At 37.5% G+C, this 283,046-nt stretch overlaps 1 long non-coding RNA gene and 1 other non-coding gene across 3 annotated transcripts; both read right to left on the minus strand.

Annotated features, from left to right (window-relative positions):
• Positions 1 to 42,027: 42,027 nt before the first annotated feature.
• LOC129647673 (uncharacterized) lies at positions 42,028 to 241,073 on the minus strand. 2 transcript variants are annotated; one of them, XR_008712423.1, is made up of 5 exons: positions 239,798 to 241,073; positions 236,379 to 236,499; positions 178,489 to 178,576; positions 78,819 to 78,881; positions 42,028 to 42,387 (listed from the first exon to the last, which is right to left on the minus strand). It is a non-coding gene; the product is annotated as an uncharacterized LOC129647673 (long non-coding RNA). The 2 variants fall into 2 exon arrangements; XR_008712424.1 differs by lacking the exon at positions 42,028 to 42,387 and adding an exon at positions 72,979 to 73,164.
• TRNAY-GUA (transfer RNA tyrosine (anticodon GUA)) lies at positions 228,528 to 228,601 on the minus strand. The gene has a single exon. It is a non-coding gene; the product is annotated as a tRNA-Tyr (tRNA).
• Positions 241,074 to 283,046: the final 41,973 nt, after the last annotated feature.

The raw sequence follows: 283,046 nt of genomic DNA on the forward strand, positions 1-283,046 counted from the left end.
CTTCTCCAATTCTCTGACTGAGAATTTTACAATATCTTCTTAGCACTTTGTTAGTCTTCATGGAGGTTATTTCAATCATTCTCAATAATCCTCAGGCCTCTGACCCTCCCACCTTTCCCATTAATCATCAGAAACTCTTGCCTCTTACTTCGTAGAAGAAAAAAAAAGACCTTAAGAAGACTCTCAGTCTCCTTTTTCACAAAACCCACTCGCACAGTTGTACATGTGCCATCCATTGTTCTTTTAAGAGCAGTGGGCCTAAACCTCCAGTTGTGCTCTGGCCCCCTTTCCCCTCCACCTTTTTAAGGACCCTGCTTCCTCAGTAATTTTTTCCCTTGCCTGTATCCCCACTTCCGTTCTGATTCTTTCCCACTTTTTTCCAGATATGGATCTGTCTGCATTCTCCCTTTTAACATCAATTTTCTTGACTTTTAAAAAATTGATGTGTTGTTATTATATTTACTTTTATTATGACTCGTTTCATATGGTATCGCCACCTGGATTTAGCTTTGACCACTGCACTAAAATAGACTAAAGTATTTTTGTCACTAAATGCAATGAACAGTTTGTTTTACATCTTATTTACATTCCTGGCACTCTCTAAAGTTTTTACTGAATGGCGTATCTTTTCTCTTATCACTTTGTCTACTCCACTGAAGTGTTCTTTGTTGAATCTAGGCCCATTTAAAGAGGAAAAAATGTGTGTGTGTTTATATTTATAATATGTACACTATTGAGATTTTTACATTGCTAGTAAAAAGAAAAGACAGCTATTAAGGTAAAAGATTCTTCCTAGTATATATCCCTTCAAGTAAAAAATGGTGAAACTATATAGCTAGTTCTAAGACTATAAAGTTGTTATTATTTAAAAAAAAAGATAAAGCATGATTGCTGAGATAATGACTCATATAATTTTCTATGCCAAACTTGGTTTCAAGAGGTAGTTGAGAAAAACTTCACATTAATGCAGCATAACATAATAGCATTTACGATATGTTATTAGCATATGTTATTTAGCATAACATGCTATGCTATGCTAAGTCACTTCAGTCATGTCTGACTCTGTGCGACCCCATAGATGGCAGCCACCAGGCTCCCCCGTCCCTAGGATTCTCCAGGCAAGAACACTGGAGTGGGTTGCCATTTCCTTCTCCAATGCATGAAAGTGAAAAGTGAAAGCGAAGTCGCTCAGTCGTGTCCGACTCTTAGCGACCCTATGGACTGCAGCCTACCAGGCTCCTCCATCCATGGGATTTTCCAGGCAGGAGTACTGGAGTGGGGTGTCATTGCCTTCTCCGATAAATAGTATAACATAGCATAACACAACATATCAAAATATAACAATATCAGCTTTTAATTTTCTCTGTTATGAGAAGTCTATCTAACATATGAAATAAGGATTGTCGAAATAAACCAATGCAATATCTAGTATAAAAATCTGACTTTGTATCAATGTTTAGAATAAAAATATCTGAAATATATTAAAAAAACTTCAAAAATAATAGAACATTCTCTTAAAGTGATAAAATTGATCATTTTTAAATTTTAATCATAAGAAAGTTATAAAAAGAACTTTCAGATAAAACAGAGTTAGACACTACAATGCAACATATATATGAAGTTTCTCTATAGGGGAATTACATGTTTTGAATTTAACTGACTTTTATTTAAAGGTTCACAGTCGGATTTTCCTTAAAGAAATTCTTAAATTAAATTACATTTTCTCAGAATTAAACAATAGGGTGAATCCATGACTTGAAGTTAGTTATGCTAGATGGAGAATCAGACTGTAGTTTGAGAGTGTGATTGACATGACCCTTTTTTGCTATACATTTGCATAAAGTCATCTATGAATAAACTAGCTTGATTTATGGCATATAGCATTAATTTATATAGTAATACTGAATAAAAATTAGGATTTGAAATTATTTTCTATCTAGCTTCCTTGGGAGATTTAATTATCATAAACATTTTGTAATCTATGACTGGGAGTAGAGATTGTGGGTCTCTACCTCGGTCAAAATTTTCCAAATTGTTTCCACTTGAAAATATAAAGTGAATGGTAGTTATGGATGGCTTTGATCTCTAGAGTTAATTTTAAAAGTCATTATGAAACTAAAAAATATAGATGATATTATGTGTGAAATGAAAAGAAAATGTTTCTTCATTTCAAATCTAGCTACTAAAATGCATATTTTTTTAACAAAATGATCCAAACTAAACAAGATAAGATGATGTGTTTCTAATTTCTTCTTATTCTTTTAATACCTCTGTGATATTGGAGTACTAATTATTATTTCTTAAATCTTCAGCTGTTGATCATAATACTGAATATAATTTTAAGTTGTGATTCTATTCTAAAATTGTATATTTAATCTTCTGAATTTTTAAACTGGATCATAGTGTAATCATTATTCAGGCAATGAAGTTTAGCGGTCAAATGAGAGGTTTCGTAACTAGAGATGCTTGGATTTAATTTCCAGCTGTATTACTCAGACCTAGCTTTGCAACTCTATGCTCCTTACTCTTGTCATATGTAGAAAAAAAAAATAGGACAAATAGTTCCTACTTTATATATATGATTGAAGGATAAAGGAGATAATTAAATAAAATGCTCAGTTCACTTGCTGACATAGAGTTGATATTAAAAGGGAACTCAGGTTAACTTTCTAATCCATACAGTTGCTGAGGTTAGTGCTGCTATCCTAAAGTTATAATCAACTTCTGCTTAGTAATTACAAAAATATTTCAATCTAACATTAGGAATAAATATTTGCTGTGTCATGACTTTTACTCTCGTGCTCAAGACATTTATTACCATTGATTACATCTGAATCTAAAAAAAAATTGAATTCAGCAATTACCACATGACTACTTTAGACTAAGAACTGTGCTCGTCTAGGGAAATACAGTGATGGAATGAATATACATTGTCCCTCTCATCAAGGAAGGAGGTCATATTACTGCAATAATATACAACAAAAACATACTCTTAAAATTCACTTTTTTATAAAATGAAAAATTGACACATTTAACTAAAATGAGTAAAGTGATATATTAAGAAAATCCACTTATATCATTTATATTTAAAGTTTGTTTTTACAACCATGACAAATATTAATGGCAACTTTAATACTTCAGTTCTCATGGAACAGAGCAGATTTGATTATAGTGTTTTCTAAATTACACTTGCAGCAAATCAAGGTCTAAAATGATTTTATTACATCCCTCCGGTATTGCTTACACTCAGGGCAAACCTTGAATGTGAAGGGAACAATGTCTGAATGTTTGGGGAATCCATCATCCCACATGCTCATTGAGAGGTGACATTAATCATTATGCCCTGACTTTCATTTTCAGAAAAACCTTAACTATCAGAAAGTTATTTCTTGGTCTAAATATGATTCAGAATTTCAGACTCAAAGACTTGACATTTTTATTTACATATTCCCAAATGTTCTTGTAAAAAACTGTATCAGTAATGCCGACAGCATAGGCCCAGCCCCAGCACACTCACTCACTGGGAAGCATCTGCCTCCATTCGACGAGGTGCAGTTTACCGCCCCCAGCCACATCTAGAACTGCCCCCATGCCGCTTCTATGGCAAAGTCAAGTCCACTGACCCAACCACCAGCTCCAGTGAGGAAGTTCTTCCACTGCCCCTCCTTCACTTCCTGCCTCAGGAAATTACCAGACGGTGAAGACATCCAGTCACTACTGGAGTAGCCCCTCCACTCGCCAGCAAGAATGGTCTGATTCTCTGGTTCCAATAAGTTAAGCACAACATACAACAAGATATAAGCTCACCAGTGCTCATTTTGCTACGTTTATAATAGGAAATACAGAAACAAACCACAAATCTATCAATAAGTGATTAAATAAATGTTGAGACCTCTAGACATTAATATGGAAAATGAAGACATAAACTTTATGTAAAGTTATGTGTAACGAAGAGGATGGGAAGATTACATGAGTCACTTCATGTCAAATATTTAGGACTGGGCGCACAGCCACTGTGGTTAAATGAAAAAAAGAGACTAAGAAACAGTATTGTAGTTCAATAGCATTTTATGATTAAAATATATGCATACTTATGTACTTATATACATAGAAAATATATGAAAGTGTATAAACTATGCAAAGGAGAAAAACTAAATCATAGCATATTTAATTTGAAAATAAAACAGAAGAATGTGCTTGATGATTTTGCCAAAAGCTACGAAAGGCAAGACAAATATGCAGGGCTGCTTTGATGGCCTTTACCTTGAAGAGATCTGAGAGGAAAGTCAGTTGACTTTATTGGAATATTTATTGTTCATAAAAATGTTATCTTCCAAGAGTTCAAAGTTAGGAGTTGCCAGATAAACGAGAATCACCAGATTTCACAATGGCTAATTAAGGATTACAGCTTTGTCGTCTCCTATTCAAGTGAGCATCTATTTGCTTACATTGAGCCTATAAACAAGTTAGATCAGCAGCCATTGTAAACAATAGGAGAGGTTTAAACCTACAGCAGGCCAGGATGGAAATCAAACTGGTCTTCCTTTTCCTTCCTTTCTCCTCCAACACCTGGGGACAAGTACAGGGAGACAGGAAGAGAGAGCAGGCTAAATAACCAGAGCGCAGACTCCAACTCTCGTTATGAACCACTTACCAGTCCAGCTTTTTCTGAGTAGCACAAGAGTAATTCAAATGAGATCGCACTTTACAATGAACAGGACTAATATTCAACCTAAATGAGGCTGTTCTTCTACAGAATATCACTGTGTAGTTTTGAGAGCGTGTGTGTGAGTACTCAGTCGTGTCCGACTCTTTGTGACCCCATGGAGTGTAACCTGTCAGGCTCCTCTGTCCATGGGATTTCCAGGCAAGAATACTGGAGTGGGTTGCCATTTCCTCCTCCAGGGTATCTTCCCGAACCAGGGATTGAACCCACATCTCATGTGTCTCCTAAACTGGCAGGCAGATTCTTTACCAGCTGTGCCACCTGGAAAGCTCCAAAGTTTTTAGATTGGACAGGATTATTAAAAGAACCAGATATCTGTAAACAGAGAACTTTTGGTAGCAATTGCTATAAAAAACAAAATGCTCATGTTTCTCATAAAATGAGTTGAAATTCCTAACTAAAGTGGTCAGAGAAATAGTAAAATTTTAGAAGTCTCTATTGTCCTGCACTCTCTCTAGTGGTGTGATATATACTTGATTCACTGCTGCACTTGTGTGAAGGGAGAGAAAAAGAAAATCTTCTCAGAGCTACACACTCAAAAGATTCAATAGGAAAGGAGTTCTTTATGTTTCCAAGTGGCCCAACGTCTTCTTTGGTCAGAGAGCATTTCTGGGGCATTCTGCGTGCCCTCTTTTCAGGAACTTTAAGTAAGTTGGTTTATAACTGGGTGTAATATGTGTAGGAAACCAGCAGGAAGCCTAATTTCTGGTTTGGTCACACTTAGCACAATGAAATTTGTAAGATGCTATTTTAAAAAATAATGTCTTAGATCCAAATTATACCTACATGTTTTACCTTGCCTTTCTATAATTAGAACAAGGTCATTTTAGAAAATCACTAGCAATTCTATGCATATATATATATATATATATACACTCACTTTTGATTTAAGTCCTTTCTCTGAAATAATCTGTTACTTTGTCTTTTCTGTGCCTAGAAAGATTTCTTCAACTGTGCCTGAATTGACCTTCTCTGAACCAAATATGTATCAACTTCAAAGCAACTTGATTTGCTGACACAATTACTATGTCACAGCACTGAGCATGTACTTGGAATTGGAAACAGGATGAAGTGTAGTCTGCTTCCAGTAATTTAACTGTGTAGTAGAGTCTAAAGTGAGGCAAATAACCTACGTAGTTTAAATCTTTCTCACTGGAAATGAGGTTATTTATCATAACTGTATAAACTAACAAGAAATAGACAAGAATATCATAGAAACCGTAATGATCAATGTTTAATTTTACAGCTTTTAATTATTTGGAGTCACCAACATCAAGTGAGACGAAAACATATGTTCCTTTTATGAGGGTAGTTCAATCACAACTGACACGATGACTGAGTTGAAGGAATGAGTCACCTGTACTGCAAAAGAACCAATTTCCATTTGCTAATGTGTTGTCAGGAAAGCCGACCGGCCAGCCTGACTGCTGTCATACCGAGAGCCAGCTGCCAAGCTAAATTAGCAGAACCATTTTTCTTTCCTTGTATGAACTGTTTATAACTCATTAAGAGAGAGAACAGCTTTTATTGTGTTTTAACAGAAAAAGAAGCTGTGGAGCCAGCAATTTTGAATGTGTAGGATTTTTCTTCCCCTTAGTAGTTTTCTTTTTAATACTGAGACATAAAAATGACACTTATTATAAAAATGCATGTATCATAAAAATAAATATAAATATACGAATAATGCCTATATAAATAATACATACACATGTAAGTTTCCCTTTGACTGTCATTTCCAGGTTGACTCAAAACTCTTTCTGGAAATAATTGATGTTATCAGCTTATAGTATTATTTTCCTGTTTAATTTTTTGGCCAATCTTTCATTTTAACATCTCTATAGCCCTTTATTTTATTAATACCATACAGTAATTTATTTAATCAGTCCCTTATCATCATTTAAGTTTTTCCTGGTTTCCCCAAATCACTCCTCCACAGACAGAAAAAAGAAAAGTCACATACCAATATAAAAGTAAGTACTAGTTTGAATTCCAGTTTTGCCATACCCTAGATACGTGACTTTTGCATTGCAGTCCCCTATAATGAAAAAGACATCTTTTTTGGGTGTTAGTTCTAAAAGGTCTTGTAGGTCTTCATAGAACCGTTCAACTTCAGTTTCATCAGCGTTACTGGTTGGGGCATAGACTTGGATTACGGTGATATTGAATGGTTTGCCTTGGAAACGAACAGAGATCATTCTGTCGTTTTTGAGATTGCATCCAAGTATTGCATTTTGGACTCTTTTGTTGATCATGATGGCTACTCCATTTCTTCTAAGGGATTCCTGCCTGCAGTAGTAGATATAATGGTCATCTGAGTTAAATTCACCCCTTCCAGTCCATTTTAGTTCGCTGATTCCTAGAATGTTGACGCTCACTCTTGCCATCTCTTGTTTGACCACTTCCAATTTGCCTTGATTCATGGACCTAACATTCCAGGTTCCTATGCAATATTGCTCTTTACAGCATCGGACCTTGCTTCTATCACCAATCACATCCACAACTGGGTATTGTTTTTGCTTTGGCTCCATCCCTTCATTCTTTCTGGAGTTATTTCTCCACTGATCTCCAGTAGCATATTGGGCACCTACCAACCTGGGGAGTTCCTCTTTCAGTATCCTATCATTTTGCCTTTTCATACTGTTCATGGGGTTCTCAAGGCAAGAATACTGAAGTGGTTTGCCATTCCCTTCTCCAGTGGACCACATTCTGTCAGACCTCTCCACCATGCCCACCCAACTTGGGTGGCCCCGCATGGCATGGCTTAGTTTCAGTGAGTTAGACAAGGCTGTGGTCCTAGTGTGATTAGATTGACTAGTTTTCTGTGAGTATGGTTTCAGTGTGTCTGCCCTCTGATGCCCTCTCGCAACACCTACCATCTTACTTGGTTTTCTCTTACCTTGGACGTGGGTATCTCTTTAGAGCTGCTCCAGCAAAGCGCAGCCGCTGCTCCTTGCCTTGGACGAGGGGTATCTCCTCACAGTCGCCCGTCCTGACCTTGAACGTGGAGTAGCTCCTCTCGCCCTCCTGCGCCTGTGCAGCCACGGCTCCTTGGACGTGGGGTTGCTTTTCTCGGACACCGCCCCTGACCTCCGGAGTGTGGTAGCTCCTCCTGGCCGCCGCCCCTGGCCTTGGACGTGGGGTAGCTCCTCTTGGGTTCTGTGAGGTCCCTTTCTGCTTTATTGACTATGCCAAAGCCTTTGACTGTGTGGATCACAATAAACTGTGGGAAATTCTGAAGGAGATGGGAATACCAGACCACCTGACCTGACTCTTGAGAAACCTATATGCAGGTCAGGAAGCAACAGTTAGAACTGGACATGGAAAAACAGACTGGTTCCAAATAGGAAAAGGAGTACGTCAAGACTGTATATTGTCACCCTGTTTATTTAACTTATATGTAGAGTACATCATGAGAAAGGCTGGGCTGGAAGAAGCACAAGCTGGAATCAAAATTGCCGGGAGAAATATCAATCACCTCGGATACGCAGATGACACCACCCTTATGGCAGAAAGTGAAGAGGAACTCAAAAGCCTCTTGATGAAAGTGAAAAAGGAGAGTGAAAAAGTTGGCTTAAAGCTCAACATTCAGAAAACGAAGATCATGGCATCTGGTCCCATCACTTCATGGGAAATAGATGGGGAAACAGTGGAAACAGTGGCAGACTTTATTTTTCTGGGCTCCAAAATCACTGCAGATGGTGACTGCAGCCATGAAATTAAAAGACGCTTACTCCTTGGAAGGAAAGTTATGACCAACCCAGATAGCATATTCAAAAGCAGAGACATTACTTTGCCAACAAAGGTCCGTCTAGTCAAGGCTATGGTTTTTCCTGTGGTCATGCATGGATGTGAGAGTTGGACTGTGAAGAAAGCTGAGCGCCGAAGAATTGATGCTTGGACTGTAGTGTTGGAGAAGACTCTTGAAAGTCCCTTGGACTGCAAGGAGATCCAATCAGTCCATTTTAAAGGAAATCAGTCCTGGGTGTTCTTTGGAAGGACTGATGCTAAAGCTGAAACTCCAATGCTTTGGCCACCTCATGAGAAGAGTTGACTCATTGAAAAAGACTCTGATGCTGGGAGGGATTGGGGGCAGGAGAGGAAGGGGATGACAAAGGATGAGTTGGCTGGATGGCATCACCGACTCGATGGACATGAGTCTCAGTGAACTCCGGGAGTTGGTGATGGACAGGGAGACCTGGCGTGATGCGATTCATGGGGTCACAAAGAGTCAGACACGACTGAGTAACTGAACTGAACTGAACTGAGATATGTGACTTCAGGTGAGATATTTAGTCTTTTGAAACCTCAATCTTTTCATTTGCAATTATTGGTAAAATAATACTAATTAGTATTGTGGTGGGAACTAAGTAAAATGATGTAAGTATGACACCACAGTTTGATACTGTGTTGTGAACTCTATCATATATAAAATCTTGCCCTATATTTATGCTTTTAATTTTATAAAAATAAATTGACTTCCTAACACACATACATTTTTTGGAAAACAAAACATAATATTATAGACTTTACAAGATAATGATGAACACAAATCATGATATTTTTTGACCAGGTATTTTGCAAATGGATGTCTTCATCTGAATATTAATATATCTGAGCTAGGAGTGTTAGATGACTCATATTCATATTATTTCTGATAGATTGATCTCATTATATTAATTTTCTTTCCAAATGTATGAAGAAACAAGTTTGAAAAGTTTCCAAAATTAAGTTTAATATTGAGACAAGGCATAAAAATACATTCTGCATAGTGTCAGCTCTCTGCTGACACACATGGAGACAAACCAGATAACACATATATAATCACCAGAATATTATTTATAGGGTATATTTTGCTCATTTTCAAAATACAGATGCTTTTGTGACCACATCTGCTATAAAATGCATATATGTATATATTTTACTTGAGATAATGATAAATAAATAAAATACTTGGGAATCTTTCAGATTCATAGTAATATATTTATGTTGAAATATATGAATTTGTATTGTGGTGGGAACTAAGTGAAATGATGTAAGCATGATACCACAGTGACATAGAAGATGCTTACTCCTTGGAAGAAAAGCTATGACAATTCTAGACAGTATATCAAAAAGCAGAGACATTACTTTGCCAACAAAGGTTCATCTAGTCAAATCTATGGTTTTCCCAATAGTCATGTATGGATGTGAGAGTTGGACTGTAAAGAAGGCTGAGTGCCAAAGAATTGATGCTTTTGAACTGTGGTGTTGGAGAAGACTTTGAGAGTCCCTTGGCTTGCAAGGGGGCTTCCCCGGTGGCTCAGACAGTAAAGCGTCTGCCTGCAATGCCAGAGATCTGGGTTCGATCCCTGGGTTGGGAAGATCCCCTGGAAAAGGAAATGGCAGACCACTCCAGTACTCTTGCCTTGAAAATTCCGTGGATGGAAGAGCCTGGTAGGCTACAGTCCATGGGATCCCAAAGAATCTGACAGGGCTGAGCAACTTCAGTGAATTGCACGAGATCAAACCAGTCAATCCTGGGAAATCAACCCTGAATATTCAATGGAAGGACTGATGCTGAAGCTGAAGCTCCAATACTTTGGCCACCTGATGTGAAAAGCCAACCTCATTTGAAAAGACCCTGATGCTGGGAAAGACTGAAGGCAGGAGGAGAAGGGCACAACAGAGGATGAGATGATTGGATGGCATCACCAGCTCAACAGACATGAGTTTGAGCAAGCTCTGGGAGATGGTGAAGGACAGGGAAACCTGGCATGCTGCAGTCTGCGGAATCTCAAAGAGTCAGACACAACTGAGCAACTGAACAACAATTGAAATATATTACAGCTATAGGTGTGAATTATTCAAATACTTTTCTCAAAGATAGTTTCTGTTTTTCTCTAGAATGGTTATAAAATGTTCTCCAGTAAAGATACGTGGAGAGTAAATAAAAGTATCATTTTCATGTCTGGATTAGGTTAATCTGAATGCAGTAATTATTTATGTGATATGTTCTTTAAAATTTACATTTTAGGAGTAGTTCTTTTACAAGCTACAATTAAACCTCAGAAGTAAGCCTTTGCTTGAAATCCTGAGGTAAAATATATTATATACATAGAAGGCGGGTGATTCTAATGCAGAGTTCTTTTTCCTTTCCTGTAGTGCAGTAGGGCTGCCCAGGTAGCACTACTGATAAAGAACCCGACTGCCAATGTAGGAGACATAAGAGATGTGGGTTCAATCCCTGGGTTGGGAAGATCTTCTGGAGGAGGGCACGGCAACCCACTCCAGTATCCCTGCCTGGAGAATCCCCATGGACAGAGGAATCTGGTGGGCTACAGTCCATAGGGTGGCAAAGAGTCAGACATGACTGAAGCAACTTAGTATGCACACATGCACTCATATGCAATAACCAAAACACCTCTGCAAGAAGAAATTGGACTCTGATTTTAGGAGGTAAAAATGATTTCCATTCTTTCCTAGAAAAGGGAGGAACGGATCACACAGTGTGTTTCTCACCTCTCTACTTGGTGGCACTAACCTTTGCCTACCTTTCTAATGCATTAGTATTTTTGTCTCTGTTTCTCTTCTGTGGAGTACATTTCCCCCTTCTTCTTGGAATCTCATTCAGAGGTCTTCAGTTCCCATCCCCATATCATTTTCCCCAGAGGTTTTCTGTATCCTTTCCTCCCAGTGAGCTGAGCCTTTTGTGACCATAAAGTGGTTTGTACACGTGCATTTTTTGAAGCAGAAACAGAAGAGAAAGGAAGCAGGTGCATCCTTAGAAAAGGTTTCTCATTTATTATTCCAAAAGTTCATACACAGCTCCTGTATCTAAGAAGCTTAGATTTCCTTATTATTATAACTAAGATAGTTTATTTTCCAAACTTGAACACATTTAAAGTGAAAAAGGCACTAGACACATGTTAACACCGGGGAGATGGGCATAAATCAGGACTGTCTAAGCAAACTAGGACATATATTCATCCTCATTTTAATCTAACATTCACATTTAAATTATTAAATTAAAACACAGAAAGTAAAACCTTCAAACTCATAGTTAATATTACAATCAATGATAAAGTGATAGCATCAGTTCACTTTACTAGAAAATAGAGGATCATAATTATTCAATTTTCCTATAAAGAAGACCATTTTTGTTGTTGTTTAGTTGCTAAGTCATGTCTGAGTCTTTGCAACCCCAGGGACTGTAATACATCAAGCTCCACAGCCCATGGGATTTTCCAGGCAGGAATACTGGAGTGGGTTGCCATGTCCCCCTCCAGGGGATCTTCCTGACCCAGGGATTGAATGTGATGTCTCCTTTCAATACATCTCTTTATCAACAAATGAATGCAAAAGATACGGTAGTAAACCTAGTATATTTGGGATATAGTAAAGAATGCCAAAGCACTGAGAGAAAAGTTATGGTATAGTCCTTGACTTTGAATTAAAGAAAATTAAATGTCATTTCTTATGGTGCATTTTGTCAAAAATCCATGAAACTACTATAGTAATCTATGTCTTAGCTCTTACAATTAAATTAAAAAATCCATGTTTTGACATGTTACCACATTTTACTTGATATATTTCTGTTGAGACCAGACTATTTTACTCAACTAAGGAAAAAATATCAAAATAGTTATGTCCTTTGTGGTCTATACTGTGACAGAACAGGAGAGTTTAACTTTTTTTGGAAACACTAGTGTATACTTCTGTCTTTCCTATAGAAACTGAGCTGTTTGTGATGAATGTACTCTTCATGTGAAGAGGTGCATACTAAGTTCCAGAACAGTGTTGTTCATTTTTTTGTCAGATATCACAACTGTGCTTAAGGTTACCATTAAGTTAAATTATGAAAGCCCACCACTATCCATTGTAATCCATTTGGATGCTGCCTGGGTCAACAGAAATAAAATGGGGATATGATAGGTACCCCTATCTTGCTGGAGAAGGCAATGGCACCCTACTCCAGTACTCTTGCCTGGAAAATCCCATGGACGGAGGAGCCCTGTAGGCTGCAGTCCCTGGGGTCGCTAAGGGTCAGACACGGCTGAGTGACTTCACTTTCACTTTTCACTTTCATGCATTGGAGAAGGAAATGGCAACCCACTCCAGTGTTCTTGCCTGGAGAATCCCAGGGATGGGGGAGCCTGGTGGGCTGCCATCTATGGGGTCGCACACAGTTGGACACGACTGAAGAGACTTAGCAGCAGCAGCACCTACTCTTGCATTCATTAAAACTTTGAGGGTGGCACTAATTCCTTCCATTCCATTTGGGGTTCAGTATTGCTTCATGTTAATGATATTGCTCTCCAGGGGAGGTGGCACAGTTTTTAGGGATTCTGCTTAGTCTTGTACTCCAGAAATCAGAGAAATAATGTGAAGGAAGCTTCTGCCAGGTTCTATGATGTATGGATTCTGAGAACAGGCAAATGATACCAAGGTAAATTTGAAAATATATATTTAATATGAGATGATCTTGGGCTGGCCAGGACACCATTTATCATCTGGCTTCTTCTCTCACTCCCACTCAAGCAGAAATGCAAAGGAGCATATTGGATTCCTTGTTACTAGAGTCATCTTAGATTCTGGATCCAACAGCCCTCCAAAGTATAGACAGTCTCCCTTTTCTCAGTAAATGGGAAATGATCTGAGATCCCTTTGGAGAAAGAGTAAGGGGATGTTTATTTTATATTATAATAGTGGTATTGCTGTATCCTTCCTCAAGGGGATTCAGCATTTCCTTCAATCAATGGATTTTGGATCCGTGCATTGTCATACATCTGGAACTTGGATAAAAAAACTGTAACTTTCCATTTTGCTGGCTGACATCAGCCTTCCGCTTGGCAGCACGCTTTTTTTTGTTGTTGTTGTTATGCAAGTTGCATAACCCCTATCATCTGTGCTCAGAACAGTATGATCTCAATCATCCCACAAATCTCTGAGGGTCAAGGCACCCTGATTGCTACTGTGATCTTGCTGCCCATTATAGAATTTACGTCTACCTTGCCGTTGATGGTTAAGTACTGCTACCTGGCCTCTGGTATCCCAGAATTCTGTGCAAAGGATGCTCAGTTCTTTCTACTCATACCAGCCTGCTCAGGAATCCACTACTGAGTTTCATAAAGATGCCTCTACATCGCCTCTACTCCCTCCACTCCCACCATTCCTTACTGACTTAAAAGAGAACATTCTATAAATGCTCCTGAAGAAAACAAGGAGATGGTGAGGTGATGTGTCTTCTGGTTTTACACAATAAGTCCATCTTAATTTTTTCACACCTCTGAGCCCGCAGACTTCTTCAATGTTCTATCAAGGCACTTTACTTCATTTATAACAGAGTTTCATTGTGTACAAACTTCAAAAGGGTTATCCCAGCATGGTTCCAGGTGTCCTGGAATTGGTTCCAGGTATTCCTGCCAAGTTATTAAACCCCGTGTCAAGACTGAATGTTCTCAAATTATTAAATTTTTCCCTTTCCAGTCTTATGTTCTTCCTCTTCTGGTCAAATGTATATCCTCAAGTTCTTGTGTGTATGCTTTAGCAGGGTTCTACTGTCCCTCTGGGGTGTTTGCTATTCCCATCTAGACTTGGACCCACATCTTCATGAGAAGGTTGTGCCGATGCTTATTTGTTTGAAAGTGAAAGTGTTAGTCGCTCAGTCGTGTCTGACTCTTTGCAAGCCCATGGACTGTAGCCCACCAGGCTCCTCTGTCCATCAAATTCTCCAGGCAAGATTACTGAAGTGGATTGTCATTACTTTCTCCAGAGGATCTTCCTGACTCAGGGATCAAGCCTGGGTCTTCTGCATTGCAGGTAGATTCTTTTCAGTCTAAGCCAGACGGGAAGCCCCTCATCTTGTGTTTCATGGTATACAGACAATAAATGGTGTGGAAAGAAATATTTTGGAAGACAAGCAGCAATTTGTGAGGAATCTGCTACAGGCAAGAGGTTTGCAGTATTTCTAAACAAGGGTGACTGTTTTCCTCTGGAAGAGTAGGTGCTTGTGCCAACCCATGAAGTCAAGGGCTCAGTACAATATGCAGTTTTGAGTTTCTCAGGATTGTCCACCCAAAGTCTCTACCATAGATTTCAGGTCTTACTCTTTTCCTATGAAGATATTGACTGAAAAACTGGAAAGCTGTTGAAGAAATAATACCATATCCTCTGTATCTCTCTCTTCCTTATATCTAGGCCTGATTTCCAGCATAATCTGCCTGTGACATAGAAAGTGAAAGTGAAGTTGCTCAGTCGTCTCCAACTCTTTGCGACCCCATGGACTGTAGCCCACCAGGTTCCTCCATCCATGGGATTTTCTAGGCAAGAATACTGGAGTGGGCTTCCAGACATAGGGATCTCACTAAGCATCACCATCACTGTAGAAATTTTATTTTCACAGTGTTCCTTGAGTTGATGGTGATTAACAACTCTCAGACATTTTCTTTCTTCAAACCTCTGAAGCAGTTGAATTTTTTCAGTTACAATCACCCCCATTCTGTTTCAGTGCCGATGGTGCTGTATATCCTATCACTTCATACGGCAGGGGCACTTCCTCTCACCATAAGCAAGAATCTGAGTAATTGTGATGCTTGTTACATTTCTCTCTCTCTTTTCACCCTCTTTGGTTTCTATTTGAGTTAACAAAATTCTCAGTCAGATTAATTGGACTTTTCACACAAAACTCAGAATTGGGTAGAATATTTACATATTAATCCCTATTCTTCCCACAACATAGTCATCTGAATTAGAGATGAAAATACCTGGTTTGCAGGCTTCCATTTCACACTCTTCCATCTAAGACTGCTGCTGCTGCTAAGTTGCTTCAGTCATGTCCAACTCTGTGTGACCCCATAGATGGCGGCTCACCAGGCTCCCCCGTCCCTGGGATTCTCCAGGCAAGAACACTGGAGTGGGTTGCCATTTCCTTCTCCAATGCATGAAAGGGAAATGTGAAAGTGAAGTCACTCATTAGTGTCCGACTGTTCGTGACCCCATTGTCTGCAGCCTGCCAGGCTCCTCCATCCATGGGATTTTCCAGGCAAGAGTACTGGAGTGGGGTGCCATTGCCTTCTCCATCCATCTAAGACAGATTCTGATAATAGATCAAGGTATTTTCTTCCCATTGTCTCCAGTTATGGACTCAGCTTCCTTCTTAACATAATGCTTTGGGGAGTCTTAGTTGGAATATGGATATGTAATACAATTGCTATTTCTGGAAGCATTTTACTTAGAAAACTTTTATCTTTCCTTTTCTTCCTTCTCTTTTCCATAATTTCTTTTTTTTTTCATAATTTCTAAGGATGGAAATAACAGATATTTCTCTCAGGAGTTCTACCGATTATTCTAATATTTAAGGGCAATAGCTTCTGAAAAAAAAAATATTTTCTACATTTTATTAGCCATAATAAATTTATTTAGTAATGTATTCTATAGCTCCCTATTCAAACATTTCTAAACTAGAAATATTGATATAGCAATTCTTAAATTGACAGAACTGACTACAGTAATGCAATTTTTTTTTTATTATTTGTGAAATCATATAAAAGTCTGGGTTACATGTAAATAAGGTTGGTTATTTAGGCTTGATTAAAATTTCAATAAAGTCTAAAAATACTTTTGAAAGATCTCTCTGAAATGCTAAATGGCAATTCACATTTTCTTTTATGAGGAAATAAATATTTTTAGAAGTAAAGATTTGCCTTCAAGTTGCAAATGTAGTTTATATAAGTCCTTGTTTAGTTTCACTGCAGATTTCATGAGAGATTTTTTTGAAGCCTATAAAACACTCAATAATGTTTTTAATATGGACAGATATACAAGTTTGATAACAGAAGGGTATATCTGAAAAAATAATAGAAATTTTTGGGACCCAAGTCAGTAAACTAATGGGGGTTCTACAATCTCCAAGTCAGAAATTCAGGAATCATTGCACAGAATGATGGCCCCTTTCCTGAACTTTTGCACAGCTTCCAGAAACATAAACTTTGGACATATTTGGAATGTCCTCTAACTCTTCTCGGTTGCATAAGTTCAAGCTGAGTAAGAGCCATGTCATGAGTAGCACTTTTACTTAAAGTAATATTTCCTCTTTTTTCTCTTAATTAAAATTATTACCAAAATGGCATAATAATGTGGAATAATGTTACTCTGGAAATTTTTCTTGTATAAGTCATAAGATTTACTTCATATCTCTTGTGTGCCCACAATATTTCAGATATTATTTGTAGGGTTATTCAGGAAGAACAGATATCTAAAGCCTCATTTTTAATGATTAATCAGAATAAAGCTTCACATTTCATAGGACTCCAATAGACAACTTAGCTCTTATGAATGAAAAAAGCAAGCAATCAAAATCCATGTTTTAAAATATGTGACTTAAACTGCCATACCAATCATTTGACTTGAGGAATAAGTTTCAAATACAAATAGGCGTTCAATTTAAGTTGATTTTATTCATTTGTTCATCTGATTCTGTTCAGCTGTTCATGGACAGTTGATTCTGTCCATGTACACTTTGTTCATTATCACTTAAAACAGTGGCAATATAAGAAAAATGTACACTGCTAAATAAATATTTTGACACATAGTCCCCAAAATACCATATTTTAATGAAAAGAAGATGATAAGATAAAATCAAAACAAAATCAGATAAAATCAAAACAAAATCAATTTTAATGAATAAATTATATTTAAATCCTGCTGATATTGTTTTGATTTGGAGACAAAGGCTCATAAATTATTGGGATGATTTTCTGTACACTTAAAGATTATTCTGAGTTGCTGTAATGGATAGATTGTGATATTTCTGAATTGGTTTCCTTTCTTTTTAGTAAGAAAATTAAATTTTTTACTTTGCTCACAAAACATTAAAGCTGATTTGGAACGTTATCATTGGGTTGATGGGTTAGTTCTGAGAAAGTAAATGTCAATGCAAGAAATTCTTCAGATCACTGCATTTCAGGGCTTGTTTTATTTGGACTGAGCTTGGTCTGAACTGTCATGTAATTACAATGCGTACGGTGGCCCTTTTTGTGTGATTGTTGTGAAAACTATTTGGTTTATGAGCCCCTTTCACCAAATGAGAAGTCATTTAGGAATTACATGGGGCAAGAGAAGCTTCTGAGAAGTCTAGGGGTGAGGTTTACTCCCCCTAATTCCTGAGATACTGAAAGGGCGCTCAGTTCAGTTCAGTTGCTCAGTCGTGTCTGACTCTTTGCGACCCCATGGACTGCAGCATGCCAGGCCTCCCTGTCCATCACCAACTCCTGGAGCTTACTCAAATCCATGTCCATTGAGTCGGTGATGCCATCCAACCATCTCATCCTCTGTTGTCCCCTTCTCCTCCTGCCTTCAATCTTTCCCAGCATCAGGGTCTTTTGAAATAAATCAGCTCTTCGCATCAGGTGGCCAGAGTATTGGAGTTTCAGCTTCAACATCAGTCCTTCCAATGAACACCCAGGACTGATTTCCTTTAGGATGGACTGGTTGGGGGACTCCAAGGGACTCTCAAGAGTCTTCTCTAACACCACAGTTCAAAAAGGGCACTAAGCCTACCTAAATAATGATGAAACTTCTTAAGAAGGAGCCAAGGACCCTTTCCAAGAACTGTTTCTTCAGATGGAAGGAAATGGACGAAATCCTCAAAGATGAAGCGATACCGCATATGAGACACATGATCCCGCTTTTAGATAGTCTCTGAGGTTATTTGAAAAACAGGCACTTGGGCTTCCCTGGTGGCTCAGATGGTACAGAATCCACCTGCAATGTGGGAGACCTAGGTTCCATCCCTGGGTTGGGAAGATCCTCTGGAAAAAGGAATGGCTATCAGCTCCAGTATTCTTTTTTTTTTTAAATTAATTTATTTATTTTAATTGCAGGATAGCATATTTTTTTTTTACAATATTGTGTTGGTTTTTGCCATACATGTGTCTCCCCATCCTGAAACCCTTCTCACCTCTCTCCCCACCCCATCCCTCTGGGTTGTCGCAGAGCACCAGTGAGTGCCCTGCTTCATGCGTTGAACTTGCACTGATCATCTATTTTACATATGGTAATATACATGTTTCAGTGCTGTCTCTCAAAATCATCCCATCCTCCCCTTTTCCCGCATAGTCCAAAAGTCTGTTCTTTACATCTATGTCTCTTTTGCTGCTTGGCATATAGGATCATAGTTACTGTCTTTCTAAATTCCACAGATATGTGTTAATATACTGTATTGGTGTTTCTCTTTCTGACTTACTTCACTCGGTATAATAGGCTCCAGTTTTGTCCACCTCTTTAGAACTGACTCAAATGTGTCTCTATTTTTTATTGCTGAGTAATATTCCATTGTGTGTATATATGTACCACAACTTCCTTATCCATTCATCTGCCGATGGACATCTAGGTTGCTTCCATGTCCTAGACTCCAATATTCTTGCCTAGAGAATTCCATGGACAGAGGAGCCTGGTGGGATGAAGTCTATGAGGTTGCAAAGAGTCAGACATTATTGAGTGATGGTTTTTTTCTTTCTTCTAGCAAACAGAGCAGACCTCTGGTTTAATAAGTTACTAACAAAGGGACATGGAAAGGAATTCCCAAACCTTACCTTAAATCCTTAGAAGTATTTTTAAAGTGCTAAAAGGGATCAGAAGGGCCATAAGAAACTGTTTTAATGAACTAAGATTGTAAATAAGACTTCAGGTGATCTAGAAAGACTTAGAATCTTCCTTAGTAATCCATTTTGAGCTTCAAAAACTTCAGCAAATTTGTTACTAGAGATGATTTTGGGTGGCTTCAGCCTGCAACAGCTTGGAGCAGAACTTACGTTCCCAACCAGATATCAAGGCTGGGTTGTGGTGGTGAAAGCACCAGATCCTAGTCACTAGACCAGTGGTCAGTGACAAGGGCCCTGGCCTTTGTCTTTGCAGAAAAGAATCTCCCCAAAGACAGAAAGTACTGAAGCAAATAAAATAATTATTAAGAGGAAAAGGAGTACAATATGTATGAATAGACACACGGAAAGGATCAGAGGGAGAATCCCTGAGCTGCACCCATGCGGCAGTTTAAATCACTTATATGAGGCATTTCTTCCAGTTTTCTTTTGGCCAATCATCATTATTTGCTGGTTCACAGTCCATATTTGGTATTTCTAAGGATCCTTCCATGTGTGTGCACACATCTTTTAGCTAAGATGGATCCTATCGAAGAGGCATCTGGGTAGAGCGTCCCTTGACATTTCTCCCCTTTTGGCCTAAAAGGAGCCCTTTCTGGGTGTGTGTGGTCAGAGGGTTCTCCTAACTTCAGGAAAAGAAATATGTAGACTGGGCACAGCCTAGCCTCCTCCATTAATTGTCCTGCTATTCTTGTCTTGGAGTTTCGATCTACAGGGAATGGATTTCCAATCACTGTATCTTGAGCAGAGCCATCTGCCTCCTGCCTCAGAGACTAGTGCAAGTAACTCTGTGTAAACAAAATTGTCACTTTTATTCTCAAAATTCAGACTGACCTACTTTGTGGAACATATAACAGATTTGGGAATAGAAACTAGGAACTTTTCATGGAAAGATGGGCTCTATAAAGGGTGGAAATGCTATGGACCTAACAGAAGCAGATGATATTAAGAAGACATGACAAGAATACACAGAAGAACTGTACAAGAAAGATCTTCACTACCCAGATAATCACAATGGTGTGATTACTCACCTAGAGCCAGACTTCTTGGAATGTGAAGTCAAGTGGGCCTTAGGAAGCATCACTACAGACAAAGCTAGTGGAGGTGATGGAATTCCAGTTGAGCTATTTCAAATACTGGAAGATGATGCTGTGAAAGTGCTGCACTCAATCAGCCAGCAAATTTGGAAAACTCAGCAGTGGCCACAGGACTGGAAAAGGTCAGTTTTCATTCCAATTCCAAAGAAAGGCAATGCAAAGAATGCTCAAACTACCACACAATTGCACTCATCTCACATGCTAGCAAAGTAATGCTCAAAATTCTCCAAGCCAAGCTTCAAAAGTATGTGAACGGTGAACTACCAGATGTTCCAGCTGGATTTAGAAAAGGCAGAGGAACCAGAGATCAAATTGCCAACATCCGCTGGATCATGGAAAAAGCAAGAGAGTTCCAGAAAAACATCTATTTCTGCTTTATTGACTATGCTAAAGCCTTTGCATGTGGGTCACAGCAAACTGGAAAATTCTTAAAGAGATGGGAATACCAGACCATGTGACCCACCTTATGAGAAATCTGTATGCAGGTCAGGAAGCAACAGTTAGAACTGGACATGGAAAAACAGACTGGTTCCAAATGGGGAAAGGAGCACGTCAAAGCTGCGTATTGTGACCCCGCTTATTTAACTTATATGCAGAGTACATCATGAGAAATGCTGGGCTGGATGAAATAAGCTGTAATCAAGATTTCTGGGAGAAATAGCAATAACCTCACATATGCAGATGACACCACCCTCATGGCAGAAAGTGAAGAAGACTTAAAGAGCCTCTTGATGAAAGTTAAAGAGGAGAGTGAAAAAACTGGCTTAAAGAGCAACATTCAGAAAACTAAGATCATAGCATCCGGTCCCATCACTTCATAGGAAATAGGTGGAGAAACAGTGGAAACAGTGATAGACTTTAATTTTGGGGGCTCCAAAATCACTGTCGATGGTGACTGCAGCCATGAAATTAAAAGATGCTTGCTCCTTGAAAGGAAAGTTATGACCAACCTAGACAGCATATTAAAAAGCAGAGACATTACTTTGCCAACAAAGATCCATCTAGTCAAGACTGTGATTTTTCCAGAAGTCATGTATGGATATGAGAGTTGGACTATAAAGAAAGCTGAGTGCAGAAGAATTGATGCTTTTGAACTGTGATGTTGGAGGAGACCCTTGAGAGTCCCTTGGACTGCAAGGAGATCCAACCAGTCCATCCTAAGGAAATCAGTCCTGAATATTCATTGGAAGGACTGATGTTGAAGCTGAAATTCCAATACTTTGGCCACCTGATGTGAAGAACTGACTCATTGGAAAAGACAATGATGTTGGGAAAGATTGAAGACAGGAGGAGACGGGAACAACAGAGGATGAGATGTTTGGATGGCATCACCGACTCAATGGACATGAGTTTGAGTAAACTCCGGGAGTTGGTGATTGACAAGGAGGCCTGGCATGCTGCAGTTCATGGGATCGCAAAGAATCAGACACAATTGACTGGCTGAACTGGAGTCATGATAATTTCTGGAAGTTCAACATCAAGTTTTCTACTATCTCCTGTCTTCCTTTTAGAAATCATATTTCTTTCTGTTCCAGAGCTGAATAGGTGCTCTTTGCTGGTTCACTCAGTCTTGGAAGAGTCACTGGTTATTACTGGGGTAGCAGAGAACAGGCACTCAAGCTAAAACTCAGCAGTGTAAGCATATGTTTCTAAATTTCCTGTTACATATCCTCTGTAGATTCCCTCGGATACCTCCCATTCTTCTAATCAGTTCAAACTTCATATTTGTGGCGTGACCTGTTTCCACCTTCACCCTCCATATTTTCTAGTATATTCCCTTCTACTTAAGATAATGAGAACTGTCCCCATCTGCCACATTCAAGAGTTGAGCTTAAAATAAGAGAAGTTATGGGTAAGAATAACAATGAAGTAGACTGATGGGGAAGATGGATGATTCAATTCCCATGTATCACACTGTGTGTCTAAGGTCAATTAAAGCAACTATGAAAGAATTATCTCTGTAAGTCCACATGCAAATCAAATACTATGAGAAACTATGAATATCACTATCTGCTTAACTCTGTGCCTAATGATTAAAAATGCATTTGTTTCTTTTTGATTAGTATTATACAAGCATTAGGAAAAGAGGTAAGGTAAATAGCTTACCTTTTTTAGTGGAGTCTGATTTTCTTAATGTTAGTTAGCTCTTCCTGCTACCAATGTTACTAAGCAGGACTCTATGGAGCCTTTCAGGGACAGACCCCTCCCCCATATACTCTGCTTTAGCTACTCTCTGAGGTGCCTAGATAATAGTATTTGATACATATTTCCTGAGTTTTTCAGATGCTAAACTCACCAAGAAACAGAACAAATTAACTACTTGATCATCATGAGCATGTAGCCCCCAGACTTTCTGGAACCTAAGTATTGATCACCATCAACCAATCAGAACACTGTGTACCAGCTGAGCTGATGGGCTTCGCTGGTAGATCAGCTGGTAAAGAATCCACCTGCAATACAAGAGACCCTGGATCAATTCCTGGGTCAAGAAGATCTGCTGCAGAAGGGATAGGCTACCCACTCCAGTATTCTTGGGCTTCCCTGATGGCTCAGCTGGTAAACAATCTGCCTGCAGTGCAGGAGACCTGGGTTCAATCCCTGGGTTGGGAAGAATCCCTGGAGGAGGGAAAGGCTACCCACTCCAGTATTCTGGCCTGAAGAATTCCATGGAATGTATAGTCCATGGGGTCGCTAAGAGTCAGACACGACTGAGTGACATTCACTTTTAGCTGAGCTGATCACAACCCTGGGATCATTCTTTAAACTTGTCTTTAAAAATGCTTTGCTGAAACCCTTCAGGGAGTTTGGGATTTTGAGGTCATGGGCCACCTTTCATGGACCTACAATAAACCTTTCTCTGCTTGAAACTCTAACATTTCCATATGTTTGTCTCAGCTGTATGCTTGACACATAGACTTGAGTTTAGTAACCTCAATATGTGATAGAAATGTCATGCTGACAAGAAAATTATGGCTTGCATTAAGAATATACAAAATAATCTTATTAAATTTTAGGTTAAATATAAATAATTATGTAATAGCTATCAAGAGTACCCAAAGAAATAGAAAAAGGAGTACTATTTTTTCCATGTTTCTGTCTTTAAAATTATTTTTCTACTTTAATCTTTGAAGAGAGCCAAAAATGTAGTAGTCATTATTTAGTACAACACCTCACTTTAATGATGAGAAACCATGACTCCCCCCACCAGGTCTTGCACAATATCGTACAGTTTAGTTTAGTCCCTCAGCTGCATCCAACTCTTTGCGATCCCATGGACTGTAGCTCACAGGCCTCCCTGTCCATCACCAACTCGCGGAGTTTACTCAAACTCATGCCCAAGGAGTCAGTGATGCAATCCAACCATCTTATCCTCTGCCATCACCTTCTCCTCCAGCCTTCAACTTTTCCCAGCATCAGGGTCTTTTCCAATGAATCAGATCTTCACATCAGGTGTCCAGAGTATTGGAGTTTCAGCTTCAACATCAGTCCTTCCAATGAATATTCAGGACTGATTTCCTTTAGGATGGACTGGTTGGATCTCCTTGCAATCCAAGGGACTCTCAAGAGTCTCCTCCAACACCACAGTTCAAAAGCATCAATTCTTTGGCACTCAGCTTTCTTTATAGTCCAACTCTCATATTCATACATGACTTCTGGAAAAATCATAGTCTTGACTAGATGGATCTTTGTTGGCAAAGTAATGTCTGTGCTTTTTAATGTGCTGTCAAGATTAGTCATAACTTTTCTCGAAGGAATAAGCGTTTTTTAATTTCATGGCTGCAGTCACCATTGGCAGTGAATTTCAGATCAGATCAGATCAGTCGCTCAGTCGTGTCTGACTCTGCGACCCCATGAATTGCAGCACGCCAGGCCTCCCTGTCCATCACCAACTCCCAGAGTTCACTCAGACTCATGTCCATCGAGTCAGTGATGCCATCCAGCCATCTCATCCTCTGTCATCCCCTTCTCCTCCCGCCCCGTTCCCTCCCAGCATCAGAGTCTTTTCCAATGAGTCAACTCTTCGCATGAGGTGGCCAAAGTACTGGAGTCTCAGCTTTAGCATCATTCCTTCCAAAGAAATCCCAGGGCTGATCTCCTTCAGAATGGACTGGTTGGATCTCCTTGCAGTTCAAGGGACTCTCAAGAGTCTTCTCCAACACCACAGTTCAAAAGCATCAATTCTTCAGCGCTCAGCCTTCTTCACAGTCCAAATCTTACATCCATACATGACCACTGGAAAAACCATAGCCTTGACTAGACAAACCTTTGTTGGCAAAGTAATGTCTCTGCTTTTGAATATGCTATCTAGGTTGGTCATAACTTTCCTTCCAAGGAGTAAGCGTCTTTTAATTTCATGGCTGCAGTCACCATCTGTAGTGATTTTGGAGCCCCCAAAAATAAAGTCTGATACTGTTTCCACTGTTTCCCCATCTATTTCCCATGAAGTGATGGGACCAGATGCCATGATCTTTGTTTTCTGAATGTTGAGCTTTAAGCCAAATTTTTCACTCTCCACTTTCACTTTCATCAAGAGGCTTTTGAGTTCCTCTTCACTTTCTGCCATAAGGGTGGTGTCATCTGCATATCTGAGGTTATTGATATTTCTCCCGGCAATCTTAATTCCAGCTTATGTTTCATCGAGCCCAGCGTTTCTAAGGATGTACTCTGCATACAAGTTTAATAAGCAGGGTGACAATATACAGCCTTGACGTACTCCTTTTCCTATTTGGAACCAGTCTGCTGTTCTATATCCAGTTCTAACTGTTGCTTCCTTACCTTCATATAGGTTCCTCAAGAGGCAGGTCAGGTGGTCTGGTATTCCCATCTCTTTCAGAATTTTCCACAGTTTATTGTGATCCACACAATCAAAGGCTTTGGGATAGTCAATAAAGCAGAAATAGATGTTTTTCTGGAACTCTTGCTTTTACAGTGATCAAGCAGATGTTGGCAATTTGATCTCTGTGTCCTCTGCCTTTTTAAATTCAGCTTGAACACATTGAAGTTCACAGTTCACGTACTTTTGAAACCTGGCTTGGAGAATTTTGAGCATTACTTTACTAGCGTGTGAGATGACTGAAATTGTGCAGTAGTCTGAGCATCTTGGCATTGCCTTTCTTTGGGATTGGAATGAAAACTGACCTTTTCCATTCCTGTGGCTACTGCTGAATTTTCCAAATTGGCCTGATCCTGTTAAGAGCAATATTGCATAGGAACCTGTAATGTTAGGTCCATGAATCAAGGCAAATTGGTAGTGGTCAAACAGGAGATGGAAAGAGTGAACGTCGACATTCTAGGAATCAGTGAAATGAAATGTACTGCAATGGGTGAATTTAACTCAGATGACCATTATATCTAGTACTGTGGGCAGGAATTCCTTAGAAGAAATGGAGTAGCCATCATAGTCAACAAAAGAGTATAAAATGCAGTACTTGGATCCAATCTCAAAAATGACAGAATAATCTCTGTTCATTTCCAAGGCAAACCATTCAATATCAAGGTAATCCAACTCTATGCCCTGACCAGTAATGCTGAAGAAGCTGAAGTTAAATGGTTCTATGAAGACATACAAGACCTGTTAGAACTAACACCCCAAAAAGATGTCCTTTTCATTATAGGGGACTGGAATGCAAAAGTAGGAAGTCAAGAAACACCTTGGGTAACAGGCAAATTTACCTTGGAATACAGAAGAAGCAGGGTCAAGGCTAATAGAGTTTTGCCAAGAGAACACACTAGTCATAGCAAACACCCTCTTCCAACAATCCAAGAAAAGACTCTACACATAGACATCACCAGATGGTCAACATTGAAATCAGATTGATTATATTCTTTGCAGCTAAATATGGAGAAGTTCTATACAGTCAGCCAAAACGAGATGGGGAGCTGACTGTGGCTCAGAATATGAACTCCATATTGCCATATTCAGACTTAAATTGAAGAAAGTAGTGCAAACCACTGGACAATTCAGGTATGACCTAAATCAAATCCCTAGTGATTATACAGTGGGAGTGAGAAATAGATTTAAGGGACTAGATCTGATAGACAGCATGCCTGATGAACTATGGACAGAGCTTCCTGACATTGTACAGGAGACATGGATCAAGACCATCCCCAAGAAAAAGAAATGCAAAAAAGCAAAATGGCTGTCTGAGGAAGCCTTACAAATAGCTGTGAAAAGAAGAGAATCAAAAAGCAAAGGAGAAAAGGAAAGATATACCCATTTGAATGCAGAGTTCCAAAGAATAGCAAGGAGAGATAAGAAAGCCTTATTACTTACCTTCCTCAGTGATCAGTGTAAAGGAATAGAGGAAAACAATAGAATGGGAAAGACTAGAGATCTCTTCAAGAAAATTGGAGATACCAAGGGAACATTTCATGCACAGATGGGCACAATAAAGGACAGCAATTGTATGGACCTAACAGAAGCAGAAGATATTAAGAGGTGGCAAGAATACACAGACGAACTGTACAAAAAAGATCTTCATGACCCAGATAATCACAATGGTGTGATCACTTATCTAGAGCCAGCCATCCTAGAATGTGAAGTCAAGTGGGCCTTAGGAAGCATCACTACAAGCAAAGCTAGTGAAGGTGATGGAATTCCAGTTGAGCTATTTCAAATCCTAAAAGATGGTGATGTGAAAGTGCTGCACTGAATATGCCAGCAAACAGCATTTTATAGACATTCTAAAAAGACCTCAAATGTCTATGCAATTGCCTGATTTATGTGCATTAAAAAAAGATTACTTTTTTGTTTTGTTTTGTTGTTGTTTTTGTTCAAACTCATTTATTATATCTTTACTACTAAGAATTTTATTTATAAAAAAATCTTTATATAATATTCTGAAGGGCCTTTATGTTTAGGTTTTTGAGTTTGGTCCACTTCTTAGTGATAACGGTAATTGACTAATAAAATTGTAAGTGCTCTTAAAACATTTTAAAGCATTTCAAGATTATCATCCCAAATATGACAATTTACCTATGACAAGCCAGCTCCATCATGAGATAATCTGATAATAGCTATAACAGTAGCTTTGACCAAAATTTTGCTCCTGGATAAGAGTGACTGCTTCTAACTTCCTTATTTATTTTACAAAAAGTCAATTTAATTGTCATAATGACCTCAAAGAAATTTGAAGTCACAGATTTCCCTCAGAATGTAAAAAATAAAACATGTACCCACCTTCTCAATGATCAAATCAGACTCAATATTATTTCCCATTGATTTGGAATTAATATAATTTATATTTAATGAAGAGATATTTTAGTGTATCTTAGTGTTAATTATTCCTGATAAGAATTCTGATTACCTAAGTAACTAAAAACATTATAAATATAGTCTTGACTATTCTATGGAACTCACATCTTGTAAAAAAGAGTCTGATTGTAATTAATTTTCATTGATTTGGAAAGACTAAGTATTCAATTCTAATCTCTTCTCAAATAGATACTTAATGACAAGCTTGGTGCTATGGAGTGAACAAGCTCATTACTCTTTCCATTATACCATATATCTGTGTCATATATCATAGTTGGAGGCCTCCATGGAGGCCAGGCTGCCTGGAAAAATATTATGAGGATATTCCATGACATAGTTGGCATTCACTGAATTTCTCTATTATTCATAACAAAGTAACTAACATAACAAGAGTTACTGTTTTTGTATATGAAAACCTGACTGGCTAGTCATCTGAATTACTTTTTCAATTCAATTCAATTCCAATTTTTTTAACATTTTATTTTATTGAGATATAGTTTATTAACAAAGTTGTGTTAGTTACAGGTATACATGAAAGTGTTTCAGTCATACATATATACATGTATCTATTCTTTTTTAAAGTCAAATATAACTTACTTGACAATTAACTTGACAAGTAAGAATGTGGAAGTTTAGACAGTTTGCGAATCTTGGCTCGATAAAGGACAGAAATGGTATGGACCTAACAGAAGCAGAAGATATTAAGAAGAGATGGCAAGAATACACAAAAGAACTGTACAAAAAAGATCTTCACGACCCAGATAATCATGATGGTGTGATCACTGACCTAGAGCCAGACATCCTGGAATGTGAAGTCAAGTAGGCCTTAGAAAGCATCGCTATGAATAAAGCTAGTGGAGGTGATGGAATTCCAGTTGAGCTATTTCAAATCCTGAAAGATGATGCTGTGAAAGTGCTGCACTCAATCAGCCAGCAAATTTGGAAAACTCAGCAGTGGCCACAGGACTGGAAAAGGTCAGTTTGCATTCCAATCCCAAAGAAAGGCAATGCCAAAGAATGCTCAAACCACCGCACAATTGCACTCATCTCACACGCTAGTAAAGTAATGCTCAAAATTCTCCAAGCCAGGCTTCAGCAATACGTGAACCATGAACTTCCTGATGTTCAAGCTGGTTTTAGAAAAGGCAGAGGAACCAGAGATCAAATTGCCAACATCCACTGGATCACGGAAAAAGCAAGAGCATTCCAGAAAAGCATCTATTTCTGCTTTATTGACTATGCCAAAGCCTTTGACTGTGTGGATCACAATAAACTGTGGAAAATTCTGAAAGAGATTGGAATACCAGACCACCTGATCTGCCTCTTGAGAAATTTGTATGCAGGTCAGGAAGCAACAGTTAGAACTGGACATGGAAAAGCAGACTGGTTCCAAATAGGAAAAGGAGTACGTCAAGACTGTATATTGTCACCCTGTTTATTTAACTTGTATGCAGAGTACATCCTTAGAAACGCTGGACTGGAAGAAACACAAGCTGGAATCAAGATTGCCAGGAGAAATATCAATAACCTCAGATATGCAGATGACACCACCCTTATGGCAGAAAGTGAAGAGGAACTAAAAAGCCTCTTGATGAAAGTGAAAGTGGAGAGTGAGAAAGTTGGCTTAAAGCTCAACATTCAGAAAACGAAGATCATGGCATCCGGTCCCATCACTTCATGGGGACTAGATGGGGAAACAGTGGAAACAGTGTCAGACTTTATTTTGGGGGGCTCCAAAATCACTACAGATGGTGACTGCAGCCATGAAATTAAAAGACGCTTACTCCTTGGAAGGAAAGTTATGACCAACCTAGATAGCATATTCAAAAGCAGAGACATTACTTTGTCAACAATGGTCCATCTATTCAAGGCTATGGTTTTTCCAGTGGTCATGTATGGATGTGAGAGTAGGACTGTGAAGAAGGCTGAGTGCCAAAGAATTGATGCTTTTGAACTGTGGTGTTGGAGAAGACTCTTGAGAGTCCCTTGGACTGCAAGGAGATCCAACCAGTCCATTCTGAAGGAGATCAGCCCTGGGATTTCTTTGGAAGGAATGATGCTAAAGCTGAGACTCCAGTACTTTGGCCACCTCATGCGAAGAGTTGACTCACTGGAAAAGACTCTGATGCTGGGAGGGATGGGGGGCAGGAGGAGAAGGGGACGACAGAGGATGAGATGGCTGGATGGCATCACTGACTCGATGGATGTGAGTCTGAGTGAACTCCGGGAGTTGATGATGGACAGGGAGGCCTGGCATGCTGCTATTCATGGGGTCGCAAAGAGTTGGACAGGACTGAGTGACTGATCTGATCTGATCTGAAAATGTATGGATGAAGAGGAATTATTTTAAGTGTCATAAGTAACATTAGGGGGTACATAAGTGAATAGGGCATGATCCCTAGAATCATAATAGTAGAAGTCAAATAGGGAAGCTGGATAGCTACATAATTTGTTAGAGGTAGTTTCCAATAGCATACATGAAAACGGTAAGTGTTCAGAAAGAGGGAAGGCAGGTAAAGGGAAAAATATATATATACAAAATGGGAACTCTAAGTATATTTGATGGATATGGAGGATTTTATCAGATATAGACATAGTATCAGGATCTTAGAGTTTAAAGAAATCTTCGTTGTCTAAATCACATTCCTAGTCAACCCCAGGACCCTACTCACTCATGGCTTTTGGAATCTTTTAAAGAAAGTTTGTTAAAACTCTATGTATAGTAGATTTATCTCAAGTCACTATCTCAAAGTATTTGATTTTACCATGACTGTTCTCTTTGCACTACCTCCAACACATAGTCCGTTCTCTTTGCAATGTTTACTCACTTCTTTAAAAAAAAAAAAATTGAGATGAACTATATTGTTAAATTTTCAATTTCAATGATTCTAATTCATCCTTATGCACATTTTCTAGATTAATTATTTAAGTGTGGAAGAGAGCTTAAGTTTAACTTGTTCACCATTAAGATATATAGATATATTTTGATATATTCACTTTGATCTCTAGTGACTCAGTAATGCATCACTAAGATCAGAAAGGAGCAAGTCTTGGTACAGCTTGAATTTCCTTTCTTGAATTGTATACTTTACCAATCTTCTTTTAAAGATTTGTTTTAATATTGAAGAGATTTAATGATTCATGTAAATAGTGGAAATATTTACATTAATATTTGAGTCAGATACTTAGTACATAACCCTCACTAATACTTGTACTTTATTTCACAATTAACTTCTTAAATTTATAAGCCAATATACAAAACTTAGAAATCTGACCTTTTTTCAGAAGATTAAATATTGGTTACTAACCTAATTAAATCCATCATAATAATTTAAATAACAAGTATATATTTATATGACTGACATATTTAAACACTTCCTACATATAAAATAACAAAAATAGATACCTAGAGTAAATATATATTCCCTGTTCCAGTGGACCACTTTTTGTCAGAACTCTCCACCATGACCTGTCCATCTTGGGTGGCCCTACATGGCATAACTCATAGCTTCATTGAGATAGACAAGGCTGTGATCCATGTGATCAGATTGATTAATTTTCTGTGATTGTGGTTTTCAGCCTTCCTGCCCTCTGATGGAGAAGGATAGGAGGCTTATGGGAGCTTCCTGATGGAATAGACTGACTGAGGGGGAAATTGGGTCTTGTTTTGGTGGGCAGGGCCATGCACTATAAATCTTTAATCCAGTTTTCTGTTGATGGGTGCAGCTGTGTTCCCTCCCTATTATTTACCTGGGGCCAAACTATGGTGGAGGTAATGAAGATAATGGCAACTTCCTCCTGGGTTCTGGTGCACACAAGGTTCTGTTTGTGCCCTTCAAGAGTCTGTTTCCCCAGTCCTATGTAAGGTCTCACAGCTGTATGACGGGGTTAATGGCAATCTCCTCCAGGAGGGCTTATGCCATACCCAGGTCTGCTGGACCCAGAGCTCCTGCCCCTGTGTCAGTTCACTTCTGACCCTAACCCTACAGGAGTCACTCAAACACAGTTCTGTCTCAGCCTCAGTGGGGCCTCTGGGTCCTGGTGCACACAAGGTTTGTTTGAGCCCTCTGAGTGTCTTTGGTGGTTATCGGGTTTGATTCTAAACACGATTTCGTCCCATTACCATCTTGCTGCGGCTTCTGCTCTTGGATATGGGGTGTCTCCTCACATTTGCTCCAGCACCGTGTAGCCTTGGAAAGGTCAGTTTTCATTCCAATCCCAAAGAAAGGCAATGCCAAAGAATGCTCAAACTACTGCACAATTGCAGTCATTTCACATGCTTGTAAAGTAATGCTAAAAATTCTCCAAGCCAAAAAAAAAAAAAAATTCTCCAAGCCAGGCTTTAACAAAACATGAACCATGAACTTCCAGATGTTCAAGCTGAATTTAGAAAAGGCAGAAGAACCAGAAATCAAATTGCCAACATCCATGTGATCATCAAAAAAGCAAGAAATTTCCAGAAAAACATCTACTTCTGCTTTATTGACTATGCCAAAGCCTTTAACTGTGTGGATCACAGTAAACTGTGGAAAATTCTGAAAGAGATGGGAATACCAGACCACCTGACCTGCCTCTTGTGAAATCTGTATGTAGGTCAGGAAGCAACAGTTAGAACTGGATAAGGAACAACAGATTGGTTCCAAATCAGGAAAGGAGTACAACAAGGCTGTATATTGTCACCCTGCTTATTTAACTTATATGCAGAGTACATCATAAGAAATTCTGGACTGGATGAAGCATAAGCTGGAATCAAGATTGCTGGGAGAAATATCAATAACCTCACATATGCAAATGATACCACCCTTATGGCAGAAAGCAAAGAGCTAAAGAGCTCTTGATGAAAGTGAAAGAGCAGAGTGAAAAAGTTGGCTTAAAGTGCAACATTCAGATAACTAAGATCATGGCATCTGGTCCCATCACTTCATGGCAAATAGATGGAGAAACAGTGACAGACTTTAATTTTGGGGGCTCCAAAATCACTGCTGATAGTGACTGCAGCCATGAAATTAAAAGGTGCTTGCTCCTTGGAAGAAAAGTTATGATTAACCTAGACAGCATGTTAATCTAGACAGCAGAGGCATTACTTTGCCAACAAAGGTCTGTCTACTCAAGGATATAGTTTTTTCAGTAGTCATGTATGAATATGAGGGTTGGACAATAATGAAAGCTGAATGATGAAGAATTGATGCTTTTGAACTGTGGTGTTGTAGAAGACTCTTGAGAGTCCCTTGGGCTGCAAGGAGATCCACCCAGTCCATTCTAAAGGAAATCAGTCCTGAATACTTATTGGAAGGACTGATGTTGAAGCTGAAACTCCAATATTTTGGCCACCTGATGCAAAGAGCTGACTTGTTGGAAAAGAACCTGATGCTGGGAAAGATTGAAGATAGGAGGAGAAGGGGACGCCAGAGGATGAGATGGTTGGATGGCATCACTGACTCAATGGACATGAGTTTGAGTAAACTCCAGGAGTTGGTGATGGACAGGAAGGCTTGGAGTGCTGCAGTCCATGAGGTCGCAAAGAGTTGGACATGATTGAGTGATGTAGCTGAACTGAACTGAACTGAACAAAACTATGGTGGAAATTTTAATGTTATCAGTAATATTCATTCATTTTACTTAGTTACTAGAGATTTGTTTTATACATTCTAAACAGTAGAGTAATTTTTATTTTGACCAACCAGACTGAAAGTAAAGTAGAACACTGTCACTATTAATATAAGTTTAAAGTTTGGAATTCTGACCAATCATTATTTTTGTGAATGAATCAAACTTGAGCTGTAAATCATCAAGTTAATCCTATTTTTGCTGACAAAGAAAATTTTAATATAGTTGCACAGGGAGTGAAGAGAATTTCAAAAGTTAGGGGGCAAATACTAAAGAGGGGGTTTCCAACAAAAGAGGAATATGATCTGATTTCTGTTTTAAGAGATTGATCCTAGTTGCTGGGTGCTGAAACAAAAAAAAAAAAAAGAGAGAGAGAATTATTTCACTTATAAAAGAGTAAGTGTAGCAATGAGATAAAATGAATGATAGTTTGAAACCACACAAGACCCACAAAGATTGCATCATAGGAAGGCAGGAGGAGAAGGGGACGACAGAGGATGAGATGGCTGGATGGCATCACCAACTCGATGGACATGAGTTTGAGTGAACTCCAGGAGTTGGTGATGGACAGGGAGCCCTGGTGTGCTGCAATTCATGGGGTCGCAAAGAGTTGGATACAACTGAGAGACTGAACTGAACTGAACTGAGCCTTATACTAATCCATGTAGTGCTACAGTGAATACCACAGCCCTTGGATACTTTTGACCAGTATCTGTGGGTTAGAATCTGAGACTTGAGAGTTCTAAATTAAAAAGTACATATATGTACAATTTGGTTAGTTTCTTATTTCATGTGAACTCATTTTATATTTCCCCTTCAATCTGATGTGGCCTGTAAGGTATGGATCTCTGACTTGGCATTTGTGAACCACAGATCTAAAACTGGGACCTTTTATATATAGAGACAGAGAGCAGATATTTTGGGCTTGCTGGACAAATATAGCTTCTGTTGCAACTATTCAGCTTTGCTATGGAAGTGTAAAATTAGCCACAGATACCACGTAAATGAATGAGTATAGCTATGTTTCAATAAAACTTACTTATAAAAACAAGAAGCAAGCTGAATTTGGCCAACTGGCTAGTTTGTTGACTGCTTCTCTAAAGTACATATTTTGTGTCTCTATTTCTCTTTCTTAAAAAAAGTGGATAATTATTATGTCTCACTGTTCAGATCTTATAAATTTTACATATCCTTGCTATATAAATTGATAGATGAAAATTAGAAAAGTGTACTCTAAATTATTATGATTGCCGTGTGAAAATACTTGAATAGAAACATCAAGGAGCTACAGAAAACAGGCCTTTATCAACTTACAATTGTTATTGATAGTCAAGGAAAATCAATTGCTTATCAGAATGTTTTGTTACATTTTAAAATGTGTCTTTTTGCTTTACAAACATTTTTAAAGATTAAAATTTCAGATTGCAGTAAAAACATTGTTATTTTCAAAAGTATATTTCAAAAGAACAGATTGGCTCTTCTAATAAAATTAGTTTCTGGTCAAGAAAGTAATATGTGTTTATAGTAAAATTTTAGGGCACATTTGTAATTGATAAACAAATATTTTCAATGGATTTTTTTTAAAGGATGATTGGCTCATTGATTTTTCACCTCAATGATGGAAAATCTGACTTATAAAGATATAAATCCATTTCCCTAGGACATAGAAAAAAAGGACAAAATCTTGATACTTAAACTCACAGACATTTAAATTGGAGAATTCTAACCTTTCATTTTATTTTACTTTATTTTTTTTTCTAAAATTGTTGCTTATATTTTAGGGAACTACAAACCCAAATCTTCAAAGGGTACAAATTATATTACCTTTAGAAAAAAACAAAAACAAGTAAATCTAAATATAGCCATTTAAGGAGCACCAAAATCATTTAAAGAAAAATTCAGAAGTTATTTCAAGAACTATTCCAAGTTGTTCTTCCATATATCACCCTTAGGTGATGGCAAAATTCAAATATTTCATGAATATAGTCCTTTTCTATCTCTTAATTTTCTTTTTCTATTTTAGAAACTTCTAATAGATGAAACATGAGAAGATCTTTCTAATATCTGTGTATGTGTGCTCAGTAGCTCAGTTGTATCCAACTCCTTGTGACCATATGGACTGTAGTGCTCCAGCTTCTCTGTTCATGGACTTTTCCAAGCAAGAATACTGAAGTGGGTTGCCATTAACTACCCAAGGGGATCATCTGTACCAGGAGAGCAAACCAACATCTCTTGCATCTCCTGCATTGGCAGGCAGATTCTTCACCACTGCTCTACCTGGGAAGCCTATTTCTATTTCTATCGTTGCCTTTGTACATTTCCTTCACTAAAATTCCATTCATACATGGTAAGCTAGGTCAACAATTTACTATGACTCTTTTGATCTCTTTTTATATATTTGCATAGACATACATGCTCATATATCTACATTTTACATAAATCATACCATATTGTGTCATGGTCTGTGATAAACTCATTTATGTTAATAGGCGCTTAAGGTTTTTGCATTTCAGATAGTGAAAAGAGATTTGGTAAGAAAAAAAATGTCTACCTATCTAGCTGCAGAAAAAAATATTAATCCTATAACACAAATTTCTGAACTTTAATTTTAGTTTTAATGTTTTTATTTTTATGTTGTGGTTAGTTTTCTTAGAATTTCTAGGAAGACATTAATAACTTGAAAAAAATGTCAGTTTATTTAGTATTGGTATTCTCTTGCCATTGTCTATTCTCTCATTCATTTTTTAATAGTCTCATTGTATTGCCTAGAACTTGTATTATAACTTTTTTGTTGTTTTTCAGTCACCAAGTCATGCCCATCTCTTCGAGACCCCATGGGCTGCAGCAGGCCAGGCTATGTCCTGCACCATCTCCCAGAGTTGGCCCAAGTTCATGTCCATGACACTGGTGATGCCATCCAACCATCTCATCCTCTATCACCCTCTTCTCCTTTTGCCTTCAATCTTTCCCAGCATCAGGGTCTTTTCAAATGAGTTGGCTCTGTGCATCAGGAGGCCAAAGTATTGGAGCCTCAGCTTCAGCATCAGTCCTTCCAATGAGTATTCAGGGCTGATTTTCTTTAAGATTGACTGGTTTGATTTCCTTGCTGTCCAGGGGACTCTCAAGCGTCTTCTCCAGCACTCTGCCTTCTTTACGGTCCAGCTTTCACAGCCATGTGTGACTACTGGAAAGACCATAGCTTTGACTATATGGACCTTTGTTGGCAAAGTGATGCCTTTGCTTTTTGACGTACTGTCTAAGTTTGTCATAGCTTTCCTGACAAGAAACAATCATCTTCTAATTTCATGCTGCAGTCACCATCCACAGCGATTTCAGAACCAAGAAAAGGAAATCTGTCACTACTTCCACTTTTTCCCCTTCTATTTGCCATGAAGTGATGAGACTGGCTGCCCTGTCTTAGTTTTTTTGTTTGTTTGTTTGTTTTAATCCTGAGATTTAAGCCAGCTTTTTCACTCTCCTCCTTCACCCTCATCAAGAGGTTCTTTAGTTCCTCTTTGCTTTCTGCCATTAGTGTGATACCATCTTTATATCTGAGGTTGTTGATATTTCTCCTGGCAATCTAGATTCCAGCTTGTAAGTCATCTAGCCCAGGATATCACATGATGGGCTCTGCATATCAGTTAAATAAACAGGGTGACAATAAACAGCCTTGTCATACTCCTTCCTCCATCCTGAACCAGTCAGTTGTTCCATACATGGTTCTCACTCTTGCTTCTTGACTGGCATGCAGGAAACAGGTTAAGATGGTCTGGTATTCCCATCTCTATAAGAGTTTTCCGCAGTTTGTTATGATCCACAGTCAAAGGCTTTAACATAGTCAATGAAGTAGAGGTAGAAGTTTTTCTGGAATTCTTTTGCTTTCTCTATGATCCAGCGAATTTGATCTTCACATGCAAAATTTTAAATACAGGCTATATTAAGGACACCAGACATGCTGGATTAAGGGTCCATGCTACTCCAGTATGAATTCATCTAGACTAATGGCATCTGCAGAGACCCCATTGTCATACCAAAGGTCACAATTCACAAGTACTGAGGCTTAAAAATTTAACATATTTGGGGGGACACTGAACATATTTGTTCAATCCATAACACCTCTTATTAATGTTCTTTTCACTTAATTTTTTTACTAGTTTTTTCATTTAATGTGCAAATGATTTTGCAGCCAAATAACCATTATGTCTGTAAAAAATAATGCTTTACCTCTGTATTTTTTCCTTTGTAATCTTTTTCATCAAATTGACTAGCATTGTAAAAACTTTGTTTTTATGGTGATGGTACATATTCAATCTACTTTTCTATTTTTGATATGACTTTTAAGTTATCTTTCTTAATTAGTAAAATACCATAAAATTAGATATATATTTGCAAAATCAAAGAAAAATAGTAATCTGTTAAATGAATAGGATGCTCAGTACTGTTCATGCCGCTTGTTTAATTATGGATCACTTAGTCACATAATTTCATTATAATAGAGGTACTTGTAACTTAGGAAGAGGTGAAATAACTTGCCCCAAATGAGCTCAGTGACAAAATGTTGAAGCTTGAATTTAAACTTTGACCCCAACTATTGTGCTCTTCTAAAGGAGCACTTCAGGTCCTTCAGTAGTTTGTTTATATTGCATGTATCTAAATTTAGTATAATGGCAAAGTAAAGTATATATTTCTATAAAAAATAATTATAACTTGAGAAGGTCCTGAAACTTGGCCTGGCTTCTCCAGTCTTTGCAGATGTAATACCCATGTGTAGTTATCTTTTTGAAATTTTGGCATAGCTCTATTTACCTAGTGGTCCCTACAACTTTTTCCTAACTCTCCTCAAACATCTATTATTGTTAAAGATGTTGACCTGAAAAAGTTATGGATCACTTTTCCAGCAAAGATGGATTTATTCACAGAGAAGGCAACGGCACCCCACTCCAGTACTCTTGCCTGGAAAATCCCATGGACGGAGGAGCCTGGTAGGCTGCAGTCCATGGGGTTGCTAAGAGTCGGAGACGACTGAGCGACTTCACTTTCACTTTTTCACTTTCATGCTTTGGAGAAGGAAATAGCAACCCACTCCAGTGTTCTTGCCTGGAGAATCCCAGGGGCAGGAGAGCGTGGTGGGCTGCCGTCTATGGGGTCACACAGAATCGGACACGACTGAAGTGACTTAGCAGCAGCAGCACAAACTTGCAATTCAGAGTCTACAACCATAGTAAGCCACATGTATGTCCCCACCCAGCAAAGGAAGAGCACTTCTGTAAAGGAGAAAGGGAAGTTGGGAAGGCTACAGTAAACCAAGAGTCTGTGGTTTGTCATTAGCTGAGTTCTCGTCAGGAAAGAGGAGTCTATTCCTCCTGTTTGGCCCTGTTATTTTTATAGTACATGAGAGCTCCCCCTTCCGATCTCCCAACTCTAATTAACTGAGATTTCTGTTTACTAATTTTTTACAAAGGAAAAAAGAAAAGCTGAAGAATGATTCTGTTCTGTTTCCAAGAACTACCTTATTTCCCACTTAATCTAAGCAGACATTCCCCTTTTATGACTGTGGCTTGTTCCACATTTGAGTAGCTGATGAATTTTGAAAGGACTTTAAGAGTGAAATTTCTCCAAACTTATGGTTACAGGGGATACATGGGTGGGGAGCAGGGTAAATTAGGAGGCTAGGATTAACATATACACAATATTATGTATAAAAAGATAAACAGCAAGGACCTACTGTATACCATAGGGAACTATTCTTAATATTTTTATAATAATCTATGAGGAAAATAATTTGAAAATCAATATATTGGGCTTTCCTGGTGGCTCAGATGGTAAAGAATCTGCCTGCAATTCAGCAGATCCAAGCTAAATCCTTGGGTTGGGAAGATACCCTGGGGAAGGGAATGGCAGCCTGCTCCGGTATTCTTGCTTGGAAAAGTCCATGGTCAGAGGAACCTGGCAGGCTGTTGTCCGCGGAGGTCACAAAAAGTTGGACACGACTGAGAGACTAACACACATAGATATATAACTGAATAGCACTGGTGTACACCTAAAACTTACACCACATTGTAAATCAACTATAGCTCAATTTTTTTTTTTTTTAAAGTGGAGCTTCTGTGAGAATTACTGTCTGATCTCACATCACTTTTAGAATCCTGACTTCTTCATTTTAAAAGGAAGACAAATAATATTACGCTACAGGGTAATTTTGATGATCAAACAAGGTAAAATATATGAAACTTAATGAAAAGCACTATAAATATGTCAGTACACTTGTCAGTAAATAAACTACAATTTTAAAAGTCACTTTATTTAAGTCAATATTAAAAGGTAATAATTCTGTCATTTGTTTAACATGCTGGAAGATTTTCATGTCTTTCTTTAGTTAAAAAAACCAGTAATGTCATTTTATTTCAACTTAGATCATTATAATGACTAACTTGCATAGACTAGTGATTAAAAAAGGGGGGGGATTTGTACCTAATTAATTTACTACTCAAAATTAATTTTGTTCTTGCTAATTTTTTCCTTGCTCTTATGGTACCATTACATTTATATTATTGCATTTTCCACACGAGAGAGATGGTGAAATTCCTCTTGGGCCTAGTATGACAGTGATACAAACATGGTATTCATCAAACTGAATTTCTCAAGAGACACTAAAAATTGATGATTACATGGCAAAGTTTGTGAAACCCTAGAGTATACATATTGGAAGAGGAGATTCATTTGGAACTTTACAGAAGAGGTCTGAAATCACATCACTTGGGAAACTGATACTCATCATTAATTAATGGGGTGAAATCTTCAAGGCTGTTAAGTAACAGATTCAGGGAGAAAAAGGGTGAGAGAGTAACCTAAAAGGAGTCCAGAAGTAAGAATACCTGAGAAAAAAACGTATTAGAGCGTATTAGGTTTAAGAACAACAAGAAGTATTATGCCAGGTTATCATGCTTCCTTTTAACCACCAAAAAGACATTAGAACATGTTAGCATTAATGATTCAAAAATACTGCTTATAGGTTGATCGGCATATGTATTTTTATAATGTATATTATCTTTCTCTCTCTCTCTTTCTCTCTTGTCTCTCTTCCCCTCCCCTCTTTCTCTGTCTCTCTGCTGCTGCTGCTACTGCTAAGTCGCTTCAGTCGTGTCCGACTCTGTGCAACCCCATAAATGGCAGCCCACCAGGCTCCGCCGTCGCGGGGATTCTCCAGGCAAGAACACTGGAGTGGGTTGCCATTTCCTTCTCCAGTGCATGAAAGCGAAAAGTGGAAGTGAAGTCGCTCAGTCCTGTCCGACTCTTAGCGACCCCATGGACTGCAGCCCACCAGGCTCCTCCGTCCGTGGGATTTGCCAGGCAAGAGTACTGGAGTGGGGTGCCATTGCTATTTATTTCTATATAGGTCCAGAATCACTATTCTTATTTGTAATACTCATTACAAGCAAATACTCTCTCCATGAAATTAGTTTATTTTACTGAGAATAAAATCTCTGAGAGACTAAAATATTAGTATCAAGAAAATGGAGTATGACCAAGGCAAAATATAAATATAAAAGAGTAATTTCTCTTCCACCAATGAGAAGGGAAAGCTATTCATTTTTATGTAAATAATTTCTTGGCTTCTTTATTAGTCAGGGTTCTCCAGAGAAACAGATCCAGGAGGATGGAAAGATATATGTGCAGACCTACCTATCTATCTGGGCTTCCCTGGTAGCTCAGTTAGTAAAGAATCTGTGGCAATGCAGGAGACACTGGTTCGACTCCTGGGTGGGGAAGATTCCCCTGGAGAAGTGATAGGCTACTCACTCCAGTATTCTTGGGCTTCCCCGGTGGCTCAGATGGTAAATAATCTGCCCGCAATGCAGAAGACCTGGGTTGGATTCCTGGGTTGAGATGATCCCCTGGAGGAGTGCATGGCAACCCACTCCAGTATTCTTGCCTAGTGAATCCCCATGAACAGAGGAGCTTGGCAGGCTACAGTCTATCGGGTCACAAAGAGTCAGACATGACTGGGTGATTAAGTGTGCATCTATCTATATATCTATTTCATGTATATCTCCATCCTATATAGACAGGATATCTCCTATGTATATATACTGCAAATCTTGGGACTTATTCTCCATAATCGCATGAAAGGGATTTATTCAAAAGAATTAGCTTATACAATTATGAAGGTTGACAAGTCTCAAGATCTACAGTAGGCAAACTGGAGATCAGGAGAACCAGTGGTAGAGTTCTAGTCCAAAATTCAGCAGGTTTGAGACTCAAAAAGAGCTGAAGTTTCAGTTCAAGTCCAAAGGCCGGAAAAAACTGTTGTCCCAACTCAAGGCAGTCTGGCAATAGAAATTTCCTCTTATTTGCAAGAGGTGAGTGGTTTTTTTTTTTTTTCCTATCCAGGTCCTTACTGATTGAATGAAATCTGCTCACATTAGAGAGGGCAACCTACTTTACTCAAATGGCATTTTGATGTTTGCCCATTATTCAACATGTAGCATATCTTTTAAAGACTCGTTACAAGTATAAATACATTTCTTCCTCAAATATCTGTTATAAAACAGGACATAAAGGAAATAAAAGATATTTTGTAAATCTTCTGAGAAGTTGTGCTTATATGTATTTGCTGTCTGTAATCAATATGCAATGGTTCTAAAACCATTCAATAGCAAAACCTCAGCAAACCCTCCCTAGTTGAAAAATAAATACATTTATGCTGGTAGCTCAGATTAATGATATTTGAAAATGGAAGGTTGGCTCAGCTAGATAGCAGAGGCTACTGAGTAATGTCTGGGCAGCAGATGTAGGTATTATTTTCCCACATTAAAGCCAGAAAGGTCTGTGAATGCCCTTGCCCCCCAAACCAAAGCAAAAAGAAACATCTTATAGTACGTATTTCCCAGTGTGCATTGGCTTTAACAAGGAGTAAACAAAACAATATGTATAATAATCCTGTCTTGCCTGGAGAATCCCAGGGATGGAGGAGCCTGGTGGGCTGCCGTCTATGAGGTCGCACAGAGTCGGACACGACTGAAGCGACTTAGCAGCAGCAGCAGCAGGGCAGAGGTACAGTGCTCCCTACATACAAGGGAAAAAACAGAGATACCATTTGTTAAATCTTTGTACTTGAGTGAGAAAGTCTATATTAAACTTTGTTAAGGAAAAATAGTTATATTGAGTCATAAAAGTTAATAACTATACCAAGAGAATACAGCTTATTTTTTAATCAGCATCTTGGTTCTCAACATTTTTCAGTGCAGTGGCAGCCTTTCTTAGAGAGCTGTACACATCTGGGACTATTTCTGTTTAGTAGAGTTAGTCCTCAACTCTAATTAAGGCAATATAAAACATTCATAAAATTTGTATCCCCTCTTAGTTACTAAGAGGGATTACAAATGTATTTGTAAGCAGGGTACAAACGTATGTATGAGAGTTAAATACATTAGTGCCATTTTTTCCCTTGATCCTTTAACTATTCTTAAAAATTCCTTTTGGTATGGTTCCTTTTCAAAAAGAAAGCATTCATTAAATGTCGTATTATGCAGTGGGATTTTATATTTAAAGCATGTATAATTTTATTTATGGTAATGATTTACTGTAGTGTTTCAAAAACTGGAATTTATGGACTACAGGAAATTCACAGATGTTTTCTCCAGGGGTCTAGATGTCTTGAATGAAATACAGGTTGCATTGTATGTGCCAAAAATTTGAAAAGTTAACCATACATCCATTTGAAAAATTATTAAATATATTCATTGTATCAATTTAAATTAAATATTAAATTGATCATTTCACAATATGTGTAAATCAGACCATCATGCTGTATGCCTTACACTTATATAGTGATGTATACCAATTATTTTTCAATTAAACTGGAAAAAAATCTTAAATTGAAATAGCAGGATATATGGGACACTTTCAATAGTGAAAGATAAAAGACCATTATTTTTTTTAAAAATAAGATTACTGAATCAATTATTTTTCTTTTGTAGCCCTATCTCCTTGATGTCATTTCATAGCATCTTTACAAAGTTTTCATGGCATTTTGAAGTAGCCAGAAGCTGAGGGTTCAATCTTATGGATTTTTTTTTTTCAGACTAGAGTGTTTTAATTTCTTTATAAATTCAAAATTTGAATGCCTTTCATGATAGAATGAAAAAAGTGATCACAAAATTTTAAGTTTATTCCATCAAGAGTTTTACCATCTACTTGCTTTAGACAATAGGACATTAGCAAACATGAGGCTGCTCACGGAACCCATGTGAAGAAGCTGATATTAGACTAACATCTAGTGAAGACACAAAACCTGTGTTTGTCAGAGCAAACAGACGTACACATGTGTGAGTTCATCTGGGAACAATCAGCTTCCAACTATGAGCCAGGGGACAAAGATACATGTGAGCCCAGGACATACCAGCAGATGAACTGCCCAGCTGAGTCTGAGTCAAATTGACAACCCTCAGAACCATCATTTATTAAAATAATTGTTGTTTGGTTCTCTAAGTTCTGGGGCATTTTGTTATATAATAATAGATATAGCATGCCCTCCTTAAGGGCTTCTCCCTGATGACTCAGCCAGTAAAGAATCCACCTGCAATGCAGGAGACACAAGAGACTTCAGTTCAATCCCTAGGTCAAGAAGATCCCCTTAGGAGGAAAGGGCAACTCACTCCAGTATTCTCACCTGTAAAATCTCATGGACAGAGGAGCCTGGTAAGCTAGAGTATAAAGAGTCACAAAGAGTCAGACACGATTGAGCAACTAAGCATGCATGCCTTCTCTAAAGGCGACACCAGTTCTTGCCGTCCTACTTTGTATTACACCAGACAGACTCATTCATTTACATTATCAAATTACCTAATGAAAGCATTTCGTTTCTGGGTCCATGCTCTTACAGAAAATCTACTCTTTAAAAAAAGAAGCATTCGGTATGCTACTGGCACAAAAACAGATACATAGATTAACGGAATACAAGAGAAAGTGCAGAAATAAACCCACACAAACTTATGATCAATTAAACTACAACAAAGGAGGCAAAAATAGACAATGGAGAAAAGAAAGTCTTTTAAATAAGTGGTGCTAGGAAAACTGGATAGCTACACATAAAAGAATAAAATTAGAAAATTATCTAATACTGCATACAAAAATAAACTCAAAATGGGTTAAAGACCTAAATCTATAGCTGGATACTACAGAACTTCTAGAAGAAAACATAGAAGACTGACATAAATCACTGCAATATTTTGTTGGATCTATCTTCTAGAGTAATGGAAACAAAGACAAGAAACCATAAACAAAATGAAAAGACAATCTATGAGCTGGGAGAAAATATTTGAAAATGATATGACCAACAGGGCATTTCCCAAATATACAAACAGCTTGCACAGCTCAGTAGCACAAAAAAATGTCAAAAAATTAGCAGAGGACCTAAATAGCCATTTCTCCAAAGAAGACATGCAGATGTCCAGTAGGCACAAGAAAAGATGCTCAACATCACAGATTATTACAGAAATACAAATCAAAACTACAATGAGGTATCACCTCACTCTGGTGCTGGAGTGTGCTCAGTTGGTCGTGTCTGACTCTTGGCAAACCCAAGTGTAGCCTTCCAGACTCTGTCCATGGAATTTTCCAGGCAAGAATACTGGAATGGGTTGCCATTTCCTTCTCCAAAATGCTGGAGAGGGTGTGGAGGAAAGGGAACCCTCCTACACTGTGAGTGGGAATGTAAATTGGTACAGACTCTATGGAGAACAGTACAGAGGTTCTTTAAATTGCCATACATTCAAGTAATCCCAATCCTGGCCATTTAACCAGAGAAAACTCAAATTCAAAAAGATACATGCACCCCAATATTCATAGAAGCACTATTTAAAATAGCCAAGACATGGAAGCAACATAAGTGTCCATCAACAGATGATAGATAAAGAAGATGTACATAAATATATATATAATGGAATATTACTAGGCCATAAAAATGACAAATGCCATTTGAAGCAATGTGGATGGACCTAGAGATTATCACGCTAACTGAAGTAAGTCAGACAGAGAAAGACAAATATACAATATTATTTACATGTGGAATCTAGAAAATGATACTAATGAACTTGTTTACAAAACAGAAATAGACTCACAGACATAGAAATCAACCTGCTGCTGCTGCTGCTGCTAAGTTGCTTCAGTCGTGTCCGACTCTGTGCGACCCCATAGATGGCAGCCCACCAGGCTCCCCCGTCCCTGGGATTCTCCAGGCAAGAACACTGGAGTGGGTTGCCATTTCCTTCTCCAATGCATGAAAGTGAAAAGTGAAAGTGAAGTCAAGAAAGCAACCTAGTGGTTACCAAAGGGGAAAGAGGGGGAAAAGATAAATTAGGAATTAGGTATTAACATATACACACTACTATATATAGAATAGATAAACAGCAAGGACTTACTGTATAGCACAGAGAACTATATTCAATATCTTGTGATAACCTATAATGGAAAAAATCTAAAAGGCATATACAATGTTTTATGCATATATCTGAATCACTTTGCTGTATATCTGAAATATTACCAATCAACTATACCTTAATTTTAAAAAGCACTGAATATCTATTATGTGTTCATAAACATAATGAGGCCCTGGGAGTATGAATATGAATAAGACTTAATAACCTTCTTCAAGTAACCTCTATCTAGTGGGAAAGGTAATTATGTATGCAATTAGCATAGAGTAGGCATCAGATACATAATGTATAAAGTTAGTCCTTTCAGATTATAAATTTCAGATCCACACCTGAAATTTCAGCAGACTATTCAGGCTTTTTCTCTGGTTCTGTTTTTCATATCCCATGAATTCTACAGTGCACATGCATATATTCATAAAGTCTTCTTGGAGTCTTTGGCTTTTGCTGGGTAATAGGGAAGTCAGAATAATCCTCTCACGCTGGATGTCATCCCCACTGGTTTTAGTAGCAGTGATAGCACTTCGTAGCCATGACTACCTTCAGTAAAGCCTGAAGTTAGTAGCAGTAACCTCAGGTGAGTCAATACTATGCCCAGTGTAGCAATCATTCTCCAATGTAAAGTTTACTCAGGTGCCCAGTGGTGGTGAGAGGCAGCATTCTTCACTGATACTACAGCTGACAAGTCTCAAATCCTTGGAAGTTCTAAGGACGTAAAGGTAAAATTAAAGCACTGGATTCTCCTGATGGCAGTCCAGAGCTGGTAGCCTTGGTGGCATTGGCTGTTGCTGGTGTGAGGGCATGTCAGAAAAAGTAATACAAATTACTTTTGCTGTTGTATGTTGCCGCCTAACTAATTCATATATCAGCTAATGAAGATTTGGTATTTGTCATTATTTTATATATTTAAGTTTCTGAGAGAGTACAAGAAATTGCAAATATGCTTCTCAAGTTCTTAAGTTGGCTGTTTCTGAAGGAAATTGTTAAAACAATGCTATTTCATTTATTTGGGTCAATTAAGATTTCCTTATGGTCATCTAGCATACTTTAAAAAGTACCTCTGTAATCAATGGGGAATTCAAACATCTTAACCTTAATGAAATTAAAGAGAAGCCATGATGGAATGTGTCTGCTGCCTCAGGAGATTCTCACTTTATCTATTGTGCCTTGATAAACATTCCAAAATTTACTCAGTAAAGCTAGTAAGGCTATGGAATTCCACCAAAGCTATTTAAAATCATAAAAGATGATGCTATCAAAGTGCTGCACTCAATGTGTCAGCAAATTTGGAAAACGAAACAGTGGCCACAGGACTGGAAAAGGTTAATCCTCATTCCAATTCCCAAGAAGAGCAGTACTAAAGAATGTTCTAACCACCATACAATTGCACTCACCTCCCATGTTAGTAAAGTTATGATCAAAATCCTGCATGCTAGGTTTCAGCATTATATAAACCCAGAACTTCCAAATGTCCAAGCTGGACTAAGAAAAGGCAGTGAAACCAGAAATCAAATTCTCTGGATTACAGAGAAAGCAAGGGAATTCCAGAAAAACATCTACCTCTGTTTCATTGGTTACATTAAAGTCTTTGACTATGTGGATCATAATAAACTGTGTAAAACTCTTAACGAGATGGGAATACCATACCATCTTACCTGTCTCCTGAGAAACCTGTCAGTCAAGAAGCAGCAGTTAGAATCTTGTATGGAACAACTGACTGTTTCAGGAAGGGGAAAGGAGTAAGACAAGGCTGTTTATTGTCAATCTGTTTATTTAACTTGTATGCAGAGCACATCATGAGAAATGCTGGGCTGAATGAGTTCAAAGTTGGAATCAAGATTACTGGGAGAAATATCAACAACCTTAGATATGTGGATGATATCACTCTAAAGGCAGAAAGCAAAGAGGAACTAGAGAACCTCTTGATGAGGTGAAGGATAAGAGTGAAAAATCCGGCTTAAAACTAAATATTAAAAAAAAAAAACTAAGATCATGGCATCTGGTCTCATCACTTCATGGCAAACAGAAGGGGAAAAAGTGGAAGTACTGACAGATTTCCTCTTCTTGGGCTCTAAAACCACTGTGGATTGTGATTGCAGCCATGAAATTAGAAGACGATTGTTTCATGGCAGGAAAGCTATGAGAAACCTAGACAGTGTGTTAAAAAGCAAAGACATCACTTTGCTGACAAAGTTCAATATAGTTAAGGTTATGGTCTTTCTAGTAGTCATGCACAGCTGTGAGAGCTGGAGCATAAAGAAGCCAGAGCGATGCCGAAGAACTAATGCTTTTGAACTGTGGTGCTGGAGAAGACTCTTGAGAGTCCCTTGGACTGCAAGATTAAACCAGTCAATCTTAAAAGAAGTCAACTCTGAATACTCATTGGAAGGGCTGATGCTGAAGCTGAAGCTCCAGTACTTTGGCCACTTGATGTGAAGAACTGACTCACTGGAAAAGACCCTGATGCTGGGAAAGATTGAGGGTAGAAAGAGAAGAGGGCGACAGAGGATGAGATAATTGGATGGCATTACCGATGCAATGGACATGAGCTTGGGAAAATTCCGGGAGATGGTGGGGGACAGGGAGGCCTGGCATGCTGCATACAGTACATGGGGTTACGAAGAGTCAGACATAACTTGGCCACTGAACAATAACAAATATTCCAGAACTGAATTTTGGTTTAAGCTAAAGAAAATAGCACTCATTTCAGATTTAATAAAGCATTTTTTTGAGAATACAATCTGGTGTATTTAGAATTATCTTAATTGTTTAGTGCACCTATGACCATATCAATGTTCATACTGCAAATATTTAGTAATAACTAATGAAATTTCAGATTATTGCTCATCTAATTTTTTTTGAATTAAAGTGATTTTATTTCTCAGTTTAAATCCTTTATGTTTACAAAGCTATAAATTATGAGTTTAATTCAGTTTTGAGGTGATATGTGTGTTTGTGTATACGTACATATATCATATGTTTGTAGTAAACAAATGGGATGCCTTTTTTATTAAAAGAACTCAACTTATTGTGTTGTTCATATACAACCCTCTATCTGTCACCTAAAATTTATAGTTTATATTGTTATTTATATTGTTTTTTATTTTACTGTTTAATTTTGTATCCAGATATCTAGATATGAAGTGACTTTAAATATAAAATATATTCATTAATCCCATGAATTGTATTTAAAAGTATCATGAATTATTAATGAATTGAGCTTTGTTAAATACAACTATATGATAAATGATAAACATGATAAAATTAGAAGACAATCAAATGCTTTTATGTTATACATAGAACTACAATAGACAGGAAGCAGGTGCCTAATCAATAATAATGAAAACATGATATCAAAAATTACTGAGTTGTTTTATTGAAGAACTTGCTTATGTCAGGACATAATTATTTGTACATAGATAATCATCAGAATATTTGTAGTGAAATCATAGAAAGTGTGGTCAGTCAAACTTGCCTACAAAATTCAAGTTGAAACATAAACTGTTTTTGAAATATTTTATGTGTGGAATTGATTTTTCCTGAACAATGTAGTTTTCCCTCTTCTACAATCTATGATAATCATTGGTAATTTTCCTAATTTTGCCTCACTTCAGACACTGATCAGCACAGCATAAACCAATTTTTATGTCTTCATTTGTGGCAAGGGAAGAAGCTGACTAGCAATTACAGTGAAAAATAAGAGCATTTGTAGAATGTCTTTAAATTGCTTTTGTAAAGTAGGGTGGTACAGTTAGTCCTCTGTACATGTGGGTTCCACATCTGCAAGTTCAACCCATCACCAATCAAAAATATTTGAGAAAAAACACTCCAGAAAGTTTCAGAAAGCAAAACTTGAATTCACCATGCACTAGCAACTACTTATATAACATTTATATTGTATTAGGCCATTAAAAGTACATTGAAAGACGTTCATAGACTATATGCAAACACTATGCCATTTTATATAGGGATTTGAGTATGTGAGGATTTTGTTATCTATGCAACCAATTCTCCTATAGATAACAAATCTCCTATGATTCTACTCCTATCTGTCAAGGATAGTTAAGTATCATTTAATTAGGTCCAAAAGAGTACAGCAATGATATTTTATTAACTATGATAATATGATCTTTTAAACACTTAAACATACAAGCAAAAATACTGAAAGATTATTATTACATTTAATTTTGATTCATTAACTTCTCTATAAATGTTATAATATAGTTCTTAAATTTTGTTCTGATATTTAATTAATACTTTCAAAGAATGAATTATTTGGACTTTGGGTTTGTAGTTTCATTAAGAGTACTTACATATACAAAGAATGTTCATTAAGGAAAATGTCTTAAAAAAATAGTTATTTCAGTACATTTCTGTAGCCTAAGAATAAACAAGAAAATCTTGCTGCCAGGTGGCTTTGCTGCTGTTTCCATGGCTTTGCAGTGCTCTTGAAAGTGTTCTTTTCTTCTGCCTTTGATGGAAAAAAGTGCTGAAGGTGTGACATTTCAGCATAACGCCTCATGCCCAACCCCAGCAGCAATTATTCAAGTTAAAGTTTAGTCACTTCACGTCCACAAGCTTCAAAATGAGCAGGTTCAAGTAGCATTACTGAGAAATGAAACTTTCCTCAAACTCAGTGGGGGAATGAGAATCATTGTGTATTTTCGTGTCACATATTTATGAATTATTGTAATGTGGATAATAGTAAAATTTTATCCTGTTAATAAGTCCTGATTTTTACATAAAACAAAGTCTTGATAAAACATTTACTGAATTTGTTTCTTAATAAAGAGAGGAAAAAATAGTGTGAGAATAGACATAGCTCACATGTCTACAGGGCAGATTGGGAGGTGGAAGAAACAGTGTATAAAAATTACCCAAGAAAGTTCTTGAAAACTACAGATGCCTATGCCTCACCTCCTTATGGTTATCTCATAGATAATCCCTAAGTATCCTACCAGTCTCATGGACAAACACCGATAAGACAATGATACTGACTGGAATCAAGATTTCAGTGATCTGTTGGTTGATCTTTCAGCTATCCCTACTTAGCTTGATCTTTTAGCCATCCCTAGCTTGATCTTTCAGTTAACTTTAGACTGGCTATGAGAGTTTGATATTAGCATAAAATGCTTGCCTGTTTAGCAAGTTACCATGTAGAGAATTTAACTTCTATAACACTGTAAATTTACACAGAATAACATGTATCTACTCTTTTGAGAGGGAACTATTACTGTACTGTATTGTACTATTGAATGTCTGAAAGCCATTACTCATTGAAGGCAAAGTCAGGGATTGCCCTCCAAGTTACATAAAGTTTCATGAAAATGGATTGCTATAAATTATAAAGTTGAATATTCATCTCATTTCAAATGTATATGAGCTCTTAAGACAGTATTGTTTAATTCTTCATTCTGTGATGCCACTTAATTTTCATTGTACATTTTCTCACATAAGGTGGACTCTTCTAAATATAACATTAAAAGATAATGAAAAAAGTCTAACCTTTCATTGCAACTTCACTGAAATTGAAGTGCTTTCCTCTGATCTATAAAGAAAAGGCTAGACCTTTCAAAGCATTTGTACCTCTTGTGGATCAAAGTTTATGCTTCCAAATAAAAAGGCATAAAGATAAAATGACAGTTATTTCAGTAGACCTCTGCCCCAGTGTTTCAGTAGTATCCTAGAATCACTATTCTTGTTATGGTAATTTCTAATGATTGAAACTTTCAAAAATGAAAGAGCCTATCTTTTAAAGTAGAGCCTAGAGATGAGAGGCAAAAGTGCTGTGTAAGGAGCTCCTGTACTAGGGGATGTGAATCACAATACTGGATGGAAACCATATCTACTTCCCCCACCATCCATTAAAACAGGAATTCTGGAATGTTTAATACAGAGAGCAAGTAGAATTGAAATTGTAGAAGGACCAGAAAAAAAAAAAATCAGTCTAAAACAAAAGAGAAAGGCCAGCAAAGGAAAGAGTGCTGCTAAGTCGCTTCAGTCGTGTGCGACTCTGTGCGACCCCATGGACTGCAGCCTACCAGGCTCCCCCATTCCTGGGATTCTCCAGGCAAGAACACTGGAGTGGGTTGCCATTTCCTTCTCCAAAGCATGAAAGTGGAAAGTGAAAGTGAAGTCGCTCAGTCGTGTCCAACTCTTAGCGACCCCATGGACTGCAGCCTACCAGGCTCCTCCATCCATGGGATTTTCCAGTTAAGAGTACTGGAGTGGGGTGCCATTGCCTTCTCCCAAAAGAAAGAGTAGTTCTCACCAAAAATTTCAGCTGTAAAAATGTCAACAAAGTGGCTTGAAGAGTGAGGTAGTCATCAGTGCTGCCTTCAGAATAATTATATAAGGGATCTATCCTAGCATCCATCTATACTAAATGAATGGCATCCAAAAATTTTTGCCCTTACTAATCCTCAAGCATGGCTTTCTAAAGAATGTGACTGATGTGCTCAGAGACCGTACTTAGCCTTAGTATTAGAAAATAATGCAAAGCAGATCAGGGACTGTGGCAATCTCATAAAAATAAAAAGAACAGAGGAAAACGTGAAGGAAAAAAAGAAAATATCAGGTTTCAGTACTGATTCCAAAATGAAGCTGTATAATAAAATGAAGCTTTATAATAGAGAAAGACTGCACTCAAGAGACATCCAAAGTGGGTTACAGGTAATGTTCCAGACAGGGAACATTAGTCCAGACCCCATAACTCTGTCATACTTTGTACAGCCACATACCTTAACCTTTCTCTGAAAAGACCAGAGCAAGGCTACTACAAGTAAGATTGGTTCTACTAATAGAAGCAGAATTTTTATTTGGCTTGAGAAAATTTACTGTCCATCTATGATCTCTACAAGATACATAGACAAATATCGAATATTTGTGCCAAATCCAGGCCATGCTGCTATGAACATAGGGGGTACATGCATCTTTTTGAATTATAGTTTTGTCTGGGTATATTCCCAGTAGTGGGATTGCTGGATCATATGGTATGAAGATAATGGCATCCAGTCCCATCACTTCATGGCAAATAGATGGGGAAACAGTGTAAACAGTGTCAGACTTTATCTTTTGGGGCTCCAAAATCACTGCCGATGGTGACTGCAGCCATGAAATTAAAAGATGCTTACTCCTTGGAAGGAAAGTTATGACCAACCTAGATAGCATATTCAAAAGCAGAGACATTACTTTGCCAACAAACGTCCGTCTAGTCAAGGCTATGGTTTTTCCAGTAGTCATGTATGGATGTGAGAGTTGGACTGTGAAGACAGCTGAGCGCTGAAGAATTGATGCTTTTGAACTGTGGTGTTGGAGAAGACTCTTGAGAGCCCTTGGACTGCAAGGACATCCAACCAGTCCATTCTGAAGGAGATCAGCCCTGGGATTTCTTTGGAAGGAGCAATGCTAAAGCTGAAACTCAAGTACTTTGGCCACCTCATGTGAAGAGTTGACTCATTTGAGAAGACTCTGATGCTGGGAGGGATTGGGGGCAGGAGGAGAAGGGGACGACAGAGGATGAGATGGCTGGATGGCATGACTGACTCAATGGACGTGAGTCTGAATGAACTCTGGAAGTTGGTGATGGACAGGGAGGCCTGGCATGCTGCGATTCATGGGGTTGCGAAGAGTCGGACATGACTGAGTGACTGAACTGAACTGACGGTAATTATATTTTTAGTTTTCTGAGGAAACTCCAGACTGTTTTGCACAGTGGTTGTACCAACTTACATCCCTACCAACAGTGTAAGAAGGTTCCCTTTTCTCTAGGATTTGTCATTTGTAGACTTTTTAATGATGGTCATTCTGACCAGTGTGGCATGGAAACAACTTCAATATCCATTGATCAATGAGTGTTTGGAGATGTGGTACACAGATACACCACCACTCAGCCATAAAAAAGAAAGTAATAATGCCAGTGCAGCAACATAGAGATTATCATACTAAGCAAAGTAAGTCAGAAAGAGAAAGACAAACATCATATGATATCACTTATATGTGGAATCTAAACTATGGCACAAATGAACCTATTTTCAAAACAAAAAACTCACAGACATAGAATCTGTCTATGACATGTGGTTGTCAAAGGGGGAGAGGAATGAAGTGGGAGATTGGGGTAAGCAGATGTAAGCTATATTTGCTGTAGTTGTTTACTTGCTAAATCATATCCAACTCTTTGCAACAAGGTCCTAATGTATAGCACAAGGGACTATGCTCAGTATACTATGATAAGACATAATGGAAAAGAATATAAAAAAGAATGTATATATGTGTATAACTATCACCTTGCTGTACAGCAGAAATTGGCACAACATTGTAACTCCACTATACTTTAATTAAAAGAATCCACACCATAGACTAATCAAAGTTAATTAACAAAATGAAATCATGAAAAAAGAGTTAATGGGGAAATGCAATATAATTTAATATAGTAATTACAGTGGTTATAGAATAAGAAGAGATAATGCATTTTGGTAAATGTGAAAGTTAAAAAAGTGAACACTCAAAGTTCTTGATATATGTATGAAAATATTATATATGTGTATCTGTGTTAAAACAGAATGGGCACTGTTGAAGGTAGTAAGCTAGAAGACCAAGAAAACTTCTCAATAATCAGAGAAAAATAAAGTGAGAGTATATAAAGGATAATATAAATGTAAGACAGGTAGGAATCCAGTAGAAGAAAAATAAAATATCAACAAAGTACAGAAAATTGTATCATGTAGAATATTATAAGCTATACCTTGAAAATTTTAAATTAGAAATTATATGTCTCCTTTTACAAAGGTATGAGCTACAATAAAGTAAAAATTAGGAAACAGCATATTTAAATATTTTATTTTCAGTGTCAGCACTCTACAGTAAATTGTTACCTCAGAGTAGCTACAGGAGGTTTACAGTGCTCATCTATTGAAGTATTTGGTGAAGATCAAAGACCAAATTGAACTGCATTTTGCTTTGACTTTTTCCCCTATGGATTTGCACGTCTTCCAAGTTTTCTGAAAATCCATGATCTAAGAAAATAAAAGCCTCTTCACACATATCTAAACCTTGTCTATTTCACTTTCAAATATACAATGTCAAACATTAGAATTAGTGTACCTCAGGTTTTTGAAACATAGTTTTAATATGTGCATGAAGTCAAAACACATGCCCTGTTTATAAAGTAATCAGTCACAAGGTTTTCCTGCTATTGATAACAGCATATTATTTTCTTTGTTTTAAAAATTTTAAAATTAGCACTAACATGTAGTAAAAGTATAAACACATGCATGACAGTGACAAATTCTTAATTCAGAGTAGTTAACTTCTGTGAAAGAAGGAAAAAAGGTAAGAGATGGAGAGAAGCCCAAGAGTACCACAACTAATATTTTATTGCCTAAAATAATATATTAGGTAAATATATTGTTTAAAATAACAAAGCTAAGTTACAAGTAGCTGAGTGTTAATTCTATTATTCTCTATATGTTTGTTTCTAAGATTTCATAAAAATAAAATAAGATATTCCTTGTTTAGGAACAAAATCCATAAAGAATCCTGATTGTACTTAGCAAAGAATGCAAAAGATATTTATACAGACATTTTATATGTATATTGAATGATATTATAGGTCTGAATAAGTCAAAGAAATTACATCTTTCTGGATTAAATGATTTTTAAGCATGTCAAGTCTTCTCAATATAAAGTCAATGCATTTCCCAAACAAAATCTAATTACAATATCATGGCAATTTACTATTTAATAAAGTTGTTAAGGACAAATCATTGGGGAAATTATGGTGAAGAAAAGGGCTCATTTAAAAAAAGAAATATAAATATGAATCCTTTCATGAAATCATGTACACAAATACATCCTAAATGAAGGTTTAAATTACCACATTTATGAATGGCAAGAAATCTCACAATAAAAAATTCTGGTGAAACTGTGGGGAAACACCCTCATAGGTTTCTGGGAGAAGAGTAAATTGTTATAAGCCATTCCAGAGTTTGATCTAGTAGGACTGCTTAAAGGAAGTGTTGATGTGCTTTATGACTGAGCAGAAACACTATTGGGTATATATACATTCTCATACAAGTCAATATGGAAATGTGGATGAATCAATGCCTAGTTTAACTGTGTCTGTTGATCTCCGTGAGATGAAATGTAATTAATATTCAACACTCAGAGGCAATCAGTGAACTACTGTTATATAGAGTAGCATTGATAGGTCTCAAAAATATAGTATTAAAAGGAAAAATGTGAGAAAATGCACAAAATAACGTTTTATGAAAATAACTTTCAAGGAATCATATACCTATGCTTAAGAATATAGCATTTCAGCTAAAGTATTGGCCACAAGTACAAATGTATTTGGGGCCTCCCTAATGGCTCAGCAGTAAAGAATCTGCCTGCAATGCAGAAGACACAGAAGATGCAGATTTGATTCTTGGGTAGGGACAATTCCCTGGAGGAAGAAATGGCAACCCACTCCAGTATTCTTGCCTGAAAAATTCAGCGGACAGAGGAGCCTGGCAGGCTACAGTCCAAAGTGTTGGCAAAGAGTCAGACACGACTGAGCAACTGAACACACACACACAAATACATGTACATTTAAGTATATGTATATATTATGTGCTTAGCTGCTCAGTCCTGTCCTACTCTTTGCCCCATGGACTGATACCCACCAGGGTCCTCTCTCCTTGGGGATTCTCCAGGTAAGAATACTGGAATGGGTTGCCATGCCCTCCTCCAGGGGATCTTCCCAACCCAGGTATCAAACCTAGGTCTCCCACATTGCAGGCAAATTCTTTACCATCTGAGTCACCAGGGAAGCCCATATATATACTATATATATATAGTATATATATATATATATATATACACACACATATATATGTATATATATACACATACATATATGTACACGCTTATTTATTCATAGAATTGTAAATAACTTACGGGCTTCCCAATTGGCGTTAGTGGTAAAGAACCCACCAGCCAATGCAGGAGACATAAGAGATGCTAGTTCGATCCCTGCGTCAAGAAGATCCCCTAGAGTAAGGCATGGCAATGCACTCCAGTATTCTTGCTTGGAGAATCGCATGGACAGTGGAGCCTGGTGGGCTCCAGTCCACGGGGTGACAAGGAGTCAGACACAACTGAAGCGAAGGCATGCATTCAGGCAAATAAGGCTCAGAACAACCTATAATTACATATTATTATACCCATGTTGCCATCTATGGGGTTGCACAGAGTCGGACACAACTGAAGCGACTTAGCAGCAGCAGCAGCAGCAGCATACCCATGTTGCAGAATAAGAAACTGCTATCGAATATCAGTAACATAAAAGGTTATGTGTTCATGAAAGGTCATTGACACGGCTTTTATGTGTTGAAGCCAGAATTCAAACCTTGGCTATCTGACTCCAGAGTGCACAAGCTTAAGCACTCTGTGTGCTTATTTGCAAATATCAAATATGTTAGTGTGTACCTAAGGGAGGATGGAAATAGACATAGGATGGACAATGCTGACAAAACAATAATATAAAAACAGAGTCTGATGAGAATGTTTGATGCTATTCAATTCTATGAACCTAAAGAAGGGAAGGGAAGGAGAAGGAGGAACAGAAGGAGAAAAGAAAAAAAAATATTAAGGATGGAAGACTCTAAGTAATCAGGATAAGTAGTGTCAGTGAAAAGACCAGCATCTGACTTTTCCGGTTTTTAATCATTTCATTTATAGGTGAAATATATGAAAGTGTTAATAAATTAAGTGCTTTAAGTTTTGGAGAGTGATTTGTTTTAAATTTACTGAATATCTATTATTGGTGTTCTACTATATAATAATGGAGAGAGATAAAGCGAAAGCTCTTTTGGTCTCCTATTTCAATGTGATATTGAACAAAATATTTAACTTACCTTTGTCTAAATGTTTCATACTTAAATTGTGTTATGCTTTAAGAGTTCTTTATTGTACTAGCAGCCACATTGGGATGATTAATTCCTAAAAAGATTTAGTAAAAGGATTTTTCACTAATTGTGGTACTGAATGCTTAATTTAGCTTAATTAAGCTAATTTAGCTTTTCTGTTGTTGTTCAGCACAGTGCTCATGTTTATGAGTGAAGCACATAAAATTTTGGAGATGGAGAACCAGTATGGATAGATAAATAAACCAGTGAAAACTGTCTGGAGACCAAAGGGAGCACAGATTTCCTTATTATGTCTAATTAATGTGTTTAAAGAATTATTATTTTTTACTCTTTTTAACTTGCATCCTCATAATTAATTATAAAACAGCCATCTACTACAATATCTGCTTAATGACATCAAGTTACAAAATTTATGGCCAGTGAATTTATGGTTTTGTCATATGAACAGCAAATGGAAGTTAAGTAATGGCAGAAAATAAAGAGCAGTCTCAATTTCTTACTTCTGAAAAGAGACTTTTAAACAGTGCATTCACAATAAATGAATATATACATATATATTTATATATAAAAATTAAAGTTCAATTAATTTTTAAGCCTAATAAAAATGCTTACCAGACAAAGAACTTAGGTAGTGATGCTGATTTTATTTTTGCTTTGCTAGATTTTCTGTGTCTTCTGTGGGTTTAAATGCAAATATGAAAACAGAATACTTTAAAACAGCCTGATCTTTCCTTCTGGTCTTGTGGCCCTATGCCATATTTTTATATTAAAATTACTAAGTTATGGACTTTTTTCTAAGATTAAAAAAAACTTATTCTAAAATATTGCCTACTTAGCAGTGGTCTAGCAGTATCAAAAGCCTAAGGGAAAATTTTCTATCTGCAAATCTAGGTAGAGATTAATGTTTGCCATTTCATAACTCATTATCCTGAAATGGTCCTCTCCAAAGCCATGAAATGTCTAGAGGTTCATATGAATAATTTTAAAATAAGGTGTTATTTCCAGAAATCGTTAGTTCTGCTGTACTGTTTTTCTTTGAAGGGCTTCTGAATTTCAAAATAAATGGCTTCCCTTAAAAACTAAAAGCCAGTTTGTACTGCTAGAAATTACCTTCTCATAATATTTAACCAAAGCATGTCTTTTTTTTTTTCCCCAAGAACAAAAGATGCAATTAATCTCATAGAATCAACCATAAAGATTTATGTAGTGGAGGAACCATTTTGCATGACCTAAATTTTTAGAAAATAGGTTATATTTAGAAGCACAGACAAAAAAAGCTGTATTTTTGTCTTTGCGAGGAATATGTCCCCCAAATATTTTACAGTTTACTCTTTAAACAGAATAAACTAAATCCATTACTTCAGAGAAGGACCAAATATTTTGGATTATTAACTTCAAAAGTGAATAATCACTGGTCACACTGTGCTTTATACATTTTCAAGGTTTCTTTTCATGGATGTCCTTTCTTTTTGCTCTTCATCTGGACAGTAGCTATCTAAACTAGAAGGAGTAGGCCTAGTGCTAATTTTGCACTTTCTAAATGCTTTTCTGCTCTTGAATTATAAACCAAATGTGACAGATTTTTATCCAAAATAGTGATATATAGTTCGGGATACTGGGAGGTGGTGCTGTTAATATACTGTAACTTAGCTTCTATATTCAAAACATTTTTTTTTTCCTAACATAAGTAGTTAAAGGTACAAATCTCCTTTTCTTCATTGCAGCTTTCATTTCCAACTACACTGTGCTAAAGGGAATACTTTCAGGCAACAAGCCATATACATGTGACTCATCATATTTTCTTCTTTCAGGGGTTGACTTCTCCTGATTTTCTGTCTACTTTTGGTCACTCTACATTGCCTTCAAGTAATTGAGTTAGTAAAGTGTAATTGTAACATGTAATTTATATTTTAAAAGCCCTACATGGTCTCTTCTGTATAGATAGCACTGGGGTAAAAGTGAAAGCAAAAAGACCAGTAAGAGTTAGTTGCAGTAATTCAGGAAAGCAGTGACTGAATGAAGTAATAGTAAAGGACTTCTTTAGAAGTATGAGACGTAGGATGTGTTTTGACTATAGAGCTGAAATCAATTTTCTGAATTCATCAATTGCATATAGGTTTTTAGAAATTTTGCTGAATCAAAAATGATCTCCATTTTTGCTTATTTTGCTCTTTTTTGTATTTTTTATTTTAGCCTTAATATTTTCATGCAGTGTGATGGCAGAAACTATGGTTAGGAAGACTGTAGGTTTGGTGAGAAAAACAGATTTTGGAGACTTGATGATACTTCAGTTTAGCTATAATAATATTTAGATATCTATTAAACATTCCGGTCTTGATTATAGGAGAATTTTTGTCACTGGCTATACAAATGTAGTTTTTATATTTTTAATGGATGTTATTTAGTGTATAGAACTCTTTGAATTCACCTGAGATTTAAGTGTAGGTGGTGAATAGAAGTGGTCCATTTTTATAGATTAGGAAGAGGACAATGACCCAGCTAATGAGAATGAAAAGAATCTGCAACTGAGGGAGAAGGAAAACCAGAAAAACTGTTGTCTTTCCCCCCACCCCCCAAGAAGGCACCGATTAAATGTACTAATGCTTAGAATTATATTGTATGTATAGTCAACAATATATGAATGAAACATATTTGCAGAAACTGTGTTCAAAACAAACATTATGAACAAGTTTCCTTACTATCAAGTGTATAAAGTGTACAGTAGTGGCCAAACTATTCTGATGATGCAATCTTTTCCCATGAGTATCATGTAGGAATACTATTCTGAGAAATAGTCTAATGGCTATAGAACTTCCATTTACAGCCACATTTTTCAAGCTGAGTTGTGTAAATTTGAGGTCTTCAAAACTAGCCTCTGGATCTTTATTTCAGTACCTCTCTGTATTAATAGTTGAACTTTTAAATATATCCCAATGTGAAATAATGATCTTTCAAAAATGTTTATTCTTTTTTAACTTTCTAAAACCTCTTTGGGGCTGTAAAACTTAAAAAGACTTGAAATTAGTAAAGGAAATTCACAGTTGTAAATTTACTTGGTGCTGGGGGCCAATTCAATTAGCTAAGAACTTACTTTCAAATTGTTACCAATTGGATCAATGGAGTATAACAGCTTTTCCCTTTCATTTCCATTTCATTTCTTGTTTCTAGGGACAAGACACTGAAAGAAACATGCTGCAAGACTAATTACATTTTCAAAAGATAGGGTGTTCTTTCTCTTCTTTTTAAACATTAGTAGACTGTGGGGATTTATCTTTAATTTACAAAGAAGGGGGTACTGATTTCATTAAACAGGGACACAATGTGAACTCTCTCTGTGCAAGCTGTAAGCAGAATTCTTTAGCTCATGATGATGCCAGCCTAGCTTCAATCCCTCTTTTGTTTCAAAGAAAACTACATTTAACACCATATTTATACAGCCAGCCCATGGTTGGAAACTCCTACTTACATCCATAATAACATGTCCCTAAATCTCCACAGTTCACTTGCCTATATTAACAGTACTATTTCCAAATGCCACCTTCTTCTCCTTTAAAAAAAAAAAAAAACAAAAATTTTTAAATGTGCTTGATTTTATTTTTGACTAGCATTTTGCTATTTTTATTAGAGTTACTGAGATAGCATTTGAACATCAGAGAAGAGTATCTTCACTTTCATTATAATTTCAACATCACTTGTGGCAACAATATTCCCCACAACATGTGGACGTGCTCTGGCACCACAACCTATCCCTGAAATATTCCTAGGAGAAATATCATCTCTCAGAATACTTATCATGGATAATTTCAAGAGTGCCTAAACTCAAAGTTTACAGCTGGTAGTGAATAATAAAAGCCATAGTGCAAGATTAACAAATCTTTAAAAATGTTAGCTTCAGTTAATTTTAAGAGTTTTACAGGTCATATTAGGCTGACTATTCTTAATCATTTCCTGGTAAGATATGTGTAAAAAATGGATCTAAATTTGACTATATTAGTTAGAAAAAAAAGAATGGAATCAGAATTTAATTTTCCTACTTCCATGATATTGATTTGATGGAGGTTTCAGATTTTGTGTTCTCTAGCTGACAGTCAGATACCATGTTAGGATTCTGGCTCCCAGACCAGTCTGGGGCAGCGACTCACCCTTTAGGAAATAACAATAAAATCTGCTCAGATACAGAAATTTATTGTATCAGACTTGTTGTAATACAAAATTGTTAAAAGGTGTTCAAGACTCTGAAGATCAATAAACCTCACCAAGGGCTTGATAGCTCTGTGATTTTTTTTAAAAGCCAACTTAGTTTAGGTAAATATAAACTACCTACCTCCTAAATAGCAATATGCATTCATTTCTAAAGATATACCATCAATTTAATCACAGCTTCTTGATATTAAAATAAGCCCTAAATTTAATACACCAAACAACAACAACAACAAAAAAGACCAACTGAATTTCAGAAATGTTAAAGGGGAAAAAAAAAAGGTGCAACTTAGAATTAAGAAAATACTATATAACACAGCAGGGCTAAATATTTTCAAAAGATTGATCACTGGCTTTACAGACCCTTTCATGCAATGTGCTCCTGTTATATGTATGTATTTTTAAATTTTCAGTTTAAAATAGTCCACTTAATACATAAAAATTCAGACATTGTTTATCCAAAAACATATTTATTCTACAAAGCAAAGCTGAAATTCATCAGCCATTTATGTCCTTAAGGGTTTTGAAAAACCCTTAAATGCATCTTTCCTATACATATGTCAACACCTTGCCTGTATATGAAATTCCATTCTATGGGTATTTAAATGTATCCTGAGTGTGTATTATTCTGTATTTGGAGCTACTCTCCACCTAACTGAGGATGTAGATTCCAAGGAAGCATGGTGTACACAGAAGTGTCATCTCACCCAACGGTGCTTTAGATGTTCTTTTTCCATGACTGACAAAAGATTAAAGATTGCTAGCTAGTCTAGCTAGTCTTTGCTTTAGGCTATAATTAAGTGTGACTTTGTAGCATTTCTTTGCTTTACTTCAACACATTCATTATTTATGTATTTTCTTTGCTTTATATTTTATTTGTCCAGTTTGTTAGGTCTGATTTTGAATAAACACATAAGTTTGCTATAAGATTTTTAAGTGGCAAAGTTAGTGTCCCTGTGTGACTCATTGATAGGATATGATGTAAAGTATTTACTTGTTTGAGATATTGAAATAAAACCTATAGGTAGTGTCACAATTCAATACTAAATAGAATATGGAATTGATAGAGTAATGCAGTTGTGATAATTTCAGTGAAAAGTTTCCTTTGGATAAGATTCTATGCATCAGATTTCTCTCTTGGTATATATATTCATTTCAGTTCAGTAGCTCAGTCATGTCCGACTCTTTGTGACCCCATGAACCACAGCATGCCAGGCCTCCCTGTCCATCACCAACTCCTGGAGTCCACCCAAACTCATGTCCATCAAGTTGGTGATGCCATCCAACCATCTCATCCTCTGTCGTCCCCTTCTCCTCCTGCCCTCAATCTTTCCCAGCATCAAGGTCTTTTCCAATGAGTCAGCTCTTCACATCAGGTGGCCAAAGTATTGGAGTTTCAGCTTCAACATCAGTCCTTCCAATGAACACCCAGGACTGATCTCCTTTAGGATGAACTGGTTGGATCTCCTTGCAGTCCAAGGGACTCTCAAGAGTCTTCGCCAACACCACAGTTCAAAAGCATTAATTCTTCTGTACTCAGCTTTCTTTATAGTCCAACTCTCACATCCATACATGACCACTGGAAAAACCATAGCCTTAACTAGACGGACCTTTGTTGGCAAAGTAATGTCTCTGCTTTTTAATATGCTGTCTAGGTTGGCCATAACTTTCCTTCCAAGGAGTAAGTGTCTTTTAATTTCAAGTATATTACAAATCTCCCCTTTGTTTATTTCTTTCATCAACTTCAATCTGATGGGAACACACTATTTTGGGCAAGCAAAAGGAAAACCAACCTTTATCTCGGACAGTGCAGAGGATTATTTTCTAGAGAAGCACTTGGAAAATGTGAAAGTTCCTTTCTTTTTCACTGAAATTATCATGGTTACTAATAAGAACTTCATTTCTCAAGTTTATGTGTTTCTTTGAAGACATGTGATTCAATCCTTTCTGGGACTTTTGTCAACACAGGAAATCTAAGTGCTTAAAGTCCATCTTCCTTGGGTGCATGATGTAGTCATTTTCCTTTTGAACTTAACAATCTCCTAGGACTAGGAGTATCAGGAAAAATATAGGATACCAAGTTCAGTTTGAATTTCAGACAAACTGCACATTTTTTTTAGTTTAATTACATTGAAAATATTACATAGTATATCTTATATTAAAATATTTATTGCTTATAAAAAATTCAAATTTAACGAAATATCCTGAGTTTTTATTTGTTAAATCTGATAACCCCACCCAAGACATAATCAACAGTGGCACAATCTCCCCTCCCCCACCATGCTCAGAAATAAAAAACACTGTCTTTTTTCTAGGCTTGGGAAATAATTCTACCCTTCTCTATGTCTGCCTATTCCTGCAAGGTAAACATTTCTTTCTGAAACACAGCACTTTCAGCAAAGGCTAAAGCTAGCAACCTCACACACCTACACATTCCATAATGTACATAACATGCATGACTGAAGTAGGCCCAGGGAGACTGTGGCCCAGTTAGCAGGGTCAGCTGATATTCAGCTCTGGCCAGGTACATTATATGAAAATTGGCCTAGTGTTGATAGATTTTCTGAAAACAGAATTCAGATTTTTAATGGGGAGTCTCCTTATACTGAAGTGTAAGAAGCACACTGAAATAATTTAAAAAATAGTCAGTGACTTACACTCAGTCCAAGGTTTTTAACCATCAGTGCAGATTTTTACTAAAGAGAGTAGTCAAAATTTTCTTCTACCTGCTTCAGGTTTCACTTCTGCAACAGAAACGTCACTTAAATTGAGAGAACCCAGAGCCTTTTAACGAAGCAAAACATCAAACACACACAGTCACACACACACAGCTTGAGTGCCTATGTGTAACAATATAATGAAGTATCATGTAAAAGATTTACTGACTTTGAGAAGATGACAGTGAATCATGTAGTATTAAGGCTTTATTTCAAAATTAGTTAGCGCTTGCTTTATAGACCTAAAGGAAACTAATAGCATTGTGATATCCATGTAATGTCCCAGAAAAGCCTCGCTATTTTGCAGGGTTTCAAGCTAATACAACAAAGATAAAAATATTTTACCTTACTCTTTAAACCATATACATGTGATTTTTTTTTATTCAATAAGATGCTATTTTCTGTTTCTAAACATTCTGTGTTGAATGTTTTATAAGAACATTAAGCTAAAAGTATGATAATCTTGAATGTGTTTTGAAGACATTTTTCATAGAAAAGTTTTGTTTGTTTATATAATATCACTGAGTAAATTTCTGCCTGAAATTATTAGAGGTCATAATTGTGCAGCAGATAGTAGTAAGCAAAGCTTTCTTTTAAATGCAAAAGGAATAAATCTAATTTCAAATGCACATTGTAATAATCATCCTTGGCACATGGAAGTAATGAATGAATATTTCTAAGCCATTTTTATTTTTCCCATTTTAAGGTATAGAGTATTTAAGTTAGGTGAATGTTTTGAAGAAATGAAGAATGGTTAAATATTTATGCATGTTTAGAAACCTGCTTTGAAAGTCATTACTTCAAATAGACCTCAACAACTTATCTAACAATACAGAGTAAACAAATAGCACAAACATTTCAAAGCCAATTGACTTTTCTTGAGCAGGAGGCAAAGATTTACTTGAAGAGAATCAATAGCCAGTAAACAGGCTTGGTAACCCATATAAGAATGAAGCAAAGAAAAAAATCAATTACAAGTTTAATCTCAAATATAATTTATTCCTGATAATATTTTCATAAAACTTTCATTCAGATCTTCTATGGCAGTCTTTGTGCCAGATGCTTGTAGTACAATATTTAGTAGCATTCCTGATGCCATCACAGGATCAGATTTTATTGTAGAAGAGAATGAACAGTGAACAGGTCACTGTAATCATCTGTTAATAAGTTACAGAAGAGTGCTGTTTTCTATAAGAGCACTTAGGAGGGTCATTAAACACACATGATGTCCCAAAACTTTGTGATGGGGTTACTTTTCACTGAAGAGAACATCTCCCAGGGTTGTTGATTATTGAAAATTCCTTGAGACATAGAGGAGGGAGAGATAGGATATGAGGGTATGTGTCCTTAGCACAACTTTGTGAGCGCATGCTCAGTTACTCAGTCATATCTGCCTCTTTGTGGCCTCATAAACTGTAGCCCACCAGGCTTCTCTGTCCATGGGATTTACCAGGCAAGAACACTGGAGTGGGTTGCCACTTCCTCCTCCAGGGGATCTTCTTGTCTCAGGGATTGAACACTTGTCTCCAGTATCTTCTGCATTGGCTGGTAGATTTGTTACCACTGAGCCACCTGGGAAGCCGTACTTTGTGAGAGGGGACAGTTAGCATTTACATTGCTATTATTGTTTAGTGCTATCTGACTCTTTGAGACCTCATGCACTGTAGCAGGCCAGGCTTCACTATCTCCCAGAGTTTGCTCAAATTCATGTCCATTTACATTTGGACATCAAAATTAACCTGAAATGCTCCAAGAAAAATAGGACATATGATCACCCTGTAGATATTCCATTCCAGATCAGCTCCAGAAATAAGATCTAAATCTTTTCCCGCATGCTAGATTTATTCTCTATTTTATAATAAAATAGTTAATTTGGAGTCTGACATTTAAATATAAGCCATTATTACTGATAGAATGTCACTTTCAGAAGTCTTTGATATTATTAAATTTTAGTCAGAATATTAAATACTTGTAATGTGACCTAGATGTTATTTCTGGTTGCATAGCAGAATAAGTTTTCCTCATTCTAAAAGACATTGACTATTTAGAAGTCAATTTTTTTCAGATGCTAGATCAAATCTCTACCTCTTTCACATGTCTGCAAAAGGAAAACCTATTATTCCAGTGGTCTCCATTTAATCTTAGAGTGATGGGAAATGCAAATGTAGCCTAAGACTACACTAGAAAAAGAAATATGCTAGCCTTGCATGACTAGAGGAAAGAAACAGATAACTATTTCTATAACTATTTATAACAGATAAATCAGATAACTATTATCTGAATTAGGAAATGATTGCTAGCTATTCCTACTTATCTCAGCTATTCAACACATCTGAACAGCATAAAAGGAATTGCTATTTTATTTTATGCATTCTTTTTTTCATTTTCGGGAACCTTGACAAATTTATCTGAAATGCTACTGTCCTACAAAAGTAATAGCCATTTTTTTTAACAAAATGTTTATTAGTAACAATAATGGCAAAAAAAAAAGAACTTTGGAAGAAAAACAACTATTCCATTATACTTGACACTTGCTTAGTGGTGTGATGTATGGCACATTTAATAATAACTAATGAGACATTAATGCTTAACTACAAAAAATGCATTTTATTGTAGGTGTTCAAGGACAATAGATTATTTTTATTTATAATTATAATAAATTAGTTTTGAATACAATATACACAACAATCCTATTCAAATGGAATTCATGGACACTTTTAATAGCATGTGATTTATGTCAACCTTCTGTTTACAGGTAAAGCGGTTGCTGATAGCTCCTAAATAGCTGGTAGGAAGAGTGAGTCAATTGCAAGTTGTGACAGGTCTAAGGTCATTACAATTTATTTTCTAATTCTTTGCTACTGTAACATCCTAACACTCTGTGTGAAACTAAAAAATATGTTTTGTTGAAGCCACTTATTTTGGTAGTGAAGATGATACTAACATTATAACATATAAACAAAATATGTCTTTATTATAAAAAGGTACAACTGTGATGGAGAGTTCCAGAACTTTGAAAAAATTTATAATAATTTTGCTGAAATTAAATATTTGATGGAATCTAAATTCTTTATTTTTCATAAAAGTTGTCCATAAAAGTAATTTAGCAACTAATCAAGACTAACATATATTGATAAAAGACTATCGGATTGCAAAGCCAGGGAGATAGATATCTCAGAAGTCCTAATAGTTTATCTGAATTAGCCCCTCTGTGTTGAGACTTAGCAAAATGAAATAAATCTAAGGAGAGAAAAATATTATTCATCGATATGTTTGAAAAAATTTATCAAACAACTAATTCGATAAGCACAGGTACAGGTTAATGTGTAGAAACTACAGATATGTCAATGTCTGCTCAGCATTTACAAGCTAGGAGATCCTTTGTGAAAGCTCTAAAAGAAGAATGAGAATATTTATTTTGTAATGGTTAATCTTATGTGCCAACTTTATTAGGCCACAGATGACCAGATATTTGATTAAGTATTAATCTGAGTGTGTCTGTGTTCTGAATGAGATGATATTCAAATTGATAGACTGAGTAAAGCAGATTGTTGTCCCAAGTGTGAGTGAGCCTCACCTAATCTCTTCACAGTCTGGGTTTGGGGGTGGTGTGGGGCGCAGATTTACTATTTTGAAGCTATGCTATCAGTCTCCTGTACTCAATTGGAACTTACACTAGTGAAAGAAGTTTCTTCCCATCCTGAAGCCTTTGTTCTGGGACTAGGACTGCCAATGGTTCCCCTGGGTTTCCAGCTTGCAGATAACAGACGTCTCAGCATTTTATAATCATATGAACCAACTTCCCATAATAAATCTCTCTTTCTCTTTCTGTCTCTGTTTCTCTCTATAAATAAATAAATAAATATATATATATATATGTGTGTGTGTGTGTGTGTGTTCAGTTCACTTCAGTCGCTCAGTCGTGTCCGACTCTTTGTGACCCCATGAATCGCAGCACGCCAGGCCTCCCTGTCCATCACCAACTCCCGGAGTTCACTCAGACTCATGTCCATCGAGTCCGTGATGCCATCCAGTCATCTCATCCTCTGTCATCCCCTTCTCCTCCTGCCCGCAATCCCTCCCAGCATCAGAGTCTTTTCCAATGAGTCAACTCTTTGCATGAGGTGGCCAAAGTACTGGAGTTTCAGCTTCAGCATCATTCCCTCCAAAGAAATCCCAGGGCTGATCTCCTTCAGAATGGACTGGTTGGATCTCCTTGCAGTTCAAGGGACTCTCAAGAGTCTCCAACACCACAGTTCAAAAGCATCAATTCTTCGGCGCTCGGCTTTCTTCACAGTCCAACTCTCACATCCATACATGACCACTGGAAAAACCATAGCCTTGACTAGACGGACCTTTGTTGGCAAAGTAATGTCTTTGCTTTTTAATATGTGGTCAAGGCTGGTCATAACTTTCCTTCCAAGGAGTAAGCATCTTTTAATTTCATGGCTGCAGTCACCATCTGCAGTGATTTTGGAGCCCCCAAAAATAAAGTCTGACACTGTTTCCACTGTTTCCCCATCTATTTCCCATGATAAATCTGCATTAAAATTAATGGTATGGGTTATGTTTTGTGACTAGATCCTGACTGATACAACTTACTTTTATCTCTTGCAGCCTTTTAAAATCAATTTTTCTGATCAACTTTCTGCTCTTGTTAAAAGCACATACCAGTTTAAATTCAGTAAAATACAAATTGTTTTACCAATTTCTTGTAAATGTTAGAATACTTTGGAAAGCGTTAACTCCATTTACCACCTCATCTTTTATATTATTCTTATTATGTGTTGATTTCTATATATTTCAAATCAGATATATACTTTCTTTTGTATAGTCATTAGTCTTTTCTATTTATTCACTTTTTGACACTTTTTTTTTCCTTTCAGAAATTTGGTGTTTCTTATGGAAATCATTTTCCTCTCTCCTAAAAATCTCCTGTTAGTATATATATATATATTTTTGAAGAATTTTGCTGTAGAGGAATTCTTCTGGTTTTGTTTTTATGAAATGATCTTCATTTACCTCCATGTGGAGTGATATTTTTACAGGGTACAGAGTTCTGGTGGGCTGCTATTTTCTTTCATTGCTTAAGACCAGATTTTCCATTATATTCCTAAGGCCCACAATGTCTTTAGGTTTAGCCCTATTTCTCCAGGCTAAGCCCTGGAATCAGACCAATTTTTTACCACCTCAGTAGTATTGTACTACTAGTTTAAAAATGGTTTATTCATTTTAACTGGATTTTCTGGTCCTTTCTTCAAACGTATCCATTCATGAGCAAAAAACCCAGAGTAAAATCAGTATAAATGTATAAAGCAAAGTGAATACAGCTTGATTTTTAAAATTTTATTTTACAGTCCAAATATCTAAGTTATATTGTGTGGCACTAAATTCATACAAAAGTGAATCAAGAACTCGTAATCATGGAAAACAGGAAACTGGCATATAGGTGAGTGATAAGGACCAGTAACGGGCTTCCCAGGTGGCACAGTGGTAAAGAATTTGCCTGCCAAGCAGGAGCCTTGGGTTTGATCCCTGAGTTGGGAAGATCCCCTGGAGAAGGAAATGGTGACCTACTCCAGTATTCTTGCCTGGGAAAGCCCATGGACAGAGGAGCCTGACAGCTTACAGTTCACAAGGTCACAAAAGAGTCAAAACAACTTAGCAACTAAACAACAACAATGACTAAAAATAAAGAGTTCCCTAGAAAACAGATACTTTGAATTATTTTCATTTCCAGATTTGTTAGGAAAATCTATCAAACCTTTCCCATAAGAGAGATGCATCCTTTAGGCAAATAACTGTTTTTTGGCAAAAGCTGATGTCAGGGTGTTTGTAGTAAAGAATGCAACCAATTCATGTCCAGCATTCCTTAATACAACTCTCGCCATCCTACCAGGAATCCTTCTCCCCTAAAGAATACCTAACCTCAGTAAATGGTAAACACAGACTTCTAGATGCTCATGTAAAAACTTTTTTTAAAAAAGGAACTTCTTGGAATCCTGACTCTTCTCTTTTTCTTACATTCTATATCAAATGCATAAACTGTGCCAAACTTGGAGACTTTTAGATAATGATAAAGAGGACTTCCCTGGTGGCTCAGATGGTAAAGAATCTGTCTGTTAGGCAGGAGACCTGCGTTCAATCCCTGTGTTGGGAAGATCCCCTGGAGGAGGGAATGGCTACTTTCTCCAGAATTCTTGTCTCCTTGGACAGAGGAGCCTGGCAGGCTACAGTTAATGGGGTCATAAAGAGTCAGACATGACTGAGTGACTAACAGTGAAAGTTACTCCTATCATGTCTTAATGATGTTGATATTATAGACTTTTGTAAAATACGATGTAGAGTAAGTAAATTGCCTCTGTAGCTGGAATCTGAATAGGACTCTTTCCTTTCATCTGATATTACTTGATAATGTTATAAAATAATTATTTTCTTTTCAGAGACATGAAGCAGTAAATTCACTTTGCTAAAGATTATAATGTCCACCTCTTAAGCAGCTTACATATAGGAACTTATGATTTTTTTTTAATGAAAAACACACATTTATATATGACAGTTCATACAAAAATGCTATGCTGTTCTGAAAATACTTTAATTGATTCTACTACTAAGTCAGAAAAACTCTTGGGATTTCCTAGAGCCATAAAAGTGTTTGGTCTTGAATAAACAATTTATTTATCCACTAAAATATGTGATTTAATTTCATTATTTCTACTTCATTAAAGCAAGTTTTTAGTCTAGGATGTCTTATAATCATTGTGTATTGTGCTTATCACTAAGGAAAGCAATTTCTCATTTGCACTTATATTTATTTCATAGGACTGTACACAGTTTAATTGATTTTGCCTGGTGTCTAATGTTTCTTAGTTTTGGCAAAGTAAGTTTTCCAGTGCACTGTATTTCGTTTCAAAGATATTTAATATTTCAAAACAAAATCAAGTAGATTTTGGGGATCTTATATATAATACAATATCACATTTCATAACATGCAAAAAGAACATTTGAAAGATGTATGATATTCCTAGTGAACTATATAACTACAAGAAAATAAACATGATACAGAAATGATTAAGCCTTGATTTATCTGGAGGGAAAAAGCGACATGTATTAATTTAACGAGAAATTCATACTTTCTTATAAAGTATGAAAGTGAAAGTGATAGTCGCTAGTCATGTCCGACTCTGTGACCCCATGGACTGTAGCCCACCAGGCTCCTCTGCCCATGGAATTCCCCAGGCAAGAATACTAGAGTGGGTAGCCATTCCTTTCTCCAGGAGATTTTCCCAACTCAGGGACTGAACCCAGGTCTCCTGTATTGCAGGAAGATTCCTTACCATGTGAGCCACCATATACAGGTCATTAACATAGCACTATACCTTATCCCTGGAGAAGGCAATGGCACCCTACTCCAGTACTCTTGCCTGGCAAATCCCATGGATGGAGGAGCCTGGTGGGCTGCAGTCCATGGGGTCTCTGGGAGTCGGACACGACTGAAAGACTTCACTTTCACTTTTCACTTTCATGCATTGGAGAAGGAAATGGCAACCCACTCCCGTGTTCTTGCCTGGAGAATCCCAGGGATGGGGGAGCCTGGTGGGCTGCCCTCTCTGAGGTCGCAAAGAGTCGGACATGACTGAAGCGACTTAGCAGCAGCAGCAGCAGCATACCTTATTCCCTATGGCAGTGAAATTATATTCTGTTGACTGTGACCAGGAATACTACAACAAATATGATAATTTTAAAGTTAAGGATTTAACATTTATAGATGACTTCTAAACTTGGATTATTTGCATTCTTCATACTGAAAGTTATTTAATAATACCTAAGAATAAACTGAGCTTCCCTGATAGCTCAATTGTTAAAAGAATCTGCCTGCAATGCAGGAGACTCTGGTTTGATTCCTGGGTCAGGAAGATCCCTTGGAGAAGGGATAGACTACCCACTCCAGTGTTCCTGGGCTTCCCTTTTGGCTCAGCTGGTAAAGAATCCGCCTGTAGTATAAGAGACCTAGGTTCAATCCCTGGGTTGGAAAGATCCCCTGGTGAAGGGAAAGGCTACCCACTCCAGTATTCTGGCCTGGAGAATTCCATGGAGTTGCAAAGAATCAGACATGACTGAGCAACACTGCATTCAGTAAGAATAAACTGAGGAATTCTTTCAAAATATTTGCAAAAGAATAAGATGAAATGTATGGGGGAAAGGTAACATAGATATTTCTATAGATTTCAAATTAATTTAATGGAAGCCACAGAGTTATAAAATTAACAAGCACAAAGGAAAAGAGACAAAATATATAAAATTAAAAAAAAATTTAAGCTAGTAAAAGACATGAACCTTTGAATTAAAAATCTACACAGAAAATCAGATAAGATTAATACTTATAAAGATTTCCATCTACATTAATTCAAGTAAAATTTGGTGGTGGTTTATTTGCTAAGTCATGTATGACTCTTGTGACCCCATGGACTGTAGCCTGCCAGGCTCCTCTGTCCATAGCATTCTCCAGGCAAGAATTCTTGAGTGGGTAGCCATTACCTTCTTCAGGGGATCTTCCTGACCCAGGAATTGCACCCAGCTCACCTGTAGAATGGGCAGATTCTTTATCGATTGAGCTACAATTTAGAACCATAAACTTTAGAACCATAAACTTATTCATCAGGAAAAGAAAATAGTATATATATATATATATATATATATATATATATATAAAGAGTACAGATTAGATTATAGGGGACTTTTCATTATTGAGGACTGGAATGAAAAAGTAAGATCAAGAAACACCTGGAGTAACAGGCAAATTTGGCCTTGGAGTACAGAATGAAGCAGCACAAAGGCTAACAGAGTTCTGCAAAGAGAACACGCTGGCCATAGCAACACCCTCTTCCAGCAAGACAAGAGAAGACTCTACACATGGACATCACCAGATGGTCAACAACGAAATCAGATTGATTATATCCTTTGCAGCCAAAGATGGAGAAGCTCTATACAGTCAGCAAAAACAAGACTGAAAGCTGACTGTAGCTCAGATCATGAGCTCCTTATTGCCAAATTCAGACTGAAATTGAAGAAAGTGGGGAAAACACTAAACCATTCAGATATGACCTAAATCAAATCCCTTATGATTATACAGTGGAAGTGAGAAATAGATTTAAGGGATTAGATCTGATAGACAGAGTGCCTGATGAACTCTGGACTGAGGTTCGTGACATTGTACAGGAGACAGGGATCAAGATCATCCCCATGGAAAAGAAATGCAAAAAAGCAAAATGGCTGTCTGAGGAGGTCTTACAAATAGTTGTGTGCCGGGGTCCAGCCCTGGCTGATCCAGGGTATTCGAAGCGGGGACGGTGTCGGCGAGGATCAGGATACAATAGCTTCAATTAGATATTAATTAAAGATATAAACAGTAATAGAATGAGGATAGCTCAGCAGGAAAATTCAGTGGAGAAAAGAGGCTGAGTAGCTTGGTTTACGCGGGAGACCAATAAAACTTCAAGACAAGAAGCTTGCACCACTTACATAGGCCGCAGGTGTCCTTCCGTTCTCCTGAAGGAGAGGAGACACTGAGGCCTCCCAGGTCGGATCTTAGAAGCCCAGGCATAATTAGTAAGCATGGCGGGCTCTGTGCTCCAGATGGAGACTCAGCCAGAGTTTGAGAGAGAGAGAGACATGGGGAGACCAGTATTTCGAGGAACTGATCCCAATTCTTTATTTTCCAGGGTCTGTTTTTATACACTGAGGTGTTATACAAAAGTCACGTGGGGATAGCAGTCCTGACTTTTATTAAAGTCAGGTGCTTCATACAAATGTATACAGAGGTCTTAGGTGTGTTACATCATCTTCTGGCCAGGGGACCTGCTGACAATTTATGACCCTCTCCTTGTGACAGCGGTCAGTCAACCAGAACACTTATTTCTCCAGGAGTGATTATTCTTAAAACAGACGCCACCCAAATAAAGTTACATTCCTATAGGGTGAGGGTGTAGTGGGTTTTAATTAAGGAAAGAATTTGCTTAGCCTAAGATCTAACATGATTTATATCAAAGGTTAATACTTATCTCTTCTATATATTCATTAATGTGTGTAAGGGCAGGGGATGTGGAGACTTAACAGCAAACATTGGCTCAACAAATGAAAAACCCTTCACCAATACAATTTGTAATCAGCCCACTATACTTATACTAATAGTTTTCTAACTTCTCTAAGGAACCTGTTTTTAGAAGGTTTAAAGCATCTCATGCCTCTCACAGTTGGGAGGCTGTGAGCAATCACAGGTGGCCGGACAAGCCTGTCAGGCAGGCTAGAGAAACTTCAGAGGAGTTTGTAAGTTTGGAACACTCCTGTCATGCCCAGGAATTATTATTCACTGGAGCTCTAGGTTAACTCCTTCTCCGAAAGAGGTGGTGGGGGACAGCCCCCCGTAAAGTCAGAGGTGTAGGTGAGAGCACAAAGTAGTAAAGTAGGCAGTCTCTGGTTATAGGGGTAGATGCTCGAGAATTTCCAGGGGGACTCCTGAGGCTCGATCCCACCTTTGCGTATGTCGAGCCTCCTTCCTCATGACCTTGGCCATGGGTGGAGGTCCTCCCGCTGGCTCCCTGCGGTTGTGAAAAGAAGGGAAGCAAAAAGCAAAGGAGAAAAGGAAAGATATAAGCATCTGAATGCAGAGTTCCAAAGAATAGCAAAGAGAGATAAGAAAGACTTCCTGAGTGATCAATGCAAAGAAATAGAGGAAAACAACAGAATGGGAAAGACTAGAGATTTCTTCAAGAAAATTAGTGATACCAGGGAACATTTCATGCAAAGATGGGCTCGATAAAGGACAGAAATGGTATGTACCTAAGAGAAGCAGAAGATATTAAGAAGAAGTGGCAAGAATACACAGAAAAACTGTACAAAAAAGATCTCCACGACCCAGATAATCATGAAGGTGTGATCACTCCCACTCACGTAGAGCCAGACATCCTGGAATGTGAAGTCAGGTGGGCCTTAGGAAGCATCACTACAAACAAAGCTAGGCCATGGAATTCCAGTTGAGCTATTTCAAATTCTAAAAGATGATTCTGTGAAAGTGCTGCACTCACTATATCAGCAAATTTGGAAGACTTAGCAGTGGCCACAGGACTGGAAAAGGTTAGTTTTCATTACAATTCCAAATAAAGGCAATACCAAAGAATGCTCAAACTACTGCACAATTGCACTCATCTCACACTAGTAAAGTAATGCTCAAAATTCTCCAAGCCAGGCTTTAGCAGTACGTGAACCGTGAACTTCCAGATGTTCAAGCTGATTTTAGGAAAGGCAGAGGAACCAGAGATCAAATTGCCAACATCTGCTGAATCATCAAAAAAGCAAGAGATTGCCAAAAAAAACATCTATTTCTGCTTTACTGACTATGCCAAAGCCTTTGACTGTGTGGATCACAATAAACTGTGGAAAATTCTGAAAGATGGGAGTACCAGACCACCTGACCTGCCTCTTGAGGAACCTGTATACAGGTCAGGAAGCAACAGTTAGAACTGGACATGGAACAGCAGACTGGTTCCAAATAGGAAAAGGAGTAGATCAAGGCTGTATATTGTCACCCTGCTTATTTAACTTATATGCATCATGAAAAACACCGGGCTGGAGGAAGCACAAGCTGGAATCAAGATTGTGGGGAGAAATATCAATAGCCTCAGATATGCAGATGAAACCACCCTTATGGCAGAAAGTGAAGAAGAACTAAAGAGCCTCTTGATGAAAATGAAAGAAGAGAGTAAAAAAGTTGGTTTAAAGTTCAATATTCAGAAAACTAAGATCATGGCATCCGGTCCCATCACTTCATGGCAAATAGATGGGGAAACAGTAGAAACTGTGGCTGAATTTATTTTGTTGGGCTCCAAAATCACTGCAGATTGTGATTGCAGCCATGAAATTAAAAGATGCTTGCTCCTTGGAAGGAAAGTTATGATTCTAGACAGCATACTAAAAAGCAGAGACATTACTTTGCCAACAAAGGTCTGTCTAGTCAAGGCTATGGTTTTCCCAGTAGTCATGTACGTATGTGAGAGTTGGACTATAAAAAAAGCTGAGTGCCGAAGAATTGATGCTTTTGAACTGTGGTGTTGGAGAAGACTCTTGAGAGTCCCTTGGACAGCAAGGAATCCAACCAGTCCATCCTAAAGGAGATCAGTCCTGGGTGTTCATTGGAGGGACTGATGTTGAAGCTGAAACTCCAATACTTTGGCCACCTGATGCCAAGAGCTGACTCATTTGAAAAGCCCCTGATGCTAGGAGGGATTGGGGCAGGAGGAGAAGGGGATGACAGAGGATGAGATGGTTGGATGGCATCACCGACTAGATGGACATGGATTTGGGTGGACTCCGGGAGTTGGTGACGGACAGGGAGACCTGGTGTGCTGCAGTTCATGGGGTCACAAAGAGTTGGACATGATTGAGCAACTGAACTGAACTGAACAGTTTAGATAGGCATCAGCCACAGACGCATACTAGAGTATTAAGTGGATATCTTCTAATTTCTAAGGGAAAAAAATTTTGAACCTAGAATTCCAAACTCTGTTAAAATTAGTGTGAAAATAAAACATAAATCTCTCTAGACATAAAAGAAACCAGGGGATTCTGGATTTGCTTCCAAAATATTCTTCCTGAAGGTATTACTCAAGTTTTAGTGAAACAAATGGAGAAACAAAATAGAGCAAAATATCAGTAATAAGTTATGCTCACCAATCCTTGAAATATGGAAACCAAGACAGGTGTGTCAGCTCAGTTCAGTCACTCAGTCACGTCCGACCCTTTGCAACTGCATGGACTGCAGCACCCCAGGCTTCCCTGTCCATCACCAACTCCCAGAACTTGCTCAAACTCATGTCCATTGAGTCGGTGATGTCACCCAACCATCTCATCAACTGTCGTCCCTTCCCCTACTGCCTTCATCTTTCTCAGCATCAGCATCTTTTCCAGTGAATCAGTTCTTCGCATCTGGTGGCCAAAGTATTGGAGTTTCAGCTTCAGCATCAGTCCTTCCAATGCATATTCAGGACTGATCTCCTTTAGGCTGGACTAGTTGGATCTCTTTGCAGTCCAAGGGACTCTCAAGAGTCTTTTCTAACACCACAGGTCAAAGGCAGGTGTGTAGAGGAAAGTAAATTCTAAGGATCACAAATGCTAGAAATATGGAAACCAAGGCAGGTGTGTAGAGGAAAATAAGTTGAAGGGATGTGATTCGATTGTAGCTGTGGATATGAAATACAGATTGGGAATATTGAGGATGATGGTGGCTCAGACGGTAAAGAATCTGCCTGCAATGGAGACCCAGTTTCCATTCCTGGGTTGGGAGATCCCCTGGAGAAGGGAATGGATACCCACTCTAGTATTCTTGCCTAGAGAATCCCTTGGACAGAGGAGCCTGGTGGGCTACAGTCCACGGGGTCCCACAGAGTCAGACATGACTGAGTGACTAGACTAAGGGAGAAATGTTGAAAGGCATTCTTGGGGTTCTATATTGCCCAGGTCAGGGTATAGTTAGGTGACATATGTTGTAAAAACCAGAAGCAGAAATTTTAGCCAAGAATTCACATTTGTATGTGGCCACCATTGTTAAGCCATCCTTGAATCTCAAGTATGGTAATGGGTAGAAAAATAGGAAACACGATGAGAGGAGAAAAAAGGTGAATCCCAGTGATAATTCTCTAGAAATTGAGATTAACACTAAATTCTAGTTTCTTTTCTAAATCTAAATGTTAATTCTTCAATTTACTTCTTTATATCATCTTTCTCTATCTACTGCAATATATTCTTCCTCCCTTAATACTTCTCCATGAGTATCCAACATGTGATCTTTCAGAAACACAAGTCCAAATATCATATTCCTCAGCATGACATATGTATTTTCTTTTTCTTTAACCCAGTCACGTTTCATTCAGAATTAAGTTCAAACTCCATCTAATGAACTAAATGACTTCTGATATCTTTTTTTGATCTCTCTTACCCACTTCACCTCCTGGTATAGCCCCTCATTCCTTTATTTTTCCAGTCAAATATACTGCCTTGCCTGTAATTCCCTAAGTGTCCTCTACTCTCCCATGCCCATTCCTTCAACCAACACTTTTCTTACAGGGGAACTGAGACAAACTTTGGAAGAGTGTTAAATGTTAGGGTTTGGGTCTTCAGGAGCCAAATTTCTTTAGACAAGGTGAGTAGTATGAGGAAAGCAAATTATTGAATAATTTACATACCTCAGCCAGAAGTGAGATTGAGGAAGAGGCCACAGACAAGAAGAGTATTGCAGCAGGAACCACCTGAAATACATAAGGCAGGCACAATTTGATGACTATAAAAATGAGTTGGTTTCTGTAAATCAGCATTTTGAGCCAATGGGTGTATAAGTGAGCCTCATTTATACATATAGGTGTATAGGAGGGAGTGTGGTTATTTCCTCAACTTTCCGAATTCTGCTCCCTGCAAATAGTCTTTCTCTGCATATACCTACCTATTGCTTTCTTAATGCTTAATTATTGCTAGAACTTCCTGGATATTCTGTCCAAGGATATTAAGTATTACTTTTGCTCCGGTCATGTTTAATTCATTCATATAGTACAGTATTTATTGTATGACATTATAGGTACAGATTTTCTTTCATAACTTTTCACATGGATTGAGAATGCTCTAATTGCAAAAACTCTATCTTCTTCATTTCTGTATCCCAAGCACTAATTCAATGCCTAGAATATCCTAGAAAATCAGCAACAGTTAATTAAATATTGAATTAATGGAATCGATAGAACTCTCACTTATCCAAAAATATTATCATTTGCAAAATTTATTAGAAACAATTTAAAATATTATCTTTATGAATTATCTTTCCCTTTTAATTTAAAACTTACTTAATATAGAATTATTACATTATTTTAACATTTTGTTTGCACCAGATTCAAAGATATGCAATTTTATTTGATTCATTATTGGGTAAAATTTTCCTCAGCAATAGAGGAAATTGGGCTGTATTCTCTCCAAATAAAGGCTGATTCTTGCATAAAGTTGCTGAGCCAAATTATGCCCATGAAGGTTTCTGACACTGGATGGGTATGTATGGTGGCAGAAAATAATTCATCCCCAAATATCTTCCTTATAACCCCTACATTGATTCTAGATGCTCTAATAATACCAAAAATAAAACTGCTAGCTCTCAAAATATAAAAATTATAAACTTTTTTTATAGACCAAAGTGAAAATTTCAGCAGGACCTTCTAAAATTATAGTTAATGGCAAATACTATTACTATACTTGAAATAATAGCTTATCCTTTATTTTATTTTTATTTCTTTAGCTACTATATTACTTATGGCAAAAAAAATGTAATTTTATAAAAGTTGTACAAACAAAACTAGTATACTATATGCATGGCTTAAATTTCATGATTGCAGAATATCCCCAAATATACCATATTGAAATTTCTTTGGAAATAGTAGATGACAGAATGACCAGTTAATTTTTACATCTTGCTTGGAAAAACTATTTTGAACAATGTCATCAGTAGTAACTTACAGTGTTACTCTAAGTAAATGAATTATAATTAGTTTGTATACTGACCTTCCTACAAACTTGCTAAATTTATATTTTTGGTAGTTGCAGATGCTGTGTTCGTGTGTGATTCAGAGGAAAGTTTACACAGATCCTTTTAGGGTTTCCTGCATAAAAGATCATGTCATCCTTGAATAAAAACAGCATTACTTCTTTTACAATCTAGATGCATTTTTTAATTTCTTTTTCTTGACTGATTGTGCTGACTAGAAATCCTGGCACAGTGTTGATTAAAATGGTGAGAGGGTACCTCCAAGCTTTGTTCCTTCCCAGTATCGAGGGGAAAACATTTGCTCATTTACCATCATCAAATATTATATTACCTTAGCTTTTTAATAGATGCCCTTTGTAAGGCTGAGAAAATTCTATTCTGCTTCTAGTTTTCTGTGAGTTTATCATAAATGGGCCCAGAATTCTGTTGAATATTTTCTACATTTATTGAAATGTATATGGGGTTTTGCTCTTTATTCTGTCAATACGGTGGTATTATATACATTGTTCCCTGGAGAAGGAAATGGCAACCCACTCCAGTATTCTTGCCTGGAGAATTCCATGGACGGAGGAGCCTGGTGGGCTGCGGTCATGGGGTCGCAAAGAGTCGGACACGATTGAGCGACTAACACACACACAACACACATATACATTGATATTTTGGATCTTAAATGGGCCTGTGTAACTGGGAGAAATATCACTTGATCATTGTGGTTTATAATCCTTTTTCTGTGTTGCTGAATTTTTGCTAATGCTTTGTTGAGAATTTTTGCATCTATATTAACCAACATAATCTATAGTTTTATTTTCTCATGTTAGTCTGACTTTTATTATCAAGGTAATGCTGACCTCATAGAATGAGTTTGGATGTATTCTTTCTCTCTTTTCTGGAAGAATTTGGAAAGAATTGGTATTATTTTCTTTATTATTATTATTATTTTTTTGTAGACTTCACTAGGTAAATATCTGGGCCTAGGTTTTACTTTGTAGACAGTTTTAAATTCAATTTCCTTAAGTGATGTTTCTTATAGATTTGCAAGATGATAAGAAGCTTTGTGTCAGAATACAAATCAATTCACTGCTTCCTTCTTTGAGAAAGTTTTGCTATATTTTAAGTCAGCTGAACTAAACTGTGCTTAATGAAGTAACTGGTTTACAATCTGGTGCATGCTCCTTGTCATCACTGAGAAAAACAAATACTCCATGGATAAGTGCCTGACCATGGATTACATTTTGAGCAGTAATAATATGTAGCATGAAGATTAATCAAGACACTGGCAATAAATTAATAACATGAACTGTACAAACCAGTAAAGGAAGGATTTATTATGTTATGCTGGGCTGTATCATCCATTTTCTTAGTACATTTAGGCTGCTACAATACAAATACCATAGCCTTGCAACAAATACCATAGACTTTGCAGGAGGCTTTCAAACAATAGAAAATTATTCCTCACAGTTTTAGAGGCTGCAAAGTCCAACATCAACATTCTGACAGATTGAGTATCTGGTGAGGCCCTACTTTTTGGTTCGTAAATGGTCATCTTATTGCTATAATTGCACATAGTAGAAGGGAAAAGACAGTATTATGGGGTCTTTTTATAGGGCATGGACCACCTTCATAAGGGCTCCAGCTTCATGACCTAATCATCTCCCCAAGGCTCCACATCCACATATCATTGCTTTGGGCATTAAAATTCAACATCTGAATTCTGTGGGGACACAAACAGTCTACAGTGATCATGGAACTGGAAGATAGGGATTAGCCAGGTCTAAGTTTGAGTGAACTCCGGGAGATGGTGATGGACAGGGAGGCCTGGCGTGCTGCGATTCATGGGGTCGCAAAGAGTCAGATATGACTGAGTGACTGAACTGAACTGAAGGTAGGGTATGGAGTAATGAACTGAAAAGTCCTATTAAGGATTCAGAAAATACTCTCACTCTCTTTGTTCTAATCAACTTTCTCAGCTCCTTTCACATGGTACCTCAAAGTAGTAACTTATGTATTTTGAGTTCAGTCCAGCATGGACAGATGTCTATTTGTCCCTATGTTGATCACTTCTTATAAATGGCTTTATCATATAGTACAAACAAGTTTAGGGGCTCCAATATTGAGGATGCAAAAAGCATGGCAACAGAGAAGGTGGTCTGGCAAACACTGCTAAAATATGTCCTATTTCTTCTCTGATATGATTGCTCTTAAAAATTACTTTTTGGGTGAGTTTGAAAAGCTTGTGGCAGATTACTTTGAAGGTAAATCTTTCAGGTAAAATTCACTTTTCCCAGACAGTCACATTTAGTTTTATTTGAACTTGTCATTTGAACCCGTTGTGGAGCCTTGCATCAAAAGTAACCTTATTTACTGTCACCTGATAGTATCAATAATTAGTTTTATATTTTGTGTTGATCATAAATTATCTGCAGAACTTACTAAAGAAGATTCTCAAAACATATGAATGATGGAGAAATGTATAAACTCCCAAGTATATCATTTAAAAACCAATGTTTATTCAGATATATGTATTCTTCATTAATATTTGTCATTCATTATATTCATGAAGTCCATGTTGCAAACAGTAGATGTGAATAAAGTGTTTAATTAACAGAAGATTGGTTAAAAAATATACATATGTAATTACATACACGTATGTATACTCAGCTGGTTAAGAATCCGCCTGCAATGCGGGAGACCTGGGTTTGATCCCTGGGTTGGGAAGATCCCCTGGAGAAGGGAAAGGCTACTCACTTAAGTATTCTGGCCTGGAGAATTCCACGGACTATACAGTCCATGGAGTCGCCAAGAGTCAGATATGACTAAGCGACTTTCACTTCACTTCACTTCATACAAGTATACAAATATGCACACATATATGTGTGAATATATAACATATATGTCACCTCATTAGCATAAAAATATACTTCCATCACTGAGGACATTTCAGAGGCTTTAGGAGGTGTCTACTAGAAACTGGAGACAATGACGAAATATATTTTTTATATACCACAGAAATCCATTGTAAATCTTATCCTTGTTCGTCTCTAGGGAAGTTGTATTTTTTCTTTGGCTTCTTGCAAGAATTTCTTTTTCTTTGGTTTTGTTTAGTTTGAATATGCTATTCTACATATGGACTTTTTGGTCTTTATACTGCTTGCTGTTCTCTGAACTTTCTATATCTGTGGCTTGTTGTCTCTCAATTTTAAAACCTTCTTGGCGTAACTTTATCAAATAATTCAACTTCTTTGTTATCTTTTGTTTTTCCTTCTAGTAGTATAATTACACATATAGTACACCTTCTGAGTCTCACAGTGTCTGGATACCTACTTTTTTAAAAATTATTTTTCTGTTTTAATTTCAGTTTGGGAAACTTCTATTGTCCTACTTTCAAGTTTACGTGACTGAGTAGAAAAAAAGTTAGTTCACTATAACAGCTCTGTTTATGTCCCTTTTACTATGAGGAAAAACCATAATACACTACTGATTTACTCCAGATATTCATGGATTCAAAGAATTAAATGCATACAAATTTTGCATATGTTGTCAGTGAGCAACATAGTTTTATTAGATTGAGTAAAAAAAAAAAAAAGCTATGGTATGGAAATAAAATAATACAATATCTATCTGATATTTTTATCTCAATAAGCTAAAATTGACATACATATAAAATAATGAACACACACAAATACACATGCATACACACATTTCTAAACTAGATTTATCCAGAGGGAAAGAAGAGCAGATTTCCAAATTGGGAACCCAGAGAGTTTAGATCCTTATGTAGTGAATTTATGGCCTAGAGTTCTTTTACTTCTGTTTAAGAATTTTTGGATTAATTCAAATTTAAAAAGGTTAGAATAAAAGAAGAGTTTGTTTACTTATGACAAAGCAGCAAAGTTTATTTTTTCTAAGGACAAAAAGGGCAACTAAGAGGAAAGCATTTTCAGATTCTAAACAATTAGCAGTTTAAGCAAAATCTGTCAAAACCAGATGTTGTTTTGACAATCCATCCTAAACAGATTTGTTTTGTATTCCTATATCTGGTTTCAAAATAGTGGTTAAATTGAAACAGAGTAGTCTTCTGTGAAGGGTAGACTCTGTTTTGGTTTGAAAAAAAGGGAGAGAGGTGAAATAGTTTTATTCTATTTTCAAAGAACTGAATTAAATTCGCATATTATTAATATCTAACAATTATTTTGGTTACTTCAAAAGACATAAAATACATTTTAAAAAGTCCATTTCTAAGAGATTTTTAGAGGGCAGTTCTTTATTATTATTGAAAAACATCTACTATTTTAGTTATATGTTTAAAATGTTTGAACCCTTACAACTTCTTCAAAATAAATTCTAGTTTGTACCAATTTTGTTACATAACAAAGCATAAGCAAATCATCTGAACAATGTAAAAATTCTGTTAGTAACAAAGCAGGCACCTAACCAGTTATTTTTATTGATGTACAAAATTACCTAGAAGAAAACAAACACCAGAATATTGGCCAGCTTTGTTGAGAATTAATTTTGAAATTGAAGAAAGCCAAAGTAGAGACGGCAGTATGGCTAAGAAATGATCTAGCAATCTACTGTTAGAAGATCAAGGCAGGGAAGTGTTGGAAGTGACAGTGTTCCTTGGAGTGGCAGAGCAGGCTAACTTAACAAGGGACTTTACACTTCAAGGGAAAGGCAGTGAGTGCAATTCTGCTGAGCAGGTTGATAATTAAACTTAACAGCAAGTCACAAATACAGTTCTCTCTTTCCCAGGCTATAGACAGAGAAATGATGACTAAGAGGCTTACAACCTGAATAGTGCTAAAACAAATCAAACCTTCTAGAACAATATTCAAAGAGAATTTTGAAGAAATTTATCTTTTTGTACATGCTCAATGCACAGCATTTAAAACCATTATTTGATTTATTGAAAAATAAAATGATAGTTTAGTAATAATGTTCAAAAAATTCTATCTGTGTCTATTAGAGAAGTATTTTTCCAAATGATATTTCTATATGATCAATTTTAGCCATTTAAGTTATCCTGTAAGTTATCCTGAATCATTTTAATGAACATTTCCTCATTACAAAACCAGGTTGGTGCTACTGCCTTCTGTGAAATTTACTTAGTTTTATCAGTCTTCCAAATACAGCTTTTACCTTTTGTTGGACTCTTATTTTGCAATACTTATTACACAAAATCACAGCTATTTGAAGAGTTCTGGAGTATGCATTCAAATAAAAAAGCACTTATCTAAATATCTTTCAAAGTATTTTATGAAGTAAACAGTGATATAACTGGTAATCATTCGAATTCTTGTGATATTTAAGAGTTTTCACGTATTTGCCAACTTAGCATGGTTGAATCTATGCTTGCTTGTCAAGATTTGGAATAGACCCCATAGATTTACAACAGAATGATGAATATCTTCAAATATCTAGACAGCAAACTGTGGCATTTGCTTATTTTCATGGTGTAAACCCACTCACTATGGACTAGTTTAAACTACCCATGAGTCCTCACTGAACAGAGTTGGGAAAGACGTACACACAGTTGAGCACTATTCATTATACATTATTTCCAGCTTACAGACATTACAGACAAAAATAAATTTGAGTATATATAATAGCTAAATGTACTAAAACCATTAGAAAGTGATGAGTTTTGAGTATTACTATAATTTTAGCACAATTTATTTAATTGTAAATTTGTGTAATTTATTTTTTTATAATGGCTATGTTTAAAAAGTGGAGAAGGCAATGGCACCCCACTCCAGTACTCTTGCCTGGAAAATTCCATGGGCAGAGGAGCCTGGTAGGCTGCAGTCCATGGGGTCGCTAAGAGTCAGACACGACTGAGCGACTTCACTTTCACTTTTCACTTTCATGCATTGGAGAAGGAAATGGCAACCCACTCCAGTGTTCTTGCCTGGAGAATCCCAGGGACGGGGAAGCCTGGTGGGCTGCTGTCTATGGGGTCGCACAGAGTTGGACACAACTGAAGCGACTTAGCAGCAGCAGCAGCATGTTTAAAAAGTTGTTCACAAAATGCCTAAAAATTTGACAATTAGCTCTCACAAGCTGGTAGGAGCTGGCTCCAGCATACCGTCAGCTATGTCCATTAATCTGGAAGCTTCCTTGTCCTTCCTTCCTTTCTGTATTGTATTCACATTGTGATTAGTTGGAATTTGCCTAAAATACCCTCTCCAATTATCAGCTGCCCAATAATGCCTTCTTCTATTTTGCTATTTCCAGAATTCATAATTGATTTTAAGAATTATTGAGCAAACCAGAATGCGCTAATAATGTATGAAGCTGGCACAGTCACACATGTCAACAAGTTAGAGCTGCTAGATGATTGACTGAGACAGCTGCTTCTCCTGAATAATTGGCTCATTGGATGTTGATATTTTGCCAATAGATGGTTTAAAAGGTATGTCTTGGAGCCACTGTTTGGGTAAATAGACAACTTATTATTTGCATATAAGTAAGTGGAATGACTTGAACAAAAATAAATAAACAAAAATAGTTTATAGTTGAGTCAATCATCAATAGAGAAATGAGATCTGTCCTCATGCCATAGCTTATTGACTACTCAGTTTGCTTTTTGGAATCCTCTGAGAGATAAAAACACTCACAGTAGTTTGGCTAATAACCCGCTGCTTCAGCTAAATAACAGTGTCAGAATCTATGAGTTATAATGTAACATTAAAGAGTATAATGACAGTTATTCTCCAGAGGATGTTTCGAAATCACAATGAAGTAACAAGCAATTTGTTGAAGATCCTTCCCCGCCAGTTGCCAAGGCATTAGCATTCCATCTGCCAGACAGTGGGATTAGCATATCCCCAGTGAAGTTGTTAATGGTAACTTTCAAAAGACTAAATCAGTGCTTTGTAAAATCTCCAGGAAGTCATGTTGAAGACTGTATTATTTCTTTAGGTATATATTATGTTAGCCTTTTTTATTATTGCTTATTTATTTACACTCACTTTTTTTAGTACCTACTAGATGATGAATGGCAGCCCCACTGGACACTTGAACTTTTTTTTTTCCACATAAGGGATTGAAAGCAATGCTATACTTACTCCTGTTAGAAATAGCCCAAGAGAACTGATACCATATTCAGTTCAGTTCAGTTCAGTCACTCAGTCGTGTCCGACTCTTTGCGACCCCGTGAATCGCAGCACACCAGGCCTCCCTGTCCATCACCAACTCCCGGAGTTCACTCAAACTCATGTCCATTGAGTCAGTGATGCCATCCAGCCATCTCATCCTCTGTCATCCACTTCTCCTCCTGCCCCCAATTCCTCCCAGCATCAGAGTCTTTTCCAATGAGTCAACTCTTTGCAAGAGGTGGCCAGAGTACTGGAGTTTCAGCTTTAGCATCAGTCCTTCCAATGAACACCCAGGACTGATATCCTTTAGGATGGACTGGTTGGATCTCCTTGCAGTCCAAGGGCTCTCAAGAGTCTTCTCCAACACCACAATTCAAAAGCATCAATTCTTCGGTGCTCAGCTTTCTTCACAGTCCAACTCTCACATTCAAGTTTTAGCAAAAGCTTTATCTAAACTGAAGCAATTTGAAGAATAGGGGCTGCATAGTGCAGGACTGATACTGGAGTCAGTTGCCATTTCCTTCTCCAGGGGATCTTCCCGACCCAGGGATGGAACCAGCATCTCTTGTGAGTCTTGCATTAGTAGGTGTATTCTTCACCACTGCTGCTGCTGCTGCTAAGTCACTGCAGTCATGTCCGACTCTGTGCGACCCCATAGACAGCAGCCCACCAGGCTTCCCTGTCCCTGGGGTTCTCCAGGCAAGAACACTGGAGTGGGTTGCCATTTCTTTCTACAGTGCATGAAAGTGAAAAGTGAAAATGAAGTCGCGCAGTCATGTCCAACTCTGCGACCCCATGGACTGCAGCCCACCAGGCTCCTCTGTCCATGGGATTTTCCAGGCAAGAGTACTGGAGTGGGGTCTTCACCACTGTGCCACCTGCAAACTATAAGGTGTCTTCTTATTAGAGAGCACTTCACTAATATTTCAAATATAAATTTCATGTTATTTAAAATTCTAAAGATATCTAATATTCTAATTTTATGTTCTTAAATAAATTTATCTTCTGTCTTTATCTGTATTTTTTGTCTTTATCTGTATTTTATGCTATTAATAGAACAGTCTTTCTGTACTTAGCACAATATACACGTTCACATACTATTTGAGAACATTATAAAGGATAAATAAAATTATTATTAGTCAGAAAAATGATTACTAATAATGGAAAGAAGATATAAAGCATTTTTTGTTTAGCTACTAAATTTTAATGCTCATGATACATAAGATTTATTTCATGGCTTGAGGAAAACAACTCCTAACTATTCTCTTCATTTCCATTCTTTACATTTTTCTCTTAGAAATCAATGAATTAGAAAGATGACTAAGATGTAATCTCTAAAATATTCTTTTATTCATAATATCCAGCATTTTGCATGTTCTCTTTCCTTTGAGTTATAGGATTTGTGTTTAATTAGAATTCATCTGTCTCAATCTGAAGTGATGGTTACAGATGAGTCAAATATTATTAGCAAAGACTGTAATACAGGTAAGTGAAGGAGTTCATTGAAGAATTTTGCTCACATCTGGTTGTAGTAGACTGAAGGTGTGTGCTCAGTCACTCAATCGTGTTGGCTCTGCAGACCCATGGACTGCAGGCCACCAGGCTCCTCCGCCCATAGAATTTTGCAAGCAAGAACACTGGAATGGGGTGGCATTTCCTACTCCAGGGGATCTTTCTGACCCAGGGATTGAATCTACGTCTCTTGTGTCTCCTGCTTTGGCAGGCAGATTCTTTACCACTAGCGCCACCTGGAATGCCTTGTAGAATGAATGGTTGCCCCTAAATATTGCCATATCTTTGCCACATAAGGAAGCAAAACCAACGAGATAGGCAGCCCTCACAGGCACGGGAACAGGCTGTCACCTAGAGTCTCAAAGACAAACTAACCCACTGACTCCTGGACATTAGACTATGACATTGATTTTCGATTCTGACTTCCAGAGTGATAGACTAAGTCTGTTTGCTTTTTAGCCATGAAGTTTGTATTATAAATTGATAGTAATTTGTTAAAGTGGCTATAGGAAATAAATGCACTGGTATACAGTCAGATATCTACACTGTAATTGGGAGAGGCTGGCTCAATTCCTTTCCTACTGCAATGGCTTACTTAATGCCATGCCATATTTACTGTTCACATGTTCAAAAGGATGAGAAAGTCAAAGGTGATATGTGCTTTTGCGACATTTGAGAATATCAGTGGTCAGATGGTAGTGAATAAGGGGCTAGGGAGAGGCAGGGGGTTAGGAAGAAAATCAGGAGCAGCAAAAGCTAACAGTAAACCATGCTTTTCTTTCTGAATGGGATTTCCTACTGAGGTTCTACTGCCTTTTATTCTACAAAGAATCGTCTTCCTGATGAAACCGACACTATTTTCTGCTAAAAGTTTATCTCCCTCTTTCTCACACTCTCTCTATTTCTCTCACACACACACTCCCTCACACACACACACACACACACACACACACACACACACACACACTCCTCAGGTCTAATATCAGAACCAGCTGAGGCTTTTGTATCTAATTTTACAAATGGATACTAAATATCTTGATCATTCTTTGGGCTCCCCATAGCATACTAGACATAATGCTGCTGCTAAGTCGCTTCAGTCCTGTCCGACTCTGTGGGACCCCATGGACGGCAGCCCACCAGGCTTCCCCGTCCCTGGGATTCTCCAGGCAAGAACACTGGAGTGGGTTGCCATTTCCCTCTCCAATGCAAGAAAGTGAAAAGTGAAAGCAAAGTCGCTCAGTCGTGTCCGACTCTAGCGACCCCATGGACTGCAGCCTACCAAGCTCCTCCGTCTATGGGATTTTCCAGGCAAAAGTACTGGAGTGGGGTGCCATTGCCTTCTCCGACTAGACATAATAGATGGCAACAAATGTGCCCACACTTAGAATAACATCTTGCAAATATTGAAAGTGTAGATTCTGAACTCATATACAGCATTCTTCCCTCTATTTCTTGCTGTTTTCTGGCCCTACAAAAATGTCAAAAACTCACAATTCCCAATGCCGTTGACGATGTTCTTTAACCATCTGCAATGCCAAAATTTGATGGTTGTGTAACATCATGTGTTCAAAAGAAGCACAGCACCTTATAGGCTTCTTTTTATTGTGGAGATGACATGTTCCACACCTAGGAATAGTGGATGAAATGTAAAGTTGTCAGACTTGAGTCTGGCCTGGAGTAGAAAAGGGCTCAGCAGTAGGTCAAAGCACCTACACATGAAGTCCTGATGCTAGGGCCATACAATCTGCCATACCTAAGCTGTTGGATATGTCAGTGGTGGGAAAAGATGCTGAGTATTTTGATAGAAAAACCTCAGTGGGAGAATTACAATGCAGACTCCTGGGGGTTTACTGCAAGATTATGCCAGTCATTACAGTAAGGAATTTTATTCTCTGAAAAACAGCTCCTGGCCTGTTAGTAGGTCTTAGTAGAGATAAAATACTAGACTGTGTATCCAGAAATGCCCTTTGTGAGGTGCATTTGGTTTTATTCTAAGCCAAAATAGATAGCATATTGAAAAGCAGAGATATTCCTTTGCCAGCAAAGGTCCGTCTAGTCAAGGCTATGGTTTTTCCAGTGGTCATGTATGGATGTGAGAGTTGGACTGTGAAGAAAGCTGAGTGCCGAAGAATTGATGCTTTTGAACTGTGGAGTTGGAGAAGACTCTTGAGAGTCCCTTGGACTGCAAGGAGATCCAACCAGTCCATTCTGAAGGAGATCAGCCCTGGGATTTCTTTGGAAGGAATGATGCTAAAGCTGAAACTCCAGTACTTTGGCCACCTCATGCGAAGAGTTGACTCATTGGAAAAGACTCTGATGCTGGGAGGGATTGGGGGCAGGAGGAGAAGTGGATGACAGAGGATGAGATGGCTGGATGGCATCACTGACTTGATGGATATGAGTTTGAGTGACCTCTGGGAGTTGGTGATGGACAAGGAGGCCTGGTGTGCTGTGATTCATGGGGTCGCAAAGAGTCAGACATGATTGAGCGACTGAACTGAACTGAACTGAATAGCAGGGTATGTGAGTAGGACCAGAAGACACAAATAAACTACATGAGCAGGTGAACAGAATTCCCATATCATGCATTCCTATAGTGGCACAGTCTTTCCTTTTCTTATTATCTATAGTCTAAGGTGAAAGTGAAAGTGCTAGTTGCTCAGTTGCTCTTTGTGATTCCATGGACTGTAGCCCACCAGGCTCCTCTGTATATGGGATTTCCCAGGCAAGAACACTGGAATGTGTTGCCATTCCCTTCTCTGGGGAATCTTCATGAGGCAGGGATCAAACTTAGGACTCCTGTATCACATGCAGATTCTTTACCATCTGAGCTACCAGGGCAACCAGCTAAAGGAGAATGAAGAAGTACAAACTTGGCTCACATATATGTTTTCTTGCATTCATACAAGCCAAAAATGGATAGCAGCTGCAGTATAGTCACACGGGTGACCTTGTGGGACAATGGACAGAGTTGTATTGTATCTGGTCATCCACTTCAGGTAGAAGAAGTGATTTGAGGTGAAAGTATATATAAATTTCTGGGCAGTCATCAACAGCCTGGGTCTTTTGTGAGTGGTCTGGAAGAAAAGGGAATAGAAAATTAGGGACCAAAATTTCTAGGGTAGAAGTATGTGGATGGATATTTGGTTGGAGACATAGAGTGTGAATATTTCTGTATCACACATTAACATTTACCAAAATATATTCACTGTAAAGGAGATCTGGATTTGATCCCTCAGTCAGGAAGATCCACTGGAGAAGGAAACAGCAACATACTCCAGTATTCTTCCCTGGGAAATCCTGTGGATCAAGAAGTTTGGCAGTCTACAGTACATGGGATCACAAAAGAGTCAGACATGCTGAGTGACTAAAACAACAACAAAATTCATCGTGAAAGAGACACTAAATAGCCAAACAAACAGAAAAGCTTGGCTGGTTGACATTAGACAATCTTTATTCATCCGTCACCATGGAACTGGCACAGTCAACGCACGTACAGACCAACCACATGACAGAGATTGCTGCTATGCGTGGGTTTAATACCATGGGCTCCTACTTACAAAAGCTGATTTAACTAGGATGCTACTGAATGTCAAAACTTCCAGTAACAGAAACCAACCCTGAACCCTAAATATGGCACCATTCCTTGCATAGACCAACTTGGTTACTTGGATGCAAGGCATTCACATAAATTTCTTTTCATCTTGGAAAGGCCAGTAATTTGCCCACCAATTTTAAACTCCTATATCATGATCCTCACCCAGTCCTTACCAAGTCTCCACACTTGAAACATCTACCTTAGAAGAAACGTCAAAATATCACTATACTGTCTTTGTACGTCCTTCCCTACATATATCCCTGATAAGATTCTATGAAGGTATTATTCTTCTTTACTATGATAAGCAATAATCTCAGCTTTGACTTTTCAATTAATTATTTCATTTATATTTTGGGAGCTGGCAATCAACAGATGTTTGAATTTACTTCATAATGAAACTGAGGTATAAGCTACATATAAATCTCTTATATTTTTATTAAAAATGCTTGTTTCCTATTCTATTATTAAGTATGTCTTGGGAACAAAATGTAGGCTTCCCTGGTAGCTCAGCTGGTAAAGAATCCACCTGCAATGCAGGAGACCTTGGTTCAATTCCTTTGTTGGGAAGATCTGCTGGAGAAGGAATAGGCTAACCACTCCAGTCTTCCTGGGCTTTCCTGATGACTCAGCTGGTAAAGAATCTGCCTGCAATATGGGAGACCTGGGCTTGATCCCTGGGTTGGGAAGATCTCCTGGAGAAGTGAATGGCTATTCACTCCAGTTTTCTGGCCTGGAAAATGCCATGGACTATTCCATGGGGTTTCCAAGAGCTGGACACAACAGTGACTTTCACTTTAACTTTCAGGAATAAAATGTATGGATAAATTAATCTGAGATCTCCAATGTTTGTGTAGATGCAGGCCCTGATCTTGCCAGCTTCCTTGGGAAAATTTACTTGCTCCTGGAAATGCTACTGAGATAAAAACCTACAGGGGAAAAAAAAAAAAAAAAACCTGAACAAACTTTTTGCCTAACCCAGTATTTATAATGGCACATCTAATGCAGTCTGAACATATATATAAAATTAAAATAATCATGAATAACAGATGCCAGGCACATATTTTCTAAGAATAGTGCTGGAATGCTTATAATTGTCATCTTTCTAATAACTTTTCTGTTTAAGGATGAATAGTTTTCTTTAGAGATGTACAGGGACTTCACAATTTCTATTTATTACTTTTAACAAGAATAGATGACAAAAATGCTATGAATCTGGTACATTAGCAATGAAAACTAACAGGTCATTCCATTAATGTGATTTGAGGTCCTTTCTGCTAGTCCTTTCAGTTATGCATTGCTGTGACTTGCCTTGTCCTAAGAGATGTGATATTCTATTCTATTGGCAGATTTCACTAGGTGAGGAGGAATGAAGAACTAATTGGTAAATGGTTATGATCCATTCATTTCAGTCACTCAGTCATGTCCAACTCTATACGACTCATGCAGTGCAGCACACCAGGCTTCCCTATCCATCACCAACTCCCAGAGCTTACTCAAACTCAAGTCCACTGAGTTTGTGATGCCATCCAATCATCTCATCCTCTGTTGTCCTCTTGTCCTCCTGCCTTCAAACTTTCTCAGCATCGGGGTCTTTTCAAATGAGTCATATCTTCACATCAAGGGGCCAAGTACTGGAATTTTATCTTAAGCATCAGTCCTTCCAATGACTATTCAGGACTGATTTCCTTTAGGATGGACTGGCTGGATCTCCTTGCAGTCTAAGGGACTCTCCAGAGTCTTCTACAACACCACATTTCAAAAGCATCAATTCTTCAGTGCTCAGCTTTCTTTATAGTTCAAATCTCACATCCATTCATGACTACTGGAAAAACCATAGCCTTGACTAGATGGACCTTTGTTGGCAAGGTAATGTCTCTGTTTTTTAATATGCTGTCTAGGTTGGTCATAGCTTTTCTTCCAAGGAGCAAGCATCTTTTAATTTCATGGCTGCAGTCACCATCTGCAGTGATTTTGGAGCCCAAGAAAATAAAGTTTCTCACTATTTCCATTGTTTCTCCATCTATTTCCCATGAAGTGATGGGACCAGATGCCATGATCTTAGTTTTGTGCATGTTGAGTTTTAAGTCAACTTTTTCACTCTCCTCTTTCACTTTCATCAAGAGACTCTTTAGTTCCTTTTTGCTTTCTGCCATAAGGGTGGTGTCATTTGCATATCTGAGGTTATTGATATTTCTCCTGCCAATCTTGATTCTAGCTTGTGCTTCATCCAGCCCAGTGTTTCTCATGATGTACTCTGTATATAAGTTAAATCACATACAACCTTGACATACTCCTTTCCCGATTTGGAACCAGTTTGTTGTTCCATGTCCAGTTCTAACTGTTGCTTTTTGACCTGCACACAGATTTCTCAGGAGACAAGTCAGGTTTCTAGTATTCCCATCTCTTTCAGAATTTTCTGCAGTTTGTTGTGATCCACACAGTCAAAGGCTTTGGCATAGTCAATAAAGCAGAAGTAGATGTTTTTCTGGAACTGTCTTGCTTTTTCTATGATCCAACGGATATCAGTTTGATCCCTGGATCCTCTGTCTTTTCTAAATCAGCTTGAACATTTGGAATTTCACAGTTCACATATTGTTGAAGCCTGTCTTGGAGAATTTTGAGCATTACTTTGGTAGTGTGAAATGAGTACAATTATGGGGTAGTTTGAGCATCCTTTGGCATTGTGTTTTTTGGGGATTAGAATGAAAACCGATCTTTTCCAGTCCTGTGGCCACTGCTGAGTTTTCCAAATTTACTGGCATATTGAATGTAGCACTTTCACAGCATTATCTTTTTTTTTTTCCCATTCTTTTATTTATTTATTTTAATTGGAGGCTAACTATTTTACGATATTGTGGTGGTTTTTGCCATACATTCACATGAATCAGCCATGTGTGTATATGTGTTCCCCATCCTGAATCCCCCTCCCACCTCCCTCCCCATCCCATCCCTCAGGGTCATCCCAGTGCACCAGCCCTGAGCACCCTGTCTCATGCATCAAACCTGGACTGGCGATCTATTTCATATATGGTAATATACATGTTTTAATGCTATTCTCTCAGGTCATCCCACCCTCACCTTCTCCCACAGAGTCCAAAAGTCTGTTTTTACATCTGTGTCAAGGAGGCAAGAATATACAATGGATTAAAGACAATCTCTTTAACAAGTGGTGCTGGGAAATCTGGTCAACCACTTGTAAAAGAATGAAACTAGAACACTTTCTAACACCATACACTAAAATAAACTCAAAATGGATTAAAGATCTAAACGTAAGACCAGAAACTATAAAACTCCTAGAGGAGAACATAGGCAAAACACTCTCTGACATACATTACAGCAGGATCCTCTATGACCCACCTCCCAGAATATTGGAAATAAAAGCAAAAATAAACAAATGGGACCTAATTAACCTTAAAAGCTTCTGCACATCAAAGGAAACTATTAGCAAGGTGAAAAGACAGCCTTCAGAATGGGAGAAAATAATAGCAAATGAAGCAACTGACAAACAACTAATCTCAAAATATACAAGCAACTCCTACAGCTCAATTCCAGAAAAATAAATGACCCAATCAAAAAATGGGCCAAAGAACTAAATAGACATTTCTCCAAAGAAGACATACAGATGGCTAACAAACACATGAAAAGATGCTCAACATCACTCATTATCAGAGAAATGCAAATCAAAACCACTATGAGGTACCATTTCACACCAATGCAATCCCTATCAAGCTACCAACTTTGTCAGAATGGCTGCGATCCAAAAGTCTACAAGTAATAAATGCTGGAGAGGGTGTGGAGAAAAGGGAACCCTCTTACACTGTTGGTGGGAATACAAACTAGTACAGCCACTATGGAGAACAGTGTGGAGATTCCTTAAAAAAAACTGGAAACACAGCATTATCTTTTAAGATCTGAAATAGTGCAACTGAAATTGCATTACCTCCACTAGCTTTGTTCATAGTGATGCTTCCTAAGGCCCGCTTGACTTCACTTTCCAGGATATCTGGGTCTAGGTGAGTGATCACACCATCATGGTTATCTGGGTCATAAAGATCTTTTTTTTGTACAGTTCTTCTGTGTATTCTTGCCACCTCTTTTTAATATTTTCTCCTTCTGTCAGGTCCATACCATTTCTGTCCTTCATTGTGCCCATTTTTGTGTGAAATGTTCCCTTGGTATCTGCCATTTTCTTGAAGAGATCTCTAGTCTTTCCCATTCTGTTGTTTTCCTATATTTCTTTGCATTGATCGCTGAGGAAGGCTTTCTTATCTCTCCTTGCTATTTTTTGGAACTCTGCATTCAGAGGGGTATATTTTTCCTTTTCTCCTTTGTCTGTAGGGCCACCTAAGATGGACGGTCGTGGTGGAGTGTTCTGATACAACTTGGTCCACTAGAGAAGGGAATGGCAAACCACTTCAGTATTCTTGCCTTGAAACCCCATGAATAGTATGAGAAGGCAGAAAGGCAGGACACTGAAAGATGAACCCTGCAGGTCAGTAGGTGCCCAATATGTTACTGGAGATCAGTGAGAAATAACTCCAGAAAAAATGAAGAGACAGAGTCAAAGCAAAAATAACACCCAATTGTGGATGTTACTCCTCATGGAAGTAAAGTACAATGCTATAAAGAGCAAAACTGCATAGGAACCTGGAATGTTAGGTCCATGAATCAAGGCAAATTGGAAGTGGTCAAACAGGAGATGGCAACAGTGAATGTCAACATTCTAGGAATCAGAGAACTAAAATGGACTGGAATGGGTGAATTTAACTCAGATTACCATTATATCTAACACTGTGGGCAGGAATACCTTATAAGAAATGGAGTAGCCATTGTAGTCAACAAAAGAGTCCAAAATGCAGTACTTGGGTGTAATCTCAAAAATGACAGTATGATCTCTGTTCATTTCCAAGGCAAACCATTCAGTATCAGAATAATACAAGTCTACGCCCCAACCAGTAATGCTGAAGAAGCTGAAGTTGAATGGTTCTATGAAGATCTACAAGACCTTCTAGAATTAACACCCAAAAAAGATGTCCTTTTCATTATAGGGGACTGGAAAGCAAAAGTAGGAAGTCAAGAGATACCTGGAGTAACAGGCAAATTTGGCTTTAGATTACAAAACAGAGTGGGTCAAAGGCTAACAGTGTTTTGCCAAGAGAACGCACTGGTCATAGCAAACACCCTCTTCCAACAACACAAAAGAAGACTCTACACATGGACATCACCAGGTGGTCAATACCAAATCCTATTGATTATATTCTTTGCAACCAAATATGGAGAAGCGCTATACAGTCAGCAAAAACAGGAACAGGGGCTGATTGTGGCTCAGATCATGAACTCCTTATTGCAAAATTCAGGCTTAAATTAAAGAAAGTAGGGAAAACCACTAGACCATTCAGGTATGACCTAAATAAAATCCCTTAGGATTATACAGTGAAAGTGAAAAACAGATTCAAGGGGTTAGATGTGATAGAGTGACTGTAGAACTATGGATGGAGGTTCGTGACATTTTACAGGAGACAGTGATCAAAACCATCACCAAGAGTAAGAAATGGTTATGATTAATGACATTTATTTAGACATTCTTTTTTATTCTTTTAATTTGGAAGAAAAATAATTTATTAAAATTGAACAGACTTATTTTTACTGCTAATGTAAAGAAAAAGAACACCTTAATTATCAGGACTACAAAAGCAGTATATGTAAATCCATGGATCTAGTAATTAACAAAAGGAAAAAATTATATTATGTTTTATATTGATGAATCAGGTAATCTAAAACCAAATAAAACAAAGCAAATATGTTGTATTTTTCCTCCTGATGTTATCAAAAGTATACTAAATTAAAAAAAAAAAAGACGAAAATAGATATCTAGAACAGTAGTGTTATGTTTTTTATGTAAGTTGCTATATTTATCAGCTAAAAGCCTAAGCCAGTTGTTCTCAGAGCATGACTCCTGATTCAGCAGCTTCAACATCACCTGAGAACTTGTTTAAAGGAAAAATTCTCAGACTCTACCCCAAACCTATAGAATCAGATATTTGGGGAATGGGGCCTGGCCCAACAAACTGATTTTACAAGGCCTCCAATGTGATTCAAATATATCCTAGCCTAGGAAAAAAATTATGGTGTGCAAACACAGATCAATCAGTAACTATTTGTTAAATATTACTGGCCCAGAGAGTAAAAAGAAAACAGAAAACATTTGTATTCGGCTGGCCAAAAAGTTCTTCCAGACTTGTCTGTAACAGAGTACAGAAAAAACCAAATAAATTTTTTGGTCAATCCAACATTTAGAAATAAGAAAGTGATATATTAAAATATAATTCTGAGTAGTACTACACTGAGTATCTCAGTTCCCTTATCTTAAACATATATGGAACTAAATAATCTCTTAGGCTTCGTCCATTTCTAAGAATCTGTAATCTTTGACTGAAGTAATAATCTTAATAAAATGTTATTGTAAGCATAATTAATGGAAAAGCCCATCTATAGCTTAACATGCAATGATAAATCTTTTTGGAGAGAAGTTGAATGAAAATCTATAGAAAGGTTAAGTTTGCATAAGGTGAAAGAGGAGAGTGAAAAAGTTGGCTTAAAACTCAACATTCAGAAGACGAAGATCATGGCATCTGGTCCCATCACTTCATGGCAAATAGATGGGGAAATAGTGGAAACAGTGTCAGACTTTATTTTGGGGGGCTCCCAAATCACCGCAGATGGTGACTGCAGCCATGAAATTAAAAGACGCTTACTCCTTGGAAGGAAAGTCATGACCAATCTAGATAGCATATTGAAAAGCAGAGACATTATTTTGCCAAAAAAGGTCCGTCAAGTCAAGGCTATGGTTTTTCCAGTGGTCATATATGGATGTGAGAGTTGGACTGTGAAGAAAGCTGAGCACCAAAGAATTGATGCTTTTGAACTATGGTGTTGGAGAAGACTCTTGAGAGTCCCTTGGACTACAAAGAGATCCAACCGGTCCTTTCTGAAGGAGATCAGCCCTGGGATTTCTTTGGAAGAAATGATGCTAAAGCTGAAACTCCAGTACTTTGGCCACCTCATGCGAAGAGTTGACTCATTGGAAAAGACTGATGCTGGGAGGGATTGGGGGCAGGAGGAGAAGGGGATGACAGAGGATGAGATGGCTGGATGGCATCACTGACTTGATGGACGTGAGTCTGAGTGAACTCCGGGAGTTGGTGATGGACAGGGAGGCCTGGAGTGCTGTGATTCATGGGGTCACAAAGAGTCAGACACGACTGAGCAACTGAACTGGACTGAACTGAACTGAGAGAAGAGGTGCACATTCCAGGCGAAACAAACATGAGCAAACCCATGGCAGAGGCTAAAAGCAAACATCCAGTGCCCAGGCAGGGAGCTAGCTGGTACACTGTGGGGAGGAAGTCTCCAGGCCCTCCTGGCAGCCTGAGAAGTGGGCATTTGTTTCAGAAGCCCATAGGGTTTTCAAGCAAAAGAGCATCAGGGGATAGTGGGTTGTTTTTTTTTTTTTCATTTTTTTTAACTCTAATAGATATGAGTGACTGATGCAAGAGAAATGATTGGAGTCTGTTAGAAGAAGTTGATGGCCCATAAAACAGCCCAAACTACAGTTATTTTGATGAGAATTGACACGTGGAAAAGCAAAAGTAGGACTTACAGATTTTGATTGTGGGCCTATAGAAAAGGGAAGATTCAAATGGTGTGCCAGTGTTCCTCTGGACTCCTGTTGGTTGATTTATTTGTTACTCTGCAAGTCAAATTTATGTGATTTGAAACACAAGTTAAGAAAATCTAGCATATAAGCTATATGAAATCATTGTTTGAATAGTTTTTATACGCTGTGATTTGGAAAGTATAATATATACACAGTTATTATGTCATTATGTACTTTTATAACCATAATAGCTAAATGTAGTCATGCTGGAGTCAGATTTATAAATTCAACTACCAGCAGAGTCACTAGCTCCTATACTATCTTAGGCAAATTACTTCATCCTTCTTAGCCTAACTTTTTGTTTCTAAATTTTTTAACATAATAATTATGCCTATGCCATTGTTTAGTGTGAGAATTAAATAAGGAAATCAATGTAAAATTTAACAAAGAACCTGGAACTTGGTAAACATTCAATAAATGTAAACAAGTATTACAGAATAAAAAACATCATATTGAGAGGTAATTAATAATTTCTCATTGAATTAATAAAAAGCTTATCTATAAAACTTTGCATGAAACATCATTAATATCTATAATTCATCTGCTGCTGCTAAGTCGCTTCAGTCATGTCCGACTCTGTGTGACCCCATAGACGGCAACCCACCAGGCTTCCCCAATCCCTGGGATTCTCCAGGCAATTCATCTAGAAACCTTAAAATATATATTCTGAATTTATAATGATCTATGGACATATGAACAATGATGAAATCTATTTTGCAAAAATTAATTTATCTTCAGTTAATACATTTTGGAAAATATTCTCTACTATCTTTTAGTTATATTCTGTGCCATGCTAAGTCACTTCAGCTGTGTCCGACTCTTTGTGACCCCATGGACAGTAGCCTGCCAGGCTCCTCTGTCCACGGGATTCTCCAGGCAAGAATAGTGAAGTGAACTGCCAATTCCAGGGTATCTTCCCAACCCAGAGCTCTCCTGCATTGGCAGACAGGTTCCTTACCACTAGTGCCACCAGGGAAGCCCATAACTCATAATTTTTATTTCTTGGCTTTAATTTTTCTGAAAAAAAAAAAAAGTCCTAATCCATTATATATTTTTAGACAATTGACTAATATCATTTAAAATATTTAGTTTGACCTACCTGAACATTCATACTAACATTTATTTTTATTATTTAGAATCAATAAGTAACTTCAATAATGCAGATTTGAAATGCTTTTTACAGAATGTTTCTGATATTTTAATATTTTATTCTTAACTAGTGACCCATTCATAAATTTTCATCATTATCTCAACAAATAGATTAATTCCTGATTTTATTTCCATTAATATAGTTTTTAAAACAAAGAGGGTACAGAAGATAGATATTAATGACTTTCTCAATGAAGATGATGTCATTTTATTAATTTAATTTTATTTCTCCAGGGAAGATATTGTTCCTTGTGCCTTCCTAGTACGTTGTCAGCTGGTGGTTTTTCTCATCTTATATAATAAATCTATTATAACGTGCTCACTTCTTCTGAGCCTTTGCCTGCTTTCTCAATAGTTTGCTTAGTTCTGAAACTTTGGTCTCATTAAGTTGGTGCTTCTAAGCTTTAAGGAGCAATTTCTTGAAACATATTAGGCCTATCACCAGTATTCCTAGTGCATTTTTAAAATGCTAAATCATTTATGAGCTTCAGGATAAACAAACAATTTCCTATGAGCTTTTATTTTACCTTCCCTGGCCTAACACCCTCAAGATCCATTTTCTAGCATGTTCTTCAGATTCCAGCTAATACATATGAGTCTGAACCTGTAGGTCCTTTGGTGCATAATCTTCTTTCTATAGCAGAAACTGTACTTTTTCACTTGCATTCTGAATAAGTGGATGTGGAGACACATCAAAAGAGGCCATGAATCATTTTTCAAGGTATTAACTTCAGTGAGAACTTTCCATAATCTCCAAGGAGCATAAGGCTGCTCTCTAGCAAGGGTGGAATCTCACCAGCCTACTTAGAGTATCCAGGGAAAATAGACATTTAAAGATCTCTGGCTAGCCTCAGGGTCTCATTCTTTCCTTATCAGGGCTGAGCAACGTGAGAGACCTGTTACAGCTATAAATTAAGCTTCCTTTGTGGTGAACACCTCTTACAATTAAGATGTTGATTTTCATATACTTTTATCTCCAGCTACAGAAGATAAGGATTTTCTCAAGGCTGCCAAAAACACCTCCTGGGTTTCATGAATGTGAATGTGAAGTCGCTCAGTCATGTCTGACTCTTTGTGACCCCATGGACTGTAGCCTACCAGGCTCCTCTGTCCATGGCATTTTTCCAGGCAATAGTACTGGAGTGGATTGCCATTTCCTTCTCCAAGGGATCTTCCCAACCCAGGGATCTAACCTGGGTCTCCTGCATCATAGACAGACACTTTACCATCAGCCACCAGGGAAGTTTGCTAATATATGTCTGTTGCTTTCTTTCTTGGGACTTCTGTGATATTAACAAGCATCAGCAACACAGTCTCTATAATAAGCCATCACATTCATTCTTTCAAGCACTAGGGCTAATACATAAACCACTGCTAACTTCATTACTTTGTCAACAAAGGTCTGTCTAGTCAAACTATGGTTTTTCCAGTAGTCATGTATGGATGTGAGAGTTGGACTATAAAGAAAGCTGAGCACCAAAGAATTGATGCTTTTGAACTGTGGTGTTGGAGAAGACTCTTAAGAGTCCCTTGGACTTCCAGGAAATCCAACCAGTCCATCCTAAATGAGATCAGTCCTGAATAGTCACTGGAAGGACTGATGCTAAAGCTGAAACTCCAATACTTTGGTCACCTGACACGAAGAACTGATATATTGGAAAAGACCCTGATGCTGGGAAACATTGAAGGCAGGAGAAGGGGATGACAGAGGATGAGATGGTTGGATGGTATCACCGACTCAATGGACATGAGTTAGAGTAAATTCCAGGAGTTGGTGATGGACAGGGAGGCCTTGGGTGTTGCAGTCCATGGGGTGGCAAAGAGTCAAACACAACTGAGTGATTGAACTGAACTGAACTTTCCACCTATGTTCTAAACTAATCCATGTTAGTAACTGCAGTGTACAAAGTGCTATGGATAGTCATCACCTCTGTTACCACCAGCAAGGGGTCTGGTGACATCTGGACAGCAAGTGACCTAATTCTGGAATCCTGTCTTTCACCAACTGTCTTAAGGTGGTTTCCCTGTGTACTCAGAGAAAAATGCCTGATTGCCAGTTAGTGGGAATCAAAGTGAGGATAAATACAAAAGTAATAAAATATGCTTTAATTAGGTAGGTTACCACTGAATCTGCCTGCAATGCAGGGGACCCAGGTCCAATCCCTGGGTTGGGGAGATCCCCTGGAGAAGGATATGGCAATGCACTCCAGTATTCTTGCCTGGAGAATCCCATGGACAGAGGGGCCTGGTGGGCTACAGTTTATAGGGTCGCAAAGAGATGGACATGACAGAGCGACTAACAAACACATACTGAAGGTAACTAGAGCTCAATTTTGAGGAATATTTCTGCTATATGCCTGAGTTGTCTGATTCAAGATTCAAGAGAGCTAGGACATTTATCCTTCAATCCACTTCTATCAATGGATGAGTGACAATCACTAAGGGCTGAATCTAAGCCAGTTTCAGCCTATAAACTATGGATCTGGAGAGAGTTCTCAGGCAGAAAGATAGACATCATTGACATATAATGGAATTGCGGTTTCCCAGCAGGTATGAATGAAGCTCCAATAGTGTATACTACATCGACTGTGTCAGTAAGTCAGTCAGTCATTTCAGTCTCTCTGTCATGTCCGGTTGTGTCAGTTCAGTTCAGTTCAATTCAGTTTAGTCGCTCAGTCGTGTTCGACTCTTTGCGACCCCATAAATCACAGCACGCCAGGCCTCCCTGTCCATCACCAACTCCCGGAGTTCACTCAGACTCACGTCCATTGAGTCAGTGATGCCATCCAGCCATCTCATCCTCTGTCGTCCCCTTCTCCTGCCCCCAATCCCTCCCAGCATCAGAGTGTTTTCCAGTGAGTCAACTCTTCGCATGAGGTGACCAAAGTACCGGAGTTTCAGCTTTAGCATCATTCCTTCCAAAGAACACCCAGGGCTGATCTCCTTCAGAATGGACTGGTTGGGATCTCCTTGCAGTCCAAGGGACTCTCAAGAGTCTTCTCCATCAAGTTACAGTAATTTGCAGTTTGGAGATCAGTCATCTGCTTTGACACATTCTGAATTAGCAGAAGCTTCCTGAGGATCCCAGAGAAAACTCTGACTTTAGTGTTGGTTACCAGAAAAAAAAAAAATGGCAGTCCACAACCAGTTTATCTTTAAAGAAATAGAATTCTCAAAGTAGGTGGTTTTGGCTCCATGGGACAGTTTGGAAAATCTGTGGAGCCTTTTCATTTAACACAAATGATATGAGGAATAACCTTATCACTTAGTGACTCTGTAGCAGGGATTTAAGTTTCAATGTTCAATATATTCTCACCAAATGATTTTCATTTTCCCACAGTCCACAGGGTCACAAGAGTTGGACATGACTTAGTTACTAAACAATCACCACCATAAGACTTTCAAATGACAATACACCCCCATTCATGTAGATGAAATATATTTATAATAATCAGAAAACATAATTCTGTAGCTTAATTTTAGATGAAAACACAAAGTATTTTTTAGCACTTTTCCATTTTCTGGAAATCTAGTACTCTATATATTGACAGTAGCTTGTTATTTATTTTATTCAAAACCTGACTAAATTTGTTTTAGAAAATTAAATCAGTGCTGCTCTGAGAGACTGAAGTAACATAATAAAAATCTGTATCAGTCTATATTTTAAAGTTTTAAATTCACAATTACTTTTTATTTATATTTACTATTTATTCTAAAGTATTAAGGGGCTTCCCAGGTGGTGAAGTGGTAAAGAATCCGCCTGCCAATGCAGGAGATGCAAGAGACGCACTTTCGATCCCTGGGTCAGGAAGATCCCCTGGAGTAGGAAACCCGCTCTAGTATAATTGCCTGGAGAATGTGATGGACCTGGCAGGTTATAATCCATGGGGTCGCAAAGAGTTGGAAACTGAGCAACTGAACAAACAAACAAACAAAATGTTAAGACTTTTGAAAAGTCAACAAAAAGGCTAAATATTGCCTTCTTTGTCTCAAATCCAAACTTACTCTAAGACGTTTAATGAATGTAGTATGTCATCTCATCTACTATTGCTACCTTTTATATTCTGAAATACGTATTTTATTATATAAAATGTATTAAAATTGCGTCATATATACACATCTTTGCTTCTAATTTTACCTTATATACTTATAAAAATGGTTTTTAGTGCTCCTTCTGCCATCCAGAAATGGCATTAATACCTTGGGGTTAAAAATCACTGTTCTAAAAGGCTGCCCATCAGATTTGCTTGTGATACTTTCAAAAAAATAAGACCAAGTTCCATTTCCTACAGATTCTAATTTATAAGTTTTGGGTTGTGATTTGGGGGTATGTGATTAGAATAATTATTATTTATTTATTTTTTATTATTCCAAATAATGATTCCAATCAAATCCCCCAGGTCACAAATCAAAACTTATAAATTAGAATCTGTAGGAAACAACTAAGGAGTTCCCTGGTGGCTCAGCTGGTAAAGAATCCGCTTGCAACACAGGAGACCTGGGTTCGATCCCTGGGTAGGGAAGATTCCCTGGAGAAGGGAATGACTACCCACTCCAGTATTCTGGCCTGGAGAATTCCATGGATTGTATAGTCCAGGGGGTTGCAGAGCCAGACACAACTGAGTGACTTTCACTTTCAGTCACAACTACAGTATGATATATAAAATTGCAGACAATTTAGACTAAAGGAAAATTCAAAGCTTTTGTTACTCTCTAAAATGTGTTTTCATATAAAATGAGAACCCTTGTATTTTCAATGAACCAAAAATAGAGCCAACTAGTTCACTATAATTATTTAACAAAACATCAAATCCATCAACATATAATATACCTTCTTGAGGAAAGAACATTTTATGTGTTATTAAAGTTATATCACTACACAAAATAGCTTAATTATTAAATTGATCACTTTAAAACTAGATGGAGTGATTTTAGAATTACAATGTGTGAAAGTGTGAAAGTGTTAGTTAGTCATATCTGACTCTGCGATCCCATGGACTACAGCCCACGAGGCTCCTCTGTCCATGGGATTTTCCAGGCCAAAATACTGGAGTGGGCTGCCATTCCCTTCTCCAGGGGATCTTCCAGACACAGGAATTGAACCTAGGTCTTCTGCACTGCAGGCAGATTCTTTACTCTCTGAGCCACAGAAGAGATTTACAATGTAAGAGAAGATAATTAGTTTAAAATATAAAGTGCATGAGAACGATGTTTAAAAAAAAAAAAAAGCGCTGTTTGGTTTCTATCATTACTGTGTAGTAGCAAAAGAATACCATAATAATCTCCTGCATGCTCAGTTGTGTCTGATTCTTTGTGACCCCCATGGACTGTAGCCCACAAAGCTCCTCTGTCTATGGACTTTCCCAGGCAAGATTAGTGGAGTGGGTTGACATGCCCTCCTCCAGGGGATCTTCCTGACCCAGGGATTGAACTTGCATCTCTTGTCTCTCCTGCATTGGCAGGCATATCCTTAATACCATAAAATGGTTCAAATGTTCAATACAAATAAACATTTAAGATATTTGATTTTTGGTTGATTCTTAGCCACCAAACTTTTCAGCTGAAAAAGTCAACAGGAACTCGTCTAAGAATAGTAGTTCTGGGATATTCTTGGCAGTTTTCTTTTTTTACCTCAGTTCTGTTGGGTCAGGGGAGAAAAAAAAAAAAGCAGATGTCCCATTTTCTTTTAGCATCATAATTTTGATATATTTTTTTCCTACCAAGTCAAGTTCAAAAAATAAAATTTTAAGTTGAAAGCACACACCCACATGCAAAAATCAGGAAATATTCTGGCTCTGTGTATTCAAAATTAACATTCTTTCTTGCTTTGTTGCTATTATTTAGTCGCTAAGTTCATGTCCAACTCTTTCTGACCAATGGACTGCAGCACACCAGGCTTTCCAGTCCTTCACTATCTCCTGGAGTTTGCTCAGGTTCATATCCATTGAGTCGGTGATGCTATCCTCATCTCATCCTATGCTGCCCTCTTCTCCTTTTGCCTTCAATCTTTCTCAGCATCAGGGTCTTTTACAATAAGTTGGCTCTCTGCATCAGGTGTCCAAAGTACTGGAGTTTCAGCATCACTCCTTCCAATGAATATTCAGGGTTGATTTCCTGAATAAACCTTTAGGATTGACTGGTTTGATTCCCTTGCTGTCCAAGGGGCTCTCAAGTGTCTTTTCCAGCACCATAATTCAAAGGCATCATTTCTTCAGTGCTCAGCCTTCTTTATGGTCCAATTCTCACATCCATACATGACTTGACTACTGAAAAAACCATAGCTTTGACTATACAGACTATTTCCAGCAAAGAGAAATCTGTGCTTTAATACGCTGTCTAGGTTTGTCACAGCTTTTCTTCCAAGAAGCAAGTGTCTTTTAATTTTATGGTTGCAGACACTGTTCATGGTTACTTTGGAGCCCAAGAAAATAAAATCTGTCACTGCTTCCACATTTTCCTCATCTATTTCCCATGAAGTGATGGGACTGGATGCCATGATCTTAGCTGTTTGAATGTTGAGTTTTAAGCCAGCTTTTTCACTCTCCTCTCATCCTCATCAAGAGGCTCTTTAGTTTCTCTTTACTTTTTGCCATTAGAGTGGTATCATCTGCATATCTGACATTGCTGATATTTCAGCTGGCAATCTTGCTTCCAGCTTGTGATTCATCCAGCCTGGCATTATGCATGATGTACTCTACATATAAGTTAAATAAACAGGTGACAATAAACAGCCTTGTCATACTCCTTTCCCAACTTTGAACTAGTCCACTGCTTCATGTAAGTTTCTAACTGTTCAGTTCAGTTCAGTCCAGTTGCTCAGTCATGTCTGACTCTTTGCGACCCCATAAATCGCAGCATGCCAGGCCTCCCTGTCCATCACCAACTCCCAGAGTTCACTCAGACTCACGTCCATCAAGTCATAAGATGCCATCCAGCCATCTCATCCTCTGTCGTCCCCTTCTCCTCCTGCCCCCAATCCTACCCAGCATCAGAGTCTTTTCCAATGAGTCAATTCTTCGCATGAGGTGGCCAAAGTACCGGAGTTTCAGCTTTAACATCATTTCTTCCAAAAAAATCCCAGGGCTGATCTCCTTCAGAATGGACTGGTTGGATCTCCTTGCAGTCCAAGGGACTCTCAAGAGTTTTCTCCAACACTACAGTTTAAAAGCATCAATTCTTCGGCACTCAGCCTTCTTCACAGTCCAACTCTCACATCCATACATGACCACATGTATGGATAAGGAAAAACCATAGCCTTGACTAGATGAACCTTTGTTGGCAAAGTAATGTCTCTGCTTTTGAATATGCTATCTAGGTTGGTCATAACTTTCCTTCCAAGGAGTAAGCATCTTTTAATTTCATGGCTGCAGTCACCATCTGCAGTGATTTTGGAGCCCCCAAAAATAAAGTCTGACACTGTTTCCACTGTTTCCCCATCTATTTCCCATGAAGTGATGAGACCGGATGCCATGATCTTCGTTTTCTGAATGTTGAGCTTTAAGCCAACTTTTTCACTCTCCTCTTTCACTTTCATCAAGAGGCTTTTGAGTTCCTCTTCACTTTCTGCCACAAGGGTGGTGTCATCTGCATATCTGAGGTTATTGATATTTCTCCCCACAATCTTGATTCCAGCTTGTGCTTCTTCCAGCCCAGCATTTCTCATGATGTACTCTGAATATAAGTTAAATAAGTAGGGTGACAATATACAGCCTTAACGTACTCCTTTTTCTATTTGTAACCAGTCTGTTGTTCCATGTCCTGTTCTAACTGTTGCTTCCTGACTTGCATACAGATTTCTCAAGGGGCAGGTCAGATGGTCTGGCATTCCCATCTCTTTCAGATTTCCACAGTTTATTGTGATCCATACAGTCAAAGGTGTTTGCATAGTCAATAAAGCAGAAATAGATGTTTTTTCTGGAACTCTCTTGCTTTTCCGATGATCCACGGATGTTGGCAATTTGATCTCTGGTTCCTCTGCCTTTTCTAAAACCAGCTTGAACATCAGGAAGTTCATGGTTCACATATTGCTGAAGCCTTCTAACTGTTGCTTCGTGGTAAAGGGGCTTCTGTAACTCAGTGAAACTGTGAGCCATGTTGGGCACAACCAGCATGGATAACAGTGGAGAGTTCTGACAAAACGTGGTCCACTGAAGTAGGGAATGAAAACCAGTCCTCTCCCAGCATTCTTGCCACAAGAACCCCATGAACATCCCTTCTTTATTGCTTGTGATTTCCCATCAATCCCCGTAGCATTTCTAGAAGCATTGCCTTGCTTTTCCAAGTAATTGCACCTCTGATTCCAGCTCTGCAATAAGTCCGAGATCATACTTCTTATCTTAATACTGAAAATATGATAATGTTAATATTTGTTAATATTTATAAATTCTTGCTACTGCTAGGAGTTATTCTAAATGCTTCACATATTAAAAATAGTTAAACTTTAAAACAACATTCAGAATTTGGTTTATTATTCCCTTTTTACAGATGAAACACACACACACACACACACACACACACACGGGATCTGTTTAGAGAATCTCATCCAAGATTACTTTATGTTCTAACCATTTCAAATTATTTGTATGTTCTTGAAAGTATCATACTCATTTTTATGGGTGGGAGGGTGTTTTCCATGAACATTGCATAAGATGTTCCTTGTGCCTGGAATGTCTTTTCCTCAACCTCTCAGCACCCAGCTAATTCCAATTCAGGCATCATTCTACTCATTTCTTATCCCTCTCCAGATTCATGTAGGTGCTTATTTTTTTATCCAACAGCATTCTGAAGACATCTGTATCATATGATGTGTAAATTCCATGGAAGCAATTTCAACATTTATCAGTGCATTACTAGACATTAGAATCTGCTCTCCAATAGAATGTTTTATGATAATGGAAACATTATGTATATTTGTTCACCAATACAATAGCCCCTAGGTACATGTAGCCACTGAGCACTTGAATTGTGGCTTGCGTGGCTGTAGAACTGAATTCTTAATTTTATCTGTTTATTGACTAATTTAAAATTAAATAGCTAGCTAGTACAGTGTAGCTCTAGAATATAGCTGACACTTTGAACAATGTTAGAGAATATTTTTAAAAAATGAATGAGTGAATGAAGGAATAAATTAATAAATTGAAATGATCCTAAGCCATTTGAGTAAAGAATGGAGATAGGAAAGAAACTAGAGGTAGGAATATATGTTAGAAAGCTACCTCAGAATTTCTGTCCATTTATGCCACTTATACTCAGTTGTAAACATCAGTCTTATGGAGAAGAGACGATGAAACTAATGATCGCAGCATAGTTTCACTCTTGTAAGATTATATGACTCTAAAAGTGATTTCAGGTCAGAAAAAAAAAAAGGGGGACAAGTATGGCATTCTGTATTCATTACCATAAGTATCCAGGCTTGATTTATTTGTATAAATTATTTCCATTAGAACTTGAGATCAATATTTCAAAGTTTCTTTTCCATAGCATACTGACTCTCAATACAAGTATATATGCAATCTGATTCTTTCATTCCTGTTAGAAATGAATTCCTTCTCCAGCATAACCATCTATGCTGCTGCTGCTGCTAAGTCACTTCAGTCCTGTCCGACTCTGTGTGACCCCACAGATGGCAGCCCACCAGGCTCCCCCGTCCCTGGGATTCTCCAGGCAAGAACACTGGAGTGGGTTGCCATTTCCTTCTCCAATGCATGAAAGTGAAAAGTGAAAGTGAAGTCGCTCAGTTGTGTCCGACCCTCAGCGACCCCATGGACTGCAGCCTACCAGGCTCCTCCATCCATGGGATTTTCCAGGCAGGAGTATTGGAGTGGGGTGCCATTGCCTTCTTTGTAACCATCTATAAAATGTTTTAAATAATAAAGCTTTGTCTTACTGGCATTTTCATTAACATGGAATTATTATCAATATTGTAAATATTACTTTAATCATCAGTATCTGATTATATACATTATCACAGAAGTGATAATGCATATTGAAAATAAATCTTTAACATGACAGTTTCAAACATACTCTACTCAATTATTTTTTGCTTGGCAATAATTATTTCTTTGCTTAGCCCCTTAGAATATCCTAAATAGATGATTAAATTACTTATCTTTGGAAAAAGTATAAAAGATAAAAAGTTAATCAGAGGTTTTTGGTTATATAAATGAAAACCAGCGTAATTATAACTCTTTTTTTTAGTTTATCATCACCTCATATGTTTGTGTATATTAATCTTCCACCTTCAGTTCCATTTATAGTGCTTATTGAGTCTATATAGTATCTTTACTCCTACTCCATGGTATACTGCTGCAAATCATTAATTTCAAGTCAATTTCAATAATGGGTATGGCATGAAAAATAGGATTTTAAAAATTTTACTTCAAAGCATAACATTGGTGTCTTTGTGGCATTTAACATAATTTTACCTTAGCAAATGATTCCACTCATTTATGATAAATCATTTCAATAACTAAGCTGCCAGAACCCATGTGCAAAGTATAGTAGTTCATTCATCTTGATGATTATTCTTCAGTGAAACATGGGTGTGATGACATATAACACGTCCTTCTGCACTGAATGATCCCTCTTCAAGGAAGAGCGTTTTGCCTGACCTCATGGGAGTATGTTGGGAGACAGCTGTCTGCCAGAGGTCCCTTCAAGAATTGCCTCTGAGGCAGAGATCTGCCTGGGCCAAGGTTTTATCCCTTCCAGGATGGCTCACATCAGATGACTGGTATCAATAGGAATAAAAAGGTCCAAACCTGGAGGGAAGATCAAGATGGCAGAGTAGGAGGAGGCAGAGCTCATCTTCTCTCACAAATGCATCAAAAAATACATCTACATGTGGAATTATTCTCATAGAAAACCAACTGGAAACTGGCAGAGGATCTCTTCTACAGCCAAAGCTGCAAGAAAGATCTCCATATAACCAGATAGATATAACAAGGGGGGAAAAAGCACCAGGATGGGACTGGCACTCCTGGGAGAGAGCTCTGAAAGAAGGAAGGTACACATGGGCAGATCCTTGCCCTGGGGAGCCACCTTGCCTGCTGGGAGGTCCACTGGGATGGATAGAGCAGCTAGAGAGACTGGAGGGGCCTGGACTCTGCTTGTGAGGAGTGTGCATATGGTGGCTTGCTAGCGACAAAGACAGAGAGATACTGGTGCTGGTAGCTACTGCCTGACCGCATGTCTCTATCCAAAGCATGTCCCTATCTAAAGGCAGGACAGGGCACGTACTCAAGGGCGAGAAAGCCTTATCAAACCCAACCCTCAAAATGTTTACTTTAACAACTGTGGAGCAGATCCGATCCCAGACAGGGCTGTGACAGCCGCTGAGCAAGGAGGAGGCCCTGCCCAACACACAAGCTCTGGACTCCACAACACTAATCTCAGCACCTACCAAAGCCATAAAAGCCAGCGCGCTCAGAGGAAAGCTGTGACTGGCATCTATACCAAAACCAGCCCTCACACCAAACATATTGGACTCACACAGCCTACACTGGGATGCTTTCACATATGCACAGTCCTTCAAAACCACAGTAGATAACTGTCACTCCTAAATTCATACAGACAGAAAAAGTTAAGTACACTAAAAAAGCAGAGGAACTATTCCCAGTTAAAAGAACAAGAGAAATCCCCTGAAAGAACAAATAATGAAGCAGACCTTACCAGTCTGCTAGACCCCAGGTTCAAAAAGAAGGTAATAAAAATGTAAAAGGAATTAAGAAAGATTATTGATAGAAACACAGATCACTGTAACAGGGAACTAGAAACTATAAAGATAAACAAATGAAAATTAGACAACTCCTCTGCCAGATAAAATCCAGTCTTGTTCAGTTGCTAGGTTGTGTCTGGCTCTTTGCAACCCCATGAACACCAGGCTTCCCTGTCCTTCACTATCTCTCAGAGTTTGCTCAAACTCATGCCCATCAGTCGGTGATGCCATCCAACCATCTCATCCTCTGTTGCCCCTTTCTCCTCCAGCTCTCAATATTTCCCAGAATCTGGGTCTTTTCCAGTATTTTTGTTTGTTTGTTTCCACTGGAGGTCAGGGGAAACAGTCTAGAAAGAAAAGCATAGATATTTCTCCAAAGAAGACACAAAGATGGTCAATAGACATATAAGAGTATGATCAACATCACTAACTTATAGAGAAATGCAAATCAAAACTACAATGACGTGTCACCTCAGTCTGATAGGAATGATCATCACCAAAATGTCTACAAATAATAAATGCTGGAGAGGGTGTGGAGAAAAGAGAACCCTCTTACATTGTTGGTGAGAATGTAAATTTGTACAGCCACTATGGAGAAGGAGCTTCTCTGGTGAATCAGATGGTAAAGAATCGGGCTGCAATGCAGGAGACCTTGGTTTGATCCCTGGATCATGAAAATCCCCCAGGAAAAGGGAATGGCTACTCACTCCAGTATTCTTGCCTGGAGAATTCCATGGACAGAGGACTCCATGAGATCACAAAGAGTCAGACATGACTGAGCAACTAACACTTTCACTCAGCTACTTCATTAAGGAGGTTCCTAAAAAAACTAAAAGTAGAACTACCATATGATCTTGCCATCCCACTTTCAGGCATATACCTGGAAAAGATGAAATTTCTAATTTGGAAAGATAAATGCACCTTGATGTTCACAGCAGCATTATTAACAACAGCCAAGACATTGAAACAACTCAAGTGGTCATCAACAGACAATTGGTTTAAGAAGATGTGGTATGTATACACACAATTGTTGTTGCTATTCAGTCACCAAGTCGTGTCCAACTCTGTGACCCCATGAAGTGCTGCACGCTAGGCTCCTTTGTCCTACATTATCTTCCAGAGTTTGGTCAAATTCATGTCCACTGAGTTGGTGATGCTATCTAACCATCTTATCCTCTGCTGCCCCTTTATTTTGCCTTCAACCTTTCTCAGCATAAGGGTCCTTTCCAGTGAGTTGACTCTTTGAATCAGGTGGCCAAAGTACTGGAGCTTCAGTTTCTGCATCAGTCCTTCCAAAGAATATTCAGGGTTAATGTCATTTAGGATTGACTGATTTGATCTCCATGCAATCCAAGGGACTCTCAAGAGTCTTCTTCAGCACCAAAATTCAAAAGTATCAATACATATATACAATGTAATATTGTATATAAAAAAAGCCATAGAAAAGAATGAATTATTGCCATTTACAGCAACATGGATGGACACAGAAAATACCATCCCAAGTGAAGTCAGACAGAGAAAGACTAATATTACAGAATATCACTTATATGTGAAATCTAAAAAATAATACAAATGAATCCACAGACAAAACAGAAAGAGACTCACAGAGATAGAAAAAAAATGTGCAGTTAACAAAGAGGAAAGGGACAAGGCAACAGATGAATAAGTAGTATGGGCTTAACAGATACAAACTACTATACATAAAATTGATAGGCAAAAAGGATTTAATATTATAGCACAGGGAATAAAGAAGGGTAATGGCCATTTAAGCTAAAGTAGAGTCATTGATTCTTGTTGCTAGGCTAATAAAAAGAATTTTGATTTCTCAAGAAATCATTAGCCAGAAATTTTAAAATAAAGAAATATTTAAAAGCCATATTTCTGGAGGCTTGCTATCATTTGTCTGCCTCATTACCTCTATTCTTTGACATTTTTATGCCCTCTGATCATGTCTTTTTATTCTTGTTAGATTTAATGACTAGCTTGCATTCTTTTTCTTCTCCTCACTTGACCATAATTGTGTGGGATTTAAAAATACACAGATGGACCCTTCAATGCCCTGTTCTTGATTCATGGATGACTTCATGTCCAGTGATGAACAACTCACAGGAAACTCAGTCACACAGTAACACACTTGGAATTCTCATTATCTGACATGTCCCCACCACTAGTGATCATTTAAGCTCATAAAATTTTGTGTCCACACCTCTTATCTACCATCTTAGTATTTACCAGGGTATATGTTCTTTAACTCCATTGAATTCCTCAGTCTTGTTTTCCCTTCTTTAATTTCTACAGCCTACTTTTTTCACTTCATTTTTCTTTGCTATTCTGTTCAGATTACTCTGACAAATACTTCAATTGTTTCCAATTCTCTCAATTTTTTTTTCATTATATCCATCTAGAAATTCTTTTACCTTTGCATGATTATGCCAAAAGTGATATATATGTTGGAGAAAAATAGCATAAACATGCACATTTACACAAATATAAAATAATTTTCAACTTTAATTTATCCTTCAATGCTTTCTTGGAATCTTTTCTGTTTAATTGGTCAGTTTTGTTTTTTTTTTTCTCCATTCTCCTCAATGAACATTTCAAATATTTTCCAAACTTTTATCATTGCTTCCTCAAATTGTTCAGTCAAAGACTTCCACAGAACAAAGAAAACAGAATTTCCTCCACTTCCTGACATCATCTTACATATATTTCTATGATTATCCCCATTTCTATCCTGCCTATCACTCCACAAAATTCTAATTTTAATCTTTGCCAATCTTATTATTGAAAAATAAAATGGTTTTTATGTTTGTTCAAAAACCAATGAGTTAGAATATGTTTTTATATGGTCACTGATATTTGCATTTCTGTTTTGGATTACTTTCGTAATGGAATGCTGCTGCTGCTGCTGCTAAGTCGCTTCAGTCGTGTCAGACTCTATGCGACCCCACAGACAGCAGCCCACCAGGCTCCCCCGTCCCTGGGATTCTCCAGGCAAGAACACTGGAGTGGGTTGCCATTTCCTTCTCCAATGCATGAAAGTGAAAAGTGAAAGTGAAGTTGCTCAGTCGTGTCTGACTCTTAGCGACCCCATGGACTGCAGCCCACCAGGCTCCTCCTTCCATGGGATTTTCCAGGCAAGAGTACTGTAGTGGGGTGCCATTGCCTTCTCCGTTGTAATGGAATACTTATTTTCTAATTCATTTGAGATTTCTTTTTTGGTAATAAGGATATTAAGCTATCACATATGTTGAATTTTTTTTTTCATTTCTTGTTGCTTTTCCTCTCTTTTACAATATGTTGTTTATATATAATCTCTACCAGGATCTCAATTTTAAAAGCTTTCAGAGGACAGGCTGGGGGAAAAAAAAAAGTGTAACTGAGATGAGTGATACCATTATTTACTGGGTAACTCTAGCCTCTTTCTAAAACAGCCCACAGAACCTAGCTCTACTTTATAATTATTAGGTCTGTTTTGCCAGATGGCCTAGCCTTTTTTCCAAGAACACTAGACAATTATAACTTTAGGTGAAATTTTATAATGTTCAGATATTTTATAACTTAAAAATCTCTTTGGGAGGTAAGCAAAAAGCTGTAGGTTACTACTGCCTTGATTGCTATCAATATATGACTTTTGGTATATATCTTTAAGATCTTGCTCTGATGAATGCTTGATGTAAGATTATATATTCACCTGTTTTTGCTTCTGCTTTAGTCTTAGCACTGACAGTTTTTAGCTTATTTCTTATGAATTTTGGCAAATAATGTATGTTGAATATTCAAATTATTTTTTCCCAGATGTTAGCTAACTGTATAGTTGCTGTATTTTTCCCTAGATTTTGAAATGGCCCATTTTACACTCCTCAATTGATAGAATTGCTTGTATATGGCTTTTATTCACTGAATTCATTTGTATCTTCCTGAATGAGTAACCCACTGCAATTTTATAGAATGATTCTGTTTGAAGGGGAACTCATTATCCATCCATTTTCAACAGTTTTAATATTGGTGCATGGCTGCTCTTTAAAGAAGATAAAATCGCCTTAATAAATTGAACAGTATACCAAGTATTTTAAAATTATATATGATTTGGAGAAAAATAACAACTTTATATGAAGTTTGTTGCCTTCTCTCTTTCTCTTTCTTTCTCTCTCTCTCCTTACATAGACACAGACACACACACACACACACACACACACACACACAGATATGGTACAATTTTGTGATTTTTTCCAATGTGACTCTCAGACTTTTTCTGAATTAAGGACACACTTTAGCTGCAGAATTATATAAAACTGAAAATTAGAGACTCTTTAAATATTTAAAGTTTTGTGAAATAATTCTGTTAATGAGGGTGTGGAATTCTTGGCTTGTGGACTGTAGACTGGTAATATGCATAGATAGGCTTCAGAAATTCTGCAAATCTCATATAATACTTTCACATATAATTGTATTATCCTGGAGATAACGTCCAAAGATTCTACTGGTTGTCAAAGAAAGTTGCAATCTAAGAATAATTCAGGTCTAGTATTAACCACTTCCCAGATTTGTCACAAATTAAAATATCAAGATTGATATTTGAAATTGATATTGGTATTCAGAATCAGATTGATTATATTCTTTGCAGCCAAAGATGAGGAAGCTCTATACAGTCAGCAAAAACAAGACTGGGAGCTGAACTGTGGCTCAGATCATTAACTCCTTATTGCCAAATTCAGACTTAAATTGAAGAAAATAGGGAAAACCACTGGACCACTCATGTATGACCTAAATCAAATCCCTTATGATTATACAGTGGAAGTGAGAAATAAATTTAAAGGACTAGACCTGATAGACAGAGAACCTGATGAACTATGGACGGAGGTTCATGACATTGTACAGGAGACAGGGATCAATACCATCCCCAAGAAAAAGAAATGCAAAAAAAGCAAAATGGCTGTCTGAGGAGGCCTTACAAATAGCTGTAAAAAGAAGAGAAGCCAAAAGCAAATGAGAAAAGGAAGGATATTCTCATTTGAATGTAGAGTTTCGAAGAATAGCAAGGAGAGTTAGGAAAGCCTTCCTGAGCGATCAATGCAAAGAAATAGAGGAAAACAACAGAATGGGAAAGACTAGAGATTTCTTCAAGAAAATTAGATATTCCAAGAAAATATCTCGTGCAAAGATGGGCTCAATAAAGGACAGAAATGGTATGGACCTAATAGAAGCAGAAGATATTAAGAAGAGGTGGCAAGAATACACAGAAGAACTGTACAAAAAAACAGCTTCATGACCCAGATAATCACGATGGTGTGATCACTCACCTAGAGCCAGACATACTGGAATGTGAAGACAAGTGGGCCTTAGAAAGCATCACTATGAACAAAGCTAGTGGAGGTGATGGAATTCCAGTTGAGCTATTTCAAATCCTGACAGATGCTACTGTGAAAGTGCTGCACTCAATATGCCAGCAAATTTGGAAAACTCAGCAGTGGCCACAGGATTGGAAAAGGTCAGTTTTCATTCCAATCCCAAATAAAGACAATGTCAAAGAATGCTCAAACTACTTCACACTTGCACTCATCTCACACGCTAGTAAAGTAAAGCTCAGAATTCTCCAAGCCAGGCTTCAGCAATATGTGAACCACGAACTTCCAGATGTTCAAGCTGGTTTTAGGAAAGGCAGAAGAACCAGAGATCAAATTGCCAACATCTGCTGGATCATGGAAAAAGCAAGAGAGTTCCAGAAAAACATCCATTTCTGCTTTATTGACTATGCCAAAGGCTTTGACTGTGTGATTCACAATAAACTGTGGAAAAACCTGAAAGAGATGGGAATACCAGACCACTTGACCTGTCTCTTGAGAAACCTATATGCAGGTCAGGAAGCAACAGTTAGAACTGGACATGGAACAACAGACTGGTTCCAAATAGGAAAAGGAGTACGTCAAGGCTGTATATTGTCACCCTGCTTATTTAACTTACATGCAGAGTACATCATGAGAAACGCTGGACTGGAAGAAGCACAAGCTGGTTCAAGATTGCCAGGAGAAATATCAATAACCTCAGATATGAAGATGACACCACCGTTATTGCAGAAAGTGAAGAGGAACTGAAAAGCCTCTAGATGAAAGTGAATGAGGAGAGTGAAAAAGTTGGCTTAAAACTCAACATTCAGAAAACGAAGATCATGGCATATGGTCCCATTGCTTCATAGCAATCAGATGGGGGAAAAAGTTGAAAGCAGTGACAGATTTTATTTTGTTGGGCTTCAGAATCACTGCAGATGGTAACTTCAGCCATGAAATTAAAATATGCTTGCTTCTTGGAAGAAAAGCTATGACAAATCTCAACAGCATATTAAATAGCAGAGATATCACTTTGCCGACAGTGGTTCATATAGTCAAAGCTATGGTTTTCCAGTAGTCATGTATGGATTGGAGAATTGTAGCCTAAGAAGGTGAGCCATCTCATGCAAAGAGTTGACTCATTGGAAAAGACCCTGATGCTGGGAGTGACTGGGGGCAGGAGAAGGGAACGACAGAGGATGAGATGGTTGAATGGCCTCACCTACTCAATGGACATGGGTTTGAGCAAACTCCGGGAGATAATGAAGGACAGGGAAGCCTGTGTGCTACAGTCCATGAAGTCTCAAAGAGTCAGAAATGACTGAGCAACTGAACAACAAAATATCAAGAACAAATGAAAATTTCTAAGAGTTCTTTGATAACAGTGAAAAATAATCAAATACATGAAAAGTAGTTTATTCTAAAAATAGGAGCGACTAATGCTTCAGTGAAACATTCAGTCAGTTCAGTTGCTCAGTAATGTCCTACTCTTTGTGACCCCATGAATACCAGCATGCCAGGCCTCCCTGTCCATCACCAACTTCCAGAGTTTACTCAAACTCATGTCCATCGAGTCGGTGATGCCATCCAGCCACCTCATTCTCTGTTGTCCCCTTCTCCTCCTGCCCCCAATCTCACCCAAAATCAGGGTCTTTTCCAATGAGTCAACTCTTTGCATGAGGTGGCCAAAGACTGGAGTTTCAGCTTCAGCATCAGTTTTTCCAAAACACCCAGGCCTGATCTCCTTTAGGATGGACTGGTTGGATCTCCTTGCAGTCCAAGGGACTCTCAAGAGTCTTCTCCAACACCACAGTTAAAAGCATCAATTCTTCGGTGCTCAGCTTTCTTCACAGTCCAACTCTCACATGACCACTGGAGAAACCATAGCCTTGACTATTTGTTGGCAAAATAATATCTCTGCTTTTGAATATGCTATCTAGATTGGTCATAACTTTCCTTCCAAGGAGTAAGCATCTTTTAATTTCATGGCTCCAATCACCATCTGTAGTCATTTTGGAGGCCCCCCCCGAAAAAGTCTGACACTGTTTCCACTGTTTCCCCATCTATTTCCCATGAAGTGATGGGACCAGATGCCATGATCTTCGTTTTCTGAATGTTGAGCTTTAAGCCAACTTTTTCACTCTCCTCTTTCATTTTCATCAAGAGGCTTTTTAGTTCCTCTTCACTTTCTGCCATAAGAGTGGTATCATCTGCATATCTGAAGTTATTGATATTTCTCCCGGCAATCTTGATTCTAGCCTGTGGTTCTTGCAGCCCAGCGTTTCTCATGATATACCCTGCATAGAAGTTAAATAAGTAGGGTGACAATATACAGCTTTGACGTACTCCTTTTCCTATTTGTAACCAGTCTGTTGTTCCAGGTCCAGTTCTAACTGTTGCTTCCTGACCTGCATATAGGTTTCTCAAGAGGCAGGTCAGATAGTCTGGTATTCCCATTTCTTTCAGGTTTTTCCACAGTTTATTGTGAATCACACAGTCAAAGACTTTGGCATAGTCAATAAAACAGAAATGGATGTTTTTCTGGAACTCTCTTGGTTTTTCCATGATCCAGCAGATGTTGGCAATTTGATCTCTGGTTCTTCTGCCTTTTCTAAAACCAGCTTGAACCTCTGGAAGTTCACGGTTCACATATTGCTGAAGCCTGGCTTGGAGAATTTTGAGCATTACTTTGCTAGCATGTGAGATGAGTGCAATCGTGCAGTAGTTTGAGCATTCTTTGGCATTGCCTTTCTTTGGGATTGGAATGAAAATTGACTTTTTCCAGACCTGTGGCCCGGACTGGGTCGTGAAGCTCTTTTCTGTACAGTTCTTCTGTGTATTTTTGCCACCTCTTCTTAATATCTTCTGCTTCTGTTTGGTCCATACCATTTCTGTCCTTTATCGAGCCCATCTTTGCATGAAATGTTCCCTTGGTATCTCTAATTTTCTTGTATAGATCTCTAGTCTTTCCCATTCTATTATTTTCCTCTATTTCTTTGCATTGATCGCTGATGAAGGCTTTCTTATCTCTCCTTGCTATTCTTTGGAACTCTGCATTCAGATGCTTATATCTTTCCTTTTCTCCTTTGTTTTTTTACTCCTTTTCACAGCTATTTTTAAGGCCTCCTCAGACAGCCATTTTTCTTGTTTGCATTTCTTTTCCAGGGGGATGGTCTTGATTCCTGTCTCCTGTACAATGTCACGAACCTTCGTCCATAATGCCTTCCTCAGTCACTCTATCAGATCTACTCCCTTAAAGCTATTTCTCACTTCCACTGTATAATCGTATTGGATTTGATTTAGATCATACCTCAATGGTAGTGGTTTTCCCCACTTTCTTCAATTTAAGTCTGAATTTGGCAACAAGGAGTTCATGACCTGAGCCACAGTCAGCTCCCAGTCTTGTTTTTGCTGACTGTATAGAGCTTCTCCATCTTTGGCTGCAAAGAATATAATCAATATAATTTTGATGTTGACCATCTGGTGATGTCCATGTGTAGTCTTCTCTTGTGTTATTGCAAGAGAGTGTTTGCTATGACCAGTGCCTTCTCTTGGCAAAACTCTATTAGCTTTTGCCCTGCTTCATTCCATACTCCAAGGCCAAATTTTCCTGTTGCTCCAGGTGTTTCTTGACTTCTTACTTTTGCATTCCAGTCCCCTATGAGGAAAAGGACATCTTTTTTGGGTGTTAGTTCTGAAAGGCCTTGTAGGTCTTCATAGAACCATTCAGCTTCAGCTTCTTCAGCATTACTGGTTGGGGCATAGACTTGGATTACTGTGATATTGAATGGTTTGCCTTGGAAATGAACAGAGATCATTCTGTCGTTTTTGAGATTGCATCCAAGTACTGCATTTTGGATTCTTTTTATGACCATAATGGCTACCCCATTTCTTCTAAGGGATTCCTGCCCTCAGTAGTAGATATAATGGTCATCTGAGTTAAATTCACCCCTTCCAGTCCATTTTAGTTCGCTGATTCCTAGAATGTCTACGTTCACTCTTGCCATCTCCTGTTGATCACTTCCATTTTGCCTTGATTCATGGACCTATGAACCATTCCAGGTTCCTATGCAATATTGCTCTTTACAGCATCGGACCTTGCTTCTATCACCAGTCACATCCACAGCTGGGTATTGTTTTTGCTCTGGCTCCATCCCTTCATTCTTTCTGAAGTTATTTCTCCACTGATCTCCAGTAACATATTGGGCACCTACCAACCTGGGGAGTTCCCCTTTCAGTATCCTATCATTTTGCCTTTTCATACTGTTCATGGGATTCTCAGGCAAGAATACTGAAGTGGTTTGCCATTCTCTTCTCCCGTGGACCACATTCTGTCATTAGTTCACTAAATTAGGTGGAAAAGGTAATTATAGCCACTTTTCCTTTTCTGTAGGTGATTATATTGTCCTCTTAAAAATAACAAATATATTCAGTTCAGTTCAGTTCAGCTGCTCATCGTGTCCGACTCTTCATGACCCCATGGACTGCAGCAAGCCAGGCCTCCCTGTCCATCACCAACTCCTGGAGTTACTCAAATTCATGTCCATTGAGTCAGTGATGCCATCCAACCATCTCATCCTCTGTCGTCCCCTTCTCCTCCTGCCCCCAATCCCTCCCAGCATCAGGGTCTTTTCAAATGAGTCAGTTCTTCACATCAGGTGGCCAAAGTATTGGGGTTTCAGTTTCAGCATCAGTCCTTCCAATGAATACCCAGGACTAATCTCCTTTAAGATGGACTGGTTGAATCTTCTTGCAGTCCAAGGGACTCTCAAGAGTCTTCTGCAACTCCAGAGTTCAAAAGCATAAATTCTTTGATGTTCAGCTTTCTTTAGAGTCCAAATCTCACATCCACACATGAGTACTGGAAAACCTATGGCTTTGATGAGACGGACCTTTGATGCCAAAGTAATGTCTTTGCTTTTCAAATATATTAATGTTAATAATTTCACATTAGTTATTGCTCTTATTGCAACTGTTACTGAGGACTCACAATGTTATAAATACTGTGACAAGTATGTTCAATATAGTACCCAATTTCACTATCAAAACGTTCTCAAATATTGGGTATTACCTTTTTCAGACAAAGCAATTTTAGGAAATTGCCCCGATGATTAGTGACTGAACCAGAATTAGAAATTTGACTCTGAATTTTTTTTTCCTCTCTCAGGTTAAAAATAAGCATTTTCTTCTCCACTTTACTTCCTCCCTGAATACTGGATATATAGGATGAGTAAATTCCAACGATGGTTTTCGCTAAAGCTTTGAAGCTATTAGAATTACAAAATTTCAGCAGTTGAATCTTTTTCAGATTAATTAATCCATTCCTAGAAATTTCAGGGCAGTAATTGTTACTGCTTTTCACTAAGAGCTATATTTAGCACTAAGCATGTCAATGGTCAAAACTGTCTTTATTAAAAAGTCAAAGAAAAATCATACATGATTTTTCTTATTCACCTATCCTCAGAGAGTTTTAGGATTGATAGAGCATGAATTCAAAGAAACAGAGTCAATGTTTGATTTCTGACATCTAGAAACATATTTGTGAGTAAGTGGCAAGGGAATTTTTCAAAGAAAGATGTTACAAAAGAAATTTTTGAAGTCACTCAAATTATTAATCTCCTCAATACAAACTGCCAGTCATAAAGAATTTAATCTTTAAGTCACAGACTACAGGGAACTCAGGGTGTGATGTGAAGGAAAGTTGTGATATGAAGGAAAGTTGTGAATCCATTCTAGTAATCCATTCTAGCATTCTAGGGAATCCATTCTTACAAGGGTTTTTAAGATTGGATTATACAAAAATAAGGCTGGAGGTAAATACTCCAATTCTAGCTTTCCCTTCTCTTAGGTTACAGCCTCTTAGGGAAGATTAGAAATATTCATATAATTATGAGAAAACCTAAGAATGTTGAAACGTGTTGCCATGACATAATCTGGGAGAGGACACAGGCCTCTAGGAGAAGTCTGAGGTAATAGCTATTATGGAGTTAAATGCTAAGTATGTAACAGCTTTTTTCTAAATACTGACAGACATTAATTAAGCAACAACCCTATAAATTGTTTTACAAATAAAGAAACTGCTGCAGAAGTCTTAGAATGACTTTCCCAAGAGAACATACTTATTAATCCTGGAGCCGGGATCTGAAGCACCACATGCTGGATTTGGAGGCTACTGTCTAAGAATGAATTATTTAGTCTTTCTAGGTGGAGACTGATGATGCCTTTTTTAGGTGAGTTCTATGCAATTACCAAAATGGTAATACTATAGGTGAGATTTTGGAACTTGAATAAACAAACCAAATAATAAATTAGAAGAATAATGTAAGATGGAGGAATCATGTCTGCTACTGGACGCCTATGTAATATTTTAATGTCATCATGCTAAGGTTATTGCTCTAGTTCTCTAGTATCCTTTGAATTGTGTTCAACAATCTGCACAAGCAAAGTGAAGTGTGTGCAGTAGTAGTTGACCTCACTATTGTGAGTTGCCGAAGATTGTTAAGGAATGACTTGGAAAACCTGGAGATGATAGGAGTAAAGGCAGATATATAATCTCTTAGAAAAAAAAAGGAAAAAAATCTCTCTAAAGCAATTTCTGTGGGGAGAACATATTAGAATTCTCTAGAGAAACAAAATCCAATATATACGAAATGTTAAATTAGAATGTGTGTGTGTGTGTGTGTACATGTGTGTGTGTGTGTGTTATCTGCAAGCTGGAGAACCAGGAAAAACTGCAATTCAGTCCCAATCTGAATATCTAAGAACTGGGAGGACAATGATGTAAGTCTTGGTTTGAGAGTCTGAAAGCCTGAGAACCAACAAAAACAATGTTTTAGGGCTGAAGAAGACAGATGTTCTGGCTCAATTAAAAAGACCAACTTTGCCCTTTTCCTATCTCTTTGTTCTATTCAGGCCTTGAAAGGAGTGGATTGTACCCACTCTCATTGGTAAGAATGTTCTTTACTCAGCCTGCTGATTCAAATATGAATCTCTTCCAGGAACACTCTCACGGATATATCCAGAAATAATGTTTTATCAGCTATCTGGGCATCTTTATGAACCTTGTACCTTAATGGTCAGTTAATAGTACATGATGCTGGGAGGGATTGGGGGCAGGAGGAGAAGGGGATGACAGAGGATGCGATGGCTGGATGGCATCACTGACTCAATGGACATGAGTTTAAGTGAACTCCGGGAGTTGGTGATGGACAGGGGGGCCTGGAGTGCTGCGATTCATGGGGTCACAAAGAGTCGGACACGACTGAGTGACTGAACTGAACTGAAGCAGTCAAGTTAACATAAAATTAATCATCATGATGGGGGTGGGTTGATTGTTTTTCAATCATGAATGCAGATTATAAATATTGGCACAGCTTTCTAAAATTATATATGGCCAGATCTCCCCATAGACAAACTAACTGGAATACCTGAGGAAGGGTGCTAGGTATTGGCACTTTTATGCTTCCCCAGTTGATTCTGAGCTTCCCAGATGGTACTAATGGTAAAGAACCCACCTGACAATAGAGGAGATGTAAGAGAAATGGGTTCAGTCCCTGGGTTGGGAATGTTCCCTGGAGGAGGGCATGGCAACCCACTCCAGTATTCTTACCTGGAGAGTTTCATGGACAGAGAAGCCTTGCAGGCTACAGTCCATAGTGTCACAAAGAGTCAGACACAACTGAAGTGACTTAGCACCCACACACAAGTAACTCTAATATGGAGTTAAGGATACACCTGGGAAACAAGGTGATACTGCTTTGCACTTTTCTCTACCTTTTGAAAATGCCAGTTAGATTTTTCTCCCTGGAGGCAAAGTTTTGTACTGGCAGTAAATGTAACATGTTCTCACATGCTCTCCACTGGCGCAGCCCTGCACCCCAATCCTCAGCCCCATAGAAGGGTAGAGTGTTGCATTGAGTGTTCTGCTCATTTGGTTGGATTCTAAAATCATGCATCTGTTTGGACAGAAATTTTGTCAGCTCTGGTAATAAAATATGACTTTGAAAGTAATGTGTATTTCATTTAACTACTGGCCACAAATAAAAGTTAAAAACAAAATAATTTGTTGTTGTTGGCAACTTCCTTAAATAACCTCCTCAAGTAGAACAGCTTGTCTGGCCTCAGACCATTATTTAAGTAATTTTAAAAAATATTTTTACAAACAGGAAAAAGACAGCAAAGGATTTCAAGAAGGAAGCCAAAACTGTCACAACACTGATAACTTAGTCCAGAGTTTTTCAGAAAGATAAATTCTTGCTTCTAAAACTTTTATTCTTTCAAGGGGTTTGCATAATAGTTACATTGGTTTAAAAGAAAAACTTTCCCGTCCTTCATCATTAGCAAAAATACTTATTTCTACCTTGGGAATATTCTTTAAGAAACTTTGTTATTAGTATTTAAAATCTATAAACTATAACATGTTGCTGTGGGAAAAGTATAACCTGAAAGCACATAATATTACATTTATAAAATGATTTTGCTAGTTGTAAGAACGTATTATTATTTCAAGTCAGTATATCATGTCATATGATTACATGATTTTTTATTTTTATTTACTATGATAATTTTGATTTTTCCTATTAAATAGTCTTGATACAATCCTATTAATGTGTGATAATAATGTCTATGTGATTATTAGATAATAGATAATAATGTCTATTATATAGGTGATACTAATGTATATATGACATATTTAAAGATGGTAATGATATATTGGTTTGCTAAGGAATTGCTAATATCTATTTCAGTTCTAAAATTATTTGAATCCCTTAACAGAAGAATACTTAAGTGGTGTGAGTATAAGCAATATCCAAAAAGAAGATATACAGAAAATGTGTTATTTATACTTTCTTGCCTTCATTGTGATTTTAAGCATTATCCAATATATTAATAATGCCTCCCTAATCTGAATTTATAAGTTCTTATGCCAAAATCCACAGGACTGGATTTTCATTCCAATCCCATAGAAGGGCAATGCCAAAGAATGTTCCAACTACCACACAATTGCACTCATCTCACATCTTAGCAAAGTAATTCTCAAAATTCTCCAAGCCAGGCTTCAACAGTATGTGAACCATGAACTTCCAGATGTTCAAGCTGGATTTAGAAAAGGCAGAAGAACCAGAAATCGAATTGCCAGCATTCATTGGATCATAGAAAAAACAAGAAAATTTCAGAGAAAACATCTACTTCTGCTTTATTGACTACACTAAAGCCTATGACTGTATAGATCACACACATTGGAAAATTCTTCAAGAGATGGGAAAACAGACCACCTTACTTGCCTCCTGAGAAATCTGTATGCAAATCAAGAAGAAACAATTAGAACCAGACATGGAACAATGGACTGATTCAAAATTGGGAATGGAGTACATTGAGGCTGTATATTGTCACCCTGCTTATTTAATCTATAGGCAGAGAACATCATGCGAAATGCCAGGCTGGATGAAGCACAAGCTGGAATCAAGATTTCCAGGAGATATATCAATGACCTTAGACACGCAGAGGATACCTCCCTTATGGCAGAAAGTGAAGAGGAACTAAAGAGACTCTTGATGATGGTGAAACAGGAGAGTGAAAAAGCTGGCTTAAAACTCAACATTCAATAAACAAAAATCATGGCATCTGGTCCCATCACTTCATGGCAAATAGATGGGGAAACAATGGAAACAGTGAGAAATTTTATTTTCTTGGGCTCCAAAATCACTGCAGATGGTGACTGCAGCCATGAAATTAAAAGACACTTATTCCTTGGAAGAAAAGCTATGACCAACCTAGACAACATATTAAAAAACAGAAACATTGCTTTGCCAACAAAGATCTGTCTAGTTAAAGCTATGGTTTTTCCAGTAGTCATGTGTGGATGTGAGAGTTGGACTGTGAAGAAAGCTGAGCTCTGAAGAATTGGTGCTTTTGAACTGTGGGATTGGAGAAGACTCTTGAGAGTCCCTTGGACTACAAGGAGATCCAACTAGTCCATTCTAAAGGAAATCAGTCCTGAATATTCATTGGAAGGACTGATGCTGAAGCTGAAACACCAATACTTTGGCCATGTAATGCTAATTACTGACTCACTGGAAAAGATCCTGATGCTGGGAAAGATTGAAGGCAGGAGGAGAAGGGGACAACAGAGGATGAGATGGTTGTGTGGCATCACCAACTCAATGGACATGAGTTTGAGCAAGTTCCAGGAGTTGATGATGGACAGGGAAGCTTGACACATTGCAGTCCATGGGGTTGCAAAGAGTCGGACATGACTGAGTGACTGAACTGACTGGCACCAAAATTAAAGTATATAAGTATTTGGAAACATAATTCTGATATTTTAATATAAGCACAACAGCTTACAGCAAAATTTTTATAAGCTGTTGTTTCAGTGCAATATTTACTCAGTGCAATACAAAATTACTTTTATTTGACAAAAATATTAAAAGTTCCTTTAATCTATAAAACCAAGAGCTGGTTTTTTGGAAGGATAAACAAGACGGAAGAACCTTTTGCCAGACTCTGCCAGAAGAAGGAAGAGGTGACCCAAATAAACAAAATAAGAAATGAGAGAGGAGAAATAACAACCAATACTCCAAAACACAAAATATCATAAGAAAATATGAACAGTTACATACTCCAAAAATGCAAAATCTAAATGAAATGGACAAGTTCCTAGAAACATACAGTCTGCCAAAATTGAGTCAAGAAGAAACAGGTAATTCGAACATCTGATCACTAGAAGAGAAATAGAATATGTGATTTAAAAACTCCTTGCAAACAGAAGTCTGGACCAGATGTCTTCACTGGGGAATTCTATCAAACATACAAAGAACTTGTATCTTATACCCATCCTTCTCAAACTCTTCCAAAAGAATGATGAGAAGGAAGGAATCCTAAAGTCATTCTATGGAGCCACCATCTCCCTGATACCAAATCCAGACAAAGACACTACCCAAAAATAGAATCACAGGCCAATATATTTGATGAGCATAGATTTAAAAATCTTCAACAAAATATTAACAAACTGAGTCCAATAATACATAAAAAAGATCATCCCTCCTGACCCAGGTGGATTCATGTCAGGGTCACAAGGATGGTTCAACATAGGCAAATCAATCAGTGTGATACACCACATGAACAAAAGAAAAAGCAAAAACCACATGACCATCTCAACAGATGTAGGAAAAGTATTTGATAAAATTCAACACTGATTCAGGATTAAGAAAAAAAAAAAAAAAACTCTTGCCAAAGTACCTCTTGCCAAGGTACAGAGGTAACATTTCGCAACATAATAAAAGTGATTTATGACAAACCCACAAGCAACATAATACTCCAAAGTGAAAAGCTAAAGCTTTCCTGCTAAATTCTGGAACAAGAAAACAAGGATTTTCACACTTAATCATTTCTATTCAATATAGAATTGGAAGTCTTTTCCACAACAATCAGACAAGAAAAAGAAATAAACGGTATCCAAATTGGAAGGGAAGAGGTAAAACTGTCATTATATGCAGATAACATGATATTCTATACAGAAAAACCTAAAGAATTCTCTCAAAAACTCAGACCTGATAAATAAATTCAGCAAGATAGCATGACATAAGATTAATATACAGAAATCTGCTGCATTTCTTTATACTAACAATGAAATATCAAAAAGAGAAAGCAAAGAAAAATCCCATTTAAAATCAGGTCAAAAATATGTAGGACTAAATTTAACAAAGGATATGATGAAAGACACACTGAGATCTATAAAACACTGATTAAAAAAAAGATGATTCATGGAAAGATATCCATGATCCTTATCAAATTACTCATGATATTTTTCACAGAACTAGAATGAATAACCCTAAAATGTATATGAAACAACAAAAGACCCAGATTTCCCAAGGCCATCTTGAGGGGAAAAAAAAAAAAAAGCTGGAGGCTTTCAGACTTCAGACAATGCTACAAACCTACACTAATCAAATCAGCACGGTATTGGCACAAAAACATACAATTAGACCAATGCAACAGAACAGAGAGCCCAGAAATAAATCCACACATCTATGGTCAATTAATCTTTGACAAAAGGGGCAAGAATATACAATGGAGAAAAGACAGTCTCTTCAGCAAGTGGTCTTGGGAAAGCTCAACGGCTGCATGTAAATCAATGAAGTTAGAACACATCCTCACACCATACACAAAAATAGACTCAAAATGGCTTGAAGACTTAAAATATAAGATGTGACACCATAAAACTCATAGAACACAAGCAACACATTCTCGGACATAAACCATAGCAACATTTGCTTATAACAGTATTCCAAGGCAAAAGAAATAAAACCAAAAAATAAATAAATGAGATCTAATCAATCTTAAAAGTTTTTGGACAGCAAAGGAAACCATAAACAAAATGAAAAGAAAACCTATGGAATGGGAGAAACATTTGCAAATGATGTAACCAATAAAAGGTTAATACCCAAAATATATAAACAGCTCAATAACAAAAAGCAAAAAATTCAATCAGAAAATGGGCAGAAGACTTAAACATTTATCCAAAGAAGATACACAAATAGCCAACAGGTACACAAAAATATATGTTTAACACTGTTAATTATTAGAGAAATACAGATCAAAACAACACCAAGGTATCACCTCACCAGTCAAAATGGCCATCATACAAAAGTCTACAAATAATAGATTCTGGAGAGCATTATGGAACAAAGGGAACCCTCCTATACTGATGATAGGAATGTAAATCAGTGCAAGCACTGGAAAATAGCATGTAAGTTCCTAAAAAAACTAAAAACATCAAAATGCATCAAAAAATTTAAACCCAAGTTAATGGCTATAATTCTACACATTTATATTTAATTTATAGGCATCCATCTAATCATTTGCCTACTGATGAAGAAAATACATGAAGACTAGTTGTAAGTAAATATAAAGGCACAATTTTGTTGTTCTCAAGCTTTTTGTAATCATCATTATACTTGAAAATTCAGTGTCATAACTGCAGAGGCCAGCTATTCCATTTCAATTATAGTAATTTCTAATGACCTTAATACTCGTGTCTGACCTAATTCATTGCTAGTATTCCCTCTGAAAAATCCAAGATAGCTGTCACAACTGTAGCTATACACATAAGCTTGATGCATATAAAAGCTACATCATAATCCTTGAGAAACACAGTGTATCAGTTTCCTAACGCTACAAACACTGTGCCTTAAAACACCATAGATTTACTATTTTACAGTTACAGAGTTCAGAAGTGTAAAATCAGTGTCCTTGAAAGGCTGTTACTTGTATTCTCTTGCCTCTCCCAGCTTTTAGAGGATACATATATTCCTTGGACCATGGCCCTTTCCTCCATCAGAAAATGCATCATTCCAATCTCAACTTCTGTTGTCACATGTCCTCCCTCTGGCTCTGATTCTCTTGCCTCCCAGATATGAGAACTTATGATTAGATTAGGCCTACCTGGATAATCTGTGATAATCTCTCCCTTTCTCAAAAATTTTAACCATATCTGGAAAACCGTCTTTAATATGTTGGGTAATATAAAGATAGTCACAGGTTCCCAGGGCTAGGGTGTGGACATTATGGGAATCATTAGTCTGCCACACACACAAACCAGAGAACATGCTTCAGAATTTAACACTTTTACAGAATGATTTTATAATTAATGACTATCATTAGCTGTCTGCATTGTAATTAGTAAAAATTTTAATGCTTCTCCTGATATTGTAAACCTTCCTCAACCTGATATTATAATCCATCTGCATTGCTACATAATTTCAACTCTGCTAACTCACTTTGAATGCAAAATACTGTTATGGTGTTGGCTCAGAAGGTAAAGCATCTGCCTGCAATGTGGGAGACCCAGGTTCGATCCCTGGGTTGGGAAGATCCCCTGGTGAAGGAAATGGCAACCCACTCCAGTACTCTTGCCTGGAAAATTCCATGGACGGAGGAGCCTTGTGGGCTACAGTAGTTCATGGGGTCACAAAGAGTTGGACACGACTGAGCAACTTCACTTTCTTTCTTTTAAGAAACACTGTACTCAGCATCTATTCTATCGAATTATATATTTCAGATTAGACATTTTGTGAGGGATAAAGGTACAAAGATAAATAAGTGATCCCTGTCAAGGATGACAAGAAGTACCTGTATGTTAAATTTTTTCCAATTACCTTTTGATATGGAATTCTGGAAAAGAGTAGCTCAGCTAAGAATTCACCTGCAGTGCAGAAGACTCTGGTTCAATTCCTGGGTCAGGAAGATATGCTGAAGAGGGGATTGGCTACCCACTCCAGTTTTCTTGGGCTTCCCTGGTGGTTCAGCTGGTAAAGAATCTGCCTGCAATGCAGGAGACCTTGGTTTGATCCCTGGGTTGGGAAGACCCCCTGGAGGAGGGAACAGCTACCCCCTCTAGTATTCTGGCCTGGAGAATTCCAGGGACTGTGTGGTCCATGGGGTCGCAAAGAGTCAGACATGACTGAGTGACTTTCACTTTGATATGGAATTCTGGTAAAGAATTCACAGAATTAGTCATTGGTTTTGATTTTAAAAGATGGAAAGACTTTTGACTAGTGGAGATTGAGAATAGAAAGGCATTTTAGGGAAGGAGAACCATTTGTGATGATGTAAGGACAGAAAGCATGTCATTGGGAACTTACCTGCAGCTAGACTGCGGCCTGAATGATGTGCATGACTAGATGTTATGCCTTGAAACACAGGTTAGGATCAGATTATGGAGACATTTTAACGCTATATGACAAAGTTGGAATTCTGTCACAACGTGAACCTATTAAATAATTCTAAAATAGTAGGTGATTATTCTGAGATGGATTTAAGTATTTACTTTATTTCAGACATTTGTTTTTGATACAGGGGATGCAGTATGAACCTTGTACCTTAATGGTCAGTTAATAGTATATGAAATTTAGTCTTTTAATTTGACTTTTGATTTGGTTTAGTTTTATCATTTAAAACTTTCAATACAAACAGATCATATTGTGTGTTTGTGAATGTGTATGTATTCTTTAAACAGCATGATTTGTTGTTGTTGTTCAGTCAGTAAGTCGTGTCTGACTCTGCAACCCCATGGACTGCAGCAGGCCTGGCTTCCCTGTCCTTCACTATCTCCAGGAGTTTGTTCAAACTTATGTCCATTGAGTAGGTGATGCCATCCAACCATCTCATCCTCTGTCACCCCCTTTTCCTCCTACCTTCAATCTTTCCCAGCACCAGGGTCTTTTCAAATGAGTCAGCTCTTCACATCAAGTGGCCAAAGTATTGGAGTTTCAGCTTCAGCATCAGTCCTTCCAGTGAATATTGAGGAAATGTTTCTCAGTGAAATTCTTGAAATTCTCCTTTCTCCAGAAGGGGGCAACACAGCCCTTGTGTTAGTGGGTAGACTAGCTTTTCTCAGAATGTCTGTAAGCAAGTGTTTGGAAATTAAGAGCTTGTATTTTATCATAGCTCTTTACAAATTGAAAAAAAAAAAAATTCCTACAGAAAAAGTTATCCACTTTAGAAATACATAAATTTCTTCAGACCAGAATTCACGTAGTAATTCATGCTGATTTCCTCATCTGAGTGCCTGATGGAAAATTTCATACCCTTCCCCCAAGACCTCATGAAAAATTTCTTGTTTCCATTCTCTACTTGGATTTCTCTCTCATCACATTAGAAATAACTTTTTTCCTCTTGAGTTTATCTTCACTTATATTAAATCAGCATTCAAAGCCATTTGGGTATAAATGTATGACAAGATTCATAAGACTCCTTTCCCCTATTCAATCTTTGATTAATGTAAAATCATGTCGATGGCATGACTTTTTCCATTAGTTGCTAACACATGTTCTTCTCCTTCACAAACTTATTAAATCAGATTGATTGAAGAGCTGTTAGACAGTAATTATTGAAAATTCTTATATATCTTCATATAAATCAACAACTAAAACATTTATAACGTACCTGTTTTTAAACTTTGCTTTCAGAGCCTCTCTCAACTTCTCTTTGCACATTGTACATTCAGGCCTTTCAAATCTCCCCTGTTCAATCTCTCCTTGAAATGTCATATTACTAAAGCTTTATCTTCTCCTGTCTCCTAACGGGCTTATTGCATTCTAGAATTAATCTCACTCAATCACACTGTACATATAATGGATTAGAACTGAATACTTTATCTAGGATTTTTATGTGGATTTTCATGAGTCTGGTCTGTATCTTTTTTTTTCTTTTTTCTGATGTGTGTGCTTGTGTGTGTGTGTTGCCTTTGTCTAATGTTGGTATTAAGGTAATTTTGACCTCATATGAAGAGTTGAGAAAGCTTTGCCCCCCCCCCCCAACTTTTTTTTGTAAGAGGTTATATAGAATTGGTATTAATTCTTTAAATGTTTGGTAGAATTCTCTAGTAAAATCATCTGGGCTTTGAATTTTCTTTATCAGAAGCTTTTAAATTAAGGTAATTATCTTGTACTCATCTGAAAGTATTACGATTATCTATTTCATTTTGGGTGAGTTTCAGTCATCTGTGTTTTTTAAGAAAGCCGTCTGTCTCCTAAGCTATCAAATTTATCTGTGTAGACCTGTTCCTAGTATTCCCTTATTATCCTTTCGAGGTCTTTGGAGTCTGAGGTGCTATTTCTTCTCTTCATCACTGATATTGGAAATTCATGTCTTTATCTAGTTTTTTTACTATCTTACTAAAAATTTATCAATGTTCTTTTTAAAGAATCAGCATTTTCCTTTACTACTATAATCTATTGGTTTTCTGTTTTCACTTCCATTGATTTCTGCTCTCATCTTTATTATTTCTTTCCTTGTATCGCTTTAGATTTCTTTGGATCTTCTTTTTCTAGTTTCTTGAAGTCAAAGTACAAGAGTCATGCCAAATCTTATTAGAGACTGAGGCAAAAGGAAAAATCAGTAATATTGATCTCATCTTTAATTAAAATGTGGATAATTCTTATATCATAGATTTTTGCCTTAAATTTTATTTTAAAAATACTACATTAAAGTGTACTTATCTGAATTACTGAGAGTTTTAGTGACCTTAAAATTTGCTTCTGAGGTAGGTACTTCACTTAGCCTGACCTTAGTACTGGTCCTGCTTAACTATAGTTGTTTATTAAAAAATATGTAGGATATGATTTTGCCTCTGTAAGACTTTTAAAACAGCTCCCTAATGGTAAGTTAGGGAACAACTTTTCAATCATTTCATGACATTTATTGTCTTAAGCTTGAGAGTGTAATTTATGCCTCTCTTTTTATTCAAAAAAAGGTTATTCAAACCAACCCTCTACCATCTCAGAGATATAAAATGTTATCAACATTTAAGAGAAGCGAGGAAAGTGATGGAGATTGGTATCTATAAGATAGGGGATGCTGTGGTGTTGATTTTTAACTCCCTGCTGAAATACACTGCACTATTTTCTTTTTAAATTAGAGGTCATTTTTAAATGTTGTCTTTCATCTCTCCTTAATTCAGTTCAGTTCAGTTCAGTTCAGTCGCTCAGTCATGTCCGACTCTTAGCAACTCCATGAATCACAGCACGCCAGGCCTCCCTGTCCATGATCTACTCCCGGAGTTTACCCAGACTCACGTCCATCGAGTCAGTGATGCCATCCAGCCATCTCATCCTCTGTCATCCCCTTCTCCTCCTGCCCCCATTCCCTCCCAGCAACAGAGTCTTTTCCAATGAGTCAACTCTTCACATGAGGTGGCCAAAGTACTGGAGTTTCAGCTTTAGCATCATTCCCTCCAAAGAAATCCCAGGGCTGATCTCCTTCAGAATCTTTGGTTTAGTCCAGGAAAAGGATATTATATAGCAATAGCACTAAAGTAAGAATATGCACTTCAGAAAAAGGCAACCTCACCACAATGTTCAAAAAGGCTGGGTTCAGGATGGGGAACACATGTATACCTGTGGCGGATTCATTTCGATATTTGGCAAAACTAACACAATATTGTAAAGTTTAAAAATAATATAAATTTTTTTAAAAAATGGAGAAAAAAAAGGCTGAATGGGGTTCATATTCACTTCTCTCTACCAGGGTCATAGTGCTATTCTGTCTCTCTATGATCAGGAATTACCTACATCTGCACAGCACACCTCAGAACCAGAAATTCCAACCTGCCATATTGGCTGGTGCTTTTTATACACTTCTATTTCCATAAGCAGAGAATTGCTACATAAATAGTCCCAGAGAAAGAACTCTCCTGGTCTCACCAAAACAAAATGTAAACCATGGGTTTCACTGCTATCTATCAGTAAGTTGATATGTTGAAACATCTTCATGTCCACATCAGACTGAAAAGATACTTAGTATATTTGAAGTTTATTAGTGTTTAGTTAAATGTAGATCTTTTGTATCAATAGCAAACAGTGGATGGCTTTGTTTATTTGAAAATTTGTGATTATCCACATTGTCAAACTTATCTTTTAAAAGTATATTTTTAGATGTCTACTTTCACATTTTAAACAAATGTTGGTAAAATCTACTGTTTTGTAAGTTGAGAACATAATAAATATGTTTTAAACTTGTCTCTTTGATGCATGTCAGTAGAACTAATAAAGATTAACATTTTTCCTATACTAAGGTATGCTTTTCTTTTCCATGTAGCTATAATTCAACATCTAATAATTATCAGAATACTTAACATGTGGTTGGTTTTTCATCTCATTTAGTCATAATGACATTATATTTTGTCAAGTTTAAAAATGAAACAGCCACTTATTTTACCAGCAAATGGGTTTATTTTGGGAATTACACTTAGAACAGATAAGCTATGATGAATCATAAGCAAGTACAGAGAAATAGAGAGGCTTGATTTAATACAATTTAGGAGAAAATGGGATGTGACACATTCTAACAGTTCCACAAGGTAGTTAGAGTATTGTTCCTGGGGTAGGGAGGGCTCTTCCTTCTTTTTCTTAAAATCTGGACATAAAATTCCCATGTGATTAATGTCCTCCTTTGTCAAAACAGTTCTTTTCCTTTTTCCTGTTGTTTATGTAGACTATAATGAACGATATGTATGTGAAAATTCCCCCTTCAGGGCTCCGTGACTCCACTTTCAGTGAAATTTCCTTTATTTATTTTAATGATTATATTTATTTATATATTAATTATATGAGTATAATATGATTATAATTAACTAATTATAATCATATTATAATGCCAAAACAGCATTAAACAACATTACATTTGTTGTTTAATTAATTCAAATCATTTAAAAAATTAGACTAACCTTGACACTTTAGGGCTTCCCTTGTGACATTTTAAACAAATAATTTGAGTATGCTGCTGCTGCTGCTGCTAAGTCGCTTCAGTCATGTCCAACTCTGTGCGACCCTACAGATGGCAGCCCACCACGCTCCTCTGTCCCTGGGATTCTCCAGGCAAGAATACTGGAGTGGGTTGCCATTTCCTTCTCCAATGCATGAAAATGAAAGGTGAAAGTGAAGTCGCTCAGTCGTGTCTGACTCTTTGCGACCCCATGGACTGCAGCCTACCAGGTTCCTCTGTCCATGGGATTTTCCAGGCAAGAGTACTGGAGTGGGTTGCCATTGCCTTCTCCAATTTGAGTATACATATAGTGAAATAATGCACACAATTGTTTATTAATTTTCTTAAGTAGTGTCATAGTTTAATCCTAATAATATGGAAAAATTCATTTTAAAAAGCTGTGTAAAGAGTTTTAAAATAGAAAATGCGGTATATATGGCATGTAAGCAATGGGTGTCTGCTATCATATAAGAATGAATTCTTTTTTAAACTGGAGAAGGTGTGGTTAGCAGAAATACAAGACCACCCATTGCATTAATAAAAACAATAATAATAAATCAAATAAAAATCACCAAAAGTCTGTCAATAGAGAAATGATAAAATTATGCTGTATGCGCTGGATCATCAAAAAAGCAAGAGAGTTCCAGAAAAATATCTATTTCTGCTTTATTGACTATGCCAAAGCCTTTGACTATGTGGATCACAATAAACTGTGGAAAATTCTGAAAGAGATGGGAATACCAGACCACCTGACCTGCCTCTTGAGAAACCTGTATGCAGATCAGGAAGCAACAGTTAGAACTGGACATGGAACAACAGACTGGTACCAATTAGGAAAAGGAGTACATCAAGGCTGTATATTGTCACCCTGATTATTTAATTTATATGTAGAGAAACGCTTCTACCATCATGAGAAACTCTGGGCTGGAAGAAGCACAAGCTGGAATCAAGATTGCCGGGAGAAATATCAATAACCTCAGATATGCAGATGACACCACCCTTATGGCAGAAGGTGAAGAAGAGCTAAAAAGCCCCTTGATGAAAGTGAAAGAGAAGAGTGAAAAAGTTGGTTTAAAGCTCAACATTCAGAAAACTAAGATCATGGCATCTGGTCCCATCATTTCACGGCAAATAGATGGGGAAACAGTGGCAACAGTGTCAGACTTTATTTTGGGGGGCTCCAAAATCGCTGCAGATGGTGATTGCAGCCATGAAATTAAAAGATGCTTATTCCTTGGAAGGAAAGGTATGACCAACCTTGACCACATATTAAAAAGCAGAGACATTTCTTTGTCAATAAAGGTCTGTCTAGTCAAGGCTATGGTTTTTCCAGTGGCCGTGTATGGATGTGAGATTTGGACTATAAAGAAAGCTGAGCACCGAAGAATTGATGCTTTTGAACTGTGGTGTTGGAGAAGACTCTTGAGAGTCCCTTGGACTGTGAGGAGACCCACCCAGTGCATCCTAAAGGAGATCAGTCCTGTTCATTGGAAGGACTGATGTGGAAGCTGAAACTCCAATACTTTGGCCACCTCATGCGAAGAGCTGACTCATGGGAAAAGACCCTGGTGCTGGGAAAGATTGAAGGCAGGAGGAGAAGGGGACGACAGAGGATGAGATGCTTGGATGACAACACTGACTGGATGGACATGGGTTTGGATGAATTCCTGGTGTTGGTGATGGACAGGGAGGCCTGGCATGCTGCACTTCATGGGGTCTCAGTCAGTCAGACACAACTGAGTGACTGAACTGAACTGAACTGTAAGATTTAACTCCATAATGTTAAATTAAAAAATATATTGTACTGAGATGGAGTAAGCAAACATATATTGTTAAAATAAAAATATCCTAATTGCTGTATAGAAATAGAAAGTCTGGGAGATACGATTAAACAAACAAACAGTGATTGCTGGTGGAAACAGATAGGCTAGGAGACAGGCTTAAGATTTGTCTATTTTTCTTTATATATACTTATATTGTTAATACTTTTTTTCTCATTGCTTAGTATGTAATGTTACCTGCATATTAAAGCCATTAAACAGTTGATAAGAACACATTAAGCACAGAGGCAGTACACAAATTAAGAGAAGTTCATAACTATGATGTCTATGTCAGAAAGTACCTAAGTTCTGGTATCATTTGAATACACATTTCAGAGTGCAGTACTGAGAAGAGCTGGGGACTAGACAGGAACTAAGATTATGAGACTCTTGGTGAATTGCTTACATTCTATTTTGTAGGTGATGGAGAGCAATTTTTAGATCCTAGCTAAAAGAGGAGGGAGTCACTCTCTCAAACAAGCTTATATTTTCAAATTGAGCAAACCAGATAATTACTAAGAGCTGTTGGAAGTGATAATGAAATGTGAGGTGGGAGGGGGTCAAGAACTAAGACAAGAAGGTTACGGAAATAGTCAGATGAGAAAAGCTGAGGACCTTAATATGGCGATGAGAGTAGGCAGCAAAGATGAATAATGCTGGACATGTTAAGTTTCCATGACTGTGTGCCATTGGTGTGGATACGTTGAGCAAGTTGTTGCATACATCTGAGAGGCAAAGTGAAGGTCAATAATATAAATAATGATACAGCATTTTCCAGCCCATAAGTATTAATGGAAGTCACCTGTAGAGTAAATGAAATCCCCTCTGTGAGAAAGGACAGTAAGACCAGAGCAGAATCCTGGGAAGTAGTATTTAATTGTACTCAGCTGAAAAAATAATGCTCCATGAAATGGAACAGTGAGAGGGCAAAGAATGGAATAGAAGGGAACAGAAGTATCACAAAGAAAAACTAAGAATAACTCAGTATTATATGTAGCAACATTCCAGGAATAATCTGAAGATTAACAAGCATGAAAAGTTTTTATTAGAGTATTTAGCTACATATATCATGATTTCACACTTTTGTGTCTACAATCTAAATGGAAGGGTTTAATTACTAATTAAACCTTGACATTTACCTCAGTTAATTTCCACAAGTAATGTGTATTTAACAAAATCAATAGATAAAGGGAACATCAGTCGCTAGATGACTATACATATTCCATTTGAACAAGTGCATCTGCTATGATTGCTGCCTAAATATGTTAGGATAAATAAGCACTTGGATTCTCTACCTAGTTTTCCCTAAAGATAAAATCTCCCGAGGATAATGTTTAGAATCAAGAATACCCATTACATCTAATTAGGCTAATCTACATGAGGTAATTAACATAATTAATTTCAATTTTGAAGTGCCTCAAACAGAGACAGTGTTTATATATTTTGAAAGAGAACTTCAATGATAAAAAAGAAGAAAATAAGTAAAGGACCCAGGTTTGAATATTAGAAAAATGACTCAAAGTAATTTACCATAAAATTGCATATATAAGATTTGTTTTGTTAAAATTTATGTTTTAATAAAATTTTTTCAGAGTAAATGTACCTCCTCAAGTTTTATTCTATCTTAGGATGACAGTTATTTATTTCTCAGAACTATCTTAAGAATTTTATTTTGTTGAAATGTATTGGTGTAAAAACTAAGCATGTAACTTGAAATGTATTTGTTGTAGTAAAGGTACTTAGTGCACAGTATTTGAGTTAATTTTGCAAAAACATCCAACTCACTTTTACTTGGAAGCTTAAATAAGGAACTACTAATTCCCTGTAACTCAGACAGTAAAGCGTCTGCCTACAATGCAGGAGACCCAGGTTTGATCCCTGGGTCAGGAAGATCCCCTGGAGAAGGAAATGGCAACCCACTCCAGTACTCTTCCTGGAGAATTCCATGGACTGAGAAGCATGGAGTCGCAAAGAGTCGGACACGACTGAGCGACTTCACTTTCACTTTCAATACTCTATATTGAGATATTCAGTGTTATACAGCTGTGATCAAAACAAAGACATACACAAATTAACATATTTGATGTTAAGATGCATCGTATAAACTGGTAGCTTTTTTCCCCTCTTTTTTTGGTATAAAATACTGGTGGTTCAGGAAATTGATAGATTAAATAAAGTATGACAGTTAGCAAGTCAGTTCCCACTCTAAATTTATACTGCTAAGGTGTAAGCTCGGAGAAGGCAATGGCACCCCACTCCAGTACTCTTGCCTGGAAAATCTCATGGAGGGAGGAGCCTGGAAGGCTGTAGTCCATGGGGTCGCTAAAAGTCGGACAGGACTGAGCGACTTCACTTTTACCTTTCACTTTCATGCATTGGAGAAGGAAATGGCAACCCACTCCAGTGTTCTTGCCTGGAGAATCCCAGGGACTGCGGGGCCTGGTGGGCTGCCGTTGATGGGGTCGCACAGAGTCGGACACGACTGAAGTGACTTAGCAGCAGTAGCAGCAGCAAGGTGTAAGCTACCTGTTCTATAATGTTGTACATTATTCTTTTATTTTAAAAAGTTACATAAAATATAATCAAACTATAAATCATAATAAAACTTAAAATATAGCCCATAAAATTATGATCCATGTCAAGAAAGAGATCACTGTTAGCCTAAAGCTTTTTGTGAGTCCCCTCCCTTTCTTGTAGACACAGTATCTTGACTTCTATGAAACACTTTTCCTTTTAAAAAATCTTTAGCAAAATTCAACATCCATTTATGATCAAAACTCTCCAGAAAGCAGGAATAGAAGGAACATACCTCAACATAATAAAAGCTATATATGACAAACCCACAGCAAACATTATCCTCAATGGTGAAAAATTGAAAGCTTTTCCTCTAAAGTCAGGAACAAGACAAGGGTGCCCACTTTCACCATTACTATTCAACATAGTTTTGGAAGTTTTGGCCACAGCAATCAGAACAGAAAAAGAAATAAAAGGAATCCAAATTGGAAAAGAAGAAGTAAAGCTCTCACTGTTTGCAGATGACATGATCCTCTACATAGAAAACCCTAAAGACTCCACCAGAAAATTACTAGAACTAATCAATGACTATAGTAAAGTTGCAGGATATAAAATCAACACACAGAAATCCCTTGCATTCCTATACACTAATAATGAGAAAACAGAAAGAGAAATTAAGGAAACAATTCCATTCACCATTGCAACGGAAAGAATAAAATACTTAGGAATATATCTACCTAAAGAATCTAAAGACCTATATATAGAAAACTATAAAACACTGGTGAAAGAAATCAAAGAGGACACTAACAGATGGAGAAATATACCATGTTCATGGATTGGAAGAATCAATATAGTGAAAATGAGTATACTACCCAAAGCAATCTATAGATTCAATGCAATCCCTATCAAGCTACCAACAGCATTCTTCACAGAGCTAGAACAAATAATTTCACAATTTGTATGGAAAAACAAAAAACCTCGAATAGCCAAAGCGATCTTGAGAAAGAAGAATGGAACTGGAGGAATCAACCTACCTGACTTCAGGCTCTACTACAAAGCCACAGTCATCCAGACAGTATGGTACTGGCACAAAGACAGAAATATAGATCAATGGAACAAAATAGAAAGCCCAGAGATAAATCCACGCACATATGGACACCTTATCTTTGACAAAGGAGGCAAGAATATACAATGGATTAAAGACAATCTCTTTAACAAGTGGTGCTGGGAAATCTGGTCAACCACTTGTAAAAGAATGAAACTAGAACACTTTCTAACACCATACACAAAAATAAACTCAAAATGGATTAAAGATCTAAACGTAAGACCAGAAACTATAAAACTCCTAGAGGAGAACATAGGCAAAACACTCTCTGACATACATCACAGCAGGATCCTCTATGACCCACCTCCCAGAATATTGGAAATAAAAGCAAAAATAAACAAATGGGACCTAATTAACCTTAAAAGCTTCTGCACATCAAAGGAAACTATTAGCAAGGTGAAAAGACAGCCTTCAGAATGGGAGAAGATAATAGCAAATGAAGCAACTGACAAACAACTAATCTCAAAAATATACAAGCAACTCCTACAGCTCAACTCCAGAAAAATAAATGACCCAATCAAAAAATGGGCCAAAGAACTAAATAGACATTTCTCCAAAGAAGACATACAGATGGCTAACAAACACATGAAAAGATGCTCAATATCACTCATTATCAGAGAAATGCAAATCAAAACCACTATGAGGTACCATTTCACACCAGTCAGAATGGCTGCGATCCAAAAGTCTACAAGTAATAAATGCTGGAGAGGGTGTGGAGAAAAGGGAACCCTCTTGCACTGTTGGTGGGAATGCAAACTAGTACAGCCACTATGGAGAACAGTGTGGAGATTCCTTAAAAAACTGGAAATAGAACTGCCTTATGATCCAGCAATCCCACTGCTGGGCATACACACTGAGGAAACCAGAAGGGAAAGAGACACGAGTAGCCCAATGTTCATTGCAGCACTGTTTATAATAGCCAGGACATGGAAGCTACCTAGATGTCCATCAGCAGATGAATGGATAAGAAAGCTGTGGTACATATACACAATGGAGTATTACTCAGCCATTAAAAAGAATACATTTGAATCAGTTCTAATGAGGTGGATGAAACTGGAGCCTATTATACAGAGTGAAGTAAGCCAGAAAGAAAAACACCAATACAGTATACTAACGCATATATATGGAATTTAGAGAGATGGTAACAATAACCCTGTGTACGAGACAGCAAAAGAGACACTGATGTATAGAACAGTCTTATGGACTCTGTGGGAGAGGGAGAGGGTGGGAAGATTTGGGAGAATGGCATTGAAACATGTAAAATATCATGTATGAAATGAGTTGCCAGTCCAGGTTCAATGCACAATACTGGATGCTTGGGGCTGGTGCACTGGGACGACCCAGAGGGATGGTATGGGGAGGGAGGAGGGAGGAGGGTTCAGGATGGGGAACACATGTATACCTGTGGCGGATTCATTTTGATATTTGGCAAAACTAATACAGTTATGTAAAGTTTAAAAATAAAATAAAATTAAAAAAAAAAAAAAACAAAACAAAACAAAACAAAAAACAAACAAACAAACAAACAAAAATCTTTAGCATCACGTATGTTCTCTAGAAAATTAATCCTCCTTTTACCCAGTTTTCAATAATTACAAAATGAAATCCTATCAAATGTTTTGTTTTATCTGGGTTTTTGTGTTCAATATTGTGAATGTGAGATTAAACCATCTCTTGGAATATATGGGACAAATAGTTTTTTGAGAATAAGTTGTCACCCTGATATTACATCATTACAAAATACTTTAGTATTTATTTCTAAAACATAGACATTCTTCTAAATACCAACAATATACTCATTAAAATTAGAAATGTAAAGTTGATACATTACTAATATCTAATCCTCAGAGGTTATTAAAGTTTTGGCAAATGTCCAAAAAAGTCTTAATCCTGTTTAGGATTACATGTTACATTTGGATGTCAAGTCTTTCCTTCTTCAGTTTGGAAGGCTTGCTTGATGATTCCTTATAGTTAGATTCAGGTCCTACACCTCTGTTAGAAATATCACAGAAGCGATGCCATATTCTCATTGCATCTATAAGGTGGAGCATCATTTTTATTTGTTCTGATGACAAGTGTATTCGTCTGAGGCCACTTACTTGGGTCACTTGAATAAGTTGGTATCTGACAAGCTTCTCCACTGTAGAATTACCATTTTTTTACTCTTTTTTTTTTAATTAATAAGTAATTTGTGGGGTTGTTGTTCAGTCACTCAGTTATGTCTGACTCTGCGATGCAATGGACTGCAGCACAAAGGCTTCCCTGTCCTTCATCATCTCACTGAGCTTGTTCAAACTTATATCCATTGAGTCGGTGATGCCATCCAACCATCTCATCCTCTGTCATCCCCTTCTCCTACTGCCTCTATCTTTCCCAGCATCAGGGTCTTTTCTAATGAGTTAGCTCTTCACATCAGGTGGTCAAACTATTAGAGCTTCAGCTTCAGCATCAGTCCTTCCAATGATTGATTTCCTTTAGGATTGATTGGTTGGATCTCCTTGCAGTCCAAGGGACTTTCAAGAGTCTTCTCCAACGCCACAGTTCAAAAGCATCAATTCTTGGACACTCAACCTTCTTTAAGGTCCAACAATCACATCCATATGTGACTACTGGAAAAACCATAGCTTTAATTATATGGACATTTTTTGGCAAAGTAATGTCTCTGCTTTTTAATACACTGTCAGGGATCGTCATAGCTTTTCTTCCAAGGAGTAAGCATCTTTTAATCACATGGCTGCAGTTGTCCTCTGAAGTGATTTTGGAGCCCAAGAAAATAAAGTCTGTCACCTTTTCCGTTGTTTCCTCATCTATATGCCATGAAGCGATGGGACCAGATGCCATGATATATGTGCTTTCATTCACTAATGCTGAAGAAGCTGAAGCTGTACGGTACTATGAAGACCTACAAGACCTTCTAGAACTAACACCAGAAAAAGAGGTCCTTCACATTATAGGGGACTGGAATGCAAAAGTAGGAAATCAAGAGACACCTGGTGTAACAGGAAATTTTGGCCTTGGAGTACAAAATGAAGCAGGGTAAAGGCTAACAGAGTTCTTCCAAAAGGACACACTGATCATAGCAAACATCCTCTTCCAATAACAAAAGAGACTACTCTACACATGGACATCACCAGATGGTCAACACCGAAATCAGACTGATTATATTCTTTGCAGCCAAAGATAGGGAAGCTCTCTACAGTCAGCAAAAACAAGACCAAAAGCTGACTGTGGCCCAGATCATGAACTCTTTATTGCAAAACTCAGAGTTAAATTGAAGAAAGTAGGGAAAACCACTGAGCAATTCAGGTATGATCTAAATCAAATCCCTTATGATTATACAGTGGAAGTGACAAATAGATTCAAGGGGTTAGTTCTGATAGAGTGCCTGAAGGATTATGGACAGAGGTTTGTAACATTGTACAGGAGGTGGTGATCAAAATAATCCCTAAGAAAAAGAAATGCAAAAAGGTAAAATGGTTGTCTAAGGAGGCCTTACAAATAGCTGAGAAAAGAAAAGAAGTGAAAGGCAAAGGAGAAAAGGAAAGATATACTCATCTGAAAGCAGAGTTCCAAAGAGTAGTAAGGAGAGATAAGAAAGCCTTTTTAAGTGAACCTTTAAGAGCCTTTTTAAGTGAACCTTTAAGAGCCTTTTATGCAAAGAAATAGAATGGGAAAGACTAGAGATCTCTTCAAGAAAATTAGAGATACAAAGGGAAAATATCATACAAAGATAGATACAGTAAAGGACAGAAAGGATATGGACCTAACAGAAGCAGATGATACTAAGAAGAGGTGGCAAGAATACACAGAATGGCTATACAAAAAATGATCTTAATGACCCAGATAACCATGATGGTGTGATCACTCACTTAGAGTAGACATCTTGGAGTATGAAGTCAAGCGGGCCTTAGAAAGAATCACTACCAACAAAGCTAGTGGTGGTGATGGAATTCCAGCTGAGATATTTTAAATCCTAAAAGATGATGCTGTTAAAGCACTGCACTCAATATACCAGTAAGTTAGGAAAACTCAGCAGTGGCCAAAGGACTGGAAAAGGTTAGTTTTCATTACAAAACCAAAGAAGGGCAGTGCCAAAGAATGTTCAAACTACTGTATAATTGCACTCATCTCACACACTAGCAAAGTAATGCTCAAAATTCTCCATGGTAGGCTTTAACAGTACATGAACTGAGAACTCCCAGATGTTCAAGCTGCCATTTAGAAAAGGCAGCAAAACCAGAGATCAAATTGCCAACATCCATTGGATCATTGAAAAAGCAAGAGAATTACAGAAAAAATCTACTTCTGCTTCACTGAATACGCCAAAGCCCTTTTTGTGTGGATCACAACAAACTGGGAAATTCTCCAAGAGATGGGAATACCAGGTCCTCTTACCTGCCTTCCGCAAAACCTGTATGCAGGTCAAGAAGCAACAGTTAGAACCAGACATGGAACATCAGATTGGTTCAAAATTGGGAAAAGAGTACATCAAAGCTGTGTATTGTCACCCTGCTTATTTAACTTAAATGCAGAGTACATCATGAATAATACCAGGCTTGATGAAGCACAAGCTGGAGTCAAGATTGCCAGGAGAAAAATCAATAATCTCAGATATGCAGGTGACACCACTTTGATGGCAGAAAGTGAAGAGGAATTGAAGAGCTCCTTGGTGAAGGTAAAAGAGCAGAGTGAAAGAGCTGCCTTAAGAATCAACATTTTGTGGGGAAGAAACTTCAGATTATCTACTTAAGAGATATTTTTACTTAACAAACACATACTGCACATATTTATACAGTACGTTCCCTCAGTATAATCCTTCACGTTGTGAAGTTTCAAAGATGCAAGCACGTGCATCTGGTTTCAGCAAGGAACCAGTACACGTGCCATCAATGTCAGGTTTGAGTGGCATTGCAGCTTGCCCTCCATCCCGTATTGCTGACGATCCTTCCGCCCTACCATCTCTCACCTCTTCTGCCTCCTCCAGTCAGTCAGTAACTCTTCTTGACTGTCCACTTAATGCCAGCCCCGGTACTGCTGTTGTACCGTACTACTGTACTTTCCGAGGCACTGAACTGTAAGATTGAAATATTTTATTTTCTGTGTTTTTTATGTGTTATTTGCATGAAAAGTATTATAAATCTGTTACAGTTCAGTACTAAATAGCCTATCTTGTTAGTTGGGTACTACGTTAACTGTGCTGGACTTCCAAACAAATTGGACTTCTGAAAGTGCTCTAGGAAGGGAACTTATTTGTAGGTAGGGGACATAGCATACACAGATACCTAGAACTAAGTGGACTGGTACAGAAGTACTAGTAAAGTTCATTCTAGTTTTGCTCCTTTCAATATGTGTAACTCAGTAACCTCAGATATCCAGATGATACCACCCTTATGGTAGAAAGTGAAGAAGAACTGAAGAGCCTCTTGATGAAAGTAAAAAAGGAGAGTGAAAAAGCTGGTTTAAAACTCAACATTTAACAAACTAAGACCATGGCATCCAGCCCCATCACTTCATGGCAAATAGATGGGGAAATAATGGAAATAGTGACAGACTTTATTTTCTTGGGCTCCAAAATCACTGCAGATGGTGATTGCAGCCATGAAATTAAAAGACGCTTGCTCCTTGGAAGAACAGCTATGACCAACCTAGACAGCATATTGAAAAGCGGACATTACTTTGCCCCAAAATTACATCTAGTCAAAGCTACAGTTTTTCCAGGAGTCATGTATGGATGTGAGCATTGGACCATAAAGTAGGCTGAGTGTCTACTTTATGTAAGACATAAGTAAGAACTGATACTTTTGAACTGTGGTGTTGGAGAAGACTCTTGAAAGTCCCTTGGACTGCAAGGAGATCCAACCAGTCCATCCTAAAGGAAATCAGTCCTGAATATTCATTGGAAAGACTAATGCTGAAGCTGAAGCTCCAATAATTTGGCCACCTGATGCAAAGAACTGACTCATTGGAAAAGACTCTGATGCTAGGAAAGATTGAGGGCGGGAGGAGAAGGGGATGACAGAGGATGAGATGATTGGATGGCATCACCGACTCAATAGACATGAGTTTGAGCAAGCTCTGGGAGTTGGTGAAGAACAGGGAAGACTGGGTTACTGCAGTCCATGGGGTCACAAACAGTCAGACATGACTTAATGACTGAACTGAACTGATAGTTGTAACTTCTTTTTATACAGTAAGATATTGGATCCCATATCCTTAATTATATATATATTTTGATCTTCTCTCCTTCCCTCTCACCTCACTTTCCTCTAGAACCCTACAACAAATCACATCTGTAAGGACACTCTCCCAAACTTGCTCAGGTTTTGTTGCACCACACCACACTCTCACTTCTTGTCAAAATAGTACAGTAATTTCTCAGATGTTCCACATAACTTCCTCTATTATAAATATCTCACATTAGTATTCCACATTTGTTACAGCTAATGCACTGATACTGAGCATTATTTCAAAGTTCATATTTATTAAGGTATTCTTAGTTTTATATAATGTCCTTTTTCTCTCCCAAATCTGGTTCCAGACACTAAATTTCATTAATAGCCATGTCTGTTTAGGCTCCTCTTGTCTATGAGAGTTTTTCAGACTTCCTTGCTCTTGATGACTTAGACAATTTTGAAGAGTGATTCTTTTATAACTGGTTACACATCTTTTAGATTAACCTTCAACTGTGATTTTTCTGGTGCTCTTCTCTTGATTGGACTAGGGTTATGCGTTTTGGGGGAGGAAGAACACAGAATGCTATATCATCAAATAATATTAAGCGCACATACTGCCAAGATGACTTACTGATATTGATACTGACCTTGATCCCTTGACTAAGGTGGTGGTAGCCAGATTTCTCCACTGCAAAGTTACTATCTCCTTGCTTTCCACATTGTACTCTTGGAGAAAAAAAAAATCACTATACACATCCCAAAATGAGTGAAAAGTTATATTCCACCTCCTTGACTGGCAAGAATCTACATAAATTACTTGAATTTCTTCTGCATGGAGATTTGTCAATTTTTCCAGTGTATTTACTCAGTCACTTATTTATATCAGTAAGGATTTATGGATATCTATTTCATAGTTTAAGCTGCAATCTAATGCTATTTTTTTATATGTTCTCAAATTGTCTTAGGCTTGGTTTTTGAGAGCTCTTTCTGTTGGTTCCTTTGTCTCTTTTATTCTTTAACATACCCCCCATCACTCACCATGGTTCCTTCCTTTCTTTCTCTTTTCCTCCATCCTTTCCTCCCTTCCTTCCTCTCTTTCTTCCTTTCTTTTTTTGGAACACTTCATTACTTTCTGGCAATACAAGATCCAAAGGATCATCTATATTTCCTTCCTTAATCCTAGAATCAGTCCTTTCTTTTTTTTTTTTAATTTTATTTTATTTTTAAACTTTACAACATTGTATTAGCTCCGCCAAACATCGAAATGAATCCGCCACAGTCCTTTCTTTTAAGGCTTTTGTTTTCTTTTATTGGTGAATAGTATCGAAAACCAAGATTTGAGTGTTAAGTGTTTATTGCTACCTGTGTGCCATTTTTTTCTAGGCTCTCTCTGTTGATAAAGCATGAAAATAATATGTGTGTATACCAACTCATGAGTGTGTGTGTGTGTGTATTTCTATATATAACCATCTGTGTCTATGCAAAATTAATTGTGAGTTGATGCAATGTCTCTAACTATAATCCATTACCATATGGATTATTCTAGCCTTCTCCCCTCACTTATCTGTAACCTCTAACTGCAACAATGAGAAACCTCTCTCTCATCATCCACCATCCATTTAATTAATTGTTCAATCTTAATATATATACAGCAGTTTTAGAATTTCTAACCCACGGAGTAGAATAATAGTATAGGGTTATTTTTGCCTCTAGTTTTACCTATTCCCCTGAATTTCAAAGTTAGGTCAGCATCTTTTCCTTATTCTATTCAATGAGGTGGTTTTGTAAATTTATTACATAGTTTAATTGTTTTATCACATTATGCATTCCATCCTGGGATCATTTGACATTTAAAATTACTTTTTTTAAATTTGCACATATTAAAATTTATTCTTCATGTTCTAAAGTTCGATGGATTTTTAAAAAGGTAAAGTGCTGTGTGTCCACTATTGTAGTATACAGAATGGTTTTACTTTCCTAAATAAACTGTGCTTCACATATTCGATCCTCTTGTTGTCCCCTGAAGCCCTGGCAACCACTGATCTTTTTATCATCTCTGTATTTCTGCCAATCTCAGTATGTCATATAATTGGAATTCTATAGTATATCACCCAGAGAAGGCAATGGCACCCCACTCCAGTACTCTTGCCTGGAAAATCCCATGGATGGAAGAGCCTGGTAGGCTGCAGTCCAAGGGGTCGCTAAGAGTCGGACACGACTGAGTGACTTCCCTTTCACTTTTCACTTTCATGCATTGGAGAAGGAAATGGCAACCCACTCTAGAGTTCTTGCCTGGAGGATCCCAGGGACGGGGAAGCCTGGTGGGCTGCCGTCTATGGGGTCGCCCAGAGTCAGACATGACTGAAGCGACTTAGCAGCAGCAGTAGCAGTATATCACCATTTCAAATTGGTTTATTTTACTTAACAATGCACATTTAAGATCTTTCTAAGTCTTTTTTGTAGCTTTATAGCTCACTTATTTTTTACTGCTGCATAATATTCCACTCCACAGATATGTCGAAGTTCATTTATCATATCTTATTGAGGGATATTTGGTTGCTTCCAATTTTTGATGATTATCAATAAAGCTGGTATAAACTTTGAATGTATATATAAGTTTTCAAATCTGCTGGATAAATATTTAAGAAAGCAATTGTTGGATTGTATGATAATATTATGTTTAGCTTTGGAAGAAACTTCCTGTCTTCAAAAGTGGTTTATATCAATTTTAATTACCACTAGCAATGAATGACAGTTTCTACTGCTCTGCATCCTCCTAACATCTGGTATTTTAAGGTTTTGTTTTGTTTTGTCTATCTAATGATGTGCAGCGGCATCTTCTTTTTGTTTTAATTTGCAATTCCTTGAACATTTTTCTATATACTTATTAGCCATTTATATACCTTGTTTGGTGAGGTGTCTGTTCATATCTTTTACCCATTTTTCATTTTTTCCCATTTTTGTAGAATTTTGAGGTTTTTTTTTATATATTTTGGATATAAGGACTTAATCATATATGTGCTCAATATATTTTCCTCAAGTCTCTGATGGTCTCTGATATTCTCAATGGTGTCTTTCAGAGATCAGAGTTTTTTAGTTTTAATAAAGTCCAAGTTATCAATGTTTTTCTTTCATAGATCATGTCCATATCTAAAGACTCATCATCAAATTTAAGGTTACATAGTATTTAACCTAAGTTTTCCTTTAGAAGTTTTTTTTAATTTAATTATTTATTTTACTTTACATATTGTATTGGTTTTAGAAGTTTTATAGAGTTGTATTTCATATTTACATATATAACTAGGATCCCTCTAGAGTTATTTGTAATTAACATCTGTGTCTAGATTTATTTATGTATTTATTGTATATGAAATATAGCATTCTTTACATACTGGAGCTGATGTGTAAAATGTGTCCCAGGGTACATTTTTAAGTAAAAAAGCAAGGAGTGAAGTCATGTGTATAGTTTGCTACTTTATGCATATAAAGTTAAAATATCCATTCATTCATACATAATGAACAGATATAAAACAAACTGATTACGTATGAAAAAGAAGGGGAATAGTGGGTTATATATACACAATCAATAGGGGTAAATATATATGTCACATGTATATCATATATATACACATACATTAGTATTCAAACCTCATATATGTATGAAAGTGAAAATGAAGGTGCTCAGTCATGTCCGACTCTTAGCGACCCCACGGACTGCAGCACACTGGGCTCCTGCATCCATGGGATTCTCCAGCAAGAGTACTGGAGTGGGTTCCCATTGCCTTCTTATGTATATATACATACATACTTCTTATGTATATATACAAATATATGTATATATAATATTTAAATATTTAAATTTTGTGTGTGTGTATACATATATAAATATACATATATGTATATTTATGTATATATACATGTATATTTATGTATACATAAATACACACACATATATACATGTATATATATAAATATACATACATAAATATATATACATAAATCTTATGTATATATACATACTTCTTATGTATATATACATATATATGTATATATAATATTTAAAATTTAAATATTTAAAATATTAACAGAAAATCAAGTAAATTATTTTAATAATTTAAAATATTAGTAGAAAATCAAATAAATTATTTTCATTTTTCAAATGCTATTTACTTTCTGTGTAAATATTTCTCACTTTATCTTTTGTCTTTTCTCACTGTTATCTGTTTCCCTGATAACTTATAATTTTTGAATTTGGATTACTGTTGTGATACTCTCTGTAACAACTATTGAGTTTCTGAAGATGTCTCTGACTTGGGTCACTCTTTGTATCTTCCACAAGATATTCTAGCAGCAGGAACAGAATCATAGAAATTGTAGGTCTTGTATATAATCACCTTGAACTACAGGACAATGATAAAAGTTAGATAGATGATCCAAAATGGATTATGTGCTCTCTCTGTAAATGAAATAACAGTGAGGTTGGCCTATTTACATGTTGATCAAACTTATTCAAAATAATATTTAATTTAGCAAAGAAAGCAGAGTTTTTTGTTTATAATGTTGCAAGTAACTATTTCTAAGGATTCTAAAATTAACTAGTAAATCTAAATCTTTGTTTTCAATGAGGTTAAATATGTCTCTAACACTTAATACACAAAAGAATTGATTGACTTTTATGTGCTTAGTGCTAGCTTTAATATTTTGTTATCGATTTCTTCGTGAAAAGAAACATCAGTTTATTTTTTCAAGTATAAATTAGTTTAGCGTCAGATTTCAAGTACAAAAAGTTGAAGAGGAAAACATTATTTCAGGCATGATGGTTTAGATAACATATCCCCTTTCTTATCCTGCTCAGTTAAGGCTGCCTTACAATCTAAAGTGAAAGCCTCAGATATACTTTACAACTGAACAATGCTAAGCAACATGCATTTCTCTCACATCAAGTTGATAGCACACATAATACATATCATCCTGTATTACTTATAATGGCAAAACAATAATAGTGATAAAAATTGATCACAATTTGAGTAATTATGTTGAAAAATATTAAGCTAACAAACATGAAAACTTCTAAAAGGATATTTCCCAGGTTAGTTTATAAAGGAAGGGAGGACATTGTTTTCACATACATTTTTTTTCATTTGTTTAAATTGATGCTATCAGCTACAAATTGGCACTTGCCAAGAGCATTTGTCAGCAACTGAACAACAACAAGGGCATTTGGTGTCTGCCTCTTCAGAGACTGAAACTTGTGCTTCTGCAGAGGGCTTGATTGCACTGAGCTGCCCCTTCAGCAAAATCTTATATATGGACCTTCCCCCACGGCCTTTTTGGAGCAGTCTCTCAGAGTTATCTGAGGTGCTATCTCCCCAGTCCTCATCTTGCCCCAAGTAAAACTTACGTCTCAATTCTCACCTTGTGTTATCATCTATAGAGTCCATGGATGAAAATGAGCCATGTGTTTTAGGAAACTCCCCAAAAGATAGTTGAGTGGTCTTTTTCAAAGGTGCATACTCTGTCTGAAGCTATTCTTTATAGCTTAAATCTATTTTATTTTGACCTTGGTAGGCAAAAAGAATATCTAGTCACAGACTTCTTTGATTAATAAATTCTTTCTATTATCAAAATAGATACCATATTTGATAATAAAATAGACAATATAGATTTATCTCTATTTATAGATAATAGATTATCTATTAGATATAGATAATAGACACTATTTACAGATAATAGACTTTGATCATTGTAAAGTCAGACTGTAATTAACCTCAATTTTTAAAGTCTTTATAGGTTTCATTCTTAAATCCCAAATACTAGATTTAAGAGAAAGAGGGACTGAAAGATACAATTCAACTCAGCAGACATGCACTGAGTGATGACTTTTTGCCAGGTAAAACAGCAAACACTAGAACTAGAAAGCTGAAATGTGGTGGGGTTTAACTCTACACTCTAAGTGATATATTGGCAATTTGAGCAAAGTATTTTGAAAGCACAAAAAAGACAGTAGTCATTATTTCAAATCTGGAATTCTCATTTTGAGCTATATCTTAAAGGGTGGGTAGGGCTTAGGGATGCAAAGAGAACTGAATGTAGAATTCTATCTTCTTTCACATGGTTGTTTTTATTCCTCTCTATTCTTTTATTCCAGGTACTTTTCACCTATCACTTAGAAAACTGCTACAATATTATAAGTATTATACAGTTCTCTGGTTTTGTGCATCTCTGATTCACTATCATTCCTGTTGCAAGAGTTTAAAATATGTAGTTACCATATTTTTATATCTTATGACTTGTTATAACAGGAGTAGTTGTTATAATTGTTATAACAAGCCACATATCTTACAGTTCCACCAAACAAAACCATATATATAAATGGTTTACATATATTATAACATAATTATATTGCGTATATAAAGGAACTTCTCAGGTGGCATAGTAGTAAAGAATCTGCCTGCCAATGCAGGACATGTAGGAGACTCAGGTTCAATACCTGGTTGGGAAGGTTCCCTGGAATAGGAAATGGCAACCCACTCCAGTATTCTTGTCCAGAAAATTCCCTGGTCAGGGGAGCCTAGTGGGTTATAGTCATGGAATCACAAAGAGTCAGATGCTACCACACAGACATAAGGATGAAACAAATCACTCTTTTTTTCCATCTTTTATAAAAGTTGACTTTCTGAAACAAGCAGAAGACAGCGTGAAGGAGAATTTGTTTTTTCCTACACATTGTATGGTTTGTTCTACAGTATTTCCACTTGTAAAACAATTAATTATGATTTGCATTTGAGCTTCAAGCCAGCTCTTTTTAGTAGACAATCCCCTAGATTCTTATCAGTGATTGACACAAATATTTTATTTTCATTTATTTCCATCTCAAGCTTGTTAAGATTCATTCAAAGGTATTTTATTAGGTATTTGGGAAAAGAAAGATATAACTTGGATATTCCTGAATAATTTTTACAGTATCCTTATGAACTTGTCTCATTAATTGTATTTATTGGCATAAATTATTAAGATAATTTGGCAAATTCAAAGAACAAGGAAAGAAAATATAGTAAGATGTGGGGGAAAATATTTGGAAAAGAAAGTGAAAGGGGGAAAATGGTATTAGAGTAACTAGCATTTCTACCCACAATACTTTACAAGAGGATTGTTATCAATGTGGGTCTAATAATAAAAATATTACTGTGAAAATAGGCAAATGCTGACATGAATAAATAACTCTAATATTATTGTTCCAAGTAGCCCCAATCCAATTCCACCTTGGTTGCTTGGCTCTTTTATCAAATTCATTTACCTAAAATAATATACCTTCAAATATTTTCTAATTAATGATTGATCCCATTTAAATTTCTCTCCCTTGGCTCTACATGGCCGTAGTATAATTGATATTTCCTTATGTTACCACATAAAAGGCATGAGGACTAGCATCCCTAACATAGAATCCCTTAACAATAAAACAAACATCCACAGGCCATAGGTTAAACCATTTAGCATCTTGTTCACTCTTCCAGGAGTCAAAAGATATAAATGTGTGACCACTAATGAAAAAAGCATGAGTAATCATCAAGTAATTTGCTTCAATGATAAATATCTGATTCATCCTCATAGCAGCCTTTCATTTGAGGAGTGTGACACGGAGTAGGATGTATAGATGTCAACTAAAGACAGATAAATTATTACCAATATTTGAAATTCTCATTTAGGAATAATCTATGAACTTGCTCTTTCTCAGGTGAGAAAGAAGGCAATGATGTTTCTGAACCCATGATAATTTATAAGCACTTACAGCTTTTTTCTAACGCAAGTCAGTTTCCATGGAAACAGGAATTATCTGTTGAAGTCTGACCTTTCCTTTGCATAGTTTAGTTTTGACTGCTATGTGAGCAGTATTTTAGCACATATATATATCTCCCAGGTTCCTTACAAAAGATACACAAAGCAGAAAGTAATTGAAAACGCTAAGCTTTAAAAATGCATTTGTTTACCTATTTTTGAAAATGTGACATTTCACTTTTTCAAGAGGATGGGAGTTTTATTTTAAGCCAGTGTTATAATGTTCACGAGTAAGCTGGAACAGGTAGAGAACTATTTTTATTACTATTATAGGTAAATCTTGCTAAGTAAATAATAGAAGGAAAATAAGAGTTGAATGAGGAAACAATCTCTCAGCATATAATGGATATGTACACATCAATTCTTTTTCAGTTGCAAAAGGATCAGGCATGCTAAATGATTTCCTAATGTCATGTGTCAAGTATTTAAATGCAGGGTTCATGTCCTACAGATTCTAGAACATAAGTTCTTTTAATTTCAGCTTTTAAAATTATGAATGAATGAAGTGATTAAATGGTAGAAAAATTACTAAAATATTGAGACTCCTCTAAATTTGGCTAACTTATAAAGTTCAATAAATTATGGCTATATTTTCATCTTTTTCTGCATCTGGAATGAATATTTTTAAAGTGTCTTTACTAGTTATCATATTTTTGAAAGAAATCAATGACTACAGCTTTGGCAACATGGTAGTAAATGAGAAAAAGTTATTTGTTAAAACCTGATTTGAATTTTACAAGAGAATCTCAGGAAGCAGATCATTATGACAATTGTTATTAGAGCTTCATAGTCAATAAATACAAATTATCAAGTGTACTTGAAAAGAAATCATAAAATTATTTTTAAAAATATATCTATTTACTAATTTTAACTTTGGACATGAATTTGAGCAACCTCTGGGAGATAGTAGAGGACAGAGGAGCCTGGAGGGCTACAGTTCATGCAGTCTCAAAGAGTCGGACATGACTTAGAAACAACAACAATAACAATTTTAACTTCCAAGTAAATAATATAAAATAGCAGCCATTCCAAAATGAAGAAAATTTTCAACAAGGGGAAAAGTTACCTATCTAGGATGACGACCTCAAATATAATGGCAAAATACTAAAATAAAATTTAATAATGAATCAAATGTAAAATAAATGAGTTTCCACATTAGCTTGATAGAATAGCCTTAAAGAGCCTTGAAGAACATCATAATGTCATTTCTTTTAAGAAACAATTTTTAAAGTCACAAATTATATAAAATATTGTGTATTGTTTACTTCTTCAGTTTAATACTTTGAAATTTTTTCATGTTTATGATAAAATTTTGAAGCCATAGTGACAAATTCCTTCTCCCTTTCAGGTCTATTTTATGGAGATGTCTAGTGCTGCCTTTGTCTTGCCTGTATCTCAGTATAAGTCACTCTGAGGTAAATTCCTTCACTTTGAAATGAAAAGAAAGAAAGAAAATGAAGTCGCTCAGTCATGTCCAACTCTTTGTGACCCCGTAGACTGCAGCCCACCAGGCTCCTCCGTCCATGGGATTCTCCAGACAAGAATACTGGAGTTGGTTGCCATTTCCTTCTCCAGGGGATCTTCTGGACCCAGGGATCAAACCCAGGTCTCCCGCATTGCAGGCAGACGCTTTAACCTCTGAGCCACCAGGACAGACTCCAAATGGAAACATCCAAATTTATTTCCAGTTTTAAAAATCTAGGAGGGAGGAGGGTTCAGGGTGGGGAACACATGTATACCTGTGACGGATTCATTTTGATGTTTGGCAAAACCAATACAATATTGTAAAGTTTAAAAAAATAATAAAATAAAATTAGGCTTCTAAAAAAAAATCTATAAATAGAGTACTTGCAGAATAAAGTGAGGGATCAATTTTTGTTGTTGTTTTAATTGCTAAGTTGTGTCTGACTCTTCTGCCACCCCATGGACTATAGCCCTCCAGTCTTCTCTGTCCATGGGATTTTATAGGCAAGAATACTAGAGTGGGTTGCCATTTCCTTCTCCAGGAGATCTTCCTGACCCAGGGATGGAACCCACATCTCCTGTACTGGCATGCAGATTCTTTACCACTGAGCCACCTGGGAACCCCTAGGAGTCAATAGAAGCTCTCTCATAAATCACTCAACTATAAAAATTAACTAGAAAAAAGGCCAGTATTTTAAACCTCTGGAAATTGTCCTAGGGGCATAGAGAACATTTAGAAACATTCATTCAAGTAAATCTTCAAAATCTAAGTAAAAGTAGCAAGAGCCTATGACATTTGATCTACAACCACCTTCCCCCAACTTCCCTGCCTCCTGTTCATCTCAAGCTACATCTTATGAAAACTACTCTAGGAGTTCTAATCCAGGAAGCCACAGCCAAGAAGATGAATCCTCTATCTTTCCTTAGATTCCACTCCGGGCTTTGGTTTCCAACTGAGGTTGGGGCTGGGAATAGAAATTCTATGCCAAGTGATGTCATTGAGAGATCCTTTGTTCTAACTAGTTATTACTCATAGAGCAGAAGCAATTAGAGTAGGGTGTAGGGAAGGACTGAACGCATTCCCAAACCACAAAGAGATCATAAGAGTTAAAAGTCTCAATGACACTAGAGACTTAAGAACAACTCTGATCAGCTACTGGCTGAACAATAAGCTACTCTGACATAGTTGTTATATTAATAGAATGAAAGCTTGTGTATATCCAAAATTCATATGTTGAAATTTCAATCCTCAACGTGACTATAATAGGACATAGGGTCTTTATGGAGGCATCTATGGTTAAAGGAGGCAATAAAGGTGGAGCCCTGATCCAATAGGATTAGTGTCTTTTCCTTATGACAAGAGACAGTAGAGAGTGTTCTTTTTCCATCTCCCTCTCTCCTCTTTCTCTCTCTCTGCCATGTGAGGACTCAGTGAAAAGATGGCCATCTGCAAGCCAGGAAGAGAGCCCTCACTAGAAACTTACCCTGCAAGATTAGCTTAGATTTATCTGAGACCAACTTAGTTGAGACATCTAGCCTCCAGAACTGTAAGAAATATAATTCTGTTGTTTCAACCAGTCAGTCTGTGGTAGCTTGCTGTGGCAGTCTGGGCAGACTATTACATAAAGGCAACTCATAGGAAACTAGACTTAAAAATAAAATTGCACCCATCCTTGGCAGACTGGAAGATTGTGGTGCATGGCCAAAATCATGCCTTCTCAGGAGTGACTGCAGAGAGAAAACCCATGCTACCCATACTTGGCTGAACAGGTAGCAAAAACATAAACTCCTTTAGCTGTGATTGCAGCCTCTAAGCTACACACACATATCTAGTAGTCAAAATTAAAATTCCAACTGGCTAAGGAGGCTTAATACAACCTGTGAGTAATAAATGGCTTATGCTGATCCAGGGGCAACCCTTAGGTAACCAGGATAAAAGATAAAAACAAGAATTAGTTCAAGCATGTCACTAAGCAAATGAATAAATGACCAGTCAAAAAACAACAATGTATGTCTTCTTTGGAGAAATGTCTATTTAGTTCTTTGGCCCATTTTTTGATTGGGTCATTTAACTGGAAATAGAACTACCTTATGACCCAGCAATCCCACTGCTGGGCATATACACCGAGGAAACCAGAATTGAAAGAGACACGTGTAGCCCAATGTTTATCGCAGCACTGTTTATAATAGCCAGGACATGGAAGCAACCTAGATGTCCATAAGCAGATGAATGGATAAGAAAGCTGTGGTACATATACACAATGGAGTATTACTCAGCCATTAAAAAGAATACATTTGAATCAGTTCTAATGAGGTGGATGAAACTGGAGCCTATTATACAGAGTGAAGTAAGCCAGAAAGAAAAACACCAATACAGTATACTAACGCATATATATAGAATTTAGAAAGATGGTAATGATAACCCTGTATGTGAGACTGCAAAAGAGACACAGATGTATAGAACAGTCTTATGGACTCTGTGGGAGAGGGAGAGGGTGGGATGATTTACATGTATAATATCATATATGAAACGAATCGCCAGTCCAAGTTCGATGCATGATACTGGTTACTTGGGGCTGGTGCACTGGGACGACCCAGAGGGATGGTATGGAGAGCAGGGAGGGACGAGGGTTCGGGATGGGGAACACATGTATACCTGTGGCGGATTCATGTTGATGTATGGCAAAACCAATACAATATTGTAAAGTAATTAACTCCCAATTAAAATAAATAAATTTATATTAAAAAATAAAACTCAACATTTAGAAAACTAAAAAAAAATATATATATATATATATATATATATATCAGAAGTAGAGGGATCAACATCCTGTGTTGCTGCAACATATTATCTAACCACACACTGAAAAAAATAAACAACAGAAACTGCTTTGGAAGTGGCCCAGATATTTTTGTCAGCAGACAAGACTTCAAAGCAGCCATTATAAATATATTCAAAGAATTAAAAGAAATCTTGTTAAAAAAAATTGAAAGAAGATATGGTGACTATCTCATGAGATAGAAAATATCAATAAAGAAATTGAAATTATTTTTTAAAAGAACCAAATGGAAATTCTTCAGTTGAAAAGTACAATAACCAAAATGAAACATTAATAGATGGCATGAACACTAGACTGGAGTCCACTAAAGAAAGAATCAGCAAAATTGAAGGCTGATCAAAAGAGATTAGGTAATCTGAAGGATAGGATTAAGAAAAATGCACAGCACCAAAGTAATGCAAGGTGCCATTAAGCACATCAAGATGCATAATGGGAGAGCCATAGAGAAGAGAAAAAAAAGCAGGAAATTATTAAATTAAATTATGGCTGAAAAGCTTTCCAAACTTGATGGAAATTACTAATTGACAAACCTGAGAAGTTTTGTGAACTCCAGGTTGGATAAATACAGAGATCCAAATTCAGAAACATCACAGTCAAATTGCTGATGTCAAAAGACACAGTCCTGAGAGCAACTCAAAGGAAAATTGGAGAGAAAAAAGAGGTCAGAAAGCAAGCATTGGTAAAACATACTCAAAGTGTTGAAATTAAAAAATACTGTCAATGAATATATTATATACATCAAAAGTATCTTTCAAGATGAAGGTAAGATAAAGACCTCCCCAGATAAAATCTCACAGAATTTATTGCTAACAGGCCTGTCTAACAAGGAACATTAAAGGGAATTCTTTAAGAATCTGCTTGTAATGCAGGAGACTCTGGTCAGGAAGATCCACTGGAGAAGGGATATGCTACCCACTCCAGTATTCTGGGGCTTCCCTTGTGGCTCAGCTGGTAGAGAATCCGCCTGCAATGTGGGAGACCTGGGCTCAATCCCTGGGTTGGGAGGATCCCCTGGAGAAGGGAAAGGTTACCCATTCAAGTATTCTGGCCTAGAGAGTCACAGAGTCAGACACAACTGAGCGACTTTCACTCACTCACTCATGTCAAGAAAAAAGTCAAGGGAAATTTAAAAATCGTTTTAGATGAATGAAAATACAAACACAATATACTGAACTACATGGAATAGAGCTAAAGCATTGCTCAGAGGGAAATTCAAAACTGTTAAGTGTCATACTTAAAAAATACCTACAAAGTATAATGTGAAACTTGCACAGTGCTTTTAATTACTCATTGTGTCACAGCTTGGGATAATTATTTAATTTTTTGAGCCTTACTCTAATCTTTTTTTAAAATGTATTTATTTCTTAATTGAAGGATAATTGTTTTACAGAATTGTGCTGGTTTCTGCCAAACATCAACTTGAATCAGCCATAGGTATACATATGTCCCCTCGCTCTTGAACCTCCCTTCCACCACCCTCTCCATTCCACCCGTCTAGGTTGTTACAGAGCCTCAGTTCAGTTTAAGTTCCCTGGGTCATACAGCAAATTCCCATTGGCTATCCATTTTACATATGGTAATATAAGTTTCCATGTCACTCTCTCCATAGGTCCCACCCTCTCCTTCAACCCCCCACACCATGTCCATAAGTCTGCTCTCTATGTCTGTGTCTCCATTGTGGCCCTATAAATATCTTTATCAGTACCATCTTTCTAGATTTCATATATATGCATCAGTATATGATATTTATATTTCTCTTTCTGACTTACTTCACTCTGTATAGTTGGCTCAAGGTTCATCCACCTCATTAGAACTGACTCAAATGTGTTCCTTTTCATGCTGAATAATATCCATTGTATATTTGTACCACAGCTTCTTTATCCATTCATCTACTGATGGACATCTGGGTTGCTCCCATGTTCTAGCTATTGTAAATAGTGCTGCAATGAACATTGGGGTACATGTGTCTTTTTCAATTGAAGTTTCCTCAGAGTATATGCCTAGTAGCGGGGTTGCTGGGTCATATGGTAGTTTTATTTCTAGTTTTTCAAGGGATCACCAAAAACTACCATACGGAGCCTTACTCGACTCTTTTTTATACTGAAAAAAATTCCAAACTGCAAGGTACTGAAAAAACACACATAATCTCTCAAACATATATATTAATCTGTCAGTAAATTATAGCCTCCTCATCTTCCTCTTTCTTCCCTTTCTCTTCCTTTCAGAGTAAAAAGAAAACACTTCATCTTATATAATTTCTAGTTCTAAAATGTTAACATTCAAAATAATAAAACAATACAAATAATTGAATTGTATTTCCATAAGAATTTCCATATTTAAAAATGTCTTCAGTATTACTCTTGTTACTACTCTAGATTCTCACTGAAATACAAAAGGGCAGAATTACATGCATGAATGAAATAGAACAACATCTTGGGTTACATAAAGTAGAAGGTATATCAAAGACAATGTTTAAATTTTGCTGTAATATTTCCAATATGATAATAAAAATAAATTATTTTCATTTAAGAACACAAAGTAGTATCTCTAGTCTACTCAAACTGCAACCTTGTTTTTTCCAAACTCTTAGAGAAAGATAGAAAGGAAATATCACTTCATATTCCAAATGAGATGGAATTATGTAAGCTAATGGAATAGAATTCCTGTGCTATTAAAAAAAAGTGCATGATCACATTTCAGAAAAATCCACTAGGAGAAAATGTTTCTCATTGCCCCTGTGCCCAGTCAAAAATAGCAAAAAGAACAAATACCAGCCCTCCAGGTAATTCTAATAATAAACAGTACCAGAATTTTGATTGCTTAATTCTTACCTTAAGGAATAACTTAAGCCCTCAAATACCAAGTTTCTGTGATGGAAATAACTAATCACTACTAAGACACAATTCCTGTGAGTGTGTGTGTGTATATGTGTGTGTTAAGATAATCAAACTTACTTTCTAGACTTTTGGAAATTGTAGGAAAACTATAACTTTAAAAAAAATGGTCACATAAAAGTACTCACATACTCATGTTTGCAAGTAAATGAAAATGCTGCTTAACTCATATCACCGTTTCTTCAGCTACTCTGATAAAATATGTATACACTTTACTTGGAAGTGGTTATAACTTCTAACAAAAGTTATTTTACTGGCTGTAGCTACACATGTTCTTATAGCAACATCATTGTGTTTGCTTTCTATTTTGAAAAATAATTTATGGATATTGTTAACTCTCATTAAGGAAGAAAGTAAAAATATGAATTTACACAATGGTGGTACAGAAAGAGAATGGGTTTTAATAACAAAAACCTGTGCTTGAATCCTGTTTTTGTCATTTATAAGCTGATTGATCTTAGGGAAACTTAATAAACCTTCTAAAATTTCAGTTTTCCCATGGTTGAAGTGTAAATAATTAAATGTATAGCATCATTGAGAAATCAAAAACATGTAAAACACCTGTCAATGTTTCATAAATAGTCTATGCCCAATAATTATTAGTCCTTTTCCTCTTGTTCTACAATAATCAAAATATGACACCTTATTAGAAAGAGTTAGAATTACTGATATATTTATATTATGCTATATTATGTCTAGTAGGCAAATTATTTAGAAATATGTGAGATAATATACTGAGAAAAAAATCCTCAATTTTCTGTTATTAGCTCAAACCCCTCTTCTAACCTCTGCACTTGTGTACCTAATAGCTTTTTTCAAATCTCTTCTTGACTGTCTCTAAGATAGCTCATGATTAATATGACTGAGCTAAATTGTTGATTTCTGTTTCCATTCATGTCCATCTTTCCATTCAGCACAATGCTCATAAGAGCATTTTTATTACAGACTTTTCCAAATAGTAAATGGCCCAACCATTTACCCAAATACACAAGTCAGTCCTGGGATCCTTTTGACACTTCCTTTCCTTTTCCTTACATTTAAACTATCCAGTCTATCTCACTTTGTTTCTACCTCACAAAAAGACATATTGTCCATTCCTATTCTTTATTTCTGGTGCAAATCATAGTTTTAAAAAAACCTGGAGTACTGCAATAATTCCCTGACTGGTCTCATCTCTAATTATCTTGTCCCTTTCAACTTCATTTTCCATACAGCATCCAAGATGATAATTTTAAAACACAAATTGCTTTGTTACTCTTGTCTGGGCTTCCTAATTATATCTATGCTTCTACACATGACTTAACAGGCATCCTATATTCCAGTTCCTACCTGGCTCTCCAAACTCTTCTCATGATATAACCTCTCCATACTAATTGTTACATCTAAAAGGGTCTCTCACCTTAAACATGCCAAGTCCTTTCCCATCAAGTGCTATCCTTTCTGCCTGAAAATCTTCATCACTCCAATTTTCACATAAAGATGTCTTCTGCCCATCTCTTAAGTCTCATTTTAAATTTTTTCTGAAGATCCTTTCTGGCAAGCCAAACCAACTTCTAATCCCCTATTGCAATTGTGTGTGCTACATCACTTCAGTCATGTCTGACTCTTTGTGACACTATGGACTACAGCCCACCAGGCTCCTCTGTCCATGGGATTCTCCAGGCAAGAATACTGGAGTGGGTTGCCATGCCCTCTTCCAGGGAATCTTCCCAGCCAGGGGTAAAACCCACATCTCTTATGTCACCTGAATTGACAGGTGGGTTCTTTACCACTAGCGCCACCTGGGAAGCTTCTTCTGAAAACACCTTGCTCCTTTCCCTTCTATTATTTTTTGAGATATCACAATCAAGAAAATAAAATTAATTGTATAATGTGTTCTTTTATTCAACCAAAGGATGCATAAAAGAGTAAAAATAATGGACATAGTCAGGAGCAGCAGCTATTTTCTATAGATTATTCAGGTATATAATCTATAATCTATAGATTATTCAACTTTAAAGTGAAGCAACATTTAGCACAGATAAAATGAATTGAAGGAGGAGAGGAGAGGAAATGCTTTCTAGGCAGGAAAACACAAGCACAAAGTTCCTGAGATAGAAACATTTTTAGTGTGTTTGAGGAATAGTATGGAGGTCAGAGTGATTAAAAAAGACAGAAGAGAGGAAAGAGAGTTGAGTTGGGTCTAGATTACATAAGGTGTCCTATATCACAGCATGGGGGTATGTTTTTAATTCTAGTGTCAGCCTTTTCTGTTTGAGGAAATAGAGTTTGTTTTTCTTGCAGGTTCTTCTGTCTTAAAAATTAAAGACCTAATACATCCCCCAGTGCGGCGCAGCCACAGCTGTTAGAGAATAGAAGCAATAGGGAGACCCAGAATAAGAGCAGATCTAGGACAGAGCTGGGACCCTGAAGCACAGAATTGAGGGAGTAAAAGACTAAAGGGATAATCGAGAAAGGACTGAAAGAGAGAAGCTGGGGTGTGGAGAAGAGTTTTCAGACGCTATTCAGGCTAGTGTGGTATGAGAAATAACTAGTGGAAACTGTAAGGGGATATTCTGCACTATTCTTCTAAGTTATGAGTTTGCAATCATCAGAATAATATCTTTTTATATGGATCTATACAATGCAAGAAAATATAAGCAGTTAAATTAGAAGAGAATTGTCTATCATATTTATTGACTTGTGATATTATATATGACCTTGCATGACAATTGCATGACAAGTGATATGATCAAATCAGGAGCGTAATACCTCACTCCCTGAACTACCTGCAGAATTGTGCAAAGAGAGAGTAAAACCAGTAGGGACAGCCCTGGAGTTAGAAACACCATCTCAGTGGGACTCCACCGTGGTGGAAACAGATCTGACTGTAGCATTAAGGCTACAGGAGAAATAAAAGTATAGACGAAAGGATGTTCCAGAGACTTGCACTTTTGGCTTCGTCACTTAAAGAGACTAGATGTTGTCATCCTCACCCTTATAAAAGGAAAATAACTAAACAAACTGAACTCATAACTTTTCTTGGACACATCAGTGAAATGAGGGTCCAGAGCAAAAAACCATCCCCAAATCTGGAAATAAGTGTGTACAGAGACTGACCGTCTATATCAGCTTGCATGGAGCAGGTGGCTCTGGAGCCATCATTTGGAAAAAACACTGAAATGGTAATTTTTAAAAGCTTCTGGAGGCAGAGTGCCCATTAGAATGAAACCCACACAGGAGTTTCTCACTTTCAATAGAGAAAATCAGTGAATCCAAAAGCTAATTCTTTTAAAAGGCCAATAAATTTGATAGACCCCTAGCCATATTAAAAAAGAAAAAGAACACACAAGTTATTAACATCAGAAATAAAGAGAGTTCATCACTACTGATCTCATAATATTAAAGAATAATAAAAAAAATACTATGAACAACTTTAGCCAGAAATTTGGTAATTTTAGATAAAACAATTCCTCGAAATACAAACTACAAAACCTCATACAAGGAGAAGAAGATAATTTTCTTATGACTATATCTATTAACGAAATTATTTCATTAATAAACTTCTAAAAGGAAAATGCCAGGCCTAAATAATTTTGAAATTTACCAAGTAACTAGAGAAAAAATAGTACCATTTGTCTAGTCCAGAAAATAGAATGAGTTAGGTATCTAAATTTAATTATTTACTGAAATAGAGAAGATAGTATATTTAGATAATAACAAGAGTTTTCTAGGAAAAAACATGTATCACATTTTGATTAAATTTAGATTTCTCCAGATTTTTCAATATGTTCTAGTAAACTATACTTTTCAATTAATTGGGGGAAAAGAGAAGGAAAAAAGGTATTAGGTCAACAGAAATAAAGCCACTAAGATGTTATAACCAAAACCAAATGCGGGGGGGGGGGGGGGGAGGGCAGCGGGTGGAAAGACTGGTGTAAAGTTTAGTGGAAAAACGTGGAACTAACAAATCAATGGTAAAAGAGAAAGTTTAGGTCCAGGGGTAGGAGAGAAACACTGAAGCTAGTTATCTAGTGGAGGGAAAATATGAATAGTTATGCTGTTAGAGTGAATGTCTTGTGCAGAAAATGGTATTCAGTTTAGTTAGGTGGCTTCAGTTCAGTCGCTCAGTTGTGTCCGACTCTTTGCGACCCCATGAACTGCAGCACGCCAGGCCTCCCTGTCCATCACCAACTCCCAGAGTTCACTCAGACTCACGTCCATCGAGTCAGTGATGCCATCCAGCCATCTCATCCTCTGTCGTCCCTTTCTCCTCCTGCCCCCAATCCCTCCCACCATCAGAGTCTTTTCCAGTGAGTCAACTCTTCGCATGAGGTGGCCAAAGGACTGGAGTTTCAGCTTTAGCATCATTCCTTCCAAAGGAATCCCAGGGCTGATCTCCTTCAGAATGGACTGGTTGGATCTCCTTGCAGTCCAAGGGACTCTCAAGAGTCTTCTCCAACACCACAGTTCAAAAACATCAATTCTACGGCGCTCAGCTTTCTTCACAGACCACTCTCACATACATACATGACCACTGGAAAAACCATAGCTTTGTCTAGACGGACCTTTGTTGGCAAAGTAATGTCTCGGCTTTTCAATATGCTATCTAGGTTGGTCATAACTTTCCTTCCAAGGAGTAAGCGTCTTTTAATTTCATGACTGCAGTCACCATCTGCAGTGATTTTGGAGCCCCCCAAAATAAAGTCTGACACTGTTTCCACTGTTTCCCCATCTTTTTCCCATGAAGTGATGAGACCAGATGCCATGATCTTCGTTTTCTGAATGTTGAGCTTTAAGCCAACTTTTTCACTCTCCACTTTCACTTTCATCAAGAGGCTTTTTAGTTCCTCTTCACTTTCTGCCATAAGGGTGGTGTCATCTGCATATCTGAAGTTATTGATATTTCTCCCGGCAATCTTGATTCCAGTTTGTGCAACTTCCAGCCCAGCGTTTCTCATGATGTAAGCAGGGTGACGATATACAGCCTTGATGTACTCATTTTCCTATTTGGAACCAGTCTGTTGTTCCATGTCCAGTTCTAACTATTGCTTTCTGACCTGCATATAGGTTTCTCAAGAGGCAGGTCAGGTGGTCTGGTGTTCCCATCTCTTTCAGAATTTTCCACAGTTTATTGTGATCCACACAGTCAAAGGCTTTGGCATAGTCAATAAAGCAGAAATATATGTTTTTCTGGAGCTCTCTTGCTTTTTCTATGATCCAGCAGACGTTGGCAATTTGAGCTCTGGTTCCTCTGCCTTTTCTAAAAGCTTGACATCTGGAAGTTCATGGTTCACATATTGCTGAAGCCTGGCTTGGAGAATTTTGAGCATTACTTTACTAGCGTGTGAGCTGAGTGCAATTGTGCGGTGGTTTGAGCATTCTTTGGCATTACCTTTCTTTGGGATTGGAATGAAAACTGACCTTTTCCAGTCCTGTGGCCACTGCTGAGTTTTCCAAATTTGCTGGCATATTGAGTGCAGCACTTTCACAGCATCATCTTTCAGGATTTGGAATAGCTCAATTGTAATGCCATCCCCTCCACTAGCTTTGTTCATAGTGATGCTTTCTAAGGCCCACTTGACTTCACATTCCAGGATGTCTGGCTCTAGGTCAGTGATTACACCATCGTGATTATCTGGGTCATGAAGATCTTTTTTGTACAGTTCTTCTGTGTACTCTTGCCATCTCTTCTTAATATCTTCTGCTTCTGTTAGGTCCATACCATTTCTGTCCTTTATCGTGCCCATCTTTGCATGAAATGTTCCCTTTGTATCTCTAATTTTCTTGAAGAGATCTCTAGTCTTTCCCATTCTGTTGTTTTCCTCTATTTCTTTGCATTGGTTGCTAAGGAAGGCTCTCTTACCTCTTCTTGCTATTCTTTGGAACTTTGCATTCAGATGCTTATATCTTTCCTTTTCTCCTTTGCTTTTCACTTCTCTTCTTTTTACAGCTATTTGTAAGGCCTCCTCAGACAGCCATTTTGCTTGTTTGCATTTCTTTCCATGGGGATGGTCTTGATCCCTGTCTCTTGTACACTGTCACAAGCTTCCGTCCATAGTTCATCAGTCACTCTATCAGATTTAGTCCCTTAAACCTATTTTTCAATTCCATTGTATAATCATAAGGGATTTGATTAAAGTCATACCTGAATGGTCTAATGGTTTTCCCCACTTTCTTCAATTTAAGTCTGAATTTGACAATAAGGAGTTCATGATCTGAGCCAGAGTCAGCTCCTGGTCTTGTTTTTGTTGACTGTATAGAGCTTTTCCATCTTTGCCTGCAAAGAATATAATCAATCTGATTTCGGTGTTGACCATCTGGTGATATCCATGTGTAGAGTCTTCTCTTGTGTTGTTGGAAGAGGGTGTTTCCTATGACCAGTGCGTTCTCTTGGCAAAACTCTATTAGTCTTTTCCCTGCTTCATTCTGTATTCCAAGGCCAAATTTGCCTGTTACTCCAGGTGTTTCTTGACTTCCTACTTTTGCATTCCAGTCCCCTATAATGAAAAGGACATCTTTTGGGGGTGTTAGTTCTAAAAGATCTTGTAGGTCTTCATAGAACTATTCAACTTCAGCTTCTTCAGCATTGCTGGTTGGGGCATAGACTTGGATTACTGTGATATTGAATGGTTTGCCTTGGAAACGAACAGAGATCATTCTGTCGTTTTTGAGACTGCATCCAAAGACTGCATTTAGGACTCTTTTGTTGACCATGATGGCTACTCCATTTCTTCTAAGGGATTCCTGCCCACAGGAGTAGATATAATGGTCATCTGAGTTAAATTCACCCTTTCCAGTCCATTTTAGTTGGCCGATTCCTAGAATGTCGATGTTCACTCTTACCACTTCCTGTTTGACCACTTCCAATTTGCCTTGATTCATAGACCTGACATTCCAGGTTCCTATGCAATATTTCTCTTTACAGCATTGGACCTTGTTTCTATCACCAGTCACATCCACAACTGGGTATTGTTTTTGCTTTGGCTCCATCCCTTCATTCTTTCTGGAGTTATTTCTCCACTGATCTCCAGTAGCATACTGGGCACCTACTGACCTGGGGAGTTCCTCTTTCAGTATCGTATCATTTTGCCTTTTCATACTGTCCATGGGGTTTTCAAGGCAAGAATACTGAAGTGGTTTGCCATTCCCTTCTCCAGTGGACCACATTCTGTCACAAAGAGATACCCCACGTCCAAGGAAAGAGAAACCCAAGTAAGATGGGAGGTGTTGCAAGAGGGCATCAGAGGCAGACACTCTGAAACCATAATCACAGAAAACTAGTCAATCTAATCACACTAGGACCACAGCCTTGTCTAACTCAGTGTAATTAAGCCATGCCCGTGGGGCCATCCAAAACGGGCAGGTCATGGTGGAAATGTGGCTTAGTTGTGTCCAACTCTTTGTGATGCCAAGCACGCTAGGCTTCCCAGTCCATCACCAACTCCAAGAGCTTGCTCAAACTCATGTCCATTGAGTTGGTGATGCCATCCAGCCATCTTGTCTTCTGTCATCTCCTTATTCTCCTGCCTCCACTCTCTCCAAGCATCAGGGTCTTTTCTAGTGAGTCAGTTCTTTGCATCAGGTGGCCAAAGTATAGGAGCTTCAGCTTCAAATCAGTTCTTCCAATGAATATTCTGGACTGGTTTCCTTTAGGATTGACTGGTTTGATCTCCTTGCAGTATAAACAACAGAGAGGGAACACAGCTCTGCCTATCAACAGAAAATTGGACTAAAGATGTACTGAGCATGGCACCACCCATTAGAACAAGACCCAGATTCATCCACAGCCAGTCCCTCCCATCAGGAAGCTTCCACAAGCCTCTTATCATTGTCCATCAGAAGGCAGACAGAATGAAAACCACAATCACAGAAAACTAACCTAACTGATCACATGGATCACAACCTTGTCTAACTCAATGAAACTATGAGTCATGCTGTCTAGGGCCACCTGACTCAGATGGATCGTGGTGGGGAGTTCTGACAAAATGTGGCCCGCTGGAGAAGGGAATGGGAAATCACTTCAGTATTCTTGCATTGAGAACCCCATTAACAGTATGAAAAGGCAAAAAGATCTGACAGTGAAAGGTGAACTCTCCAAGTTGGTAGGTGCCCGATATGCTACTGGAGAGGCATGGATAAATAACTCCAGAAAGAAAGAAGAGAGGGAGCCAAAATGAAAAACAACACCCAATTGTGGATGTGACTGTTGATGAAAGTAAAGTCTAATGCTATAAAGAACAATATTGCATAGGAACCTGGAGTGTTAGGTCCATGAATCAAGGTAAATTGGAAGTGATCAAACAGGAGATGGCAAGAGTGAACATAGACACTTTAGGAATCAGTGAGCTAAAATGGACCAGAATGGATGAATTTAATCAGATGACTATTATATCTACTACTGTGGGCAAGAATCTCTTAGAAGAAAATGTCATAAATAATCACAAAATGTTGGGAAATATAAAAGAATAACAGTAACACATAAATTGATTGTGGATCAATTTGTTTCCCAGTAGATCTTTAGAAATACCATTGGGAAATGACATTTGCAGAAGGAACAGGTATTACAGAATGTGACAGTCAGTTTTGTTCAGCAAAACTACTGACTATTGGAGGCTTATTTATAAAAGATTCAGACCCCCCCCCCTCAAACTAATATTATTAAGCATCAAGTTCCATAATGGATAGCCAGAACTTAAGAAACTATTTTACTATTTGTGAAAACCATTTCACATGTTTTTTGTTTTTTTTTTTTTCTCATAGGCATCATAGTTGTTTTTGTTCAGTTGCTCAGCCATGTCTGACTCTTTGCAACTTCATGGACTGCAGAATGCCAGGTTTCCTTGTCCTTCACTATCTCCCAGAGTTTGCTCAAACTCATGTCCATTGAGTCCACGATGGCATCTAGCCATATTATCCTCTCATCCTCCCCTTCTCCCACCCTCAATCTTTCCCAGCATCAGGGTCTTTTCCAATGAATTGGCTTTTTGCATCAGGTTGCCAAAGTATTGGAGCTTCAGCTTCAGCAACAGTCCTTCCAATGAATATTCAGGGTTGATTTCCTTTAGGACTAACTGGCTTGATCTCCTTGCTGTCCAAGGACTCTCAAGAATCTTCTCCATCACCACAGTTTGAAAGCATCAATTCTTCAGCACTCAGTCTTCTTTATCGTCCAGCTCTGAGATCTGTACATGACTACTGGAAAAATCGTAGCTTTGACTATATGGACCTTTGTCAGCAAAGTGATGTCTCTGCTTTTTTAATCTACTGTCTAGGTTGGTCATAGCTTTTCTCCCAAGGAGCAAGTGTCATTTAATTTCATAGATGTCTTATTTAGGACCTGGAATCTTGGAAAATATATTTTGAGAGAAGTACTGCCTGCCTACCACTCCTCTTCCCAAGTCAAACTCTAACCAAGGAAGAGATTCTGAAAATACACTGCTATATCAACAATACTGGGACATACCAGCATAATGTGCCTCTGATAAAATGCATTGAAAAGGGCACAGCATTGAAAATATCACCCTACTGATATTCTTTCCGAAATGCATAATGTGAACCTATCATATGAATGACAAATAAGTTAAAAAAAAAAAACCCTATAAAATACCTACAAAATACTCTTCAAAACCTGTAAGACCAAGATTAGGAAAGCCTGAGAAATTAAGAAATCTGAGGGAGCACTTCTACACTCTGTACTTTCAGATTCTTGGCCAGGGTTAACTTCACTGGGAAATTCTTCCTATTAGCATTTCAGATGTTTTCTGTATCCCCCAAAGTTAAGGGCCAAAGGTTCCTATATTTTGAAGAATCCCTGTGTGCCTCAAACAGAATTTTTCACTCTTCACTTTGTGATTTCTGACATGCTTTATCTTTCTTATGACCAATTAGCATATATATTAGAACTGTACACTGCTCAGTTCACTATGGTGTGTGTTTTGTGAGGACAGAGACCACATACTCTTACCTGCCTATATCCAGGACTAATCCAGTACTTAATATACACATGGCATATTTTGTTGAATGAAAACTTTATTTTTCATTAAAAAGGTTATTTTCCCCCCTAGAATAGATACTGATTATTGATATATTAAATTTTTCTCAAGTTTCTAAATTCATAGAGCATAATGAAAGGGGAATATTTGCTATACCTTAAATCTCAGGAGCATGGATAACTTTTCTGATATGTTTTGGTATTTGCGGGCAGCAGACTTGTTAATGTGGCAATGGCCAAGGACAGTGATCTTTTATTTATTACATACCACCTGGCATACTTTGCATATCAAACACTAGGACTTAGTGTTTGAGTTGTGGATAAAGGTTACAACCTCTTGAGAAATCATCTATGCAACAGCACTAATAGAAATGAGTTGAAAGAAGGCAGGCTATTTAAAATCTTCATTTTAATTTTGTAGATGAGAAACAGGTTTTTGATGTGGTATTTCAGTTCCTTTGGGTTTTTCATTAATGTTAAAGTTGCTAAGGAAATAGATCTTAAATGTCCCATTATACACACAGAAAAGGTAATTAGGTGAGATGTTGGAGTCATTAACTAACCCTACTGTGGTAATCATTTCATAATATATGAACATATAAAATCATGCTGCATGCCTTAAACATATACAATGTTATATGCTAATTATATTCCAATAAAGCTGAAAAAGAATATAATGCTTTTCCAGGTATGCTAAGATTTATTGTCTTCTTTATTTAAACTCTATATAACTTATTTGTCTGTAACACTGAGAACGTCTACTTTGTAATTCCTCAGAGAAAGAATCAAGCTCCCAGTTGTGTCACTGACTTGCAATTTCAACATTTATGTACCATCTTCTTAGGGATCCATGAGACATATGGGCTGGAAGGCTAAGCACAGAGAATTCTCGTTCCATTCACAATCAGAAACTATGTTGACAACACACATGGACGTATATGTTTATTAGAGTCATAGATGACAAAAGATAATCTTGTGTATGAAGATGATTATGCTATTTAGACCAGAGTTAGAACAGGATGAGAAAATGGCACTCTCACTCTCAGCTGCTTCCTTTGTGCGTGAACTGAACTAATAGAGACAGGTTTTATCCTCTTTGTTCCTCAGACTGAAAATACACTTGCAAAATAGCTCAGTTATGTTTTTGAAAGCCTGACCCACATTGGGTCTTCTAGAAAGTACAGTGAGATAAGCAGACGGGGAGGTAGACAGATCTAATATTTCCTTGGGATACATTCCAGATAAGAAATGTTACCTTGCTTTCCCCTAGATTCTCATTTTTTAATTAATAAAACATTAGATAATAACTTCTGTTCCATTTTCTCTTAATACTGAAAAAAATAACTAAACTTTGAGAGTGCTATTTTAAACGTCCAAAATATTTCTGCTTTAGTAAAAGTGCTCCTTTGAGGAGCTTCCTTGTATTGCCAATATTTAACTGAACAGCTCTTTTTTTTTCCCCTCCCTGCTTAGCTAATGCCTCCTCCATACCTTAGAAGGTTATCTGTCCTGTTCATTTCACAGCAAATCTAGCAGAACTGATGAGATTCAAAATAGGTAAAAGGTCAAGATTCAGGTATCGAGGGCTGGGCAATCTTTTCCATGATCCTTACAAATTAATCACTGCTACTTAACATAGGCAATTTCTAAATGTAAATAATATTTACATTGATATTAGTTCATTTGATATTAGTTCTGCACTGTAAGTAATTAAATAAAATACCGAGCTTCACAGGCATAATCCCTGTTACAAAATACCTAGATAATATTGTGTAATTTAAGAAAAAGAAATTAATGGTGGGGATACTGGGAAATGAGGTGGCTTTGGGGATGCCAAAAGGAAGCAAATTTTGTGTTCTGTCTAGCTTCTGCACCTTGAGGAAACAATTTAAATGGGATCACATTTGCTTAAGATAAAATAATGCTGGAACTTCTTGTAAATACACTTGCCACAGTAGCCATTTCCCCAAACACCAGTTAATTACTCCTTTCTACTATTTCTTTCTCTCTCCCATTTCCATAAATAGAAACCACTGCACTAATGGAAATGTTCTTTCATAAAAATTTTCTCTCTTAATTGCTTTAAGATGCAAGGAGATGATCTCTACGAGGCGAAACTTTGTAATCTGCATTATATAGCATCACCAACTCAATGGATTAGAGGAAACTTTGGGAGATACTTCAGGACAGGAGCCTAGGATGCTGCAGTCCATGGGGTCGCAGAGTCAGAAATGATTGAGCAGCTGAACAATGGCAACAATCCGCACATAATGCAAGTGCTGCTGTTAGTATTCAAGCTTTGCGAAGGCAAAACCCACATCTGTGTCCTCCAGTAAGGTGTCTCTTATTTCCAACCTTACATGAAATAGTGGAATCGTTCTATCTACTTTCTAGTGCCTTGAGGTAGATACCATAATTTAGCCTTTCCTAGTTTACAATCTAAAAAAATTTATACAAGTGGGAGGTTTGAAGTTCTAAAATATCTCATATTCCATATGGCAACCCACTCCAGTGTTCTTGCCTGGAGAATCCCAGGGATGGCAGAGCCGGGTGGGCTGCCATCTATGGGGTCGCACAGAGTCGGACACGACTGAAGTGACTTCGCAAACTTTTTTGTAAGACTACAAAAATAGGTAACATTTTGCATATTGTTAGATAATGAAAAAGAATCATCGCTATTGCTGTTTTCTGTTTTTATAAAATGCATTAGTAATGATTTGCTTTTAAAGTTATGAGTACAAGAGTCTTAACAATCTTCTATATTGACTGAGTACCCTCACTGACAATGAATTAACTACCTCAAATAGTAACATATTTGAATTTCAAGTTCCTTTAACTTGAAAGTTATGATCAAGTTAAAGAAATGGTCCTGATAAGTCTCTTTTGTATGAAGTCTTATCCTATAAATTAAAAAAAATTCCTATTCTTATACTTTAAAAATAGTTTATTGCCATTTAACTGTTATGATCATTTCCAGAAGTCACTCTTATTGACAGAATTTCTTTCAAAATGTGATTCTCATAAATAAAAACAATAAAAGTGGTGTGATTGACCAATACCTAGATTCTTTTGGGTTTAGCCAACTCTGGCTGATTTAGTGAGAAAAAAATCAGTAATACAGATAAAAAGTGACTAAAAACAATCTGGGTGACTCAAGAAAATAAGGCCGTAGGAATTGGAATATTTTTAAGGGTTGCCATTAGAATAATTCTGCTCTGTTTTCTGTCCTTGAGCTCAAGATTCAGTTTCAAAGACTGATGGACTTAACTGCATTCATGTGCCAAACACTTCTCTTTGGTGAAGTAGGCAAGTGAAGTGTTTTGTTAGAAATTACTATTGAGATCATTTGGAAAAAGTCACCATCAAAGAGTATTGTTAATAAAGAAGAGAAAAGGAATGTTATCTAAGTAAAGATAACCAATGCCTGATTCAGAAGGCCCAGAAGCCTCCAGATTTTCTGCCTCTGACTAGGTACCTAAATCAATATGGAGTTCTAAGCAGGCCCAGATGTCTTCAAATCTAGAAGATGACAGAAGAGTGCTGCTCTCCCTTTAGGTTTAAGCTGGGCTTTTAAATTTTTTTAATATTTGTATAAAATTTTGATCCTCACTTTACATCTATCAGTTTTTCACCAATAAGAATACTGAAGAAAAAGAAATTGACTGACAGACAATAGGCACACAGACACACACACACAGACATGCGTAGTTTGATCATCTAATTGACAGAATCATAAAGACCTAGGTTCAGACCTTAGTTCTTGAAATTCATCTTTGTATGTTCAACTTTCCTACACGTTAATTCTCCTCATGTATTTAACAGAGACAATACTATTAAGGTAATTCTTAAAACACTGGAGGATTAAATTATCTGGATGATAATAATTATGTACAGATCTTAACATGGTGACTGATATACAATCAGTATTATTTGATGACTATTGTCATTGCCATTACTATTGGGCTATTTGAGGTACCAAGTGGATAATATATGTAAGTTCTTTGCAGGATAAATAATATAGTAAATGTTTATTCAGAGCCATTGATGGTGTGGTGATGGTAGAAGAGAGCAAAAAGAGGTAATATTTGAGATGTTTCATTTACAGAAATATTCCCAAATCCAATATTTGCAATCATCCTATATTTCTCAGAACTTTGTGGACATTATTACTTATTCACATATATGCTGGAACATACCCTAAGCTTTTATTTTGGGGAGAGAAGCTTGGCAGGAACTACCCAGGTCTACCTCTGCGTGAATATGCCATGGCCTTCTGGTCAGGCACCTGTCCCTTTTCGGCTCCTGACATTCCATAGAGGATGTTAATCTTACCTTCTGTTTCACTGATTGTTGCAGCATATGGCCCTTCACAGGCTGGCAGAACAGAATAGCTGTATTCCAAGTTGTGAGGGAATGTGACCTTGACAGGAAGGATTGACAAAAATTGAGTTAAAAGAAACATTATGTTCAATTTTTCTAGTGACACATTTAAATCTCTCTAGATAAACTAATGAAGCCTGTTTTTAAAAATTGTAATATGGAATTTTGCTTAAGTCCTCCCCTCCCAAATAGTCCTACCATTTAGTTTCTTGCTTTAATGAATTGAACTTCGAGTTTTCGGAAACATCTCTATATTTACTTTAAAGTTATTGTTGAAGACAACATTTAGTAGGTTATGCATTTTTTTCTTTTTTTGAGAATGAATAAGAATTTTCTCTGTGGTCTCTGTACCAGGAATATTTGCACTACTCTGTTTCACAGTTGATCTTCAACTTATGGAGACTGTATATCTTTATAATCATATTTGCATTTTATTTTGGTTGCTAAAAAGTTCTAAGCCAAGTTTAGCCATCTATCCCTTCCAAAAATATATGGACTGCTATTGCATTCATTTTGTGTGATGTCAACATTACTTCCAGCACTATGTTATCTTTAATAAACAAGTCCTTTTATTTTTTAATGATTTTTATACCAACATACTTGCTTAAAAAATATGCCTTTTATTCAGGTGTGACATATATGAAGAAACACAACCCATAAATGTATACCTTCATGAATTAGCACAGTAGGAACATATCCATGGAATTATCACTCAGAATGAGAAATAGAACATTACTAGCAATGCAGATGCCCCATATTCTTTCAAACCCTATTATCCTCATCTTCAAATTCAACTAGCATCTGTTTTTGAAGAGCATATAAATAAAACTATAGACTCTATGAGACTTATGAATCGTATGGCTTCTAAGATACATCCATGCTGCTGCACGTGGCACAGCATTTACCTTGCTTTACTACAAACATATTTTTTTAAATCTCCATTTATCCATTCTTCCACTGAAAGAACATGAATGGTATACTTATATCTTCATATTAAACTGATCATTCTATCCTTGTGTGTTCCTTTTTATCTCTAATATGCTTTTATTTTAAATCTATTGATACATTTTGACAACTTTCTCTTGATTAATCTTTGTATATTTTCTATATATTTATTTTCAATTTATTTATGTTTTTCTTATAAACAACATATATGTAAGTCAACCTTTTTCTGAACATTCCCCCATCTAGTCTTTATTTCTTCTTTCTTGCCACTTACATACTACTTCTATGTACTATTTTATTTTCCCTTTCTAAATTATTTTTCTATCCACATCATCCCTGGTTCACCAAGTATAATATGTATAAATAGCTTGTTCATATCGTGCACAAAGGAAGGATATTAAAACTCTCTAACTTCATTTAATATGTTTCTATATTTTATGCTATTACTTTCATATATCTTAGCCCTCTATAAATTTTAACTGAATACAACATTATTTGTATTTACCCACATTGTTACTTTTTGGTTCCATTTTCTTTATCTGATTATTATAGTTTTCATCTGTAAATACTATTTCTACAACTGCTCTTTACATTTCCATTTAAGGTGAATTCACTGGTGATACAGTCTCTATTTTACCTTAATTTATGAAGGACAACTTTTGCTCTGTATAGAAGTCTATGTTGAAATTATTTGCTCTCCCTACTTGAAGCTATTATTTTACTTTTGGTTTCCATAGTTTATCTTGAAAAATAATCTTCAGTGTTAATGATACTTCTTTGAAGCTTTTGTTTTCATCCTTCATGTTCCTTTTTTTTTTTTTTTTCTCATGTTCCTTTTAAGATTGACTTTGTTTGGGGTTTTCAGCAGCTTTTCCGTGAACTGCTAGGTATATCTCTAGATGGGTTTAGGCTTCTTGATATTCATTTATGTCTATCATCAGTTTTTGAAAATTCTGAACCATTATATATTTAAATAATTATCTGTCATATCTATATTTTCTCTATTTCTGGACTTTGAGTTAAACTGAAGTTTTCATCTCTGTGTCTATCCTGACAATGAAGTAGATAATGGCTCAGCAGTAAAGAATCTGCCTGCAATGCAGGAAACAGAGATGAGGGTTAGATTCCTGGTCCCAATGATCCCATGGAGAAGAAAATGGCAACCCACTCCAGTATTTTTGCCGGGAAAATCCCATGGACAGAGGAGCCTGATAGGTTACCGTCTGCACAAAGAGTCACAAAGAGTCAGGCACGACTGAGCAACTGAGCACAACAACAAACACACACACACAGTAGGTGTCGATCTGTTTCTTACATTTGTAATGTATTTTAGTTTTTTTAGAATTAGAATTCCTTCAAAATTAGTACAGTTTGATGTAACAACTTTTTTCTATCCAAATTAGATACTCCTATCTTGTTGTTGTTCAGTCAGTCAGTCATTTCTGACTCTTTGTGACCCCATTGACAGCAGAGCACCAGGCTTCCCTGTTCTTCACTGTCTCCTAGAGTTTGCTCAAACTCATGTCCATGGAGTCAGTGATGCCATCCACCCATCTCATCCTCTGTCAACCCATCTCCTCCTGACTTCAATCTTTCCCAGCATCAGGGTCTTTTCCAATGAGTTGGCTCTTAGCATCAGGTGGCCAAAGTACTGGAGCTTGTTTCAGCATCAGTCCTTTTTCAGTGAATATTCATGATTGATTTCATTTAGGAAAGACTGGTTTAATCCCCTTGCTGTCCAAGGGACTCTCAAGAGTCTCCACCAAGACCACAGTTTGAAGGCATCAATTTCTCAGGGCTCAGCCTTTTTTATTGTCCAGCTCTCACATCCATACATGACTACTGGAAAAACCATAGCTTTGACTAGATGGACATTTGTCAGCAAATTAATGTATCTGCTTTTTAATATGCTGTCTAGGTTTGTCACTACTTTTCTTTCAAGGAGCAAGCATCTTTTAATTTCATGGCTGCAGTCACAATCCACAGTGATTTTGGAGCCCAAGAAAATAAAACCTGTCACTGTTTCCTTTGTTTCCCCATTTATTTGCCATAAAGTGATAGGACTGGATGCCATGATCTTTGTTTTCTGAATGTTAAGTTTTAAGCCAGTTTTTTCACTCTTCTCTTTTACCTTTATCAAGAGGCTCTTTAATTCCTCTTTGCTTTCTGTCATAAGGATGGTATCATTTGCATATCTGAGGTTATTGCTATTTCTCCTGGCAATCTCGATTCCAGCTTGTGCTTCATCCAGCCCAGCATTTCACAGGAGGTACTCTGCATACAAGTTAAGTAAGAAGAGTGACAAAATACAGCCTTGACATACCCTTTCCCAATTTTGAGCCAGTCCATTGTTCCATGTCTGGTTCTGCTGCTTCTTGACCTGCATAGAGGTTTCTCAGGAGACAAGTAAGGTGGTCTGGTATTCCCATTTCTTTACGAATTTTCTACAGCTTCTCTTCTTTTCTCAGCTTTTTTTAAGGCTTGCTAAGACAACTATTTTGCCTTTTTTTGTTTTCCTTTTTCTTGGGGATGGTTTTGATCACAGCCTCCCATGCAATGTTACAAACCTCCATCCATAGTTCTTCAGGCACTCTATCTATCAGATCTAATCCCTTGACTCCATTTGTCACTGCCACTGTATAATTGTAAGGGGTTTGATTTAGGTCATACCTGAATGGCCTACTGGTTTTTCCTATGTACTTCAAAATAAGCCTGAATTTTGCAATAAGGAGTCCTTGATCTGAGCCACAGTTAGCTCCCCATCTTGTTTTTACTAACTGTATAGAGCTTTTCCATCTTTGGCTACAAAGAATATAATCAATATAATTTCTTTATTGATCATCTGTTGATGTCCACATATAAAGTTATGTCTTTCATTGTTGGAGGAGGGTGTTTGCTATGACCAGTGTGTTCTCTTGGCAGAACTCTGTTAGCCTTTGTCCTGTTTCATTTTGTACTCCGAGGCCAAATTTGCCTGTTACTCAAGGTATCTCTTGACTTTCTATTTTTGCAGGGAAGCTGCTCCCATCTTTGGAATTTGAACTTTTATTAAATAAAAACTGTGTTCACTGGAATAGACGATGTGGAAGTTTAATGGTGCATACTGATGTTCACCACTTTTTCATTCTTGATAGCATTTGTGAATACTCAACGAATGCTTATTTAATAATGTTTAGACAGTCACAGATACTATTCTATATTTTAGTGAATTTTACATTTTGGTGACTATACGTTCCAAATATAAATTTCATTTCTCACAAAAACCAAATATGTATTGAAATTGATTTACACAGTGTGACTATTACTGCAAAGTCAAAGGAGAACAAAGTTAAAGCCCCTATGTTAAGAAACATAGTATCATATTTGAGATAGATTATATGAGCTTGTTAAAATTCTTAGCTATGCATTGAGAAGGGTATATGGAAAGTATAATGGAAACAATGAAGATGTGGAAATTAGTTGGGTCTTAGAGGATGAGGAAGACTACCTGACTACATAAAGGCAGAAATAATAGGAATCTTGAGGGAAAAATTAGATTTGCCAAATAGATAAGTTAGAGTAGAAAAGAAGAAGTACCAGGCAGAAGAAAATTCCAAAGGAACACAAATGTCACAGAGAAGAGCATTTTTGGAAAAATGCAAATGCAAAATGCCAGAGTAGAGACCTTTGTGAATTTTCTGTACGTGTATATATGTATATGTGTAGTTGGGTCATGGTTGTGTATGACTGTTTATCGGGATTGAGTGGGCCTTTGGGGTAATTGAGAGATACAAGTGAAATATTAGCAAGACCATACCATAAATGCCTCACTAACAGTTTCAAACTATCTTGCAAGCAATGGCCAATCTGACTAATTTTAAGGCAAAATATCATAAATTCATGTTTTTAGAAATGTAAATTTTCTATGATGGGGTAAATATGAAATTTGAAAATTTATGGTAAAATATTGCAGTGTTCTCTCCTCAAGTTTATTGTGCAAGCCTGACAATGATGGATATTACCTTTCACAGCTATTTCAGACGGTTTAATGATATGATTAGTATCTCTGTTTCTATCACTTTCATATCACCCACAATCACTTCCTTTTCTGTGATGATTGCTCAGAGAAGCAGTTCCTTTAACTCTTGTTAACTCTTCAGAGATAAAACTGTCAGTAAAGAAATAAAAGCATTTATCAGATTTTCTATTTCAAAGGGAATGAGAACTGTAGCTTTTATCTAGATTGAAGTTCTCATGCACAGCACGAGGGCACCCATGCCAGGCATTTTTCAGGCAATATGTTATTAATGATCATTTTCATATGGATTTGAGAGTTATAAATAAAATAATTCACAATAAAATAATTTACAGTATGTAAAGTTTATTCCTCTAATCATAACAGTTTTATTCATGTTCATATATGGTTAATAAATGTAGAAGAAAACTAGCAGGCTAAGAGTTATACAATAAATGCAACCAATTTTATTCAGGCCAAACCCAAACCCCAGAGTAATTAATCATACACAGATGAAGTGGACATGAATTATCAACTGCTCAGCTTACCAAGAGCATTTCATGGGATTTATTAAAGTATGACAGTTTTCTCATTCTCTCACTAATTATGCATTTATTAGCTCTCTGTCTGTTGTTAAGAGAGAGGTTTCCCTTCTTGGTATGTATGTTTTCAATAAGTATTTAATTATATTCTGTAATCTGTTACTATCATTATATATTTTTATAGTCGAAGTACTCATAACTTGTTCATTTGGAGGCCTTTAAAACTGGTTCCTGTATCTTTCTAATGTGCATCCATCATTCTTTGAGCCTTTCCTTATTTCTGGCATAGCAAAATGTTTCAAGATCTTTTGGTACCTTGCCAGCACCAATCCTGAAATCAGCAGTTTCACTAAGAAATCTGGTCACTCTTAGTTGGCTTAGAAATCAAATGTGGGTTCTAGGTGCTAAGTATGTCATTGCTACTAGGATCACTGACAAGACCCTTTAGAAAAATCAGCCAAGAAATACCTGCACACGTGTGTACACACAGAATACAAGTCATCCTCCTCCCTTTCTGCATTTGAAATTCCCTAAAGTGAGAAGCATGGATTCTGTTATACACGGTATCTTTACCTGATTTCTTAATCCTGGGATGCTCAGTTTCAGCACTGCCTACTCACTAGTATGTTGTTCAGTCGCTAAGTAATGTCCAGCTTTTTGCAACCGCATTGACTGAAGCACTGCAGGCTCCTCTGTACTCCACTATCTCCGAGTTTACTCAAATTCACGCCCATTGAGTCAGCGACGCTATCTAACCATCTCATCCATTTATTTGCACGTTGGTAAATATTTAGCCTAAGTATTTAGTTAAATACTGTGTGGAAGCCGCCACAGCACTAATTCTTTCAGGCAAAAAATCATCATGCTAAAATGAAACAATATATTGACACAATATCAAAGTATATCCCTATATGGTACTTACTACCTACAAAGGGAAAATAGCGACGTTCAAGTGGAGAAACCTGGTAAGCACCGTTTTAGCCAAGTGATAAAAGTTAAAGGTAGTAATAATTAGAGACAGATATGTATCTTCTCATGTGATATTCTGAGGAGCACAGAGAATCACATACATGGTATTTCTGCTCCCAAAATACATATAACCAGGATCAAATGATGAAAAATACTCAGATAATTCAAAGCTGAAGAACAATGTACAACATATTATTTAGATTTCAAAGAGTCAAGATCATGGAAAACAAGAAAACCTAAGTTATTGTTCCACTTTAAATGATAGGAAAGAAAAAGGGGGGAGGAAAGAAGGGATGTGGGAGGGAAGAAGGAAGGGAGAGAGAAGAGAAAAGGGAAGAGAAGAAAAAAGAAAGAAAGAAGAGAGAGGGGGAAAAGAACCTATAGCAACTAAATTCATTGACTAATTATGGATTGGTCAAAGACCAAGTTATTTATTTATTTTTTCTTTTAACAAGGGCATTAGTAGGACAACTGGAAAACTTGTTAAGTCTGTGTATTAGATAATAATATTGTATCAGTGTTACTTCCCTGATTTTGACATTTTCAGTGGTTATGTAGAATGGTCTTGCTTTTAGCAAATATATAGTTAAGCTTTTAGAAGGAGGCATCATGTCTAGAACTTACTTTCAAAAGGCCCCTCTGAAAAAAAAAAAAAAAAGTAAATAATAAGAGAGGACAAGAGAATGGTAAGGCAAATGGAATAAATTACTAACATTTGGGTAAGCTGGGTCAGTGGCTTTGAAAATATGTGCATGCTTTTTACTTCTTCCTTCAAGAAGTACAGGGCAATTCCTCTCCCCTTGAGTCTGGCCTGGATTTAATGATTTGCTTCTATAAAAAAGAATAAGAAATCAGGGAGTATGAATGTGAAATTATGCCATAAAAGGCATCTCTCCCTCCCTGTTTTCCCTGCCTCCTCTCTCATTGCCTGCTCCCTTCTCTCTAGAAAGCTAGCTGTCCTGTCAGGTCAGTAGCCCTATGGGGAAGTCCACAGGTCAAACCAAAGAACTAAAGCTGCTTGTCAACCGCCATAAATGTTTAAAAGCAGACTTTTCAGTCCCTTCTAATGACAGCAGCCCTAGTCAATAGCTTGGCTATAACTTCATGAAGAAATTGAACCAGAACCATTCATCTAAAGTGCTCCCAGATGCCTGACATCCAGACACTGTGTGAGATAATAAATGCTTGCTGTTTCAAGGTGCTAAATGTGGGAGGTTGATAAATAATATTAGGTTCTTAATATGTGAAAGATTTACTGAAATTCTATGAGTAAATTTTGTATCTTTTTCTGTAAGTCTGAAATTATTTCAAAATAAAACTTTTTTTTAATAGGAAAGACGTCTAGAAAAGTGTTTCATATGACAGTTTTTCCAGGCTCCAAATCATGCTGTAAAAACTAGTTTATTGTGCATGTGGACACTGACTGGGTTCTGCCATTCTTTTCTCCAGCAATATTTACTGCATCTATAGCCTCTATCCAGTCTGTAGAGCACTACCAAAGAAAGTCACCTCACATAAATGGTCTTCTTCCTCATTCAAATACATATATAAATACATTTCAATGTGCAAGAATGAAATATACCATTAGGTTTAATTTTAAAATTTCAACTATTATCTTGCAATTTACAAAAAAAACAACTATTATTTGCTCTCTGCTTTTAAAAATTTACTCTGTACAGAGAGTAAATTATTATATCCTGAGCATTAAATAAGTGAAAATGGACCTTCAGACAACTTGTACCTTGCCAACACAGGACAATCAAAAAAGAAACCTTCCTTCTTTACGAATTAATAGCTAAATTCTTGAAGAAGGAAAAGGACAAAATTTTATTTTGTATAGTGATTCTTCAATGGTGGAAGAAAGCATCAACTGCTTTGTTTAAGCAATACTCACAACTAAGTTCATGCACTCATGTGAATTTCAGTAACATTTTAAATGGGAAGAGACAATTTAAATAAAATTTTACTGTATTCAATGTTTCTACAGTAGAGTTTTTACCTTGATTTACTGAAACATGAAACAGAACTTAATTTTTAAAAGATTCATTCAGTTCAGTTCAGTAGCTCAGTCGTGTCCGACTCTTTACGACCCCATTAATTGCAGCACGCCAGGCTTCCCTGTCCATCACCAACTCCCAGAGCTTGCTCAAACTCATGTGCATCGAGTTGGTGATGCCATCCAGTCATCTCATCCTCTGTCATCCCCTTACCTGCTCCCAATCCCTCCCAGCATCAGAGTCTTTTCCAATGAGTCAACTCTTCGCATGAGGTGGCCAAAGTATTGGAGCTTCAGCATCAGTCCTTCTAATGAACACCCAGGACTGGTCTCTTTTAGGATGGACTGGTTGGATCTCCTTGCAGTCCAAGGGACTCTCAAGAGTCTTCTCCAACACCACAGTTCAAAAGCATCGATTCTTCAGCACTCAGCTTTCTTCACAGTCCAACTCTCACATCCATACATGACCACTGGAAAAACCATAGCCTTGACTAGACAGACCTTTGTTGACAAAGTAATGTCTCTGCTTTTGAATATGCTATCTAGGTTGGTCATGACTTTCCTTCTAAGGAGTAAGCGTCTTTTAATTTCATGGCTGCAATCATCATCTGTAGTGATTTTGGAGCCCTCAAAAATAAAGTCTGAAACTGTTTCCACTGTTTCTTCATCTATCTCCCATGAAGTGGTGGGACCAGATGCCATGATCTTCATTTTCTGAATCTTGAGCTTTAAGCCAACTTTTTCACTCTCCTCTTTCACTTTCAAGAGCCTTTTTAGTTCCTCTTCACTTTCTGCCATAGGGATGATATCATCTGCATATCTGAGGTTATTGATATTTCTCCTGGCAATCTTGATTCCAGCTTGTGTTTCCTCCAGCCCAGCGTTTCTCATGATGTACTCTGCATATAAGTTGAATAAGCAGGGTGATAATATACAGCCTTAACATACTCCTTTTCTTATTTAGAACCAGTCTGCTGCTCCATGTCCTGCGTATAGGTTTCTCAAGAGGCAGGTCAGGTGGTCTGGTATTCCCATCTCTTTCAGAATTTTCCAGTTTATTGTGATCCACACAGTGAAGGGCTTTGGCATACTCGATAAAGCTGAAATAGATGTTTTTCTGGAACTCTCTTGCTTTTTCGACAATTCAGCGGATGTGGGCAATTTGATCTCTGGTTCTTCTGCCTTTTCTAAAACCAGCTTGAACATCTGGAAGTTCATGGTTCACGTATTGCTGAAGCCTGGCTTGGAGAATTTTGAGCTTTACTTTACTAGTGTGTGAGCTGAGTGCAACTGTGTAGTAGTTTGAGCATTCTTTGGCATTACCCTTCTTTGGGACTGGAATGAACACTGACCTTTTCCAGTCCTGTGGTCACTGCTGAATTTTCCAAATTTGCTGGAATATTGAGTGCAGCACTTTCACAGCAGCATCTGTCAGGATTTGAAATAGCTCAACTGGAATTACATCACCTCCCCTAGCTTTGTTCATAGTGATGCTTTCCAAGGCCCACTTGACTTCACATACCAGGATGTCTAGCTCTAGGTGAGTGATCACACCATCATGATTATCTGTGTAGTGAACATCTTTTTTATACAGTTCTTCTGTGTATTCTTGCCACCTCTTCTTAATATCTTCTGCTTCTGTTAGGTCCATACCATCTGTCCTTTATTGAGCCCATCTTTGCATGAAATGTTCCCTTGGTATCTCTAATTTTCTTGAAGAGATCTCTAGTCTTTCCCATTCTGTTGTTTTCCTCTATTTCTTTGCATTGATCGCTGAGGAAGGCTTTCCTATTTCTCCTTGCTATTATTTGGAACTCTGTATTCAGATGGGAATATCTTTCCTTTTATCCTTTGCTTTTCACTGCTCTTCTTTTCACAGCTATTTGTAAGGCCTCCTCAGACAGCCATTTTGCTTTTTTACATTTCTTTTCCATGGGGATGGTCTTGATCCCTGTCTCCTGTACAATGTCATGAACCTCCATCCATAGTTCTGGATGGAGGCACTCTATCTATCAGATCTAGTCCCTTAAATCTATTTCTCACTTCCACTGTATAATTATAAGGGATTTGATTTAGGTCATACCTGAATGGTCTAGTGGTTTTCCCTACTTTCTTCAATTTAAGTCTGAATTTGGCAATAAGGAGCTCATGATGAGCCACAGTCGGCTCCTGGTCTTGTTTCTGCTGACTGTATAGAGCTTCTCCATCTTTGGCTACAAAGAATATAATCAATCTGATTTTGGTGTTGATCATCTGGTAATGTCCATGTGTAGAGTCTTCTCTTGTTTTGTTGGAAGAGTGTGTTTGCTATGACCAGTGCGTTCTCTTGGCAAAACTCTATTAGACTTTACCCTGCTTCATTCCATACTCCAAGGCCAAATTTGCCTGTTACTCCAGGTGTTCCTTGACTTCCTACTTTTGCATTCCAGTCCCCTATAATGAAAAGGACATATTTTTTGGGTGTTAGTTCTAAAAGGTCTTGTAGGTCTTCATAGAACCGTTCAACTTCAGCTTCTTCAGCGTTACTGGTTGGGGCATAGGCTTGGATTACTGTGATAACGAATGGTTTGCCTTGTTCAGTTCATATATATATGCATATATATATATTATATAACAGTCCATGGGATTCTCCAGGCCAGAATACTGAAGTGGGTAGCCTACCCTTCTCCAGTGGATCTTCCTGACCCAGGAATTGAACCAGAGTCTCCTGCATTGCAGGCAGATTCTTTACCAACTGAGCTATCAGGGAAGCCCTATATACCTCCAGAGGATCTTCCCAACCCAAGGATTGAAACCACATCTCTTACAACCTCCTGCATTGGAAGGAGGGTTCTTTACCACTAGTACTGCCTGTGAAGATTAATATATTAACATACATGTAAACATACAAATGTATAGACACAAGAATATATGCATTATATGTATACATACACAAACACATGGATTGTCATATGAACTGTATGCCAACATACACCTTTTCTTTTCTTTTTTTGTAATTAGGAGGGGCTTCCTAAGAAGGTTGTCTTTATTTTTTAAATTAATTTTTATTGGAATAAGGTTGCTATACAATGTGGTGTTAGTTTCTGCTACACAGGAAAATGAATCAGATATATATATATTTACTATACCTCCTCCTTTTTTGGATTTCCTTCCCATTTAGATCACCAGAGATCAGTGAGTAAAATTCCCCATGCTATACAGTAGCTTCTCATTAGTTATCAATTTTATACATAGTATCAATAGTGTATATGTGCCAATCCCACTCTCCCAGTTCCTTCTAGCCCCTCCTTCCCTGTTGATATCCATATGTTTGCCCTCTATATGTGTGCCTCTATTTCTGCTTTGCAAATAAGATCCTCTATTTCACTTTTCTAAATTCTGCATACAAGCGATATAATAAGATATTTGTTTTTCTCTTTCTGATGTACTTCACTCTCTATGATAGTCTCCAGGTCCATCCACATCTCTGCAAATGGTACACTTTTGTTCCTTTTTATGGATGACCGATATCCCATTGTATACATGTACCACCTATTTATTCATCCTTCTGTTGATGGACATTTAGGTTGCTTCCATGTTTTGGCTTGCATAGATAATGCCGCAATGAACACTGGGGTGTATTCCTTGAGCATCTCACCTGATGTGTCGAAAACAGGGACATGATCAACACTGAAGAAGGTCACTAGGGATGAAGTAGTTCTGGCATAAAGAGTTCAAGAGGAGATATGGTTGGAAGGTGTATTGTTCTGTGTTTACACTACACCATATATGTTTAATGATAAATTCAACAAGACAAGAAAAAAATATTATTCCTATTTTCCTGCATTCCCCATGTAAGATGTGTTATTGGAGTCATCATCAAACAAACACAATAAAAACTAAGACAGCCTTTGGAAACCAGTATTCAAAAGCAACACAATGGATGATGCAGCATTGTGAGTAATTAATAATTTTGTCCTACAATTATTTTTAAATTTTATCAATTATTTACTGTGGTCCAAGGAGACCATGAATTCTGTTATACATTTTAAATAGAATTGTTTAGAATTATAGGGGCCAACAAAATAATACTTTCCCTGAGACTTCACATATTCTGGGGAAACCCACAAGAGGTGGTTGTCACTAACTAAGGCAAAGAGAACCTAAAAGAAATAAAGACCTGGGCATGCAACAGGTCTACAGGCAAATCATCTAAACTGGAACAAAATAATAGTAAAATACTGAAAAATTTCATAGGAAATTATGCTATGGAAATTGTATGGAAAATAATAAAATAAATAAAAACTTAAAATGGTAGTTTACCATACATGTTTGAGTATATTTAGAGGAGTTTTATGGGACATTTTTGGAATTCATTTAGTTCAGTTCAGTTCAGTCGCTCAGTCATGTCTGACTCTTTGCAACCTCATGGACTTCAGCATGCCAGGCTTCCCTGTTCATCACCAACTCCCAGAGCCTACTCAAACTCATATCCATTGAGTCAGTGAGGCCATCCAACCATCTCATCCTCTGTCATCCCCTTCTCCTTCCGCCTTCAATCTTTTCCAGCGTCAGAGTCTTTTCCAATGAGTCAGTTCTTCGCATCAGATGGCCAAAGAATTGGAATTTCAGCTTCAGCATCAGTCCTTCCAATGAATATTCAGGACTGATTTCCTTTAAGATGGACTGGTTGAATCTCCTTGCAGTCCAAGGGACTCTCAAGAGTCTTCTCAAACACCACAGTTCAAAAACATCAATTCTTTGGTGCCCAGCTTTCTTTATGGTCCAGCTCTCACATCCATATATGACTACTGGAAAAAGTCATTAGTAACAAAACTAACCCAATGAGGGGGACAAGTATTGAACGCTGGGAAACATATCACACAAAAGAAGTAAGAAATGCTACTAGAGCACTGATTGACACCACCATTACCAATCATTTATATAATAAACACCAGGTTTCTAAAAACACATGTGACATAACCACACCTAGAGGAGATGGATGAGAAATATTTAGGAAGGATGAAACAAAAAAGATACTCCTCCTCTTCTGTAGTAGGAAACCGTGGATAAGGCTTTTTTAAAAAATTACAGAATGTCAGTAAAGGGATTATTTAGAAATTTGGGGGTAGACAGAAGAGTTCAGTGCTCAGTGCAGTTGTCTCAGGGGATGGACAGAAATAAGACGATGTGACGTGGAATGATAAAAGAAGCATTGCTTTTTAAAAATTATTAGTCAACAGATCAATTTGACTTTAAAAATATTTAGCAACATTATAAAATTAAAATTTCAAAGTATTTTTAAAATAAGATTTTGATTTTTTTATTGCAATAGTGTTCAAACTTTAATTTATTTTTAATTGGGGCATAATTGCTTTACAATGTTGGGTTGGTTTCTGCCTTACATGAATCAGCCATAAGTATAATATATTTCCCCTCCCTCTGGAACCTCCCTCACATCCCCCATCCCATCCCAATTTTGACATAAATTTACTTTTCTGATAAGTATGTCTGATCTGACTGTTTTTTTAACCTTTGTTTTTAACTGAGTTCTCTATTGCCAGACATGGCAGGTAAAAATAGATATAAACACATACTTTCTTAAAGTAATTATTTTGCTTTTATTCCCTCAAAATACAGAGTACCTTTGAGATGAATTTATCAATTTATATCTTTCCTCTATTGTATTTTTTAGTACGTGATTTTCAGAGATATTGGTGAATTTCAATATATGAACTAATAAAATTATATATTATTATTAATATACTACTAATATAATATTCATTGGAGGAATTGATGCTGAGGCTGTAGCTCCAACACTTTGGCCACCTGACATGAAGAACCTGATTGGAAAAGACCCTGATGCTGGGAAAGATTGAGGGCAAAAGGAGAAGGGGACGACAGAGGATGAGATGGCTGGATGGCATCACCAACTCGATGCACATGAGTTTGGGTGAATTCCGGGAGTTGGTCATGGACAGGTAAGCCTGGCGTGCTGCAGTCCATGGGGTCGCAAAGAGTCAGACATGACTGTGTGACTGAACAACAACAGAGAGAATTACACAAACCTCATTAGTGTTTTTTTTTTTTTTTTTCCCTGATAAATATGAAATGTCCTATAACATATTCTGGTTGTCAGCTGCTGCCATGCTCATGACTGGTGCATTTCTTATGAAATATCCTTGAAACCACAAGCACCATCTCTGGTAAAATCCTGATACGGCTGTAAATACTGTCATAATCAAACGCTTAACTGATTTCTTTTATGCTTCCATGCTTCTGTAAAATTTGAATGACTTATTCCATGGATCCTGGGTATGATTGTATTTACTAGAAATTAGGAAGTTAAATAAATCAGTACTAAGGGAGTCTATTGTCTTCAGCCTTAATCCCCACATGTGCATTTACAAGGCACAGAAACACTGATTCCATTCTTCTGTTAATGTGTTTAACCAAGGAGGCCATTGGACCTCTGTAGCCCTTATGCTTTGGTAGCCTACAGGAACAAACTGAAAAAACACAAGACCTAAGTCAGAAACAATGCATTGGAATCAAGAAAATCAAGAACAACCAATCACCAACAACAAATTTTCCCAAATAAGGTAACTATTTAAGCTATGGCCAATCAAATAATTTCCTTGCTTTGCTGCCTCATCTTCTGTATAACCCACCTCTGCTTCATAGCCCCCTCCGCTCCTATCAATGGAGTGCTCCTAACCACTTTTGGTTTGGCACTGCCCAGTTCAAATGGACATATGCTCGAATACACTCCTGAAAATTTTAACGTGTTTCAGCTTATCTTTTAACATAAACTTTTCCAAGAATTATCTTCCAAATGCAAAAGTAGACAGATTAATATACATATGTATACAGATATGTGTGTCCTTAAAGGTGGATAGTTATATAATCTAGATGTAAGTAAAAATTTTCCCCAACAGTAGAAAAAAATAGTAAAATATACACATAGAGTTCTGGATTTACAGAAGTTACCATTAAAGATCAATTATTTGTTTCTAAAAATTCTGGGAAGAGTAGTATCTTTAAATGACGAGCCCTCTTAGAGTATTTAAAATAGAAGCTTAAGGGACTTATTTGTTTGTTTCTTATTTACAGAAGGATAAAGCCATAAGGTTCTGAGGGACAATCAGGCCACATTTTAAGAAAATATCTAAATGTGACTTCCCACTTAAAATTAACCTATCTAAAAGTTATCTGAAAGTAGAAAGTGGTTTATGTATAGTTCAAATTATTTCCTCACTAAAGGAAAATCCCGTGGGCATCTAGAATCTCTATTTTCTCTGGTAGCTATGTTTATTGTCTGTCTAGACTTTTTAAATAGGCTTCTAGGTGTGCCTAATAGGCCACATTGAAATACTTTGCATCAAATTAAACTTTCAGATGTTCTCATACACCTTGCTTTAAATTTGACTATGCTCATTTTCTCTTGGACAAGCTTTCCCAGGGTAGCTGTTCAATTCTAACTGAAGTTAATGGGTCTCATTCAGCCGCCTCTACACAAATGAAATCGGCTTCTAATTCAATGTCAGCATCTTTTTACAAAGACCTCTTTAAATGCTTTGCTACAGGCAAGTCTAAAATTAAGATAGTTTGCAACCAATGGATTTTCACTTCCAGGTATACAAAAATCTGAAGTTTATCTTGTAATCAAGAGAAAGGGGCTTCCATGATAACTCAGTGGTAAAGAACCTGCCTGCAATGCAGAAGATGTGGGTTCGAACCCTGGGTCAGGAAAATCCTATGGAGAAAGAAATGGTAACCCACTACAGTATTCTCTGGCAGGGGAAATCCCATGGAAAGAGGAACCGGCGGGCTACAGTCCATAAGTAGGACGGGACTCAGCAACTAAACCACCACCTCATGAGAAAGGAACAAATTAGAGAAAGAAACAAAATCAACTATATTTTCATTTCTCTTCAAAAAAGAGCAGGAAGGCCTGGCATGTTGAAGGGTGTTCATGAAATTAAAACACATTAGAAAAAATTATATTTCTCAAGTTTATGTTATTGTTCAGTTGCTAAGTTGTGTCTGACTCTTTTGTGACCCCACAGACTTTAGCCCGCCAGGTTCCTCTGTCCAGGGGATTCTCCAGGCAAGAATACTGTAGTGGGTTACCATTTCCTTCTCCAGAGGATCTTCCCAACACAGGGATTGAATCTGTGACTCATGCATTGGCAGGAGGATTATTTATCACTAAGCCATCAAGGAAGCCCTTTCAAATTTGTGACATTCTAAATTCTTTTAATTCCCATTGAATAGTCTCATTAGGTAATTACTTGATGAAAATATTAAACTAGTATTTCAATATACATTAAACTGTAATAACTATTTTACTTTTCTTGGTTATATAGATACTTTTTTCAAATGTTCTAACTACATAAATTGAAATAATGCATTTTATATCTAAATGAGTAGACTTTATTGTCTATAATGCATTCATGTTGAATTTCAACACCTGTTATTTATTTGTTGAAAACACCATATGAATGTTTGAAGTGCATTCTTAGTATGAAAACAATATAAATTAAGCCCTGATATTCACTATAAGCAAAAAGCCCTGACATTCATAATAAATACACACAACTGATATCAAGCAAATCAACAAAATTTTCCAGACCATTGCATGGTATACTTTTGAAGGTTTTGATAAGACAAAAGTGAAATAATTATGGAAAAATGACTTGATTATATCTTTAAGCATGTAGAATTATTTTTACCTGTGTTTATAGACCACAGAAAAACTTGCCAAGAAGTAAAGTTGAAGATTTAATTCACGAAAGCTTTAATTCAACTAGGTAACAAATTCAATTAATGGTAATTAGAAAGATTTTGGCTCTGGTTTAAACACTCAGAGTTCATAAAAGGTAGTCCCTTACACTGAACTGCTTACAATCTAAGGGAGACGCTCAATTCACAACTGTGGTTGAGATATTTACAAAGTGTGGAAAAATTACAAAGTGGTTCCTGATTCTGCTTCAGTCTTCATTGGAAGGGTCTAAAACAGGGGCCTGTGACAAACCAGCATCATGACCCTGCCTTGTCTAAAAGAAATTGCTAAAGTGCAGCAGGGCAATTCTTCTTTTTTTTTTTTGTCTTTTTACTTTTTATTGAAATATAGCTGATTTACAATGTTGTGTTAGTTTCACATATACAATAAAGTAATTCAGTTATACATATATATTCCTTTTCAGGTTCTTTTCCCAAATAGGCTATTACAAAATATCGAGTGTAGTTCCCTCTGCTAGATATTTGTTATCTATTTTATATACGGCAGTGACTATATGGTAGTAGTGAAGTAGAAGTAGTGAAAGTCACTCAGTCGTGTCTGACTCTTGCGACCCCATGGACTGTAGCCTGTAATGTTCCTCTGTCCTTGGGATTCTCCAGGCAAGAATACTGGAGTGGGTAGCCATTTCCTTCTCCAATTCCCTCCCTCCCTCCTTCCTTTCCCCTTGGGTAACCATAAGTTTGTATTCTATGCCTGTGGGTCTAGTCCGGTTTTGGAAATAAGTTCTTTTGTATAATCTTTTAAGATTATACATGTAAATAACACTATATGATATTTGTCTTTCTCTGACTTACTTAGAATGATAATTTCTAGGTCCATCTATGTCGCTGTACATGGCATTACTTCATTCTTTTTATGGCTGAGTAATAGTCTTTTGTGTGTGTGTGTGTGTGTGTATACACCGTATCTTCTTTTTCCATTTATCTGTCCATGGATGCTTAAGTGGCTTCCATATCTTGGCCATTGTAAATAGTGCTGCTATGAACACTAGAGGGAATATATCTTTTCAAATTATTATTTTTTCTCCAGATATATGCCAAGGAATGGGATTGTAGGATCACATGGCAACTCTTTTTTTTTTTTTTTTTTAAGGAATCTCCATACCATTCTCCATAGTGGTTGTACCAATTTATATTCCCACCAACAGTATAGGAGGGTTCTCTTTTCTACACACCCTCTCCAGTATTTATTATTTGTAGACATTTTGATGTGATCATTCTGACTGACATAAGGTGATAACTCATTGTATTTTTTCTGCATTTCTCTAATAATTCTTTTTTTTTTGCACAGTCTCCTTTTCATTTTAAGCTATCATCATGAGATTAATTTTCTTATATTTTACATGTTTCATATATAGTGGTTAGGACTTTGGCTGACTCTCCTCTTCTTATGAAACAATATCTTAATTTTCAAAAATATGGCTCAGAGCCTAAAAACTTGGTTTCAGTCATTTTCTTCACAAACATTATCAATAAAAAAGAATATAGTTTTTATTTATTAATGTATTCCTTAGAGCTACACTAAAGAGACACTGAATATAAGCCACATTTAAGGAAACAAGATTCAATGTAATCAAAGATGAAAGATAATTTTGTGAAATAAATAATCTTAAATGATGTCTCCACTTTGGCATAGATTATAGAAATCATGATTATACTACTAGAATTTTCTGATTTAGAGTCATGAAATCTGACTGAGAGTATATTTGAGTATATTTACAGGTGTAAAATGTGTTCCCAAGATTATTCACGAATTTGAATCTGAAAATTTCTAATTTTTAAGATTAAATTGAAAAAGATTTTCTGTTCTTTGATTAAATGAGTTTTCACTGCTTTCTATTCTATTTTATAAAAACTGAATAATGTCTGTGGTAATGGGCAATTAATTGTAAAACCCATTACAATTTTTAATAAATAATTCACTGTGCTATGCTGTGCTTAGTCACTCAGTCATGCTTGACTCTTTGTGACCCCCATGGACTGTAGCCTGCCAGGCTCCTCTATCCATGGGGTTTCTCCAGGCAAGAATACTGGAGTGGGTTGCCATGCCCTCCTCCAGGGGATCTTTCCAACACAAGGATCAAACCCAGGTCTTCTGTATTGCAGGTGGATTCTTTACAGTCTGAGCCACCAGGGAAGTCCAAGAATACTGGAGTGGGTAGCCTATCCCTTCTCTAGGGGATCTTCCCAACCCAGGGATGGAACTGGGGTCTCCTGCAAGGCAGGCAGGTAGCTCAGTACAAGGTGAGCTATCCAGGAAGCCAAATAATTCACTAATCAGTGCCGAATAGTATGTCCTCTGGTTGCTTTTTTCTCCTTTGCCTTTCACTTTTCTTCTTTTCTCAGCTATTTTAAGGCCTTCTCAGACAACCATTTTCCCTTTTTGCATTTCTTTTTCTTGGAGATTGTTTTGATCATTAACCACTCTGAATTAAATTCATCCATTCTGGTCCATTTTAGTTCACTGATTCCTAAAATATCAATGTTCACTCACCATCTCACACACTTCCAATTTACCTGGATTCATGGACTTAACATTCCAGGTTCCTATGGAATATTGTTGGGCTCTAAAAACACTTCAGATTGTGACTGCAGCCATGAAATTAAAAGACACTTGCTCCTTGGAAGAAAAGCTATGAGCAACCTAGACAGTATATTAAAAAGCAGAGACATTACTCTGCCAACAAAGGTCCATCTAGTCAAAGCTATGGTTTTTCCAGTAGTCACATATGGATGTGCAAGTTAGGCCATAAAGAAAGCTGAGCGCCAAAGAATTGATGCTTTTGAACTGTTGGAGAAGACTCTTGAGAGTCCCTTGGACCTGCAAGGAGATCAAACAAGTCAATTTCCTTTGATCCTAAAGAAAATCAGTCCTGAATATTCATTGGAAGGACTGATGTGGAAGCTCTAATACTTTGGCCACCTGATGTGAAGAACTGACTCCTTAGAAAAGACCCTGAAAATGAGAAAGATCGAAAGTAGGAGGAGACAGGGACAACGGAGGATGAGGAAGTTGGATGGCATCACCAACTCGATGGACATGAACTTGACCAAGCTCCGGGAATTGGTGATGGACAGGGAAGTCTGGCATGCTGCAATCCATGCGGTGGCAAAGAGTCAGACATGACTGAATGACTGAATGGAACTGAATTGGTTGTACTTTAAAAATGACCTACTTTATAAAGAGTTGTAAAGAAAAAATACTGATTTCTTGAATTGCATTCACTACAATATCTTCTTAAAATTGCTCTCTGGGTTTAAAAAAAATGCATATTTGAAACCTATAAAATCTGGACAAAGAGAGGATCAACTGGTCCTTCTGGCTGTGTTAGTCAGAAGTGATCACGTTGGTGGAGGATGGGATCAACTTGGTAGCTAAAGTCCTAACATCTATGTTATGACAATGAGAGCTGAAAGAGCTGCAAGCATCATTAGCAAGCACCATAGATGACAAAGATGCTATCAGGAGTAAAAAAGATATTGTAGCTGAGATAGTGTTCTAAGGCACAATTTACCTAGATATATTAATATAAGTATTTGGAGAGATGCAGAAGATGATAAAATGACAAGAATAAAAACTTTGAAGTCAGTGTTGGTAACTGGAAGAGATAGCTGCTTAGGAAGAAGAAAATATACTGGGAGGATGGGAGACTAGAGAAGGGCAAGGGAGGGAAGAGGAAGAGGCCCAGGTGAACTAATGGATGCTCCAAGGATCTGGAACCTAGAAGTATTCCATTCATTATTTTCCCCAGAGGTATTGGAATCTTCAACAAGAAATTCCATCCTTGGACTGCATCTATAATCATATTAGGAATATTATAGTATCTACTAGTAAATGTCAGAAACAAAACACCATTTTTATCTATGAAAAATGAAAAGGTTTAATCATTTTTTAAAAATTACTACAATAAACAAGAAAATTCTTTAAGCAATAAATACCTCTATATAAAACTATTACTGAATATTTTGCTGAACATGATATTAGAAATATGTCATTGTTTTCTTAATGTAAATTATTAAATTTTTAAGAGGTTTAATTTTATTTGCAGCAAAAATACAAATTTTGTTATTCTATTTACTGTCATAGAAAAATGCTACATGCTATAAATCAACCCTGAATATTCATTGGAGGGATTGATGCTAAAGTTGAAGCTCCAATACTTTGGCCAACTGATGGGAAGAGCCCACTAACTGGAAAAGACCCTGATGCTGGGAAAGACTGAGGGCAAGAGGAGAAGGAAGGACACAGAAGATGAGATGGTTGGATGGCATCACTGACTCAATGGACATGAGCTTGAGCAAACTCTGGGTGATAATGAAGGACAGCAAAGCCTGGCATGCTACAGTCCATGGGGTAGCAAGGAGTTGGACAAGACTTAGCAACTGAACAACAACAACATCTACACTAATACCTCTCCCTCTCTCTCTCTCACTCCCTTGGTCTCTCTCTCTCTTTCTCTCTCTCTCTCTCTCTGCCCTTAACACATACTCGTGAGACTTTACCCATGAGACACAGAGTTCAAATTTGAATTTTATCCATCACGCCAAAGAACTAGCATCTGGCTCAGGTGTCATCCAGCCCTACAGAAATACTGCAGACAAATCTCTAAGATTATGTCTATTTGGATGCATTATTTACAGAGCACTTTTGAAACACAGATGTGAGAGCAAATGGACACAGTTTTATGGGCTAATTCTACTGTTTGCAACCTCTAAAATTATCGTTAGAATAGAAAAGGAATATCAGTAATGCTTGAATGTGTTAAAGAAGCATGCTTCCTACAAGAAAAGAGAATTTCTCTTAAGTTAATATTAATATATCATCACAGGCTGTTCAGGGAATAAGTTTATCAGAATATATTTTGAGCTGGTTTTCTATATCCATTAGTTTAAATTTATCAGTAATCTTATTAGTGAACAGGGGGTACAATCTAGGTTCTCTGAAGACATTAGCACACCAGACTTCATTAGGTTTTTTCAATATGTGAAAGGAATCAATCTCAATTATCTTAATGGCCTATCAGCTATAAAAATGATCATGATGATTAAGGAATTGACCCTTGGTAGAAATAAAATTTCCTAAGACACTTACTTTATTTATGTTACACACACAAAACTGCCATGATTTAAAATTTTAACCTATGGGATTTAAATTTAATGACAAATCTCTCATAACTTCCCCAGAGTATCTGACATATCATAGATACTCAAATGTCTATGAATTAAATACAGTAAGATCGAATTTTCAGGGCCACATCTTTTGTTCAGAATCCTATCATGTGACACCTTCTCATTGATATGTTCCTTGTGCTGTGCTTAGTCACTCAGTTGTGTCTGATTCTTCTTGACCCCATGGACTGTAGCCCACCAGACTCCTCTGTCCATAGGAATTCTCCAGGCAAGAATACTGGAGTGGGTTGCCATGCCCTCCTCCAGGGCATCTTCCTAATTTAGGGATCAAACCCACATCTCCTGCATTACAGGCAGATTCTTCTCCCTCTGAGCCACCAGGGAAGCCCATGAATCCTGGAGAGGGTAGTCTATCCCTTCTTCAGGGGATCTTCCCAACCCAGGAATCGAACTGGGGTCTCCTGCATTGCAGGTGGATTATTTACCAGTTGAGCTATTAGGGTAGCCCTGCTATGTACATTCCTATTGCCTAAACTTTTGGGTAATGGGAAGTAATCCTCTTCACAGTAGTTAATGACATGATGGCAATTATAGCAATATTGGTAGCAATATAACAGGTAGGCACACCTGTTAGGAGAACAAACTCTGCATTCATGGTGTTGAATTTTGATATTGACGTCACCGTTTACTGGATATATGAACTTGAAAGTGAAAGTGAAGTCACTCAGTTGTGTCTGACTCTTTGTGACCCCATGTACTGTAGTCTACCAGGTTCCTCTGTCCATGGGATTTTCCAGGCAAGAATACTGGAGTGGGTTCCCATTTCCTTCTCCTGGAGATCTTCCCAACGCAGGGGTTGAACCCGGGTCTCCCGCATTATAGGCAGACGCTTTACCACCTGATTCACCAGCTGCTGCTGCTGCTAAGTTGCTTCAGTCGTATCCGACTCTGTGCGACCCCATAGATGGCAGCCCACCAGGCTCCCCCATCCCTGGGATTCTCTAGGCAAGAATACTGGAGTGTGTTGCCATTTCCTTCTCCAATGCAGGAAAGTGAAGTCGCTCAGTCGTGTCCGACCCTCAGCGACCCCATGGACTGCAGCCTTCTAGGCTCCTCTGCCCATGGGATTTTCCAGGCAAGAGTACTGGAGTGGGGTGCCATTGCCTTCTCCGACTGATTCACCAGGGAAGTCCCTAATATATGACCTTGGGTAAGTTAAAACATTTTAAATAATAATAATTCCTAAAAAGTAGTAATATTACATACTATTTTATAGTTTACAAATAATATCACATGTATTATATAATTTTATCCTGAACAATAATCTTTTGTGTGGGTATCAAAATCTTCATGTTATAAATGAGGGAGGGAGGTAAGGCGGGAAGGAGGGACAGATTAAATTACCGTTCTGTGTCAAGTATCAGGCTAAGGTCTTTCATATAAGTACTATTACTTTTTTTTTTTTTTTTTTGGCAGTTTGCAGGATCTTATTTCCCTGTGCAGGGATTGAACTCACTCCCCTGATAGTGAGAGTTCAGAGTCCTAACCACTGGACCACCAAGGAATTCTCAGCTAAGTATTATTATTAATAAGACAACAGGTGAGAAAACTATTGATTAGATTAAATAAGAAATTTGTTCAAAGGCCCAATGGGTAAGTGGAGAAAAAGGAATAAATGTTCATGTTGCTGCTGCTGCTGCTGAGTCGCTTCAGTTGTGTCCGACTCTGTGCGACCCCATAGATGGCAGCCCACCAGGATCCCCCGTCCCTGGGATTCTCCAGGCAAGAACACTGGAGTGGGTTGCCATCTCCTTCTCCAGTGCATGAAAGTGAAAAGTGAAAGTGAAGTCGCTCAGAGTGTGAAGTCGCTCAGTCGTGTCGGACTCTTAGCGACCCCATGGACTACAGCCCACCAGGCTCCTCTGTCCATGGATTTTCCAGGCAAGAGTGCTGGAGTGGGGTGCTATTGCCTTCTCCAAAATGTTCATAGTTTTCATTTTATGGAAACATTTTTTTTTTTTTTTTTTTTGGTACTTAAAGACCCTTAATTTATTTATTTATTTATTTATTTATTTTTTACATTTTTCATTTTAAATACTTCCTTCTAATATGTTATTTTATAGTAAGCAAAAAGATCATCTTAGTTGTACCTATTAATTCCTAATTGATGCTATAGAAAGATTAATTGTTCACATTAATGAAAGCATAATCACAATGATGTTTAAAGTGAAAATATAGCTTTTCTTATGGCTTTAATGATATGCTATATACAGTAAGTTACAGTGTATACAGTAAGTTTCCTAAGCAAACATAATGTCTGAATTATAATTAAGTCATATAAAATAATTCCACATATTTTTAATTCTAGAAATTATTTTAGACACATTTTAAAAGGAAGTTATCACCTCTGAATTTCTTAAATATAATAAAAATCAAATCACTAACTTTTTTGCCTCTTTTTTTATTTTTTAAATGGAGGACAAATGTTGTCTTGGTTTCTACCATATGACAGTGCCAATCAGCTATAATTATTCATATATTCCCTCCCTCTTTAGCCTCTCTCCCTTCCCCCCATCCCATGCTCTAGGTCATCACAGAGCACCAGGCTGGGGTCCCTGTGTTATAAGCAACTTCTCACCAGCTATCCATTTTATGCATGATAGTGTATATATGTCAATGCCACTTTGGCCATTTGTCCTACCCTCTCCTTCCCCTGCTGTGCCCTCAAGTATGTTCCCTACATCTGTGTCTCCATTCTTTCCCTGCAAATAGGTACCATTTTTCTAGATCCCATATATACGCGTTAATATAGGATGTTTGTTTTTCTCTGTCTGACTTACTTCACTCTGTGTAACAGGCTTTAGGTTCATCCATCTCACTACCACTGACTCTGATTTGTTCCTTTTTATGGCTGAGTAGTATTCCATTGCATATATGTACCAATTCTTCTTTATCCATATATCTGTCAATGGACATCTAGGTTGCTTCCATGTCCTGGCTACAGTAAATAATGCTGCAATGAATATTAGGGTAAGTGTGTCTTTCAAAATTATGGTTTTCTCACGGTATGTATCCAGTAGTGGGGTTACTGGGTCATGTGCTAACCATGCTGTAATCAGTCATCCAGTTGTGTTTGACTCTCTGTGACCCCATGGACTATAGCCGGCCAGGCTATTCTGTCCATGGAATTTTCCAATCAAGAATATTGTAGCAGGTTGCCATTACCTACTACAGGGGATCGTCCCAATCCAGGGATTGAACTCACGTTTCTTCCATCTCCTGGACTGCCAGGTGGATTCTTTACCACTGCACCATAGGCATCTCCATATTGTTCTCCATAATGGCTATATCAGTTTACATTCCCACCAATAGTGCAGGAGGGCTCCCTTTTCTCTACATCATCTCCAGCATTTATTGTTTGTAGATTTTTTGATAATGGCCATTCTGACTGGTGTGATGTGATATTTCATGGTAGTTTTGATTTGTGTCACTCTAATAATTAGTGATACTGGGCATCCTTTCATGTATTTATTGACTATCTATATGTCTTCTTTGGAGATTGTCTGTTTAGCCCTTCTGCCCATTTTTTGATTGGGCTGTTTGACCTTCTGATATTGAGCTGTAAGTGTTGTGTATATATTTTGGAGACTAATCTTCTGTCAGTTGTTTCCTTTGTTTCTTGTTAATATTATTTTATCCCATTCTAAGGGTTGTCTTGTAATCTTATTTGTGGTTTCCCTTGCTGTGAAAGCTTTTAAGCTTAATTAGATCCTATTTGTTTATTTTTGTTTATATTTCCATTACTCTAGAAAGTGAGTCAAAGAGGATCTTGCTGTGATTTATGCCAAAGAGTGTACTGTGTATGTTTTCCTCTGAGAGCTTTATAGTTTCTGGTCTTAAATTTAAGTCTTTAATCTATTTTGAGTTTATTTTTGTTTATGGAGTTAGTAAATGTTCTAAGTTTTGTCTATGGTGTTACAAAGTTTCATTCTTTTACTTAGAGCTGTCAAGTTTTACCACCACCACTTATTGAAGATGCTGTCTTTTCTGTATTGCATATTCTTGCTTCCTTTGTTAAAGATAAGGTGCCCATAGATTAATGGGTTTGTCCCTGGGCTTTCTATCTTGTTCCATTATCCTATATATCTGTTTTTGTGCCAGTACCATACTGTCTTGATAACTGTAGCTTTGTAGTATAGTCTGAAGTCAGGAAGATTGATTGCTCTGGCTTCATTTTTCTTTCTCAAGATTGCCTTGGCTATTCAAGGTCTTTCATGTTTCCATACAAATTGTGGTATTTTTTTTTTCTTCTAGTTCTGTGATAAATACCATTGGCAGTTTGGTAGGAATTGCACTGAATCTGTAGATTGATTTAGGTATTCATTTTCATAATATTGATCCTTCCAATGCTATATCTCTCCATCTGTTTGTGTTGTCTTTGATTTCTTTCATCAGTATAGTTTTCTGCATACTGGTCTTTTGTCTCTTTAGTAAATTCAACACACATTTATGATAAAGTGTTAGTTACTCAGTCATATCCAACTCTTTGTGACTCCATGGACTGCAGCGTAGGCTTCTCTATCCATAGAATTCTCCAGGCAAGAATACTGAAGGAGCTTGCCATTTCCTTCTCTAGAGGATCTTCCCAACCCAGGGATAGAACTCAGGTCTCCTTCATTGCAGGCAGATTCTTTACTGTCTGAGCTACCAGGGAAGCCAATTTATGATGAAAACTATCCAGAAAGTAGGTATAGAAAGAAGCTACCTCAATATAATAAAGGCCATATATGACAAACCCACAGCAAACATCTCAACAGTGATAAACTGAAGCACTTTCTCTAAGATCAGGAACAAGAGAAGGGTGCCCATTCTTTTCATTATTATTCAACATAGTTTTGGAAGTCCTAGCCATGGCAATCAGAGAAGAAAAAGAAATAAAAGGAATCAAGATTGGAAAAGAAAAAAAACTCTCACTGTCTGCAGATGACATGATACTATACATTGAAAACCCCAAAGATGTCCCAAAAGTTACTGGAATTAGTCAATGAATATAGTAAAGTTGCAGGATATAAAATTAATACATAGGAATCCCTAATCAGAAAAAGAAGTTAAGGAAATAATCCCATTCTCCATTGCAACAAAAATAATAAAATATTTAGGAATAAACTTACCTAAAGAGACAAAAGACTTGTATGCAGAAAACTCTAAGACATTGCCTCTTCTTCTAATGTATGATAGATTTACAATGGCAATCAACCTCAGTTATTTTCTTGATATAGAAGTGGTACAAAAGTGTATATAAGAAATGTAATATTGTCATAATGATGTTCAGAAATATGTTGAAGATGAGGTAACTGCATGGTAATTCTGTCACTTTGGTGGATAGTATTTCTTTTGGTAATTTCTGGGACCTTCTTTAAAAAGGTCTTCTTTAAAAAGAATTAGCAATTGTTAAGAGAATAGATAGTAAGAATTCTGATCACAAGAAGTTTTTTTTTTTTTTTTATCATATTTATAGGCAATGATGGATTTTAACTAAACTATTTTGGTAATCATTTCTCAGTACATATAAATCAAGGTATATCATGACATATACCTTAAACTTATATAGTTACATATGTAAATTATTTCTCAATAAAACTGGAAAAAAAGAATTAGTAAATGAGAATAGCATAGCCTCTTAAACTTCCACTAGATTCTTCCATGGTATTGATCCTTGCCCTAAGCACACATTAATTTGTCTTTACATCATGTATATCGGTTTTCATTTCCACAAATTAGTTGCTAACATCCACATAAAAATATTGAATCAATTGCTAACATCTCATCCTAAAGCTATAAAATAAATTTTACATTTAACATTTTCATTTTAAAATCATTTTTCACACAAAGTACAAACATTGATCCATATGACATTTTGTTACTTAAACCACTATAATTTTCCAGAATCTTCCTTTTACAATAAAAACCTAGTTAGCCAGGTTTTTTTTGTTTTGTTTTTTTCCTTAAATGGATGTTGAACAATATAACTGAAATGCTTTAACTTAAAAAAAAAAAAATGTATGTTTGCTTCAGAGGAGGAAAATCTGTTTAAATATTTTACCCTACTACTATTTTTATAGGATAAGTTTCATTGTACATCGTGAGGCATTTTTAATGACTATAAATCTTACAGTGCTTCTATAATATCTTTATCAGCACAGCCTAAAAGAGAACAGTAGAATAGATTGAGGTGAATGCAAGGTGAATGTCTTGTGTTAAGACCTTTGACATAAAATTCCTAACAATGACTTTTACTCCCAAGTCATCAACAAGAAATGCTGATTAATTACAGTTTTAGATTTACCAAATGATGAGAAGAGAAACTACCTATGCTATGTTATTAAACTGTTTTCATTTTTCACTTGCTTCTTAACTTTTTAACTCTGTGGTGGCATATAAAACACAATGCTTCTTTAAAAAACTGTCTCAAATTTTCCGATAACTTAATCTTACTTGGTGACAGGTAACAATGATACTGGGAGAAGGAAATGGCAACCCACTCCAGTATTCTTGCCTGGAGAATCCTGTGGACAGAGGAGCCTGATGTGCTGCTGTCCATGGGGTCACACAGAGTCGGAGACAACTGAAGTGACTTAGTATGCATGCATGCATAGAAAGAAATGGCAACCCACTCCAGTATTCTTGCCTGGAGAATCCCAGGGATGGAGGAACCTGGTGGGCTGCCATCTGTGGGGTCGCACAGAGTCAGGCACGACTGAAGCGACTTAGCAGCAGCAGCAGCAACAATGATACTTTGGCTTCTTTTGTGGCTCAGCTGGTAAAGAGTCTGCTTGCAATGTGGGAGACCTGGGTTTGATCCTTGGGTTGGGAAGATCCCCTGGAGAAGGGAAAGGCTGCCCACTCCAGTATTCTGGCCTGGGGAATTCGATGGATTTGCAAAGAGTCAGACACAACTAAGCGACTTTCACTTTTTCAACAATGATTCTTATAGTATATTGGTCATAAGGTTTTCTTGGGGATAAAATAAAAGTACAAATGTGAATTTTTTTTTTAAGTAAAAGATACAGCATTATTTATTATTCAAAATTTTTTGGAATTAATTGTATGGTAAATATGAGTTGGCCAAAAGTTATATATGTCAAACTCTAATTTTCAACAAAATAAGTGCACCTAAGATAAAATTTCACTAAACTCCAGTTTCACAATTCAGATACATTTCAGAATTTCATGCCAGTCATCATTATTCAAGCAAAATGGAAGAACAGAAGTTGTAAATGTGTGTGTGTATGTGTGTGTGTGTAAGTACACATTTATTCTATAGCTTATATATTGGCTTGTGTATACATAAATATTATATAATGTATATATCATTCATATATGGTACATACATAATATATAGCATATATCTGCATAGTTTTATATGTATATGAACTATATTTGTATCTAGAAATATCTTTTAATAAAGATATTACTGTAATTGTATTTTTGGTACTACACTGTATATACAATTGACATATACTTATTTAACTAGAGTTTTCATGTATTCCTTCAAAAATATATAAGGCCAAATAAAGTAAATAAAATTTTTCCTATTTTGTATAGTAGGAAATCAAGGCTTAAAGAAGTAATGTAACTTGCTCATTGAAAGAGGCAATTCCTAGGTAGGTTGATAAGTCCAGGGTCCTCAAGGAAGAGAAAGGGGTCTGGAGCTCTCAAGGAGAAGATAGGGGTCTGGAGTCCTCAAGGAGGAGAAAAGGACAAAACATTTTTTTCTTTAAGCTGGTGATTACACAGCAAACAACTCAGCTTAAACTCTGTGCTAAGGATTATATAACAACATGTCCTGCTTGAGGACAGTTTCTCCTTCTTGAAAGCCTTCTGACTAATCCTGTTATCTTAAAATGTATATTGTGGGAGTGGGTCTGGTAAGATCTTTCTATTGTTAGTTCTAATCCTCTCATATTAAAATGTAAATTGTAGAAGTGGGTCTAGTAAGATCTTTACAACCTTGAGGCATTCTTTTGATTTATTGTAACAACCAATTAAAAAAATATATAGCTCCCTTGCTAAGACTAGCAATTGGGGCACTCTTTGTCCCCCTTCGGATATCTATGTCAGAAGATTTCTCTGCCGCTTTTCATACTGTAATAAAACTCTGATACACAAAAGCTCTTGAGTGATCAAGCCTGGTCCCTGATCCTGAGCCTATATCATCTTCTTTGGAGAAAATGAATCTGACATTTTCATGGTAAGCTATCGTCATGGTCACAGATGTCATTGAAATTCAAATTGATCCGGTGAAAAGCATGTACTCTTTTCACTATATCATGTTATTTTGACTTTTGAAAATGCTATAGCTAATCATTTCTTTCTAATTAATTGTTTTTCCTAATTTCTTAATATATTCCACTAGTGACATATTCATTCTAATCTTTAAAAGTAAGTAATCCTGAGGTAAAGAATCCACCTTGCAATGCAGGGGACAGCGGCTCAATCCCTGGTCCGGCAAGATTCCACCTGCCTTGGAGCAACTAAGCCTGTGTGCCACAACTAAAGTGCCCATGAACCGCAATTACTGAAGCACCAGAGCCCTGGAATCTGTGCTCTCCAACAAGAGAAGTGACTGCAAAGAGGAGCCTGCGCACTGCAACTAGAGAGTAACCCCCTCTTGCCACAAGTGAGGAAAGCCTGCATGCAGCAATGAACACCCAGCACAGCCAAAAATAAATCAATAATTTTAAAAAATTAAACTGAATCTCATCAATAGAAAAAAAATCATAGGTGTAAAACACTTTTTTGATGATTTTATAATGCTAGGTTAAAAATTTTACTCATGATAATTATCAATATTCTTGGTGTGTTTGCTATGCATACATAAATATTCTAAATTACATAGGTTAGTGATGTATTATACACACACACACAATATATATAAATTTTATACAGTAAGAAAGGATGTAAAAGGTAAGGAACTTTGGTTCAGCTCTAGGATAAAGGGTCAGTAATATGAGATGTCACTAAAATGTCCTTCCCTAAAATTGGAAGAACCTATAATATATTGGGTTGGCCAAAGTAGTTCATTTGGGTTTTTCTCTTACAGGTTATGAAAAAACCTGAACGAATTTATTCAGCAACCTAATATTTTTTAAATCAACAGTAGTAAGAATGTAGGAAGATAACATATTTTAAAAAGGTTCTATAAATTGCAATAACCTCAATAAATGTTAGAGGCAATTATACTAAAATTAAATCTTGATTTCCTAACAGATTATTAATTATATGAAGTTATATAAATTATATGTAAATTATATAAAGTTATATAAATATAACTTTAAATAAATATAACTTTACTTAAATATATATACTATAAAGTATATAACCATAAAATACTCTTACTATAAAGCTATCATTTATATAATAATGTATTACAAACCTTGACACTTTGATAATCTAAACATTTGATAATCTACTAGGAATTAATATGCATTGAGGTTTGTCCTTTCCATTATTATATTATCAGTAAAAGAAACATTTCATTCTGTTATAAACACATTTGGAAGGAATTTTAAGATATATTTGATTAATTTCTCTTGTAGTTTTGAGAATAGAATTTTCTAATTAAACAAGAAAGTTACATGAGATTTAAAATATATATACTGTATTTGAAAACATCTCTAAACATTTTAAATCATTAAAGTCAATAATAATGTATTAGTATTTCACCCTACATGACATGATTCGAATTTAGAGAAGACAGAGACTGCAGCCATGAAATTAAAAGACTCTTACTTCTTGGAAGGAAAGTTATGACCAATCTAGATAGCATATTCAAAAGCAGAGACATTACTTTGCCAACAAAGGTCCGTCTAGTCAAGGCTATGGTTTTTCCTGTGGTCATGTATGGATGTGAGAGTTGGACTGTGAAGAAGGCTGAGCGCCGAAGAATTGATGCTTTTGAAGTGTGGTGTTGGAGAAGACTCTTGAGAGTCCCTTGGACTGCAAGGAGATCCAACCAGTCCATTCTGAAGGAGATCAGCCCTGGGATTTCTTTGGAAGGAATGATGCTAAAGCTGAAACTCCAGTCCTTTGGCCACCTCATGCGAAGAGTTGACTCATTGGAAAAGACTCTGATGCTGGGAGAGATTGGGGGCAAGAGGAGAAGGGGACGACAGAGGATGAGATGGCTGGATGGCATCACTGACTCGATGGACGTGAGTCTGAGTGAACTCCGGGAGTTGGTGATGGACAGAGAGGCCTAGCGTGCTGTGATTCATGGGGTCGCAAAGAGTCAGACACAACTGAGCGACTGATCTGATCTGATCTGATCTGATTGATATACCAGAATTCAATGTTAAAAACTGAAATATATATACATAGTTTATGCAACTAGAATAATTTATTATGCCATAGAACATTTACATTTGTTTTCAATTTTTCCTTAATATAATCTCTTAATATTTCCAACCAACCTATAACAATTGCAGAACAGTTATTTTCTCAGCCTCAAAAGTGAAAGATACTCTAAAGTACTTTGCCTGAAGTTACACAGTTATCCTATATATGACCCAGGGCTAGAATCTTGATCACCTAAATCTCTATAAATGGAAACAAGATGTTTTCTTAACGACTAAAGGAGCTGATTATAGTCATTAAAGAAAGTGAAGTCCCTTAGTCGTGTCTGACTCTGCGACCCCATGGACTGTAGCCTACCAGGCTCCTCCGTCCCTAGAATTTTCCAGGCAAGAATATTGGAGTGGGTTGCCATTTCTTTCTCCAGGGGATCTTCCTGACCCAGAGATCGAACCCAGGTCTCCCACATTGTGGGCAGATGCTTAATCTTCTGAGCCACCAGGGAAGCCCCAATTATAGTCATTAGACTTGCTATAATCTCTAAATAAGTGGCATCAAGCAGAAATATCAATATTTTAAGTACAAGCTTTTCTATTTCCATGACAACATTGTAAACAAGGTAGAGTATTGCTGACTTAAATAAAAGTACGTTTATTATGATGCATCACTGGATAGGCATTTGATAATATTCCCAAGTGGCACTAGTGATAAAAAACCTGTCTGTCAATGCAGGAGATGTAAGGTACATGACTGATTGATCCCTGAGTCAGGAATATCCCCTAGAGAAGGGCATGGCAGCCCACCCCAATATTCTTGCCTGGAGAATCCCACGGACAGAGGAGCCTAGTGGCTATAGTCTATGGTGTCACAAAGAGTTGGACATGACTAAAGAGACTCAGCATGCATGCACGAGGCAACTTAGCATGCAAGCATGCATTCAAAGAACACTAAATAATCACTGAATGAATATAATATAAACTGTATTATTTCTATACAGTATAAACTGAAGCGATTTAACATAACAACATTCATCCAGGCAACAGGTCTGGATACATACTGCAATAGTATGTGCTAAGCACTGTTCAAGGTACTTAGAATTAATTAATGAAAAAAACAAAAAATATCCCTGCTTTTTGGAATTAACTTGTTAGAAGAATGAGTAATTTTAAATAGTAAACAAAATAAAGTATGTTGGTGATAATAAGTTCTAGTGGGGGGAAAAAAAGCAAATTGAACAGTGACAATGAGGAGTGAATGTTGGATCCAACAGAAAAAAGATACACCATGTCCAAGGGCAAAGGAGAAGCCCTAGCAAAATGGTAGGAAGGGTGAAATTGCATTTAGAATCAAACCCCTTACCTGCCAGAGACACTCAGAGGACTCAAGCAAATCTTGTGTGCACCAGGTCCCACAGACCTCACAGAGACTGAGACAGAACTGTGTTTGAGCGTATCCTGCAAAAGTATAGGTCAGCAGTGGCCTGACACAGGGGCAGGGGTCCTGGATGCAGCAGACCTGGGTATGGCATAAGCCCTCTTGGAGGAGGTCACCATTAACCCCACCAAAGAGCCACAAGAACTTACACAGACTCTTGGAGGGCACAAACAGAACCTTGTGCACACAAGGAACCAGGAGAAAGGAGCAGTGACCCCACAAGAGACAGATCCAGACTTGCCCATGAGTGTCCAGGAGTCTTTGGCAGAGGCATGGGTCGACGGTGGCCTGCTGCAGTGTTGGGGGCACTGAGTGTGGCAGTGTGTGAAAGGGACCTTTTTAAAGAAGTCCACAATATCTTCATTACCTCCACCACAGTTTGGCCTCACATCAAACAACAGGGAGGGAACATAGCCCCGCCTATCAACAAAAATTGGATTAAAGATTTACTGAGCATGGCCCCACCCATCAGAAGAAAACCCAGTTTCCCCTTCAATCAGTCTCTCCCATCAAGAAGCTTCCATAAACCTCTTATCCTGATCCATCAGAGGGCAGACAGACTGAAAACCACAATCACAGAACTAACCAAACTGATCACTTGGACCACAGCCTTGTCTAACTCAATGAAACTAAGCCATGCTGTGTGCGGCCACCCAAGATGCACAGGTCATGGTGGAGAGTTCTGACAATACGTGGACCACTGGAGAAGGGAATGGCAAACCACTTCAGTATTCTTGCCTTGAGAACCCTGTGAAGAGCATGAAAAGGCAAAAAGATAGGACACTAAAAGATGAACTCCCCAGGTTGGAAGGTGCCCAATATGCTTCGGGAGATCAGTGGAGAAATAACTCCAGAAACAATGAAGAGATGATGCCAAAGTAAAAACAACACTCAGTTGTGGATGTGATTGGTCATGGAAGTCTGATGTAAGGGCAACATTGCATAGGAACCTGGATGGAATGTTAGGTCCATGAGTCAAGGCAAATTGGAAATGGCCAAACAGGAGATGGCAAGAGTGAACATCAACATTCTAGGAATCAGTGAAATAAAATGCACTGAAATGGGCAAATTTAACTCAGTTGACCATTATATCCACTACTGTGGAAAAGAATCGCTTAGAAGGAATGGAGTAGCCATCAGTCAACAGAAGTCTGATTTCAGTACTTGGACCCAATCTCAAAAATGACAGAATGTTCGTTTCCAAGGCAAACCATTCAATATCATAGTAATCCAAGTCTATGCCCTGACCAGTAATGCTGAAGAAGCTGAAGTTGAATGGTTCTTTGAAGACCTTCTAGAACTAACATTCCAAAAAGATGTCCTTTTCATTATGGGGAACTGGAATGCAAAAGTAGGAAGTTAAGAGATACCTGGAGTAACAAGCATATTTGGCCATGGAGTACAGAATGAATCAGATCAAAGGCCAGCAGAGTTTTGCAAGAGAATGCACTGGTCATAGCAAACACCCACTTCCAACAAAACAAGAGAAGTCTCTACACATGGACATCACCAGATGTCAACACTGAAATCAGATTGATTATATTCTTTGCAGCCAAAGATGGAGAGGGTCTATACAGTCAGCACAAACAAGACCGGGAGCTGACTGTGGCTCAGATCATGAACTCCGTATTGCCAAATTCAGACTTAAATTGAAGAAAGTAGGGAAAACCACTAGACCATTCAGGTATGACCTAAATCAAATCTCTTATGATTATTCAGTGGAACTGACAAATAGATTCAAGGGATTAGATCTGATAGAGTGCCTGAAGAACTATGGATGGAGGTTCATGACACTGTACAAGAGGCAGTGATCAAGACCATCCCCAAAAAGAAGAAACATAAAAAAGCAAAATGGTGTCAGAGGAGGCCTTACAAATAGCTGAGAAAAGAAGAGAAGCAAAAGGCAAAGGAGAAAAGGAAAAATATAACCATTTGAATGCCGAGTTCCAAAAAAAATAGCAAGGAGAGATAAGAAAGCCTTCCTCAATGATCATTTCTTTGCATTGATCAATGCAAAGAAATAGAGGAAAACAATAGAGTGAGAAAGATGAGATCTCTTCAAGAAAATTAGAGTACCAAGGGAACATTTCATGTAAAGATGGGCACAATAAAGAAGAGAAATGATATGGACCTAACAGAAGCAGAAGATACTAGGAAGAGGTGGCAAGAATTCGCAGAAGAACTATACAAAAAAAAAAAAAGATTTTCATGACCTAGATAACCACGATGGTGTGATCACTCACCTAGAGCTAGACATCCTGGAAAGGAAAGTCAAGTTAGCCTTTGAAGGTATCATTACAAACAAAGCTAGTGGAGGTGATGGAATTCCAGCTAGTGGAGGTGATGGAATTCCATCATCCTAAAAGATGATGCTATGAAAGTGCTGCTCTCCATATGCCAGCAAATTTGCAACACTCTGCAGTGGCCACAGGACTGGAAAAGGTCAGTTTTCATTCCAATCCCAAAGAAAGGAAATGCCAAGGAATGTTCAAACTACTGCACAATTGCACTCATCTCACATGCTAGTAAAGTAATGCTCAAAATTCTCCAAGACAGGTTTTAACAATATGTGAACCGTGAACTTCCAAATGTTCAAGATGGCTTTAGAAAGGCAGAAGAACCAGAGATCAAATTGCCAACATCTGTTGGATCATCAAAAAAGCAAGAGTGTTCCCAAAAAACATCTACTTGTGATTTATTGAATACACCAAAGCTTTTGACTGTGTGGATCACAACAAACTTTGGAAAATTCTTCACGAGATGGGAATACCAGACCACGTGACCTGCCTTCTGAGAAATCTGTATGTAGGTCAAAAAGCAACAGTTAGAACTGAACATGGAACAACAGACTGGTTCCAAATCGGGAAAGGAGTACATCAAGGTTGTATATTGTCACCCTGCTTATTTAACTTATATGCAGAGTATGTTATGCAAAGTACCGGAGTGGATGAAGCACAAGCTGGAATCAAGATTGCCAGGAGAAATATCAATAACCTCAAATATGCAGATGACACCACCCTTTTGCAGAAAGTGAAGCAGAACTAAAGAGCTTCTTGATGAAAGTGAAAGAGGAGAGTGAAAAAGTTGGTTAAAACTCAACATTCAGAAAACTAAGATCATGCCATCTGGTACTTCAAGAAGGGGGCCCATCAAAACAGTGACAGACTTTATTTTGTTAGGCTCCCAAATCACTGCAGATGGTGATTTGCTCCTTGTAAGAAAACTTATGACAAAACAGGACAGCATATTAAAAAATGGAGACATCACTTTGCCAACAAAGGTCTGTATCAGATCAGTCGCTCAGTCGTGTCCGACTCTTTGCGACCCCATGATTCACAGCACGCCAGGCCTCCCTGTCCATCACCAACTCCCGGACTTCACTGAGACTCATGTCCATCAAGTCAGTGATGCCATCCAGCCATCTCATCCTCTGTCATCCCCTTCTCCTCCTGCCCCCAATCCCTCCCACCATCAGAGTCTTTTCCAATGAGTCAACTCTTCACATGAGGTGTCCAAAGGACTGGAGTTTCAGCTTTAGCATCATTCCCTCCAAAGAAGTCCCAGGGCTGATCTCCTTCAGAATGGACTGGTTGGATCTCCTTGCAGTCCAAGGGACTCTCAAGAGTCTTCTCCAACACCACAGTTCAAAAGAATCAATTCTTCAGCACTCAGCCTTCTTCACAGTCCAACTCTCACATCCATACATGACCACAGGAAAAACCATAGCCTTGATTAGATGAACCTTTGTTGGCAAAGTAATGTCTCTGCTTTTGAATATGCTATCTAGGTTGCTCATAACTTTCCTTCTAAGGAGTAAGCGTCTTTTAATTTCATGCTGCAGTCACCATCTGTAGTGAGTTTGGAGCCCAGAAAAATAAAGTCTGACACTGTTTCCACTATTTCCCCATCTATTTCCCATGAAGTGGTGCGACCGGATGCCATGATCTTCGTTTTCTGAATGTTGAGCTTTAAGCCAACTTTTTCACTCTCCTCTTTCACTTTCATCAAGAGGCTTTTGAGTTCCTCTTCATTTTCTGCCATAAGGGTGATATCATCTTCATATCTGAGGTTATTGATATTTCTCCCGGCAATCTTGATTCCAGTTTGTGTTTCTTTCAGTCAAAGTACAAATGTGAGAGTTGGACCATAAAGAAGGCTGAGCGCTGAAGAATTGATGCTTTTGAATGCTGGTGTTGGAGAAGACTCTTGAGAGTCCCTTGGACTGCAAGGAGATCAAGCTAGTCAATCATAAAAGAAATCAACTGTGAATATTCATTGGAAGGACTGATGCTGAAGCTGAAGTTCCAATACTTTGGCCACCTTATGTGAAGAACTGACTCATTGGAAAAGACCCTCATGCTTGAAAGGGTGAAGGCAGGAGAAGAAGGGGATGACAGAGGATGAGATGCTTGGATGGTGTCACCAATTCAATGGACATAAGTTTGAGCACACTCCAAGAGATAGTGAAGGACAAGAAAGCCTGGCATGCAGCAGTCCATGGGGTCGCAAAGAGTGGGACGTGACTGAGCAACTGAAAAACAACAACCCCCTCCCTCCACTATATTTTTGTCACCCCTCATTCAGTTCAGTTCAGTCGCTCAGTTGTATCCGACTCTTTGTGGCCCCATGGACTGCTGCATTCCAGGCTTTCCTGTCCATCACCAACTCCTGCAATTTACTCAAACTCATGTCCATTTAGTCTTCTCCAACACCACAGTTCAAAAGCATCAATTCTTCAGTGCTCAGCTTTCTTTATAGTCCAACTCACATCCATACATGACTACTGGAAAAACCATAACTTTGACTAGACGGGCCTTTGTTGGCAAAGTATTGTCTCTGCTTTTTAATATGCTGTCTAGGTTTGTCATAGCTTTTATTTCAAGGAGCAAGCATCTTTTAATTTCATGGTGGCAGTCACTGTCCTCAGTGATTTTGGAGCTCAAGAAAATAAAGTCTGTCAGTATTTCCAATGTTTCCCCATCTATTTGCCATAAGGTGATGTTGGGTATCTGTTTTATAAACCATGGCCATAGAAAGGGTTTCCCTGGTGGCTCAGATGGTAAGGAATCTGCCTGCATTGTGGGAGACCTGGGTTCTATTTGTTCTATCCCTTGGATTGGAAGATCCCCAGAGGAAGGTATGGCACCCCACTACACCTTTCTTGCCTGGAAAATCCCTATGGACAAAGAAGCCTGGCAGGCTACAGTCCATGACATCTTGAATCATGGGACAGGACTGAGCGACTAAGCACAGCGCAAGGAAAGTATCGATGAGACGGTGAGCAGTGACTTCGACCTGATAAATAGTAAATCATACAGATTTCCAGGCAAGGGAGTTCCAGGAAGAGGAAAATACCGAAGCAGAGGCACATACTTAGTAGTATGCTTTATTGCCCTGAAATATTTGAAGACGAAAAAGGCCAGTGTGATTGGAGAAGAATGGGCAAAAGGGAGAGTAACACGAGGTGAGGTGACAGAGAAGGCAAGAGACTGGGTCAGAGAGCTCTGCAGAGCTTTAATATCTGCTGCTAGTGAAATAGGAAGTTCCTCTGAGTCAGAAGAGTAACATTACTTGATATATGTTTTATCAAAACCTCAACAATGTCTTATTGACAATGCAAAACAGGGGGGAGGGCAAATTGGGAAACAGGGAGACTAGTTAGGAAGGTAATAAACAAATTTAAGCAAGAGATGATAGGTAGCTTAGATAAAACAGAGATAGTGAAGGGGTTCTGATTCTAGGTGTACTATGAAGGGAGAGCCAACATGACTTCATGACAAACTGGATGTGGTATATGTCAGAGAAAAAAATGAAACCAACAATGACACTAAAGTTTTTGTCTTAAGTAACCTAAAGGATAGACTATCATCACTGAGATAGGGCAGACTGTAGTAGGGACAGATTTAGGCTAGGCAAATAAGAAATATTCAGTTCCAGGTATATAATGTTTCATAGGTCTATCACCAAGTTTCATCAAGTGGACAGCAATATGTGACTGGAGCTACAGAATATGGTCTGAACTGGAGATATAAATATGAAAGTAGCTGACATAGAAGTAGTATACAATATCAGGAAGCTGAAGTCAGCACAAGAGAGAATGTAGGTACACAGAAAAGAGTCAGTGACTAAGGACTGGATGACTCCAATGTGAAGAATTTTAAGGAAAGAGAAAGAATCAGTAAAACAAAACTGAAAAAAAAAGTTCTTCATAGTGAAGTAGGAGGGAAAGTAATGAATAGTGGTTTTCTAGAAGTCAAGTGAAGAAACTACAAGATATAGCACACAGTAAACTAAGATTACAAAGAATCAATCATTGTTAATGTAGAGTTCAAGAACAGTTTCATTGGGGGTGAAGGAGGAAAACACTTTTTTGAGTGACTGAATAGAGAAATAGGAATAGAGAGGTATTAGACACTGACAATGTAGAGAAAATTATTTTGATGGAACTTGCTGGCAAAATAAGCAATAAAATGTAAAAGAAAAGTTTATGTTTGCTCATTGTTTTTAAAAGAAGATGGAGTGCATAATATCTTTATATGTCATTGGGGATGATCCACTAGATAAGGGGAAATTTATGCTGTAAGATAGAGGATAATTATAGGTCCCAGAATTGAAAGGGACATATATACCCCAATGTTCTTTCAGCATTGTTTATAATAGCCAGGACATGGAAGCAACCTAGATGTCCATAAGCAGATGAATGGATAAGAAAGCTGTGGTACATATACACAAGGAATATTACTCAGCCATTAAAAAGAATATATTTGAATCAGTTCTAATGAGGTGGATGAAACTGGAGCCTATTATACAGAGTGAAGTAAGCCAGAAAGAAAAATACCAATACAGTATACTAACGCATATATATGGAATTTAGAAAGAGGGTACTGATAACCCTGTATGTGAGACAGCAAAAGAGACACAGATGTATAGAACAGTCTTTTGGACTCTGTGGGAAAGGGCGAGGGTGGGATGATTTGGGAGAATGGCATTGAAACATGTAAATTATCATATGTGAAATGAATTGCCAGTCTAGGTTTGATGCATGATACAGATTGCCCGGGGCTGGTGCACTGGGATGACCCAGAGGGATGGGGTGGGGAGGGAGCTGGAAGTGGGGTTCAGGATGGGGAACACATGTACACCCATGGCGGATTCATGTCAATGTATGGCAAAACCAATACAATATTGTAAAGTAAATAAATAAATAAAACTAAAAAAAAAAAAATTATAGGTCCAAACTTCTTGAGCAGGGAAGAGAGGATGGGTCATAGAGACCAAGTAGAGGGACTGGCTTGAGATCAGATCAACTTAATGCAATGCATTATATTAACACAACATTGTAAATCAACTATATTCCAGTAATTTTTTTTTAATTATGCACTATATAATTCTATATTTAAGTATGCACCCTATGTTTTAAATGTGGTTTCTATATATTTGAACAGATTTCTAATTTAATACAAATTGATAACTGTATAAAACAATTTGTTCATACTTCTATAAAGTTGACAAGACTCATCTTAACAATACGCAGCTGAGTATAATTAAACTATATTCAATGTTTAGCTATGACACATGCATTATAATGACTTAATCAACAAATACTTTCTGAGCATTTGCTGTATCCTTTAATTTTTTCCTGAATTAAAGGCACTGCCCTATCAAGGGCTGGGTTAAAATGATGCTACTTCGAGGTTGGAATTCACGTCTGTATATAATTGCTTTTTCACCAGACTACACCAAATAAATAAAAAGATTATCTATTTTATACATAGTATTGTATATATGTCAATCCCAATCTCCTAATTCATCCCACCCTCCCCTTTCCCACCTTGGTGTCCCTACATTTATTTTCTGTGTCTATGTCTCTATTTCTGCTTTTCAAATAGGTTCATCTGTACTATTTTTCTAGAGTCTACATATATATGATAATTTATAATACATTTTTCTCTTTCTGACATTTCACTCTGTATGACAGCCTCTAGGTCCATCCACATCTCTGCAAATGGCAGAATTTCATTCCTTTTTATGGCTGGGTAATATTTCATTTTATATATGTGCCACATCTTCTTTATCCATTCCTCTGTCAATGAACACTTAGGTTGCTTCCATGTCCTGGTTATTGTAAATAATCCTGTGATAAACATTGAGGTGCTTGTATCTTTTGGAGTCATGGTTTTCTCTGGGTCTATGCCCAGTGGTGGGATTGCTGGATCGTTTTTAGTTCTATTTAAGGAGTTAGTTCTACTTTTAGTTTTTTTAAAGAACTTTGATACTCTTCCCCATAATGGTTGCACCAATCCACATTCCCATAACAGTGTAAGAGGGTTCCCTTTTCTCCACACCCTCTCCAGCATTTATTGTTTATAGATTTTTTCATGATGGCCATTCTGACCAGTGGGTAGTGACACTTCATTGTAGTTTTGATTTATATTTCTCTAATACCTAGTGATGTTGAGTATTTTTTCATGTGCCTCTTGGCCATCTGTATGTCTTCTTTGGAAATATGCCTATTAGGTCTTCCTCACAGTTTTCGATTGGGTTTTCTTTCCTTTTTTCTTTTTTTTTTTACAGTAATCAAGACAGTATAGTACTAACACAAAAACAGAAATATAGATCTATGGAACAAGATAGAAAGCCCAGAGATAAACACATGCATCTATGGTCACCTGCTGCTGCTGCTGCTAAGTCACTTCAGTTGTGTCCGACTCTGTGTGACCCCATAGACGGCAGCCCGCCAGGCTTCCCCATCCCTGGGATTCTCCAGGCAAGAACACTGGAGTGGGTTGTAATTTCCTTCTCCAATGCATGAAAGTGAAAAGTGAAAGGGAAGTCGCTCAGTCATGTCTGACTCTTAGCGACCCCATGGACTGCAGCCTACCAGGCTCCTCCATCCATGGGATTTTCCAGGCAAGAGTACTGGAGTGGGGGGCCATTGCCTTCTCCGTATGGTCACCTAATCTATGATAAAGGAGGCAAGAACATACAATGGAGAAGAGACAGTCTCTTCAATAAGTGGTGCTGGGAAAACTACATGTAAAAGAATAAAATTAAAGTGTTAGAAAACTCTCTAACACCTTACACAAAAGTAAACTCAAATGGATAAAAAGACCTAAATGTAAGGCCAGACACTATAAAATTCTTAAAAGAAAACATAAGCATAACACTCTTTGACATAAATCATAGCAAGATCTTTTTTTACTCACCTTCTAAATAATGAAAATAAAAACAAAAAAATACTTTGGAGACAATTATGATATGATTTACATTGTCTGATTTCTTAATGAGCCAGAATTATGCTTTATGATAATTTTTGCTTCTTGAAAGGAGCTCAATATTTTCTTTTCACTTTTTAAATGCTATGAATTGATCTGTTAAATATTCAAGCATCTCTCCATAGCATAAGTCAAAATTGTTATTTTCAAAACAATTTAAAGCCGATATATACAGGAAATAGATAATTTAAGCTACACAGTCAAAGGACTATTTTCATAAAAATATTTTATAAATATTTACCAGAGTTGAAATTGAACATTAAATAAACACACTGCTTTAAAAGAGACATACACAAATGTTTCTCTGGAGTAGTATAACAAAACTTTTGGATAGTTTTATTTCTTCTCTAGATGTTAAATTTCACATCTGGTAAAAACATAATGTTATATGTTACTACTCTATCCAATTAGTTTGAATTTTCCATTCTTTTGCTAAAGAGTATATTTTGCATTTTCTGATGGCTTTATAATTTTTAAGTACATATTATGTTTTAAAATAATATATTTAAATTGTCAATATTATATTGCTTCTTAATATAGCTTTTACATTTATTAATGTATATTTATAAATACTTATTTCTGAAGATATCCCATGACACAAGAAGTTATTACCATCAATTTGTGGCTTTTGAGTGTCCTTCAGGCCTTTTTGGACCTATTCTTTTCTGATAGTAACACATCTTCAATACTTCATTCCCTCAAATACTATGTTATTATTTAGCTTATCTGTTCCTATCCATCATTATCATTGCTCCTTTTAAAGGCATTTGCACCTTTCAAAAACTCCAGTTTTCCAGTGTTCTAGTTCGTGAAGCTGTTTGCATTAAGATCCTCTCATTTCAACCCAATTCTAATTTCATATTTATTTATATTGCATTAATTATCTGCATATCACAGAAGAAGGTAATTGTCATGAAAGAATCTGTTGTTGGTATATAGTTGACCCTTAGTAAGTACTGATTAACTGAATGAGTAAATGAATACTTTCACTCACATGAAAGGCTATGCTCTGCATTAATAAGAATGTAAGTTCAGTTTCTACAGCAAAGAATCAGAATAATAGAGATACAGTAATTATCAAAATGTCAGGGATTTAAATTCAATCTAACTTATTGCTCTGCCACTTTATAGCATTACTCAAATCCATATGGTCCACTGGATCACAACCAAAGCTGAAAAGAAGAAAAAGATACAGTGACCTTTTTTTTACAAGGTCATGTATCCATTACTTACATTAGCGCTACATTAGTCAAAATTAGTTACGTGTCTTCAACTTGCTGCAGTGTAGTCTGGGATTCTAGTCTTTATTCCAGGTGAGCCAGTATCTTCATAAAATTTAAGATTTTGTTACTAAAGCAAGAATGGGGGTTGTAGCAGCTTCTGTCCTTTCTCATGTTTATAACCATTTATTATTTTGCATCATTTTTGATTTTCAAAAAAAATAAAAAGAGCAACATAATCAACTTGTTTTATCAAATAAAAAAAAATTTAATAGGTTAGGTTCTTAACAACTGCATTGGAGGAAACCAAAAACTTTTCCTTTGTATTTTTACTTTAATTTTAATTTTGATTTACATTAAGAATGCTGCATAAATACAGATAAAATATCTAAAATTAATCAACAATATGAAACACATACACAAACACATGTATATGTACATATGTGTGTGTGTGTGTGTGTGTGTGTGTGTGTGTGTGTGTACCATGCACAAGCTTCCCTGGTGGCTCAGTGGTAAAGAATCCACAGGTGATACAGGAGACTCCAGTTTGATCCCAGGGTCTGGAAGATCCCCTGGAGAAGGAAATGGCAACCCATTCCAGTATTGTTGCCTTGAAAATCCCATGGACAGAGGAGCCTGGCAGGCTACAGGCCATAGGGACACAAAAATGATGGACACGACCTAGTGACTAAACAATATTATACACACATGTATGCAGACACATATTACTTCTCTACTCCTAAAGTCATTTTTATCTTCTCAAAACTCCACTAGTCTAATGTACTAGTTTGGGAAGATTTTGATAGCTGTGTGCAGGAAGTGCTCCTATTTCTTATCTTTATGAACTTCACTTCCAATAGCCTGCTTTAAACTTTTTGCATCTGCTGCAAAAGATAGATGCCACGCACTTATCCACATATTTTTAGGAGATAAAAATGGAAGACAGAAAATAGGCTATGTTTTCCTTGTAAAACACAGAAAGCCCTAAATCTTGGGGTAAGGAATGAGAGATAGGTCATTGACAATTTTTGCATGATTTTTTGAAAGGACATAGATGAAAAAATGTAACGTTTTATGTTCTGATTGCTGCTGCTGCTGCTGCTGCTGCTAAGTCGCTTCAGTCGTGTCCGACTCTGTGCGACCCCATAGGCGGCAGCCCACCAGGCTCCCCCATCCCTGGGATTCTCTAGGCAAGAATACTGGAGTGTGTTGCCATTTCCTTCTCCAATGCATGAAAGTGAAAAGTGAAAGTGAAGTCACTCAGTCGTGTCCGACTCTTAGCGACCCCATGGACTGCAGCCTACCAGGCTCCTCCATCCGTGGGATTTTCCTTATTAAAGAAATACATGAAAACAATAATGACAATAGAAATGTGCAAAAGCTGCAAGCATGGTAGGAGATTGTGGCCCCTGTCATAAAGTTTCCACACAAAGTAATCAGAAGTCAGAAATAATTATCAGCATTTTTAATAATCTTAAAAAATCAAACTTAAACAAGTAATGATGATACAAGACAGCCTGTGGTAAAGACAGATATGACACGATGTCATTGTGTTGATAGGTAGTTGGAAGACCAAATAGTTCATATACTCCCCTGGGGCTTTTCGGACCTATCCTATGTTGTTGAACTATACTATTTCCTCCCCCTGGGATTTAGTTTACTGTAAGGCATCTTTTAATGTTGTACAACCACAAATCCTCTAGGAAGTTAATAAAATAGTTCTTAGTGGCTGTTTCTTCAGCCTTATTGAAATGATTAAACTGTCCTGTTCTTAGTTGCAGAGTACAGACTGCTATTGAAGCTTTTTCACTTGTAATAAAATAAAGTAGTCTCTGAAAAATAATGATAGGATTTGGCAGGAATTATTCACCTTTTGTCTTCTAAGGGAAATGCTTTCGTTTCCATGGAGACATGTTTTATATCATATGATGAAAAGTTCATGAGAGAAGGAGAGAAGTTAAGCAGTGCAGGATTTAATTCAGATGGGCTAATAGGACACGGAGACTCATCTGGTTCCAGTGGAATCATTATTAATGCAATTGCATAACTAGCATTCTCTCCCAACAGTCAACTAAGCACCAGCAATTTGCCAACAGCATAACACTGGTGCTGAATTTTTTTTTCTTGATTTAATATTACAATTAAGATGTCTGGTTCTAAGTTTCAGCGTTCAGACCAACTTTGCCAGCTATAAACTCTGATCTACTTGGTGAAAGGATGAATGTTTATACTCATATTAAAATAAGAAGAAAATATAATCTAGGGAAAACTATTAAAAAGCTTTAATAAATGCATGTTTATATAGCAGGTAAGTAAGTAGACTAGCTAGGACTTCCCTGGTGGCTCAGAGAGTAAAGAGTCTGCTTGAAGTGCAGGAGACCCAGGTTCAATCCCTATCCCTGGATTGGCAAGATCCCCTGGAGAAGTGGATGGCTACCCACTCCACTATTCTTGCTTGGAGAATTCCATGGACAGAGGAGCCTGGTGTGCTACAGTCTATGTTTATACAGCATCAAATGATTTTTTCTCACCAAAAAGACTGAATACACTAAAAAATAAGACAAATATGCTCTAGTCAATTTTAAAATATAAATAGAAATAACTTCATTATCATCATCAATATTGTCAAAATCAACAACAACACCACCTAGTCAAAAGTATCACTTATGGGTGCTTATTATGTTCTAGACTTTTGTGTTTTTTAAAACATATACTAGCTATTTTATCTTAACAATAACTCTATAAGGAAGGCATTTATTATCTTCTGAATATTTTAACTGATTGTAACATAACTTTGTCACAGTCAGAGACAAATTTTGAAAAAAGATCCATCTTATATATAAAGTAAAGAAGTTTCATCTCTGCTAAGTAACAAATGAACCATCCATATTACAGCTATCTGTTCTTGTCATGAATATACCTACCTTGCCCTGTTGCTAGACAGCAAAACATTAGGTATGTTCCTAGCAGAAAGTGCAGAAAAATAGAAAAATGTAAATAAGTTTGGTTGGGATCTTAAGACATTGCAGGTTTTGAGATCCCATTTAGTGTATATGATTTCATTTCAGTTTTCTACAACGCTTAGAAACACATTTTTCTAAGATGGGCAAGTGTACACACACCAAGCACAGCTTCCCTGATGGCTCAGGGGTAAAACATCTACCAGCCAGCGCAGGAGATGTGGTTTTGATCCCTGGGTCAGGAGAGCCTCTGGAGAAGGAAATGGCTATCAACTCCGGTATTCTTCCCTGGGAAATCCCATGGTCAGAGGAGCCTGGCGGGCTACTCTTCATGGGGCCTCAAGAGTCAGACACAACTAAACAACAATAACAACACTCATTTTTGATACTTGACTACTACTTTATAAAAATAGAGATAAAAACAAATAATTTAGGGTTCTTACAGATTGTTACCAACATAAATACATTATCAAAGAAATGAAATCTTCTTCAGGAAATTGAAATATGGTTTCTTCTCTCTTCTTGCTTTAGACATGATGCTAACTGAGTTGAAGAGTAAGATGCCTAATAACTTTAAAATACAAACTAAGGAAACTGTAAGATATATAGGCTGATGTATGCCTCTCAGCTAAAGTATGGCTGACTATAGTGCAGAGTGAACTGCCAGCATATTTATTATAATTTATAGATATGTTATAATGACAATTTTTTATAATGCCTCACTAAAAATCAGGAAGCTCTAAGTCTCTACCTCATTCACCTTACTATGTTTATGAAGCTCCTAAAGTAGGAAGCTTGAAAGACTCCAAAGGGATCAGAGTAGCTATTTGTTTCCTCGTGTGCAGTGGATATAGATTATTGACTCTCAGTCCAAATATATGTATATAACTTATATATTTCTCAAGCATCTTGCAAAAAAAATAACAAACATCTCAATTAAATGGAGCTGAAAAACCAGAAGGGGAAGTTCTCACGCACTGAGACATCAGAGCCCAACCAGAAGAAGTAAGACTTCTTTCTTGGCAAGGATTCAGTCAACGAAAAGCCATGAACTCTTTTTTGTTTCCCTATAACCTTCCCACTCCCATCTTCCTCTCCTCTCTAGAAAGCAGTCTCCTTCCCTTGCTAGGAGGGATTTGGGAGGCAGCTCACCATGGTTGCAGACTCTGAATTGCAATTCTCTGCTAATCTCAAATAAGTACCTCAATACTGGAGAAATATCTGTCAGTCTATTTGTTTCAGGTCAACAACCTAGTCACATTTACCCTACTCAGACAAAACATGTGCAATAGTATTCTATATAAATCTATAAAACTTTTATAAGAAATATGTTACTGGTATGTTGCAATAAACCTCTTCTTGATAAACAATGTATTTTTTTATTTGCATAGAGAATACAATATTTGGCCTGATCCTAGATGTTTTCCAGAAAAAGAAAGCAAAGATGTCTCAGGATGAGGGAATAAATTACATCAGTAAAGGCATGGAAGTAGCAAGGTATGGTGTGAATTAGCACAAACACAATGTGCTTCAGGGAGATATAAGGCATTGCCAGAAAATTATGTCATTTTTGAAGACTGTGACAAGAATAGGAATAACAAAAAATCTCAAAAATTTGAACTTTTCCTAGTGCCCAATGTGAAAAAGAAACTTTTAGTTCTCTCTTCTCTTACAGCATTTCTTTATAACTTAAACTTGTAAATCCTTTCATGTAAATTATTTCTCTGTCTCTGAATTGTACTTAAATCTTTTAAAAGCTAAATAAGACTCTTGCTGGTTTTTCACCCCAGGAATCTTTCTTGAGGTTCTTGGAGCCATCTTTTTGAAATGGGAACATCAAGGAGGATTGCAGCCTGTCTCCCTGTTTCTGTCTTTCTAGAGACCTGGCTACAACTGGTGACTTTTTTCTTTTCTCAGAGATAAGAGATTATTTTTCCTTTGGATAAAATACCTAATTTTTGTATAATGAATTGTATCAACCTGCTACATGAAAGCATGGGATCTCTTTCTGTCTTTGTAATTTCTTTACTGGATAGCCTAAAATGCATACAACAGTCTGAGTTAATGCTTATTCAATAATACAATTATTTTCTCTATTTTTTACACTTGTATAGAGCACTTCCATGATAGCAGATTTTATTTTTAACCTTTTTTCCAACACAAGAAAACCAAAAAAATGTGTGTTCCTTACTCAGAATGCTGAAGCTCATTTCTAGAAAAGCCCACTAAAGTTTTAAAAGTGATGCCATGACTGCTGCTGCTACTTAGTCGCTTCAGCCGTGTCTGACTCTGTGAGACTACATGGACTGCAGCCCTCCAAGCTCCTCTGTCCATGGGACTCTCCAGGCAAGAACACTGGAGTGGGCTGCCATTTCCTTCTCCAGAGGATCTTCCCGACCCAGGGATCGAACCTGGGTCTCCTGCATTACAGGCAGACACTTTACCATCTGAGCTACCAGAGAAGACCCCTATAAGTATAGCTTATTGCATAAACTAATATTTCTTATTAGTTTAAAAGAGTAGGACTTTTGCATAAAAATTACTTTATGCAAAACTAATAAGAAATATTAGTTTATAGACTATATAAAATTAGAGATTGGGGAGACAGAAATGTCTAGGACAGATATAAAAGTATTTATTAAGGTAGAATTCCCAGAATTTAATGTCATGGATACCAAATATACTGTGAAATTAACAATAATTTATGACAAAATATTTCTTTTTAGCTTTTTAAACAAATAGCAAATAATAATAATTAGTAGTTACTAAATGACCACTGTGTACCATGAACTGTTATAACTGTCTATGTGTATAAAAGTGTCATTTATTTTTCTGGAATTGAGCTGCAGGAGTTGCTTGTATATTTTTGAGATTAGCTCTTTGTCAGTTGCTTCTTTTGCTATTTTTTTCTCCCATTTTGAAGGCTGTCTTTTCACCTTGCTTAGAGATGAAACTGAAGCCTATTATGCAGTGTGAAGTAAGCCAGAAAGAAAAACAATACAGTATACTAATACATATATATGGAATTTAGAAAAATGGTAATGATGACCCTGTATGCGAGACAGCAAAAGAGACACAGATGTATAGAACAGTCTTTTGGACTCTGTGGGAGAGGGAGGGGGGATGATTTGGGAGAATGGCATTGAAACATGTATAATATCATATAAGAAATGAATCGCCAGTCCAGGTTCTATGCAGGATACAGGATACTTGGGGCTGGTGCACTGGGATGACCCAGAGGGATGGTATGAGGGGGTTCAGGATGGGGAACATGTGTACACTCGTGGCGGATGCCTGTTGATGTATGGCAAAACCAATACAATATTGTACAGTAGTTAGCCTCCAATTAAAATAAATAAATTTATATTAAGAAAAAGTGTCCTCAACACAATCCTATGAAGTAGATTCTACTACCGTGTTACAAATGAAGATATTGAGACAAAGTTTTGAACAACTTACCAAGGGTTATAAAACACAGCTAAGGACCCCTGGTACTTACTGTAACAAGGGTTAGAACCTGATACACTAATCAATTGAACATAAATAGATCAACAAAGAAAGAATTATGAACCAAGCAGAAATCTGTTGGACCCTCCAAGTACAAAGGTCCCTCCATGTCCCCTGCATCTTGTTCGTAGAAAAGCTGAAGTCTCCTCCTAGGCCTCCCTGAGTCACAAAAGAGCAAGCTCAAGCAGCTAATGATTAGGACATAGAATCACTGACGAAGTTTCTGATGGATATCCTTGAGCTGTTTTACAGATACTATAACTGCCACCAGAGGGGGAAAGCTAACTGCATGATGACCAGAGGACAGTTGTGACATAAATTTATCCATCTCGAGTAGTAGTGAATCTATGGCTAGCACAATTCCAAGAACTGGCCTTAAGAGAATGGTATTAACACTACTGCTTACAATAATCTATATGTTATTGTTGGTTAGTCAGTATTCGTGTCCAACTCTTTGAGACCCTATGGACTGTAGCACATGAGGCCTTCCTGTCCCTCCCTATCTCCCGGAGTTTGCCCAAGTTCATATCCATTGAGTCAGTGATGCTATCCAACCATATCATCCATCTCATTTGTGCGCATGCATGCACACACACACACACACACACAAATTGTAACTTGTTCTAACCATATTCATAAATTGGCAACTAAAACTGTCCCTAAAGAGATGCTACAAACCCATGCTCTCATCTGCCGCACTAAGGATATGGCACCCTATGTCAGCATGAAGAGGGTATAAAAGATGGACCTTTGTTCAGTTCAGTTCAGTCACTCCATCAAGTCCTACTCTCTGTGACCCCATGGACTTCCACATGCCAGGCCTCCCTGTCCATCACCAACTCACGCAGCCTGGTCAAACTCATGTCCATTGAGTCTGTGAGGCCATCCAACCATCTTTCCTCTGCTGTCCCTTTCTCCTCCTGCCTTCAATCTTTCCCAACATAAGGGTCTTTTCCAGTGACTCAGTTCTTCACATCAGGTGGCCAAAGTACTGGAGTTTCAGCTTTGGCATCAGTCCTTCCAATGAATATTCAGGTTTGATTTCCTTTAGGATTGATTGGTTGGATCTCTATGCAGCCCAAGGGATCCTCAAGAGTCTTCTCCAACATCACAGTTCAAAAACGTCCATTCTTTGGTGCTCAGCTTTCTTTATGGCCCAACTCTCACATCCATAGGTTACTAATGGAAAAACCATAGCTTTGACTAGATGGACCTTTGTTGTCAAAGTAATGTCTCTGCTTTTTCATAAGCTGTCTAGGTTGGTCATAGCTTTTCTTCCAAGGAGTAAGCGTCTTTTAATTTCATGGCTGTGGTAACCATCTGCAATGTTTTTGAAGCCCCCCAAAATAAAGTCTCTTACTGTTTCCATTGTTTCCCCATCTATTTGCCATGATGTGATGGGACCGGATGACATGATCTTAGTTATTTTTAATGTTGAGTTTTAAACCAGCTTCTTCACTCTCCTCTTCCACTTTCATCAAGAGACATTTTAGTTCCTCTTTACTTCCTGCCATAAGGGTGGTGTCATCTGCATATCTGAGGTTATTGATATTTCTCCCAGTAATCTTGATTCCAGCTTGTGCTTCATCCAGCCTGGGATTTCATATGATGTACTCTGCATATAAATTAAATAAACAGAGTGACAATATACAGCCTTGACAGACTCCTTTACCAATTTGGAACCAGTCCAATAGTCCATGTTCAGTTCTAACTGTTGCTTCTTGACCTGCATACAGATTTCTCAGGAGGCAGTTCAGGTGGTCTGGTATTCCCATCTCTTTCAGAATTTTCCAGTTTGTTGTTATCCACACAGTCAAAGGCTTTGGCATAGTCAACAAAGCAGAAGTAGATGTTTTTATGGAACTCTTGCTTTTTTGATGATCCAGTGGATGTCAGCAATTTGATCTCTGGTTCCTCTGCCTTTTCTAAATTCAGCTTGAACATCTGGAAGTTCATGGTTCACATTTTTTTGAAGCCTGGCTTGGAGAATTTTGAGCATTACTTTACTAGCATGTGAGATGAATGCAATTGTGCGGTAGTTTGAACATTCTTTGGAATTGCTTTTCTTTGACATTGGAATGTAATCAGATCTTTTCTAGTCCTTTGACCACTACTGAGTTTTCCAAATTTGCTGGCATATTGAGTGCAGCACTTTAATAGCATCATCATTTAGGACTTGAAATAGCTCAAATGGAATTCCATCACCTCCACTAGGTTTGTTTGCAATGATACTTCCTAAGGCCCACTTGACTTCGGACTCCAGGATGTCTGGCTCTAGGTGAGCGATCACTCCATCATGGTTATCTGGATCATTAAGATCTTGTTTTATAATTCTTTCTAATCCCATAGAAATGTGATTATATTGTAAGAAGTGGAGATTTACAAGCAGCTTTTGACAGGAAAGAAACTTTGCAGGAAAGAGCTCTCTGCAGAAGGCCCCTTTTTGTCTTGTCACTTTATTAAAACTGTATTGCAACTATCCCTGCTTTACTCATCTTTGGCGAATGCACACCTCTCAAATGTTTTTGTCTCATAATAGCTTGCCCAACCTGTTGATTCTTTATGTAGATTAAAGAAATTAAAATGAACAAGTAATTAAGAGATGACAAGATCTCTTCCCTATTCTTCAGCAATTTGCAAGCAAACTGTATGAACATGATAACTACAATTCCAATCCCATATCTCAATGATTAGCTGAGGTTACTTTTCCTTTCCCTCGAAAAATTTTCACTGTCCATCAGAATCTTCAGTGTTGGTTTTAGGTTATGAATTCATCTTCTTCCCAGATCACCAGTTTTTCTGATTAGAGAAAGTTTCTTTTCTCTCAACACTTGCCTCTCAAGCATTGCTCTCTGAGCATCACGTAGTGGAACCCAACTTTGTTAACAATGTGAATATGTATGAACTTGGAATGTTGGTTGGTATTAAGACCAATTGAAGAAAAATATCAGAATTATTAACTAAAAAATATTCTTTCAAACAGTACTTCTTGGAAGACTGATTTGTTTATAATTTTTCCTAAAGGCTATATATGAAAAAGAGTTCTACATGTTAAGGTACTAGTGTGTGCACTAAAGCTTCAATAGTGATGAGACATGCAAAGTAACAAAGGAAATGTCCATACAGATAAAATTCTTTTGAAAAGAAACTAATACAGTTTTTTAAGGAATCTCCACACTGTTCTCCATAGTGGCTGTACTAGTTTGCATTCCCATCAACCATGTAAGAGGGTTCCCTTTTCTCCACACCCTCTCCAGCATTTATTGCTTGTAGACTTTTGGATCACAGCCATTCTGACAGGCGTGAAATGGTACCTCATTGTGGTTTTGATTTGCATTTCTTTGATAATGAGTGATGGAGAGGGGTTCAGGATGGGGAACACGTGTATGCCTGTGGTGGATTCATGTTGATGTGTGGCAGAATCAATATAATATTGTAAAGTAAAAAAAAAAGAAAAAGAAACTAATGCAATATCTGGAATACTTTTTCCTTCTCTAGAAAAATATCAATACTAATAAAGAACTTCACCAGTGTTTGGTAATTATGAACTATGCTATAGAAACAATAAATAGTATAAAAATTTGTAAACACATATGTATACATGTATAATGTCTATATATACACATATATGTATGTTTAGATATCATATTATTCTAAATAAAAGTTAGCAAACATAATATAAATGAATACATCTGTTAAAAATAAAAATTCCACCTCTGCTATTGATCTCTCTGTTTCCTCCTTAAAATAACAGCAAACAAAGCCTACTGGTTGTTTAATTTTCTATTAGTCTCATCAGTCAATCTCAGATGTCACTAATCTGCTTTGTTGTACCATGATGCCTAAGGGTATTTTGAAAATTTAATATTGCAGTATAATTGCTTGAAGAACTGTTCCATAAAATCAATACAGCATAATAATCTCTATATGAATAAAAGAGATATGCTACAAAACAGCATTGTTTTATTTCTAGAAACTCTTAACTAGAAGGAGGAATATTTATAAAAAGCATAGAGATGGAGTTCAGAACATCAACCAAAGGGCATGTACACAACATATAAATCATTAAATATGAAGCAAAACCATTAAACTTAAGTGAAACATTTGGAATCTTACTTGGAATTTTTGAACAAAGGAAGAAAAAGTTCAGATTGAGTTTGTAAAGGAAAGAAATTGAAAGAAATATGACATTAACATCTCAAATAACTCTAAAAGAAGCATCAGATTGCCCACAGTCATCCCAGTTGGTCAAATATAATTTTATTGTGCTCTCTAATTTACCGTTAAGTCCAAAATCATCCACTCTTGCAGAAGAAACAAATGAAAATGTATCATTTCATAATTTGTAATAACAAATACTTCACTAGCTCAAAACATAAACTTCATTATGTGGGCTCTGGAGAAGCATCAATTCACAATAACATCAAATGACAGCCAAATTTCTCTCTTCTTAAGAGGAAAATAAAATCAAATACCCAAATGAAAATAAGAGTCTCCACCATTTAAGGCCAAAAGTTGAAGAAAAGAGAACTTTAGCAAGAATCAGAAAAATCTGAATGAATCCATTATACATAAAATGATACTTTTTCACATTCAACATTCATAACACTAACCATAAACTGCTGATGAAGTGATATAGCAATTATTAAAGTTTACATTGCTTTATATTTATTTTTTAAATGTAAAGAAATTAGGTGGCCTAATCACCTGGAAAACCATCTGTTGAAACTCTAATAATACTGGATAAAATATATCAAACCACAATCACAGGATATGAAGTGATACACATAGATTCTACAAACAGAATTGTAAACCCAAATGGAAAGTGAAACTCTAACTGCCCTAGAGTGTGTTTATATGTATGTGTGTATATGTACTTGTGTATGTTGGTACAGGTGAGTGTGTTAATGCAAAATGTCCTGCTTGGTAGACCAAGAGTTTTATTTCGTGGCTATTCAGGCACAGGATAAATATTCTTGGTTCCATCCAGAGTGACTATTGAAATGGAGACTTCCCACATAAAAGAAGTAACTTTAAAGAGCTATAGCAACAAAGTTCTAGAACTGTAGATCCCCTGACATGGAAAAGAAGACTGCAATGCTTTGCTATGTGTTCCTGAGCTGTGAGAGGGAAAAGCATTTCTCCACATGGCCCAAGGTTGGAATCTACAATTTGCATGTGGTTTCCAAACTCAGAAGTTTACAAACGTGCATAAGTGATCACAGACTGTGACAAACTAGGTTATCTGCCAAATGACATTTCCACAGCGGGGAGTGGAACTCATGCAAAGCTGAACAGAATTCTCACAGATGAATCTGATGAATTCACAGCATCTTACACTAAAAAGCATATGAATAACAGTTAACCATTAGAATCATGAGAAAATAAATAAATTTAAAATCACAAGAATTTTGAACAAATAGGACATTTGTATAGAAAACTAAATTCATCTGTTTAAATAATCAAATATACAAAGAACCAAAGTCATAAGAAAAGAATAACCATAATACATAAAATTGAAAAAGCAGGCACATTCAAAAACAGACACGTTAGAAATAATACGTTTCAAATATAAAATAAAGAATTAAAAATAATATATTGAGTTAGAAATTTAATCTATTAGGTTAACCTCATATTAGATAAAACTAGAGACTTGAAGGTCAGTTCAGTTCAGTCGCTCAGTCGTGTCTCACTCTTTGCAACCCCTTGAACCGCAGCACGCCAGGGCTCCCTGTCCATCGCCAACTCCCGGGGTTTACCCAAACTCATGTCCATCCAGTTGGTGATGCCATCCAGCCATCTCATCCTCTGTCATCCCCTGCCCCTCCTACCCCCAATCCCTCCCAGCATCAGGGTCTTTTCCAATGAGTCAACTCTTTGCATCAGGTAGCCAAAGTATTGGAGTTTCACTTCAGCATCAGTCCTTCCAAAGAACACCCAGGACTGATTTCCTTTAGGATGGACTGGTTGGATCTCCTTGCAGTCCCTTGGAGTCTTCTCAACACCAGAGTTCAAAAGCATCAATTCTTCGGCTCTCAGCTTTCTTCACAATCCAACTCTCACATCCATACATGACCACAGGAAAAACCATAGCCTTGACTAGACGAACCTTTGTTGGCAAAGTAATCTCTCCACTTTTCAATATGCTGTCTAGGTTGGTCATAACTTTCCTTCCAAGGAGCAAGCGTCTTTTAATTTCATGACTGCAATCACCATCTGCAGTGATTTTGGAGCCCCCAAAAATAAAGTCTGCCACTGTTTCCATTGTTTCCCCATCTATTTCCCATGAAGTGGTGGGACCAACCAGTAGCACATTGCGCACCTACTGACCTGGGGAGTTTCTCTTTCAATATCCTATCATTTTGCCTTTTCATACTGTTCATGGGGTTCTCAAGGCAAGAATACTGAAGTGGTTTGCCATTCCCTTCTCCAGTGGACCACGTTAAGTCAGATCTCTCCACCATGACCCGCCCATCTTGGGTTGCCCCACGGGCATGGCTTAGTTTCACTGAGTTAGACAGGGCTGTGGTCCTAGTGTGATTAGATTGACTAGTTTTCTGTGAGTATGGTTTCAGTGTGTTTGCCCTCTGATGCCCTCTTGCAACACCTACCGTCTTACTTGGGTTTCTCTTACCTTAGGCGTGGGGTATCTCTTCATGGCTGCTCCAGCAAAGCCCAGCCATTGCTCCTTACCTTGGACGAGGGGTGTCTCCTCACCGCCGCCCTTACTGACCTTCAACGTGGGATAGCTCCTCTAGCTCCTCCTGCGCCCGCGCAGCCATGGCTCCTTGGACGTGAGGTTGGTCCTCCAACCCAGCTGTGGATGTGACTGGTGATAGAAGCAAGGTCCGATGCTGTAAAGAGAAATATTGCATAGGAACCTGGAATGTCAGGTCCATGAATCAAGGCAAATTGGTAGTGGTCAAACAAGAGATGGCAAGAGTGAATGTCGACATTCTAGGAATCAGTGAACTGAAATGGACTGGAATGGGTGAATTTAACCCAGATGACCATTATATCTACTACTGTGGGCAGGAATCCCTCAGAAGAAATGGAGTAGCCATCATGGTCAACAAAAGAGTCTGAAATGCAGTACTTGGATGCAATCTCAAAAATGACAGAATGATCTCTGTTCATTTCCAAGGCAAACCATTCAATATCACAGTAATCCAAGTCTATGCCCCAACCAGTAATGCTGAAGAAGCTGAAGTTGAACAGTTCTATGAACAGTTCTATGAACAAGACCTTTTAGAACTAACACCCAAAAAAGATGTCCTTTTCATCATAGGGGACTGGAATGCAAAAGTAGGAAGTGAAGAAACACCTGGAGTAACAGGCAAATTTGGCCTTGGAATACGGCATGAAGCAGGGCAAAGACTAATAGAGTTTTGTCAAGAAAATGCATTGGTCATAGCAAACACCCTCTTCCAACAACACAAGAGAAGACTCTATACATGGATATCACCATATGCCCAACACTGAAATCAGATGCATTATATTCTTTGCAGCCAAAGATGCAGAAGCTCTATACAGTCAGCAAAAACAAGACCAGGAGCTGACTGTGGCTCAGATCATGGACTCCTTATTGCCAAATTCAGACTTAAATTGAAGAAAGTAGGGAAAACCACTAGACCATTCAGGTATGACCTAAATCAAATCCCTTATGATTATACAGTGGAAGTGAGAAATAGATTTAAGGGCCTAGATCTGATAGATAGAGTGCCTGATGAACTATGGAATGAGGTTCATGACATTGTACAGGAGACAGGGATCAAGACCATCCCCATGGAAAAGAAATGCAAAAAAGCAAAATGGCTGTCTGGGGAGGCCTTACAAATAGCTGTGAAAAGAAGAGAAGCAAAAAGCAAAGGAGAAAAGGAAAGATATAAACATCTGAATGCAGAGTTCCAAAGAATAGCAAGAAGAGATAAGAAAGCCTTCCTCAGCAATCAATGCAAAGAAATAGAAGAAAACAACAGAATGGGAAAGACTAGAGATCTCTTCAAGAAAATCAGAGATACCAAAGGAACATTTCATGCAAAGATGGGCTCGATAAAGGACAGAAATGCTATGGACCTAACAGAAGCAGACGATATTAAGAAGAGGTGGCAAGAATACACAGAATAACTGTACAAAAAAGATGTTCATGACCCAGATAATCACGATGGTGTGATCACTCACCTAGAGCCAGACATCCTGGAATGTGAAGTCAAGTGGGCCTTAGAAAGCATCACTATGAACAAAGCTAGTGGAGGTGATGGAATTCCAGTGGAGCTATTCCAAATCCTGAAAGATGATGCTGTGAAAGTGCTGCACTCAATATGCCAGCAAATTTGGAAAACTCAGCAGTGGCCACAGGACTGGAAAAGGGCAGTTTTCATTCCAATCCCAAAGAAAGGCAATGCCAAAGAATGCTCAAACTACTGCACAATTGCACTCATCTCACATGCTAGTAAAGTAATGCTCAAAATTCTCCAAGCCAGGCTTCAGCAATATGTGAACCATGAACTTCCTGATGTTCAAGCTGGTTTTAGGAAAGGCAGAGGAACCAGAGATCAAATTACCAACATCCGCTGGATCATCGGAAAAGCAAGAGAGTTCCAGAAAAACATCTATTTCTGCTTTATTGACTATGCCAAAGCCTTTGATTGTGTGGATCACAATAAACTGTGGAAAATTCTGAAAGAGATGGGAATACCAGACGACCTGATCTGCCTATTGAGAAATCTGTATGCAGGTCAGGAAGCAACAGTTAGAACTGGACATGGAACAACAGACTTGTTCCAAATAGGAAAAGGAGTACGTCAAGGCTGTATATTGTCACCCTGTTTATTTAACTTATATGCAGAGTACATCATGAGAAACACTGGACTGGAAGAAGCACAAGCTGGAATCAAGATTGCTGGGAGAAATATCAATAGCCTCAGATATGCAGATGACACCACCCTTATGGCAGAAAGTGAAGAGGAACTCAAAAGCCTCTTGATGAAAGTGAAAGTGGAGAGTGAAAAAGTTGGCTTAAAGCTCAACATTCAGAAAACTAAGTTCATGGCATCTGGTCCCATCACTTCATGGGAAATAAATGGGGAAACAGTGTCAGACTCTATTTTGGTGGGCTCTAAAATCACTGCAGATGGTGACTGCAGTCATGAAATTAAAAGATGCTTACTCCTTGGAAGGAAAGTTATGATTAACCTAGATAGCATATTCAAAAGCAGAGACATTACTTTGCCAACAAAGGTTCGTCTAGTCAAGGCTATGGTTTTTCCTGTGGTCATGTATGGATGTGAGAGTTGGACTATGAAGAAGCCTAAGCACCAAACAATTGATGCTTTTGAACTGTCGCATTGGAGAGGACTTTTAAGAGTCCCTTGGACTGCAAGGAGATCCAACCAGTCCATTCTGAAGGAGATCAGCCCTGGGGTTTCTTTGGAAGGAATGATGCTAAAGCTGAAACTCCAGTACTTTGGCCACCTCATGCAAAGAGTTGACTCATTGGAAAAGACTCTGATGCTGGGAGGGATTGGGGGCAGGAGGAGAAGGGGACGACAGAGGATGAGATGGCTGAATGGCATCACTGACTCGATGGACGTGAGTCTGAGTGAACTCCGGGAGTTGGTGATGGACAGGGAGGCCTGGCGTGCTGTGATTCATGGGGTCGCAAAAAGTCGGACACGACTACGTAACTGATCTCATCTGATCTGATCTGGTGGGACCAACCAGATGAAATGATCTTAGTTTTCTGAATGTTGAGCTTTAAGCCAACTTTTTCACTCTCCTCTTTCACTTTCATCAAGAGGCTTTTTAGTTCCTCTTCACTTTCTGCCATAAGGGTGGTGTCATCTGCATATCTGAGGTTATTCATATTTCTCCTGGCAATCTTGATTCCAGTTTGTGCTTCTTCCAGCCCTGGGCAGACATAAGGAAATTTTTTAAAACAGAGGTTAAAAGACAAGGTGAGGGAACTTCCAGCTTCTGGTTCTACATGTAAGGAGTTTGTAAGTGGCCATTTCATCCTAAAAAATAGAAAAACTGACCAGACCAGAAAATCAACAATTCTTCTAGAATCTTTAGGAAAATAATGACATGAGATGAATTGCTGTCAGCAAGACCAGACATACAGATAGATGAACACCAGGGATCATGGCTTACCTGAGCAGAGATTCACAGGGGGAAACTACAACAGGAATCAACGCCAGAGTAGGAAAACCTGAATTATAACTGATTAGCTGCTTGAGGCTCAGAGTGAACAACTTTGACAGCTAACAGCTCCAGGGATATCCAGTTATAGAGGAGCCCCTACAGTTTTGTGAGATTTAATCTCCAGAGGCTCTAACAAGTTCTCACAGTAAACATCAGCGAAACATCCATTGGACAGAGGGAGGGGAGAAAGAACCATTCTGAAATATGCCAAAGCCCTCCACTCTTAACAAGGCCTGCCCACAGGAGAAATTAATTAACCAGAGCCTATCAGGCTGAGGTATTTTTAGAACCTAACTGACCTCAAGGAAAGGAAATGCTCAACTCTAGTCAATTCTAGTCTTCCACGTAGGAAATGAGCAATACTCAACTGCAGCCCACTCTAGCCATCCTGTCCCACCTAAGGGGCAAGAAAACAAATGGAGAAATGCTTATGAAGCTGACAGTTCAGATGCATAGGATCACCACAGACTAATATCTAATCACAGGACTATAGAATGCTTCTTTTCCACACATACCTTACTACTACATTACTAAAGCCCTTTACTTCAGATCATGTGCAGCTGTCAAGAAAAATTTACAAGGCATACCAAAAGGCAAAAAACATAATGTGGAAGAGACAAAGCAAACAACAGAACCACACATGGTAAGGACACAAATTATCAGAACAAGATTTAAAACAACTGTCGTTAATATGCTTATTCTTCTGATGGATAAAGTAGACAGCACACAATAGCAGATGTAACTAGAGAGCTGGAAATCCCAAGAAAGAATCAAAAAGAAATACTAGAGACCAATAATACTGCAATAGAAAGAGGATGTCTTTGCTGGTGTTATCAGAATACTGGATACAGGTGATGAAAGAAACTCTGTATCTAAGGATATCTCCGTGGAAATCACTAAACCTGAAAAGCAAAGTGAACAAATACTGAAAACAGAACACCCAAGACTGTGGGAAAATTTCAAAAGATATACTATACATATAATGTCAATACTAGAAAGAAAGAAAGAAAGAGCAGCAATAATTGAAACAGTAATGACTGAAAATTTCCCCAAATTAATACCAGACACCAAACCACATATAAAAGAAGCCCAGAGAATACCAAGATAAATAAATTCCAAAACTACCACCTAGTCATAATATTTTCAAACTATAGAAAATTAAAGTAAAAGAAAAAAAATCTGACAGGAGAGGAAAAGATTATTTATCTATAAAAAGGAAAAAGATAAGTATATTTGACTTCTTACAAGTCATGCAAGCAAGAAGAGGGCGGACTGAGATATTTAAATTGTTGAGAAAAAAAAACACCAACATAAAATTTTGTACCCTAAAAAATTATCCTTCAAAAGTAAAGGAGGAATAGAGGCTCTCTCAGACCAACAGAAAATTGAAGGAATATGTTATCAGTAGACCTGTCCTGCAAGAAATGTTAAGAGAAGTTCCTTAAAGAGAAAGAATATTACATAGGTCAAAAACCTGATCTACATAAAAAAGTAAGATCATCACAGCAGGTACAGGGAGTAAAATAAAAACTTTCATTTTTTTTATTCTTAATTGATCTATCATAAAATGGTTTGTTCAAATAATAATAGCAACATACATTCAATTATGTGATGTGTGTGTGTGTGTGTGTACACACACACATTAAGGTATAAGTAAAATGAATATCAGCAAGGATATAAGGAAAAGGAAGAGAGAATTAAGATTACTTTGATATTATAAGGGACTCATACTACTTATGAAATGGAATAATATTATTTGGAAGTAGAGTTGAATCAGTTGTAAACTTATATTGCAAATTAAGGTCAACCACTAGAAAAAGTAAGAAAAAAAACAAATACGACTGATATGCCAAGAAGGCAAGAGAAAGTGGAATCATATAAAATGCTCAATTAAAACTAAAAAATACAGAAAAGATTAGAAGGCATAAAATAGGACTAAAAAGAATGGGCAACAAGCTTAAAATAACAATGAATATGGGAGATAATATTCCAACTATTTCAATAGTTGCTTTGCATATCAATAGTCTAAAAACATCAATTAAAGACAGATTGTCAGAAAGAATATTAAAAAACACAATGCAAACAGTGTTGTTACAAGAAATTCACTTTAAAATATAAGGACATATATAAATTGGGAAAGGAGTACAGCAAAGTTGTATATTGTCACCCTGCTTATTTAACTTCTATGCAGAGTATATGATGCAAAATGCCAGGCTGTGTGAATCAAAAACCAGAATTAAGATTGCCAGTAGAAATATAAACAACCTCAGATATGCAGATAATTGAACTCTAGTGGCCAAAAGTGAGGAGGAACTAAAGAGCCTCTTAATGAGCATCAAAGAGGAGAATGAGAAACCTGGCTTGAAACTCAGCATTCAAAAAACGAAGACCATGGCATCCAGTCCCATCATTTCATGGCAAATAGGGAAAACGTGGAAGCAATCACAGATCTTTTCTTTTATTGGTCTCCAAAATCACTGGGGAAGGTGACTGCAGCCATGAAATTAAAAGATGTTTGCCTCTTGGAAGGAAAGCTATGACAAACCTAGGCACCATATTAAGAAGCAGAGACATCACTTTGCCAATGAAAGTCCATATAGTCACAGCTATGGTTTTCCCAGGAGTCATGTACATATGTGAGATTTGGGTCATAAACAAGCCTGAGCACTGAAGACCAGATGCTTTCAAATTGTTTCTTAAGAGTCCCTTGGACAGCAAGGAGATCAAACCAGTCCATCCTAAAGGAAATCAACCCTGAATATCCATTGGAAGGATGGTGCCGAAGCTGAAGCTCCAGTACTTTGGCCACCTGATGCAAAGAATCAACTTACTGACAAGGATCCTGAGGCTAGGAAAGATTGAAAGCAAAAGGAGAAGGAGGTGGCAGAGGATGAGATGGTTAGATAGCATCACTGACTCAATGGACATGAATTGGAGCAAACTCCAAGAAACAGTGGAGGATAGAGGAGCCTGATGTACTACAGGCCATAGGGTTGCAAAGAGTTGAACATGACTTTGTGACTGAACAAAAACAATATAGATTAAAACTAAATGGACAGCATGCATTGCTCTAATATTTATCTATGCTGGACATCTTTTTATGTGGTTTTGGCCATCTGTATGTCTGTTTTGGAGAAATGTCTATGTAGATCTTCTGCTCATTTTCTGATTGATGCTGTTCATTATTCTGATATTGTGCTGCATGAGATGTTTGAATATTTTGGAGATTAATCCTTTGTTGGTTATACTGCTTGCAAATATTTTCTCCCATTCTGTGGGTTGCCTTTTCATTGTTTTATGGTTTCCTTTGTATAAGTCTTTAAGTTTAATTAGGTTCCATTTGTTTATTTTTGTTTTATTTTCATTATTCTATAAGGTGGATCTAAAAAGATATTGCTGCAATTTATGTCAAGGAGTATCCTATCTATGGTTTGTGGATAAAGAAGTTATGGTACATATATAAATGGAATAATACTCAGTCATAAAAAGAATGAAATAAGGCCATTTGTAGCAACATGGATGGACCTAGAGATTATCATACTAAGTGAAGTAAGTCAGACAAAGACAAATACCATGTGATACAACTTATATGTGGAATCTAAAATACGATACATATGAACTTATTTACAAAAGAGACAACAGACTGACTCACAGACTTTGAAAACAAGCTAATGATTACCAAAGGGGGAGGGAGGGATAAAATTGGATTTGGGGATTAACATATACACACTGCTATATATCGAATGTATAATCAACAAAGATATATTGCATAGTACAAACTACACTCAAAATTCTGTAATAACTAAACAGGAAAAGAATCTGAAAAAACAGATATATGTATGACTGAATCACTTGGTTGTTCACTTGAAACTAACACAACACTGTAAATCAATTATATTTCAATATAAAACAAAAATTTATTTTTAACTTTATTTTACGTATTTTTGAAAGCTAAAACAGTAAATGGATGGAGAAAAATATACCATCTTGACAAAAATCAAAAGAAAGCAGGGGTAGCTATATTAATTCAAACAGAGCAGACTAAAAAGGAAGGAAACATACCAAGAATAAAAAAAGAACATTATATACTGACAAAATGGTCAATTCTCCAAAAGAAATAATGATTTTTAGTATGTATGCATCAACAATAGAGCATCAAACTATGTGAAATTAAAAACTGACAGAACAGCCAAGAGAAACAGATAAATCCACTATCATACTTGGAGACTTCAACACTATTCACTCAGAAATGGACAGATCTTGCAGGCAGATAATCAGTATGAACATAAGCTGAACTCAACACCACCATGAATTAACTGGATATAATTGACATTTATAGACTACTTCATCCAACAACAGCAGAATATCATTTTCTCAAACTAACATGAAACATCTTGGCCACTAAACACACCTTAATAGATTTAAAAGAATAGAAACCATGCAATATCTACTCACCTACCATAACTGAATTAAACTAGTAATCAAAAAGAAATGATAACTGGAAAATCCTCAAATATGTAGAGATTAAAGAACAAAATTTCAATGAAAACTCAAGAAAACAAAATTTTGAAGTAGATGAAAATGAAAACATGACTTAAAAAACAGGATTCAGAGAAACCAGTGCTTAGAGAAAAATATGGCATTTTATTACAAGGCATATATTAGAAAAGAAGAAAATTATCTAAAATAATAATCTAAGATTTCACCTTAGGAAACTAGACAAAGAGGAGCAAATTAAATCTAAAGTAAGCAGAAGTAAAGAAATAATAAGAGGGTAGAAATAAATGATACTGAAAATAGGAAACCAGTAGAAAAAAATAAATGAAACCAGATGGTATGGGGAGGGAGAAGGGAGGGGGATTCAGGATGGGGAACACGTGTACACCCATGGCAGATTCATGTTGATGTATGGCAAAACCAATACAATATTGTAAAGTAATTAGCCTCCAATTAAAACAAATAAATTTAAATTTTTAAAAAATAAATGAAACCACTTGTAAAAGAATAAAACTAGAGCACTTTCTAACACCATACACAAAAATAAACTCAAAATGGATTAAAGATCTAAACGTAAGACCAGAAATTATAAAACTCCTAGAGGAGAACATAGGCAAAACACTCTCTGACATACATCACAGCAGCATCCTCTATGACCCACCTCCCAGAATACTGGAAATAAAAGCAAAAATAAACAAATGGGACCTAATTAAATTTAAAAGCTTCTGCACAACAAAGGAAACTATAAGCAAGGTGAAAAGACAGCCTTCAGAATGGGAGAAAATAATAGCAAATGAAGCAACAGACAAACAACTAATCTCAAAAATATACAAGCAACTCCTACAGCTCAATTCCAGAAAAATAAATGACCCAATAAAAAAATGGGCCAAAGAACTGAACAGACATTTCTCCAAAGAAGACATACAGATGGCTAACACACACATGAAAAGATGCTCAACCTCACTCATTATCAGAGAAATGCAAATCAAAACCACTATGAGGTACCATTTCACGCCTGTCAGAATGGCTGCGATCCAAAAGTCTACAAGCAATAAATGCTGGAGAGGATGTGGACAAAAGGGAACCCTCTTACACTGTTGGTGGGAATGCAAACTAGTACAGCCACTATGGAGAACAGTGTGGAGGTTCCTTAAAAAACTGGAAAAAGAACTGCCTTGTGATCCAGCAATCCCACTGCTGGGCATACACACTGAGGAAACCAGAATTGAAAGAGACACGTGTACCCCAATGTTCATTGCAGCACTGTTTATAATAGCCAGGACATGGAAGCAACCTAGATGTCCATCAGCAGATGAATGGATAAGAAAGCAGTGGTACATATACACAATGGAATATTACTCAGCCATTAAAAAGAATACATTTGAATCAGTTCTAATGAGGTGGATGAAACTGGAGCCTATTATACAGAATGAAGTAAGCCAGAAAGAAAAACACCAATAAAGTATACTAATGCATACATATGGAATTTAGAAAGATGGTAACAATAACCCTGTATACTAGACAGCAAAAGAGACACTGATGTATAGAACAGTCTTTTGGACTCTGTGGGAGAGGGAGAGGGTGGGATGATTTGGGAGAATGGCATTGAAATATGTATAATATCATATATGAAACGAGTCGCCAGTCCAGGTTCGATGCACGATACTGGATGCTTGGGACTGGAGCACTGGGACGACCCAGAGGGATGGTATGGGGAGGGAGGAGGGAGAAGAGTTCAGGATGGGGAACACATGTATACCTGTGGCAGATTCATTTTGATATATGGCAAAACCAATACAATATTGTAAAGTTAAATAAAATAAAATTTAAAAAAAATAAAATAAATGAAACCAAAAGCTGGTTCTTTGATAAGATCAATAAAATCAACATGCTTCTAAGACATTTAAATAGAGAGAATACAAATTACTTATATCAGAAATGAAAGGAAAGAGAGCACATTTAAAGGATAGTGGCCCACAAAATAGAAAAGAGGAAATGGCCCAATTCTTCGAAAGACACAATCTGACAAAACTCACAGAAGAAGAAACAGACATCTGAATAGTCCTGTATCTATTAAAGAAATTGAATCAGTAATTATTGACAGTCCAAAAGGAAAATCTGTACATGAAATTGTAATGAACATTATGCTTATGCCATAAACTTAGATGGGCAAAAAAGTCACAAAACTTTATATCCTTTAAGCAAACTAATTCACCATAAGACTCCATTCCATCTCTGTCTATTGGGATTCCTTAACCAATCATGGTCACAATTGTGATAAACTCCTTAGAGTTTGCATCTCAACAAAAGTCAGAGTTGTCCATCTAGTGTTGGCTCATCTCTTTATTACATACTGCCTATGAAATGATCATCAGCCAAGTTTTTTTTTTCATCATGTTTGAGGACCAGATGTCCAGTCGTTTCTGCATCCAAGTTGGGCACAGAGATCTTTGCTGAGGCCAAGAATTCAGGGGCCAAATATTGGGCATCTCTGAGCACATCAGTCATCATTTTCCTTTACCTACTTATTATTAGGGTAAAACTGTGTGATGCAAAGTCCCAACTGTGTATACAATTTACTTTTATCTAAATTCTTCCATAAGCTTAACACAGTGTATAAAACTCTATGCATAATTGATGGAGAAGGAAATGGCAACCCACTCCAGTATTTTTGCCTGGAAAATCCCATGGATAGAGGAGCCTGGCAGGCTACAGTCCCTGGGGTCGCAAGAGTCGGATATGACTTAGCGACTAGATCACCATCATGCATGATTGAATACTACTGTTTGTAATGAAAGTAAAATTGTACATTCAAGTATTAGGATAAAAAAGCTTACAGAAATAGCATATGTCTGTGTAAAGAAAATGAAAAGAAACAATTTTAAATATTTATATTTAACATAAATGTAGCCACAAAACTAAAAACACAAACATAAAATACAACAAATTACATATAATTATTTGTTACTAAAAATATAAACCAATAAAAATAATCTTTAAATACTAAGTCATGAAGATAAAGTATAAAATTACTTACAACAATCTATTACATGTATGAGAATAGAAGCTGTATTGGTCTTAACATTTTTTTATTATACTTACATTTTGGGTTAGGCCTCCAACAGGTGAGCTATGAATAAATGTAAATGACTACTAATAGTCTTTGTAATTGGCAACAATTATTTATTTGAAAAATATATGGAGAACATCAAAGCGTATAGAAAGGACATAATTCAAAAGCTAATATATGGGTGATATTACACACTGTGTATGCTGAGCAAATTTGTCATTCCACAGTCACTTTTTCAGTCTTAACATCTCACCCTATTCTCATTCTTCCATCTTGGGGCCTTGTCCTCAGAGCCTTGGCAGAAACTACTTATGAAATGAACTATATAGATGATTTACCTGGTTTCCAATTCCCTCCATCAGCCATACATAGACATTTATCTTTCCTTTTCAAACATGTTTTACACTATGTCAGTTAGAGATATTACTTGGGAATGATGAATCATGAGAGTTAACTATAGTGCAAAAAATCTGGGAGCCATATCATGGATGGAACAAAAAGAGCTTTGTCCGAAGTCTTTGCTATTTTAAAGCTTCCAAAATCAAAATAATTATTTAGAAGGCCATGGATACTTTGAGATTCCCTTCTGTTTTATCAAATACTTCACCCACACATTTCCAATTATGATATCAGCAGAGCTGGCTGAGAACAGAACACAAGATCAGGAAACTTGGGCTCACCTTTTTGTAATCAAGGGCCACCTCCTTTCCTTTTGCTGCTGCTGCTGCTGCTGCTGCTAAGTCGCTTCAGCCGTGTCCGACTCTGTGCAACCCCATGGACTGCAGCCTACCAGGCTTCTCCATCCATGGGATTCTCCAGGCAAGAACACTGGAGTGGGTTACCATTTCCTTCTCCAACGCATGAAAGTGGAAAGTGAAAGTGAAGTCGCTCAGCCGTGTCTGACTCTTAGCGACCCCATGGACTGCAGCCTACCAGGCTCCTCCATCCATGGGATTTTCCGGGCAACAGTACTCCTTTCCCTTTAGACCCTACCAACCCCTTATCCTGCACCACACACACAGATACTTAGTTCCATGAACCTTAGTTCCACACATATATTTGAGTATATGTATCTAGCTTCACTTGCTTATGGAGACAAATTGCTTCATGACAGACACATCAGCATCCTACATCTTAGACCATAAACCAGTACAAAATAAATCTTTTACAGTACAGAATAAATACAGTACAAAGTAAATCTCTTGTGAATTAAGGTTATGTATAAATTATGATTTAAGTCAAAATGTATGTAGGACAGAGACAGGAGTACTTCAGAAAATATATATTTTTATGAGTAAGGCAGAAAAAGATTTAAAATAATTTTGTCTGGTTAATTAGACTAGCGGCAGCAAACTGCTTGCTCACAGGCTGAATGAAGATTTGTCCACACAGCAGTATTGACCAAAAAAATGAAATCAGCTATAAAAGAAAAATCTTAAATTCACACAAAAATACACATTTCCAGCTTTTTAAAATAAATCAGATCTAACCACAAGACCCTATATTGTTGCTTTATACCAATATACCCCTTTGGATAGAAAATGTTTTCTCTAGTTTTCCACAATAATTGTCAGTCTCTTTCAGTCAAACAAATGGAAATTACATTTCCCCACTGGCCTACTATGGTCCTGTTTTACACTTGTCACAACATTTCATTCTCAAACACCAACATTTTCATTCTCAGCAGTGGCATAGTTTAAGTAATAATGTATATACACATTCTAATCACTTACTTTCCTGGTTCCTAAAAATATTTCATTCAACCCCCATAAATATCTAACAGGAGAGCTTGCTCAATAACTGCCTAAGTGGTCATTACTGCCATTACTTCCCTTTCTCTGATAAAAAAGACCCCTAATGGAATACTGGAGTCTCACGCACAACTTTTTTTTTCATACCAGAGCTGGTAATAAATGTCCCTTTCTTTTCTGATAAGGCAGTTCTCAGGATGTTAGTATAGTTGTCTATGGCCATGCCTCCAGTGACGATATCAACAGGTAGAGGGGAGCAACAATAGAAAAACAGATTCTAACAGTGAATAAGAGCTTATTTCCATTGCTACTGTCATCCATGACTTTCCATAGTATGATAGGAATATATTTCATATTCACTGAGCTAGACACATTTCAATTTCTGATCAATTATAAACAAAAACCACCATTGATTTTTATCCCAAAGGCTTATTTATTTTTTATATGTAAGTAAAAGTTACTTATATTTCAGTGAAATAATTCAGTGCTTCTTCTGTTCTGACTCATTTATATATAATCTTAAGACTAACTGACTATTCCTTTAACACTTTCTTTAATACCTTTCTTTGGAAAAAGGAAGAAAAAGCATCTGTATATATACAGGAATGTTGGAAGAAACTTTAGAAATCATCCACTTCAGCTTTTGAGTTTTACAGATGTGCCCCACCCCCAAATTTATGTGTTAAATTATGGCCTCTATGGAGATGATCAGATCATGAGGGTGAAACCCTCATGAAAGGGATTGTTGTTAATTGTTCCGTCACTAAATCCTGCCCAATTCTGCAAATCCATGCAGTGCAGCACACCAGGCTTCCCTGTCCTTCTCTATCTCCTAGAGTTTGCTCAGATTCATGTCAAATGAGTTGGTAATACTGTCTAACCTTCTCATCTTCTGCTGCCCTCTTCTTCTTTTGCCTTCAATCTTTGGCAGCACCAATATCTTTTCCAATAAGTTGGCTCTAAGTGTTAAGCATTAAAAAGCAGAGACATTACATTGCCAACAAAAATTCTTCTACTCAAAGCTATGGTTTTTGCATTAGTTATGTACAGATGTTAGAGGTGGACCATAAAGAAAGCTGAGCACTGAAGAATTGATGCTTTTGAACTGTGGTGTTGGAGAAGACTCTTGAGAGTCCCTTGGACGGCAAGGAGATCCAACCAGTCAATCCTAAGGGAAATCAGTCCTGAATACTCATTGGAAGGACTGATGCTGAAGCTGAAGCTCCAATACTTCGACCACCTGATGCAAAGAACTGACTGACTAGAAAAGACCCTATGCTGGGAAAGATTGAAGGCAGTAGGAGAAGGGGATGACAGAGGATGAAATGGTTGGATGGCATCAGTGACTCGATGGAAACGAATTTGAGCAAGCTCCAGGAGTTGGTGATGGACAGGGAAGCCTGGCATGGTGCAGTCCACTGGGTTGCAAAGAGTCAGACACGACTGAGTACTGAACTGAAGTGAAACATCAGGTGGCCAAAGTATTAGAGCTTCAGCTTCAGCACCAGTCCTTCCTATAAATATGCAGTGTTGATTTCCTTTAGGATTGACTAATTTGATCTCCATTCAGTCCACAGGACTCTCAAGTGTCTTCTCCAGCACCACAATTCAAAGATATCAATTCTTCGGCACTCAGCCCTCTTTATGGTCCAAGTCTCATATCTATACAGTACTGGGAAGACCGTAGCTTTGACTATATGGACCTTTGTCTGCAAAGTGGTGTCTCTGCTTTTTAACACACTGTCCAGGGGAAGGCAATGAGCAACCTACTCCAGTATTCTTGCCTGGAAAATCCCATGGAAGGAGGAGCCTGGTAGGCTTCAGTCCATGGGGTTGTGAAGAGTCAGACACAACTGAGCGACTTCACTTTTCACTTTCACTCACTGGAGAAGGAAATGGCAACCCACTCCAGTGTTCTTGCCTGGAGAATCTCAGGGACAGCAGAGCCTGGTGGGCTGCCATCTATGGGGTTGCACAGAGTCGGACATGACTGAAGTGACTTAGCAGCAGGTTTGACATAGTTTTTCTTGGCAGGAAGTATATTGTGTTTTATTAAAGAGGTGTTTTATTAACTTTGCCAGACTCCTAGGCAAAGTTTGGTGTACAGAATGTTTTTCAGGGATTAACACTTGTACAGTGGAAAAGGAATAAGCATAATTGTCCAGTGGAGAAGCAGACCTGGAATGCACATCCAAAAGTCTCACTTGACCCCACTGGAGAGAACTGAAGCTGAAATGGCCTGTCGGAGCTGTCTGATGTCAGCATCAATCAGATATTGAATCTTGGCAACCCCAGGAATGACCTGACCTGGGGTGCATTGTCTACACCATTTATTATAAGACTGTGTTTTTCCCAATGATGTGAAATGTCACTTTAAAAAATATACAAGGTTATATATGTTTGTCTATCCATTATTGGTGCTCAAACTCATATTTGTTTTTTCTATTTTATGGTATTGGCTAAACTCTAGTAAAATGTTGAAAAGCAGGTACAGTAGATATCCTTGCCTTTTTATTTTAACAGGGATATTTTTAATATTTCACCTTTAGGATATCTGTGGTATATTTCTGGTAGAAACAACTTACGAAGCTAAGACATCCTTGCTCTCTTCTTAACATGTTAAGGACCTATTATAAATGTAAATGTTAGCAAATGCTTTTTGTATATTTATTTAGGTGGTTACAAGCTTTTCTACTTTCATCTCTTAATGTAGATGATTTCCTAATGACATAGTTCTGTGGTTAGTGCAATTAATTGACACGATCTTTTAATTCTCTATACATCAACACTCTTTCCGTTGCTTTATTACAAGAGAAATGTATTTACACACCTCTTGACTTTAGACTGGGCACGTGACCGTGTGTGTTAGTTGCCCAGTCATGTCCGACTCTTTGAGACCCCAGGAACTATATAGCCTGCCAGGCCCATCTATCCCTCGGGATTCTCCAGGCAAGAACACTGGAGTGGACTGCCATCCCCTCCTCCAGGGGGTCTTCCCAGCCCAGGGATCATACCAGTGTCTCCTATGTCTCCTGCATTGGCAGGCAGGTCCTTTACCAACAGCAGGTGCATGAAAGTCACTCTATATCTTTCTGGAGCCTGAACCTTAAGATGTATTGTTTTCACTTGTCCTCATGTACTTCTGCTTCCGTTTTGAGAGGAACATGTCTGGCTAAGTGGATGACTCAAAAACAAAGATGTGACAAATAAGGAGAGATATTAAATCGCATGTGATTTTGGTTTTTCTATTCAGAAACAAAATTGGCCTATATTTCTCTTGTCCTATACTTGTCAGTTTTGGAATTAGGGAAAACTAGTCTTCTAAAATTGGAGAAGGATATGGCAACCCACTCCAGTGTTCTTGCCTGGAGAATCCCAGGGACGGCGGAGCCTGGTGGGCTGCCGTCTATGGGGTCGCACAGAGTTGGACACGACTGAAGCAACTTAGCAGCAGCAGCAGCAGTCTTCTAAAATAATGTATCACACAAAGTTGTGTAAGTCTATGATAATTTATATAATATCAAGTTGGTTTTATCAACTAATTTTGTAATTTTTTTCGGTTATCTTTATCATTTTTATTATCTTCCTGCTAGTCTTTTTTCATTTGTTTTTAAATTTGGTTATTAATTTCAAACTTCTTGAATTTAAGAACATATATTGTTCTCTAAGAACTGCATTGTACCACTGTATACATTTTGTTATTCAATATAATGCAACTCAATCTTAAATAGTTTATTATTTTTATTTTTCCCCTTTAACTGAGAATGTATGTAGAAATATATTCTTTAATTTCCAATAAAAAATAAATTCTGTATAGTTAGTTCACTTCTTTTTATTATCTTTTGTCAGCAAATAAGTATTGAATATCACTTTTAATTTACTGAGGTTCATTTTGCTAAATTCTACATGTTAAATAGTATAAAATATTTCAAATATACTTGAAAATAATATTTATATCATGTATTCTGATTCCTAGATTCATAATTCTATATGTTAGACATTTCTTTGTACCTCTATACACCTTCTTAAAAGCACTAAAGAAGTTTTTAAATTATGATATTCAATTATCTGTGTTTCTCCACTGATTTTTATATAACTAAAGTTAGATTCAGGGCAGATATTATAGGTATTTATATATTCTCATTATATAGGATTTATTATTAGTAATCCATTCTTAACTACATGGTAAAATGCAAATAAAAAGAATTTAAGTAGTTCCTGGACTTTAATCATAAATAAGTAATTAACATTTTTATCAAGTACTGATGATTAAAGATAAAATTACACAGAACCCTCCATATTTTAAACATGTAATTTAATTGTATTAAGGAAAAGAACTACAGATGATGGAAGATGTAAATTGATTTTATTTTTGCACATCTGTTCACATTTCTTTTCAAGTTTAGTCCAGGACAGTCTGTGTATGATGGGCACTGATTAATTCACATGTCCCTGTAAGTAGAAAGATGGATATTAAGGAAGAAAATAAATAATTCTCTGAGTGCTACCATATTCAGATGAAATAATTAAACAATTTCAAAATGCTTCACTTCTCAGTCCTTGTTCCTCAAACATGGGACCCTGACACTGTCAAAAACAGTCCTAAATAGAGGAGACAAATAGAGGAGACAAATTTGAGTCATCCCTCAAATTGTATTTCTCACATCACTACTGAATTATTGGGCTTTAGTTTATAAGTCAGTTTCTTTAATGTCCAGCTTGTGTGAAACATTTAATCATCGCTTAATAAATTGACAAAAATTTTAAGAAACAGACTTCACAGATGTGGCAATCACTTGGTCACTCTTGGGTTCCCTCTAATCCCACTGCAACTGCATATTTACTCATATTTAGAAGCACAATTCCAATTTATGGAACCCACCCTACAGAAAAAAAGTTATAGATCTGTTGAAGGCCAAAGAAATATTGGCAGTAACTGATGTCCGTAAGCCACTTACTGTCAGTAATGTGTGATGTATACAGGAAATGCATTCCATTCTTGATTAGTTCTGTTAATTGGGGTCAAAAATAGCATAATCTGTTTGAATCTAAAAATAAATTCTTAATATATCATTATGCAAATAACTCAACACTCTTTTCCAATCTAACCTCTTAATGAAGACTCTAGGAAATTTTACATTTCTTATATGTGACAATTTGAAATGCACTTCATGTTTCTGCCCCTGTCAAACTTTCAGTGGAAGCCTAAAATCAGTTATATGACCCTGAGTAATCAGGTGACCAGAAAAAAAAGTTTTTATACTTCCTGCTTTATTGACTGTGCCAAAGCCTTTGACTGTGTGGATCACAACAAACTGTGGAAAATTCTTAAAGAGATGGGAATGCCAGACCACCTGACTTGCCTCCTGAGAAATCTATATGCAGGTCAAGAAGCAACAGTTAGAACTGGCCACAGAATAACATACTGGTTCCAAATCAGGAAAGGAGTACATCAAGGCTGAATACTGTCATGCTGATTATTTAACTTACATGCACAGTACACCATGGGAAATGTCAGGCTAGATCAAGCACAAGGTGGAATCAAGACTGCTGGGAGAAATATCAATAACCTCAGATACGCAGATGACACCACCTTTATGGCAGAAAATGAAGAACTAAAAAGCCTCTTGATGAAGGTGAAACAGGAGATTGGAAAAGTTGGCTTAAAGCTCAACATTCAGAAAACTAAGATCATGGCATCCAGTCTCATCACTTCATGGCAAATAGATGGGGAAGCAATGGAAATGGTGACAGACTTTACTTTCTTGGGCTTCAAAAACACTGCAGATGGTGACTGCAGCCATGAAATTAAAAGACGCTTACTCCTAGGAAGAAAAGCTATGACCAACCTAGACAGCATATTAAAAAGCAGAGACATTACTTTGCCAACCAAGGTCTGTCTAGTCAAAGCTATGATTTTTCCAGTAGTTATGTATGGATGTGAGAGTTGGACCATAAAGAAAGCTGAACACTGAAGAATTGATGCTTTTGAACTGTGGTGTTAGAGAAGACTCTTAAGAGTCCCTTGGACTGCAAGGAGATCCAACCAGTCAATCCTAAAGGAAATCAGTTCTGAATATTCATGGAAGGACTGATGCTGAAGCTGAAACTCCAATATTTTGGCCACTTGATTCCAAGAACTAAGTCATTTGAAAAGGCCCTGATGCTGGGAAATATTGAAGGCAGGAGAAGGGGACAACAGAGGATGAGATGGTTGGATGGCATCACTGACTCGATGGACATGAGTTTGAGCAAGCTCTGGGAGTTGGTGATGGACAGGGAAGCCTGGCGTGCTGCAGTACCTGAGGTTGCAAAGAGATGGACACGACTGAGCGACTGAACTGAACTGAACTAATATCTCATGGAGTTGAACAAAGAATAAATAAGAGGTACTTCTTGTATGTGAATTTTGTAACCAGATGTAATGTAACTAAACTGTTCCATCCAGTATCTCACTGTTTCTCACAGAGGGCACTGTATGACAGTAGGTTGAACAAGGAGCCTCTCTGATGTTTTTCTGAACCTTATCAGTATTCCATCTGGAGGGTGGAAATGACAGTAACTAAGGGGAATCTCTCCTTGCTATTCTTTGGAACTCTGCATTCAAATGGGTATATCTTTCCTTTTCTCCTTTGCTTTTCACTTCTCTTCTTCTCACAGCTATTTGTAAGGACTCCTCAGACAGCCATTTTGCTTTTTTTGCATTTCTGTTTCTTGGGGATGGTCTTAATTCCTGTCTCCTGTACAATGTCACGAACTTCCATCCATAGGTCATCAGGCACTCTGTCTATCAGATCTAGTCCCTTAAATCTATTTCTCATTTCCACTGTATAATCATTAAGGATTTGATTTAGATCATAGATGAATGGTCTAGTGGTTTTCCCTACTTTCTTCAATTTAGGTCTGAATATGGGAATAAGGTGTTCACGATTTGAGCCACAGTGAGCTCCCGGTCTTGTTTGTGCTGACTGTATAGAGCTTCTCCATCTTTGGCTGCAAAGAATATAATCAATCTAATTTTGGTGTTGACCATCTAGTGATGTCCATGTGTAGAGTCTTCTCTTGTGTTGCTGGAAGAGGGTGTTTGCTATGACCAGTGCGTTCTCTTGGCAAAACTCTGTTAGCCATTGCCCTGCTTCATTCTGTACTCCAAGGCCAAATTTGCCTGTTACTCCAGGTGTTTCTTGACTTCCTACTTTTTCATTCCAGTTCCCTAAAATGAAAAAGACATCTTTTTTGGGTGTTCGTTCTAGAGGGTCTTGTAGGTCTTCATAGAACCATTCAACTTCAGCTTCTTTGACACTACTGGTTGGGGCATAGACTTGGATTACTATAATATTGAATGGTTTGCCTTGGAAATGAACAGAGATCATTCTGTTGTTTTTGAGATTGCATCCAAGTACTGCATTTTGGATTATTTTGTTGACTATGATGGCTACTCCATTTCTTCTAAGCGATTCCTGCCCGCAGTAGTAGATATAATGGTCATCTAAGTTAAATTCGCCCATTCCAGTCCATTTTAGTTCTCTGATTCCTAGAATGTTCACTCTTGCCATCTCCTGTTTGACCACTTCTAATTTACCTTGATTCATGGACCTAACATTCCAGGTTCCTATGCAATATTGCTCTTCACAGCATCAGATCTTGCTTCTGTCACCAGTCACATCCATAACTGGTGTTGTTTTTGCTTTGTCTCCCTCTTTTCCTCCTTTCTGGAGTTATTTCTCCACAGATCTCTAGTAGCATATTGGGCACCTACCGAACTGGGGAGTTCATCTTTCAGTGTCCTATCTTTTTGCCTTTTCATACTGTTCCTGGGGTTCTCAGGGCAAGAATATTGAAGTGGGGTTCTCAGGGCAAGAATATTGAAGTGATTTGTCATTTCCTTCTACAGGGAACCACATTTTGTCAGAACTCTTCACCATGACACACCCATCTTGGGTGGCCCTACCGGGCATGGCTCATAGTTTCATTGAGTTAGACAAGGTTGTGGTCCATGTGATAAGATTGCATAGTTTTCTCTGATTGTGGTTTTCAGTCTGTCTGCCCTCTGATGGAGAAGGATAAGAGGTTTATGGAAGCTGTCTGATGGGAGAGAATGACCAACGGGGAAACTGGGTTTTGTTCTGATGGGCGTGGCCATGCCCAGTAAATTTTTAATCCAATTTTCTGTTGATGGGTGGAGTAGTGTTCCCTCCCTGCTATTTCAGTTCAGTTTAGTTCAGTTGCTCAGTCGTGTCCAACTCTTTGCAATCCCATGAATTGCAGCACTCCAGGCCTCCCTGTCCATCACCAGTTCCCGGAGTTTACCCAAACTCATGTCCACTGAGTTGGTGATGCCATCCAGCCATCTCATCCTCTGTCGTCCCCTTCTCCTCCTGCCCCCAATCCCCATTTACCTGTGGCCAAACTATGGTGGAGGTAATGAAGATAATGGTGACTTCCTTCAAAGGATCCCATGCATATACTGCTACACTCAGTGCCCCCAACCATGCAGCAGGCCACCACTGACCCACGGTTCCATTGGAGACTCCTGGAGACTCACAGGCAAGTCTGGGTCAGTCTCCCATGGGGTCACTGCTTCCCTTCTCCTGGGTCCTTGTGCACAAGGTTCTATTTGTGCCCTCCAAGAGTCTTTCCCAGTCCTGTGTAAGTTCTGCCAGCTCTATGGTGGGGTTAATGGCGACCTCCTCCAAGAAGACTTATGCCATATCCAAGTCTGCTGCACCCAAAGCCCCTGTCTCTGTGGCAGTCCACTGCTGATCTGTACCTCCACAGGAGACTCTCAAACACAGTTTATCTCAGTCTCTGTGAAGTCCCTGGGTCCTGGTGTACACAAGGTTTGTTTGAACCCTCTTAGTGTCTCTGGGGGAAATGGGGTTTGATTCTAAACGTGAATCCGCCCCTGCTCCCATCTTGCTGGGGCTTCTCCTTTGCCCTTGGACATGGGGTATCTCCTCACAGTGGCTCCAGCATCTACTGTCTTACTGGGGTTTCTCTGACCTTGGACGTGGCATATCTCCTCAGGGCCACCACTCCTGACCTTGGATGTGGGGTATCTCCTCTCAGCCACTCCAGCACTGTGCAGCCAGTGCTCGCTACTATCCTTCAGTTCCTCAGGGCCTTCAGACAGTCCCCCTCCTCCAGCTCCTTGCCTGATCAACACCTGCTCAACCCTCAAGACTTTAAAGGTCATTCCTCAGCCACTTTCCTCAGCCTGAGACCATATTCAGTCCCCTTGCAATATGCATCATAGCATCCTGACTTTCATAAATTCCACCACACTTGTAATTCTTTTTTTTTTTTTTTTTTTAGTGCTGAGTGGCATGAAGGATCTTAGATCCTCAACTGGGATTGAACCCATGTCCCCTGCAGGAGAAACATAGAGTCCTAAACACTGGACATCCAGGGAATTCCCACACTTCTAATTCTTAATCTCCCTCTCTCCCATGAACCTGTAGGTTTCACGAGGGCTGGGCTTTGTGTCTGGCTTGTTCACAGCTGGTTCCTCAAGGCCTGACACAAAGGCTGAACTGAACACAGAGATACAGTAACAAGAACTGGAATTTGACCAAGGTCGTGAAAAATGTCCCACTGGGACTGAAACAGGCAAAGAAGCCTGGGAAGGGTGAGAGGCACCCTCTCAAAGAGGTGACCCATACAAATATTGCTACAGAAACTTGGGGAACCTCTGATCTAAAGAAGATACTAAGACATGGCTCCAGGATCAGTAAGCTAAATATATATATAGGGTCATAATTTGCATTTTAAACAGCTAAAATAAAAAAAAAAAAGAAGAAGAAACTATTCAGTCATAAATTGCATTTTAAACAGCTAAAAATGAAAGTCATTATCTGTAGGGAATCTAAAGGCTTGGCAGCCGAAGAACAAGGTGCAACTCAAGTTTACCTCCAGACTCGTGGTTGGGACTCTTTAGCCTTTCTCAGTGTTCAGTGCAAAGAAATAGAGGAAAACAAGAGAATGGAAAAGACCAGAGATCTCTTTAAGAAAATTAAATATATCAAGGAGACATTTCATGCAAAGATGGGCTCGGTAAAGGACAGAAATGGTATGGACCTAACAGAAGCAGAAGATACTAAGAAGAGGTGGCAAGAATATACAGAGGAACTGTACAAAAGGGATCTTCATGACCCAGATGATCACGAAGGTGTAATCGCTGACCTAGAACCAGACATCCTGGAATGTGAAGTCAAGTGAGCCTTGGGAAGCATCACTACGAACAAAGCTAGTGGAGGTGATGGAATTCCAGTTGAGCTATTTCAAATCCTGAAAGATGATGCTGTGAAAGTGCTGCACTCAATATGCCAGCAAATTTGGAAAATTCAGCAGTGGCCATTGGACTGGAAAATGTCAGTTTTCATTTCAATCCCAAAGAAAGGCAATGCCAAAGAATGCTCAAACTACCGCACAATTGTACTCCTCTCACATGCTAATAAAGTAATGCTCAAAATTCTCCAAGCTGGGCTTCAGCAATACATGAACCATGAACTTCCAGATGTTCAAGCTGGTTTTAGAAAAGGCAGAGTAACCAGAGGTCAAATTGGCAACATCTGTTGGATCATCGAAAAAGCAAGAGAATTCCAAAAAAAAATCATCTATTTCTGCTTTATTGACTCTGCCAAAGCCTTTGACTGTGTGGATAACAACAAACTGTGGAAAATTCTTCAAGAGATGGGAATACCAGACCACCTGACCTGTCTTTTGAGAAATCTTGAATGCAGGTCAAGAAGCAACAATTAGAACTGGATATGGAACAACAGACTGGTTACAAATATGGAAAGGAGTATGTCAAGGCTGTATATTGTCACCATGTTTATTTAACTTATATGCAGAGTACATTTTGAGAAAGGCTGGGCTGGATGAAGCACAAGCTGGAATCAAGATTGCCTCAAGAAATATCAATAACCTCAGATATGCAGATGACACCACGATTATGGCAGAAATTGAAAAGAACTAAAGATGCTCTTGATGAAAGTGAAAGAGGAGAGTGAAAAAGTTGGCTTAAAGCTCAACATTCAGAAAACAAAGATCATGGCATCCGGTTCCATTGCTTCATGGCAAATAGAGAAATAGTGGAAACAGTGGCAGACTTTATTTTTTGGGCTCTAAAATCACTGCAGATGGTGATTGCAGCCGTGAAATTAAAAGATGCTTACTCCTTGGGAGACAAGTTATGACCAACCTAGACAGTATGTTTAAATTAGAGACATTAATTGCCATCAAAGGTCCATCTAGTTAAGGCTATGTTTTTTCCTGTAGTCATGTATGGATGTGAGAGTTGGACTATAAAGAAAGCTGAGCACCAAAGAATCGATGCTTTTGAACTGTGGTATTGGAGAAGACTCTTGTGAGTCCCTTGGACTGCAAGGAGATCCAACCAGTCCATCCTAAAGGAAATCAATCCTGAATATTCATTGGAAGGACTGATGCTGCAACTCCAATACTTTGGCCACCTGATGTGAAGAGCTGGAAAAGATTGATGCTGGAAAAGATTGAAGGCAGGAGGAGAAAGGGACGACAGAGGATGAGATGGTTTGATGGCATTGTGGACTCAGTGGTCTTGAGTTTGAGTAGACTTCTGGAGTTGGTGATGGACAGGTAGGCCTGGCGTATTGCAGGCCATGGGGTGACAAAGAGTCAGAAAGGCCTAAGCTACTGAACTGAACTGATTTGCAATGAAATGAGGAGACTGGATGCCATGATCTTAGTTGTCTGAATGTTGAGTCTAACCAACTTTTATTCATGCTCCTCTTTTATACTCATCAAGAGGCTCTTTAACTCTTCTTTGCTTTCTACCATTTGGATGGTATCATCTTCATATCTGAGGTTATTGATATTTCTCCTACCAATCTTAATCCAGCTTGTGCTTCATCCAGCATGGCATTTCACATGATGTACTCTGCATCTAAGTTAAATAAGCAGGGTGACAATATTCAGCCTTGATGTATTCCTTTACCATTTTGGAGCCAGAATGTTGTTCCATATCCAGTTCTAACTGTTGCTTCTTGACCTGCATACAAAGGTTACAGGAGGCAGTTCATGTGGCCTGGTATTCCCATTTCTTTAAATCTTCCACAGTTTGTTGTGATCCATAGAGTCTAAGACTTTAATAAAGCATAAATAGATGTTTTTCTAGAACTCTCTTGCTTTTTCGATGATCCAATGGATGTTGGTATTTTGATCTCTTGTTCCTCTGCCTTTTCTAAATCCAGCTTGAACATTTGGAAGTTTGTGGTTCACGTACTGCTGAAACCTGGCTTGGAGAATTTTGAGCATTACTTTGCTAGAGTATGAGATGAGTGCAGTTGTGCAGTAGTTTGGACATTCTTTGGCATTACCTTTCTATGGGATTGGAATGAAAGCTGCCGGGGTCCAGCCCGGGCTGATCCAGGGTATTCGAAGGAGAGATGGCATTGGCGACCTATTTATTTAAATATTCATCAAAGATATAAAGAGTAATAGAATGAGGATAGCTCAGTGAGGAAATTCAGTGGAGAAAAGAGGCTGAAATAAGGATAGCTCAGTGAGGAAATTCAGTGAAGAAAAGAGGCTGAATAATTCAGCCAGAAGGTGAGAGAAAGAACGACATGGGGAGACCAAGTTTCAGTGAACAAGGCCCGCACTTTATTTTCCAAGGTAGTTTTTATACCTTAAGTTATGCATAGAGGATAATGGGGGAAGGGGTAGAGTCATGCAGCAAGCCAGGCTTTCTTCCTGCAAACTTATCATATGCAAAAGTTTAGGTAATTTGCATCATCTTCTGGCCCAGGGGCCTGTTAACATTTTAAGAAACTTATTTTTCTCTAAACATGATTATGCTAAAGTCAGGCGCCAGCCTCCAAAAAACATTGGACAAAGCTGCATTCCTATAGGGCAAAGGTGAGGTGGGCTCAATCAAGAAAAGAATTAACTCAAGGGTCCAAGGTTACAAACATTGAGGCTACTACTTACATTTCTATACACTTATTATATCAATCAATACACTGCCAAGGACACAGTAGGTAAGGGGTATGGAGACTTAGCAGCAAACATTGGCCCAACAAGTGAAAAACCCTTCACCAATACAATTTCTAATCAATCTTTTAACTACTCAAAGGAATCTGTGTTTAGACAGTTTAGAACATCTCCTGCCTCTCACAGTTGGGAGGCTCTGAACAATCACATGTGGCCGGAAAAACCTATTCATGCAGGCTAGAGGACTTCCAAAGGAGTTTGTAGGTTGAAACACTATCACACCCAGGAACTTTATTAACTGGAGCTGTAAGTTAACTCTTTTTTCAGAGAGAGGTAGTGAGGGACAGCCCCCCGTAAAGTCAGAGGTGTAGGTGAGAGCACAAAGCAGAAAGTAGGCAGACTCTGGTTTTGGGGGTAGATGCTCGAGAATTTTCAGGGGGACTTATGAGGCTCGATCCCGCCTTTGCGAATGCCGAGCCTCCTTCCTCGTGACCTTTGCCACGGGCGGAGTTCCTCACGCTGGCTCCTGGCAGTGATAGACTTCCAGTTGAGCTATTCCAGATCCTGAAAGATTATGCTGTGAAAGTGCTGCACTCAATATGCAATATGCCAGGAGATGGCTCCCGGCAGAAAGCTAATTTTTTCATGTCTTTTGGCCACTGCTGAATGTTCCAAATTTGCTGGTATGTTGAGCACTGCACTTTCACAGCATCATCTTTTAGGATTTGAAATACCTCAGCTGGAATTCTATCACCTAGCTCTGTTTGTAGTGATGCTTTCTAAGGCCCACTAGACTTCATGTACCAGGATGTCTGACTCTAGGTGAGTGATCCCACTATCGTCATTATCTGGGTCGTGAAGATTTTTTTTTTTGTACAGTTCTTCTGTGTATTCTTGCCATCTCTTCTTAATATCTTCTGCTTCTGTTAGGTCCATAACATTTCTGTCCTTAATTGTGCCCATCTTCGCATGAAATGTTCCCTTGGTATCTCTAATTTTCTTGAAGAGATCTCTATTTCTTTCCCATTCTGTTGTTTTCCTTTGTTTCTTTGCATTGAAGATGGCTTTCATATCTCTTCTTGCTATTCTTTGGAACTCTGCATTCAGGTTTTTATTTTTTATTTTTATTTTTTTTAATTTTATTTTATTTTTAAACTTTACATAACTGTATTAGTTTTGCCAAATATCAAAATGAATCCGCCACAGGTATACATGTGTTCCCCATCCTGAACCCTCCTCCCTCCTCCCTCCCCATTCCCTCCCTCTGGGTCGTCCCAGTGCACCAGCCCCAAGCATCCAGTATCGTGCACCGAACCTGGACTGGCAACTCGTTTCATACATGACATTTTACTTGTTTCAATGCCATTCTCCCAAATCTTCCCACCCTCTCCCTCTCCCACAGAGTCCAAAAGACTGTTCTATACATCAGTGTCTCTTTTGCTGTCTCGTATACAAGGTTATTGTTACCATCTTTCTAAATTCCATATATATGTGTTAGTATACTGTATTGGTGTTTTCTTTATGGCTTACTTCACTCTGTATAATAGGCTCCAGCTTCATCCACCTCATTAGAACTGATTCAAATGTATTCTTTTTAATGGCTGAATAATACTCCATTGTGTATATGTACCACTGCTTTCTTACCCATTCATCTGCTGATGGACATCTAGGTTGCTTCCATGTCCTGGCTATTATAAACAGTGCTGCGATGAACATTGGGGTACACGTGTCTCTTTCCCTTCTGGTTTCCTCAGTGTGTATGCCCAGCAGTGGGATTGCTGGATCATAAGGCAGGTCTATTTCCAGTTTTTTAAGGAATCTCCACACTGTTCTCCATAGTGGCTGTACCAGTTTGCATTCCCACCAACAGTGGAAGAGGATTCCCTTTTCTCCACACCCTCTCCAGCATTTATTACTTGTAGACTTTTGGATCCCAGCCATTCAGATGGGTATATCTTTGCTTTTCTCCTTTGCCTTTAGTTTCTCTTCTTTTCTCAGCTATTTGTAAGGCCTCCTCAGACAACCATTTTGCCTTTTTGCACTTCTTTTTCTTGGGGATGCTCTTGATCACTGCCTCCTGCACAATGTCACAAACCACCATCCATAGTTCTTCAGGCACCCTGTCTATCAGATCTAATCCCTTGAATCTATTTCTCACTTCCAGTGTAAGGGATTTGATTTAGGTCTTACCTGAATGGTCTTATATGCAGAGTACATCATGAGAAACACTGGACTGGAAGAAACACAAGCTGGAATCAAGATTGCCGGGAGAAATATCAATAACCTTAGATTTGCAAATGACACCACCCTTATGGCAGAAAGTGAAGAGGAACTAAAAAGCCTCTTGATGAAAGTGAAAGTGGAGAGTGAAAAAGTTGGCTTAAAGCTCAACATTCAGAAAACGAAGATCATGGCATCCGGTCCCATCACTTCATGGGAAATAGATGGGGAAACAATGGAAACAGTGTCAGACTTTATTTTGGGGGGCTCCAAAATCACTGCAGATGGTGACTGCAGCCATGAAATTAAAAGATGTTTCTCCTTGGAAGGAAAGTTATGTCCAACCTAGATAGCATATTCAAAAGCACAGACATTACTTTGCCAACAAAGGTCCATCTAGTCAAGGCTATGGTTTTTCCAGTAGTCATGTATGGATGTGAGAGTTGGACTGCGAAGAAGGCTGAGCACCGAAGAATTGATGCTTTTGAACTGTGGTGTTGGAGAAGACTCTTGAGAGTCCCTTGGACTGCAAGGAGATCCAACCAGTCCATTCTGAAGGAGATCAGCCCTGGGATTTCTTTGGAAGGAATGATGCTGAAGCTGAAACTCCAGCACTTTGGCCACCTCGTGCGAAGAGTTGACTCATTGGAAAAGACTCTGATGCTGAGAGGGACTGGGGGCAGGAGGAGAAGGGGACGACAGAGGATGAGATGGCTGGATGGCATCACTGACTCGATGGATGTGAGTCTGAGTGAACTCCGGGAGTTGGTGATGGACAGGGAGGCCTGGCGTGCTGTGAGTCATGGGGTCACAAGGAGTTGGACATGACTGAGCGACTGAACTGAACTGAATGGTCTAGCGGTTTTCCCTACTTTTTTCAATTTAAGTCTGAATTTGGCAATAAGGAGTTCATGATCTGAGCCACAGTTAGCTCCTCATGTTTTTGCTGACTGTATACAGCTTTTCCATCTTTGGCTGCAAAGAATGTTATCAATCTGATTTTGGCATTGACAATCTGGTGATGTCCATGTGTAGAGTTTTCTTTTGTGTTGTTGGAAGACAGTGTTTGCTATTACCAGTCTGTTCTCTTGGCAAAACTCTGTTGGCCGTTGCTCTGCTTCATTTTGTACTCCAATGTCAATTTGCCTGTTACTCCATGTATCTCTTGACTTCCTACTCTTACATTCCAATCCCCTATAATGAAAAGGATGGCAGAGTTAAAGGACATGTGCTCATCTTCTCCTGTGAGAATTCCAAAATTACAACTCACTGCTGAACAATCATTGACAGAAGAATGTTGGATACAACCAAAAATAGATAACCCACATCCAAGGGCTAAGGAGAAGCCCCAGCAAGACAGTAGGAAGAGTTAAATCACATTTGGACTCAAACCTCATAACCACCAGAGACACTTGGAAGGCTCAAACAAAATTTCTGCACACCAGGACCCAGACACCCCACAAAGAATGAGTTAGAACTGTGTTTAAGTGTCTCATACAGAGATATAGGTCAGCAGTAGCCTGCTGTAGGGCAGGGGCTATGGGTGCAGCAGATCTGGGTATGGCATAAGTCCTCTTGGATGAGGTCACCATTAACCCCACCATAGAGCTGCCAGAATTTACACAAAAATGGGGAAACCGACTCTTGGAGAGACAAACAAAACGTTGGGTGCACCAGGACTCAGCAGAAAGGAGCAGTGATGCCAAAACAGACTTACCTAGACTTGCCTGTGAGTGTCCAGGAGTCTCCAGCAAAGGCGTGGCTTGGCGTTGGCCTGCTGCAGTGTGGGGGCACTCAGTGCAGCAGTTCATGGGACGTTCTGAAGGAGGTCACCATTATCTTCATTACCTCCACCATAGTTTGGAACAGGGAGGGAAAACAGCCTTGCCCATCAACCAAAAATTGGATTAAGGATTTATGGAGAACAAGACCCAGTTTCCCCCTCAGTCAGTCTCTAACATCAGCTTCCATAAGCTTCTTATCCTTATCCATCAGAAGGCCAACAGAATGAAAACTACAATCACAGAAAACTAATCAAACTGATCACATGAACCTCAGCCTTGTCTAACTCAATGAAACTATGAGCCATGCCATGTAGGGCATCCCAAGACAGATGGGTCATGGTGGAGAGTTCTGACAAAATGTGGTCCACTGGAGAAGGGAATGGCAAACCACTTCAATATCTTGTCTTGAGAACCCAATGAACAGTATGAAAAGGCAAAAAGATAGACACTGAAAGATGAACTCCCCAGGTCCGTAGGTGCCCAATATGCCACTAGAGATCAGTGGAAAATAACTCCAGAAAGAATGAAGAGACAGAGCCAAAGTAAAACAACACCCAGTTGTGGATGTGACTGGTGATGGAAGTAAAGTCAGAGTCTGTAAAGAACATTTTTGCATAAGAACCTGGAATGTTAGGTCCATGAAACAAGGCAAATTGGAAGTGGTCAAACAGGAGATGGCAAGACTGAACATTGATATTTTAGGAATCAGTGAACTAAAATACACTGGAATGGGAAAATTTAATTCAGATGACCATTGTATCTACTATTGTGGGCAAGAACACTTAGAAGAAATGGAGTAGCCCTCATAGTCAACAAAAGAGTCTAAAATGCAGTACTTGGATCCAATCTCAAAAGCAACAGAATGATCTCTGCTCTTTTCCGAAGCAAACTATTCAAAATCATTGTAATCCAAGTCTATGCCCCAACCAATAATGCTGAAGAAGCTGAAGTTGAACAGCACTATGAGGACCTCCAAGACCTTCTAGAACTAACACCAAAAAAAAGATGACCTTTTCATTATAGGGGACTGGAATGTAAAAGTAGGAAGTCAAGACATGGATGCACAACTTTAAATAAATGTACTAGAGACAAGAGTAAGAACCCTTTGAATGGAAAACATCTATTTATGCTTTATTGACTATACCAAAGCCTTTGACTGTGGTGATCACTATAAACTGTGGAAAATTCTGAAAGAGATGGGAATACCAGACCACCCGACCTGCCTCTTGAAAAATTTGTAAGCAGGTCAGGAAAGAACAGTTAGAACTGGACATGGAACAACAGACTGGTTCCAAATAGGAAAAGGAGTACATCAAGGTTGTATATTGTCACCCTGCTTATTTAACTTATATGCAGAGTACATCTTGAGAAACGCTGGGCTGGATGAAGCACAAGCTGGAATTAAGATTGCCGGGAGAAATATTAAGTTTTTAACCACTATCACAAAACAAATAAATGGTCAAGCTAGAATTCAAACTCAGATCTAACTTCAAAGCTTTATTACTTTTTATTGCTCCTTTACTTTTTTAGTTCTATGCTTTGATATCAAATCACATGAATTGGATTCATATACCTATATTTTAGGGAATCTAGGATACTTTCTTGATGGCTGTTTCTTAATCTTTTCTCAAAGAGTCAACAGAATTTTTCATGCAACCAAGTTGTGTTAGCTCTTTACCTGTTAGTAACTGTAATCTTGCAAGCCACAAATTTTGGTAATATGTATTCTTATTTTAAAGAGGTTAAATTGGGGTGGTGTTGGCAGAGGATGCACATGAGAATTCATGAAATACATGGTAGTCCTTAAATACATTTAAATTAACTTTGTTAATTTTTACAGAACCAAATAGTTAGAATTTTCATAGAGCTAATTCCTCCTTATCTGTCTGATGTGGTGCTGTTGATAGTAGACCACACTTAAAGCAAGACTGAAATAAACCTATTCTTGGTACAAGGAAACAAGGAGCTGAAAAAAATGAATAAAGATATATAGGTGCTTTTTGGACAGTAAATTCACTTGAACTGGAGCCCTTGACCCAAAATATCCCTCCATCCAAATAATTTGTTACTGTGTCTACAAAACAAAGTGCTGTACTCTTAGGGATAGAAATTTAGCTTGAAAATCCTGGGTGATGTGGGATAGAGCTGAGGTTTTCTGAAGGTAAACAATCCCTACTATCTCAGAGGCATAAAAAACACAAAGATTTGTTTATGTTGTGTCTATCACAGACCTTACTTGTTGCAGTCACTCAGAGACTCAAGACAATGGAGTGGCTGTCTTTGCATGTAGTGTTGGGTTCTATTATAAAGAAAGCTGAGCACCAAAGAATTGATGCTTTAACTGTGGTGTTGGAGAAGACTCTTGAGAGTCCCTTGGACAGAAAGGAGATCCAACCAGTCCATCCTAAATGAAATCAGTCCTAAATATTCATTGGAAGGACTGATGCTGAAGCTGAAACTCCAATACTTTGGCCACCTGATAGGAAGAAATGACTCATTGGAAAAGACCCTAATGCTGGGAAGATTGAAGGGGGGAGGAGAAGAGAGGATGAGATAGTTGGATAGCCTCACCGACTCAATGGACATGGATTTGAGTAAACTCCGGGAGTTGGTGATGAATAGGGAAGCCTGGAGTGCTGCAGGCAGTCGCAAAGAGTCAGACATGACTGAGTGACTGAACTGACTGAGCTAATATCAGAGAAAATGTGAAAACTTTAAGAGTTCATGTTTTTGCAAGTAATACTAAGTTCTGGCTTCAGCAAATAAGTTTTAATGACTTTTTGGCCAAAACTGGGTGCCATGCTATTTCCAAATATAAGTCAGGAGTACAATTCTACTATGGGCTTGAAAGGTGGGGAGGTGGTGGAAAATGGGCTTATTTGGCTAATAGCAATTATGACTATCATTAAGTCACCAAAGTGCTCCCATAGCTTATGTCTGAACAGCATCAGTGAACCACTTAGTTGTTAACTAAAGACACTTTATAACTCAGGGAAACCTACAACTGAAAAATGCTGCGAATGAACTGATTAGACATCAACACTATGTCTACTCCAAACAGATGGCAGAAATGTAAACTCTGCTGAAATGGAAGGAAGAAGCTTTAATTATTGAAAGATGTTCTGCATATTATTGACCGAGAAATTTATCCTGTTGACTAATTTTTTTCTAGACAATGATTCATTTTCTGACCAGTGCAGCTTCACTAGTTTTTCTGTAAACAAAATTCATCATCACAAATTGCCTTTTGATTAGTTTAATTAAAATTTCTGCTTCACAGTCACTAAACAAGAGAAACTTAAGGAGTAGGAAAAGGTCAGAAAGTTGCCTTATGATTTAGTTATTCAACAGAGAACAAGATAAAAATTATTTAAATATTGGAAGGTAACTAATTTTTAAAAGCATAATTCCTTTCCTGAACAACTTGCTTTTCCTATAAAATATTTAATAGACCCTCACTTAAAAGTTTGTGAGTCTCTTTATCTTTTGAAGCAATAATTTCTTCTTCTTCACTTTTAACATAACTATTGCTTTTATAATTTTATTTATGCTTATCTGTTTTATCAAAACACTGCTTTTCCCATGTACAATGAAGAGTCAGGGTAGCAATTATCTGTTTTTATTATCTTACTCATGTATTTACCTGAATCCATTTGGTTCTTAAAAAGAAACCAGTGTCAGTACAAAATTGAAAAGTATTCAAATTGTGTTTACAAAAGAACAATTTTTAAATGCCTAATTTAAGAGGAGTTTCAAGTTCCAGTTCCTAAGAATTCACATGTCTAATGTATGAAATATATATATTATATATATAAGTGATTTTAAAGGGTCATATATTTCGGTAAATTCTTTCATTGTTTTTATTAATTGCTTGCCATTATATGGTCTCAATCGTTTAAGGGAAAACTAAAAAGTAGAAATTTGAATAGGATATGGTCTTAATAGTTGTAAATTTGAACCGATTACTGATGAACTTGAAATTATACAATAGAGCTAACTGATAACTTAGAGTTATATTTTCTTCATACTGATCAAAGCCTAATGTACATTCTGACTTGATATGAAAAATGAGTTTGGTTTCATGTGTATCAGTTAATTAAATGAAAATGTAATGTAGTCCTTTTAGACATCAGTAGAAAAAAATGTATGGAGATATTTGTCCTGATTCCATGTATCTTATTAGTGATAATAATTTTCACACTGCATTCAACTTCATGAAGAAATTTCTTGAGGACTATCCAGCATTCACTAAATCTCCTGGAGGCCTTTCTAGCTCCTTTGTTTTGCTAAGTCTCAAACTTGATGTCCTATGCTTCAGATTTCTGCTATGGTATTTTGATACTTTTGGTATTAAAAAAACTGTGCTAGTTAGCTATTGCTGCACTAAAAAATGGAATGAAACTCAAAAACATCTTATTGTACCACAGTTTTAAGATTCAGAAATTCAAGTAAAGCAAACTTGGAATAGCTTATTTCTGCTCCTTAGTGATTATTGAAAATTTTAAATATGCAAAATAATTTTAAGAAAATGAAAGGACAATTGAAAGTAAAATGTTTCCATGTCTTTGCTCCATCTGAAAAGTGATAAAAATACCAATTTGTATATTAAGTTGGAATAAATCAGGGATATGATATATAATCTCTAGTATCATCACTCAAAATTATTAAAGAAAGTTTAAAATATCAAAATAGTAGAGGAAGTAATTGAAATCTAGGGTTAATGCTAAATAGATAATGAAGGAGGTAAGATGGAATAGAAATCAAATGGATCAAAGAGCAAAAATACAATATGATGTTAGATTTAATTTGCCTGCAAAGCAGGAGAAAGGGTTTGATCCCTGGGTTGGAAAGATCAGGTGAAGAAAACAATGGCAACCCATTCCAGTATTCTTGCCTGGTAAATACTATGAAGAGAGGAGCCTGGTTGGCTATAGTTTATAGAGTTACAGAAGAATAGGACACAAGTTAGTGACTAAACAACACAGCATACTAGTAACTACAATAAATGCAAGTGAACCAGATACTTCAAATACAAGATCAAAGATTGTTAGATTTTTAAAATTCAGTCATATTTTGATTATAATAGGAGCACCTTAAATACAGAGATTTGGGTCATCCCAATGCACCAGCCCCAAGCCATTCTCCCAAATAATCCCACCCTCTCCCTCTCCCACAGAGTCCAAAAAACTATTCTATACATCTGTGTCTCTTTTGCTGTCTCGCATACAGGGTTATCGTTACCATCTTTCCTAATTCCATATATATGCTTTAGTATACTGTATTAGTGTTTTTCTTTCTGGCTTACTTCACTCTGTATAATAGGCTTCAGTTTCATCCACCTCATTAGAACGAATTCAAATGTATTCTTTTTAATGGCTGAGTAATACTCCATTGTGTATATGTCACAGCTTCCTTATCCATTCATCTGCTGATGGACATCTAGGTTGCTTCCATGTCTTGGCAATTATAAACAGTGCTGCAGTGAACATTGGGGTACACGTGTCTCTTTTAATTCTGGTTTCCTCAATATGTATGCCCAGCAGTGAGGGGGAGGGAGATGGGAGGAGAGTTCAGGATGGGGAACACGTGTACACCCATGGCGGATTCATGTTGATGTATGGCAAAACCAGTACAATATTGTAAAGTAATTAGCCTCCAATTAAAATAAATAAATTAAAAAAATTAAAAATAAAAAAAGAAGCGATAGAAAAAGTAAATAAATAAAAATAAATACACAGATTTGACTTGCAAAAACTATATGCAGGTCAAGAAGCAACAGTTAGAACTAGAACAGTTAGAGGGTTCCCTTTTCTCCACACCCTCTCCAGCATTTATTGCTTGTAGACTTTTGGATCGCAGCCATTTTGACTGGCATGAAATGGTATAAATAAATAAATAAATAAAAAAGAAAAAAAAGAACTAGAACAGTTAAAATGTGGAACAACAGACTGGTTCAAAATCGAAAAGAAATATGTCAAGGCTGTATATCATCAATCTGCTTATTTAACTTATCTGCAGAGTACATCATGAGAAACACCGAGCTGGATGAAGCACAAGCTGGAATCAAGATTGCAGGGAGAAATATCAATTACCTTATATATGCAGATGACACCACCCTTATGGCAGAAAGTGAAGAACTAAAGAGCCTCTCGATGAAGGTGAAAGAGGAGAGTGAAAAAGTTGGCTTAAAACTCAACATTCAAAAAACCAAGATCATGACATCTGGTCCCATCACTTCCTGGCAAATAAATAGGGAAACAATGGAAACAATGAGAGATTATTTTCTTGGGCTCCAAAATCACTGAAGATGGCAATTGCAGCCATGAAATTAAAAAAATGCTTGATCCATGGAAGAAAAGCTATGACATAACTAGCCAGTGTATTAAAAAGCAGACACATCACTTGACCAACAAAGGTCCATCTAGTCAAAGCAATGGTTTTTCCAGTAGTCATGTAGAGATGTGAGTAGTCAAGTCAAAGTCACTCGGTCATGTCCGACTCTTGCGACCCCATGGTCACAAGGTTCCTCTGTCCATGGGATTCTCCAGGCAAGAATACTGGAGTGGGTTGCCATTTCCTTCTCCAATAGATGTGAGAGTCAGGCCATAAAGAAGACTGAGCACTGAAGAATAGATGCTTTGGAACTGTGGTGTTGAAGAAGACCTTGGACAGCAAGGAGAGCAAACCAGTGAATCCTAAAGGAAATCAACCCTGAATATTCATTGGAAGGACTGATGCTGAAGCTGAAACTCCAATACTTTGGCCATCTGATGCGAAGAGCTGAGTCACTGGAAAAGACCATGATGCTGGGAAAGATTGAAGGCAGGAAGAAAAGGGGACAGACAACAGAGGACAAGATGGTTTGATGGCATCACCAACTCAGTGGACATGAGTTTGAGCCAGCTCCCGGAGATGGTGAAGGACAGGAAAGTCTGATGTGTTGCAGTCCACGGGGGAGCAAAGAGTCAGACAGGATTGAGCAACTGAGCAACAACAACAAATAGACAGATAAAGGAATATTGAAAGTAAAAAGCGATATCAACCAAAAAAAGAAATATAGCTACATTAATATCATATAAAAGTAGACTTTAAATTAAAAAAGTAGTAACAAAGAAGGACATGTGATAATGGCAGGAGGGTGGCAGAAGGGTCTTAAAGTTTCATGTGCTTAATAATAATAGTTTTAATTTTGCAATGCAGACAAAGTGACATAGTCTATAAGGAGAAGACAAACTGACAATCATATTAGAAAACAATATTTTTTAATTTCTGGAATTGAGAGACACAGATGAAATACTTATTTATAGGATACAATATTTGAGTCTAAATTAATCACATTGACTTAATTGGCATATATGGGACATTACACCAAGCAACTGCAGAACACATACTCTTCAAGATCACTGAAACATTTACTCAAATTGACCAAATGCTCTTGAACTCAGAAACAAAATAAAACTAGGAAATACTCAAAACATTGTAAATTAAGCTATACACTTGAAATAAAAAGTCATGGATCAACAAGGAAATCATAACAGAAAACAAAGTATTTTGAAAAGCATGATGGTTAAGATCAAACAGATTAAAACAGAAGGGTCAACACTAATGGAGGATTAAAGGGAATTGTATAACCTTTACTGAATGAAAACAAAAAGAACTGAAAACCAAATCTAATTATCTCTGTGAAAAAAATGAAACCAACACAACATTGTAAAGCAACTATAAACAACAATTTGTTAAGGCATTGTGGCAATTAGTGAAAGTGGAATATGGTGATTTTTAGATAATAGTAATGTACCAATATTAATTTCCTGCTTATGATGTTGTAATATGGTTTTTTATGAGAATGTTCTTGTTTTCAGTTAAGTACACCAGGCCTTTGTGTTGTCAATTTAGTCTCAAATAGGGAATAAAGAATCCTTTGTATTGATTGCATGGATAAGTTTTCTGTCGGTTTAAGATCTGTTTTTTTTTTAATTCTAAAATTTACAGGGAAAAATCTGCATCGGTAAGGGAATTTTACTTGTTAATCATTTAAATATTATTGACTTCAAATTAGGCTTCTTTAAAAGGAATCAGAATTTACCTGCATGATCCTTTGTATAATTATAACTGGATCAAATCAGTCAGTGCTTCAGAATCAGCTTTTTGCCAGACATAAATGAAAGAATGGTGTTTGCTTTTTAACTGTACTTCCTCTCCTATTACTAAGCATGAAGTTATTTTTTTTTAATATTTTTTGTCTTTAGCCTTAAGTTCTAAAAATTCATTGCATTTACCAACTATGCTTATACTTTTGCCTGGAAAATCCCATGGATGGAGGAGCCTAGTAGGCTGCAGTCCATGGGGTTGCTAGAGTCGGACATGACTGAACGACTTCACTTTCACTTGTCACTTTCATGCATTGGAGAAGGAAATGGCAACCCACTCCAGTGTTCTTGCCTGGAGAATCCCAGGGACGGGGGAGCCTGGTGGGCTGCCGTCTATGGGGTCACACAGAGTCGGACACGACTGAAGCGACTTAGCAGCAGCAGCATAAACTTGTTTTGACATAATAATGTGACTTGATATGATGCAAGAGAAAAATAGAAACAATGCCTGAAAGACTATACTAATTGTACTTAACAAACTATTTCTGAAGATGTATGCTCAATTATAATGATTGTTTGTGGGTTTTAAGAATCTACATTTGATATATTGTGATTTCATCAAAGGTGGATTTTATTTTACATACTTTAATTGTTAAAATTGAGAGAAAAGTGAGTGAACTGCACTGTATATTACTAAAATACTTTGATTTTCCTTTTAAGAGCAAGGTGTTGATATTTATCAGATTTTACAGAGAGACCTTTAATTCTTCACAAAGTAAGTTACTATAAAATTTCTCCAAATGATATTCTAGCAGTGTAATTATTTTATTATAAACAAGAATTTTTCCCAATCAATAAAATTTGGCATAGTCTGTGTGAAATAGGAGTTAATTTTTCACTAGGGTAATAATGGTATAAAAATTAAGAAACCTAGACAATTGAACTTTGAATGATCTGTAGGATCAGTATTGTCATGGCTGTAATTACTTCCACAAAATATCATTTCTCCTTTTAATATGCACTTTGGGTGAATGGCATGACTTACAATTATCATGAAATTGTTTTGGTCATCTTAACAATCACTACATAAATTTTCTGTTTAAATGAGGAATGAATTTCCATTAATCCATTAAGGATGTTTTTATCAAATGCTTAATTTGTTTCCACATGTGGTACATGGGAATTATTGAGAATGAGAGAGATACAGTTAAGATATGAGTATTTTCTTATGACTATAAAAAAAAATTCTCTTTTTCTCTTCAAAAAGCCTGGACCTGAAAGTGATTTTAATTTTTTAACTTAATTAAATATCGATTGAGTACCTATTTTCTGCCTTTCTTCATCACTGCATGACATATGAAGATAGACGAAGTGTAGCACTGTAATCCACCAGGCTCCTCTGTCCACGGGGCTTCCCAGGCAAGAATACTGGAGTGGGCTACCATTTCCTTCTCCAGGAGATCTTCCCAACCCAGGGATCGGACCTGCGTCTCGTGCATTGGCAGACAAATACTTTACCACTGAGCCACCAGGGAAGCCCATTCAACAGATGCAGCAAAACAAATCATGAAAGTGTTATGCAATGGTACATGGTTTTGTCAAATACTAAAATGATGGTTCCAGAATGAATAAAATTTGAGTATCAGAGAAATTAACCTAATTAAAATTAAGATTGGTAAAAGAGTAACCAGGCAAAGAAGGAAGGACATTTCAGTATGAAGATACATCATGAGAAAAGAGCTCATGTTAGGCATAGACATAAAATGCTTGATAAGAGAGAAGATCGGTGCAGATGAAGCAAAATATGAGCAGTAAAATATGAGCCTGGACATAAAGATAGGGATTGATTTTTGTGGGACCACACAGGCCATATGAAGAATATTATTGTTTATTGTAGCTGTTGTTCAGTCGCTAAGTCGTGTCTGACTCTTTGCGACCCCATGAACTGCAGCACAACCAGGCTTCCTGTCCTTCACTAACTCCTGGAGTTTGCTCAGACTTATGTCCATTGAGTCAGTGATACCATCCAACTATTTCATCCTCTCTCGTCCCCTTTTCCTCAGAATCAGGGTCTTTTCCAACAATTCTGGCTCTTCACATCAGGTGGCTGAAGTACTGGAGCTTCAGCTTCAGCATCTGTCCTTCCAATGAATATTCAGGGTTGATTTTATTGTAGAGCAATGGGAAAACCATAAACATTTTTAATGGAGAGATGACATTTGTACTCTGAAAAGATTACCTGCTTTAAAGCAAAGTATTACTAAAAAACAGAGAAAAATGTAGTAAAATGATAATAAGTTACACAGTACACCACTTATTCTTATTTTATAACATGAAACGATTTAAAACACAACCATTTCTTCTGGTTAATTGCTCGTTCTTTGGTTCTCTTTCCCCTTCTTTTGCTTCTCTCCAAAAAGTTTCCAGGTATAAGCATTCCCACTACCTTTGAGTTACCCGTGGTCTCTGCGACAGAATGGTTTTTCTCACAATTTCCTGACCAAGTATCTATTGTGTTGTAGATGGTTCTATTATGTTATAAACCACTTATCCAATTCTGGCTAGACTGCACAGAATCTTAATGGCTCTTTTTTTTTAATTAAAGCATTCTTTAGATTCTCAGATATTCCCAGTGTCTCCATATTCCATCCCTCAACAACCGTCCATCCCATGGCCATCCCACCATTGGTACCTAGGAAATGATCCTCTACAGAACTGTATATCCCATAAGAGGTCATTATTTCACCTTTGTCCTCTGTAGCCACTGCCTACACATGTCTGTATTATTGTAAAATATGGCAAAAGACCAAATGGAACCTTTCATGGATTTCATCCAGGGAATTGAGCCATTAGTTCTAATGTGCTCGTTTCCTCTTATCCTTCTGGAAGTTTCTACTGAATCCCTAGAAATATTATCATATTCATCCACCAAAACCACAACTATGTACACATTGAGTTTTCTCACATAGAGGTCCAGAAGTAAGGACATTCGTGACGTTAATGTTGAACTTTGTGCCCTTGACCTCTCTTGAGGATAGGATTTCCCCCAAATACTCCCATGATATTCTGAGTTCTCTTTATCTCTTGCTAATAGTGAAACAGATATTCAATGGTACTACTCCAGGCCCATACTTTGTTGATAGCAAGAAAACAAAACCACTTTATTCATGTCCAACTCTTTGCGACTCTGTGGACCATAGCCCACTAGACTCCTTTGTCCATTGAATTCTCCAGGCAAGAATGCTGGAGTGGGTTGCCATGCCCTCCTCCAGGGCACCTTCCTTACCCAGAGATCAAACCCACGTCTCTTATGTCTCCTGAATGGCAGGTGGGTTCTTTACCACTAGTGTTACCTGGGAAGCCCAAAAGATAACATATACAGACAATCCTTCCAACTTCACACTATTATACGGCTTCCCTTGTGGCTCAGCCAGTAAAGAATCCGACTGCAATGTGGGAGACCTGAGTTCAGTGCCTAGGTTGGGAAGATCCCCTGGGGAAGGGAAAGGCTACCCACTCCAGTATTCTGGCCTGGAGAATTCCATGGACTGTATAGTCCATGGAGTTGCAAAGAGTCTGACACGACTGGGCAACTTTCACTTTCATTCCAGCTTCACACTGCTAGGGAATTAAAAAAAAAAAAAGCCTCCAAAACATTTTTTTTCATTGATTATAAAAGCTAAGCATTGATTTTTTTCCCATTCTTCTCATTTCCTACCACAATTTTAATTCTCTCTTCTCATTCTGTTTCTATCACATAGTATGTATCAATGTGTGTTAGTTGCTCAGTTGTGTCCCACTCTTTGCAACTCCATGGACTGTAGTCTGCCAGGCTCTTCTGTCCATGGAATTCTTTAGGCAAGATTACTGGAGTGGATAATGATTCCCTTCTCCCTCGGATCTTCCTGACCCAGGGATTGAACCTGGGTCTCCTCATTACAGGCTGATTCTTTACCATCTGAGCCATGAGAGAAGCTTCCATATATGACATTGGTTAACCAAAAAGTTGTCAAATACAGGGGAAGAACATAAAAAATAGTATATTTCAGATTAGATTTTATAATTACATGGGGAAAAAACAGTGAAATGAGGTGTCTATTACAGTGATTTAGGATTAAAAATCGTAAAAATGTTGGTGATAGAACTGGTAAAAAGTGAGTGAATTTGAGACAAATCTGGCCCAACACCTATTTAGGTAAATAAACTTGTGACACTCATTCATTTATATACTCTTTATGACTACTTTGCATTGCAAAAGCAAAATTCAGTTGATGTGATGGAGACCACACAATCAACAAAGCCTAAAATATTCACTGCCTTCTCCTTCATAGAAAATTGTTGCCAATTCCTAATTGACAGCACATGTACAAATTCAATGCCCTATTTATGCTGATTTTATTAAATGTATCAACAAGAAGATTTTTAACCTTTGTAAACAGTGGCTTTGATCTTATCTATTTTTGTTGTTGTTGTTGTTGTTGTTAAGATTTATTTATTTTTGGTTGCTTGCACTGGGTCTTCTTTGCACAGGAGCTTTCTCTACTCAATTAGAAAGTAACCCCAGTAGTGAGAAGGGGCTACTCTTTGTTGTGGTACACCAGCGGCTTCTCGGGAGAAGGCAATGGCACCCCACTCCAGCACTCTTGCCTGGAAAATCCCATGGATGGAGGAGCCTGGTAGGCTGCAGTCCATGGGGTCGCGAAGAGTTGGACACAACCGAGCGACTTCACTTTCACTTTTCACTTTCCTGCATTGGAGAAGGAAATGGCAACCCACTCCAGTGTTCTTGCCTGGAGAATCCCAGGGACGGGGGAGCCTGGTGGGCTGCCGTCTATGGGATCGCACAGAGTCAGACACGACTGAAGCGACTCAGCAGCAGTAGCAGCAGCGGCTTCTCTTTGTGGTGGCTTTTCTTGTTGTGGTCACGGGCTCTAGGGCATGTGGGCTTCAGTAGTTGTGGCACACAGGCTCAGCAGCTGCAGCTCATGAACCTAAGAGCATGAGCTCAGCAGTTGTGGTGCAAGGGCTTAGTTGCTTCACGGCATGTGAACCTTCCAAGTCCCCTTCACTGACAGGCAGATTCTTACCCACTGCTCCACCAAGGAAGCCTCTGATCTTACCAGTTTTTAACCTCATGTTCTAGAGGCAGAATTTATGTAAATATTTTTAAACTTCATATGGAAAGGAGCTTTTAAAGACAGCATTTACATTCATTTTTTTTTAATTAATAGTGAATTATTCTAATAATAATGTAATGATTCTGTTTTTGAATTACTTTTACCAACTCATTCATAAAAAAATTTAACATATATAAAAATATAGAGAAAATAACATAGTAATCTTTCATCTGCATGTGTATCATAGTTTGAATAATAAATTCATGACACTGTTTTATGCCTCTGCATTCCTTTATCCAACTGTGGAAAGCTCTTAGAGAGATGAGAATACCAGACCATCTTACCTGTCTCCAGAGAAACCTGTATGCAGGTCAAGAAGCAATAGTTAGAACCCTATATGGAACAACTGATTGGTTCAAGATAGAGAAGGGAGCATGACAGGGCTGTCTGCCGTCACTGTTTGTTCAACCTTTACACTGAGCACATCATGAGAAATGCTAGGCTGGATGCGTTACAAGCTGGAATCAAGATAGGTGGGAGAAGCATCAACAACCTCAGATATGCAGGTGATACTATTCTAATAGCAGGAAGCAAAGAGGAACTAAAGAGCCTCTTGATGAGGGTGAAAGAGGAAAGTGAAAGACCAGGCTTAAGACTAAATATTTTTTTTAAATAAAATAAAAACTAAGGTTATTGCATCTGGCCCCATTACCACATGGCAAATAGAAGGGGCAAGGTGGAAGAGGTGACAGATTTATTTCTCTTGGGCTCCAGAATCACTGCAGACAGTTTCTACAGCCATGAAATCAGAAGAAAATTGCTTCCTGGCAGGAAAGTGTCTAGGTTTGTAAAAACCTAGACGGTACATTGAAAAGCAGAGACATTACTCTGCAGACAAAGGTCCATATATTCAAGGCTATAGTCTTCCCAGTGCTCACATACAGTTGTGAGAGCTGTACCATAAGGAAGGCAGAACACCAAAGAATTGATGCCTTTGAACTATGGTGCCAGAGAAGACTCCTGAAAGTCCCCTGGACAGCAAGGAGATCAAACCAGTCAATCTTAAGGGAGGTCAAGCCTGAATATTCACTGGAAAGGCTGGTGCTGAAGCTGAATCTCCAGGATTTTGGTCATCTAATGCAAATAGACCAAAGATCTATTGGATCTTTGAGATCACTGGAAAAGTCCCTGATGCTGGGAAAGATTGAGGGCAGAAGGAGAAGAGGGTGTCAAAGGATGAGATGGCTGGATAGCATCACCATGCAATGAACATGCACTTGGGCAGACGCCAGGAGATGGCAAGGGACAGGGATGCCTGGTGTGCTGCAGTCCATGGGGTCGCAAAGAGTTGGACAAGACTGGGTGACTCAACAAACAAACAAACAAACAAATTCCTTTATCCCTGTCTATTTTGAAACGAATTCAAGATATTTGGGCTTCCCAGGTGGCGCTAGTGGTAAAGAATCTGTCTACCAATGCAGGAGACAAAAGAGACTCAGGTTTGATCCCTGGGTCAGAAAGGTCCCCTGGAGGAGGACATGGCAACTCACTCTATTATTCTTGCCTGGAGAATCCCACAAACAGAGGAGCCTGGAGGGCTACAGTCCATGGGGTTGCAAAGAGTTGGACATGCACATGGCATGCGACTTAGCATGCACATGCAAGGTATTTATATCTTTTGTCTGCAAATATTTCAGTTTATATAAAATATAAGTACTCTTTTGTAATATAACCACAAAATATTTATCATACCAAAAAGTGACAGTATTCTTTAATAAGACTTTTTTTTATAATTTTAAAGTATATTTCAGTGACCATACTTTAAAGTCTTTATTTTGCAGTTTGCTACTGTGATTTGGGTTTCCCTGGTGGCTTGGTAATAAAGAATCTGCCTGCCAATGCAAGAGACACCAGTTCAATCCCTGAGTCAGGAAGATTCCTTGGAGAAGGAAATGATAACACACTGAAGTATTCTTGCCTGGGAAAACCCATGGGCAGAGAAGCCCGGTGGGCTACAATCCCTGGAGTTGCAAAAGAGTTGGACGTGACTTAGCGACTAAACAACAACAACAGTGTGACTCTTAGGTCTTCAGATTTATAGTTTCTATCTGTATTTATTTTTCCATATAGTTTATTTATTGAATTAATTAGGTCATTTGTACAGTAGAGATTCCTATATTCTGGATTTTGTTAGTTGAAATTTTGTGGTGTCATTTAACATGTTTCTTTAACTCCAGTACTTCCCATAAATTCACAAGCTAGATTTAGAATCAGGTTTATATTTTGGCAGGAGTATTTGTATATGGTGTTATGTAAGCACATGATAATGACTTGTGGCTTCTCTTTTATATCAACATGCATTGATTATTATTGCCTCAATCCATCACTTTCATTATGGTTGTAAAATTGTGTTAGCTTAATTCTATTAATATAATCTCTACTTCTATTAGCTAAAATATTTTTATAAAAAGGAATATTCTCTAATCAAATATTTATCTACACTAAAGCATATTGGAAGAGCAGTATAACAACCGGTTCTTTCAAAATAATGAAGTAGTTTCCTAGTATTTTATGTAAGTGATCATCGAGAATAGTTTTATTATTACAAAGTCATGGATGGAAATGTATTTGATGTGTTTCAGTCCATTACAGTTATTAGTCTTAAAATGTTCAAACTGTCCCAAATTTGGCCACAGGGAGCTTGTTAAAGTTAGCTCCAGGCATCCTTTTAAAGACTCAGTAATCGTTTATAACTTCCTCATGATTCCATTGGACATGAATAGCTCAGTTTGTACATATCCTGTTGCAGATCTGGAATTAGCTATTTATCCAAGGAGGTCTGTATCCTTTTAGTGAGAAGTGGTAGTTAGCACAATCGTGTTACTAGGAATGCTCATTGGTTATTGGGTTGGTCATTATTTTTAAGATTTTTTTAAAAAACAGAACTAGGACACATTTTGTTTTAAGATAACAATGTTGATGCTTCCAGTTCAATATCAGAATTATTCTTACTTAATCTCATTGATCTTACCTCCATATCTTCACCTATCAATGTTAAAAATACTTGTTCTCAGTGACCCCAACGTAGTCATTTATTTTACCCTGTGTAAGAAATACACAACAGTCTCAGAATAATAAAACCAACAGAACCTACAACAATGTTATTACTGACTACTGTTTTTAGTATACCTAGACATTTCCTTTAGGTCAACTCTACTTCTAACAATTACTCAATATATTTTAGTAACTACTTTAGTAAATGGTTTGCTAACTTTAGTAGATTTCCACTGAAATTGTTCATAGTTCTGGAAATCTCTATAATATTTTGAAGTTAAGTGAAATAAACACAGGGTGCTTCCTTGGTAGCTCAGTGGTAAAGAATCCTCCTGCCAGTGCAGGAGGCGCTGATTTGGTCCCTGGATCGGGAAAATCCCCAGAGCAGGAAATTACAATCCAATGCAGTATTCGTGCCTGGGAAATCCTATTGACAGAGGAGCCTGGCAGGCTAGTCTATGGGAATGCAAAAGAGTCAAACAGGATTTAGCAACTGAACAACAAAATAAACACAAAATCACTTGATAAGATATCTTGAGAAATGTCATAATTCTGCATCTTTTAAGAGTTTCAAATCTCTTTCCAATCATCTCTATGTCTTCTACACAATCCCCCTTTAGAAAATTTCCTTAGATCATAA

The sequence above is a fragment of the Bubalus kerabau genome, chromosome 3 (genome assembly GCF_029407905.1).
Source record: "Bubalus kerabau isolate K-KA32 ecotype Philippines breed swamp buffalo chromosome 3, PCC_UOA_SB_1v2, whole genome shotgun sequence".
NCBI lineage: Eukaryota > Metazoa > Chordata > Mammalia > Artiodactyla > Bovidae > Bubalus > Bubalus kerabau.